Below are 288358 nucleotides of genomic sequence, written 5' to 3' on the forward strand. Positions count from 1 at the left end.
GAAAGTTCTTTTATGACTGTTGAACGCATGTGTTCTTACACTCTTGGTAAGAGGAGATCGCCTGCATTGCTGAAGTCGAATCAGACAGTACAACAGCCCTCCTGAACGAGCTCTCCAACAATTATGATAATTGTTGGAGAGCTACATGAATGGCTTTCAGTTCTCCGCCAAAGTGAGTGGAGTAAGCCCCTAGAAATATGTAGGAACTGAAAAGCTTGCTAAAAACTCCAGCTCCAGCCCCTTGAATCCTATCGGTCAAAGAACCATCCGTATATACATGTATCCATTTCTCAGCCGGAAAACGTTGCTCAGTTGTTTCCAAAGTTACAGTTCTTATTTGCTCTGGACTCATTTCCTTCTTATCAACTTTCATTTCCAGGCCCAACCGCACATCAAGGAAGCTATAATCCAATGGATTTAGCACAAACAGCAGTGCCGGTTTCAGTGTTCTTAAGTGATTGTATTGTTCTAGGCGAGAGACACACTGTAGAAAGCCATTTTGTGGCTTCAGATTTCGTTGTTTATTATAATCATAATTCTTCCAACGAGGCTTACTTGGTAGATGAATAAGTCTTGAAAAGGATGAAAGCATTTTTCTGAATCAGGTTTGTCATTGGTTGGTTTGCCGATACCAATTGCATTGCCAGAATAGGAGTCTTTTTAACAGCCCCGGTTATAATGCGCAGTGCCTGATTTTGGAAGACCTCCAGACATTGTATCGCATCTCGCGTAGCCAAGATCTATATCTCACAGCAATAATGTAGTATTGGTCGAATATACATTTTATACGTCGAGTTGAGAGTCTCTCTACCACAAACCCATTTAACACCAGCTAAGCGTTTAAGGATAGATAATCTACGCTCCGCCTTAGCAACTACATGCTTTCTCCAGGTTAGACGCTTGTCAAAAATACAGCTAAGATAGGTGGCACCATCCATCTGCTGCAAAACCGACTTCTCATACATTAGTCTAGGAGTAAAGTGTTGTCTGTTGAGAGAGAAAAACTAACAAGTTGTCTTCTCCTGATTAGCTCTCATATTATTTGCAGAACACCACCCCTAAATTCTCTGGAGCGCAGAGTTTGAGATTCTTGATCTTTTTTTTTTTTTTTTTTTTATCTCTGGCCCGTACGACAAGATCATCGGGAAAAAGGGCAGTGTTCACGATTCCATCTGATTCTAAGTTGTCTGGTAGGTCGTTAATAAAAATGTTAAAATGTTAAAGAGAATATGGCTAATAACTGTGCCCTGAGGCAAACTCGTTTCAACTTGTTTATATTTTGAAGTGCTGGTGCCATAACGACTAGCACAAAAACGTTGGGTCAACCAAAGGAACATTTTTCCGCCAACACCGAATGTCTGAAGTTTTTGAACAGCTTTAATCTCCAAACGTTATCATAAGCTTCTTGGAAATCTACGTAAACAGCCAGTACCGAATTTCGTTCATCGAGTGCATCTTTAATTGATTGGCTTAAGAATACAACTTGTTGACTTGTAGAATGGTAATTTCTAAATCCCGCTTGTTTGGAAAATATTAAACCATTGGTTTCCAAGTACCACTTAAGATGGGAAACAATCATTCTCTCCATTATCTTTGATAAAACACTAGTTAAAGAAATTGGTCTATATCTGTCCAAATCCTGCTGTGGTTTGTTCTTTCTAGGAATTGGGATCAAGATGGCCTTTTTCCAGGCAGCAGGAACAGTCGAGTTCCAACTCTTAGTATAGAGCTTCAGGAGGACATTCAGGGTGTTTTCGCCAAAATTCTTTAAAAATTCAATATGGATATTGTTTGGGCCTGGACGTTTTTACATTTCATTTGTCCAATAGCTCCCCTCAATTCAGAAATAGTAAAATCTCTATTAAAAACCAAAGGTCCGAAGGAGCTAGAAGAAAATTTCTTGATAATTGTTTTTCTAAGGATCTTTTGGCTCTTCTTTAGATCTTTTTTTAAACGCTGTCTTTTGCAATAAAATGAGTTAAAGCATCCGCAATGACCAGATCATCCGTCAGTATTTTTGAACCTACTTTCATGGATTCTCTTCCCTGAACACTCTCTTCCTTTTTCACTCCATTAACAAAATTATAAACCTTTTTTCCGTCCTTTTTATAATCTATATTAGTAATGAAATCATTAAAGCATTTTTTCTTTGCCGCAATAATTTCTTTTCTAAGGATGGCTGTACTTCTTCTCCATCTTTGGACGTCCTTAGGATTTTTTGTTTGTTCAGCAACATTTCGGGATTCAATGGATATACCCTTTAATTCAGTCAATCTATCATTCCAGAAAGCCTTGAACCTTAGTTGTTTACCTCTTCGTATCCACTTCTTTGCGGTTGTCAAAACTAATTCAGAAAAATAAGAGAATGCCTTGTCGATGCTCGTCTCAGGATTTAAAAACTTAGGTGGCTGGAATAAGACAATCTCAAGTTCCCAGCAAAAATTTTCCCACTTTGCCTTCTTAAAATTCCACCTGCTTCTCACTTTATTTACTAAAGGGTAAGAGGTTTGTAATTCAAAACTGATCGTGATCATACGATGTCCAGAACCAAGATCATAAATGACTTCCCTTCTTGCATCCCCAGCTAAAACAGCAGTAGCTAAAATCAGATCGGGATTTGTACCATTTCCATTATAATGAATATAAGAAAAAATATCCGTGTTCTGGTACATTAGTTCCAGTGTGGTTGAGTTAATTATGTCCTCCATTATCCTCCCGGGAAGGTTAGAATCGTTATAATTCCAGCGGGAGCTATGATACATTAAAATCTCCACAAAGGACAGTTTTATTACGGAAGGAAAGACCCTGGAAACTTAATTTATTATTGTTCGGTGGGCTATAAGAAGCATAAATAGTGAAATGGTTTTTTTGTTTCCAAACGTTGATTTGGACCACCTCAGCACCAATATGAGAGTATAAGTCATTGATAATATTGAATTTGGATGTCAAGTTCTTTTTAATACCAACCAAGATTCCACTAGCGATTCTTCTTGTTCTAGGCAAGAGCTGTAGATAGTAGTTATCAAAAGAATAGTATTTCATATCGTCCCTAGACAAATTTGCCTCAAAAATAAGAAATACATCTATTTGTCGATCCTTTAATTCAGTCATAAGCTGTGATTTCTTTTCTTGGGAAAGACTACCCGCATTCCATTTGACAATCACTAAGCGCTGTTTGCCCTGAAAAGGACAGTTTGGAGGATCTCTAGGAGCCATCAACAAGCGGCAAAGCTGTAGCAGATTTAACGTAACCCAGGGTAACCACGAGGAGGCCTGCCACATTACACCCTAGGAGTAATGGCCTGCCCCATTAACATCAGGAGTTATAGGTAATCGAGGGATGTTATTGAGGGTGTTGCCTATTTAACAAAGTTGACGTTTATCAGTAAATGAAAATGAAAGAATGCGTTACTTCAATCTTACGCTCTGCAGCTTACACTGATGGGAAAAAAGCTATATTTTAGACCAGCGGTCGTCAACCCTTAGAACTTTTACGGACCACGACATATATAATTTTATATTTTGCGGACCACTAATACGAATTTAAAAATAAAATCTTAAATCAGACCTTAAAAACATCATATTAACACGCGAAAACAATATTCAACTTTCCAATACATGTAATTCTAATTTTTGTGTTAATATAATTTTCGAAACATTTGGTTTTCAGCAGCATGTCTTTATGGAAATTCAGGCTACGCACCTGATTATGAGTAACAATTAAAAAACTCTTAACATCTCACTAATACACACATTTCATTCATGTTGAAAAGCTATATGAAAAGTCCAAAAATCTTACCTTCTTGTACAAAAAGCTTCACATTTCCATATCACTGAAAAGGAACTTCACGAAAAGCAAGAACAAACCGGCTAACGCAAAGCAATATCAATAAACTGAAAGTGCTATGCCGCCAATTTTTAATTCATAATAGGTTTTCATCATCATCATCATCATTATCGATATTGCCGGCATATTGCTGCTTTTACGCAATGTTTCCGGCTCATGATACTTAGGCCCGAAGGGCGCATGACGGTAGAAAGCAATGACAATTGAAAGGAGGCGTCAGTGGTGCGAAGAGGGGGTGACAGCATGACATCACAAGTCCATTTAAACACACAGACGAAGCTCAGAACCAGGAGAGGCAAAGACAGGGTGAAAATCAGACTTGTTCTGTTGTTCATGATAGGTACATGTCATAATAAGGTTATACAAATAAGCTGAAACAAATACAATTTATTAGAATAATAAAATACATACAAATAATAAGAAAAGAGTATAAAATAAAATACGGCAAAAGTCTATATACATATATACAGCGACGTTGCACTCGTGATAAAGTTATGTAGGGAAGTTCGAATCTCGAGCGGTGAAGGCCGCAAGCGGTCGAATACGTGCGTCTTCTGCAAAAAACTGGTAATCAAATACTTTGAAGTGTTTCATATGAGGACAATTTTTTGCTTTTTCAAAGAATTTTCTATTCATTTTATGAAGGAACTCTTCAACTCTGTCTATACGTAGGTCTCTATGTAAGGTCTCATTTGAAACATAAAAATGCGCATTAGTAATTATTCTGAGAAGTTTGTTTTGCGTAATTTGGAGTTTTTTCATGTCATTTTGAGTGTAGGTCGCCCAGGCAGGTGATGCGTAACAGAAAATTGGTCTGATAATTGCAGTATAGATGTGTCGTTTCCTTTTAAGATCAAGTCTAGAGTTTTTACCTATTAGAGGGAGGAGATTTTTAATACTGTGAATATGGTCTTTCCAGGTAAATCTGTGATTCAAAACTATACCAAGATAAGTAGCCTTTTTAACAAGTGGCACTTCTTCATTAAAGATATTAATTTTTCTGTCCAAAGGGATTCTGGAATGTTTCTTACCGATGATTATCAATTGGGATTTTTGTCCGTTAATCGCAATTCTCCATTTAGCGCACCATTCTTCTATGGCTGGAATTTTTTCTTGAAGTTTAATCAGTGCATGATCTTGATTATGTGACTTCACGGCAAGGGCGGTGTCATCTGCATAACATCCGAGGTACGTATTGAGATCAGCACTATTGGGTAAATCATAAACATAAAAGAGATACAAAATTGGGCCAAGAATAGATCCTTGAGCTACCCCGGCTTTCAGATATTTGGTCTCAGAGTGTTCATATCCAAAGTTTACAAAGAATTTGCGGTTACGTATGAAAGAGTTGATAAGTAAGATGAGGTCTCTACTGAAATCAAATGTGATGAGCTTGAATATTAGCCCCTCATGCCAGACGCGGTCGAAAGCTTTCGCCACGTCTAGCATGAGTAAGGCGACACTTTGATGTCTAAATAAAGCGGATCCAATGAATTCACACAGACGAACAAGTTGTTTTGTCGTTGAGAGATTTTTACGGAAGCCAAATTGTTCCATTGGGAGCTTATCCATATGCGGTTCAATTCTTTTATAAATGACCCGTTCAAAAATCTTACCAAGTCCTGGGTGTAGACTTATCGGACGGTATCCTTCCGGCTTGGTGGCATCTTTTCCTGGCTTTGGTAGAAGAATGACTTTGGCCTTTTTCCATTTTTCGGGAAAGTAGTTATTTTCCAGGCAGGCATTGAGAATGCTGACATAACGTGTGACAGTATTAAGTGGCATATTTTTAATTGCAACATTCGTAATTTCATCATAGCCAGGTGCTTTCCGGTTTTTCAGGTTTCTGATAATGTTTCTAACCTCTGTCGGAGATGTATATTCAGTGCGATTTTTGGCCCCTTGTCCTTCGAGCCAGTCTTTGATAAATTGTTGAGTGTAAGATGAGAAAAGAGGGTCACAGGGATCTTGATTCGGTACAAATTGTTGTTCTAAGTGCTCTGCCGTAATGGCGGCTTTTCCCTTATAAGTGAGTGCAATTCTGTTATTACAATAAATTGGTTTATTGCAAGGGGGCTTGCGCCTAAGATTTTTTGCAAAAGACCAGAAGTCATTTCCAGATTCATTAGAACTCTCAATTTTATTATTCCAGATCTCATCCCGATGTTTCCGAATCTTGCAACTGATAATATTATTAAGTCTGTTAAGTTCTTTCTTAACCCCTGGATTCCTAGAGATATGCCACCTTTTTCTCAGACGGTTTCTCTGTTTAATCATATCTCTAATTTCTCTGGGTAAACGGAAATTGTCTTTATCAATAGGAATTTTTTTGGTAGCAGTGTTGTATGCACTGAGGATACTATTGTTGAGAATTTCGATCGCATTATCAATATCCTCTTTATTCTTGAGTGAGTTAATAATAGGAGGGTTTTCTAACAGTTGTGCGTAATAATGCTGCCAATCAGTGATGTTTTTAAATTTGTTTTCTTCGCATTTGTTAGTGCCCAAAATAGCGATAACCGGCACGTGATCGGAGGTTAGTTCAACTTTAACATCCAAGTACATTGGAATGTCAGTATTTGTGAGCACAATGTCTAAAATATCTCCTCTTCTAGGGTTTTCTGGAAGGTACGTATAAACTGAAGGTGCATAGAAATAGATAGGATAGTTATTGATAAACTCGATTAGGACTTCGCCATTATTGTTGGTTCTTCGGCAGCCCCATTCAGTATGTTTTGAATTCAGATCTCCAGCCAGGATGATTTGTTTATTATTTGGGAGAAGTTCAGCTAATTTGTCGATATCCAATACATTGTTCGGTGGATTATAAATTGCAATAAAATAGACAACTCCATAAAATGGGAGTAAAACTGAGGCAGTAACTGCTTCATATCCATTATCACGATCTTCGCTGATGAGGCAAGATTGCAGGGTGTTTTTCACAAAAATCGCGGCCCCACCACCTCTATGGCTTAGTCTGTCACATCTATAACATCTATAGTTTGCGATGTTCAAATTGTAGCAGGGAGTCGCAAACGTTTCTGTGATGAGTGCAACGTCAATATCATACACAAGTAAAAAGTTATGAAGCTCCGTAATTTTGTTCTGGACGCTATGTGCGTTCCAGGTCATGAACTGAATAGGGGCCCGACTACTTCTGTATTGACCCATTATTTAAAGTCTGTGTTTTGGCAGTTTCTGGATTGGTTTGAATAGTCTGATTTGTTTGTTGAGTTAATTGTAAAAAGCCAGCGCCTTTAATGATTTTTACTAGCTCAGCTAGATTAGCAAAAACTGTTTTTGCTTCATTGATAGTTTCTGAATACAGTCCTGATGATATGGATAGTGCATAACTTTTTCCTTCTATGATACGGTTTGAGAATGTTTTGTTTTTGACAGTGTTATTTGTGCTATTATTGTTCTTGGGATACTTTTCACAACCCTTAAAACTGGATGTGTGAGGTCCCCCGCAGTTCGCACAGACTAGGAGCTTATCAGGGTTTTTTCTGTCAGGGCATTCTTTATGAATCTTTTTATTGAATGGCCTCCGCCGCATCGGACACATTTCGGTGCATAATTGCATCCGGCTTGGGTATGATTGAAGCCCTGACATCGAAAACACTGTATGGGCCCCTGTCTGCCTCTATACTCCACTACTTTGATTTTCATGTCGCAGAGTTTGTATTCATTATAGATTCGCTTCGAATCGTCAGTTTTTGGTAAGGTAACAAGGAATAATTGGATTGGAATGACTTCCCCCCTCGTCGTCGTGACATTTGTTTAATTTCGATAATTTTGTAGTTCAATTCCTCTAGTTCAGTTTTAATTTCCTCTATATCAGAAGTAGTAGTAAGTCCATTTATGACCACTTTTAAATTTTTATCTTGAGGCAGTATGTAGGAGTGATGCTCAACTTTGAGCTCTTTGAGCACTTTAACCATGCCCCTATAACTTTCAGCATCTCCAGCAATGACCTTTATGCCATCATTCCTCAGATTTTGTCCGATAAATGAGAATTTTTTGGTGTGAAATATTTTCTTGATATTTCCCCAAGTCATGACATTTTCCTTAAGAATAAGTGGTGGGAGTTTTCTTTGCGTATTAGTCTCTGAATTTTGTGTATTACTTTCAGTGCGGTCATTATTTGTTATCGTCTGATTATGTATGTTATCCTGATTTTCTGTTTCGCTGACGTTAGTATCCATCATCATTTTTTAAACTGAATCTTCATAAAAATATACAGTGGTGGCCAAAATTGTGGATACTTTTGGAAATTTTTATGTTTTTGAACTTCACATGCTTGTATAAAATGTTACGTTTCACAAAATGCAAACTTGTATATATCATTTTAAAGAGAATTTATTACTGAATTCAATACAAAACACAAAATTCAATTATTTGCAATACAAAAAAAGTTAAACGATAATAGTTATCGATATACATTAGATAGTGATGATTGCAGTGAGTTATCACTACTTTGTAGGGTACCCTTTATTTTTTATTACAGATTTACATCGAAGTTTTATTGAGCTGACAAGAGTTTTAAGCTCTTCTTTCGTTATTACATGATGCCAGGAAACAATTATAGCCTCAATTAGTTCCCTTTTATTTGATGCGCGCCTCATTCTGACAAGAGTTTTTAAACGGTGCCGCATGCCGCAAATTTTCGATAGGATTGAAGTCAGGACTGCTTCCTGGCCATGAAAAGAATTTAATGCTCTTTGTACGAAACCACGCTTTCGATATTTTGGCAGTGTGGCAAGGAGCAGAATCCTGCTGAAAAATAAACGTAGCATTGTTGGGAAAAAGATCTCTGATGGAAGGTAGAAGTTTTGGTTCTAGAATAGTGTTAATGTATTTTCTGGCATTCAGTGTCCCATCAATGACATGAAGGCGACCAATACCATCTGCTGACATACATGACCAAATCATAACACTAACTGGGTTCTTCACAGTTGCTTGAATGCAGTCAGGATGTAGCTCTTCTCCTATTCTACGTCTTACATATTTTCGCCCATCACTACCGAATAACGATATCTTATTTTCATCACTCCTAATAACTTGCTGATCATCTGTCCAATTAATGTGTTCCTTTGCCCACTGTAGTCTTTTTTTTTTCGTTGCTGAAAATTAAGATAAGGCTTTTTTCGTGGAATTCTACCTCTCAGTCCAACATCTGTTAATCTTCTCCTGATTGTTCTTGAACTGACAGAAACACCAGCATCATTCAGATCACTTCTGATGGCCGCTGATGACAATTTTCTATCTTGGAGACATAGTCTTTTTATTCTTCTGTCATCAATAGATGTGGTGCACTTTTTTCGGCCTTTTCCTTCTTTGTTTTTTATTGAATTTGTCTCCTTATATCGTAAACAAAACTTTCGGACTCCAGATGTAGTCACTGAACCACCCACCTGTCTTGCAATTTCAGAATAGGAAAGACCACATTCTCGTAACACAATAATATTACATCTCTTTCTAGGTGTCCAATCTACTCTTTTATTTGATGTCATTGCTTCTTGACTAAATATTAAAAATTTTTACAAAAATTCCTACTTGTAATTGCAGTGTATAAGAAACAGGTCCTCCTTCTACAGAACAAAGCAAAATAATGAATTGTTTCAAGTGTAAACATGAGATCAGCTTCTAAAATTTCCAAAAGTGTCCACAATTTTGGCCACCACTGTAAACAATGTCCCAATTTTCCTGCGGACCATCAAAAGTGGTCCGTGGACCACCGGTGGTCGACCGCTGTTTTAGACTATCTCCAAAACTGTACGTGGAAGGATGCCAACAAAAAAACACTTCTTTGACTATTAATCCACATTTAAAGAAAAAAAAACATATTATTATTTATATCACAGTTTTCTTTTGAATGCAAAATAAAGTTGTATACTATTGTGAACATTCACGTATATTATTTGGCACGCGTTTATTAAATTCTTTCCCTAAATGAAACTTAGGCATTTCCTATTCTGTAGAAATTAATTTATTAATTGCAACTAGAGGAAAGATACTACTTCGTTAGATGTGGGAATTTAATTAAGTAATCCCAACTCTACAGACTGCAATTGCCTGAATTACCGCACTCGCCACAGTAATTTAACATGCGGAAAATTTACCGCAAACCTAACTAAACACTCGCTAAGCAAACTTACTTTTAATTGGATGTTTTACGAAACAGCAGTACTGGTAACATCATTCTTGCAAATAACTTGTGTTTTCTTGCTTTATTATCTTTTAAGTGAAATTTCAAGCAAAATCTTAAAAAATGTTTATTTATCTTTTAAGAAAGGGAAAAAAAGAAAGCGATGAAGGAAAAAGAGAAAAGAAAAATAAATTAATGAAATTTAAATTTAAAAAATAATAAATATTAATTATAAGAAGAAAAATAGTATAATAAATAATAAAAATAATAAAATAAAATGATAAATAAAAAATAATAAATAATGAAAATGTTAAATAATAAAAATAATAAATAAATACTAATAAAATTTAAATAAATAAAATGTTAATCTTTCCGTCTCCACGTTTAACGCGTAAAAGAGTTCCTTAAATTAATATTTGTTATGTGTAGCAAGTGATCATCTCATCGATTTACTTAGGTGATTTTAATTAAAATAAAGCATACAAAGGTTACAGAATGGACGTCTTTTGTAAAGTCCATTTTAAATCATTATGATTTTAACTACCTAATAATTGGAACCTGTTTTCAGCGATCTTACTCACGCAGCCATTTTCCCACCAGCAGCCAAGCGGTATAGAATCAAAAATATTTGCAACATAGTCGAAAAAAAAAATACTTACAAAAAGACATCACTAACTTAGTCAATATTCTCTTAAAATAAAACCCTTCAATGCAAAATTTCTATATATTTCAAGAAAAATGGTATTAACTACCCTTTTTAAATTTCTCTTCTAAAGTGATATGATAATTTTTACTTAAACCTTAATTTTAGGTAATAGTTGGATGACTACAATAAGAATACAATAAGAATATTAATATAAATATGTACAAAGATCTTGTATTTTTCCCTTTTAATTATTTTTGCTATTTCTATACTCTCTTTCTACTATTTTGTAAATTTAATAACTGGACAATCTGGCTGTTACTAAAAAAAAATGGGGTTTCTAATTTCTAAGGCGTATTGTACCCCGATTACGTGAATACTTTTATCTTTTATAACATATACTTTTGCCCTTTTCGAAACTTTGAGCCAATTCTGTTTTCGCGCTTTAAAATGTTATAGAGAGCAGCTTCCTTTAGAAGTTTCTTACGTCGCAAATTTGGGTAGACGATCACCCCGTCCTCGTCGGTAATAATTTTACAGACCACACCTGATCATTGACACCCCCGCACACAAAATATAACAGGATAAGACATTTTGAACACATATTAAAATACTTTGTTCTACTATTGGATAATTTGAACCTTGTAACACGCTTTTTCCAAGAACTAAAAAATTTCTGCTTCTTCAGAGCAGTTTGAATTTTACTTCCTTTAGCAAGAACACCGTTTGGTCATCTTTAGAATTCAGTTAGCTTAGGCATAGAAGGTCGTGTTAAGATTTCAGTAAGTTTCCGTTCTTCAATTATTGTTTCAAATAGGTTTTCAGTTTCTAGCTGTTTAAAGCTCAGATTTAACTATTTTATTTATAGAAATCTCTAATTACAGTTTTTCATTGTCTTGATATTAGAAGTTTAGTTTAGCATAATAGGGGACTTCCCAGTTTTTTAGTTTGTTTAAATGACTATTAGTTTTGCTCTTTATTTATACTTTATTTTGAATTTCGGATTAGCATTTTTTTAAGTGTACATAATGTAAAGTTCTATGGTTTTTTAATTGTCAGTTTGGCACTATGTAATATTTTTCCCTCCCAAGTATTTAGAAAATGTGAAGGGAAAATTCTAGTACATTTGAGATTCGAGTTTTCGGTTTTATATGAATTTTAAAGTCTTGAATAAAAATTTGATGAAATCTCTTTACAGATTTTGATCTCAAATGAACCAGGAGAACGAAATATATTTTCGAAACATATTAATCGACTTTTATGTAACTTAATTCGTTTTTCTATGATGAGTTCTGAATTGAAGTTTTAAAAAAAGAAAATTACTTTTTATCTGTATAAATTATGTATATTTGCTCTTTCGCAATTTTATTTTTCGAGATTGTTCTACTATGAATTCTCTCTTTAATTGGATTAGTTTTGATACTGTTTTAAACCTCTTATACACGGTTGCAATTATATTATAGAGGAATTGCCTTGAATTTATTCCAATTTACTAATTTATTTAATTGCTTCAAGTTTATTCTACTTCAATTCTGCAGCTACAGCGCAGGACGGGTTTAAAAACATTTTTCGAATTTATTCGAATTTTTAGCCTATATATATATGGATATACACTGAAGTGACAAAAGTCATGGGATACCTCCTAATATTTTGTCGGTCCTCCTTTTGCCCGGCGAAGTGCAGCAACTCGACGTGGCATGGACTCAACAAGTCGTTGGAAGTCCCCTGCAGGAATATTGAGCCATGCTGCTTCCATAGACGTCCATAATTGTGAAAGTGTTGACGGTACAGGGTTTTGGGCACGAACTGACCTCTCGATGATGTCCCATAAATGTTCGATGAGATTCATGTCGGGCGATCTAGGCGGCCAGATCATTCGCTGGAATTGTCCAGAATGTTCTTCTAACCAATCGCGAACAATTGTGGCCCGGTGACATGGTGCATTGTCATCCATAAAAATCCCATCGTTGTTTGAGTACGTGAAGTCCATAAATGGCTGTAAGCGATCTCCAAGTAGCTGAAGGTATCCATTTCCAGTCAATGATCGGTTCAGTTGCACCAGAGGACCTAGTCCATGCCATGTAAAAACAGCCCAGACCATTATACAACCACAACCAGCTTGAACAGTGCCTTGTTGAAAACTTGAGTCCATGGCTTCGTGGGGTCTGCGCCACACTCGAACCCTACCATCAGCTCTTACCAACTGAAATCGTGACTCATTTGACCAAGTCACGGTTTTCCATTCGTTTAGGGACCAACCAATATGCTCGCGAACCCACAAGAGTCGCTGCAGGCGATATCGTGCTGTGAGTAGAGGCACTCGAGTCGGTCTTCTGCTGGCATAGCCCAAAGAAGACAAATTTCGCCGCACTGTCCTATCGGACACGTCCCTCGTACGTCCCACATTGATTTCTGCGGTTATTTGATGCAGTGTTGCTTGTCTGTGAACATTGACAACTCTACGCAGACGTCGCTGTTCTCGGTCGTTAAGTGCAGGTGGTCGGCCACTGCGCTGTTCATGGTGGGATGTTATGCCTGAAATTAGGTACTCTCGGCACACTCTTGACACTGTGTATCTCGGAATGTTGAATTCCCTAACGATATCCGAAATGACATGCGTCTAGCTCAAACTACCATTCCGCGTTCAAAGTCTGTTAATTCTCGTCGTGCCGCCATAATCACGTCAAAGCCTCTTCACATGAATAACTTGAACACAAATGAAAGCCCTGGCAAAGCACTTCGCATTTATACATGTTCTACGCGATACTTCTGCCATCTGTATATTTGCATATTGCTATCCCATGACATCTGTCACTTCAGTGTATGTAATAAAACTGCTCTTTTATGATGATAAGCTGACTTGGTGAAAGAAAGTTGCAACGGATTGACGATGGTCCTGTGCATTACGACGTGAAGAGATTTTTATGTGGTGCTTGAAAACTGCGTAGTTAGAAAGATGACTTGGCCGTAAATTCCACACATAATTTTATTTCTTGTTAATGCACATCATTACTATGGATGCGCTATACACCTCCTCCCAATTTCGTACAACTTACATTTTAAACAATGGACAAATTAGAAAAGTAAAACTAGCGGCAAGGCGATACAACCGTCTAGAAGCAAAAGGAAAAAGAGAAGAGAGAGAGTTGCGTCGCAGTTGACCTTTTTATACCGAATATCATTCTAGATCATATGGCAGTTTCATGTCCAGATTTTGGGTTCAGATTTCATTGGTAAGTGCTCATCAGAAGTGAAGGGAGTTTAATTAGAAAAATTTATTGCTGCTATTTTTAGAATGAAAACGGAAGTTAAAGGGCTATTATTAACTTATTATTTGAAGGATTTTGAAAGATAGATGTTTTATATTTTTATACCTTTAGTTAATCTGCATACAATAGTTGTAGAATTATCAACAATTTAAAAGTTGTTTAAGTGCGAAAAAGCGTAACAGAGCAGCCATATTCGTTTACATTTGAAACTTAGAAGAATAGGGAATTAAGTTAGTATCTGCAACTTCAGTGTCCTTTTGCGGAGTGGGACCAAAGTAAATTTTCAGTTCTGTGCACCGAAAAATCTGTCTTTTTCCTCATTGGCCGAATTGCTTGTTTTTGCGCAGAAACTCGAATTTTAATTGTAAAAAAAATTTAGCCTAAAGAGCGTTAGCCCAGAAGGGCTATTAATTTCGTTTTGGCATTTTGCATTAAAAACTTTAAATAGTCGGTTTCACTTTCCAAATTATTGCTACCAAGTATTATCGTTCTGTGTTATATTTAAAGAAATTAAATAATGAAGAATCTGTATAAATGTATGTATGTTTCTCGCATTGGGATTAAACGACGATACCTAGAGCCATAAAATTTTGAATAATGTTATCTTCCACCGAATACAGTCATCTGAAAGTCCTAATTTGGAATTTGAAATTTGTTTTATTATATATTTCCTATTTTGTAACACTTCAACGAAATTTTGATTAACAAACTCAACGATTTCAAAGCGAGCAATGGCAAAATTGTACAAAAAAAAAAAAAAAAAAAAAAAAAAAAAAGAAAAGAAAAGAAAAGAAAAAAAGAAAAAGAAAACTCCAGAGCACGAGCCTGTGTGTTGGAAATTCCAAAGATATGGCTTATTTTAAAATTATTTTTCGATATTGCTCTTGAATTGAGTTTTATGGTTTAAGTGCATAGAACATTTAATAAAGTAAAGGTAACACACGAAAGGTTAAAAAAAGTCCCTTTGGGCGTAATGTAAAATCTGAAAGCTTTCAAATTTTTTTGTGGGTTTTTTTTAACTGTTTTAATTGTATTTGGTGTTTTGTGTTTTTCTGCATTTTTCATTACATATTATTACATATTCATTTTTAATGAAGATGTTTTGAGATTTTGAGATTTTATGTATTTTTGCCTTCAAGCAAAGTGAGAACTGAACTAATTGAATAAGAAATATGTGTTTAATGAAATTCGAGGATTAAATGAAATGCAGCAATAAATGTGTATAATTTTAATAGGCCATACAAGTAAGTCAAGGGGTTTTCACATCAGATTTTTTATTTATTTTTTTCGTTCTCTTTCATGTTTATGATGATTTTAAAAACAAACGAGCAGTAAAAAGTTAGAAATTCTTTGGAGAAGAATAACATCTTTCATTAGAAATGAATGTAGTATCACCTGTTAGATTAAATTTTAAATAAAATAGTTAGTTAGCAACTAATATTAATCTTGAGCATTTTAAATGCCAGATATAGTTATGCACATTTCCCACTGATGTAAAATTCTTTGTATCACTCCTAGAATTGCACGTCGGATCTAATACTTTTTGAGAGCAATATTTCGTACAGAACTGAAAAGAAATAAAGAATGTTTAAAATGTGATTCTACCTTTTCTGTGCGCCGTAACTGATCAAATAATAATTTAATTTGACGCTTACGTTTGATCTACTCTATATATAACACTATTATGTCTATACGTACGGAGACCTGGAGAGGAAAATGCCATCATAAATAAACATATATCTGATGGCAAGAGTGATGTTTGAAGATAAATGCAATATTCCTAGGGACAACATTACTAACGTATTTTTAAGCCAAAAAATTAAAAAACTTAGTAGTGATAAAATTGGGAAAAGTTTACATTTTAAAAGAGATGTATTAGTAAATTATGTGAATAGTCCTTCTCTCATTTGAAAAAAAATCCCTGATGTGGAAGATTCTGATGTAGAAACATTGTTCACCACATGATTTCCTTGTATGGCATATTAAATTATGTATATTTTTTGCTGTATTTCATTTAAACTTATTTCTCCGAATTTCATTAGAGATATATTTTTCATTCAGTCAATTCAGTTCTCACGTCGGAGCAAAATAAATAAATAAATAAATAAATAAAAACTCAAAATATCTTTCTTAAAAATTGTAAAATTAAAAAAAAAAATTAAAACACCAAATAGAGTTAAAGAAACCGTTTTTACAAATAAAATTAGAATTAAATGAATTAAAATTAGGCAGAAAGACAGAATTTTCGGTGCACAAAGCTTCTCGCCCCACTGAGCAAAACGACACGGAGGGTTTTGCGGAAACTGACTTAATTCACTATGCTACTACGTTTCAAATGTAAACAAATGGCGTCGTCGTTAGGCTTAGTGAAACTTAAACAACTTTTAAATTGTTGATGATTCTACGACTATTGCACGCAGATTAAATGAAGCAATCAACAACAAGAATAAAGTAGACAATTGAACTGAGATGTTTTAATCCGGCTTTTATAAGCTTTTTAATCATGCACAAACATTCTGGTATTTTCTCGATTTTTCTGGATAGCAAAAGAGTACAATTACGAGATACTATCTATTTATTAAAATATAAAATGGACGTGTTCCTGTATTTTAATTTTTCCGGGGTAGCTTTCTCTTTAAGTAAGTCTCGCCCTGCATTTCACGGGAATATAAAACAATTTTAATTGCAAATTCTACTAAAAAATAGCAAACTAAATACAGAATTCTTAACAATATGTAAGCGTAAGCGTACAAGTTCTTAAATCTATAAATATTCATGGATTCCTAAAAAAATTACAGAAAATTCTAAAAAGAAAAACATAAGGACAGTTGAGAAATGCTACTACCTATTAAAACGCTGTAAATAAACATCGCTCGAAAATAAATTTATTAAAGAAAAAATAAATAGTAATTGATACATTTATTATATTTTTGTATACTGAGCGCTTCAGTTACACATTATTATACTGCGTAGGGAAGCTAGGGATTAGTTGTAACAATTTTTGGAAAACTACACATTACGTTTACATTTTTTAAAGCATTTACTATTCCTTGATTATAACTGATGATTTTTATACTAATATATAACTACATATGCACAAAACAAACATTCGGCAATGTTATTTAGAGATTTTTTGTTTAGAGAGACAAGAAGATTTTTTTTATCAAAACTCTTCGTCTCTTAAATTTGCTTCGATCTTTGGGTAAATTGAAATAATCCTCCATATAATATGTTACTACTTGCCCCGAGATTTTTTATAACTTGCCCCATTCTGTATGGCAGAAATGAAAATCCTTCTGCTCTCTGCCTGCAATAAATTAAAAGTTAAACTTTCTTGTAATTAATTTCTAACTGAATACAATAAGAATAGTTAATACAATTAAAGTAAGTACCTTTACATCTTGAATTAACATTACAGGGTGTTTATAAAGATTTGATTTTTTGACCCATTTTGATGTTTAATAACATAAAATAATAAAGATAGATTAAAATTAATAACATAAATGGTTAGATAGACTGAAAAAGTTTCATGACCCTTATCAATGAACTTCCACGTGTGCCCCCTTCGTAGCACGGAGAATATCAAGTAAATATTCAATTTCAGGCCAGGTACCGGCAAGCATGTCGGCATCCACAGAGGCTATTGCGGTTTAATTCTGGCTTTTAATCATCAATGTTCGACACTCTCCTCCTGTAAACGTTGTCCTTTACAAACACATCAAAAGTAAACATAACATTGCATTAGTTGCCAAAAACAAAAGAGAGGAAAATGCAATTAATAAGCAGACGATATTTAGAAAAGTACAGCTATTTAGACTGGAAAATGAAATTATCTGAAATTAAGCACACGCGCAAACGATGTTTACAAAAGTAAAGATATTCAAACCTGAAAAAGAAAATATATAAGTTATTCCATCAATAAATGCCATAAGTTTGTTTATATCTTCGTTATTTTATGAGTTATTAAACATCAAAAGGGGTCCGGGACTTTATAAACACCCTGTATAATTTTACCCTGTATAATTTTACAGATTTGGCCTGGAGATCTAATTCTTGGTTATTTTTCCAGGCGAATAATAATAATAATTTTTCCTTAATACTCTACGAAACTGCGAAAAACTTTCTCTCTGCTGTCATTAAATTAGAAAAAGAAAAAATATTGCTTACATGCTTAGCCTAGGCAGTTTTAATGAAAGGAATATTTAATAAAGTTTCGGTGAGATTGGACTGCTATATTTATTTGACGTTTCGAAGTTTACTTCTTTAGTTAAAAGAGATTTTAAAATAAATTCATTACTGGATGTTTTAATTAGTTTATATTTATGCCAAAATTAAATCACATCTTAAATAAAAATAATAATTTTATGTAATGTAATTTAAATTTAACGAAATTTTCTGTTGCTTATTTTTGTGCGCACTTGTTTATCAGCTTATTCCCGATAATTATAAATTTATGAATTTGCTGAACTTGTACCATCTTACCCATAATTTCCAAACTTTTCTTTTAGTTAACCAACCATTTTCCAAAAAGCCTTTTTAACACTAACATGTTATGCTTGTCAACGTTTCACTAACTAAAATATATAAGGATTTATTTATCATTCTTGCTTTACCCCGAACTTATAATTAAAACTCATCGCGAGTTTGAAAATCAACTAATCATGACTAAAGACCTCTGACAAGACCCCTCGCATTTTATTTATGATAATGAACCAAACATAGCATTACAACTAATTACCTGACACTGTATATGAACTAAATGAACGTAAATTGAAAGAGCACGCTACTGGCTTGCATTAAATAAAACTGCAAATATAATTCTATTGGCTATTGCTAGAATTTCAGACTGATATATTACCATTTGCTTATCTTTCGTTTTCTTGAAAAAAAAAAAAAAAAAAAAAAAAAAAAAGAAAAAAAGAAACGAACTTATACCACTTGTATCGGCATGCACAAAATGCCGATTGACATGCTTGTGCATGATTGTTTTAAGTATGAGTAATTGCATTCATTTAAGCATTAAGCATTCCAAATCGGTATCTGTCGAAAACATCGCGGCAAATGCATCGTGGACGAAAACATCCAGGAGAAAACAACGAAAACGCCATCATACAAAACATCGTAGAAGAAGACAAATCAAGGAGAACACAGTTCTAAAACATCGTGATACAAAATATGGTTATCTCAAAAACTTCGTAGTTAAAAACATTGTTCTAAAAAATATCGAGGTAAAATCTAAGACACCTACAAACGATGATACCGCAAGACGGTATGACATTAACAAGATCACATGACGATAACATCACAGACATGCGTTTTTCAGGATTTAGAAGTTGTAAATGCGTAGTATTCTTATGATGATCTGTGAAATGAAGAGGGAATGAGGAATATTTTTACTTTTATGTTTCATATTTTTGAACTCAAAATTTTTTTAAAAATAAAAGGAAACAATAAGAGGGATAATCAAAAACATAAAATGGGGAAAAATAACGCTAAGTACAGCAGTTAATAGAATTTTAAACTAATTTAGTTAACTAATAAAGGTCATTAATTAATTAATATCTTTCATGAAGTCTTATTGATAATTTTCATTCAAAATATAGTCTAGAAATTATTACAAAAAGGAAATTGATTAACTGTATGTGGTTACCTTTATTAAAATTGTTTAATTAATTATCAAATAATAAAATTCTGTCAAATGCTATAAGTAGCATTAGTTTTCTACTCTTTTTCAGTTTCTGAATGCTTAAATCTCCTTCTTAATTTTTCAGCAATAATTTATTAATTAATTCAAAAATATAAAAGCAAAAACATTTCTCATTCTTTCTTGTGCTCATAAATCATTATGCAAATATGCATTCACATCATTTAAAGCCTGAAATATACACATCTGCGATGTTATAGGCATGCGATGCTTTATTTTTTACCACGATATTTTTGACAACCATGTTTTGTACCACGATGTTTTAGAACTGCGATGTTTTCTCTCACGAAGTTTTGTACGACGACGTTTTCGGCTTGAGTTGTTTTCTCCTCGATGTTTTTACTTCGATGTTTTCTCCTCTAACCTCCAAATCTATATAATGTTTTAGTTGTGTTCTCAGATACAGGATTTAACTGACTGAATGGAAGCTTGAAACAGATTTTGCGTCCCCCTACTGAGATTACACCTGTTAGATAAATTCAGATTTTCTCTTATATTATTAATACTACTTTTTTCATTCTGCTTCACTTTTTTTACACCAAAGGGTCTTTGTCTCTGAAGGACTATAGTTTCCGTTTTGCGATTTTGCGTTGAATCACTAGAAATGCCCGTTTCACTTTTCGAACTGCTGTCATCAAATGTTAGAGTCCTGCATTATATTTGAAGAAATTAAATAATAAAAAATCTGCATATATTTCTCGCATTGTGATAAAACAACGGTACATAGAGGCATCGAATTTGGAATAACGTAATCCTACTGCGAATATGGGTATGTGGAAGCCCGAATTTGAAATCTCTGGAATTGTTTTATTATCGATTTCATATTTTGTAAATCTTTAACGAATTTTTGATTAACAAACTCAAGGATTTCAAACAGAACAATGACAACGTTGAACAGAAAAAAAATTTTTATCTCCAGCGCGTGCGATTGCGTATCGGAAATTCTAAAGATATGCTCAATTTAAAACTATTTTCCGACATTGCTATTGAACTGAAATTTATGGTTTAAGTGCAAAGAACATGATATTTAATAAATAAAGGTAACACACAAAACTTTAAAAAAAAAAACCACTTTTGGACTTAATTTAAAATCCGAAACCTTTCAGATTTTATTTTATTAGTCCAAAGGGATTTGAATCCCGAAGGACTATTAGTTTCGTTTTGGCACTTTGCGTCGGACTCATAAATGTCGGTTCACTTTTCAAACTGTTGCCACAAAATGTTAGAGTCCTGCATTATATTTGAAGAAATTAAATAATGAAAAATCTGCATAAATGTATGTATATTTCTCGTATTGTGATAAAACAACATTACATAGAGTCATCGAATTTTGAATAACGTAATCCTCCAACGAATATGAGCATGTGGAAGACCAAATTTGAAATTTGAAATTTGTTTTATGATCGATTTCCTATTTTTTAAAACTTTGACGAATTTTTGATTAACAAACTCAAGGATTTCAAAGCGAGCAATGGCAACGTTGTGCAGAAAAAACATTTTTATCTCCAGCGCGTGAGTCTCTGTATCGGAAATTCTAAAGATATGCTCGTTTTAAAACTATTTTGCGATATTGCTGTTGCACTGGATCTTATGGTTTAAGTGAGAGGAACATGATATTTAATAAAGAAAGGTAACACACAAAATGTTAAAAAACACCCCTTTAGACGTAATTTAAAATCTGAAACATTTCAGTTTTTTTTTAGTCCAAAGGGGCTTTGTCCCTGAAGGACTATTGTTTTCGTTTTGCGATTTTGCGTCGGACTCATAAACGTCGGTTCACTTTTCAAACTGTTGCCACAAAATGTTAGAGTCCTGCATTATATTTGAAGAAATTAAATAATGAAAAATCTGCATAAATGATTGTCTATTTCTCGCATTGTGATAAAACAATGGTACATAGAGCCATCGAATTTTGAATGACGAAATCCTACTGCGAATATGGGCATCTGAAATCCCAAATTTGAAATTTGGTTTATTATAGATTTTATATTTTGTAAAACTTTAACGAATTTTTGATTTACAAACTCAATGCTTTAAAAGCGAGAAATGGCAACGTTATATAGAAAAAAAATACTTTTATCTCCAGCTCGCGAGACTGTGTATATCGGAAATTCTAAAGATATGCTTAATTTAACATTATTTTGCGATATTGCTCTTGAACTGAATTTTATGGTTTAAGTGCAAAGAACATGATATTTAATAAATAAAGGTAACACTCAAAGCGTTAAAAAAACGCCCCTTTGGACGTAATTTAAAATCTGAAACATTTCAGATTTTTTTTTTATTGATTTTTTTTTTTTTTTTTTTTTTTTTAATTTTTAGAAGTTTTTTACTGCCTTTTCAGAAGTTGCCCTATAGTCAACTGGTATTAACTTTTCATCCAGCAATGTTGTTATATTCGCATATTTCATTCACTTAATTTATTTACTGCGGAATATTATGTCCATCAGCAGCCAAGTGGCGAGATTGTTGAACATTGGTAGTTCATCTTTTATTCAAACTCTGGCAAACGGACTGAATGCATAGTTTTTCTTGTATAATACATGAATACCAGTCAATTTTCCTGAAAGATATTTTCCACGAAAGCATCCATTCAATCATCAGTACAAAAAAGATACGAGTGTCTGAGATGATTTGTTGTGAGATAAAGCAGTAGAATGCCTCATGCAAGTAAGGGACATTTTATATTTTCTTATAAGAATCCCCAATAATTAGCATCCGACTGCAGTCATTATCAAATTCTTAAGCTAGATCTAATTTTGTCATAGCCCATGCTCCGTGTTTTTCCTTCTGAAATCTGAAGCTAGTCATTATGGTGACCTCTTTTGACAGATTCTTAAATTAATGAAATCATTTATAACTAATATATGACCGCCCTTAACATCTGGCATTTCCCTCTCGAGATATTTATCATATCATAAATTCGGTTAACCGAATACGAATTAACGAGCGTTCACTGAATCGCGAATCTCTCTAATTTCGAGTAAAAATAATAATAAAACGAAACAAAATTGTTTAAAAATTTCTAATTCAATGTAAAGTTTCAGATCTGCGGTAAATGAAGAGAAATTTAAGAATAGAACTCCCAAAAGATATCTTATTTATTAATAGGATAAAAATGAACTTTAGTTAATGAAAAACAGAATACAAAAGCTTGAAACATATGGTTCATTTTCTCAAAGTGTAATTTTACAAAAATTTGTTTGAGTAACATTTCAGATAGCTTAATTTTTCCAGAATAATTAAAAATTAAAACAAGTAAAGAGGGAAGGATTGTTTCAAAGCTAATATAGATAAGTGCTAAATATACAAGAAAGTTAAATTCTCTCCAGAAATATAAAATATGCGGCTAATATTCGTCATCATGTATTTGGTAGTTTCTGTCATTGAAGTTACAAACCTCGTGTTCCTTTTATTATTATTAGTAGTAGTACAAAGGAGCTTTGTCCTTGAAGGACTATTGTTTCCGTTTGCGATTTTGCGTTGGTTCATTATAAATCCCGTTTCATTTTTTAAATTGTTGCCACAAATTTTAGAGCTCTGCATTATATTTAAAGAAATTAAATGATGAAGAATATTGATGAATGTCGCACTGTGAAAAACCAATACTTAGAAACATCAAATTTTGAATAACGCAGTCCTCCAGTTGAATAGAGACATTTGAAAGCCCAGATTTGTAATTTGCTTTATTTCATGTTTTGTAGAATTTTAACGAATTTTTTAGTAACAAACTCAAGGATTTTAAAGCAAGCAATGGCAACGTTGTACAGAAAAAACATTTTTTATCTCCAGCTCGTGAGATTGCATATCGAAAATTCTAAAGATGTGCTCAATTTAAAACTATTTTGCGATATTGCTCTTGAACTGAATTTTATAGTTAAAGTTCAAAGAACGTGATATTTAATAAATAAAGGCAACAGATAAAATGGAAAAAAAAGCCCCTTTGGACGTAATTTAAAATCTGAAACCTTTCAGATCTTTTGTTATTATTATTATTAATATTATTTGGATGATCTCTTTTGTTGGACAGCAATAAAATTAATCTTTCTGAAGTGTTGAGTAAAACCTCTGATGAGGTCGCTACATAACTTCCGCATGAGCCTGCTAGATTACACACACATGTTTTGGCGCACTTCATTTAAATTTATTTCCTCGAATTATACTAGCATTTTTAACCGAACCCTCAAGGCAAGTTAAAAATGACTTCCAAAACTGAAATTTTGAAATTAAATATTCCTGCCAATTTTTGTGTTACGGGAGTCAAACTTCTTATAATTTTATTTTTTCATAACGAGTATAAAACTTCCCCAAATATGAGTATAGGAACCACGAGGCCACATTAAAAGTTAAATTTCACTATTTGTCAAAACTCAATTTAAAAAAAAATTGAAATGCCCAAACTTGAATAATTTGGTAATTAAGACATTTTTGTATGTGGAAGTACATGTCTATGACCAATGATTGTGAAAATAAAGGCAGGATAATGGCTGGATATATATATATATATATATTCACAAATAATTGAATGTAAGGAAACTATTAAGAATCCTGCTCCGAAGCTGCAGTGATTTAATTAAACATAATTATAATTAAAGGGGAATACTCCTATTAAACTTCTGGTATTTAAAATTAAATTAAAAGAGTTAGAATTTTAAGTTTAAATTCCAGTTTACAAATTCGTTATTTTTAAATATTATTATTTTTTTTAATCTTACACATTTTCTTCAAGTCATATACAAGTCAGAGAAATTCCTATGGTCTCTAACAGTTAAAAACAAATTTGTACGTAATTTATTTTTGTTTACACGAGAGTATAAATTTCAGCTAAAATCAAAAGCACCAGAATTTAAACTCTTTGCAAATACCTATAGGTATATAGATTATATTATTACTTTCAATAATAATAAAGCAATAGAACGACTCAAAATTTATCCAAACATTCTCAAACTTAATAATAATAATAATAATAATTCAACAAGTAATAGACTATCTGGATTTACAAGTTACTGATCATCGCACCATAAAAAGCTTTTACAAAAGAAGAAATTTTAAATTCACTACTATAAAATTAATCAATTGGAACTCCAATATTTCCAAAAAAGTAATAGAAAATGCCTTTATAAATCAAATTAAAAGAATGAGGAATATTTGTACAGACATTCAAGATATTAAAAATGAAATCTACTTACTAATTAGCACACTAAAAGATAACTAAGTACCTACTCAATTTATTGATCTTTATCTCAGAAAGGAAGGAATTAATTTTAATTTTAATTTTTAATATAAGATATACTATGAAGGCTATATCCGAAACCTTTAATAAGAAGAATAAAGTTGGATGGCATAGATTGGAAGATTTTTATATATGTAAATACTAGTACAAAGTTAAAAAAATTAATAATTTTTTTAATATTCTTTCTCTGGCTTCTAAGCTATTACTAACTCAGAGCCAATTTATTTTCTTAAATCTCAATTACAGCTCGTTTTGCGTGAAGATTTTAACTTTTACTCCATTTTTTTTCTATTTCATGACTTTTAGCTAGAAATTTCAAAAATATTATGCTTACTTACTCGATTTATTAGTTAATCGCACTTTCTAGCCATGCCATAGTTACAAATTTCACCAACCTAATTTATGCTCTTTTAATAAATCTGGCAACAACAAGCAGAACACTTGCTCTTAAGATGAAGAATAATACAGCGTTCTTGATAGATAATAATACGATGTACAAAGTAAGTTTTTGGTTTTTAAAATTATTCTGACCTAATTATTTTAAATTTAACATTTCATTTAATTGAATATTTTTGATATATTACATATACTTTTATTTACATTTACATTATAATGCTTTATTTTCGCATTTTTACATGCTATGCTAATCTCATTATTCGATACTTACGTTTTGTTCTAAAAATATATTTGCATTTAAAAAAGTTTTTCATTCCAAATAATTTAAATTAATTTAATCGTGTAGGGGAATTCTTGATATACATATGAGTATGCTAAATTTGTGGAATTAAATATTTACATTTAATTTCATTTCTACTTTCGATTTGCATATGCATAGCAAAGGACAAAACACGATGTTCGAACGATTGAAGGGAGTATGAAATAAGCTAATTTTCCCTAAAGACTATTATTTCACTATCCCATCGGTTGTTCACTTTTAATTATCATTTACAAATTCTTATCACAATTTTATGCACATCCACTACTAGTGGAAATTGATAGTTAATAATTCCACACCAATTTGACTTTTATTATTTAATACTTTAAAAAAATAGCATTATTTTTAAAATAACGAATTTGTAAATTGGAATTTAAACTTCAAACTGTAATTCTCTTAATTTAATTTTAAGTAAAAGAATGTTAATAAATGTATTCTCCTTTAATTATAATTATACATATATGCACAAATAGCTATTTTAGCAGTCCTATATACAAAATTTCAACGTTATGCAACTAATCATTTTTAAGTTATGCGAAATACATTCATACATATATACGCACGTACCCCTACAAACATCATGAAAGAATTCCTTTTGAATCTATTTAAATCCATTTTACAATTTGTTTTTGAAAAAATCTGATGTGGGTACCACATGACTTCCTTGTATGGCCTATTAAATTATGCACATTTTTTGCTGCATTTCATTTAAACTTATTTTCTCGAATTTCATTGCAGATACATTTCTTGTACAATTAATTCAGTTTTCACTTCGCGACAAAGCAAAAATACATAAAAACTCAAAATATCTATATTAAAAATTGAAAGATATAAAAAAAAATAAAACACCAAATACAGTTAAAGCTTTTTTTTTTCTTTTTTTACAATTAAAATTATAGTTTGCACGCCAAAACAAGCATTTCGGCCAGCGGGCAAGAAGGCAGATTTTTCGGTGCACGAAATTGAAAGTTTACTTTTGATTCCAATCGGCAAAAAGACAGTGATAGTGTCAAAGTTGACTTTGATTCTACTGAGTTTCAAATGTAAACAAATAGCGGTTCGTTAGGCTTACCTCGCCACTTTTAAGTTATTGATAATTCTGCAACTGTTGCATGCAGATTAACTAAAGGCATAAAAACCTTAACCGAAAAATAAAAACCATGTAACTCAATAACTTTTAATTCACAATTTACCAACACAGAAGACTAAAAAACTACGCTCACCGAGCCAGGTAACAGAGTGGGAATATACATATATATATTTATATATGGATTATATATGAATATGTGAATTTTTATATATGAATATTTATATATGAATTGTGCAGCTGATTGCAACGAAAAAGAGAGGTGCACAACTAAATGTTACAGCCGTCCCATATACAATATTTCATTGTTCTACGGTTACTCATTCTTGAGTTATACGAGATACGTTCATACGTAGGTATCTACGTACAGACGTCAATACAAAAATCTCTTCTGAATCCATTTCAAATCCATTTTACAAACCGTTTTGGCAAAAATAGTCCTTTATTCTGTTCGTGCATACAGATGCCAGGCAAAAACGTCGTTCAAATGGTTTTGAGAGCGGTCGAAATGTTTATTTTCGTTGCAATATGGCATCCGGAATTTTTCGCGATTACAATGCTTTCTTTACTTTGTACAAAGAAGTAAAAAGATTCTTTTATTCTGCCCGTACGTACAGTTGACAGTTGAGAGCAGAGTCTGAGCACCCGTGCGGCTTACTTAAACTATTCGGGTCTAGTCCAGGCTCCGCAACTATCTGGGGTAACACCTCATGGACCCCATAAAGGCATACATTGATCCCGTATCATAACACATATTTACATAGTTCATACATACACATGCTTACATAGTTCATACATACACATGCTTACATAGTTCATAATATATGCTTACATAGTTCATGACAGACATATTTCATAGTACATGCTTATATACAAAGCCTGTACATACAGAGGTCACGCAAAAAATCGTTCAAATAGATTTGGGAACTGTCAAAATGGATATTTCCACTGAAATATGACACGCGAAAATTTTCGCGATTACAATACTTCTTTTACTTCTCACAAGGAAGTAAAGATGATTATATATAACGATTTCTTAGGATAGTTTTAAATATAAATGAAAGATTTTATGCATCATCGACTGGCAACAACTTTAATTTAAGATAGGACGAAATGTTTTGGAAATTAAAAATTGTTGTTATTGTGGCTAATCTCAATTATCTAACCTTATCAGAATATGTCCACAAATTTCATTGCGGCAAAGAGAGCCACATTGTGTTTGTCGTTGATAAGAGCCAAAATTTTAGCGCCCTACATAGCAAAGACACTATACACTTACAAATACTCCCTGCTTTCTCCGGGATTCGAACCCGGACTCGCTAATATAGCAGCCAGGAACACTTAAGAGTACACTACGATGATCTGGGCACACTAACAATAGTAACACACAACTGCAAATTTTCGCAAAGAATATCAGTTAGATATATCATTATAAATTAAATGTATGCAGATAGCTATTCTTAGCCAATAAAAAAAATCTGAATTATTAAGAAATGCGTTTACTGCTTTTAAATCATTTAGCTCGTTAATCAATTATAGTTGAAGAAATTTGAAAGACATATTAAAGATCTTATGTTTCGCAGAATGGTAACACTCTGACAATTCGTTATGCGCGACTCTGCATGGAAGATAATTTAAAGGTTTTATGTTTCGTGCAGTGGCAACTCTTGAAAAGGCGCGCAGAAGACAACTTATGGCAGCGTTACGTAACGCATCATAAAAATCCAAATTATTTAGACGTGGTTAACGTCACCAGAAGTAGGGTAGAGGAAAAATATGTCGGCCAGTATAATTTGAAAAGTGAAAAATAAAAACTATAATAAAATATATAAAGAAGTACATTTATAATAGGGTTAGAAAATAACCTTAGATTGATATAGATTTTGATTTATTTTCTATTGGTTTTCGAGCAGATGCGACATTTTTTCCCTCTGCTTCGGGAGCAAACAACCATATTTGTTAAGAAATTAATGGGCGGAGCAAAGGGAAAAAGAATGTAGTGCTATAGTTCCAGGAAACTTCTAATTTCAGAAATTAAGCTGTCTGCTTCCTACTAGCACTGGCATAGCTAGTCGTTGCATACTTAGAAAGTATTTTCTAATGAGGGTCGGTTAAAGAGTTTTCGGAGCCTTATGTCGCCGATGCTTGGAGCCGGGCCCTGTTTCTATCAAAAGTTAACCTTAAAATCAAATAACTTATATTGAAGTTCATTTTTACTTCCTTACAAAGAAGTTTTGTAATCGCGAAGAATTTGGGGGGTCATATTTCACCAAATATCCATTTTGACTGCGGCCATTTAAATATTCTTAGTAGAGACTGGGAAGGAAAGAATTAAACTTGTATGTCTGCATTAAATATTTTCAAACTGAAAAATTATTTGAAACACAACTAGAATAAAAAAATTTCATGCATTTCTTACATCTTAAATCCTGACTTATTATTTTAAATGAAAAGTCTTAAAAATATATGCAAGAAGAATTTGAAGAAAGATTTAAAGATTTTTAACAATTTGGAGTTCAGTTTTACATTATTTTCACTGCTATTAAAATGGCAATGAAATACATCATATTGCCATTTACATTTCGTGCCCATTTTAATGGCCATGAGATTAAGTGCTGTAAATAATTATCTCCGTTTGTAGAAGAAAATCTACAAATGGATATACAAATAGGTATACTATTTGCAGTACAATACAAATTTTATCCAGATTTGATTAACTTTTATTCATACGAGTGAAAAGCTAAATATCCTCAATTAAAAGATTTTACAATAAGAATAATCGCTCTGTTAGGGCCTTTATATGTGCATAGATACTTTTTGCAGTTAAAAATTAATAAGAAAAGAATACAACTGACCAGCGAGCATTTACAGTCCACGATGAAGATAGTTGCTAGTAATTTTTATCCAAGGCTAGAAACTTTATTTTAATCAAAACGCTAACAAATACCAATCTGTATTAAAAAGTAAAGTTTATAATTATTTACATACAAGCATATTTTTACTTTCTTGTTCGAAGTAAAGGTAGTATTGTAATCGCGAAAATTTTCGGATATCATATTTCAACGAATTTTACCCATTTTGACCGTTATCGAATATAATTTAACGATATTTTTGCGTGACATCTGTACGTAAGAACAGAATAAAGGTTTCTTTTTCTCAAAACTTATTGCAAAAAGGATTTAAAATAGATTTAGAAGACATATTTTTCGTGACGTCTGTACGTACGTATGTATGTATGTATCTCGCATAACTTAAAAAAGAGTAGGTTCAGAACATTGAAGTTTTGTATATAGAGCTACTATAACATATAGTTGTGCACCTCCCGTTAGAAAATACTTTCTAAGCATACAACGACGAGCTATGCAAGTGCTATTAGGAAGCAGACAGCTTAATTTCTCAAATTAGAAGTTTCCTGGAACTATAGCACTACTTTCTTTTTCCCTTTGCTCCGCCCATTAATTTCTTAACAAATATGGTTGTTTGCTCCCGAAGCAGAGGGATAAAATGTAGGATCTGCAATAGGCAGCACCAAAAGTGTGTGTGTGTATATGTATACACTGACTACCAATAAGTATTTGAACACTTGTGATAGAAGAGAAAAACTATATTCAAAATCAATATCCTCTACGAGAGGTAATTACAGCGTGGACCCTCCGGGGTATACTTTCCACAAGTCTTTGTATGACAGCTAGTGGTATTTTCTTCTACTCGGCTTGGAGAAGACATAGAAGTTCCTTCACCGATTTTGCACGGGTAGTGCACCCCTGAATTCGGCGATGCAACTCGTCCCAGAGGTTCTCGATAGGGTTCAGGTCTGGACTCTGGGCAGGCCAGTCCATTCGCTGAACTCCATTGGCACCATACCAAGCCTTAATTACGTCGAAACATGACAACTGGCATTGTCGTCCTGAAAGTAACAGGGGTCCAACCCGTAAAACTGCCACAACATAGGAATGCATTAGGTGTCCAAATACTTATTGGTAGTCATTGTATATGTACCCACTCTGTTACTCGGCTCCTTGAACTCAGGGTTTTATTCTTATACGTTGGTAAATTCTGTGTGTGTGTGTTTTTTTTTTAAATGATTGAATTGTGTTGTTCTTATCTTCTGGTTGAGGTGTCCATGCCTTTAGTTAATCTGCATGCAATAGTTTTTAGAATTATCAATAGTTTAAAATTTGTGTAAGTGCAGTTAAGCCTAATTTAGCCATAGCAGCCATATTTGTTTGCATTTGAAACTTAGCCAAACAGTGAATTAGTCAGTTTCTGCACCTTCAATGTCTTTTTTGTCAAGTGGGACCAAAAGTAAACTTTTAGTTTTGTGCACCGAAAAATTTGCCTCCTTTTTCGCTGGTCGTATTGCTTGTTTTTGTGTAGGAACTCTAATTTTAATTGTAAAAATTGATTTTTTTTATTGTTTTAACTGTGTATGGTGTTTTATATTTTTCAATTTTTAATAAAGATATTTTGAGGTTTTATGTATTTGCCTTGTCGCAAAGTGAGAACTGAATTAATGAATGAGAAATATATCTATAATGAAATTCGAGGAAATAAAGTTTAAATTAAATGCAGGAAAAATGCGTATAATTTAATATTCCTTACAAGGAAGTCATATGGTGTAATTTTTTTTTTTTTTTTTTTTTTTCCTGTATGTGTCGAGCAAAAGTTAATAAATAAAAGAAAGAAACCAGGTTGACACTATTCTTCTAAAATTTTAACAGAAAGCTTGGAAAATTTTCATAATTTATTTATTTTATTTGAAATTAAAAATTATTTAATGTCTTTTTCAATATATTACAGTTATATGAAATAAAAGTCAGTCTGAAAATTTAACAATTAGCTATCAGACAGAAAATAAATATATTATGTTTGATTTTTTCCCTTTACGTTATCATTTGTGTTGTTTATATAGGTTTTGGCAAATATTTAATAAATGAAAATCAAAACTGAGTTACAATTTTTTTTCATGTTTTGTGTGTGTGTGTGTGGGGGGGGGGAACCTGAAAGGTTTCAAATTTTAAATTACGTCCAAAGGGACTTTTTTTAACATTTTGTGTGGTTACCTTTATTTATTAAATACCATGTTCTTTGCACTTAAACCATAAAATTCAGTTCAAGAGCAATATCATTTTAAAATGAGCATATCTTTAGAATTTCCGATACACAGTGTCTCGCGCGCTGGAGATAAAAGTGTTTTTTCTGTATGACCTTGCCAATGCTTGCTTTGAAATCCTTGATAAAAATTCGTTAAAGTTTTACAAAATATGAAATCGATAATAAAAAAAAGTTCAAATTTCAAATTTGTGCTTCCAGATGCCCATATTCGCAGGAGGATTACGTTATTCAAAACTGGATGGCTCTAAGTATCGTTGTTTTATCACAATGTGTGAAACATACATACATTTATGGAGATTCTTCATTATTTAATTTCTTTAACTATAATACAGTGCGATAATATTTGTTGGCAACAATTTGAAAAGTGAAACAACGCTTTTTAGTGAATCAAACTGCCCTTTTGGACTAAAAAAAACGTCCTTCCTGTCAGTTATTTTTAGATTGCATTCAGCAGCAATCAGTTTAAGTCTGAGATCACTACTGTATGGCACTCACGCGAGTCCTTTGTTAAATGTGCATTCAATTCGTAAGCTTCTTGCTCTTTTTGTTTGCTTATTTATTTGTTTGTTCCAAGAAAAACGTATCTCGCGTGCCCTAATCTTACTTATGATGATGATCTTTCCTCCTGAGAATCAAAATCTTGTCTGACTTAGGGAGTCTTGCCCTAAGTTTAATTAAACGCGTTGTAGTTAACTTAATTTAAATAGGGGCTGGAAAATAGTCTTGTTTCCAATAAATATTTATTGAATATAAAGATGATGGGATGAAGTCCCGTTATTTAGCTTTCAGATGTGAATAAATAAATTATTACAATATTATTTCAAAATTTGAATTATGGTCATTGAACCCAAATATGGGAAAAGCAATAAGCTCGTAACCAATAAGAGAAAAAAGTATTCAGATATTAAATATCATATTAAAACATGAAACAGAAATAAATGATTTTAGGAATTTTAGTGAGATAATGAAATTTTTAACAATGTAATGGAAGGTAAACGTTGCAGCTGAATGAGCTTCCAGCTGGATGAACAATATTTCCACAGAAAGGTCTTGATTGTACATTCAGGTTTAATAACAATATTCTTAAATGGCAAACCTTTAAGATTATTTAATCCTAAACATTACGCTAAACTTTTTTTTAAATTTATCCTCTTTCCAAAAAACCTTTTAGAAGATCAACTTATATGAATGAAAGAGAAAATAATATGTGGCAAGTTCTGGCATAAACTGTGCTGCATAATTACACTTGTTCCTAATTTTATGTAGTTTATGTATTTCTTTTTTTTTCTTTTTTTTCAAAAATTTCCAAGCACTTATTTTATTTTTCTAAGCTTATTTTTTCATAAATTTCATTTTTTGGCTATTTTTGGAACACAAAACACTTAATTAGAATTTGATATTTTGTTTTTATAAGTTGCGACCCCTTTGTTAAAATTTCGATAGCTCACCAATAACTATTTATAATTATAACTTAATTATTATAAATTATTTAGGATATAAACGTAATTATTTTTTCTTCGCAAAACCAACAAAGTAACATATAAAGCAGTGGTTCTAAACCTTTGACCCATGTAACCCTTTAACCATTGTTAGACAATTATTCCCATCCCCCTCCTTTCTGAAACTCAAAAAATACATATGCATTTAAATAAATTTAGGTTATATTTAAATGCATTTGATAAATTTAACTAGAAAAAGTATACAAACTGTCAAAAAATACGAAAATTTCAATAATAATAGATTTTTTACATTCATAAACTAGAACTAAATACTTAACAGGTAAATAAAAGGCTGGCTGCCCCCCCCCTCTGAATCTATGAAATTCCTCCTAACCCCTGGTTAAGAACCCCTGATTTAAGGTAAGAATGCTTACAATCCAATTTTAGTTACGAAATGACCTTCGTTTAACAACAACCGTTAGCTAACAGCAACCGTTAGCGCGTCAACGAGCTTTTCCACAAACCCTAAATGTCGCCAAACATGGAACCCTTCCTTCGCCAAAATGTTAGAAACTATCGCTCCAAAGCGCCAAGTTATCCAGCCTCTGTGACGTCAGACCGACGCGAAGAACCCGTATATAGGGAGTAGTGACGCCTGACGTCAGTCCCTTCAGTGCGGTACATGTAATCGGAAAATGGCCTCGCAAGATAAGGACGATGAACAGGTCTGTGGAATATTATTATTTTTATTGCCGGCTATTTACGCTTATTTAGAAGTGAATGGATTTTTATATTCACTTATAGAACGTTATTTACCATATATTGTTCCCAAACGCATTGCACGAAATTTGCAACAGTATTTTTTCTTCTATGAGGTCCGATCAGTTGCATTCTGCAACTAGTTTGATGCGAGCAGACTTTTAAATCGCTATGATCTGGGCGGGCCAAACTAGGGGGTAATTACGTTAGTATGTTTGCCTTCATTAATATTAAAAAATCTTCTTCATTTCGAAAATAAATTTTAATTTATTCAAAATGCTGTTTTGTTTCTACACGTATCAGTATCTCTTTTCCTTGCGATTACTCTTCTGCAGCTGCCGCATTTTAAATTTGAATATTAGTTTCATATTTTCTTAATTTTGGCATTTAAGATTTAATTAAAACAATTCTTAATTTATAGAATGAGTTGTTAAAAAAAGTGATCTTAATTGTAGAAATACCGAAACCAAGTCGGGGAATTTGTTCCAAGATGCAGTTTGAAACCGATACAATTTTATCTAGTAAACAAATTTGTTTGCAATCTCTAAAAGGTTATGAAATTCATAGAGGAAAAAAATGTTATCTATTACATTGTGAGTCGTGTGATAAGTTTTTACTCATATCTACCAATTTGTGTTTCTATTATATCTTTTGGATAACTTGTGTAGTCATCCCAACTGGGCGAAAATCATGAATGTAACGCACTCCTTCCTCATCGTATCGATTTTGGAATGCCAGCAAATGGATAAATCTGTGTGAAGTGTAATGGCTTATTGGATACAACTGTTGCAGATAAGCCTCTGGAAATAAATTCGAAATGAAAAGTGATGTGATTCGTATGTAATTTCCCGTCTTGTTCTTTACATTTGTTTTAATTTAATCGCAACAGTCAATGTCTGATTTAGGTGCTTTAAAGTTGTGTTTGCAACCAAATTCTACGAAGTGTTATATTAGTTAAGTGTTCAATAAATTCTACATTGTTTGACATTAATTTTAAGACTATAACTGTACAACAAATTATTCTAGAAAAGAAACTGCCTTTTATTTTTGCAATTCAGTGGTTTATTACCTATCTGTTCAGTTAATAAATGACAAATTTTAGTAAATCTTTAAATATAGATGCTTGATTAAAAAACGTTTAAGGCCTTAGAATATTTTACTTGACTGTGTAAATTACGCATATATTTGTAGAATTTAATGGGATAAATTTTTGTCTTTTCTCCAATCGCATTCTGCTTGCGAAATATAGAAATTATATGAAACTAGTGCAGAAAATTTATTAGATAGTGTAGCACTTTAGATGCGTGTTTCTTAAACCATACTAGTATGTGGAAAATAAATACTTGAGTTCGCCATTGTTAATTCACAGTGGAATAATTAACTTACACTGCTGTTGCGATAACGTTTTGTACTGTAATCATGTAAGTTATGGTTATGAAAAAATATTTTTAATAGTCTCGTTATAAATTAAGGGAAATAAAAAAAAAGTTTTTATTTAATTTTTTAGCTTATTTTTTTTATTTGATAATTATAAACAAATACGTCGCGTTTTTTTAATTGTTATAGAATGACCTCTTTATGCAGTGTTTAAAGCAGACGTAAAAAGGGTTACTGCATTGTAAAGATTAGACCGAAGTCACTGAACCGTGAAAAAAACTTTGACCTTCTTTTACAATTTTGCGTATTTGTATTATTTCATTACAGTGGAGATTCCTATATGCAATACTAAAATGTAGTTAATTTAAATTGGAAGAAAATTCTTATTTGGAATAAAATTTTCATATGGTGAAGAATGTTGGTGTACATAGGCAAACTGTTTGAAAGTTTTCCAAATTTTTTTGGCGCCAAGTTGTGCCATTGAAACTTATTTAGCCATTGCTTCGAATGTGCGTCTGCTTAGCACTGTGACATCTTATTCTCCAATTAATTGCAGTGACATATTTTTCATGCCCTTATTATATTCCTGTTACGAATATTGTTTCACATTATTATTTAATAGACACAGTAATGAAATGAATGGTAGAATTTGTCATTTGGTAAAGGGTGAACTATTCGGAAACATGTTATCGTTATTTGTCAAAGAGAATAATTTAGAAATTTATGATTTTATTTTTTAAAATTTTTATTTATTTAGCATGAAAAATAATGCAAAAGTTTTCATGATGTGTAAAATTTTCTGATAGTTAACTCGCGCATTTTAGCTGCAGGTGGTAGTTACGAAATATAAAACCCGGCTTAACCAAACTTTGCTTGAAGAACAGGGGCACTACAACGAATCCTTACATTATAAAACCTCAATTTTTAATCATCTTTTTTAATTTTATTTATAGATATATGGGTAATTTATTACAAGCGGTTTATATGCAGACTTCTGTTCAGTTAATGACTGTCTATTCTGTGCAGGTGTGGTGTATTTAATTATAACAAAGCACACTAGGGCTATCTGCCTAAGGGGAGGGATGCCTTTCGTGGAGGACTTTCTAAGGAAAACTGGCTCGTATACACGTTACACATGGGGAAAACCACGAAAACGCCCATGCAGCCAGCCCGTTCGCGGGATTCAAACCTCGGACCGAACTACCAGTGTTCAGCGACTTTACCGCTCGGCCGCTGGTGGGCTATTCTGTGCAGGTAATGACTTCATAAGAGTACATATACAGTAGCTTCCAAAAGTGTTCGTACACTTATGATTTTCATTGAAATAGGGTTCTATCCATTAATTAAAAGTAAACTTTCTGAATGAGATTTTAATAATAAGATCTATAATCTATTCATAACAAAATTACATGAAATATGTTTCAAATATAGCGAAACTTTATTTAGTTAGACTTTATTTATTTAGTAGGATATCCTTTAGCATTCACAACAGCTTTTAAACATTCGGAAAATAGATTTTACTAGTTTTTTTTTTTTTTTTTTTAATTTCTGTATCAATATTCATCCATTCTTCCAACATGACTGTTTTGAGTTCGCTTTTCGTTTTCATGTTTTTGATGTTTGGGTTTGTTTTAAAGTTATCAAAGAATGATAAATCTTAGTCGTGAAATCGCTAAAATTATGGGAAGATGTCACGCCTATGTTCAGAAAATAATTTGAGAGTACAAAAGAGAAAGATTAGTCTAAAATAAAAGTGTGAGAAGAAAGTAGATTCTGAAAGAAGTCAAACTAGATCCCACAGTGCCACTTAACTTGACGTAGAAACTGTACAATCTCTGGCATTCATGTTTCTGCCCAAACTATGCGAAATATCATCAGAAGGTGTGATTATAACAGTAGATTAGCTAGAAAGAAACCGTTCATAAATTTTCAAAATTAAAGCAAGTGTGTAGGATTTGCTAAATCACAGCAATTAATGATACAAAAATGTGGAGGAAGATCATTTTCAACGAAGCTAATTTAATGTATTTGATAGTGGTGGTTCTGTTGCTTGGAGAAAGACAAGCACTACACTTAGTCCTAAAATCTTACGTCCAACGATAAAACATAGGGTGGATCTGTTATAGTTTGAGAAGAGTAGAACGATTCGCTCCAGAATTCATTCAAAAGAATCGATTCACTATACTGAGTGAATTCATTCTAGTTCAAGAAAAAGAAGTTGTAGCTCTTGTACAGTTCACGGAGAGGTGTTGTTGGAAGCGTGCCAGGAATATATCTGCAATTCGTATCGCGAAATGATTCACTTTACTAAGCGAAACGAACACCTAAATCGCAGCTCTTTTAGAGTTCGTCCAGAGGTTCTTGTTGGAAGCGTGCTGGAAAAGTTTGGTTCCCAATTTAAAGATAGAAAATAATGTTTATCCTCCTCTCAGCTTTTTGAAAAGACTTTATTCTAGAATTATTGTTATATTTAGAAGTTTGTTATAGTTCACGTAGAAAGGAAATATTAGGGAATCTCAAAACTACAATTTAAAAGAATTACAGCTAACATTAAACAAAATATCATCAGACGCAACTAAAAGCTTCGAGTCTGTACCAGGACGTTTGGAAGCAAAATAAGGGCTAGAGATCGTGCAACAAAATATTGATACTTATTTAGGAAAAACAGCAGAAGCTTTCTGAGTATATTCTGAATTTTTCAAAGCAAAAATCTGTTAACATTTAGTTTAAATTCTACATGCAGTTTTTTCAAGAATTTTTCTTTTTATTCTATATTTTATCAAAATAAATTCATCAACTACTTCTGAAAGTGTATGAAATAAAAATATCTGTGTACTTGTTAGTAATTGCTTTAATTTTCAAAGCAAGTAAATAATTACTAATAAGTATAAAAAAAAGTTGAATGTATTCTCAAGTTTCGGAGTCACTGTATTTAATATTACTGTAAAGAATGTAACAACCTTTAGCTCTCTTTTTTTTTATTAAACGTTTACTGTAAAGTGGGTAAAACAACCTTTCGCTCTTTTTTCCTCCCAGTAATCTGTTAATTGCAGTGTAATTGTATTAATTTAAACTACCTACAATTTAAACTTTGAGTTTAATTTTATTCGTTTTTGTCGCTTACATTAATTTTCTTCGTTACTTTATTTTAGACGTGGATTTGATTAACTTAACTCGAAAGTTCGAACGCAGCTTCTCTTTGCTTGTATTTGCTATTCTCACGCTTCTGTTTGCTAAGTGTTAAAGATCCGATTAACATTGGATAATCATTAAGACTAATCCTATTCGAAGAGATGCTAAGTGTAGTTATGTACTCCACTCAACGTTCTTAAATTTCATTTTTCATTCATTTTTGGCTTGCTTTTATATACTTCCTGTCATGTATATGTTGCCGTGAAACACCGAAATTGAAGAATGTTGACATTCTCCATTGAATGTACCAAACCGTCGTGTACGAAATACGTCGGTGAAAGACCGAATATTTGGTTATGTTCTTATACATTCCGACCATCACTGGTGTATGTCAGCAAGCACAGATGTGCTCTATTTGAGGTCGAAAAGAAACGCCGAGAAGGTAGACAGATAGGCATTGTAAAAGCAAGGAACTCTTGTGCAATTCAGTGTCATAACAGTTTAAGTTGTTGCAGTAAATAAGATTGTATAACGTCAATCACATAATGAGTTTATTATTGGTGTTATTTTCTTTTCTCATTTAAAATGCACTGTTCGTTTTCAGCAGTTTATTTACACGTGCTGTTACTTAAGCTTTCTCCTATTTTGACATATATCATAATATATTTTAATAGTAAAGTATGATTTAAAAAGTAACAAAAATATTTTTATTCAAAATTCATCATCAATGCATGGTGAATGTCGGCATTCGCCACTGTAAGTGAAAAATGAGGATAGCAAATATCTCGAACATACCCCAAGCGACTATGTGAATGTTGATATTCACCGGAGAATCACGACATTCTCCAGATTTCGGCCTTTCACTGTAACATATATATTTAAGTAAGTCACATAGCATTCAAAACGTTCTCATGAGCGTGGGATTTTTAGGTTAAGCCCTGTCAAACAAAAGAGAGAAGCATTAAAAAAAAAAAAAAAAAACACTATATAAATTAATTTTTCAGTAGCAGCGAAAAATTTTATGTTGAAACGAGAAGGGGAATTTTATGTTTTAAATGCTTAGATTACAAATATTTTGAAGCGAATTTCGTCACAAATTTAGTTTTTATCAGTATTATTGAAAAATAAAAATATAGACGTTTATACATCTGTTCCAGTACATCAGTTACTGAGTGTGATGAATTTAAATTCGTTCCGAAGATCATTACGGAGTATGAATTTTTGGCCCCCGTACATTTTTAATTTGTGGCCTCGAAATGATATAAAATATATAATGAAATCTTGGTATGTCTCATACATATACTGCAATCATCAGAGAACGAACTGTGTACCGAATAGTTGTTTTACTATACAGAAAAACACACTCGAATAAAATGTAAAATTATGCCTTCTTTCCCCCGCCCCCCAAAAAGGTAGTCATAAGTTGTATGTATACTTTAAAGTACTTTATGCCTACAGGGCACCTGACAGAGGCTGCACTTTTTAGAAAGGGATACATTTTTTGTATACTATAAAAAGTTCTTGAATGTTATTAACGGGTATTTTCTTTTTCCTTATCTATCGATCATCGTTTTTCCTCCGGAATTACTGATGCACCAATGACACAAAAACCTGTTTACAAGATTTCATCAAGATTTAAATACATTTCAAAGTTCATTAATACGCGAAGTTGCGTGATAGATGGGATCGAAAAGAAGCACATAAGTCGGATCTAATTTTTTGTATGAATGCATATGAATTTTAGTTAAATAAGACCAAGGATTAAAAAAGTTAAGTATTAGCACAACCATCTTGGCAGATTAACATGGCGAATTTTTGCAGAAGAAATGTAATGTTTAAAAAAGAATGCGTTAATGTATTTTGTTATATGCGTATGTTATGTTTGAATTAGATATTTATACTGAAATCAACGAATAAGTCTACTTACAAGCGGGTTTTTATTTTTTTCGTTCTGGTGGAAATTTCATGGCGATCGCTTTACGAATAGTTTAAAATCAGTTGTTCCTTTAAATGTTTTTTGCAAGAGGTTTTATTCCTGCAGAAGTTTTACAGCTGTTTCTTCCATTGCTGATAAATCCCACAAATGTATATTTTAAACCTGAATTCAAGATAAAAAATACGATTTGTCTATAAAATTTTTGAAACTTTGAGTACAACAAATAGAACTGGCATATGAAAATGGCTATATTGCTTGTTGGAATAGTTATACGACTGGTTGCCAGAGGTTGGCACATTCTGAAAATCTGGTGACTTCAATTAAGTTAGTTGTGCTAATACCCAAATACTGCATTTACTGTCCTTTTTTGTGAAATTGTTGATGCAATGAATATCTTAAAAACACGAAGATCTTACTTTCAAAAAATAATTTGAGATAGGACAGAAATGATGTACTGCATCCAAGTATACCCACTCACCTTCTCCTAGTAACTAGTGAATTTATATTTAATGATTTTACCCGAAACCCTATTGTTGCTTTAAATACCAATGTCTAAATCACAGTTGGTTGTGAAACTAAGAAGATATACTGTGCCCTCTTATTGTTTTCTTTGACTTGGAGAAATCTTTCCTGAACTACACTAAAATTTTAAAAATTCTTATCCTATGTCATTTCAGTCGGATAGCAGTATACAAAAGGTATAATATCCTTTGTGAAACCAACAGTCCAGTTGGAAAACTGTTAATAATATGTAATGTGTGTGAATACACATTACATGTTAATTAATTTCTTAAGAGTGTACTTTTCTTAATTTTATCTATATTCTCGCTGTGCTAAATTCGTCTGTCTGCTCGCTGTTGCACATAGCTGTCAAAATTCTAAGATTCTATATTACAAGTTTTTAAAATCCGAAAAGAACCTTCTGTGGCATTGGGCTTCTGAAAATTACTTCTGAGTACTGAAAAACAATCTGATCGTTTCCAGATCACATCAGGATTTACATTCTGAAGCTGTTTAGCAGTAAAAGAATATTAGATTAATTCGGAATATAATTTCCTTACGGTAACTTTAGCCGTGGACGGAATACTTTGCTTTTAGGCATTTCCTACCCAGTACAATTTCTACGAATCTTAAATTCTGCTTCCCAAGTTGCCTAAATTATAAAGATTTTCTTCCCTCTAAAAATTTTGTCGCTCAGTGCATCTCCAAATTCTAAAAATTTTGCCGCTCTGGCCGTATAAGTACAGTGTGTTTTTGTACGCGCTTTGAAGAATAACCCTTTCTAATCGAGTAACTAAAACTCCCACTTATCAAGAGAGCAGAATGCCATCAGCAGAGTAGAATGTCCAAAACTGCTTCAAAAATTAAATCCTAAAATTGAAGAAAGTAAATATATCTATCTGCCTCTGCTTACCATCTAATTTCAGTCAAATATGATAACAAATAGCTAAATGTTAACGATTTCAATTGTTGTTATTTTAGAAACCGAACTCTTGAGTATTTGAGGATTTCCGGTAATGTATCATCAAAATCGATAATTAACTTCATTTTTCTCATTTGTAGCGTAACGTTCCTTTAATGCGGTAGTCGATTACGTTATAGTAATATATTGATCGTAAACGTTGATAATGAATTTTGTTAAAGGATATTCGACTTTTCAGCACTTTTTATTTTTTGTGCGTTTAAGTTCCGTTGTATATTTATTGATTTAAAGAGCATTATTTAAATGTTTCAACTGAACTTTTAACTAAGCTTTCCCACCTCTCGCCTTTCATGCCGAAAATTGAGGAAATATCGTGTATATCTGACTCCTGAATATCAAATGAATTTTTATCGATGTTATGTTTGTTGAAATAATTTCATACTGTTTCTGTTAGTTGAGGCGTGAATAAATTAAACTATGGAAATTTATGTGTAAATTAGCCCATAAGGGATATTAATTTCGTTTTCACATTCTGTGGCGTTTCACTGTAAACGGTATTTCACTTTTCGAATTGTTGCCACCAAATATTATCGCCCTGAATTATGTTTATAGAAATTAAGTAATGAAGAATATGCATAAGGAGGGAAAATATACTGGAATTTTAAAAATATTTATTTCAAACCTTAACTGTCTGGGAAGTAAACAGAATCCTGAAAAAGCGCAAAGAATGAATTTCAGATGAAATAGCCAAACGAGAGAGCGAAAAAGTTGAAAAACATAGCCTCTTTTTTGAATAAGAATATTTTTTAGAAGCGTAATTATGATTAAAAGCGTCACGAATACCTAAAGCATTTTTTGTTAAATGGTCTATCACGCGGTGAAAGTCACGAGTGTTCACGCATTCTAATCATTGAGTCATAGATCAATAATAGAGCATGTCACGTATCGTAATATTCGTCATTTTAACGACTTGAACTGCCAGCTTATTAGGATTATGTGTTAGAATAAAGTTCTGGCAATCAAGCGTTGCTTTTCCTTTGCAATGCATTGTTTCCTTGCCTTTAGTGGTAGAAAACAAACATGATTAACTCTAAAATCTACAGGGAGAAAAGTTTAGATCTAAATATATTAATATACTTAAATTTAAGGCAACTTTATTAGATTAGTGTAGAGAAATACTATGTGACAGTCTGATTCGAAGATACATTTCATGTAATAGTGACAGAAGATGGTTTTTCATGTGTTTCACATGATTTTTTTTAAGAGTTTGTTAAAAGTGTAATTTCTTTTTAATCCTGAATATTGGGAGGAGAAGGAGGTTTTATTTTATGAAAGTTGTAAAAACGTGATTGATTTTCGTTGTGAGTATCACAAAATTAATATTCTACTTTGAATGTTATGTTACAACGGCCATTTGTTGTCAAGCCGAGGAGTTTTTTTTTTTGCCATGTATGTAATCCCCCCCCCCACACACACGGCCATTTTTCTTTGAGGACCAATTCAACTTCTTGTTTTATATCATAGAAAACCAACTGTTAGACAAGTTGTATATAAAGATCTAGGATAGGAGGATTGTTCCTTGTCTGTTTTTTGAACGGATGAGAATTTAGAAGTTTCTTTCAGCTTGTCTGAATAGATCTTAGCTAAATCAGACGATTAGTTCTACGAATTTTCGACGATATGTAGCTAGATTGTTTTATAAGATTTTAAATTCGGCTTATACATGGATTTTTTGTCTCAATTTTTGCTACAATATCTGGCATTTCTCATCAACTCGTACATGGATTGGCTTATGGTATTAAATAGGCGGTATTTGTTCCGTATACGCCAAAAGGTTAAGAAATTATGAGTTAGACTTAGTTAAGAAATATCGTGTATTTGAAATCATCTCTTTCGTCTTACCCCAGCTGAAACACGTTTTTGCAAATTGCAACGTCAGGAATCTGTATTTTTTTTGGTTGTTTTCATTTCAGGGCGTTTTTTAATGTGTTCTTATTCGCACTAAAAGAGAAACGCGTAAAGAAGATAATTCATAACTAGAGAAAGCCCTAACTTCCGAGCGCCTTGTCTTCCGCAAAGACATCTTCCGCATCTCCTACTAGTAAGGAGATGAACTTGTGTTTGGCTGTTATTAGTAAGGAGACAAGCCGCATTCTCCTACCAGTAAGTTGTTACCGCATTTCCTACCACTAAGGAGATGAACTTGTGTTTCGGGTTCAACATAAATTTAGTTAGTTCTGTGTATGGTTTTTCATAATATCCTTTTCCTTTGGTAGATGGCTAGGCTGACTGCCTTTGCAGTGTACATGAATTCGAATCCTTGGCAAAACACTTGTTATTGAGATCATTTACTGTTGCTGTTATTGTGCTATATTTACACAATAACAGCAACAGTAACCTGCTGTAGTGTTTTATACGAGATTAGGGACGTTCAAAATGTCTCCTCGAAAAGGTAAATTAAAAAATATATATGACCTTTGGATTACATCTCCAAAGAATGCTGTCTACCAGGAGCTGGGATACGTTTAGGCAGATAAGGCCTGTCTGCTTTTGTGTTGTGATTTGGCGTGATTGCATAAAAAAGTTTAGTATTTAATTTTCGTTTTAGCACCAGTTAGTCATATCAGAGGAATGTGCATTATTTGTGAGATTTTTAAGTGATTTGTTCATAATAATTTCGTGCTCAGATCATTAAAAATTGTGACGGGCAACTTGAGGCCTAGGGCCTAAAACATTTTTTATATTTGTTTTTATATATAAAGCAAATTATATATAGATATAGATATATGCAGATAAAACTGAAATATTATTAAATCGCTTTTTATTTCTTGTAATAGAATACAGCAAAAAAGGAAAAAGTATCTCGTAAATGCTTGGAAAGATTTGAAAATATCAAAATTAATGTTTCTTAATGTCAACTTCAGTTGTTAATGTGTTCAGCATATCCTGGCATAACTGTCATGCTGAACAAAAGTGTGGGAGAAAAGAAAAAGGGAAAAAAAAAAAAAAAACGACGATATTGAAAAGGAAAAACAAAATCGAAAACTATCTTTAGTTAAAGGTAACGTCACAGAATAAGGACAATAAAAAAATACGAAGGCATTCGTTTATGAATGTGGGAAAGAACAAAACTGAATAAAGGTTTCTTTTTCTATTAAAATGTGCTGTTCCATGATAAATGATTGAGAAATTCTGTCGAAACACCTTAGTTTCAAAATTGCCTTTGGAAATTTTGCAGGCGGAACGAATACTGAAAATTTCAATGTCTCTATTTTTTTTTTTTTTTTTTTTTTTTGAAACATTGTTGTTACCTTGTTTGAGCTTTTCTTTTATTCAGTAATTGTTTTATCACTTGCGCAAAGAAAAGTTGTCTTTCTTATTTTTTGTCTGTTAACAAATGTAAAGAAGTTTGCTTTTGGTTCGTCGTTAGGGGCACCATGATTATGTTAAAAGAATTGAGGTTTTAAGCTTATTCCGTTTATTTAACATTCTTTTCAACAGTTGTGAGGCTAAGTCTTAATGCTGTTGTAAGGATTTCAAGTTTTGTGTCGTATTTTACGTACAGTAGTTATGAATTTATTCGATTTCATTCATATTAAAAGGAATGTAACGTGTTTGGCATTCATTAATGTTCTGTGGCCTTTATGAGTTTATTATAGGTACAGTTATACAGTTCAATTACTAATGCTTCACAAATTATCGTTGATTACAAATTAGGTTAACAATTCATTCTGAAATAATAGTACTGAACTGTACAAAATTTCAAGACAAGCTTACTATGAATGGGAAGCTTCAAGGAAGCTTATTATGTCAGGCAAAGCGAGTTAGCATTTATATTGTTGCTGGGAATTTCTTCTTGATTAACAGTGAAACTTAAAGGAAAACAAATTAAAGGCTACTTATTTAATACTGAAACTTTGGAACGCAATAATTAATGAAAGGGGGGATCTTGAATTCACTTCTGGATGAAGTTTTCTCATTTTATTATGTAGTTGTGTTTAAACAATTGTAAAGCATAACCATAACGAAATTTTGAGTAAGCTTAATATAACTGAGCAGAAAAGTAAGAGACGTGACTAGATTTATCTTCAGTTCTTTCCTATCTGTATTAAAACTGGTGTATGCTGTAGTAGGTTGCAGCTTTGTATTAAGTTCTGTATGTTTTCGTAATACCTCGAAAGTTCTTTTGGTGATGGTGTTTTCATTTAGCTGTGGTCATTTTGGGGACAAAATAGCAAATTACTGCTGATCTCTGACATGAGATTTTCTTCTTCCAAATTACCAAATTACTTCCAAATTATATTATGATTATTATCATAAATGAAGCTATCTAGTTGGCAGCCTCAAAGTGTTTTTCACTGGTATCGTGTCGTATAATCTCAAGAGGTGCGTCGCGAAGTTTTCACATTTTATTAAACATAAGAAAAAAACTCTGTCTGTAATGTCATAAATGCACTTACCGTTAAATGTCAGCTTTAATTTTCTATTCTTAAAATACTGAAATCTGAACAGAGTAAGATGATTTGCATGAATGCATGTTCGTCTGTCATCCGTAAGATTAGATCTTGAGAATCTCTTTGGAATACACCAGGCACAGACTTAAATTAATAGGTGCATGTTAATGGAATGACTATAGTACTATTAGTTGGAGTACTAGTAATGATAATTCAAAGAGCTGTTTTGAGTTAATGAATGCCCATTAAATGAGTCATTAATTTGAAAAGGTTAGAACTCTCTGCATTAACGATTTAGATTATTCATAGTAAGCTTAACATCTAATTACTGGTACTTCACACTCAGAAATAACTCCAAGTGGGAAGACTGGAAGTCTATAGTAGTTAGAGTTAAGTTATCGATGGGCGGATGCTGCTGAATACTGCCTTTTGGAAAAAAATTACACTTTCTAGCATTAAGCAGATTTCTTTCCAGCTTTAAAATTCTTCGGCGGCTGCGAGATTAATCAATCAACCTTTCCGAATATGCGCCATATCTGTCAGCCGTAGAGTCATAATGCGAGTGTGTTCGTTTGTGTCCACTGCGATGCGTAATGGTATGTGAGCTGAGCCCGACACAAGTGTTTAAGAGGATATTGGCTGAGCTCGTTAATGACCATCAAAAGGTTAAATTTTAATATGCGGTTTGGTCCCGATATTGGGTTATTAAAGAATAAATCCGTAAACTATCCAACTGTATTTTTTGGAAGCTAATTACGTATAATCGATCTATGGCCTACAAGCGTACCACTTAAGAGGTCGCTCGAGGGCGGGAGAGACGATGCTAAAGGAAGAGGACCGTAACTTCAGAAATGAAATATACTGTATATAAAAATGGCAATAGTGGCACAATGAATATGCATATAGTACAAATAATGTAGTCTATCTTTATACATAAGTAATACAGTCGGTTGAATCAGATTAGGTGGCGAAGTCACTTTCTCTTCCTGGTTATCGCCCTGCCCTGTTTGTAATACGTGAAAGTGCTTTAGTATATCTTTTTTGTGCAAAAATGAATAAGTCAGAAAGAATGTCAGAAGTAGCCTGTTTAGTGTTAGTCAAGCTAGCGAGCTCTCAAGTTTAGTGAGTTGCGAAATATTATTTTTAACTTGGGAAACTGTGATTTCATCACATAATGTTGATTCTGTGGGATTTTGTATTGTGAAGCGTTTGTGCTCCTGGTTGAGTTAATGTCGCTCTTTACTTCATAAAAACAATTTGATTTATATTCGATAGGTTATTAAACTCTAAAAATCAGAAAAAAAAATCCAAATTTGTATTCATTTAGCAAATCAAAATGGGCCCACAAGATAAAAATATGGAAATCCGTCGTATATGTGCTATTGAGGGTAAGGAGTGTTAAAATGGTTTGTTTACAATGAATCCTTGTACTGTGAATTATAATTATCAGCTAAAAGACTTATTCTCCCAACACATTTCTAAGAGCCAAAATTAATTTACTTTAATGCTATGAAAATTTCCTCTAACTTTCTTTACCTGAATTATTTATATTTTCGGTTCAGCAATTATTCATTAGGCAACTGTTATAGATTTTTAAGATTATCTCATTCTTCTGACACAATTTAATAAAATTTGTTTGCCCTTCTGTTTTTATGTAGTTGTCACTCCTAGTTTTTTGTTACTCAGAATAAAGTATTGCATGATTTTGCATTAAAATTTCACACAGTCATCACGCTTTTGTAACTTCATCTTGATGTTCCTCTTTCTCAGTAGTTCTTGGCTACTACTACTTCTGCTCTTGGTAATCGTTTGGAGTTTTAATTCTTATCTTCTAAGTATGCATCATTGGGAAGATTGTTAAAACTTCGTTTATTAAATTTCTCTTTAAAAGGGCGCGAAGATTATGGATATTTTTCTTCCAAGAGCCTTGGAATTAGAAGAACTTTGGAATTCAAGGTTTAGGGCAAAGCATTCAAGGTCTGGCTACATAGAAATAAGTTTTAATAATGATGACTTTAAAGTATCGAATTTTCATAGGTTTTTGTTTTTAACGTCAGTATTATATTTTTGTTTTCTATAAATATACCACGAGGTACACAAATAAGGTACAGCACTAACAAAATAAATAAAAAATACATTATCACTGCAAAAAGGAGTAAAGTGGGGGAGACTACAAAATAGTTAAATAAAAATAAAATTTGAAAACTCAAAAATTTAAATTCGAAATGAAAGAATTAAATTTGAAATTTCTTTTTAGTCTATAAAATCTAAAAGAAAAAGGTGGTGGCCAAGATGCAGACAAGTCCCTTAAAGTGCCTGAAATATTTTCCTCTGTTGACATTGGTGAGCACAATAAAGTACATGAATAACATCTCCATCGAATCAAGAATATGAATAACTCTCTAAGTTGCGCAAACAACATCGCTTTGAATAAAAATGTTAGCCTCCTGACAAATGAGTTAATTTAAAATCTGTTATAATTGAATCAGCTTGAGCAAATAATGCTAGTTGCTATTGGTGAGATGCTGAATAATTTTTTTTTATTTGCCTTTAAGTGTTTTGCGTTGACAACCGTAGAATGTCCGATTCACTTTTCAAAATAACGCACTTACCCAGATCCACCCTCACCTCCTCCTCGCTCTCTTATCCTTAACCACTCTCTCCTCCTCCTCGCTCCATTCGGATTGATTCCTGTTTACAGTATGATATGCCTTGGTGGATCAGCGTCTGCATTTGTATGTGCCCTGGTTTCTGTTCGTTTTGTGGCCAACCAGCCGGCTGAGCGGTGAAAGTACCTGAACACTGATAGTTCGCTCTGGGTTAGATTCAAGGCAAGGCGAACAGACTGGTTGCTTAGGCGTTTTCGTGTTTTTACCCGTGTGTAACGTGGAAACGAGTCAGGTTTCCGTAGCAAGTCCCCGAGACAAAACATCCCTTCGTTCCCTTAGGCAGATAGATAGCTTTGCCGCAATTAAATAAACCGGGGAGGGAATTAAGCATTTCATATCCAACTAAAATAATGGGCGTTTTAGCAAATTTTAGAATTTGCATTGGGCTTAATATATGAATAGTTTAATCATAATGAAATAACGCCGTAAATAAACAAATCCCATTGTTATTTTTAGCTTCCGTGTTCTTTTAAAAACATACTCAGTTTTAATGAATAATTTTAAGTACTTCAAAATACAAATTTGGATTACGCGAAATAAATTGAATAGCCTTGATCAATGACAAAATTCGTATTCTCATGCTTAATAGAACTAGTTACTACAGCTTTTATTGCAGATGTCTAGCAATACTGAATTTTTGAAGAATGTATGCATGTGGATTGAATTCGGTCCAAACCCAAGTCTTAAAAGCTTATTAAGAAACCCCACATCGCCCTGCATTATTGTAGTCTTCAACGGGAGACGACAGATAATCCCGATACAGGATTTCAACGATCCCGGCAATCGATGGTATTGCTGCATGCAATCGATATCTGCTTGTCGTCTCCCAAAACTGTTCCACCGACTTTTGCAACGTTGCTTGCTGGTCATAGATAACGAAAGAATTTTTGCTGAATTGAGTTAGTTCCAGTGCTTGTGGTACTTAATCTGATAAGTAAAAGCACGTCAGCGAAAATGGTTTTTGTTTTGGGTTTATATAATGATAAGTACCGTATCTTTATTGAATCTGCAAAATGCGTCACTAAGAAGGTTGCTTGACGTTTAAACGATTAAAAATATGGCAGTGTGTGCTGATGTTTAATGCTATATATTTTTAGAAGTAGTAACAAGTTCATAATTTTGTTTTGAATTTTACCGCCTGAGGTAGCAAAACCAGAACATCCTTATCTCAGTTCGACTGTTAAAATAAAAAGTGCCTCTTGCAAGTCTTGGCAAACCGACCAGTGGGCAAATTCTACAAAGCATTGGTAGTTTATTTAAGATTCTGTTTCCTGCAGTTAAGGGCTATCTGCATGGGGTTTTTCGTTTTTTCAGTGTGTGATGTGAATTCAAGCCAGTTTTCCTTGGAAAGGCCTTCAGGAAAAAAATGGACTCACCACTGGTTGAGTAGTTACAAAAGCTGAATATCGTAGTTCAACATGGGTTGAGTTCGAACACAGACGAACGGGTTGGCTGCATGTGTGCTTTTCGTAATTTTCCCCTATGTTTAACGTGAGTGCAAGTTTCATTTACAGAGTCCTCCACGAAGGCATCCCTTCTCTTAGGCAGCCCTACTGTGCTTTGCCATAGCCAAATGACCTAACCTAACCGGGAAGAATGTGCGATAACTCGGTTTTCACTGTTATTACCAAATCCGATCTTTTGCAAGTGGTATGGTTAGTATTCGAATTTAAGATGCGGATTAACTAATACTATAGACCGTGCTTCATTTCTTTTATACGAGTCGCGTAATCAAATCAAAGTATCTTAACGCCTTTCAGTTTCATAAAAAGATTTTCACGAATGTAATTCGTTCCTAAATGCTGTTCATCACCCATAATGTTCATAAATTGAAACCATTTTCCCCATAGAAATTAATAGTCTGATCCTGGAGCTGATGATTGTATATTTAAACCTTTATAACAGTATTTTGAGCACAAGTTAGCACAAAACGAATAAAAATTATTATGGAAAAAGAAAAGGAAGAGATGTTATTCTTTACACGGGCAGTTTCCTTCCTTAAAACATCAGAAATCCGTTCCTTAGATTTTTCTTTTAGACTGACTGTGCGTGAGATTTATTCGCTCCCTGTTTCATTAAAAAATTCTGCAGTGTGATTTTTATTTCCTACGTTTTAAAGTGTTTCTAAAGTGAGGTATGGCGTTATAATTAAAATTCTATATTCTGTGGTTTGTATCTGCTTTAACGGAGTGATATTTTCCATAGAACTTTACATGTTACCTCATTTCCCAGAGTTTCGCAGGGCAAAAGTTCTAGGATAATTTTCTGTTTCTTTCTTATCCCCTACTATGGTTGTTACTATGGTTCTTTCTTATCCCCTACTATGCCTCTGAAGTTGTTTCAGTTTTTCTGCACTGAGCTCATTTTGTGGTCCTTTCTTTCGCAGTGCATTTACATCTTCATTGTAAACTCGAGATTTTGCTTAAACTCACAGTATCATAGGTAACAGCAGCAACAAAAAAATTCTTCAATGTAAAAGTATCTCGATCTTTTCTGAAATACAGTCTGGCCTCGAACTTTCTCAAGTGCGTATTAATGATTCGTCGAGTCATTTGCTGTCAGGGGCCCACCAGCGGCCGAGCGGTAAAGTCGCTGAACACTGGTAGTTCGGTCCGAGGTTCGAATCCCGCGAACGGGCTGGCTGCATGGGCGTTTTCGTGGTTTTCCCCATGTGTAACGTGTATACGAGCCAGTTTCCCTTAGAAAGTCCTCCACGGAAGGCATCCCTCCCTTTAGGCAGATAGCCCTCGAGGCTTTGCCATAATCACACACACACACATTTGCTGTCAGACTTTATCAGTGAGAACTAAGCAGTAGAAATCAGTAAAATTGTTTCTAGAAGTTTCTAAGTGTTAATTTTTTTTTCGTTCGCGTAAAATTTGTCTCTTGGTTGTTTTCCAAGGTATCATAATTCTATTATATTTGGATGTCCACCAATAATGTTGTGGTTGTGACAATTGGTATTATGTGCATTGTTTTGGTTCTCTACGACTTAGCAAGCTACATGGTATCTTCGAGGTGTATGAATAGAAAGTACTCCACGAAAGTATTCCTCCTGAGGAAGAGTATCTCAAAATCCAATGCTTGCTCTTGTGCGTTTTGCCAAGTTCAGTTAACCAACCAATCAAGCACTTTTTAAACTCATTGCACCTTCCTCAAAGAATTTAAAAATTGAAGTAAATAGATAAAAATATCGAAGATATGTTTGGGATTAATGAAAGGGGAGTAGGTGATTTATCTATTCTATTATTTTTGTGTTATTTCCTCCATATATTATTACATAGATTGCATTGCATTATTTGGTTTATCTCAAAGCACACCAAATCCGTCTGTAGGAAGGAGCGTGTTCGTGAATAACTTTCTCCGAGAATCTTCGGGTCTACGTTACAACAGAAAAAATTTTTGAAAATCTCATACACTCTAGTCCGTTCAACCACAGCAAATAAAATGCAGGTCATATTGTATTTATTATTATTTATTACATTTAATTCGAAATCATGTAGGTAATATAACTTAAAATGGGTTGTTTTAATTTATGCATTCTAATGCGTAATAATATTAATCGCAAGTGCATTTAATGTTACAAACCAATATAAAAATCAGCTGTCGATTATATGTTGCATGGGTACATGGTTTATCAGAGATTATAATTTTCGTGAACAACATTAAAAACTGATACTGTTACACTCTTTGATAAACGAAATTATCTCAATTAATAAAGTACTGGGCTCTGAATAAATGACCCTGCACGATATATTTTGCTCTTTCGTGCATACAGTCGACCCAGATAACCAATCTCTGACTCGTACTACTTGTTGATTAGCAGTTGTTAAAGCGCATTATGTCATTTTCGCAAAAGCGATTATCTCGAAGTTTTAATCGTGTTGTGCGTGTCCGCCTTTGAGGCCAACTTAAATGAAGTTTTTCATTTTATATCGCATAGGCTGTTGACAGATGTATTTAGTCTTTCATTTTTGAAATTCTCTTTTTTATCATTTATATTTTGGGTTGTAAAATGATCCCTTATCGGAATCAAAAGCATTTAACGAATGGCTAAAGCAGCATTTTTAAAAAATTCTCTTGACTGAAGTACAGTTAAATTTAATAGAAAATCTGTATTTCTGAGAGTTTTTAGTTGAAACGTAGTAATCAAATAAATGTATATAAACACGGTGATTTTTTTCGTAAAAATTTTTATTTTGGAATTTTTATATTGCATTTATAATTCTTAGACGGCGCTTTTTCCGTAAAAGAGCACAAAACTCGCTCATAACAAATGCTGATTATGCTAGACATCCTTACGTGTACTGCCAAAAGACTAGCTAGAACATATAGACATCAGAAACAGCATTTCGGTAGAAATCATTGATGCCTACCATTGCATCTTTTACATTCCCGCTAACTTTGTATGATCTCTGCAATACTCGTGACTTTAAGCAACCATATTAATCTCATAAGTTACAAGATTTCGTACATGAAGAAGAGTGTGACTATTCTTGTTGAAAGTGGCAACTTATCAATACCTTTGTAGTCAGAAAGTAGTTTGAAAGTAAGAGAAACAATGTAGTAACACTCCATCTTCCACTGGGTGTCCCAAAATCCAGGGCATGCTTTTGTTCTAAGTTAGGAATAAGGCTGATATTTAAAATTAAGCATTAAAGCACCTTTAAATTGCCATAGATTTTGAATGAGCCTGTCGATTTCGAAGGCGATGTGACGTAGGTCCCTGTTCTTCAGAAGCAAAACATTTTCAGCCCTTGATTGTAGAGTTTGTTTCAAAATTTGCGCCATTCTACGATTGCTTTTTATCTTTACTTTAGATGTCCTCCAGACGGGAAAGTGGTTAATGACTCTGCCGTACTGAAGGGCCCGGGCTTGAATCTCTAAGAAGGCATGAATGTAAATTGTCAGTCCCTTCTTAGAGGCACGGGTGGTCGCTTATTACATTCCTCCATAATAAAATGACTGCCGCTTCTGGCCTTAGTAGTTTCAAGCTTAAAATGACTAGTGCCCGACATGAAAGAAAATTTGTATTTTTTAAATTTTATGCTGATGCGTTTCTTTTCTCTTCAATTCATTCTACCTTCATTTGAGCGCCGGAAGCCGTGACAGTAGCATGCGACATCTAAGATATGCCTTTCCCTACAGTATTGCCATATTTATTGCTTCTTGACATCTCCAGCTTATGATTCTACTGACTCTTAAAACTGTATTTACGTAAGGCTCATTCATTGCTTATCACGAGAATTTTTTCTCAGTAATGAACTACACTATGTTATGCCAGGAAAGATATGCTTTTCCACACGACGCTACACACAGGATGTGGCTTTCGAGCCTAGGAGCCTGTAGAAGTGCCTAGCACCTGAGCCTTCCGTTTTTAAATGATAATGCTATTTCGTAACACAGCAGCATGAAATTCCGATTTTATATACATATAGTGATAACTCAAAATATAGCAGTACGTTGAGGTTTCCAATGTACAATTCCGTCTGTTTGCCAATAAAAAAAATTGCTTAGTATTAATAAAATCCACAGTTTTGTGCTTTTCTCTCTTTTAGGGAATCTATACTGGTTAGCCAGTATTTTTTGGGAGGAGGTGACATTTTGGATATGAGCCATCATTGGTTAAAATACTAGTAGTTTGTGAGCCTTCTGTTCTTGGCGGCTGAACGGGCTGGTTGTGTAAGATTTTCGTGGTTTTGTTATGCCCAACATTAATATGGGTTAGTTTCTTTAAAATATTTCTCCAGTATATGCCTATGGAGTTCAAAGTCATCCACCCTGTAGACATGTGCTTTGCTATAAGTCTTGGAATCCTTGTATCTGTTAAATGCGTAACAGGTGCTTAGTAGAGTTGGTGTTATTGATTCTAGTTTATGTAAAATATTAACATAAAAGTTAGGTTTAAATATAATAATTAAAGCCTCTTTGAGAGAAATAAGCACTACTAAGAGATACCAAATAAATTCAAGTGATGAATAAAACAGCTACTAAACACGCTGGATATTGAAATGTATGCGTTAATGCAGCCATCTCGTTGGGGATTTACGCTTTTACAGAAACCCAGTGATTAATAATATACATTTTGCAGTAAATGTGGTCCATTGTATTATATTAATGCGGATGAAAGGACAAGCTTTCGTTCAACTCTTTTAATATTTAGCAGGTTAGGTCGTATTAGTAAAGCTTGAATGGATTAGCCAGTCACAGTTACGCTAAAAAATGCATCAGCTAATTGAATAATAACTGAACTATTAAAAATCCTTCATTTGGTTGACAAGATGAAGCAATATGACAAAATTAATAAATACAGGTATTTGAAAAATGAGTTTCAGTTAAAAATTTTGTTCATTTCTGATTAAGGAAGATTTTGTGAATGTAAAAGTTCTCAATTCTGTGCGTTTTCATTCATTGTTGGATATTCCTAATACTTTTAAATCCGGAAATTTGTCACGGTATTGTAGTTACTTTTTCATTGGATAAAAGCGCAGGCCAGATGAGAGTGAAACCAGTTGTGTTTGCTCTGAAACTGTTAAATTGTAATCTTTTTTTCAGGTGGAAATGGAACCATAACTCGCAAAGTGCTTGCGGTTTTACAACACCTTTCAGGTGGAAAGGTAGTCTGTGAAAAGAAAAATTGCATGTATTTCCCTATAATACTTGCTTTGTGTCTAGTAACTTGGTTAAACGGAGGGTCGCCCTCATCGCAGAATACTGAAATCTTTCCCTGTCTCTCTCTCTTTATATATATATTGTTGTTTTGTTTCTGAAACATGAGTTTTGCCAAAGAAACACAGGCTAGAGTAAAAAATAATATTTATTGACAAATTGCGAAAGATGTCAAATGCAAGAAAGTAGATCTAAATTTAAATACAAATGCTCAGGTGTACTTTGACTTTGTTTGTATCCCAAATTATTCACACAGGCGTGCAGTGCATTAAAAAATTGCTTTCACAAATATAAAATCTTTTTACCATGACATTTGTTCGAACAGTTCATGAATTGTTAAGATAAATAATTGTTGGATATTGTTAGTTCGACTTGGGTATTAATTTCAGTGAATGAATTGGCTGCATGGGCGTTTGAGGTGTTTTCCTCATGTATGATGTAAATATTACCATTTTCCCTTTGAAAGCTTTGTATGACTAGGCGGGCCCACCAGCGGCCGAGCGGTAGAGTCGCTGAACACTGGTATTTCGGACTGAGGTTCGAATGCCGGCGAACGTGTTGGCTGCATGGGCGTTTTCGTGGTTTTCCGCAAATTTGTATTCGACCCATTTCTGTTAGAAATGCGTCCACGAAGTTATCTCTCCCCTTGGGCAGATAGCCCTCATGAGCTTTACCGTAATCAAGGAAACCAAACCAAACGTATGACTAGGCGAATAGCTCTCGCGTGATTTGGCATTATCATTGAACAAGCAAACATCAAGAATTACGCAGTGAGTCAGAAAATTATTGGGACACAACAAACATTCAAGCATTTTTTGGAAAGCCTAATTGAATATATAACTTCAGTGAAATACTTCTTCTTTCATACTATATCATAGAAAATTTTTAACATTAATTTAAAAAATGTTAAAAATTTTTACTATTCTTGTGTACAAGTAATGGTAAAAAAAGTAGTGGAACACACAAACATGTATATATTTTTTAAACTCTATAAAATATGTTAATAATGCATTATGTCTTTTGATTTCACAAAATCTTTTTTCCATACTGCTGGTTCCCCCTCTCTAAATTTATTTCTGTTGGAAATTTTATTAAAGTTATTAATTCAGTCTTGCAAATGCTGCCAGTTATGCTTTATAGAATTGAGGTCTGGACTGTGCAATTATATTACTATTATATCTGGTTGTAACGAAATTTTTTCACCAAAAAACGTTCTTAATTAAAGTTAGAGGAAAAAATTTAAAAAAATAAATAAATAAAGCGGTATACCTTTAGTAAAAGTAAAATTTAAATTAAAAGCTAGGTCGTAAGTACAATGTTAAAGAGACCAGTTTGGTCTAAAACTTTTTGCGCAATATGCTGCAAAATTAAAGAAATAAAAGAAATTGTAGTGAGCTCGTCAAAAAGTTGCCAGGAGCTGTGGCTCCAAGAAAAAGTTCAACACATTTAAAAAAAAAAAATGACATTGAAGGGTGAAAAATTAGGTTACACGCGAAATAAAATATAAAACACAGTAAAATACAAATCGTTGGAAACAAGTTAATGGCCAAAAATACAGTAAAATACCTATCGATGTGACAAGTTAAAACATATAAAAAATCAATCGATGGAATAAGTTAAAACAAAACAAACAAACAAAAAAAAAAAATTATAAAGCGGAAAATGGTAAATTAGCTCAATTCGAGGTCCAACCTGGTTGGTAGTGCATAGAGATTGGCAAACCTGTTATTATATTTCCGGAGATGTATTTTAACTCTTTTATGTAGCGCGTTAAATTTATTGAGAAGAATCTTAGTGCTGGTAGTAATTTTTGGTAAGTGCAGGTGTTATTTTAGTTCATTATGCAGAAGGTTGAAGTAAAACTTTTTTCAAATAACACTAAAATTGTTGCTGGCTTTGTCAATCTTCGTGATGATAAAGTTATCTTGCAGTTTTTGAATAAGATTTTCTAGTTGCTTTTTATTGTGCAAAGAATTGAAATAAGGCGGCTTGAAAATTAAATGTTGAAATGCTTTAATTAGTGCAGCTTTCCATTCAAGAAAAGTAGTAGTAGGTAAATTGGATCTATTATTAGCTAATATGATAAATTTATCAAGATCAGTATTGAATTGTTGAAAGCAAAAATGCTTATTAATATTGAAAGTAGGACGAAATTTGGTGCCAAGTTGCATAAGGGCTCGCATTTCTAAGTCTTCAATGATATTGAGATCTCCACATGTTGGTGGAAAGGATTGACATATTTATTGTAAATAGGTAGTAGGCAATTACATATGCTATTTTCTTGTATAACGTGGTGATTGATAACTAGTTGACCTAAGGTCTTTTCAAATTTAAAACCGGGCTTACCACCGGAATCTATGAATTTCTGCCAAAGTTTTGGTAGTTTTTCAAGATTCGGAAATTTGGTGACTGTGAGTCCGAAAACAGATAAACCTAATTTTGGACGTCCTGTGCAGAATGGAAGATAGCACCAGGTGTGGAAAAAAAGGTAGCCGTCCGAATAAGCGATGTCGGGGCTATATGGTGGGTGTGGCAAAAGATCCCATTCAAGTCTGTACAAAATCCAGCCGGTAAATGCAGACACATGTGGTTTTACATTATCTTGATGAAGCATAACCTTGTTGCCCCGGAACTCAGTTCGACGTTTTTCCTTAATAGCAGCGTCAACATGGACTGGCATTTCGCTGTACACCTTACTGTTGTGGGTTTTTCTCTTTTCCAGGTACTCCTTGTGGATAATGCCACGGCAATCCCACCAGATATAAAGCATGATCTTTTTGTTAGTCAAATTGCGCTTTGCTATGCAGCCAACGCGTTCACCTTGCGCACACAAACCCCCTTTTTAGGCCTGTAATGTTGAGTTAAATCCACTTTTTATCACAAGTGACGATCCGGTCCAGAATATTGTTCTTACGTTGATGTTCGAGCAGATTAGGGCTGGCTCGAACACGTCTGCCCTTATATGATTCAGTTAGCTCATGCAGAACCTAGCGATTGAACTTGCCTTATTTTTCGAATCCTTGATCGTAATCATATCCTTCCAATTACAAAAGTGTTTTAAATGACGAAAATATTCTTATTTTAGTAGCAGTGTCAAATTAAAAAAAAATAATGTATAAATAACAAAATCTAACTTTTAATGCGCTTTCCCGTCTCCTGTACTTGGAGAGTTTTACATTAAAAAAGTAAAATTATAAGATGCTTGAGAGGAGCTTATGCTTCTCGATTAGGACTACTTTTTGCATTTTTTGCATCGGTGCGTCTAATATGTGAAATACTACAAAATATCCAATGTAAAAAGGTTTGCTTTCTAAATTGCGACGTAACGTGGGAATTAAGGGAATGACATCGTAAGAGACAAGGCTGTGAATTATGGTCAACGAGGGGTCAAAATTTACGTTAAATGTTTTGCTGTTCGCACTAGTTATGAATTACGGAACACGTACTTCACTGCCTGTCGTACATAGTGAAGTCATAAATAATTATTAATTCAGTCCATGCATTATGGTAGTTTCGTAATCGAATCTCCTCGTGCATAAAATTCTCACCATTTGATTGAATATTTCAGACCAGAAATGTTACTTGACGTATGGCACTAAATATACGCACTGTGGACCGTATTAAAATTTTGCTTAAATTAAAATTAGCTCGATTTCATATAGTCATGTTATGCAAATACTATTTAGCTCTGTTGTAAGTGTCAGTATAATGGTCGATGTTAAACTTACGCATATCACTGATTTTTATTACAACTTAATCATCGGAGATCACTCTAGTGTTTGATGTATTTGTATTCTCATTTTGTCAGAATTTTGAGCATACCTTTTATTTTGTGTAATTTAATTACTTGATTGGAGGAGTGGGTTAAAATACTTAAGAAGCTGTAGATTTATGCAAAAGTATGGATGGAAAAATGCTTAAGAGTTTGCTGACTTGCGCTAAAATAGAAACCCATATAGGTAAGTTAATGTATGTGCAGTCTTAATACTTCAAATACAAGAGTTTATTACGCGTTTCAGGCGTAATAAATGTGGAAAAATGTATGCAGTTATGGATCATCTAGACAGACACAACGGTAGCAAAATTGCTATAAATATCGGGCAAACATTGACGGAAGCGTTAGTAAGTACTTTAATGTTTTTAAAATAATTTTTTTATTATTCTAACATTTGAAGAAAATGCCAGATCTCTTTCAAAGGTAAAGCAAAAGTCTCCTTTTATTAGTTGAATTCGTTATATAGCGTATAAATGCGAGTAGTTTTTGTGTCATTCAAAACGGTTTTCAATCTTTTGCAAATATACGTATTTCTTAATTATTATATGGTTGTGGTAAATCATAGAAATCTACTACAGACTTTTAGCAAGTTCCTCTTTTTATTGAAATCAATGAAAAAATAGTTTTCTATACCTTTGCACGTAAAAAGGACGAGATTTGGACACCTATTCTGAAATTTCTAAATGTTTTTAATTACAGTCACTAAACAGAGCTTCGATTCCCTGAGATATGTAGTGGCTTTTAAAGTATTTTGAAATCGTGTATGATTGAACTCCCGCCCCGTTCAGTGTAGAACATTGCGGGTAGGTAATTTTAAATTGTGTAATTGATCAGATATCCGGCCCACCAGCGGCCGAGCGGTAAAGACGCTGAACACTGGTAGTTCGGTCTGAGGTTCGAATCCCGCGAACGGGCTGGCTGCATGGGCGTTTTCGTGGTTTTCCCCATGTGTAACGTGTATACGAGCCAGTTTCCCTTAGAAAGTCCTCCACGAAAGGCATCCCTCCCTTTAGGCAGATAGCCCTCGTGTGCTTTGCCATAATTAAATACACCACACCTGATCAGATATCCGCTCAGCATATGCAGCCAGCCAGCCTGCAGGCTGAGAACATTAACATTAATTAACCGCGCTCGACTGGAAATTTCATTACCCTCGTCAACGGGACCCATTGGTTCTTTGTTAAGCACATAAAGTAATAAAATAATAGACTAAGGAAGGAAAAACATATACAGTAGGAAAAGAAGACTTGATATAATTTTCTTTTGTTCTCTTGCTCTTTACAAATGTAGACGGGACATGCTATAATCTTTACTTTCCATTAAATACTTGCTAATTTACTCATGTAATGTGATTAATTATTTATAATCACCGTGCCTTCGTTTTCAGTAATAGTATATTTCATAATTTGTTGAAGTGCAGATACATGTTTTGTATTGTAGAATAAATCTTTCTCTGGAATTTTTGTTGCAAATTTTGGTAAATGCTTTGCTGTAATAATTGAAAACAATGGACATTACCATATATAATGTTTAGCATATACCACATGCGCTGGTGTTCCGCACCCACATCTTAAGAATCGCTGGAAATAAGATGGAAACCCTGGAAATCGTATATGATGCTAAATTATCATTCCTAATTCTGTCTGTTCGCTGTCATTGGATCATAGATTAGTGCTGGACAATTCAGAAACGATTATTCGCTTGTATCGCAAAAAAATACGCATTATGATTGATATCTGGCGAATGAAACCAGTTTGTGCTCTTGAAATGAAGAATGGAATGCTTGCTGTTTTGATATGTATTATGTCCAGGTTTTTGTGAACATTTTCTTGTTCATCCCTGTTACTTGGGTCTTCTGGTGTATACACATTCCATATTTTACATTTTGATTCTATATTTTGTTTGCGCGTCCACTTCTGTGTAGTTGGAATCTTGATTTCCGTAACTTTGATACACATTTTCAGATGGCTACCAAAAAATGGTAGATGTTTTTCAACCAGTATTTGGTAATATATATAGAGGTGATCTTAAACTACTATCCTTATTAGTCGGGGCTTCGGAAAACTAATTAGCGTAAAACAACATTGAGTAACCAGTTACAAACGTTGAATACTCATCTGTGAATTACGAAGCAGACTAAATCTATTGTAACCAACCGTTAAAACACCTTTGGTAGTCAATACATGTGCTTATTCTTTATCATTATATTATAATTTCATGTGCTTTCTTGGTAGAGTAGCAAAGCAAAATCGATACATCATGTGCTACCGATCACCCCAGTATTTCATGTTTATCTGTATCTCTTGCAGACTCAGATCGACGTAGTGCATTGGGTGGTATATAGTAAATCATAACTAAAAGTCATCAGTCAGTGTTTGCACACCTTGCTAATATTTACATCAGATCTTTGCCGCCAAAATTTAAATGTCAACTATTGGATACTTTTTATTACAGCGGTTGGGGTTCTCTTTTAAATGTGGTAATGGGAGGTTCTTCTGGTTAAAATTCGTACAAGAAAATAAAAATAATTTGTAGCAAGATGAATTTTGAAAAATTAAATTTAGTGATACTTTTATGCGGTATGTTGTTGGTAATTTTTATCTTGTAAGAGAGTATAATTTATCGTAGCTGAATATGAATTTATGTAGACTTAAACTGCTTAAGTTCTAGATTTAAAGTTATGAGAAATTTAAACTTTTTTAAATTTCTTTAATTAAATTTCTTTAAAACTTTTTTAAATTTCTTTTTTAAATTTCTTTAATTTTATAAAGCCTTTTTTTATATATTAATGTGTTTCTGAAATGCCAAACGTTGTTTTACGGCAAGTGCAGTTGGGTCTAGTAGCGAAACATTTCCTGATTATTTAAAGTACGAGTAATTGCAATGTTGCGTATATAGACATAAAACAGAAATTATTAGTGGTTTAAAATTGTTAAATTTCTGAGCGTAAGTTTTATCAAATTTAGCTGTCTGCCTTCTTACTTGAGAATGAGGAAGTACATGCTATTTAATTTGACGTACTTAATTGTAGTTTCTTTGCAGATGTAGCAATTGTTGATTTCAAAATTCCTGCTCCTGAATTTAAAATATATACATTTAAAATATATATAAACGCAACAAAACAACAAAAATATATATATATTTTTATATTTTGTTGTGTTTATAGAGATCTCAGTTTCGCGTGTAATCGACGTTATTCTTAGTTTCTCCCTGCTAAAAATCTCGTGAAAATATATTTCTTCATATTTTATTTACTAGTTGAATTTATTCGTCATGTACCAACTGCAGATAGTTTGATTTGTAAACAGTAACTATTTAAGTCTCTTTTATCGACGCATTTTAAATTTCAGAAGTTCGAATCATTAAATTGTTTTCAAATTTCAATATTTATTTTGATGGAATCTCCTGGAAAACTAAAATTAATTAGGAATCATAATGAAGTAAATTAGAAGCTAATTGTGTCGGTGACCTCTGAACAGAAATAGTGATGCAGTAAGTCCTTTTTATGTATATATGCTGTTTTATGAAAATTTCAAACGTTTATGTGAATTAACAATTTCCAGAAATGATGTAATTAAAAATGTTGAGCATTACGTTTAAAGAGCTCTTTTGCAATTCTTGATCAATGTAAGTTTTAAAAGTATCCATGATGAATAAAATTCTAATTAGTTGTTTTTATTACAATCAAAAGTTGCGCTTTTGCAGTTTTCCAGTAAGTCATGAACTGAAAGACTGAAAATAATGTGGATTTTGATGCATTGCTGAATGCACCAATGATCTTCTAGACTAGTTGATTTCAACTACTGCATATTTAGAAATAATGATTTCCCACATAATTGCTGTTTACTTGCTCTCCAGTTTTTGACTCTTAAATTTATTCTACGAACTACATGTATAATTTTATTACATGAATCTGATAAAAGTAGAAAGAAAAATGGGAATAGCACTACTCTCTTGAATATGACCGAAATCTATTATAAGGACATTTCTCATTGTTCAGCGCTTTTCTTCACTTCTAAATGAGCCTTCTAGAGTGAACAATTTCGTATCCATTCATCTTTTGTTCATGGAAAAACGTCGTTATAATTAGAATTCTTGTTTATATAAGATAAACTACTCCTGTTTTGTTCCCTGTGATCCTTACTCAAAGCCATCAATCTTTTTTTTTTTTTTTTTTTTTTAATTCTGCAAACTAGTTTCCTAACCTAAACAAGTTTCAGACGACTGCAGGACGCTTCTGCATCGTTTCAGGGCGCCGTCTGGCAACATCGATTCTCTCATCAGGTGACTATCTTCCTCAGGTAGCATGAAAGAAGCATTGGGATGGCTTCCGATGCGCACGGATCTGGGGAGGAGTACATATCCTATCGGTCGATGCGCCTGCCTGCGACGTTTCCCTGTTAGGTTTTCGGAAGAATTTTTGTAAATCACGTTATGTTCTTATTGAGAATTAAAGATGTGTAGATTTTTTTCAAAATCGTGTTATTGTTGAGGATTTAACATGAATTTATTTGGTTAGTTGCCTACCCGTTTATTTTTACCAGCTTCTGTTTTTATGTCGAAATGTGTCGTATTCGATTTATTGTAATTAGCTGTTGAGGAATGAAGCTGAGCAATTTTTTATAATAAGCATTATAAAGTCTGTGAAATTATATTATTAGTCCATGAAAGAAATCTGTGCTTATAAAGTGCAGAATTTAAGTTCACGATACATATCGTCTGTTCATGATTTCTTGGTATTTGTCCGCTATTTTATCGTTACAACTATTTGTCCAGTGGTATAATTACAGCGAAAGTTTTCTAAAACGATTACCCACTGTTCCAGAGGGTTTTGATCTTTCGGGGAATTAGTCACTTTAGAAAACAGTTGATAAGAACACAGTAACTATTCCACAAAGGAAAATTAGAATCCTATATCCATACATTTAACAATAAAAACATGGATTTTTTTTATTTTAAAATCGTAATTAGGTGTGTAAAAGCTACACAAGCGACGGACTGGGTGCGCTGAAGGTAGAAGTGGATTTATAGGGTCAGCGCAAGTCTCAGTCGATGCCTTCCGAGCTGCCCCAGAATCGTTAAAAAACTGTAAACATAACCTGTGTCTAAGTCGAGGGGGTTCACAAAAGTTCAGGTTAGATCGGCTTCCCACTTCATAAATCCACCTTTGGAGAAGAAATTTGTCATTACACATTTGTCAAATTCCCACGCAAATCAGTTGATTCAAATTTTTTTTTGGGTTTCTTTCGAGGCGACGTCAGAGATCATGTTTGCGATTTCTACCATTGTTTTGCATGAGATTTAGAACAGAAGAATAGAATTTTGGAGGGTTGCTATTGCTACGTCATAAGATATATTGGATTGAATGTTTGACTAGTCATACGTAGGTGCCACATGTTCGTGCTACATAGAGGATATTTTTTAAATCGGCAGTTCTGAGTTCCAGGAACCCTGAGGTTCCGTGGAAATCACTAAAGAGTTCCGTGAAACTTGTATGCTTTTTTTTTTTTTTTTCCCATGACATTCAAGAAAGTAACTTAAAAATAGGCAATAAAAATGAAAGCCTGTATTAAATTAAATATATATATATATAGGGAGAGAGACAGAGAGAATAAAAATCAACCCTCTTTTAATATGGATAGTCGATGCAAATCCGATAGCACGACTTCGTGCGTTCTGACCGCGCTGTCGCGACCATTGTTGGTATTTTACAGGAGTCGCGCTCTGGAATCATCCGGAATCCTGGTATCGGGTATTCCTCGGCTCGTTTCTTCAATGATTGCAGTTTTAAAGATACAGAAAATCCCATACAAAAAGTGCTGCGAGTAGTCGGGGTAACAGTCACCGGTCGATGTGTGTCTTATATAAAATGTTTATTAAGTGAAAATTTTTATTTTTTACTTATTTATAAACTTTATTGGTTATTATAACGTCACATTACACATACTCTTCCATAAGATTAGAAGCAAATAACACAATCTTTCGGGGACCATAATGTAAATTCTAAGGAAATGCAACCACGATAACAGACAAACATATTTTTCGATGATTACATGTACAGATATCGTGCAGCAACTGTATTCATATCTGTACCGATGGAGCAAAGGCCATGAGTGGCGAGGCCCACCAGCGGCCGAGCGGTAAAGTCGCTAAACACTGGTAGTTCGGTCCGATGTTCGAATCCCGCGAACGGGCCGGCTGCATGGTCGTTTTCCGGTTTTCTCCACGTGTAACGTGCATACGAGACAGTTTTCCTTAGAAAGTCCTCCACGAAGGCCTCCCTTAGGCAGATAGCACGCGGGGCTTTGCCATAATCACATACACCAACGACCATGAGTGGCATAATTAATGAGACTGTACAGCTTATAAAAATGCCGCCAAAGCCTAGAACCATTATGCAAACATTATGCATTACGCTTGCTTCAAAAAATTTATCCCTCAGTTATAAGATTGCTTATGATGAGGTGATCAAAGTCTTTATAAAATTTCGGTCACTAAATAACCGTTTATTCAAAATACTGTATGAGACATGGGGAGTGCACATAATATTTCTTTTACGTAACAGATGATAGATGGTTTTTCTCGAGGAAAAATGTTAACTCTTGTTAAGGGACGAAATTCGTATTTTTTTTTTTTAAACAGTTTTGAATTTAAAAGTTGATTGTTCGATAGAAATTGGCTGCTTAAAATTGCCTATATAAATATTACTTAAAACTGCATATATAACAATTTTACAAAGATCAGGGAACATCTCATTAAAATTTCATTCAGGGCAAACAAATGTATTTACTGCTCACGAAAAAATTCTTGCTTTCAGAAAAAAAGATAGAATTTTGGACAATTTATGTGCGCTCCAATGACTGATTGCTCTCCGTCAATAAAAAGGCTTGTCAGGGAAGGAAGGGATTGAATTAGGGGCGAAAATTATTTCTTGAAGAAACTGTTCAGCACGCGAAAGGATTGAACGAAATTTTTAATCAGTATTTTCTAAACGAACAGCAGATTAAATATCGCAATGAAGAGTGGATTAAAAACCCATTTATTGTCAATGCACGACTTTCGACCGTATTAACAGAAGAATGCGAAACTTTTATTTAAATAACAGCAAGAAAATTTTAAATTAATTCCGTTAGTGGAATTCTAGTACAGTTTTAAAAGTTGAAAATTGTAGCTTATCAAAAAGACCATGATGGCACTTTTATCATTTGCAACTATCTCAGCTGTTATGTATTGACAAAAAAAAAAAAAAAAAAAAAAACTACCGCAACAGATTTCATGCGAACTTGACATGAGAATTCAACTGTATGTACAAAGTTCAATTCTCATACCCCTAATATTAAGTATATGTAATATATAAGTGTTCTTCCTAATATTAAGTATACCTGTGATAATAAAAGGCAATACTACTCATCTCATTAAAAATAAAAGCGTTATTTTAAAAACTTGTGGATAAATTTGAAATTACTTTTTGAAGCAAATTATATATTTTACTTAATGTTTGATATCAAGGTAATAACTATATTGATTTTTATTATTTTAATTACATTGTAATCTTAAGTATTTAAATTTCTGCTGTTGTCAATTCCTGGAAAACTAATTTCGTTGGTTATTTAAACGTTGATAATTCATAAATGTATTTCAGATTTTCATTTAGTGGAATATAAATTTCATTCTGCTGAATATATTAAGTTAAATGTGTGTGTTGTTGACATATAAAACCATCATCTGTATCGCGTAGTTGTTCGCTTCTCTCGTCAAGACAGGTTCAGTTCTGGTCCGCTGCATTAGCAGAAGTAGAATGACACTGTGAACAACCTGCAGCATTTGCTTTGAAACATACGATAAGTGAAAAAGTAACTTAATATATTATGTTTTACTTAACGTATTGTACATTTCCTGATGTGTTATTATATCAAAAAAAGCCTCATTTACTACTCAAAAAAATAGCCTCATTTACTATTCCGTGTCATAATAGTGTTTCTCATCAGGGATTCTTCGAATGAATTACTCAACGAACAGTCGAGAAATTAATCAGTATTTCTAAATTTCTTTTTTCTAGAAATAGGCTAATCTATGACTATATAGTTTTGATTTCCTCTTTGTTTAATTTCAATCACATTTTGCTATTTTTATTTAGTTTCACCAAATACCGTTGTTTATTATTTCTAAAATTTTACTACAGCTATTTTATTTAGTTACTCTGTCCTGCAGACTTTTACTACAGTAAATAGTTTTTCTTGGAGAGTGGACTGTATCTGCAGTGGGCTTGCTTTATTTTTCATTTGTATGATTTGGATACGAGTTAGATTCTCTGAAAAGTACTCCATGAAAGCATACATTTACATATTTTTTCATAATCCTTTAAGCAACTTATCTAGAATCGGGCAATGGTGTTGGTTCAAGCAGTCGAATCAAAGACAAACTGCGAGCGTTTTGAGACTCACTGGGCCATCAAGCCCACCAGCGGTCGAGCGTTTAAAAACACTGAACACTGGTAGTTCGATGTGGATTCTATTCCAGGCAAATAGGCTGACTGCATGGGCGTTTCTGAGGTTTTCCCTGTGCGTAAACGTGGATACGAGCCAGTTTCCCTTAAGAAGTCATGCACGAAGGCATTTCTTATCTTAGGCAGATTGCTTTTGCGTATTTTACCGTTATCAAACCAATCATTCACTCGGCCACCAGTGTCCCAAAATCCCTAAGTGCTGTTCAAAATATTTCCTTGATAACAAGCTTTGCCATATTTCAAGAGACTCAGTTTTTAAAACATAATTTTAGATAAAAATTGTGGATGAATTGAGAAATGAAATGTTTTAAGCAGTGATGAACTAGCTGTTTTAAAGAATTTTACGGCATTTAAGCTGCAAGTGCCTGTTGGAAGAGATCGCGATGATAGCTATTCACCTATCTGCTTAACTTATTATATTATTGGCGTAATCTATTGACTTATTAGCGGCGAATAAATCTTTTATTACTGAACCAGCTGAATTCCGACCAGTGTCGTTTTTTTCATCACTAGGTAGCATTTGAAATTTTACATATTTATCAGGAAACTCAAGAAATGATCTGCGCCTTGTGAAACACAAGATCTATAATTTTGTACATCTTCAGGCTGTTAACTCGTTAATAAGAATTTTGACAATCTGAAATTATTAATACTAGATAAGAGTTCATTGATCAAGTACTAATTATTTCTTTCGTTTTTATTTTTACACGAAGTTAAAGGAATCGCAAAAAATTTTGGTTATCATATTTCAACGAAAGTATCCATTTTGACCGTTCCTGGATCCATTTTGGCAATTTTTTTACATGTACGTACGAACAGAATATAAAGAACTCTTTATTCGGATGTCACTTTACAACCTGTTCCGCCATACTAAGTTAATGCCACTACAGGGTTAGGAATTCATCCTAGTCGTTGCTAGCAATCCGACGGTTAGGCCGCCTTTCTACATTTTACATTAATCTTTAGTTTCTGGGATATAATTATTTTCATTCACTTGCTTCATTACCTCTAAGATGCCCTTGTTGCAGTAATAGTCCGTGAGCAGTCTATTTATAGAATATGTGATGTAGTCGAAAGGTAAGAACAGCCGTCAGGAATGGATTCAAAATGGATTTCTTTTTTCCCTGACGTGTGTACATACCTGCATAATATGCCTCATAACTCAAAAATGATTATCCGCAGAACGCTGAAATTTTGTGTATGGAATTGCCATAACAACTAGTTGTTGCACCTCCCATTTTTATTGCAATCTGCAGTGTGTGTGTGTGTGTGTGTGTGTGTGTGTGTGTGTGTGTCCGTCCATTACCCGGCCTTTATTTTCGCAGTCACTGGTCGTAGTCATGCATTTCTTATTACAGAAGTGTTTTAAATGACAAAAATATTCATGTTTTGACAATGTCAAATTAAAAATAAAAATTAAAAGACAGATAGCAAAATTTTACCTTTAATGCAGTCTCCCAGTTTATAATTTAATGGTCCGTACAAGGAAGTGATGTTGTGTTCACATCAGATTTTTTATATGATGTTCGTTTTTTAAAATCATGTCTGAAATTTGATTTCTGTGCTGCCCTTTTTTGTAATACCCTTTATCCTTTTTGGAAGATTTGATGAATAAAAAAAGTCAGACCAATTTTTCCTCCTATCCCTTATTAGCTATTCCTTTAAATCTTGGGTATTTTGATTAAAGACTTATTCGGTACGCATCAGTAACTGAGCCCATGAGACTGCTGAACACAGATAGTTCAAATTCCTGTAAATGGATACATGGGAATTTTCTCTCCATGTGTAACGTAATAGGAGCCAGTTTCTGTTAAAAAGTGCTTCATGATAACATCCCTACTTTCAGGTAGATGGATTTGACATGTCAGAATCAGTTTAGCAGATGGATTTGTTTTTGATGAATCACTGATGCACGTAAAAATGCATTTGGTGATTTAATCAATAAATTCTGGTGAAATTGTAGACATCTACAGTTTGGTATTTTGTGAAGATTTAGAGTACAGAATCAACATTTAAAAAAATTATATAAAGTATATATGTATTTATAAAAATCCCAACATTTAAAATTTTCTGTTAAAGAATACTGTCCTCAATAATCAATCACTCTTGTTTCATTTTGTGCCGTTGGTTGCATTAGCAGATGCTAATAGAACGCAAGCCATCCGCAGTTTGAAATATTTCCACATAATATAACTCATTTTCCATTGTTTTAGCATGTGGAAAGTATTTGAAATACGTATTCCGGAAATTTCTGGGAAGTCTGATAGTGAATATATTTAGCGAGCATTTTTTCCGGTGAATTAAAGCAACCCTTATCATTCAGAAGACGGAATCTTGCGTTTGGATGAAAGCGATAGGAAGTTAAGGGTGGATTTTATTCCATAATTTTCTTACATGCGTCAGTGCACATTTCCGCTTGCGTCATTTCCACATTCGAGTATCGTATCATTCGACACCGATGTATTTCTGTCTTTTTAATTTGAGGTCAGAAGAATTTTTACGTTGTTAACAGCTGAGCTGTGAAGAGGGGAGGAGTGAGGTGTTAAGCATAGCTGCAACGGGCCATCTAAGAATTGGGATTTTCCTACAGCAGCAGAGTACATACGGTGGCCATTTCCAATTTAAGATAACTTATTAGTTGTCTAATATGAAACGATGCTGTTTTAAATTTTAGCTACAGGTACAAGTGGGCTAGACACGGGAAATTCACCATTGGTCGTACAAGTATAGTCCCGCCACACTTATTAAGCAGTTCCGCCTGAATTTTTGAGGTAGAAACACTCTTAATTTCATTCTTTTTCGCCGAATAAACACTTGCTATAGTTGTACGTATGGATCTTGCACATGCCTTTGCGCAGCAACGGCTGGGCAGAACTTCGAAGTAGTTATGCATATGATGGGTACAGTGTAGCAGAAAGATGGGTACAGTGTACTTAATCTTTTTAACTGCATTGTACAGCTAAAAGGCAGTTCAGATAAATAAGAAATGAAAGGACCATGTAAAACAATAAAATCGAACTCAAGATGAAACTAGCAGCTCAACATATTCCTGTGATAAATTTTGTCCTTTTTTCAATGTGGATAAAAATTTTACAGGCAAGTGAATATCATTTCATATTTTTATTTCCTTTAAATAAAAGGCAAAATACATATTTTCTCCTACAAAATGCAATTACTGAATTCTTTATTTGCCTAAGCACGTATGTTTACTGACTTGCAATAAAATAAAGCGAATTTCAAGAAAAGTAAAGTGCTGACATTTATTTAAGTAGACCTTAAAACTAAACGTAAATTCGTTTTCCTGTGGCTGCAGAGAGAATAGATATAATGTCTCTGCGATGTTTGTCTTCCGTTAAAGTTCTTTTCATGGATAAACAATGAGTAAAAACGAACAGGCCTGCGATACCGTGTGCTCTGAAGTAAATTGAGATGAATGTGTATGGCGTGTTTAACAATTTTTATATAAATCAACGGTTTTCAAAGTTTGTCGACGCGGGAAACCCAAGAACTGTGTTTTTCAATGAATCACCTAAAACTGATTTGTTTGCTGGATCTCTTACTATCATTAAAAAAAAAAATAAATGGAAAAATCTATCGATTTTACATATACTTTATGTGGGAAGTTAAAAGAAAATGCTTATAAAGCAGATCTACTTCATATTCTTTAGAACGTTTTGCTATTTAATATTTTTAAGTAAAAAAAAAAAAAAAAAAAATCGTAAATAAATTAACAGCAGACCAAAACTAAGTAGACAAACAGACTAATAAACTGTCTTGTAGAATCTGGATGGTTGGAGTCCAGATAACATTGAACATTTTTTTGCATCATTTTCCCCCCTTTTAAACTCTTGCATTGAATAACGGAACGTTTATGTATCGTGGTCTTTCCGTTTCATGCATCACCCAAATGTTTTTAAAGCTCGAAATATGTTTTAGCAGGGATAGGAATGACAAAATTATTTACCCTCTACTTTTGCGATACCGCTGTGAACCGAATCGCATTTAGCGGTATAATTAGTAATGCAGCCTAAGTTCTCGGAATAATTGGTATAGTTCTCCCTTGCTTTATGGCTTGTGACGACAGACCGACTGATTGCTTTAAAAAGTGAAAGTACTTAAACATACATGCATTTCAGAAGTTTTTTTCTTAACCCTTTCCGCGTGAGTTGTGGCAAGAGCTATTGGGTGTCGTGGTTTCTGAAACCGCAGCGTGGTCATAAAAAAATTCCCTAATATATGAATTCCTCTCAACTAATCGAAATTTCAGATGTTACTGTTTGAAGGTGTGCGCTCCAGATTGTAGTAATTTAAAACAATAGAGCTCTTACGATTGCAATCACAAAGAAAGAAAGTTCGAAATTTTCAGATGACAACATCCACTTCCTCTTCCTTCTTCAACATCCACTTCCTTTTTAAATTCCTATTAGCTCACACTCTCCCTATATCTTTTTCAAATTTTCAATTGTTAATAAAATACTTTTTATTCATCCACTCAAGTTCTACATGTTTTTAAACTTGTAGTGGATGACACTTGATGTTAATGGAGTTTTTTTCACATAGCAAAGTCAATTCCTACTTATTCCTATTTAACGGAACTAAAGATATGCTGCTTTTATTAAATATGTTATAAAACTTACGAATAATGATCTTTTATTAGGAATTTTCGTTTATTACGAACCGAAAATTCTCCCCATATTTCTATGTTAGCGTGATAATAACAAATGTTTAAAATACAACCCTTTAAAATGTCCCTTGCTTCACAAGCCGAGAATGCGAAAAGAAACTACAACACAACGCAAGCGACGATTAGAGAAAGAAAAACAGCAGCAGGTCAAGCATATGCCGCCTTGAGTCGCGTGAAATCTTTAGATGGAATATTAATTGAAGAATTGGACTGCTCGAAACTGACTGGAAAGGTTCCTTGCAATAATGAAGCATTACAAGAAATGGATAGAATGAGAAATTATAGACCACCATCAGCTCCATAAATTAAAAACGAAAAAATGTTAATAATGTTAATGAAAAGTAACTAAAATAAAATATTTTTTTATTTAACTTAAATAGGAAATTGACTTAATTTTTTTGTATTGTTTCCTGCGCAAATTGATCAGTGCATTGATAAAACATAAATGGCGTTGGAACGATACACGTATGACGAAAGAAGACCAAGGACCAATGACAACACAAAAGGAGAGGTAAAAACTTTAATTGGAATTACAAATTTTCAGCGTACACATCTTCACAGATGACAACGTATTATATGCGAGATATTGCTGACAACAATATCGCATGAGGAATCTGTGTAACTTTGTTTTATGGCGTCTTTCAATACTGACAAATCTGGTGAATTATATGTGTTCACCTTAGATTTGAGAACCTCAGAACTAGAAATCTATCGGATTATGGTCGGAGGGTAGCGGTGGCCAGAAAACTGTAAAGTTACGGGAGATGATTCCAAAGTTATGTTGCAGCTCTTGTGGAACACATGTGACGACATGTGGAGGAGCACCATCTTGCATCCATCCAATGCCATTAACGACATTTTGCTCCGGCAAGTTCTGGAACATTGTTGTACACTTGTGATGGAGCACGTTTTCATACCTGTGGATGTAGACCTCTTCGAAGAGGTACAGAACCGAGAATGAATGTGCTTGCGAAATGGTGAAGCTATGGCATTGCTAGAGAAGGACTGTAGAAGGGTTTTGTATCAAAAACATCAAATTCATAATTATCCTTGCTATGCTGTAACTATGCGTTAATGCAATAAAGAGTGGCACCAATTTTTGAAAACAAGAGTTTATTTGGTTCTGCTTAGAATTTTTAAAATGGAGGATACCTAATTTGTATAACTGAAGCCTACTTTCGTGTCTTTTTAAGTTACATGATGTGGCTTCAAAGTAATCTTCTTTGGTCGTTTTTACTTCGCTGGCTGCCAATGCCCTGGCGTTTTCGTTCTCCGAGCTGTAATTTTTTCATTCCTTCTCTACCCTATTCTTTTAATTTGTTAACCCCTTCGCGCCGACTGTCACGTATACGTGCCAGCAACGAACACACTACCTACCGGCCGACACGCAGGCGTGCCAGAGGATTGTTCCGTTCTCTACCGACTGTCACGTATTTGTGCCAGTACTTTGGAACGTTTTTCAAACTATAATTTCTGTCACAAGATGGCACTGTATGTCCATACGGTTTCAGATACATGTAAATTAGACCTTCTACTCGAAATGAGAGAAGCATGACTCACATACACGTGTATTTGATTATATAAACAAACGGGGAAATAAATGTTTCCGAATGGCGTGATTTATGACGTCTCTTTAAATCGCACGTGGTAGTTGTTTACTGTAAGTAGAGAAGTTTTATTTGCTCTAAAACGTTGGGTATTTCGGTTTGCAGTTCAGTTTTTAGAAAATAATTAGATCTTGTTAGACGTGAATTCTTTGTTTTTACCGTTGCAATGTCGAAGCGTCGAAAATGTTTAACAGAGCATGAAATAGCAGAAATGATGCAAAATATTTCAGTTATTGATTCTGAAAGATTAACTGAAAGACATTTTCCAAAACTTTGTTCAGAAGAGACTTAAGAAAATGAGACGACGATGTTTCGTTTGTTCACATTCTCGGAAAAATCCTCCAAAACGGCAAATGAGTTATTACGAGTGCAAGGAATGTAACGTAGGACTGTGTGTAGATCCCTGTTTTCAAACTTTTCATACGAAAAGAGAATTTTAAGTAATATATTTAGTTTTCAGATGTATAATGTTAAAATTCATAAAATGGTGAGTAATTAAAATAAAATGTGTAAAATATGCATTTAAACAAGAAATAAGGTAATTAAAGTATATATATAAAAATATTTATAAAGCATAAGCCGTCTAAATACTCTATAGAGCATTATTAAACAATGCGTTGATACTTCGGAAATTTCATGGATTTAGGCTTAGTAGCAAAAAAGCCCCCGGCCCTGGAGAGACGCTCGCGTAAGACACTCCCGGCCGCATATTTCACAAGTGCACATTAGCGTAGCCACTGAGGGAGGGGCTTCGAAAATGGACCAATGAGCTTCTATTGCTCATGTGACGCTAAATCTTCGTGCATGTGAGCGTATGTTGTTTATGTTTTAATTTGCATTTGTTTCGCAGTCATCAACATATGGCGTAATAGTAGAAAATCTCGTAGTGCTTTCGTTTTATGAGTTTAATTAATTGCTGACATTTCACTTTCGCTATTTTTATCACGCATTAATATTTGGATTGATGTTAACGGCGTATTACTGCTCTTTACATCGAGAAAATGACTCAAGCTACAGTTAGCCTCGAATATCATGCATTTACTAACACCTCCGGATTAAGAGAATTCAAGTGTGTAGTTTTTTTTTTTTTAATTAAGCTGAGAAATACTGGAAGTATTATAATGAATCTAGTGTTTTCTTATTTCAGTGCTTGCATTCTTTTGTTGTTTAAAGTGTAAGATTCAAAATGCATATTGTGCATGATCTGATTATATCCATTGTTAACATTAAAAGTTATATGTGAATAAATTGAATATATTGAATATATTCGTTGTGAATAAGATAAATTTATTCTGTTTGATGAGTATTTATTGTGTAGACAGTATACACTTAAGAGTGGGCAGTTATTAAATGTGAAATTTAACACAATGTATACGAATGCAAATTAGTAAAGCTCACTTTGAATAAAATTCTGCGTCGGCTATTATTATAGGATATCTTTTTCATATAGACTGCAAATAAAGGTTCAGACTTCTATTTACATATATAATTGGTGTAAATATTTTTCTCACATATTTCTTTCTTCATCTTATTTACCACTTAATTGATATTTCACATGGTTATTTTTGCGGAGTATCCAAGATGTGTTTGTATTTATTTCAGATTCTTTCAACCAGGTAGTGAAATCTTCCCAATTGCTTATATTTGATCTAACTTTACACTGCAAATTTTCAGAGGAACTCGATGATGCTTTAATTATTTTGTACAGATGTTTGCGTAGTAGAATATTTTCAACCATTTTGCTTAAATCTTAAAGCACGCGAAAGGTCAGGTGACAGGACAGAAATATTACTAGATGCTCATTGGTCCATCCTAGAAGCCACTCCCTCGGTGGCTACACAGATGTGCACTTGTGAAATATGCCTCCCGGCCTCAGCGATAAGTGCGCGTTTTCGCTACCCGGTTCGAAGGGGTTTTAAATAAATAAATAAATAAATAAATAAAAAAAAAAAAAAAAAAACTTATGTACGTATAACGGGTGCCGTTCTTGAAATATACGAGTATACTAAAATCGGTAGGTTTTTCACATTGTGAGGCGATGCCATTTCAAAAGAACTCCAAACTGATTGAAATTCACTTTATGATGAAAGAAATTTTTTACATGCACTTGTTTAGTTTTGCGCACCGAAAAATCTGCCTGCTGGCCGAATTGCTTGTTTTTGCGCAAAAACTCTTAATTTTAATTTTTTTTAACTGTATTTGGTGTTTTATGTTTTTCTATATCTTTCAATTTTTAATGAAGATATTTTTGAGTTTTTAATATTTCTGCCTTGCCGCGAAATGAGAACTGAATTAATTGAATGAGAAATATATCTCTATCGAAAATTCGATGAAATAAGTGTTTCGTATTAGCATCAAATATTGTCGCCAGTCTGTCTCGGACAGAGAGAATGGTTACGAGTAGCGCATGCGCATATTAGGTAAGCGGCGCTGAATCGTCTGTGAAAAACTGTTTCTTTTTTATTTGTTTAATTTCTTTTATACATCGTTTCAGATTTATTATAGTATTTGAATAGAACATGTGGCAACGACTAGATAATTTTTCAGATAATATATTTTTGTGTATTCTGAGTTATAAAGTGAATGAAATGTGACGCTGTTAACCTAGCGCCAGAGTATTGCTAGGGTAAATAAATACGGTGAATTTTAAAAGCGCATTTATTCTGTTGTGGTTTATGCGCTATCGACGAAGTAGAATTCAATAAGTTTAAATGAAATGCAGGAAAAAATGCGTATAATTTAATATTCCGTACAAGGAAGTCATGTGGTGTACACATCGGATGTTTTTATTTTTGTGCTGGAAAAACAAGAGAATGATTCTTGTTTCTGTAACCCCTTGAAATGGGTTTAAATTTAAACGAAGCTCGGTTCCGCTATTTTTTAGTTTTTGAGTGAAATTGTAATTTCAATTGTAGTCTTAATAAGGTGAAGGCGTAGAATTTTATTTTAACCGGTTATTAATTTAACTTAATTTATGAACATTTTTATTTATATCCTTGCAATTCATTGAATTTAAATTAGCAATTATTATCCCAAAACGGCTATTTACTTTGAAAACACGATTTTGCATTGTTTCTCACTTTAATGCATTGTTTCACTTTTCATCCGAATTCGTTTCCATTCTAAAAAACGCAAGATATTGTTCTTTCACATTTAATCTGTCTGTTATTAATTAACAAAGTAAACCATTTAAAAGCAGTAGACTCAGTTCTTAATGCTATGTTTTTACTTTGTACTGATTGATTTAATTAAAAATGCATTTAATTCGTGATATATCTAATTAAAAACATTAAATATTTTTATAAAATTACATTACGTATTTTTTTCGCTTTTTAAATGTACAGAAGATATATAACGATCCCATGTTAGTCTAAATGCATATTCATGTAATTTCCTATAAAATGTTCCGCTATTCTATTTAAGCCATCTCTGTAGATAATCTTTACAGATAAACCATAAACTTGAGAGCCCTTTCGGGTGATCGTTAAAATCTGAACCCTTTAAGGTTCCCCCCTCTTTTTTTAAAAAAAATTTTATTTGTTTGTTTGTTGGGGGTACCTAAAATAATATGAAGTAAATTTGTTTTCGAAAATAAAATTGTAACAAAAATAATTTTCATTTTATTTTATGTTTTTTAAAGTTATTTTACATGTTTGTAGTCGTCTGTGCTGGAGGCTTTGCGTAGGGCTCCAGCATTTCTAATTCTATTAATTAAACCCTGGTTGATATAAACTGTTTTGCAGTAGATAGATTTATAGAGTTCTAATCGCATAAAATTGATGGCAAAATTTGTCTATAAATTGCGGAAAGTCAATTCGTAGGTATTTTTTCTTTACTTAAAAGTTAAATCCCTATTCCTCTTCATGGTTGAATACTTCGAACATTAAACATCTTCGCAAACACGTAAATCAGGTCCTTGCTGCACGTGATCAGAGTGATCTTACAACTACAGCGCTACGACTCGAGCACGTGCTTTTGAGAAATGACAAGGGTTACTAAGCGTTGGCACTTTATCGCCATGCCTCGACTTCAATCATTTTGTGTCTCCCGGGTGATTGATGTATTAATTGGCGTTTATAGCTGTGGTTTTTGAGGGTTCGTTGAAATACATTCGCCGCATTTTGTGGTGTGAAGTGCCCACTTGACAGCAGTTGACCTGCAAGAACTATATTTATTTGACTTTATCTTAAACCACTTCTCTTTTGATAAACAACTTAATAACCCATTTCAAGTGTTCCTCTCCCCGTTTCATAACTTTTTGTGAGAATTTTTTCATTTGATCCGCGCTTCAAAGAATAAACGTGTGTGAGTGGTGAATTAGGGATTATATTTCTTTTGAGTTAGGATTTCAATCGTTTGATTATTTTTGAAGTAATGTATAGTTTTATAGCATTAAAAGAAATGTAGTAAATAGAAAATTAGTTACTTGAAACATCGTTTTGCAAATAATCATAGATACAAAATGGAACCTGCTATATTTAAATTATATATTTCATGAATTTTTAGCATTTGTTGATAAGCTATCATAAATAGTTTCTGTCATTGGTCAGGTAGCCGATATTTCAAAAATATGATTTGAAATTTTTTGTTGCTTTTCAGAAGCATTTCACACTTATTTCATCAGCAATGTTATTTCAGCACTTTTGCTTTAAAACACTATTTGTATTTGAAGGTTTAAATTGCTGTTGAAAAAATGGCATTTATTGTATCTTTCTTTTTTTTTCGGGGAGGGGGGTGTTAGCTTTTCGTATTCCACGAAGTAAACCACGAGGTATGCGTAAAAAAGTTTATAGCATTAACAAAATAAAGTAAATCAAATCATTGCAAAGGAGGGGAAAAACATACTTAAAAAGAAAAAGGTTAAAAAAAATCCGAAAGGTTTTAGATTTTAACGCTTGCCTAAAAGGATTTGTTCAGGTTTTTTTATACGCATTGGTTGAACTCGCAGTATGCTGTTGCACTCACTCCTACTAACCCCCCCTTTTTTTTGTCTTTTTAGCTTAAGCATCGTTTTCTTCGCACTTAACGTCATTTGTAATTCAAGAGCAAAATTACAAAACTTTTAGATACAGCAAAGCAGCACATCTTTAGAATTCCCGATGCAGTATTAAGTGTCAACATGCATGTTTCTAATTTATTTTTTTAACTTTTATTTATTTATATATTTATTTATTAATTTTTTTTAGTTTTGTCTTATCAGTGTACAGATTTCTTAGTAAGACGGGTTTCAAATATTTTTTTTTTTTTTGTCTTTTTGTTGTTAACGTTTACTTATTAAATATCACGTTTTTCGCACTTAAGCCACATAAAATTCAACTCAAGAGCAAAATTACGAAATATTTAAAAACGGCTTACTTTTAGAATTTCCGTTAGACAGTCTCACTCACTTGAAATAATGTTTTATTCCGTATAGTGCTGCCACTGCTTGCACCAAATTGTTAAGTTTGTTAATCAAAAATTCATTAAAAGTTTTACAAATTGTGAAATAAATAAAAAAAATTCTGAAATATTTTATGAAAATATTTAATATTTTTAATTAGATGGATCACGAAATGCATTTTTTATATTATTTAAATCAATCCGATTCAAAAGTAAAGAAGCGAATATTCTTAAGAACTGCATCTGTTGCTTTCAAAAAGCTTAGTTTGTTAATTCACAATAGACATATTCAGTTTGAAAAATAAATATCTTAACGTTTTGCCGAATGCAACAGACTCTAATGAAAAGTGAAACGACACATTTATAGTGATAGGACGCAAAATCGCTTTTCGAAACTAATAGCCTTTTTGGGCTAAAACTAAATTGATACCTATGGGCTATTGCCAGAGATTTATTTGTTACTGAGCAGTTGTTAAGTCGTGTATTCTACAGCAAAGATAGGTTCTTCAACATTGTAACATTTATGATAGTAACGTCACCTTTAATCACCTTAAAGAAAGGATTAGGGAACTCGACTGTTTGTGAATTAGAGAACTCGACCATATTCCGCAGCAGTCGTTACCGTGGTTACGAGGCAAGACAGAAAGAGAAAAAAATGCCTTAAAATACCTATTTTTAAAATAAACTATATTGTACAGTAGAAGATTGGATAGGATCGAGATCAGATCGCGGCGAATGTTAGGTTTCCTTCATTACAGCAAAGCAGGCGGGCTATTTTCTTACGGGGATTAATGCCTTCTGGGAGGTTTAATAAGGGAAACTGGCTCATACCCACGTTACACTTGGGGAAAATTGGTTGAACTACTAGTGTTCAACGTTCGGCCGCTGGAGGGCACACTCTAAGCGATCGAATTAGCTTTTTGCATGGAGTTTTCATTTTACTTTAAGTGAACAGCACAGCCCTCGTATGCTTTACATTATTCAGTTAAAAGTAAACCTTCCCATGAGTAGCATAAATACTACCTAGTTTCCTTAGAAAGTCTTCCACATAATTATCCCACCTGTGTCAGACAGGGCTCATACTTACGTACTGTATCGATTTGAATTTAAACTTGTGTTTCCCAAGCCCACTAGTGCTCAAGTGGGTGTAACCTCTGAACACCAGTAATTCGACCTGCGTTAGAATCTTGGTATGAGCATTTGCATGCTTATCCTCAGTATTTAAATTTCTTTCCTCGCTAACGGCTAACACTTGCTGGCTTAAGCATTCGTGGTACTTAGGCGTCTTATCGCCAACAACGTTGCCCAGGGTGCTCCAAGTGACGGGTGTGAGGATCTCGCATCTCTTTTAGCTGCTAGTAACCTCTCGAGAAGACTTCCGAAGTACCTCCATACCGCCGAGATACTAGTTTTCAATTACAATCACCCTGGTTTTTTCCGTCACATGTACCTGAGCCCAAAGCTATGGCCGCAGTCTACCCTACCATCTTGCCAAGAGGTCGGCGCCGTACGTAAAGTGAATATAAAGAATTTTCTTTAAAAAAAAAGTGTTATGCGCAAAATCTTCGCATGTTTTGCATAACTGACTAAACAAACAAATGTCCACCAATGATATTCGAAAATAATTACATTTAAAATGACGTGGGAAAATCGTATCCGTCTTCATATTAAGCCAATTTATATGCTACCTTTAAATCTTTATTTACATTAAAACAAATTTTCTTCAAGTTTCATTATATTAGACTTCCTAATTATCTTTTATTTGAAATACACTCAGTATATCAAAATACGTGAAGCTATCTTATATGCAAATTCTTTTCTGTGCTGTAAAGGAAGCATGTTTAATAATGCATGCTATCTTATTTCTGATCCTATTTTCGGGCCTTTATGGTAAATATTTTAAATAATAAATTTAAAAAGGTAGCTTGACTGGCTGTACATTAAGATATCTGCTAAACTAACTGCCTTTAATGCTTTATATTTGTGACAGTTAATTTAAAATGGAAGTTACTTGATTAATTAATAATATATATATGGAAGATAAACACGCCAATGTAAAGTTTCAAATCAGGCTTTGCCCTACTTGCAGGAAACTAAAATAATTATTTACCACATTTTAAGGTTGCATTTGTGTTTTATTATTATTATTTAATTATAATTTAACGAGTAATTCAGGAGTAGCTAAAGTGTGATATGTCAACAAAATATCAATTCCGAAGGTTTATCTGAATACTCACTTCTTACGAAAAAAACACGCATCCAGTTACGTGATACACCACCATGTTTTCATACCTAAAAGATATGATAGTCTACATTTGGGGGGGGGGGTGTTTTCTAGGTATCTGTACTCTAGACTTGGCAATATGTTTAAATAAAACTTCTTTTCATTGCATTCGTATTTAGAAGATATTTGTATTAACATCACAGCTGACAGCCGCACACGCTGACGGCTTTCAAAGACTTATCTGTTATAGTCCGCGACCCGCTTCGTCTAGAGCATAACATGTTTATGACATAAAATACCTAGCGTTGCATTACGTACACGACAGGTGGACATTGCATGGCGACATAACATAGCTCAGCAAAGACATGGCATGGTATAGAATATAGTCATTGCATTTCGACGTGACATAGTGTAGAATATAGTCATTGCATAGCGACATACCATATTTACAACATTAAATACACAACGTAATGTAACTTACACGATAGGTTGACATAGTATAGCGACATAACATAGTTAAGCATAGACAAGACATAGCATAGTATTGCAACATAGCATAGCATGGCATATGGACATAGCAGACCGACATAACATATTGAGGTTACATATTTACAACATACATTTCTCAGTGTGGCATGACCTATACGACAAGTGGACATTGCGTTACATATTACAGGGGATCATTATGTTCTTATATGATCCCCCAGATCATATGTTCTTTACGTCAGTAGAAATGTTTTATGAAATAAAAAATCTGGTGTGGACACCACACTACTTTCTAGTCTACGGCTTATTATAAAGTATACGCATTTTTTGCTGCACTTCATTTAAAGTTATTTCCTCTATTTATTTTAACTTAATTAACCGATCTCGTCAAGGCAAGTTGAAAACTGCATCAAAAATTGCAAATTTCGGAAATATCCTGGTCAATTGTTGTAGTACTAGAGTCATACTTCTTGTAATTTTATATTTTCATAAAGAGTATAAAACTTTCCCAGATATAAGTTTAGTAACCGAGAGACCGCATTAAAAATTAGATTTCGTGATTCCCCCCCTTTTTTTTTTAGTTTGACATTGCCAAAACATGAATATTTTCATCGTTTGAAATGCTTCGGTAATTTGAAATATATGAGTACGACCAACGATTGCGAAGAGCCGGATATACTATACCCGCGACCTTACTTTGTATATGTTCCATGTACAAAATTTCAAAGTTCTGCGGCTAATCGTTTTTGAGTTTTACGGGATGCATACGTGCGTACGTACAGACATCACGAAAAATCCATTTTGGTTCTGTTTTGGCTAAAAGAATCCTTTATTTTGTCCATACATACAGGCGACGCCCCCCCCCGAAAAAAAGTCAAAATGTATAAGGGAACATTCAAATGGATATTTCATTTGAAATATGATATCCGAAATGTTTCGCAATTACAGTATTATTTACTTTAATTCGTGTAAGGAAGTGAAAAAAAACTTTTAAATTAAATGCATTTTCACCAGTTCCATAATATTAGTTATATCTAATGGTTCTTGTTAAAGTTAACCGTGACGACATATATAATTTCATAAGTACATAATCATTAAGCCTATCCCCTCCACTGTCATTGTTTTCTTGAAATATGTCTAATCGTTCTGCAATGTGTTATCTATCCATGTCGAAAAGAAATTACTTGAACAGTTTTATTACTTTATTTAACGATTTTTAATGTTTGAATTATTTTTTTGCCCTGAATAAAACTTGTAAAAGTTGATTTAAATTACGACGTTACATTTCTAAACCGGCTTTTATATTCATTGAAAATCGGGAAAATGTAATTTGAATTACTTCTAAACGATGATTTTCAGTATTTCATGAACGAAAATTCATATTAATTTTTTTAAGTTTTATTTTCGCATTTGATATAGATCTTAGATACAAATCGTGTGCCTATTTTAAGAAGTGTATTTGTTGGGCTATTTTTGTATGGGGGAGGGGGATTAGAGCCATCTGCTTATAATTTTTGCATTTTGCCTTAGGAATCAATCACGTACCGAATTGATAAAACAACACAGGTTGTTTGACGGGCATTCGGATGCCTGCATGTGTGTTGTATGGTTTTGCCCGTGTATCGCATAAGCACATCCCAATTTCCCTTAGTTCTCCACGAAGGCTAGTAATTTCATGGGAGTTTTCATGTTTCTCTTTGTTTCCGTGAATGTGAGCCAGTTTCTCTTAGAAAGTTCTCCACGATCGTGTTACTTTCCTTAGGCAGATAGCCTTAGTGTGCTTGGCTCATCCATTTTTTCAGTCCAATGCTCGATGAAGTTATCTTTTCACTTAAGACAGATAGCCGTCATCTACATCTACTTTGTCATATTCCAGTAAACAAATTCATACAAGGTATTTGTCATGCATTCAGCTTCGCAAGTTGTCAATTCTCAAAGTTATGTTGTTGGAAACAAAGTTAACCGTCATTTGCTCTATGTTCCTAGTTGAGTTTATTTAAATTATATTACGTATTTTTCAGATATCACGCAATAACGTATAGATTTCGATAACAGTTGGTATGGAATGTATTTTTGAATAATTTGTCGTATCAAGAAAACGATAATAATATTTATTTGCCGAAAATATTTTTTAATTAAAAGTATTTATATTAAAAATCTTAAATAATAGCTTGACTATTATTAATTGCTTTTAAAAGGGCAAATTAATGTGCAGTCCAAATGAATTCATTTTTTAAAAGGGTATGGGGCATTTAAGAGGTATTTCCCCAATGGGAACATGCCAGAAAAGTTTATATACTTTCTCTCAAAATAGTTGAAGGTTCCTCCCTACAATTAGATGATATTGATGTAAGGGAATTTAAATACTAACTGCAATCGGATTCGAAGGGTAAGCCATAAAATTTATGATTGTGTGGAAAAGAAAGACATTCAACTCGTAGAATAAAAATAAAATTTCATTGTTAAACGTGGACGTTTTTAATGCTTAAAATTATAAATCTTTAAAGAAGATATTATAAACATCTTCTTTTCCTTTCACAATGAAGACAGCTCGCCTACCATGTCAAGGGATTTATTTTCCACGAAACAAACAGGTATTTGCGATGTCTTGGCAAGCGTTTTAAAAACAATAATTTTCTGCTTAGTGGCTTCGAAGAATCGGGTAAAATTGCGAGTGACGATTCGCTGGCAAATTGATGTCACTGCGATGCTGCTACAAGAGTCTTTTGCGGAAACCGGTTTTAAATCTCTTGCACTGTTTTCAAATCTTTGCATATTTTTTTTTTTTTTTTTTTAACGGCCAGCTTATTATGATGCAGCGAAATACGCCCAAGGCGTAGGATTGCTTTATTTAAAACTTATTGCTTCATTCACCTTAATTCCTCTTCCGATTATCAGAATTTCAATTTTTTTGTAGTATTGCATTTTCTTATGCAATTTGGCTTTCTAATTCTTCCCCCCCATTCTGTCTTTTTTTTAATGTGTTGAATAATATTTTTCATGAGTTAATGGCAAGGAAATTGTTATATTTAATCAACTAGGCGTTCTGTTTACAACTTTTCCTTATTTAACTAGGAAGTAAGAATTTCGACACCAACAAGAAATTTCCTGCGAATTTATTTTCTAATTTTCATTAAAGAAAGAAAGGCAATTAAATTAAGTGTTAAATTCATCTCACGAAGTAGTATAAAGTTAAGTTGGAATCTTATTTTATTTGGTAAATTCCTAAAAATAAAAATATTAATGCTCTTTGGCTGGACTTGCAGGGTACATGCAACATCCCCTCCATAAACTGTTATATAAAGTAGTGATATATTTTCCTATATAGATGTTTACTATGTTTATGTTAAAGAAGTTAAGGGAAAAGTGTTACTAAATTAAATTTAGATCCTATGTTACTTTTAAGACACCCATTTTAGTCAATTAAGTTGCGAACTGAAAATTATTTTTTAGTTCTTTTCTTTTTCTTACCATGTTTTTTGTATTATTGGTTACAGAATCTACGAGTTTTACATTTAAATTTATTTTCAACTTTTTTAGTCGCATCAACAATCAATAAATTTTCACTTGATTGTGGTGTTAATGATGCATGATGTACACTTTCACCTAAATGTACTGTTCCGCTGACTTCATAAATACGTACACTGATTATTGGTTATTTGTGTATATTCGACCAACCGTCTAATTAACTATAAATTACTGTCTTTGTTCTTCATAATTTTATGTTTTGTTTATGGGCGTTTATTACACTACGAAATGATACATTTCTAACTTAAAAATATTACTCATTTGATGCTCTGTTTCAGATTCTTGAGAGGATGATACATTTGTAATACTCTTACTTTAATCGTGCACCATATGTTTCGAATCGGGGTACTCATTGTCACATTTACTGAGACTGAATGTATATTGGAGTGTCTATTCAGTCTTTAAAAACTTCTGTTTTTTATTTCCTTGTATGAAGTATTGTAATCGCAAAACATTTCAGGTATCATATTTGAACGAAAATATCCATTTCAACCGCTCCCGAAACCATCTGAACGATCTTTTTGCATGACATCTCTATGTACGGACAGAATAAAAGCCTGTTTTTGCCAAAAAGGATTGTAAATTGGATTTAAAATGGATTCAGTGGACATTTTTTTCTTGACATCTGTACGTACATATGTATGTATTTCTCATAACTCAAGAACTAGTAACCGTAACGTTGAAGTTTTGTTTATAGGATTGCTGTAACATGTAGTTGTGCACCTCTCGTTTTCGTTGCAATCAGCTGCCCTAGTCTTATCTATATCTCGCACTGTTATTTGGCTCGGTGAGCTTCGATTTTTTATTCTTATATGTTGATGTGCAGCTTTTGCTTTAAAATTGATTGCATTATGTGGTTTTTAATGCCTTTAGTTAATTTGCATGCAATAGTTGCAGATTTATCAACTATTTAAAAGTTTAAATGGCGAGTTAAGCCTAACGAACGGCCATTTGTTTATATTTGAAACTCGGTAAAATATTAAGTCAGTTCCTGCACTTTCAGTGTCTTTTTGCTGAGTGGTACCAAAAGTAAACTTTCAGTTGTGTGTACTGAAAAATCTTTCTCGTTTGCCCGCTGGCCGAATTGCTTGGTTTTGCTTAGAAAGTCAAATTTTAAATGTAAAAAATTTTTTTAACTGTATTTGATATTTTATTTTCTGTATTTTACAATTTTTAATTGAAGATGTTGTTATTTATTTATTTATTATATTATATTTTATTTTTTTGCTTTTCCTCGAAGTGAGAAATGAATTAATTGAAATTAATTGAATGAGAAATATATCTCTAATGAAATTCGAGGAAATAAGTTTAAATTAATTGCAGCAAAAAGTGTTTATAGTTTAATAGGCCATGTAAGGAAGTTGTGTGGTGTCAAGTCAGATTTTTTGTTCGAGTAATTAAAAATATCTTTAAAAACATTACAGACTATTATATTTCCCGATTTTTAACACATTCCCCATTATTTAAAAGAAATGGGTGAATATGTGATCTTAATCGGTGATTGTGCATTTTTATGTAATCATTCGTGTTTAGTCGTATTTAGATGAGCTATATAATGTGATTGAAATTCAAATCATTTGCGTTGACATTTGTGTAATCATAATTCGCGTATGAACTGAAATGCAATTATGTTATTTAACGCCTTGGATTATTTAATTTATTCAAAATTCACGAGGTATGCCCGACTAAACTCCTCTCGATTTTTGTATTCCTTGGAAAATATGTGAAATCTAGGATGTTGAGATGTATATTTTTTCTCTGAACACAAAATAAATCTTATGTTGTCAATGGGTGTGAGAGATCAGCTCCTAAATTTACATCTCAAACACAGATTTTTAAAATATCGAATAAATATCAAGCAAATCTTAATTCATTGCCCGTAGTTCCTGTGTGAGCAAATACTGCTCTGTTGTTGCGACTTATCTCACTTGTCTGACAGTAATATCAGAACAAGCCCACGAAATTATCGTGGAGCGCTCCTGCCGTTGGCAAGAACGAGCCTGTCGTTAGCAAGAGCCTTGTGCATCATACAGGTGACAGACGACTTCGCTCAGTTCCGCCCCTAATTTTGATGGATGGCACGGCACACCGCGGAGGGGACGGCTCCGAGAGTCTCTCATTCCTCTTCCATTACGATCAACCTCTAAAGTGAACTTTCGACTCTCCATATATTTAGAGTGCCCCCATATCGTAAAGACACTATACATTTACGAACACCCATGCTTCGAGATTCGAACCCGGGCCCTTCGGTACCGCAGTAAGCTCCTCTAACTCGTCTGGGCGGCTGATCAAATACTAGAAGCATCTATTGTTTTTTTATTATGTAAGCACTTTCTTCCTTTTTAATGGAATAAAGTAATTTTCCATTTATTTAACAGATTTTACAGCTCAGTGGCCGAATGGACAAAGATAGCTGAGCTCTGGTAGTTATACCCGGATTCAGTTCCTTACCAATGAGCATTTTCTTGTTTTTCCCCATGTGAAACTTGAGAGAAATAGGCTGGATTTTATTTCTAGCGTGTTCGACAAAGGCAACTATACATTAGGCCAGAAGGAATTTCATAGTTTCAATGGGGCACGCGTTCATCCTTTTATTTAGCTATTAAGTATTTAATTTTAGTTTATCAGTATATATAAAAAAAAAAAATATTCAGGCTTGGTTTTTATCAACATTTTCTGTATTTTTACCCCAAAGGGCTATTAACTTCGTTTTGGCATTTTGCGTTGAAAACTTTAAATGTCGGTTCACTTTTCAAATTGTTGCCCTCAGATATTAGAGCCATGTATTATGTTTAACGAAATTAAATAATGAAGAATCTGCATAAATGTATGTATGGTTCTCGCATTGTGATAAAATAACAGCAACTAGAGCCATCGAATTTGGAATAACGTACGTTTCCACCCGAATATGGGCATCTGGAAGCTCAAATTTGGAATTTGTTTTATTATCTGTTTCATATTTTGTAAAACTTTAACGAATTTTTGATTAACAAACTCAACGAGTTCAAAGCGAGCAATGGCAACACTGTACGAATTTTTTTTTTTATCTACATCACGCGAGTCTGTGTATCGGAAATTCTAAAGATATGCTCATTTAAAAATTATTTTGCTATATTGCTATTAAACTGAATTTTATGGTTTAAGTCTGAAGAACATGATTATTTAATAAATAAAAGTAACTCACAAAACGTTAAAAAACGACCCTTTGACGACGAAATTTTATATTTTTTTAATCTGTTTTACCCTTTTCAAAACTTGAAAATAAACATATACATTAACTCAAATCTAAGTTAATGTATATGGTTATTTTCAAGTGTTGAAAACGGGGGGTGATTTTCTAGCAATCATGGAAGGGGTGTATAGGGCAAAATAGGTTGAGAACCACGGCTTCTGGTTGATAACCCTTATCGAACTCTGCCATAACCCAATAATTCCTTTAATAATAGCCCACCAGCGGCCGAGCGGTAAAGTCGCTGAACACTGGTAGTTCGGTCCGAGGTTCGAATCCCGCGAACGGGCTGGCTGCATGGGTGTTTTCGTGGTTTTCCCCATGTGTAACGTATATACGAGCCAGTTTCCCTTAGAAAGTCCTCCACGAAGGCATCCCATCCCTTAGGCAGATAGCCCTAGTGTGCTTTGCCATAATTAAATACACACCTTTAATAATAATTCTTTAATATTTTTAATGTTAGGACTAATCCGTTAATGCTAAGGTTTATGCCTTTCCTGAAAGCGCCTTTTGTAGTGGTATAAATAATGCTAAAATTGGAGAGAAAAGAAATTTTACGTCTGACATACATAATGAAAAACTTTATTACGGACGAGACTCTTACTTCCTTGGTATTTTAAACGCTCAGAAATACCATATGTGATTCACATTCATTACCATAATTATTATCCGGGAATTTTGAAAACGACTTGCATAGGAAGCCAGTTTTTAAAGAACGAGTTCATTTTGCGTTTAGAGAATTTCCAGTTAATTGCAAATTGTCAGGCGTTTTGTGGAAATTCAAATTCAGTAACAGCTCGCAAGCGCTTGGCTAGGGATAAAATAAATACTAAATTGTTCCTTTTTTTTCTGTTGTAGTTTTATTATTTCTTTATATTATGTTCTTATGTAGCCCAAATTAATGAAAATATGTGATGTTGATGTGATTCATCCGGTTTTTGTCTGCGTGGGCATAATGCCCTTTTTTATGTATAAATACAGTCTTGAACGCCATATTTAAGTCACCATTATCTTGTCGAACATTCATTATTCACAGTGTCCTCGATTTTTGACGAAGGGATGTCCCGATGATTTCCTTTCTGCGATTGGCTCGAGAGGAAGCCTAATCGTTATAGACGTGTTAATAGAACACTCTAAACTGGTTCTAGCCAGCTTCGGAAGGAAACAGATGCAAGACTTCGTTTTCATTAACTGAAGTCTGTACTGTAGCTTTCTTCCTTTTTATGCAGACAGTTTTAGTTAAGCCTTAGATGAGATGTGTAGAACTCAGTTTTATTTTGTTTTTATCAGTACGAATGCATGAAATATGCATAGTGTAAAAGGTTTAAATGCTGATTTCTTAATTATGGCATTTATGTGAACAGAATTAAATTTCAGAAATTCAGTTTACAGTCATTCACCGAGTTAGAAAAAATCTGATGTGGACACCACGTCACTTCTTTGTACGGCCTACTAAATTATGCACATTTTTGGTGCCCTTATACGTTCTACAGCGAATAGTTTTTGACTACCCACCAGCGGCCAAGTGGTAAAAGACGTTGAACACTGGTAGCTCGGTTGGTGGTTCCAGTTTCGACAAATGTCCTGGCTACATAAGCTTTATCTTTTTTTTTCAACATGTGTAAAGTGGGTACGTGCCAGTTTCCCTTAAAAAGACCTCCACAGTTCATCCCTGCCTTTCCGTCCATAGAGGTTTAGCATATAATAAATAATTTTTTTAAAAAGTCGTCTTTTATTTTATACGAAATACATACGTAGAGACATAATGAAAAAATACCTTTTAAATCCATTTTACAATCAGTTTTGAAAAATATCTTTTTTTTTTTCCCCCTGCCCGTAAGTGCATCCGTCACGGGGGGGGGGGGGAATCATATTTCGGTTAAAATGTGATACCCAAAATTTTCGTGATTAACGTACTTCCTTTACTTTGTACAAGGAAGTAAAAAACAAGGCTTTAATTGTTAAGTTTCAGCTGCATGCAGAGATCAAACCCGCAACCTAGATTTTTCAGCGCTGTCAAGTTTTCTACCAATAGAGATATTCAAACCGTCATCCTTAACTTGTCGTACTTCTAATTCATGATTCCGTGTTTGTTTTAAATTGAAAATAAGCTTTGAGTGATGATTTGGTATTGTCTTTTTCGACCTTCAGTAATGGCAAAATATATCACCAAATGTTGGTCTTTAACCTTCATTTTATAGAAATATAGGTAAATTTTGTCAGTTATAAAATTAATCTTTGTGTAGATTACTTTTTTAACTGGCATGTTTTGTTTCATGTAAGTAAAGTGATTCTCTAATTATTTATTTACATTAACTGGTATATTTTGATTTTTGTAAATAAAGCGATTCTCGAATTACACACTTTCACGAAAAAAATTGAAGCACCATGAAGGAAGTGGTTGATTTTGATGAAATTGAATATGTGTATAGCTCATACACAGATAATAAAATAGTTAAAAAATCAAGGTCATAGTACCTGTTCACGGCTCACAATCACCCATCGAGTGTTCAAATTAGTAGTTGGTCGATTCGCCCCTGGTGGCAAATGCAGGCTTGAACTCGTCGAGGCAAGGAATGGTAGAGGTTCCTAATGTCATCCTGCGACACATTCTGCCAGGCACCCATAAGTTATCCCTCCAGATCTGCGATATTTTGTGGTGCCCGAATCTTGCCGGCCTAGCATGCCCCAGACATGCTCGATTGGTGAAAGGTCTGGTGACCTTGCTGGTTAAGGAAGAATATCAGCCGCACGGAGACAGTCCAGAGATATGCGAGCGGTATGTGCCCTGGCATTATCTTGTTGGAAAATGGACCCAGAATGACGTGTCATAAAGGGAAATGCAACCGGCCATAGGATGGTATCAACATGTCGTTGAACTGTTAAAGATGTACGGAGGATGACTAAAAATGACCTGCTGTCATAAGAAATAGCACCCTACACCATCACACCAGGGGTTATGGCTGTATGCCATTGCAAAACAAAGGTTGATTGAGACCGCTGGCCCCGTCCTCTCCAGACGCAAAACTGTGTTATGTGCTTCAAGAGTGAAGCGGGATTCATCGCTGAACACTATACGATATCAGTCTGATGGCAGCCATGATGATCGGCTGCGACACTACTCCAGACGACTCCGCCAATGTTATAGGGTCTAAGGCAAACGTCTTAAAAACCCCTATGAGCGTAACTCCGCCTCAGAAAAGCGCCGTGAGATGGTGGACGGTACCACGGGAGGTATAGAAGTGGCTGTAGTGTGTTGAATAGTCGACAATGAAACCGTTGGGGCGGTTCGAGCCTGGCGAACAATCATCCTATCTTGCCTTGCATTTCTGCTCCTTTGCCTTCCAAAGCCTTTATTTCGTTGGCAATTTTCTTGTAGCAACCATTGCTGCCAACATCTTTGACCAGCAGTGTCTGTCAAAGATGGTGGCCTATTGCCGTGGCCTTCGAGAACAAGGCCTTACAGCTCAGTGACGTAGAGCGCGTGACGTCAGTAAAGAGAGTGCACCCCTCTTTGGGTTTGAGGGCAGCGTTGGGTCAAAGGTTATTGTTAGTCGCCATTGCTACGAGAGAAGTGGCTGAACTGCAATTATTGACTTAAAATCTTGGTATATACCGTGCTTTTTTCGTAGTCGGACATTTTAAATTTGAGGTTTTTTGCAATTTGTGTGTTGTTCCAGAAACAATATAATGTCTTACATGTGTTCAGTGCCGCGATGAAACAAATTACAATACATATTTTCGCTTTTCCTGTTGATGCAGATGTGCAAATGGATACGTGCAATAAAACAGGACTTCATTCGGACTAAAAACAGCAGGGTGAGGTTTCATTACAATGATTTTATTGATATTTAAAGAAAACTAGATTAAATATTCGATACGTTTAATACGTCTGGCTTTAAAGCTAAAGTGATTTCTACTGAAAAACTAGTGTAAAATAATAAAAAAGTAAAAATAACTAGTGTAATATATAAAGGTAAACAATAAATTAATTAAATCCATAGTACTACAGGATTATTTAATGTATAGTAAATTTTGTTTCATGTATTGCTGAAACGCTGTGCATTATGATTATATATTAATCATATAGCATTAAATGATTTGTAATACCTAATTTATTTCAGTTTTATTTTTAATACTTGTCATTACAGATTTAAAGATTTAAAAGTAATGATGTTTTTCATTTAAAAATTCAAATTTGTGTTTTTCACATTACCCTTTTTTTAAACTTTTTGTCACATTTTCAAAATTATTGTGAAAATTGTAATTAATATTATATTTTTAAAAATATATAAACAAAACTTGAAAACAATATTGTTACACCAGTTGCTTATAAAGCTTAGAATTCCCCCCCCCCAAAATTTTGCTATTACGTTTTTTAAATTAAACTTCATATGTTAGCAAAATTCTACATTTTTGAAAAACTATAGAGTACATGATGTTTTAAATGTATACAATAGAATAAACAATTAAAAAAGATTAAATATACCGGGAGAATGAAGTGCTTTTGCAAGGGACGTCCGGTATCCTATATTATCATTTCCTTTCCTGATCTGATATAGGCTCTACCACGTGCACTTCGGTAACGAGATGTGAGAAACTCGGCTAACTGCCTTGCATATTTTAAAATTTAAAACATAATTCTGCAGTGTGTTCCTTTCAAAATGTTGTGTATTAAATTTTCAGAGAATTATTATTTTTCCCCCTTTACAATTCCTTAAGGATACACATAAGTGATGCAAAAAATCAGAACTCACACATAGTTGCAGGTACAACTTTCGATCTAGAGAGCTACGAAATTAACTATTATGATCAAAAACTCTAACGTGGACATATCAAGATTTCGCTAAAGAGTAATAGTAAGAATTCATATCTCAATTTCTCGAAGGTCACGCTATTGCTCGGTATGACCGTCTAGCTTCACGCAACCCTACAATGCAACCACATTCGAAGTCGTTTAGTTGTCTGTAAGGTCTTCGATATCGTCCTAATAGCATCTTTAGTTGCTTCTTTACGGAATTATAATGGCAGCAATAAAAAAAGATAATTTTCCGCCTCTTACTGGTTTTTTACTTTGCGAATTGCGCCCTAGAAATGTGGACTACGATCGCAATTCCTGTTTATTTGCCTTGAAACTTTGATCATTTATTTGCATGTTCGATCAAGATGTTTTTGCATACCAAATTTCGTCACGATCGCAAAAGTCCTTCTTGGTGCTTCGATTTTTTTTTTTTTTTTTTTTTTTTTTTTTTTTTTTTTTTGTGCAAAAGAGTGTATTTATTTACTTTTGTAGCCTAGTGTGACTTTTCAGTTAAGCTGAGAACGAAAGTTAGTTCGTAATATTGTGTCTCTGAACCCTTAAGAAATTTAATTTCCGGAGAAGAAGCAGAATCCTCAGTACTCTCAATACAGTTTTCTAGGCGGAAGTCAGCCAAAATTTTCTAAAGCGGTTTGCTTTATATATGTTGTTTCCTAGTTAAAGAATTCAGTGAGTAGTTGATGTCGGCGGTACTTAAAACATATTTTAGAATTTTATACTCAAAACCGTGACCTTAAACTATATTTATTGAGATTTAAATGCTGAATTTACCAATAAGCAAAAGTACGTCTTTTCTGCATTTATCTAATATGCAATATATATATATATATATATATATATAATAAAAATCTGAAGGTTTTCAGATTTTATATTACACCAAAGAGGCGTTTTTAACGTTTTGTGTGTTACCTTTATTTATTATATATCATGTTCTTCGCACTTAAATCATAAAGTTCAGTTCAACAGCGATATCACAAAATAATTAAGAGCATATCTTTAGAATTTCCGATACACACAGTCTCGCGCGCTGGAGATAAAAAGTCCCCCCCCCCTCCTGTACAGTGTTGCCGTTGCTCGCTTTGAAATCGTTATGTTTCTTAATAAAAAAACTCGTAAATGCTTTACAAAATATGAAATAGATAATAAAAACCAATTCCAAATTTGGGCTTCCAGATGCTCATATTCATGTGGAAACGTACGTTATTCAAAATTTGGTGGCACCGTTGTTTTATCACAGTCCGAAAAACATACATCCATTTATGCAGAGTCATTATTTCATTTTTTTAAATATAATACTGGGCGATAGTATGGTGGCAGCAATTTAAAAAATGATTCGCCGTTTAATAGTGAATCAACGCAAAATGCCAAAACGAAATTTATTGCCCTTCTGTGTAAATTGTCCCTTTGCGCTAAAAACTTCATAAACAACAGCATCATAGAAAAAGTAGTAATCTAAAATTTTGATTTAATTAATTCGCAGTTTAAACCATGCGGATATCACATTTCAGATTGAATGAAGCGATTAAGAAAATTAGGATTATTCAAGCATTTCTCCTCAGATCGTTTTATTATCTACCTAGCGGGGAACATGGATATTAATGTCACTCTAGTGTAATGGTTTAGAAACGTGTTATTAACAGAACATAACTTATAATAAAGAATTTAAGTACCTGGAATAACTGTTTACTCGAGTTTCAAGGAGAAGCTTTATTCAGCATAATCGTTTTCTCTCTCTCTCTCTTTTTACTTCCTTGAATGAAGTAATCATATTTTAACGGAAATATCCATTTTGTCTTTATTTATTTCTTAACGTCTGTATGTAAATGACTCTTTTTTGTTATTTTTTTATTTCAAAAACAGACAGTAAAATGTCTTAAGCTGTAGAACGTTGATATTTTATATATGGGACTAGTATAACATCAACTTGTGCAGCTCTCTTTTTTATTGCTATCAGCTGTACCAGAAGTATAATACATGTGTATATGTAATGAAAAAGACGTAGCAGTATCGATCGCGTAGAATGTTGATCTGTATTGAAAATCAAAACTTGGCAGCTAAGGTGGATTGAATATTCTTCATTATTTTAACTGACATTTGCAGCCAGAAGTCATTTGGCAAATCGTGCCTATTCAAGAACATTTATATTTCTGATACTGTTGCAATAGGAAGAGAGCAGAGAAGCAGCATGTTAGCGCCACAACAGGAGTAAACACAGAAGTGCCCAGTTATCCAATATGGCAGCTCACCAAGAAAAAGTTTTCAGTTCTCGAAGCTTTGAATTCAAGTTCGGAATTAGTTACGTTAAATTTTCTATTTACGTTCCGAATTAGTTACGCCAAAATTTCGATTTAAGTTACGAGTTAGTTACGTCATCAACATTATTAAGTCATATGTATGATTGATCTAGAAATGACGCAGGCGAGAAAATTTTTAATACATTGCAGATGCTAGGAGGGGGACATATAAAAATCTAAAGAAGAAATTTAAAGAGCTATTACTAATTAAGTTAGTAATTTATTAGAGATTTATTTTCTACATTTTACATATTCTAAATCCATGCCATTTTTCTCCCTTTACGTCATCCACTGTCTCTAGAATATCCATTACTTCTATGACTGCTTTTATTACCACCGCGCTTGCCAAGCTTAAAATCCTTAGCCGACCTTTATTTTCGCAATAATTAGTCGTATACTTCCAATTACAGAAGTACCTCGTTTAAAAAGTGTTCTAAGGGACGAAAATATTCATATTTTTGCAATGTTAAATTATTTGTTAATACAAATAACAGTGCTTAAATTGCGCCGGAGCCCGGCTCCGGTGCTTCTCAATTTTTAAGATAAATTACAATTTTACCCGGAGCGCACCGAAGCCCTAAATAAGATGAGCTCTGGTACTTCTTTTTATAAAACTGAACCACAATTTAAAGAGAAAAAAATTAGAATTCCTAACGTTTTAGTTTAACAATAAGCAGACTTTGCAAAACTCTTATTTCCCTAGAAATGTGAACTCAGAACATGATACGTTCAAGTAAAGTTCCCTCACTCGCATGCGGAAACCTTTCCCTTTAAGAAAAGCAATAAATTTGGGGGAGTTTATTTAGGAACGCCTAAATTTCTCGCCATGCCATTGCATCTAGTGTACTGTTATCGATGCTTACAATTAGTTATCCTCGCAGGAAGGAAAATTTGTGTTCTTAAATGTGCGTTAAGTGACAGCGAGTACAATAAGAGTGATATACTGAGATAAACTGCTCATGCACGTCTTATACATCGTCTTACCATAGTATCCACTAATGGGGGGGAAGCGTAACCAGCAACTTTACATTTAGGAGTCCGAGTCAGGACTCCTGACACCCATCTGCTTTTACCCCTGACACCCATCTGCCTGATGGCTATAATTATATCAACAGAGAGCCGCGGTCAAAGAGAACGTTCTCTCTCTCACCAAGATTCCCCTCATTTTTTTGTTTCCATCCACTCATACCCTCTCGCCCTGGAATTTTCATCAGCGATTCTTTAAGTATATTTAATTTTTGCGATGATAAAAGAACTCCCCCCCGCCTACGATCAGAACTTAAATTGGGCCGGACACCGGAGCCCTGAATAAGAAGGCTGCGGCACTTCTTTTATGTAATTGAAAAACAATTTCAGTAGAAATTTTATCTCGAAAACTTTATTTTAGCAATAAAATTATATTAAAATCTCGTATTAAATTTCAATTTATCTCTTTACATTTTATTTAATTTTAATTAGTTAATTACTTCAATCTTTAATTATTTCAATAAATAATTAATTATCAATTAAATTATATAATTAATTATATGGTAATTATTGATTAAATAATAATTTATAAACATTAATTAAATACCTATTATTTAATTTTAAAATTATTAATGAGTTTAATAGTCATTTTATTTATTTATTTACTCTTGTTCCTCTCTGCTGACGGTCCTCCATAGGGCTGCGGCACTTCTAATCTTAGAAATTAAGCCCTGACAAATAAGGAAGTCTAACTTTAATGCAGTCTTGCACTTCCAATGCTTATTTTTTGTTTACACCACGGAGTATAATGAAGGAGGTGAAACTGCCTAGTAGAAAAACGGGTCCTAAAATGTCGCGTTCACTAGATGGCGCTGCTGTTCCATCTTAGCCAAGCCTTGATCTTGGCAGTTCCAAATGTAAACATTTATTGAGTAGTCAGGCCAAAGAATATGTATACATAGACTTTCTTTGGTCAGCGGATGAAAAAATGTTTGTTTTTAATGTGATGGATCGCTTTATTATCAACGTTATAATATTCTGCTGACTAAAGATTGTATTTTATTCCTCAGCTTATAAAATTAATTTACAGCTTTTATGCTGTAAGGCTTGTAGTACTTTTTATGAATGATTAATTTAAAGATATTTTTACACTCGTTATGAAAAAATAAATTTGAAAGAAGTTTGACTTGCGTACGATAAAAATTCGCCGTGATATTTAATTCCAAATTTTGCAATTTTTGTGTCAGCTTCAACTTGCTTGGAAGTATTGGTTAACTGAGTTAGAATAATTCGAGGGAAAACGTTTAAATAAAGTGCAGCAAAAAATGCGTGTAATTTAATAGGCCGGTACAAGGAAGTTCCGTGGTTGTTTACATTAGACTTCTTTTATTATTATTATGTAATTGCGTAGATACGTGTTGATTGCGAGAACGAATTGAAATTAGTCTAATTTCTACAAATCTTTTAATCACGTTGAATCACTCCTTCATCAAAGAGAGGTGGGTGTTAGCCAACGGCTAAAGGTTGTTTTCTAGTAAATTTGTGAAACTTTTATGGATCATTGGAAAAAATAAAAGGAATAATGTAATACGAACAGTGCGAATCTGTAAATTTTCTGTATTTGCCGTTTTTCTTTATTGAAATTATGAAGTTGATTGTCCTTAACGCAATAAAACTGCATTGCTCTCATTCTAATAGATTTTATGCATCTGTTATAAATAAATTACTACGAATGTGGGAGTCATTACAACTTTAAATTGCAGTTTCGTTTTGATTATTGTTGGTCCCCAAAAAGTTTTTGGTGGGATTTTGTTTCTGCACCGTTTGGTGGATAGAAAATGTGAGTTAGAACGAAACTTCAAGTTTCAGTATTGAATAAATTTTTGTGAATGTGAAAGAGGAAATTATTAATATTGAAAACTATTTTGATGAAGCACTCTTTCATACGCTGCAAAAAAAAAAGACAGTTCTATATCTCCCGTTCTACTGGGCCGATTGACAAAATTAAAATTGCGTTTTTCATGTCTCGAAAGCGCTACGTAGGATATATATTAGATTTATATATAACATTGTTCTAACATAGGTATGTGCCCACCAGCGGCCGAGCGGTAAAGTCGCTGAACACTGGTAGTTCGGTCCGAGGTTCGAATCCCGCGAACGGGCTGGCTGCATGGGCGTTTTCGTGGTTTTCCCCGTCTGTAACGTGTATACGAGCCAGTTTCCCTTAGAAAGTCCTCCACGAAAGGCATCCCTCCCCTTAGGCAGATAGCCCTCGTGTGCTTTGCCATAATTAAATACACCAACACCATCTAACGTAGGTATTTTGACACAAAATCGGACTTTTCTGAATTCCAATTTCTACATACCAATTTTTTATCTATATTTCAATTCCATGACTCAAATTATGCCTAGATATTAAATTTTGTAAAATTTGGTGTGAAATTTATGGAGAAATTCAAAAATTTATCTTGGCGAATTTTTTTCAATTGTGCCAAGAATAATTTATTTGGTGAACTTCTTAATATGTGGTTACCAATTTTCCTTTCCCTTCCATTATTATGCCGGAGCTGAAAAAAAGCACCTCGTTCCTACCTTTTTTTACATTGTGCATGAGTGGGAAAAAAGTATTATCGTTTCTACTTCCAAATAATTTTAGCAAAGTGTCTAAGCTACATTTGATGTTTTAACGCTTTCAACAAGTATGCCGAATTTCAAAATGGGCCAATATATAAATTCACATATATCTTTGGAAATTTTGAATAAAAAAACTAATTTTTTTCAGGTATGCTTAGAAATACGTCTACTTTAAGATGATGGTAAAATTATTATAATTATTTTAAAATACAAATTAAAAAAATAAATAATAAAAATGGGTGGATTTTATTTGGAATGAACCTAAATTTCAAAATGTGAAAGGAAAAATCAAATGAGTTTAAGAAAAAAAAGATTAATAATTATATACCAAACTTAATTAACATTGAGGAGCTAAAATTTTAAGAGCTAATTTTTAAAAACTACTCGTGCGATTTTTAGTTTAGTGTAATTTGAGTTGTAGAATCAAAATATGGAAAAAAATTGGTATGTTATTTCAAATAAAGTCCGATTTTGTGTCAAAATACGTATATTAGAACAATACTATATATAAATCTAATACATATCTTAAATTGCGCGCTTTCCAGACATGAAAAACACAAGTTGAGTTTCATCGTTCTACCCAATAGAACGGGAGATATAGAACTGTCTTTTTTTTCGCAGTGTACCTTTCTGCAGTGACGTTAATCACTAAGTTGATATAAATGCATTTCAATTCGGTAATTAATGATATCCTTGATTTAACGGTTATTTAAAATCGACGAGACTGAATCTAAAACCACTAATAAGCCATAGTGTATTTAAAAGTAAATTAAATTAAAAAAAGTAGAATCAAAGCTAATAAAATCAGAAAGCTTTCAGATTTTACATCATGCCCAAAAGAGCATTTTTTTTTAACGTTTTGTGTGTTACCTTTCTTTATTAAATATCATGTTCTTCACACTTAAACCATAAAATTCGGTTCATCAGAAATATCGCAAAATAATTTTAAAATGCACATATCTTTAGAATTTCCAATACACAGTCTCGCGGATGGAAGATTCTGAGCGCTGGTCTGCTGTGGGGTGCATTGAAGCAGGACAGTCGATCACAGATGTTGCTCTTTTCTTCGGCATTCATCATTCTGTAATTTTACAGACAGTTGTCCAAAGGCCTGTAGCCTGTCGCCCAAGGGTTACAAATCCTGCGAAAGATCAATATATTGCTATTGTAACCAAGCGGAATCGCAGAGCGACCTCCACACGTGTGACATCTATGGTTACAGCATCCACTGGTAAGGCGATATCTGCAGCTACTGTACGCCGAAGATTACATATGAGTGGACTATATGCCCAATTACCTAGAGTTTGTGTTCCTCTATCCGTCCAATAAAGAGGGGCACAATTACAGTGGTACCGGGAACATGTGAATTTGAACGTGTCTGACTGTGTCAATGTCATGTTTACTGATGAGTCAAGATTTGCTATTGATCCCTATGACAAGTGTATAAGGATGTGGCGTGAACAACAAACTCGCAATCAGTCCCAAAACATCACCGAACATCATGCATTCAGAGGCGGAAGCAATTTGGTGTGGGCAGGGTTTTCATTAAGATACCGCACCGACCTGCACATCTTTAAACAGGGTTCTTAGACGGCTGTCCGGTATCGAGATGAAGTCCTAAAACCCATTGTGAGATTGTACGCTGCAGCAGTTGGTCCTGCTTTTGTTTTCATGGACAACTACGCACGTCCCCATAGAGCTGACATCGTCGATGACTACCTGGAGAGTGAAGGGATTGTGTGTATGGTGTGGCCAGCATATTCACCCGACCTTAATCCCATTGGAAATCTTTGGGATGCTCTTGGCCGTGCACATCTTTAAACGTGGTTCTTAGATGGCTGTCCGGTATCAAGATGAAGTCCTTGAACGCATTGTGAGATTGTACGCTGCAGCAGTTGGCCCTACTTTTGTTTTAATGGACAACAATGTGCACCACCATAGAGCTGACACCGTCGATGACTACATGGAGAGTGAAGGGATTGCGTGTATGGCGTGGCCAGCATATTCACCCGACCGTGATCCCATTGAAAATCTTTGGGATGCTCTCGGCCGTACTGTATCTTCATGTTTCCCACCTCCAGCCACTCTTATTGAGCTGGAAATTGCTCTACAAGCAGAATGGCAATTGCTTAATTCTGCAGTGGTTGACCACCTAATTGAAAGCACGGTCACAAGGTGTAAACTTTGAATAAGATGAGGGAGATCACATACCCTATTAATGTCCTTTTTTTTTTTTTTTCGTTTTATGCTTTTTATTTTCACTTTATATATAATTCTCTTTAAGTCTCTAGTATGTCATTATCTGATAACTTACAAAAATTTAATATTGTTTTCATTTCTGTATATAATTATTGATTTTGTTTTATGCATAAATATATATGCTACTTTCCTGCCGAATTTTGTGTCAATCAAAGTAGTATTTGTTGATTTTTTTTTTTTTTGCATTTTACATCTTCGTGCTTAACTTTTGGAAGGGAGTGTATAAATGGTATTAATGAATAATACTCGAATGAGGACTTGCAGAAAATGATTGACTTCAAAACTCTAGTAAAACGGTCTGTTAAAACATTTTGATTATCGTACCGGGCTTAATTACTTCAAATCCCGTACAATTAAATAATGTACTTTTTTTATCCGGGGATATATATAGTAATCTTTGCCAGTGCAGTTTAATATGCCTTTGTCAAACTAAAAGAGCCTTAAAATTTCTCTAAGGAGCATGAGACATGTGTCAGGAAAAAGAAACCTGTTAATCTACCATTACCCAACATTGCTGGTGAAACAAATCCTAATTTCTATTTCTGTGCTTTCAAAAAACAATTTCTGAATTAGATTTTCTAGAGACGTTCATAAAGTTTTTCGTTTCTAGTTAGTGCCCTAATTCTAATCCCTCTTTCACTCCATTTTTAGCCTAAAGGGGCTATTTGCCCAGAAGGGCTATTAATTTCGTTTTGGCATTTTGCGTTCTCGCACTTTTCAAATCGTTGCCACCAAATGTTAGAGCTGCGCATTATATTTAAAGAAATTAAATAATGAAGAATCTGCATGAATGTATGTATGTTTCTTGCATTGTGATAAAATAACGGTACCTAGAGAAGCAACCTACCATCCAATTTTGAATAACGTATGTCTCAACCGAATGTATGTTTCTTGCACTGTGAAAAAACAACGATACCTAAAGACGTCAAATTTTGTATAATGTAGGCTCAAACTTGGAATTTCTTTTATTATCTATTTCATATTTTGTGAAACTTTGAAGAATTTTTGATTAACAAACTCAATGATTTCAAAACGACCGATGAGAACACTGTACGTAGAAGAAGAGAAAAAAAAACTTTTTTTTATCTCCGGCACGCGAGACTGTCTATCAGAAATTCTAAAGATATGCTCTTTTAAATATTTTGTGATATCTGCTAAATTTAATTTTATGGTTTAAATGTGAAGAACATGATATTATAAGTAAAGGTAACACACAAAACTTTAAATAATTTAATAAGTAAAGGTGACAACAAAAAAGGAAGTCATGTGGTGTGCATATCAGAATTTTTTTTTAACTATAGCAGTCATATTTGTTTACCCTTGAAACTTAGCAGAATAGTGAATTCAGTTTCTGCATTTTCAGTGTCTTTTTGCTGAGTGGGGCGAAAAAGAAACTTTTATGCACCGAAAAATCTGCTAACTTGCCTGCTGAATTGCTTGTTTTTGCATAGGAAATCTAATTTTGTTTATCTAATTGTTTTTGAATTGTTTTATATGTTTGTAAAGACTGTTTTTTGAATTGCTTTAACTGTATTTGGTGTTTTATGTTTTCCTACATCTTTCAATTTTTAACGTAGATATTTTGAGTTTTTGTGTATTTTTGCCCTGCTGTGCAGTGAGAATTGAATTAATTGAATGAGAAATATAGCTCTAATAAAATTCTAGGAAATAAGTTTAAATGAAATGCAGGAAAAAATGTGTGTAATTTGATATTCTGTGCAAGGAAGTCATGTGATTTACATGCCAGATTTTTTGTTTAAAAATGATTGAATTATGTTGTTCTTATCTTCCAGTTAACGTTTTTATGCTTTTAGTTAATCTGCATGCAATAGTTGTAGAATTATCAACAATTTGAAAGTTGTTTAGTGCAGCTAAGCATATTTTTATACTGCAGCAAGTGATATTTATTTGTTTACATTTGAAGCTTAGCAGAATAGTGAATCAAGTCAGCTTCTGCGCCTTCAGTGTCTTTTTGCTGAGTGGAACCAAAAGGAAACTTTTAGTTTTATGCATTGAAAAATTTGCCTTCTTGCCTGCTGGCCGAATTGCTTTGAAACTAATTTTAATTGTAAAAATTGTTTTTAATAGTATTTTTTATTTTGTTTTTCTATTTCTTTCAATTTTTAGTGAAGATATTTTGATGTTTTATTTATGAGAACTGCATTAATTGAATGAGAAGTCTATCTGTAAGGAAATTTGAGAAAATGAGTTTAAATTAATTGAAGCTAAAATTGCATATAATTTAATATTCCATACAGGGAAGTCGTGATGTCCGTATCAGATTTTTATTTATGCTTTAAGATAAAACTTAATAACTAACAGCTAGATTGTCAACATTTGTGCCCATCGCTTGGGAAGTTTTCAAAATTTGTTTATTTTTAGTTTAAATTAAGGTAATTTATTTAATGATTAATTAAGATTTAATTGAAAAAAAATCAGTCTGAAAATATAATGTTTAGCTGTCAATATGTTTGAATTACAAGTGTAAAGACAAAAATAAAAAATCACTTGAAGGTACAAAATTTAGATTTCAAACAGAAAATAAATATATTAATTTGGTTTTTTTCTTTGGATATTTGTGTTGTGTATTATTTCTTTTAAATATTGTATTCTTAAGCATTTAATTCTTATGCATTTTTAGATAAGTATTTAGTTAGAGAAATTTAAAATTTATTAAAAATATTACGTTTTTTCGTTTTCTTCTGACACCAGTTGTTACGTTATTTTCTTCCTTCACGCTCGTACGGGGTTCATAGATTTGGAGTGAATAAGGACGACACTTGATGAAGTATCGAAACACACTTTATTTAGCCAATATTAATCAGGACAGCTCCAAAGTCACTTTTTACAATCGTCGAAGATCTACTATAAACACGCTGGAACAAACAGCGACACAGCCTTCACACTGTCAGGCAATAACGGTGGAGACAGCTTCCTGCAAAGCACCCAACTCTGCTTTCCGGAGAACAGCTCCCGACTCTGCTTGGTCGTTCTCGGAACTCCACGGTACTCTCGAGACTCTCCACGCTACAACTCGCGATGCACTCGACGACACACGAGCACAGCTCCCGACTCTTCGGTTCAGTCGTTCCCGGAGCTCAACATGCTCTCTCGATGATGCATTAACCGCGATATACTAACAGACTCCTTCGATGCACTCGACGACCCACTCGGCACACTGCCCGGCTGTCAACTCGATCGACTTCGCAGGGATTGAGTCTCTAGACAAGACACCAGCTCGATACTAACACGCACTCTAGACAAGGCACACACACACTCTGACTCAGGACCAGCAGGCTCTAAATAGCTTCCGGCTTGTGTTCGGGAACATTCTGGGCTAGACTGGTAAGAATTCATTCCAGAAGGTTCTCCAACCGTCCATGGTATAGTGCCAATTATGTCGCCAAATGTAGCAACCTTGCTTCCTTTGCAATTTTATGGCAACCCTAAAACTGCTTTGCAGGGAAGCTATCTTACCGCGCTTGTACATTTGTAACAATATTCTTTATTGTGGTAAAAATCTTCATTTTGTTTAATAAGAAAAGATAGAGGGGGGGGGGAAATTCTGGAAAAAAGAATCTGTCTAATTTTGTAATAGTGATTGAACTAAATTTAAGAAAGTAGATGTTTTATGAAGTTATTGAAAAACTTTTATTCCTTACCACAAAATTTTTAATCATCAGACATGGTCCCAAGCAAAAAATATCAGCTATTTAAAGAAATATTTGTATCATTTTCCTACATGTTAAGCAGTAATAGAAATCCTTTCAATTAAAATTTCTTTAATTTTTTTCCCTTTTAATTACAAAAATATTTAGGTTTGCATAAATTATACATAGTTTCTTAATCTGAGCTATACCCGACCTATTTTAACGTAGCATACATAGCATATTTACATACTAAACTTAACATAGTGTAACACCATTTTGCTGTACTTACAGTATGTTAGTGATGTAACCCCCAAGTTCAGCAAGAGTTTGTTTCAAATTTACAAGCTTGATTTTCTTTGTAATAGAATTGATGAGTGTCCATTTCAGTTAGTAATTCATTTAAAATGGATGTGTCCATCCCTGTTAGGTATCAGCACTAAGTCAAATTATTAGGTGAAATAACATCGCTGACCCATGATAGAACTGATACATTGCTGAAAGCATGAATTGTGGAATTCTCTATCTTGGTACACAAGCATCTTACTACTCATAGGATGAGCTATGTGAAATAATAACTTCACCTATCAAAGCTGAAGGCAAAAACTCGTATTCGGCATCCTAAAGAAGAGCGCTAATAAGAGTTATCTTGTGTTGGGCAGTCGACATGTTAAGCAGTCTTACCAGAATTATACTATTGGTTTCATGCTAAAGAGGAAAATTAGTAACTTGAAAAAGCTTCTTTTTTTTCTCCCTTTTTTAGTTATTTATTGGTATATATTTTCATTTCAGTCATTGGTCAGTCATCTTTTCTATTTTTAATCCATTTAACAAGTGAAATCTTTATTTTATTTTGTTGTGAAAGTAATTCAGTTGTTATAATCATTTAACTCTCTACTCCCCCCCCCCAATTTTATATCAATGTTGCAACTTCTTGAAAAATGATCTATCAGTGTTCTATCCAGGATGAGGCATTCAAGCCTGGTGCCTGTATCAGTGTAACTTAATACATCAACAAAGGAAAAGTTATTTAATGATTCTTTAAGCTGTTAAATATTTCATGCTAATATTTTTATTTATTTATTTTTTAAAAATTTTCAGTTGGCCAGGTCAGACAGTTTTCGTCTGGCTGTTACTCCAAGTATACCAGATGATGGAAAGACACCCGATGGTAAGCCCAAAATATTGAAAAAAGCAATGGGGGCAAAGGCGGGTAAGAAGGGCAAGCCTGACCTTGATGAACTCAAGCGGGAAGTTGACATGGTAATGATCTTAATATTTTAAATTTTTTATACTATTATTTTTAATCTATATTTTGAGAAAGGGTAAAGATTATATAATGATTTAAGTAATTAAAAATTTAACATTTAAAGGCAAAAAAGCAGTTAATTATATCTGGAAAGTTCCTTAGTAATTTAAACATAGTTGCAGCAAGCAGTATCTTAATTTATCTTCGTTAGTTCTTTTCAGGTGAACATTCCTCATTTGCTCCGATTTTAGGTATTGAAAGAACACTAACTTTTGAGATTAATACATTCAATTATATCTGCCCCTTTTTTAGTTACTGTCAATTTAATTTTTACCTAATTGCTTCATTAATTCTTTTTATTTTTTGTTAAAATTTTTCTCAGCTATTTATGCTTTTTATTAAGAGTAGAAAAAATAACTTCAGTGCTGTTGCTTGAATATTAAAAACTGGTGTCCAAATAGCATTTTTGTTCAGAATTTATGATTAGCAACCTTCCCCTTTGGATTTCAGACTGATTCTGTGCCACTCAAGGCTGCGTGTTACAAAAATCGTGTACACTTAAATAAGTTAACTTTAAATAAAATTATAATGAGATTTTACAAAAGGTAAAAGTAAGTATTAGGCTAAAAATGCTCTTTTCTAAAATTAATTTGTGCTAAGTTATTGTCACTGTCAATCCACACCTAAAATAAGTAGATGTACATTTAATCATCAATATATCTACTGTTAATTAAATCAGATTATTCTACAGAATATAATGTATAAGTTAATAATTTTGTGTTAATATAAAGTTCTTGTAAAATAAAAATTTTAAAAAAATTAACATTTTCCTTGTATAATTTTCTAAATTGTTATGAATGGAATTAGTTTACTATTTGAAATATAGAACATTAAAAAATTTGTTTGTACAATAAATTGTTTCAAAATATTTAGTGATCAGTAATACTAATAAAATTATTTTATAGAATATAGCTCTGAATTAAACCCAAACAGCCATAGCTCCTTGTCTGAGGTTCCTTTAAAACAACCTTTCAATGGACCTCGGCATCACCTGCGTATAAAAATGATTACTGTGTTATAGTTTTATATAGTTTATTTTATGTAGCTGAAAATTTTACAGTTCATTTCATAATTTTCTGTGTATTTTGAATATTGAACATTTTAATATACTGCATTTTGTGTTTATGAAAATATCTCATTGCTAGGATGAGCACAAGATTAGTGTGGAAGAATTATATGCTAGGCTGGGAACAAATCCAGAAACTGTAAGTTTGAGTTTTTATCCTGTAAACATTTTAAGCATTTTAAAACTTTCCCAAGCTTTTCTGCTTTTTTAATTAGTTTTAGAAGTTCGATGAACTTTTATATTACCTATTACTTGCCAGATTTGGAAAGCATAGTGTTTCAATTGATACAAGAGTCCCCCCCCCAGTATATTAACATTTCGTAAAGATTATGTTTATTATGTTATTTTGTTCATAGTTCTATAATGCAGATATTTTGCAAAATAAAGCAATGGCTGCATCAATCTCATTATTAAACTTTATATTAAGAAAGTAATGAAATAAGAATTATTGTTCATTTCCATATTACAGCAGTAAGAGTACTCTCATATTATTATTATGAGGTATCATCCGCACAGAGTTCAGCTAATTGAGATTATCTCATAAGTGAGGGTATTCGCCACATGGATTGACCAGCTTTATCTCCTAACCTTAAATCTATAGTGCTTGTCTGGGAAGCTCTTGGAAGGGCAATTTTGTCTTCTCATCCCCCTCTGAAAACCATTCCAGAGTTCAAAACTGCCTTGCTACAGGAATGGGATTAACTCGACTGCTTCCTGTCCAGTAAGCCATCAGGCTGAGCACAACCTATCTGGTTGTAATAGGGAACCATACCTCATATTAGACTCATTTTTTTACTTTTGATATCACAGTGTGGATTGTGGAGATCCTTACACTATGTGCTTTATTGGATAATCTGCATGTATAAAATGATTTTTGAATGGTCCATCTCTCTCTGTATTTTAAATCTATATTCATACTAAATTTCATTAAAATATGACTTTTTCAGAAATTTGAACTTAATATGCAAATTTTCTTAATTTTTGCACACAAGTATATTTACATATTCATGAGGTCAGTAGTGGGATGATGGACAAAATCTTGTAAACATTTTTTCACAAGCATTAAATCAGAAGCAGTCTGCTATAAGCCAATAATAATCTTTCTGTAACATATACATCAGCTATTTTTTGCTGCTGTTCTAAAGTGCTAAAAATTTTTTTTTTATTAAAATGTGTTCTGCAAGTTATGTATAAAAGACAATAAATAAATAAATAAAATAAAACAACACTATGTAATTCCTGATTATACAGAGCTGCGCTGTTAAGTCGGGAATATTTTTCAACTTTGAAGAGTATTCATGAACTCGAAGATTTTTTTTTTTTTTTTTTTTTTTTTTTTAAATTTCAGCTGAGTTAGAAATGTAGTAATGAAAATTTAGGCCTAGAAATGCTGTTAAATAGATTTAAAAAAGTTTAAGATTGCCCATTTTTCTCCCTGTTAAAAATGCATTGGAAAATTATTTAATTTATGGATTACTAAAGTCATGTTTTGAGTGATGATAATTGATAACATTCATTATAAAGCTAGTAACAAATCATATGCTTTATTCAATTTCTATTATAATGAATATATATATATATATATGAAATGTAATTTCTCATACATTATTTGTTTTGTGCAGCCGGGGCAACAGGAATGAGACAAATTTTGGAATATAAATTGGTAGGTTTATTTTAGCATCCATCTCGTAAGCGTTCTCCTCGTACCTTGAGCAGAAGCCCTACTTATACATATGTGTACACGTGGCTCCTCCAATCAGCGATATTAATTGAAATCACGAGGTGACCCTATCTTCTCATCAGGAGTGTTCTTTCTCATCAGGAGTGTTCTTAAGTACTTTATGTAATATGACAGATTTATGAGTTTGGCGATTTGGCGGGCGCCAACAGGTTAATATATTTTATACTAAAGAAAGGATTTCGCCAAAATTTAGGAACAGGGATGCAATTTAGGTAGAGAATCGCCAACACATTATTAAGCAATATTAATAGAATTTAATTTAATCAATTGCTTTTAAAAATATCCTTACATATATATATATATATATATATATATAATTTAATTAAAGTTTTACACTAAATAATATTATTTATTCTCATTTTTGTTTTACAAGAGTTAGATTTTACTTAAATTTCATTCAATTAATATACAACTTTTTCTTTGACTAAAAATTAAAATAAATTTTGCTTGAAATATTAAAAAGTATTTCTTTTGTTTTCAAAATTACATTTTGTGTACAAGATTTTAGCCTTTTGAGCGATTACGTTCTAGCCAAGGTTTTTTAAGTTTCGCGAATAAGGCCAAGATGACAAACCTGTACGTACCATTCTGTTTCAACTCTCATATATTTAGAATGGAGTTTAATGAGAGTGTTGGAAGTTCTTAATTACTTTATGTGTGTTCTTAATGGGTTTTTTTCCAACTACATCTTAATTCATTGGATTATCTGTTTAAAGGTAAACATTTTAATTTAAAATTTTTCACTGAAGTATATTGTTTTTTCACTTTCGTTTTCAATTCTTTTAAAAAGAAAAATAATTCTCTCTTTTTTAAGATTATTCTAATTTTTCTAATTAGAATTTACATTGTTTTCCCCTTGCTTTGGGGAAGGGCCAGAATTATAATTAAAATACATGGAAATAGTTCATTGGCTAATTCTGGATACAGAAAAGCAAGGATTTTTGTAAAAGAGAGATTTCAATTAATTTCAAAGTTCCTGCCCCCTGATGAAGTGACATTAAGATTGATTGAATTCCTCTTCTGTTTTTGTTCATTTTTCATTAAATTTCAAAAACTTTTTGAAGTGGGATTTTGCTTGTTTAAAATCTTCTGGTTTTAACATTTTAAAATTCTTTGTTGCATTTATATGATTATCTGAAATTTATTAATTTTTAATTTCAATTTATGGTCTTTGTGAAATATTAGTTCTGAATTTCTTAGTTTGTCTTTAATGATAATTTATCTGAAGCTCAAGTTTGTTTTGTTTTCAAAAGAATTGTTTTGTAATTATATATATATCGAAATATAAATCGAATCGAAATATATATCGAAATATAAAGTCGTATCTCTAAGCTTATGCTGTTATTAAAATATCTTCAGTTACTGTCATTACAAAATTAAAAATAAAATTTTTGCTTCCAAATATAACAGAATTTTACACATCTGAAGTGAAAGATACCTTTATAAGATCTATGGGACCAATTTCTGTGCTTTAAGTAATATTTTTATTTCAGGGACTTACAACCATGCAAGCCCGGGAAATCTTTGAGAGGGACGGTCCAAATGCATTAACACCTCCTAAAAAAGTTCCGGAATGGGTTAAATTTTGCAAGCAGCTATTTGGCGGGTTTGCTCTTCTACTCTGGATAGGTGCAGTCCTTTGTTTTATTGCATATTCTATTCAAGTAGGAACCTCAGAAGGAAGTGTTGATGATAATGTAAGTTAAAAAATAAAACTGTTAATACAAAAGTATATAATGAGTAAATATTTTGCCTTTGTGCCAAAAAGAGTATACATGTTTGTTTCTTGATTTGCTTGTTTGACAATTTCATTGAACCTATTAATAAATAAACCATATAAGTATACCATAATTTCCATTTGAACTCTTTTTGTCTTTCACATTCTTGAACTCTTTTTTGAGTTTTGAACATTTTCTCTTTTTTGAACATTTGAACTCTTTTTGTTGCCATATAAGTATACCATAATTTCCATTTGAACTCTTTTTGTCTTTCACATTTTTGACACAGTCATACTACTTTTTATGAAAACTGTCGCTGATGCAAAGCTTCCGATGCAAGAGATCATAATGCTGTCGAAATAGAGCCTTTTGAGTGACTGAATTTACAAAGAATTTGGGCATGATGTGGAGACAGATTCAGTCGTCTTGTGACTATATAACACCATACTGCTCAACAATGTGGCTACATGGTTTGAGACACCATTGATGGCTAATCACCACTGGTTCATATCTGAGGCACAGTGAGAGTGTAACATTATTGTGTTGAGAAATGTGTTTCTATACAGAAACATTCGATTGCACATCTGTACTTCAAAATGGTTGCTGTAGTTGTTCCTTGCATCACCACAAGGAATAGTTATTATTCATAATTTTTTATCACCCTGTATGTTATATTTGCTATATTGCATTATATTTTTTCATTTAAAAATATTTATTTGTTAATGTATTATTTGGCCATCACTTTTCACCACATTCTACTCATTACTTTATGGTGTTCTCCTTTTTTTTTTTTTTTGTCAATATTTCGACAGTTAGCTGACTACATATATTCTTTAAGTTTAAAAAACTGAAATTCTTAGAACAGCCATTTTTTATATTGCATAATTATAAGTGTATTTTCTGGGAGAAACTTAAAACTTAAGTATGGAAAATGTATGTCAAGTTGGGCTCTTTCTTTTCAGAATAAAACTCATTTCACATCATTGCCTCATTTGGAAACTAATTTGTTAGAGCAGCTCTAATTTTTTTTTAAATTTTTATTTTATATTAACCCTCCAACCAGCCAAATGTTTTGCTGTAAAACCCCAAATTTGCCAAAACTGCTATGAGAAGGAGACATTGTATTGATTTTAATGCCAAAATGCTGCTGGTACTTTTATGCTTGAATTTGCAGCGAACTACACAGAGATGAGAAAATTGTATTTGCGGTCCCCACATGTCACTGCTTCCAAGAGTCCTGACATGAATCGTAACACCAAAAATGCTCTTGAACTCTCAACTAGAGAGACCTACGTTATCAGGATCCTCACATCAGAAGGAATATAATTCACTTCAATAACTGTTCTGTGCTATCCATGAATTATATATATTTGTAAAGAACTTCTCGTAATTGTAATAAATATGTTTTGAGTTCAAAATTGCAATAAATATTACACAACCTCGCCAAATGCACCAACCATTATATGGAGTCAGATGCAGTACCCGCCGCCAGTCACCCACAATGGTGACCCGGATGTGATTTGAATACGCAACCTTCTGATCTGAAGTCAGAAGTGCTACCTGCCGCCAGTCACACACACTGGGGAGCATTCTGACGTGTGGTTCCAATGGAGAAAATATTCAGACTGAATTAGCCACACCTCCTTCATTTTTAATTGTATCTGATTTGTTATATTTGGAAAGATATCGGAGGGAAAACAAAATCATTGCTTCATCAACCCACCTGAAATCAAGAGGCCTTGATGACATAGTGCAGAATGCTAAAATCTCATGACACTGGTCGTGAAGTTATGTCTCTTGTACTGTGAACTGGAACGAATTATTGCATTTGCAATGTCAGAACAATGTTGTTTGACACGTCATAAAAGCTTGGAAACAGTGACTTGCGGGGACCGCACACACAATTTTCTCATCTCTGTGTGGTCTGCCTCAAATTTATATTCTTGTAATATATTTTCTTAATTTCTTGGACATATTTCATGATGCATATGTATATACTTTCTTGTTATAAAAAGTATTCTAGGCTGTGTATTTATGGTCTGGCCTGTCAAAGGGTCATACATTTTATAGCTATCTTTTGTTTGAAATACTCATCAGCAAGAAGACATGAATTTTATCTATATAGTAAATTAATACATGAACTGCATTAAAGCAAAAATGTAAGATACTCTAATTGCTGATTTTTAATTTTGTATAGCTTTTAAAACAAGAAATAAGTCTATCTAATCTCTTTTGATGTATTTTTCACACCTTTAAAATTCTCTTAATTTCCTGATAATTCTGATATTTTAAGGTTATGCTTAACCACTTAACGGTTTATTTTTCCTGTCATACTATGACAAAAAATTAGCATATTTTTTATACACATTTTTATGAAGAAATTCATTATATAAACCCAAATCAACATTCAGAACTATAACAAGTGTTCAATTTATTGATTTATGCTAATTTTTATTTTCATCGTAAAAAGCACATTTTCCCTTAAAGTTGGCTTTTTTCGAACAAGTAAGCAAACGGGAAAGAACACTTTACAAAAATAGATCTCGGAATTAAAAATATTTTATTGTTATTACATTATTTTCCTTTTAAAATTCAGTTTTTGTATGATAAATTTTAAAACAGGAAGACAATCATAGTCCAACATCGCAATCAGGAAAAAAATATCGTGTTTCTTTTCTCACCCATTTTCCAAAATCATTTCTTTTCGAGCAACACACGACACATTGCCTTGTTGGTCTCAATTTTTTATCAGTGGGAGTATCTCATTATCATTCATTTCTACTTTTATTTTAGCTCCAAATTTAAAAGAACTAGTATTCGCAGTAGCTGGAACACCGAGCTAGTGAAATGAAATTTCGAGCCTTTACTTGCGTAAAAGAATTCAGCAAATCCTAGCCTTGAAACCAGTTGTTTTGCAATTCTAACTTTACTGGATTACTAGCTCCATCTATTAGAAACATTACACACTAAACAAGCAAAAAATTTGCGCAAATTAGCCGTTTGCCTGAGCGCCGTATGGGCAAAACTGGGAAGTGGTTAAGTATTTACTGCTATTTCATTTAAGTGCTACTCATTTTAAGGAAATATAAATTAACAAATTATGCTTGATAAATCTTAAAACATATAAGATATACATTTTAGTTTACATGTTCATATTTAAAAAAAATACACATTATTAAAAATTACTTTTTAAAATCATTTGCAGTTTTATTCCCTTCCACCCTTTTCTAAGTGACAACTTTTTTTAAACTTTTAAAGTTTTGCTTATGTTATTTTTGTAATTGTATGTTGATTTTTTTTTAAAGTTATATTTAGGTATTGTGTTAGCTACTGTTGTAATAGTTACTGGATGTTTCTCATATTACCAAGAAGCCAGAAGTTCAAAAATTATGGAGTCTTTCAAAAATATGGTGCCTCAGGTAAGATATCCTTAGTATGGAACTTTATAGTATGTAATATTTGAGCTACTGCAAATTCAAATCATTTTAAAGATTAGTTGTAAATATTGATATGAGAAACAGATGTTTATGAGTTTTGCTTTATTGTTATGTTTGCAAACTCTGAGTAAAATATTGTCTTTTTCGGTCATATATTTAAAACAAGGCTATGGAGTCTCAGAGTTAGGCAGATTTGTCGGTAAAAAGAGTCAGACTTGGAGTCGCTAAAAACACATTGACTCCCGACTCCAGTTTATGTTGGACAGTTTGAATTTGAAATTAAATTAAAGTGAATCGAAAAACTATTTAATGACAAACTGAGTTATTATTTTTATTTTTGGACTATGTATATTAATAAATAGTTATTTTCTATTTTATTGATTTGTTAATAAATAAATATAAGGGAGGTGAATGGATGTGATATTTGCCATTATTGATTAAACTGCTTCATTTAATTACAATATAGGAAAGCAACAATAGCAGTAAGAGGTCCCAAAATTGATGCCATTCTTAGAAAGCAAGCAGGAAAAGGAGCAATTATTAATCAAGCAACGTGATAGGGAAATACATATTTGGTGATGTAGAGGTTGTTAGAATTAAGAAGTTTTTTAGAAGATGTAGATAACCATAATGTGTTTCAGCAACAGGAAAGACTGGAATGATCTTGCAGAATTGGAAACTCTTCTTCCTGCACTACATGTAGCCTTAAAAAAGCTACAATCTGAAGAATTAACAGGAGGTGAGAAAGGAAGAATGTGACATTTGTTCTTTCTGAAGTGGAGGGTTTATTGCAGAAGGAATTATTTCTTCAATGAAAAAAGGAGAAACTAGTTTGCTAGACGATGAGATATTCCTAGGGTCAATATATCTAGATCCAAAACACCGAATTTTGTTAGATGACGAACAAATTAAAAAAGCAAAGAAAGCCATCTATGAACTTTCATTAAGAATGAAATTATTCACAACAGAATAACATGCTTTCTCTTCATCAAGGTATTCAAATCAGGATAATCAAACTGCAGATTGAATCTCTATCATCCTCTTCGAGTGATGAATTAGATTTTGAGAAATATTTGGATAATATTGAAAAGGCTTAGATCTTGGGCAAAGCAAATGAAAATAAAGAACCAAAAGCCTTTAGATATAAAAATGGAAAATATACAAACACAATTTCTATACAGCATTTGAAGAAATAGAGAAATATGTTTGCTCTTGCAAGACACCTCTTTTAATCCTTTCGCGCCGACTGTCACGTATACGTGCCAGCAACGAACACACTTATCTACCGGCCGACATGCGGGCGTGCCAGAGCAATGTTGCGTTTTCTACCGAATGTCACGTATTTGTGCCAGTACCTTGGAACGTTTTTCAAACTATAATTTCTGCCACAAGATGGCACTGTATGCCCATATGGTTTCAGATACATGTACATTAGACATTCTACTCAAAATGAGAGAAGCATGACTCACATACACGTGTTTTTGATTATATAAACAAACGGGGAAATAAATGTTTCCGAATGGCGTGATTTATGACGTCTCTTTAAATCGCACGTGGTAGTTGTTTACTGTAAGTAGAGAAGTTTTATTTGCTCTAAAGCTTTGGGTATTTCGGTTTGCAGTTCAGTTTTTAGAAAATAATTAGATCTTGTTAGACGTGAATTCTTTGTTTTTACCGTTGCAATGTCGAAGCGTCGAAAATGTTTAACAGAGCATGAAATAGCAGAAATGATGCAAAATATTTCAGATATTGATTCTGAAATTCTGATATTGATTCTGAAAGATTAACTGAAAGACATTTTCCAAAACTTTGTTCAGAAGAGACTGATAAGAAAATGAGACGACGGTGCTTCGTTCGTTCACATTCCCGGAAAAATCCTCCAAAACGGCAAATGAGTTATTACGACTTCAAGGAATGTAACATAGGACTGTATGTAGATCCTTGTTTTCAAATTTTTCATACGAAAAGAGAATTTTAAGTAATATATTTAGTTTTCAGATGTATAATGTTAAAAGTCATAAAATGGTGAGTAATTAAAATAAAATGTGTAAAATATGCATTTAAACAAGAAATAAGGTAATTAAAGTATATATATATAAATATCTATAAAGCATAAGCCGTTTAAATACTCTATAGAGCATTATTAAACAGTGCGTTGATACTTCGGAAATTTCATGGATTTAGGCTTAGTAGCAAAAAAGCCCCCGGCCCTGGAGAGACGCTCGCGGAAGACACTGCCGGCCTCCGCGATAAGCGCTCATTTTCGCTACCCGGCTCAAAGGGGTTAAAACTTATAAAAATCTAGCATGAAAAGTTAAAAGAAGTAGCCATAACAGTAACAGCTCTTTCTCCTACTCAAGTCAACGTGGAAAGACTTTTCTGAGCTCTGAAGTTCATCAAATTGGATGCCGAAGATCTTGCCAAAGCTATACTATTTCTTAGAAATTACTAATGCCAGTTTTTCCATTTCATAATAAATGCTAATTAATATAAATAATTTGCTGTGCCATGAATTGTTTTCTGTAGCATCTGTTACTTCTTTTATATTAAAAAAATAAGCTGCAACCCATGTGTATATGTTTACTTATATATGAAGGAGTCAGAGTCTTTAAGATTCCAGGAGTCGGAGTCTGTCATTTTCCCTACCGACTCCACAGCCCTGATTTAAAAGCAGCATTTTTTAAATGCCAGCAGAAAAACTTAACAAAATTGCATCCCTTACGTATTACAGTAACATGAAACTGTAATATAGTTTGTCAATAGATAGCATTGAGATTTAATAAATTTAATAGATGAAATTCTGAATCTTATTGCTTATTAATTTATTTCTTAATTTAGTTCCTATTTTAATGTTATCTGTTACCACCAAAATTTAATTAGGCTTTACTAGAGTATGGCAGCAGACGCAACCAATCTTTTTTTGTAAGAGTGGCAAAACGTAGTCTAGAGGAGAGCAGGAAAGCATTGCTTGAATCTAATGCCATATTCCAGTCAATTTTAATGGTGACATAGATTTAATTAAATTCTTGGTGATTATTTGTTAATTATCCATTCAGATACTGCATACACTTTTTGTACTTATTTACCATTAATTATTATATCATATCATTTCTATTTATTAATGGATAACTGATTAATAAAATACCCCCAAAAAATGTGCCAATTATAACTGACAGACGATGAAATGATGTACAGACAGAAGCAATTTTTGTTGATAACACAACAATAAACAGTTAAGTGACGTGTGTTTATTTGTTATGTGGCCTTATCAAATGAGTCCATGAGACCTTCAGAGTTGAATTAAAACATCGGAACTACAGCAACAAACTGATAGATTTCTGTATAAATAACTAGAAAGAGTTAATGCTTTGCAAACAAACTATGTCTTCATATTTTTCTTGAGGGGTTTTGTCTGAAAATCTTGTATTGGCTTATATGCTCTCTCTCTCTCTTCAGTAGCAAATTATAATATATCCAATAGGAAAAAATTCTAAATCCAAATCCAATTATACAGAGTGCCGCCTGAGATAACCACTGACCTGTCTTTGTTGTAAAAGTCTTACAGTGTTAATAGTCATCCTGACAGAAGGGAATATTTCCTCCATGTAAAAATATAAATATTACATGGGCATACAAGGCCAGTGTATAAGCATAGATATTTTGATTACAAACATTGTCTTGTACAAGTTACATATGATAATTACATAAAATCATGACATCTGTGTTTATATTTAAACAATATCTGAATTCATATTTACAGTACTTTTACTGAGATAATCAAAGTAAACTCGTAATTTATTTAAACATTGACTGGATCTTCAATATCATTTACAATATTTTTATCAAGTACATTCAAACTGGATAGTAATATGCCCAATTATACACTGCAAGCTGTAATAACCAGTGACAGCATTTATAAAATAGAATGCAAAATTAAATTTAAAACATACTCAGCTTGCTTTTATGTAGTGTTAATTTTTTTTTCCAAAATAAATAATCTATTTAATTTTCACAGCCCTTTATTCCAAGTTGAATATGTTTGAATTTAATTTTTTGTTTTATTATATTTATTCACACACACACACACACATGTGGAGAAGTATTGGAATTTGCAAACTATGTCTATTTTTATGAAAAGTATTGAAACAAAGGTGCTGATTATGCTGCTGAAGAATGATGCAAATGATCAGAGTCGAATACATAATTGTACATGTGCGTGTCTGTAGACCTTGGTGATGTAAAAGGGATACAAGTGCACAAGGGTTTTCGCCAATTCTTGTACTCAAACTGCTTCATGACATTCATCATGTTTCTCACAAGTATTAGGTAAATTTGATAAGATATCTGGTTAATTGTGTAGGTACAAATGTATGGATAATGGAATAAGTTGGAGAACTGTCAATAAATTGGAAGCACGTAAATCACAAGTTACAGGTGCCAGAAGAGCTTTATGTTATGCCCAGTGTCATCTGATATTTGTGGAAACACTTTCAAGACCATATTCAGAAAGATCCACAATTAAGAATGAGGCTTGTTATTTGACACTTCTGATGCAATGATGCAAGATTGCTACTGTACGCAGTCTGGCTAAAACGTTTTAGGATTGAGGTCATAAAAAAACTGACTGCAGTAAAAACATTTTTTAAACTAATTATTGTACATATAACCCTTGTAAAGTTATACATTGGTTGGCACAGTCTGCAAACCATTACATACCATGGTGGAAATCATGTGCTCTTAGCTCCCTTGTACCATTTTGTTGTATCGTCTTGATATTGTCGAATCAATGCTCTTTCAGTTTTAAGTTCAGGTTTGGAAATAAATTGTAATCTGGTAGGCAAATGGGGTGGGGGTTTCAGAGTTTTTTGGGGGGAGGGGAGGGCAAAAATATACAGATAACAATTGCATTATGAGATGGCGTGTTATATTGCAGCAAGAACCAGTTTTTGTTTCTATCAAAGTCCAGACACACACGTGCAGTGCTTTTCAATAGCTATTCCATTGCACCCATGTAAAATACTATAATCACTGTTTTTCCTTCAGGAACAAATTCCTGCTGACCTGGATTCTTGGAAATGCATTTCCTTTGGCTTATGGGCAAGTTTCGGCTAATCCACTGTGCACTTTGTCTCTTCATTTCTAGGTTGTAGGCGAAGCACCAAATCACCTGTTATGATTTTTTCTTAAAACATCTGGATTGCAGTTTTGCATATTAAGAATATCCTGACAAGCTGCCATACTATCATGCCTTTGTTCTGTTTTTAGTGAATGCAGAACAAAATGTGCACAGAATTTCTTTTTTCTCAAATCCTCACCAGTTATTGTATGGACAGTTTCTTGATCAATGTTTAAATGTTCTACAAGCATTCTAATAGTTAATCTATAATCCTGATGTAGCACAGCATGGATAGCTTCAATGTTCGGGTCAATTCGGCTTGTGTGAGAACATCTCATTCTTTCATCATCGCTATTATCTTGAAATCTGCTAATCCACAAAAACATGTTAGAATGTGGCAAACATTCTTCACCATAAGCGTTCTGTATTATTTGATAAGTTTCATTAGCAGTTTTGCCACTTTTAAAACAAAACTTTATTTTACATCTCTGTTCCAAATATGATTCCGTTACAAACATAAATAACATTCAAACACCAGACACTATAGTACTATTCAGATAGTAACTATTCAATCAGTCTTGAAGCTTTTTAGCCAAATATTCTGTGGTGCCACTGGAACCTGAGTTAAATGTCAAAAGACCAGCTGTTTGCTGGTTACGATTTTACTTCTCTTTTAAACTTATGCCATTTGACCAAAAATGTACTTTGCTATTTACTAAACCTCTAGACCAAGAAAATATGTGACAAAATGAAACTTAAAATAAAGAAAAACTGACTGTTGGTAAAACGTAAATAAAATGTCATTAATTTTCTTTCAGTCGTTCAGTTATGTTCAGCTGTTATAAGTGTCAAATGTTTAATGCTACTTGATAAATTTCATAGAGTTGATTTTATTCTCAAGTTTATTTTATAATTATGTTTAATAATAAGGCATTCTACTTACGGATCTATTTTATTCTTAGGATGGTATTACAAATGTGAAGTTCAGCATAGATAATATCTTTAATAGAATTTATTCAATTCCCATTTGCTAATAGGTTCTTAATTCCTTTCATTAATGGTCCTTTAAAGTACTTATGAACTCTGATCAGAAATCTTCTTCTTTTTAAAATTTTATCTTTACAGCAGAAAACCATTTTGTTAAAAATGCATACTCAATTTGTATTTGTTTTTGTAAGATTCTGCTATATATACGACTCTTTTGACACATATATTTTTCAGTTATTGTAAATATTTTCCCCTCCTTTATAAAATTTTAAAAATATGCACCTTTGTTAGAATTTTGTATATTATGCATGAAATTTACAAAAACGTTAATGAAATATGTTTGTTGTAATAGTATGCAACTCTCATAAGAGAAGGTCAGAAACTTACACTGCCTGCAGAAGATGTTGTGGTAGGTGACTTAGTAGAAGTTAAAGGAGGTGACAGAGTACCAGCAGATATTAGAGTCATCTCTGCTCAAGGTTTTAAAGTTGACAATTCTTCATTAACTGGGGAATCAGAACCACAAACTCGTTCTCCAGAAATGACCAATGAAAATCCTTTGGAAACGAGGAACATTGCCTTTTTCTCTACCAACTGTGTTGAAGGTATGCCTGAATTATTTTCTCATTTCTTTTTAAATATCTTTAATAAACTAAACAGCTCATTTTCAATGACATATTCCTAGGTATTAACATGCATGTGTATTTTTTTATTTGATGTCATGCACTTAAAGCTTTCCCATATGTACTAGTTGGGCTTTCCTCGTGCTCACCTATATAATGTTTCATCTGAACTCTGATTTTATTTCCTTTATTTGATTGAAGGCATTTGGTGAACTATAATATTTATAAATAAGAATGAAACCACAGCTGTGGTTCCCGAGCATCTTTTTCTATAATTAACAATAAAAATTCAAACTGTTTCTTGATAAGATAGTGGTAATAATAATAGCCTACAAAAAATAATGAGCTAAATCTAAGTAGAAAATTAAGGAAAGGTGTGCAATTTGCTATGTTAACTGAGCTTAAGTTCCTTGGAATCTTCCTACGTCAGACAGAAGAATGCTAACTGATCGAACAGCTACTCAGCCACCAAGAGTGTGATCATGACAAATGTTAATACTGTACAGGGGCAGGTGGAGACTCCTGGCAATAACATTTTTGGAGCTCCTAAAGAAAATATTTGTGTATCTGTATGCTTGAAATGCAATTAATGCTGAAGTGTAATAAATAATTAAATATACATAATTATTTAATATGGTTAATATTTTAATAAAATTGTGATTTAATATTTTTATTTTTAAATATTCTTATATTATCTCTTCATATCAATACTATAATACATAAAAATTAAAATTGTATCAAGAAATTAAATATTATATGGGAAAGAAAAGCAAAACTTCAAACTGTTAAAACATATTATAGAATATTTTAAAATAATTGATCATTAAATTAGATGTTTATCAAGAAGCAGGTTAAATTAACATTTTCCTTGACTTTCTAGCAAATTTATAAATTGTTTTTCTTCTTTAACTCTTCTTGTTAAGTCATATATTACAGTCATACGGTTTATTATTCTTCTGACATCATATTTCTTAAGCATATTTTTACCTTTTTTAAGACAGAGAAAAATCTCTGTACGATGCATTAAAAACCGGAATAGTCGCAAAAATATTTGAATAACTTCTACATTAGAAGAAAACTGGTGACATTTCTCTTGAGGCATGATATACTTGCATGTCAGAAGTAAATTTGTTTTCAGTTTCTTTTGAAAACAATAAAACTAATCTACTTCATCATCAAAATTCATAACATAAACATAATTTTTACAAATCTATTTTAACTCTTTTAAATGCACTTCAGTGGAATAAACACAGTTTAACTAATCCAATGGAATTCAACTAATTTAAATAAAAGAACATTTTAAAATTATCTCTATTATATTTATATAATTTGTTTCTGTGAGCAAGTTGTGATATTATGTTGCAAATAATATTAAAATAATTAAAGATGATTTTTCATGCTTTGAAGTAGATAAGAGAATGGGGCGAAATTTAAAATGTCACTCAAATTATATATATATCAAATGAATTGATGAATATATGATTTTATTGTGTTACTTGTGATGAACAATTTTTTTATTTTATCATCATTATATATTTAATTAGGAAAAGCTTCCAGACCACCATGGTTCACTGAGCCCATTGTGGCCACCTGTTCCACCAACTTCTTAATTTACCTGTGATACTGCATCAGTCAGTCTATTGTAATAGATAATGGTGTGATTCTGCAGAAGTTTGAAAGTGGCATTCAAGAAACTCAGTTAGTCAGGAAAAAAATTGCTCCTGTTTTTCTTTACTATTATATTCTTTGTTTCTGACTTTGTGAGGGAAAATTTCATAAGGTGTGGTTTATGAAATTAAGTATAGTTTGAACTGCAATAGTTTGAAGGTCTGGATATTAGATAATTCCAGATATTAGAAGTCCAAATTTCGGAGTTTACATAGTATATGCTGTTAGTTTTACTATGAAATAATAGACTTAATGTGAATATTTAACAAACAGTTTGTAAATGCATTTGATTGCTATTTAATGTGGCATTGAACTAGATATCATGCATGCATTTTGAACTGAAGATCTGCTTTAGAAATACAAAACTGTTATCGTAAAAGCTTAATACACTGTTCTATAACATAAGTGAATATCGCAAACATTCTTTAAATAAATACCAAACTCACTCAAAAAAACTCCGATTGAAAGAGCTAACTTCTCTTGAAAGCATATATAAATCTGTAAATATGCTCTACTGAAATAGTGTTGAGTTTTGGATTTATCTAAAATGGTAAATTATTTCAATTTTTAAAATTTATTAGTGATTTCAATATTTTCAATAGATGGCACAAGTAACTACTTCTTGCAAACTAGCCAAATTTTCTGGTCTGTTATCAGAGTGCAGGTTTTTCCTTGATTATTTTCAGTTCTGTATTTGAAGAAGAAAGTTATATTCAAATCTTTTCAAAACTAGCCCTAGTATGCACCTTACACTGATTCTTGTTGTTTTCATATCTCCAAACATAATAGAGAGATATTCCTAACCCTAAATCATTTTTGTACTTTCAATGTTTTATTACTTGTGTAATATGAATACAAGCCAGTTTTCCTTAGGAAAGTCCTTCCTTAAAATATCCCTTCGCTTAGACCTTTGCATTCATAGCCATAATCATATAAATGAAATCAAACCAAACCTAAATCCTTTAATTATTACATGCAAAATCTCAATTATCAGATGCATTTTGCTGTTTCTATTGTAAGCTATAATTATACATATATGTAATGTCACTCAATAAGATACAAGTCTTTGTTAGAAGGTGTTCTCAAAGTCTTTTATGCTGTTTCCATAGCCAATATCTATTTAAAAATAATTTCTATGAAATAGTTAAGTCCAGAAATGGGATTTTCTATCTTTCTTTTATTACAGCAATAATTTAATCCACTCTGCACATTTTGAAATTATTATATGTATAATGTAATTTTAAAAAATTCTTAGTGATTCATATATTTTTGAAATTTTAGTTATTTTTTATAAAATAAAATAATTGCTTGTTAAAGTGAGCAACATTTAAGGAGGCAGATTCACATGCATCTCCGAAGCCACAGTTTATATGGCTATGCCTGGTACAGATTATCATTTTATTTTCCAGGGACTGGGCGAGGTATTGTAATCAACACGGGTGACCGAACGGTAATGGGACGTATTGCAAACCTTGCATCTGGCTTGGAAATGGGTGATACACCAATTGCAAGGGAAATTGCCCACTTTATCCATATCATCACTAGCGTGGCTGTTTTCTTAGGTGTTACATTCTTCTTCATTGCTTTCATTTTGGGTTATTATTGGTTGGATGCTGTTATCTTTTTAATTGGAATAATTGTTGCCAATGTACCTGAAGGTCTCTTGGCTACTGTCACGGTAGGATTTATTTACATTTGTGTATTTAAAAATCTGTTATTAGTGCCATGATACATAATGTCTTCATAATCTTATTATTCAATTATTTTAAATTTAGATTATTTATAACACTAAAAAAATTCAGTAAATAAAGTAGTTTAATTAAGAAATAAGCATGTATGTTTGATTTCTTTTTCAAAGTGACTCTTCTGAAGTGAAGTACCTAAAAAGCACTTTTTTTTCCTTAACTCTTAAATTAAGTTAACCTGAATTTTAGACTTTATGCCTGGGAAAATTACATCTTTATTTTTAAAATTCTAAACTTCGGAAGTGCGCTTTTTTTTTTATGTGAAGTGATAAATTTTCAATTATCTCATCATTTTATCCCTTGTCTTGCATATAATATTAACAGAAATATTAGTGAATTGTTAATGTAGTATAGATTGCAGCTTCATTAGTAATTTTTATTGGTATTTATTGTTGTTATATATGTGTTGTATTTTTTATTGTGCATTGAATCTTTTTTTAATTTTATGTTGGAACTCTTTTGCTGTAGTTTTTTAAAGACTAATTATTTTTATTGTTCAGTTGAAGCATCTAAAAATTATTTATCTGCATAAACATCATGTTTATTCTAATTGGAGGGTGTTTTTTTTTTATATTTAAAATAATGTTTCCTGCATTAAGTTATTACTTTTTGTTCTAGGTATGCTTGACCTTAACTGCCAAAAGAATGGCTTCCAAAAATTGCCTTGTGAAAAATTTGGAAGCAGTAGAAACATTAGGTTCTACATCTACAATATGCTCTGATAAAACAGGTACTCTAACACAGAATAGAATGACTGTAGCACATATGTGGTTTGATAATCAAATCATTGAAGCAGACACGACAGAAGATCAATCGGGTAAGAATTTAATTTGTATGAGTATTATCATTTCATTGATAATATTGTAATAAAATACTGTGCCTATTATAAATAAATCTGTCTTAAATTTTCAAATTGCTGTAGAATTAAAAGATGTATCTATTTGTAGATGTCTAAAGTATATCTGGTATTTCTGTTTACAGAAGGCATATATGAGAAATTTTTTTAATTTTGCTTTGTTCATGTGTACCAAATGAAGTTAATACCACTTATAAGAGATTTATGATTGGAAAAGGATAGAGGTTGGAAAACACATTTTTATAAACATAATGCTTAGGGCAGACTAATAATTTGAATACTGTCTTACATATCCTTCAAGTTTCTCTTTTTCTGTCACTCTTTTTATTGATGTGCTGTAGATGCACTTTATATCTGAAATAATCTTTTTTTTTTTTAATTTAAAAATTTAAAATTAAAAAAAAAAAAAAAATTATTGTTATGTGCATGTTTTTTTAATAGTAAATATAAAATATTCTGTGATTGCAGTTTATAGTAATGAATCTATGTTTTATTTCATTTAATAAGGAAGTTTTTTACAGACGTTATTGATATTTGTAATAGTTATTAAATATTTTGCATGCATTTTTGTTTTTTAGTATGTATCTAACAAATTTTATTAGCTTTCCTTGCAGTTTTATCTCCCAAATTTTCATATATTTCTGGTGTATAAGTATTACTCATAAACTATTTTCTTCCTTCTCTTTCTTTTGTGTTAAATGTTTTTGCTGCTTAATTCTTATTTAAAATATTTCTAGACCTTATCATGAAACATCTTTACTATGTCATGAAGGATTCTTATCCAGCCCTGGTCCAATCACACAGTTGGTATATCACATATATAAGTTATTGACTTCGTCCATCATCTTAGAGGTATTAACACTAGGGAGTTCTGGATGTATTTTTCATCCTATTATACTATATAACGTTATCCTGTCAATAATAGCCTTGGAGTTTCATAGATTTGGACTTAGATGCCACTGAGAAAAATGCACTTTGAACTGAGTTCTGGTTGATCTAACACAATTATATTAACATTCACACCTTCCTTGCATACTTTCTAAATTGACATGATTTTTTTATTTGCATGTTTTGCCTTTTGTGCTACTGAAATGAAAAGGTGAAAGTATATTTTCTTAATTTTGAAGTGTTCAGATGATGGCTGAAGTATATCTTTTCAGAATGTATTAATTTTGAGTTGATTTTGGTAGCCTGCCATTTGTTAAGGAACACTGTAATTTAAATAATTCATTTCAGTTTGGCATGAATAATCTTTGATTTTGCATTTTTTGCCTTGTGCATTATTTAGCCACTATTACTTAACTAGCATTTGTCTGTAGTACATATCTAAAGATGAAGTAAGTATAATCACAGTAGAACAACAAAGTGCATGCAAGTAATTATTAAGAAGAGCACTTAGTTTTTAGTAAAAAAGGAATCAGCTATTAGTGAAAAGTATCAGATATATGCTATGTAATATATGTGCCTTATATTTGTTAAACATTAAATCTTTTTAGGCATATTTTCCCATTTTTATCTTTTTAAAATGTTATATTCAGTGCTGCCAAATTGTGACCTTTGTAAGTGATATTAATAATGGTAGGAGACTAATCTTTAAACTGAAACAGTTCATTATGAATATTTTTATGATAAACAATTAAATTTACTTATTATTATTAATCAAAAAATATTAATTTTATTATGTGCTTCACGTTTCATATAATGTATTATTTCTACACATTTAAGTAAATTTTTTTTGTCTTTAGTTTTGAAGTTTTGTGTGTCCAATAGATTCAGTGTAAAAATTGTGGTGTAAATTCCTGATATTATTATATGATATTTATTGCGTACAGCTTTTTTTACTGTCTTTGTACAGCTTTGCCTGCAAATAAAAGTCCTGCTTACTAATTTTTTATTTAATCCATAATTAATAACATTCAGTTTCAACTTGAAAATTTAGTTAGCCAAAACAAATAAATTTAAATCCCTTAAAGTTGTGAATTCTTTCCTTTTAACAAAATCTATAATTAATATTTCTTTTAAAATTAATTAAGTATAAAATTTCTGTTTTTATGGCCCAAGCTATTCTTGTGGCAAATATATGTATAGATAAATAATGAGGGAAAAAAATTATTGGCAGCTGTGCATGTCCACAGAAGTATAGTTCCCTCCCCCCCAGGGGCTCACTTTTGTGAGTACAATGTACTTTGGAACTAAGGTACTTTGGTACTTTGGAGCTAAGGTACTTTGGAATTGCCAAGTACCTTAGCTCTTCAGGGGATCAACTTCTTGGTGAGAAAGGTCTCACGATCCTGGAGCCCCAGTGATCTATCCTCTCTTTTGAGCTAATATTTTTTTTCTTCCCTTCTCCTTTTGTAGTTTTCCTCTGAGGAGGTTGGGGCTTGTCACGAGAAACTGAAACAGCCTTTATCCCTAGTTTTTGAGTGACGAGAAAACTGCCCACGTGTTTGCCGTGTATGGAGACCCATGTCGCTGAAAAGGAGGGTCCTGGTAGTTGAGGGGTGAGGTACTGTCCCCAACACACCTCTGCTTCAGCTAAATGGGAGGCACCTCAGTCGTCCTCACGGGTGTCAATCAGCTGGTCACTAGTCCTTGTGTCAGTGGCTTGGGAATAAGCTCTTGGGAGTACCTGCTTTCAGGAAAGCCGACTGTGGGGTTTCAGTTTGTGTATGGACCTGGTTAGCCCTGGCGCAGGAATTTGCATCATCTTGTTGGATTCCATGGTGGGTGGGGCTGCCAGGTATGAATCCTTTCTCTTTCAATTATGGCTTCTACGTTTCTTATTAAAACAAATGAAAACGACCAAAGTATTGAGGTAATTGATAAATCTCTTAGTAAGAAAATATGCACCGATGCAAATGCCAAAGTAACTAGTGATAGTCCACGCTTCCTTGTTGTCTCGTGTCCCTCTGGCAAACTGCAAAAGATGTCCCCTTTCATAGTAAGTAAATCTATCCATTCTTGCATTAGTGAACCAAGGAACATAAAGCATCTCTGTTCCAGAAACCTGCTTATAGATACTGTTTCGGCCACTCGGTCCGCTTCCCTTTTGTCACAAACCAAACTTGGACATGTAGCTATAAGTGTGTCAATGCATAAAACTCTGAATTTCTGTAGAGGTGTGATCTCGGAAATCGACCTTCTGTGTGTTTCAGAAAAAGAGTTCGTTTCCGAGTTAACTGACCAAAAAGTCTGTGGTGCTAGGCGGATCAAGATGTGTGAAAAAAAAGTCAGTTGATTGACATGAAACACACGAACCTGATCTGCCAAAGAATATTAAGGTGGGATACCTAAGCTGCCCTGTAAAATCGTGTATTCCTAATCCCATGCGATGTTTCCAATGCCAGTGTTTTGGTCACTCTAAGACATCCTGTCGTGGCAACCTTACGTTCGCTTGGTCACAATAGTGATAATTGCACCACTGTGCCATTGTGTATAAACTGCAAGGGTAAGCACCCAGCTTTTTCTTGTTCATGTCCAAAATGGAAACTGGAAAATGAAGTTCAAACAACTAAAGTGAATAAAAACATTTCATATGCTGAAGCTAGGAAAATAGTGGTAAGTTCGCAACTGCGCCCAAATACAACTTTTGCCAGTGCAGTAAAATCGACAAGATCTATTGGAACCCAGACATCTATCAGTGCACCTAACATTCCATCATTCAAAACCCAAAGCAGTGCAAGTAGAAATAACAAAGAACCAACTCATTCGATACAGAGGAAGGAAACTGTAGTTCAAACCGAACAGAAAATTATCCCTCAAAAAAGTGTTAATAAGATTAATAATCAGAATAGTAGTTCTGTATAAGATATGATGTCAAAAGCTTTTGACTCAGATAATATGGAAACTGAAGAGGATTTAAAAATTCCAAAAAATCTCCTCCCACGAAAAACTAAAAAACAGCACTGCAAAAACAAAAATCAGACTTAATGGCTACTTTCATATCTTGAAACTGTCACGAATTCCACTAAAATCTTAGTAACAGTAAGGAGATGATCGATGTTCATCAGCCAGTGTGCTTTGCACTACAAGAAACGATGCTAAAACAAGAACAACACGCAGAGCTTCGGAGATACGTTCTGGCGAGGAAAGCTAATCCGAATGGTGAACATGCCAGTGGAGGTGTTGGTGTTTTCACCTCATTTGACTGCCCATCAAGTGCTATTCATTTAATCACATGCCTCCAAGCTGTTGTTATACAAATTAATTTTAGTATTTTCAGTCTGTTCCATTCACTTGCCTCTGAATATCAATCAACAAGATTTGGATGATCCCATAGAGCAGCTACCTGAATCTTTTGTCCTTCTAGGAGACTTCAATGCTCATAACTCTTATTGGGAAAGTAAAGGTCTTAATGCACGAGGTAGGTAAATTGAAAAGCTAATTGTAGATCATTCACTATGTTTGCTTAATAATGGTCAATCCACTTACTTCCATCAGCCAACTAGGACTTCAGCCAACACGCCCATCAATCTTGCCATCTGTTCACCTTCATTCCTGCCACTGTGTTCTTTTAGTGTTGGAAATAACCCCTTTGATAGCAACCACTTATCCAGTCTGATACCTGCCTGCTTCATTTTAGATAGAGCCGACTGTGAACTTTTCTCATCACTTTCCGAAATCAGTGAACAATGTGCTCATCGGTGAAGCAGTCAAGAAAATTACACTTACAATCATTCAAGCAGCTATGAATTCTGTACCTCTCACATCTACAAGTCTCCGGAAATACTCAAAGCCATGGTGGAACCATGATTGCTAGGAATCACCGAGACAACAGAGAAAAGCTTGGGGAGTCTTTCGTTGATACCCCTCTTTGTTAAATCTTATTGCCTTCAGAAAAGCCAAAGCAAACATAAGACGGCAGAGCCAGAGGGATTCTTGGATCACCTATGTATCATCAATAACATCGTGTACAGCAAGCAAAAAAGTTTGGGAAAGAGTTAGAAATGGATGTGGAATATATAAAGACCATTCATTCTCCTTTATGGAAAAGATGGCCAGATGATTAGCAACATTGCTAAAATAGCAAATGCTATTGGTGAGACCTTTGCTGCCATTTGCCAGTAGTAGTAATTACCCACCAGCATTTTTTTCTTTTAAGTGTCAGTCTGAGAAGTTACCCATTCGTTTCAATTATTCAAACTTGAAATCCTATAATGGTGATGTCGGCATGTTTGACCTAAAGATAACTTTCTCCCATAATCATAAATCTAGCTCGGGTCCAGATGGTATAAGCTATGAAATGCTGAAGCATCTTTCCTTTATGTCACTGACTGTGCTTCTTACTCTTTATAATTGAGTGTGGAAGGAGTATACATTTCCTAGTGCCTGAAAAAAAGCTGTAGTCATCTCCAGGAAAAGATCCACCAGGAAAAGATCCGAAAAAGGCTTTCCAACTACCGGCCGATAGCCCTTACTAGTTGTGTGTACAAACTGTTTGAAAAAATGGTTAACCGCCATCTTGTATATTACCTTGAAAAAATATTGTCTCGCCATATCAGAGTGGTTTCTGTAGAGGCTACCATCGACATTATGCTCCTTCTGGAAACCTCTATTCGTAAAGCTTTTGTCAGAAGATGCCACATGTCTTCTGTCTTCTTCCACGTAGAAAAAGCTTACGATAAGACGTGGAGATACAGTATTTTGCGTGACATACACACTTATGGCTGGTGAGGTAACCTGCCTATCTTTATCTAAAATTTCTTGAAGGCCTAGGACCTTTTTAAATAAAAATTGGCTCGGTACTATCAGATGTCTTTATACTAGAAGAGGGTGTGCTTCAAGGCTGTGTTCTGAGCTTGACACTTTTCAGTTTAAAAATAAACTCTAAAGGAACTTCTTGCAAGGGTCTCAGGCTCTTTATATGTTGACGATCTCCAGATAAGTTGCTAAGGGGCAGATATGAGGTATGTTGATCAGGCAATTACAGATCGCTCTTAACGGGATCCAGGCATGGTCCTTCAAATAATGGATTTGTATTTTCAGAACAGAAGACTGCTTGTGTACATTTCTGTAGAAAATGAGGTGTCCATCCAGAGCCGGAGCTTTATGTCAAAAGCTCACAAATTCCAGTTGTACATGAAATAAAATTTTTAGGGTTGGTATTCGACCAAAGGCTGACTTTCCTTCCACACATTCAATATTTGAGGAAGAAGTATTTTAAGATACTAAATATATTAAAGGTGTCGACGAATACCACCTGGGGTGCAGAACATGGCTCAATGGACCGCATTTACAGAGCCCTTGTACGCTCTAGATTGGACTATGGATCAGCACGGCCTTCTGATCTATTAAGACTAGATCCAATTTACCATCAGACATTCCGGAATTGTTCTGGTGCTTTCAGAACTTCTACAGTTCAAAGCCTATATGTAGACCTTCACTGAATTTAAGGCATGAGCAGTTGTCTCTGTGCTATTATTTTAAGATATTTTCACTACCTGGCCATCCTTGTAAGGTAGATCTGTTGGATGATATGTTTGAGCGTCTGCTTAATGTTTGACCTTCTTGTGTACCTTATTTTCTGCTGAGGGTTCGCTCACTACTTGAAGAATATCAAATAACACATTTGACCATCCAGGCAGTAAAATATTTTGAAATACCACTTTGGGAAAATGTTCAGTTTCAGGTCCTTGGTATTTTTCAACATCTTGGCAAAAGAGAAATTAACGAGTTGGTGTACAGGCAGCTTTTTCTTCAGCACAGCAAAACTACAGTATTTATGTTCTAGGATTTACTGATGGATAAAACACAGCTGGACATGTTGGCATATCTTTTATTATTGGAGACCACATTGTAGGCAGACAATTGCCTGACGCTTGCTCAGTTCTTACATTGGAATTGACTGCTGTTTTTGTGCGCTCTTATTCATATCCACTTTAAGTGAGAAATCATTTGTAATATACACCGACTCGCTTAGTGTCTTAAAAGCATTAGAAGCATTTAGAGATGCCCAGAACCCTGATACTATAGTAGATGTCATCATTCTTGATCTAAATTTAAGGCACTGAGGGTATGAGATCTTGTACTGCTGGATACCCAGGCATGTAGACATAAGAAGTAATGTGTTAGCAGATGCAAGAGCAAAGTCTGCTATCAATATGTACAGTTGGGATGCCCCTTCTGACGATATCAGCAAATTTATCAAGAAGGAGGTATTAGATAAATGGCAGAAATATTGGGATGGGCAGGTAGATAATAAGTTAAGAAATGTGAAAACTAGAATTGAATACTGGAATTACTACTAGGAACCAGAAGGAGAAGGTTCTACTTACTCGACTTAGAATTGATCACTCACGGATTACTCACAACTATTTACTAAGAGCAGAGTGTGAACCAGTTTGCTTCTACTGTAATGCTGCTATCTCAGTTAATCATCTTTTAATTACGTGTCCATATTTTAAAAGACTTCGGTTGAAACATTTCAACCAATACGATTTGCATCTTGACCATTTAATCGGAAAAAAGGTGAATAGTAATTTATTCCAATACCTCAATATACGAGTCAGGTTTTTATTATTTAATTTGATTTTGTTTTGATGTTGTATCTTAAGAATATCTATTTTAGCATACTTCATGTTTTAGGATTTTACACCTCTGTACAAATCGCCTGCATTATAAGAAAGTTCATCTCAGCATCTGTCATTTTTTAGTTTCTTTGTATTTTATGCATTTCCATTGTTTTAACCTTGTCTGTTCGTCTCTTTTGTCTAAGCCTCGTTTGTATGGGTAAACAATTGACATGTACTCGGCACAGGTAACCTTTACAGTTTTGCGCCAGTAAAACTTACTATTACCACAACCCTCCCCCCATAAGGGCTATCAGAGAAAAGTCTTAAAAGTGCCATAAAGCTGATTATAAATAATATCTTCTTATACTACTTTTGTATGTTTATACTACTGTTGTATGTATTTTTAGCTTCTCTTACTGTTTGATGGAATTCAAATTTATATGAATTAAATTAGTCCAAGTAATAAATGAAGCTACTGCTCTTTTGTGTATGTTATGTTTATAAATTCAACATGAATATGTGTAAGCTTTAGAAATGCATTTAAACTTGATATTTTGAACTTTGTAAAGTCTTAAATATTTTGACACAGAGTTGTTTTAAAGAATATAAAATCGTTAATGTGTCTGGCATTATGTTACTTATTTATAGAGTATCATAGATTTTCAATCAGCTGATTAAAGTCACTGAGTTAAATTATTTTAAACAAATTATTTTTTTAAGTTGCTTCTAATCAAAATTCTAAAATTCAGAAACATTGTACTTGAAGGAAATCTTACATTAAAAACTCAGATTTTTTTAATCTGAGTTGTTTTTGGGGTATCTTGTTTAAAAATACATGGTTTTTAAATATATGCTGAAATACATTTGTTTATGGTCCACTGAATTTAGCTATATTGCAGAGTTTAGTAGGTATTAGAATTATTTTTAATTGAGCAGTGTTAACAATAAGCTGAATATTAGACCTGTTTTTATTCACAGAACGAAACAAAGCCTACTTACTAGAAATTCATAGTGAATTGTTAGTAATTCATAGTAATTTTTTAACACCACAAGAAATATTTCAGTTATAAATCACTTTGAAGATTCAAGAGTTGTAAAAAAATTTTAATTCGGTTGAAAACTGGTAATGATGAAATTTAATACTAAAACAGTAACAGTAATGTTCTGTTGCAGATAATCTACATATTGAACAGTAAGGTTACTATTAAATTTCATTGGGAAGATTAAGAAATAATAAAAGAAAGTGATTATGATTGAAGAATTAGCAGATTTAGACTTTTATTTTTTGTTAAATGTATACTCTTATTGTGTAACTGTATAAACAGGCATAAACTCTGATACATGTGAGTACAGCAATGAGCAGATGTTCTTCATCAAAGCAAGTGCAAAAAATAGCTCAGTGTTGCAATGTTAACTTCATTTACTGAACTGTGTTTATTTGTATTTGTTATAAATTTTTGTAATAAGAAAGCTAGGTGTTTTTAAGGCTGAATTTTTACTTTTAGTCTCTTCTTAAAGAATCTGCTGTAAAAAAATAAGATTTTAATATTTTATGTGAAATGTATCTCTTGAACTCTTCGCTTTCAGTATATATATATATATATATATATATATATATATATATATTTAAAAAAAAAGAAGTTTTCACGTGGGGTTGTGACCTTGGAGCACTGAATGTCACTCTGTGCAGGAAGGTGTTTTATAATTAAGCCTACCATGCAAAAATAACTCCTACAAAATCTTTTTATCAAAATATTGGATTCTTATGCATTTTATTTAAGTGTTGTTTCTTATAATATTAATGAAAACTCCTAGTACTTAAAGATTCAAAATAAGTTAATGTGCAATAATGATTATATTTACATTTTAAAATTATTTCTGTACAACCACGAATTAAAGAACTTGAAAATTTAAATATCAGTGTCTATTATATCCTATTGCCATATTTACAAACAAAATTTTAAGCTGCTTGCACTATGTGAAATATTTCTAAATTCAGAATGTGCACTGTGAGCATTGCACATTTTACAACTGTAAAATAACAAGGCTATTTAAGAGATTCCTTTCAATAAAGTTTTGAAGCAGTCTGACATAATTTATTTATGCACATTTAAAATTTGAAGTAAAACATTCCAATTCAGAATTTCAAATATGTTGTGGTGGGCCAACAGTTACACTTCATTCTTGTATCACATTTGATATGATGGGCCCACAGAGGGAAACTGAAGCTTATCGTGCATGATACGCCGGGAGTGAAGAGATTAATAATGTACTTTTTAATGTAAAGTTTATAGCAGATTGGTTCTTCTCAGTTTTTTATCCTCTTAATTTATTTAATTTACTTCTAGTGCTTTTTCTTTACTTGTGGGAGGATAAGATTAACATTCTGTATTTGAACCTTTTGAAAATTATGAGGATTGCTGCAATTTTCTATGTCAAAATAATATGATGGACTTCAAGCATATGTTTATTAAGAACTATACTTTAGCCATCATATACTTACTTTATATCCCAATAATATTTAATAGTGTATAATATTTGGAATAAAATTGATGCATTAATGTATTGTTAATAACACATTGATATTCAAACTAGGGTTGAATTTTTCATGTAAAATATTTTGTATGAAATGTAAAAGAAAAACTGTTTCCTAAATTTTAATTTATAGCTCCTGTCATTGAACTCTTATGTAAGCTTACTGTGATTTTTCAAGCTCTTAAAATATATGTAATATCGTATTAAGATTATTATGTGATATAGTGCTTGCTTTAAAAGTAATTGCTTTATCGTTTTAAGGATTACAGTATGATAAAACATCATCTGGTTGGAAAGCTCTTTCTCGTGTTGCTCGCCTTTGTAGTAGAGCAGAATTCAAATCTGGTCAAGAAAATGTTCCTATTCTTAAAAGGTAACTATTCCTTGAATTTGTTAAGCATTTCACTAAAACACACTTCCTTCTTATTTACAAATTTTTATTATGGAACTATTCTTTTAAAGGGAGTGTATTGGGGATGCATCAGAGTCTGCTATTTTGAAATGTATGGAATTGGCGACCTCAAATGTAGCTGCCTATCGAGAAAACAATTCTAAAGTTTGTGAAATACCTTTTAACTCTACAAATAAATATCATGTAAGTATTAATCTTTGTATAAATTTTAAAATATTTTTAATAACTGATGGAATACATAACATATGTCAGGAGAATATTTACAATGTTTACAAATAAATATTGTTTTCGTGAACATGTGCAGTCCATAAAACACTACTGTAAAATATCATTTATCAAATTTTCTTTGTTTTTTTTAAATGAATGAGATAATATTTAATATGTTTGCATAAACATGAATGTTACATTGTTGGTAAAGAATATTTTAAATGCGGTACTTTCCAGTCGGTTAATTATAAAAATTCATCATCAATAAGGTTTATGAATTATTTTATTTTTTACTTTTACAGGAGGGATTAAGCTATTTCTTTTAAATGATGAACTCTAAGAATTTAATTGTTTATTTTCATTGTTCCAGCTTAAAATATATATGAAAAATTGTCCTATATAAAAAATATGCCATCAATTGGTACAGTGATTAGTGGTGCTGGAAACCACATTCTTGGGGCTAGGTTCAAATCTTGAAGAAAGCTTGAATGTTTAATGTCTGTGCAGCATGGGGGAATTTAACATATTGGCAATCCAGAAGAAAAGAGGGATGGCCTCATCGCAACAAATCCAGAAATTATCGTATCAGCAACTATACAGACAGGATCTCAGTATCACCCGTGCAACAGATCAAAGTTCCTAGAATATACATAATAGGAAGCACTAACTCATGCAGTCCAGTAAGCAAAAAGAAATTTGTTACTATCACTCCTGATTTCATGATAAAGCATGTAAGTGTAAGCCTCCATGCTCGTTCCAACAGACTTCTTTAAACTGAGTGGGCCGTCATTAGTCGATTATTTGTAACTGATAAATTGTCAGGCTGGTGCTTTCTTGTTGATACAGGTGCGGACATTTCAGCATTACTTCTTGTTGATACAGGTGCAGATATTTCAGTATTACTTCTCTCTTTCTTACCGAATCAAAATGTTCATCAGGAAAATTAAACTGATTTGCAGCTAATGGATCGAAAATTGCATCATTTGGAGAAATATTAATGTCTTTAGACTTAGTTTGCATCATAAATTTCAGTGGCCATTTGTCATAGCTGCAGTTTCAAACCCAATAATTGGTGCACTTAGTGCAAAAATTTTCTCTTTTAGTCGACATTAAAAATCAATGCTTAATTAACTCAATCACACAATTGTCTGCTGTAGGTGGTATCGGAAATGCCACTAATTTCGGATTTAAATTAATTTCCGGTAATTCTCCTTTCACAAACTACTTGAGCAGTATCCTAACCTCATTTGCTCAGTAACCGGCAAACCAAGTGCTGACCTCAGTATTGTACATCACGCAGAGACCACTGGACCACCAATCTGCCAAAGCAAGGCGATTGCCTTCTAAGAAATTAAAGGTTGGAAAAGATTTTAAATGTATGCTTGAACAGGGAATTTGTCTTCCCTCAAAAAAGTTCATGGGCCAGTTACTGCACATGGTCCTTAAGAAAGACAGCGACTGGCCTCTTTGGGGAGACTGCTGGCATCTTAACACAGTTACTTTGCCTAACAGATATCCAATTCCTCATATTCAGGACTGCATGCAAGTCTTGGAAGACAAAAATGTTTTTTCTACTTTAGATTTAATTTATCAGATCCTAGTCCATACACCTGATATACCAAAAACTGCGGTCATAACTCTTTTTGGATTATTTGAATTTCCTGTTATGATTTTTGAGTTGTGTAATGCTACATATGTTTCATTGTTTCATAAATTAATTCCTTCATGACTTAGATTTTTGTGTGCCATATTTCGATGATATTCTTGTAGCTTCAACAAACGAAAATGAGCACTTTGAACACCTTCATTTCGTCCTTGACCGATTTCAGTCCTATGATGTAGTTATAAATCCATCAAAATGTGTTTTAAGGAAATTTAAAGTGTCATTCCTTTGTCATGAGGTTTCCTTGGAGGATGTTTGTTCGCTTAGTGATAGTTCCTGCAATTCAGAATTTCCCAGAGCCCAAAACTCTCCAAGAGTTTTGCCGTTTTCTGGCCATGTTAAACTTTTATCGTCGCTTTCTTCCTCATACCAATACAAAGCAGACGCCTTTGCAAACGTATTTAATTAGCAGCAAAAAGAAAGATACATGACCAATCATTTAGTCAGCTGAATCTCATACAGCCTTTGTACCCTTTGTAATGAGTACCTAGCATTGGCAACAGCTCTTAGCTACCCTTCTAAGCATCTGTTAACATTAACAGTTGACACGTCTAATTTGGCCATGGGTGCGGTTTTACAGCAACATATAGATTAAGCATGGAAGCTACCAGCATTCTTCTCAAAAAAACATTTCTTCAGCATAATCAAAATATAGCATGCATGATCACAAACATCTTAGTTCATACGAGGCAGTTAAGCATTTTTGTCTCAAGTGTTTTTTTCTATTTATACCAACCATAAGCCTCCAATTTTCACCTTCCAACCAAAGTATTACAGGGCGTCCATCAGACAAATGTGTCACCTTGATTATATAGTGCAGTTTACAACTGATATTAGGCATGTTGAAGGCTCTCAAACTATGGTTGCTGATGCTCTGTCCAGAATTGAAGAGGTTTATTGCCTTCAACAGATTTCTTCACAATTGCAGAGTGTCGGAAAATGATTCAGAATTACAAAATCTGCTGTCTGACAAAGCTTCACATGAATTTAATTTATTACCTATGCAGCTGGAACCAAATCTTTCACTGTACTGCGATGTGCTGGACAACGTGGAGCAGTCATGCATTCCACTGAAATTTCGACATGGTATTTTTAGCAGCCTTCACAATTTATCCCATCCTGGCATCTAAACTTCCCGCATGTTAATTCAACAAAGTATTGTATGACCTGGCATGCTGAAGGACATCTCTGTATGGGCTAGAGCATGTGCAGATTGTCAAAGATAAAAAATCAGACATACTCGAACTCCATTGCAGTGCTTTGAATTACTATCTCTTTGCTTTAGCCATGTCCATATCAATTTGGTTGGACCCTTGCCCCCATCACAAAGTTATACATATCTCCTTATGTGTATTGCTGGTATCTCCTTATATGTATTGTACACACATGCTGGCCAGAGGCTATCTGTATTGTGAATATGTCAGCTGACACAGTGTCCAAATTTTTTTTTTTTTTTAGTGGACATGATTTGGAGCACCAAAAGTGCATTACCACAAACCAGAGATGACAGTTTGAGTCTCAATTATTTACTACATTAAAGAAATTCTTGGGAGCTAAAAAGATCCACTCATCACTGTACCATCCGAATTCCAATGGACTTATTGAAAGATTCCATCGCTGTCTTAAACAGGCCATTAGATGCCATACTTCTGTTCACTGGGTTGATGTTCTGCCCACAGTGTTGTTAGTATTAAGAATGGTTTTTAAAGAGGACATGAGTTCTTCTAATGCTGAAATGGTGTACCGTATTAATTTACATTTACCTGGAAATTTTATAAACTGTACAAAAAACTCAATGTTGAGTCTCAGACAATTGCAAAAAACCATGGCTGCATTATCTCTTACACCCACGAGTGTATATTCTTAAACATCTGTGTTTATTCCCAAAGAACTTGTTAAATCATTGCATGTGTTTAAAGTGTGATGCATCAAAAATGTTTTTGCAGCCTACTTATACAGAGCCACATCTGGTTCTAGGTCGCACATCCAAGAACTATCGGACACTTATTGGAAACAAACAGTAGTGAGCTCTGATAGTCTTAAACTGGCCTTTGTTTTTGTACCAAAAACTGTCAAGACTAATACTTCAATTGCACCTTCTTTAAAGGCACCTACACCCTCATCCCATGTGTCTACACCTCCAGTTGTCACAATATCATCGCCTATGTCTGGATGCCAGAAGCAAAGTGCTCCTCAGCATACACATTATGGACGTAGGGTCTGATTTAACCTTCGATACCTTTACTTTAATTGACATTGGAGGGGGAGTACTGCGTTGATACTAAAAGAACCTGTTTTTGCTACTTGTCAACCGTGTGCCCGAATCTCTAGCTGTAACTGTAATGGAAATTTTAGAGATACACAACAAACAACACTCTGTTCTCTGTTGCCGCCGTGCTTAGACGGATTTTTTCTCCGGTGGAAATATGATCAGTGTTAGTTTAACGAGTAGTTACTATGTTGTAATTAAAGTTTTTTGTTATTTAAAATCAAACATCTTCATGTGTGTAATTCATCATACACAAAAACTTAGCAAAGCCTCTACGTATATTTATTTTTGCACTCAGCATGCTGTGACACTCTGATAAAGTCAGTTTCAAAAAGGCTCAACTTCTTATCACATGTGACAAGGAAGTAACAATACTTTTGGGATGACATCTGCTAATAATTCAACTAAAAATCAAAGGCACCATGGCAAGAGTTTCTGTTAATTTTGACAGGCTGCTCAGAATTTACGACATTTCAATAGAAATCTGCCTCAAGTAAAGCTAGGATAGATATATAGGTATGTTCTGTGACATGTCAGGGGAATCGGCAAGCTTCAGTTTCTGTTTACAGGCAAGACATGCAGCATCTAATGATGCAGTTGGATGATATGCATAAGTGTTACTGCTTTCAAATTCCTTATAGTTTAAACTGCAATTTGATGTCTAACTTCTATCTAAACTAATAACTTGTAATTTTAATATGTTTACTAGATATGAATGGACAAAGCTGGACTGGCTTCTATCATTTAAATGCATCGAGTTAATTTAGTAATGCTTGTTGGGCATGTAATGAAGTGATACAGTTTCAAGTAGTTCGTGAATGAGTAAAGTAGGGGCAAATATATTTATTTTGGTTAGTAGAAGTAGAGGGAGGAAATGGAATGGTATTTGAATTTTTACATATTGAAAACGTGGTGCTTCTTTTTGCATTTATCCCTTTGACGCGTGCAATATTATTTTTATAATTTTTTAACTAAAAATTCTAGAAATTGAATATTATGATCCTAGAGACAAATAATATATAAATTTAAAAAAATCTACTCTTGCCCATTGTTTTGTGGGTGGTGGTCGCACTGTGAAACCACCGCGCGTCTAGGACTTTGAAACTTACCTAGGTAGTAGGAAAAAAAAAACTTACCTTTTTCCGTGCGCATTTCCAATAAATGACGAAATTTACGAATTTTAAAAAAATGCATGTAAGAATTGCATAATATATATATTTTTTACATTATTTTACAAACTAAATCATCAGAAAAAATTTAAAAATAAACATTTATGTAATTTTTCTATAGCAGTGAAAGTATAAGTACCTACATAATAAGGACGTTTGGCTACATGGATTAGAAAACTCAGTAAAATAAGGATAAAAAAGACTTAGTGTTTTTTTTTAATTTTATTTCAATGAACAAATATTTTTGTGACACTGTTTAAAGTATGTTTTGTCTTTTTGGTACATGCATTGACCCACATTGCACGTTTTGCACATGTATCTTCTTCTATGATGTTTCTTCCTTGTGCTACAAAATGTACACTGATTGAATCTAAATCTCACTGGTATTATGTCCAGCGTTATTTAGTTTCTTTTTATCTGGCACATGAAATTTGTGGGTTTTTTATGTTAATGGGGGGGGGACTTAGTCTTTTTGGCTTTGGTATGGATCATTCGTTTCCCATTCATACTTATTTTATTCGTATTCCATCTCAAAATATTCAGAAAATATTTTTAATTTAAATAAAACTTTACGCGATTTATATTTTTAATTACAGCAAAGTATATTTACATTAAATTTAAACCACAGGAAATAATTTATAAAATCACAAGACTAGCTTGGGGAGCAAGTGTGTTGAGGTCAGAGAAAAGTCTCTGGAAAAGAAAGACCTTTTTACTGGGCAGGTGCATGTATTGTTTAGTAATAAAATAACTCCGTGATTTCAAAAACCTTTATCAATATCCGGGTCAAAATAAACATTCCTATTTGAGAAGCAAGCAAACGCCATTGTGAAGAGCAGTGGTTTCAAGACGCGACCACCGAGCCTCTAGAGCATTGTGGCACGATGCTCTAGTGGGGCAGTGGTTGCGCCCTGAAACCACAAAGCAAATGCCATACATATAGAGGTTTTGTTTATACATATGCAGTTTAATTATTGCTATTTTTTAATGTTTATGATAGAAATCATGATGTGCGATGAATAACTTTTGAAATTTAAAGTTGTTTATATTAATAAAAGGAAGTTATTTTGTCTCATTGAAAACGAATTTGAAAAGGCATCCGATTTCAAGTACTAAGACCTAAAACATGTATGATTCTGTAGTCATTTTGTGTTACTTAGAGGTAAAAGATCAGTAATCAATTGATTTTCACTCAAAAATTTCGGAAGGAAGAGGAGAAAAAAATTCGAAAATTTGTGGTTTCAGGGCACGACCACTGCGCGTCAAAGGGTTAATACAGAAACCCTTTTCTTTGCATGTGGGATTTTTAAATTATGCCCTCGATTCATGTAAAGAAACACCTAACAGCACTCTTTAGAATATGATCTTTTAAATATTACTCTTTTGAATAATCTTTTAAATATTACTCTTTTGAATATGTGTCTCAATATCAGTTATAGTTTTGAGGCCAATGTTCATTAGTACAGTATAAAGTCTTTAATCTGGACTCATAGGGACTTCGGCGATTCCAGATTAGGGGTTTTTCTGGATTATAGATCATCAATTTAAATCTGGTAGGATAGCATGCAGCAATTATAAAATTTAAAATATGAAACCGTAATTTATGAAATAAAGAGCAATTATGATCTAAAGGGTATCAAAATTTAAAAAAAAAGCTTAATATTTATTTGTTTACTTTATTAAACATTTCTTTCAATGTAAGTTTAAGTTGCTTCGTTTTATGTTCTAATACGTTCTCTTTAAGTCTGTAAACAGCCATAATTTCTTGTTCAGTTGCAAAGTTCCACTGTTCAAGTCCTGTAATTGCTGTGCTGAGAATACCGACTAACTTGTCAATCGAAATTTTTTCATTTTCACTAACCTCTCTGTCACTTTCTTCATGCCCTTATCCATTTTTTTGCAGCAATTCCACTTTTTGTTTGATGGACATCGAAACATGCTTTCGCTTTGTAAGTTTCCTTGCCAGCTCCAGAATCGGAAACTCTTTTTGACATAATCGAAAGTTCAAGCTTACTTTTTATGAAATTGCTCTAACAGTCTGCAAAAAAATAATAATCCGGATCCAATTAGAAGATTAAGGAACAACGCAATCTGCAACATTAACTGAAATAGATAATTAGATAATTTTAGCCTAGCTTATACTGTCCATTATACATTAAACACACATGAGTAAACGTATTGTGCGCATGCGTAAACGTATTAGCTTTGAGGTCTGGATTATAGATCATTCCAAATTATGGACGTCCGGATTAAAGACTTTGTACTGTATTATAGAATGGGAGAAATAGTGAAGGTTTCTTTGACCAAATTTGAGTTTTACAGTTATCATTTAGATGACCTTATGTCTCAATATTTTCTCCTAAAGTTTGCAGCCTTTTGGTTATACTCAATGGAAACTTCACTCAAATCTGTAGGTGATAGTTGTTGTATGTGCACAATATTTTACAAAAAATTGAGATGATCTTGAATTATTCTATTTTTATCACCATGTTTGTTTACAAGATTTTAACATTTTTAAAAATTTGTTAATAAGGTTTTTATTAGCAGGCTGTTTTTCCTGTAAGGTATTCAAATGTTTCATGGCCACATCTTAATTGCCAGAAGATAGGGTGACATTTTGTTTCCATGGCAGCTTCACAACTTGACATACCTGTGTTATTTTGTAACACTTTTATTCCGTCAACTAATCTCTTTGGTTCATCTTCTAAATAACTCCAAAAATTAATGTTTATCATTGGCTGAAAAATGTGGGTTTATATTGAAAGAAGATTCAAATTATTCCCAAAACTATTATTCTATGTTTCCATGAATGGTTCAGGTTTAACTCTTGATAACTTCATAGGATAGGAATGAAAAATGGGTGCAAGAGTACTTAGGAGCAAATTAGAAACTAGAATGTTATGACAGGTATGACATTCTGAAATAGCTTTTCATGCTTTAAAAATAATGAGTTTGACACTGTCTGTATACATTTCACATTGTAACATCAGTGCACACATGCATAAAAGATTAAAAATTACAACTAAAATAAAATTTCATGACAAACAAGGAAAACTTTGTAGGACACATCATCTAAAACACAGTACAGAAAATAAAGGTTAGGAGTTAACCTCCTCATCACTACATAGGTATATTAATATTATTTGCCTTAGTAATGAGCTTTCTTTGTATAACAAAACTTCTGATCATTTTCTTTGAAGAGGAGGGAGTAATAATAATAATATCATTTAAGAATTCCAGATTTTGCAAATAAATCGAGTAATTCATTGCCATGTAGCCTAATCCACAGTTATATAATAAAAATTTGAATTGCATAATCATAATAATAAGTAAACAATTAAAGCTTGCACAGATATGCAGCAATCAAATAATATTTTGGAAAAATTTCAGAAGCCAGTTAAAAAAATTAAAGTTACTTTATTTCATGTATCCCACTAAAATTTTATATTAATATTCTTTTAATGAGGCATCATCAGTAATTCTATTAATTTTTTGTGAAGTGTCTATTTGTAGTAAGGTTATTTATTTAATGTGTTTAATAGTCTGAGTACATCTTTAGTATTTACAATTTCTAAAAAATGCAATAAGGAAAATTGGTGGAAATGAAATTAGCTTAATAATTAATATTTCAGGTGACAATCCATGAAACAGATGATGCAACTAATCCCTGTTACTTATTATGTATGAAAGGAGCCCCAGAACGAGTTCTAGATCGTTGTTCAACAATCTACATTAATGGCAAAGAGAAAGTTCTAGATGATGAAATGAAAGAAGCTTTTAATAATGCATATTTAGAATTAGGTGGCCTGGGAGAACGTGTGATAGGCAAGTAATTTTTTGCGTGTGTGCTTTAATCAATAATTTTTATTTCATTATTTTGTTTTTGCTTAGTGATTAAATCTCATTTACTTTTATATACAAGTTTAATGGTGTAGATTTACAAGTACACATGTCATAATGCATGAATATTGTACTGAGATGACTTTACCTTAATTCTTTAGTGGTGGTGTTTTTTTTTTTTTTTTTTTTTTTTTTCAATCTCCCTAAATTTTTCCTATGTCAAATTTCACTATAGTTATCATTTGATGATAGACCTAGTTGAGTCTTCTAAATTTTAATTATTTATTGAAGTTTTTTGAAACTGGTCAAACATAATATAAATTATGGAATTGTTAAATTTTTGCTTAATATTTTGTGGGGCAAAAGGAAATCACTCTTAAAATAATTTTAAAATATTTGCTCCCTCTGACTGATAAAAATAGTTAGCTTTTAATTTCTGAAGTTGCTGCTTCTCTCATTAAGTATTTCTGAACAAACATGAATATTTAACAATAAATTATTTAAAGGAAAAAAAAAATGACTTACAAATGTTTAAGGTTAAGCAAAGGTAGTGCAAGTATTTTTCATATAATAAGTTATGAAGAGTGTATTTAAATAAATTTTAGGACTGTTATACACATAGTTGATTAACCCTTTGGCAGTTGAGAGATTAAGCAATTTTTATTTTTATTTATTTATTTTTTTTTTTGCAATTACACAGTTGGCCATTAAAATTGCAACACCGGGAGGAATGCATGGTATTGCAATTTTAATGGCCAGCAGTGTATATGTGATATCTGTCAGCTGCAGTGAGAGCAGATGGTACTTGTTTTATCCCTAGATGCTTTGCTAAACATTCGAGTGGAAAAATCGAAACCTTTTTTGAAAGGGTTATGCATGTATCTTTATAGAAGGTTTCATTTTATGTTGAATTATGAAGCTAATAAAATAATACTTTGTATTTGCCATTATATTTCACATGTAATCTGTGATTATAATAATGCTTTAGTACCGAATCTTACAAACTTAACAAGTCATATAAGGTAATTAATTTACAAATCAATAAGGTATTATAGTATTATAATAATCTAAAACTTAAGGAATATATATATTTCTAAGCCAGTAATTTATAATTAGAAATCTTTTATATACCATCATCAAGGAACGGAAATCCAATTAAACCATGAATTAAAACAACATAGATATATGTACACCTAAAAATACTTTTGCATTGGGTAGAATTTGAAGCATGGAACGGTACGTGGGGCAACATTTTGCATTGCTAAATTCTCCACTTGATGATCTTCCAAACTTTCTAAACAAATATCTGCATCTGATGTTTATCTGATCTGTATCTCATGTCGATCAAAAATTTCAATTTAGATGGAAATGTCGGCCAAAAGAATGTAGTTTATATAGCAGTTAATGATTATGACTTAAGTCTGATCAGCAAATTAGTTTTTCTGGTGCTAGAAAGATTATGGAGGAATATATTTTTTAGCATGTTAAAAATTTGTTTTTAAAAAATTTGTTATCTCTTTATGACTCTGTAAGCCTTTTTTTTTTCTCATGCATTCTTATGATGAATGATGCATGCTCGAATTTTCACTCAGGAGTCTCCACTATAGGGAACTAGGTAATGAGCCTGTAAACATAGTCGTTATACTGGACGAGAACTAATTGATTACAGAAGCTAATGAAATCAAATTACTAGTCATCTTCACAACATTAACAGATTTTATAGTCAATCAAAAACAAGGTACAAGAAGCGTGTATCTGCACACGACTGCAAACATAATTGTACTACTTAATAGGATAGTTACATTCTTACAGTTTCTTAACAGTCCAGTCTTCTTATATGCATCAAGTAATGCAGTTAAACAAACAGCAAGAAAGTAAAGAATAATTCAGATGTCCAGTTAGGATTAAATCATCACACCACTTAGTTATGCCAACAAAAAAAAAAAAAAAAAAAAAAAAAAAAAATATATATATATATATATATATATATATATATATATAAATAAATAATAAAAATAAAAATAAAAAATAAAAATTAAAATTAAAAAAAAATAAATAAATAAATAAAATATTAGCAGCATTACACTCCAAACAATATGTTTTGTGGATTCATTTATTGTTTAGTTTGATACCACTTCCAAATCACTGAAGGAGGTTCCGGCTAATATCAGTTGGTATATTTTTGTGAATCATGGTGAGATTCACTAGCCAGCAGGCATTTGAGAGACACAACACAGGTGTCTTTTCTTAAGCATGTTCTCCATCCTAAATTTTGCAAAATTCTTTTTAAAAAAAGTATATATTTGTTGGTGGTTCTGATATTAGATCATTCTAATGTCTGATTTTGGACTTTGTTCTGTGTTTAAGATAAAATATGTAGAGTAACAGCACATTGTGCTCATTTTCAGTATTTTTGTATTAATAAAAATATATTTTTTTATACTATTGATTAAAAAATTTTTAATAAAGAAGGAAATTTTTTCTATTAGGCTTCTGTGATTATATATTGCCTTCAGATCAATACCCATCTGGTTATCCATTTGATGCTGATGAACAGAATTTTCCCCTGGATAGTTTAAGGTTCTTAGGATTAATATCCATGATTGATCCTCCTCGTGCTGCTGTTCCAGATGCTGTTGCCAAATGCCGTAGTGCTGGAATTAAAGTGAGTAGAAATGATTTATATACTTCAAAATCTGGCTCAGCATCTGTTGAGTAAAATTCCAGAACTCACTTTTTAATATCTTAGAGGCTGAAAATATGTTTAAACTTTTAAATTGAAAAATGCACCCAATGTAAACGTTTGAATTATTTTATAATAAAATAACTGCTAAATTAAAGAATGTGTTTAATGTGTGCATCCATCTGACACAATTGAATATCATTTTGCCGTAAAATTTTTTTCTTTATTTGTATTCATAGTGTTAATAAGATAATGTTCTCTAGTTACACCTAAGGTTAATACATCATCTTGGCTATTTATGTATTTCCCCAATCCGGCCCAATTCTTTATATTCAAACAATATGTTGTGTTCCTTTAGACAATTTTATTGTTCAAGAATCCGTAATGTTTAACATAGTTCTGTTTAACATAATAATGAAAGATTTCATTTTCTTATTGTGATTTAAAAAAAGTTTTTATTTTGAATTGAGTCTGGAAAATGCTTTTTCTGCATTTAAAAACTTTTGGAACAGATTACAAATCCTCGCCTTCCTTTGTACCTCCTGTAGCACAGCTGCTAATTCTAGTATACCATGGCATAGCATTTAAAATTTCTGCTATAAAAGATTTATGTTGTGTGTATGTATATATGTGTGGGGGGGGGGCGGGGTTCTTTAGTTTTGAAATTGCAATTCATGTTCAAACAAAACACATTTAATAAAACATTAATACATCTATAATATAGTTCATCTATTAATACAACATCTATAACATCATATATCTATTACCCCGACATCTATAACATCTTACATCTATATCATCTTACATCTATATCATCTTACATCTATATCATCTTACATCTCCTCTCATAAAACAAAATGGAGTTCTATCAGTTTCACTCGTGCAGTCAACAACTAAAAATTAAACAGCGCGCTAGGAAAAATATTAAGCTGTAGATTTAAAATGCCACATTCGGCCTTTCTGCTATGCGTCGACCTCGACGACATTATTCTACTGTTGACATCATAAATCATTGGTCATCTCACAACATCAGTGTCTTCGGTAAAAGAACTACCATAAAAAATAAGTTGAAACCTGAAAAGAAATACAAAGTGAGAGCGGAAGATTGTGTGCTAAGGACAAAATTGAAAGGAAACATCTTAATTGTCCTTTATCTTTGCAACAATAACATCGTCAATAGTCCTTTCTATTTTTCAGAAAACTTCATCTGAAATGAAAAATATCTTCAATCTTTAACATTTTCGAAAGCTTCATTTCATCTTAAAAATAGATTAACTGAAATAAAAGTCATTATCCTAATTCGGTGAACAGCTGTATCACTCCAGGTTAAAACATCATAGTCAGTATTATTCTATACATCTTCTGCTTGGGTCCATTGTTTTATGTACTCAGCACATGTAGTTGGTTTTGTGGGTCTTTCATGATCTCCTTCTTTTACAACATCATAAGTGTCATTGTCTTTTATTTTTACAATTTTATATGGGCCTAAATACTTTGATATTAACTTAATGTTTGATCCAAATTGCATTCTTTTGATTGCTACTAAATCATTAATTTCATAATATTTTGGAGAACATTTTCGAAGGTTATATGTTTTATGTGTTTTCTTATTTTATTCCTCTACCTTAAATATTTGTTTCTTTCTATCTTTTCGAAGTTCTTCTTGGTAAGTTTCAAAATTATTTTGAATTTCTGCGTCAATTATTTCTTTAATGCTTTCTTTTCCAGAAGTATAATCAGTATCTGCTTGAAAATTAGAAGCATTCTGTTTGCTTACTCCAGAAATAAAATTAACAGCTGATATTGCTATAGAAAATCTTGTTTGGGGGACAGAAGATTCTTCAAGGAAATATCTACGCCTCTTATATGACGTTGTCTTATGTTTAGTTGATTTGTAAGTTGATTTCGTGCAAGATGGTGTTGTAACAGCATCAGCACCACATAGGTCTCCATAATGTTCCCAATCATCAGCATTAAGAATTTCTTGCAACTGACGAAATTCTTCATGAGTGATCCCCTTTTTCCTTTCCAATTCTGCTTGTTTAGCAAATAATCTCTTCTACATAATCTTTCTCATGCTTTTCAAAAGGTAGCTTTTCTTGCATTTTCAGTTTAACATATTGAACTTCTTTTTCTTGCTCAGAGAGGATTTTATCTTTGATGCTCATCTGAAATTTTGTAGTTTCTGCTTCATTCTTTGCTTCTGTAACATTTCTACTCTCTGTTCTGATACAGAAAGTTTTCTTTCCAAAGATCTAACTTGTTGTTCAGGAGCATCCAAACCCATTTGTAAAATAGATTTTTCTTGTTTTAATTGTTCTTTATGTATAATTGGTAAACGCCTGGACTTGCATGCATCATTAATATCCAAACAATGATCTAACTCATCTTCTTGGTCTACGTTTGCATTCATTACATTCGATTCAGTTTCATCTTCTGCTACTTTCATAGATATCTCGCTCTTGTTTATAATAATTTCCATATGCGAAAGCAATTCCAATAACGATATTTTCTTTCATTGTTCTGAGGCACAACATAAATATTTGATTTAATTTCACAATCGTCGATTCGTATGGAACCTTTAAAATAACCAATATGTTTTACTCCATTATTACCAAAGCCTACTAGAATCAAACTGGAAGAATTAACATTAGGTGAACCAGTTATTTTATAAATATTTTCCGATACTATATTTATATCACTTCCTGTATCGATCTTCTTTTACTTCCAAATTATCTATCAATATAATTTTATGTGTATCATTTAACTGCTTGTTTACAAATATATGATTCACTCTGGCAAGATCTTTTGTGTTTGTCTTAATTTTTATACATTCTGCAGCTATGTGTCCAAATAAATTATAACAAAGCATTTTCCCCCTTGCTCTTATTTTTGAAAAAGTTCTCCATGTGGCCAAGATTCCTGCAGTTATAGCAATGGATATTTGTTGTTATTTTACTATCAAAATGGTCACGTCTGGTTTTAGAATTAGGTTTAACGGATTTGTTTTTATCATTATCTAATTTAATTTTTTCATATATCTTAAGTTTTTCCTGAAATTCTGCCAAAATTTTACAACCATAAAGAATAGCTTTATTTAATGTAGAATCGTTTATACCATTAATAACATATTCAAATAAAGTGGCAATTTCAATATTACCTTTAGAACACATAGTTTTAATTACCAAAAAATATTCATACAGCAATTCTTTTTCCTGCATTTTACATTTTGATAATAATTCATGTAGCTGAGCAGAGTTATACTGAACACCATATTCATTTACTAATAAAGCCTTAACTGCATTCCACGAATTAATTTTCATTTCACTTTCAATAAATAATTTTGCTTTGCCAGTTAAAGATCTTTTGGCGAATATCAGTTTGTGTAATTCATTTAGTTTTAACAAATTAGATATATCCTCAAAGTTTTCAATAAATTTCTCAACCGAATTATACGGATTATCATCAAATTTAGAAATCAAGCTTTCAATGTCATTAAAATTTATATACGCATTTGAAAACTGTGAAAATGGAAATTTAACTGATGACTTACTAATATTTCGTTTGAGCTCATGATCTTCATCAATAGCAGCAAAAGAAGAGTCGTTGAAAATTCGAGCAGTTGATGCAGCAGTTTCGCTGTTGACAGCAGTATTTCTTCTTTCATTCAATATTGCTTCATATTCCTCTATTTGTTGTTTGTAATTTGATCCCGATTCTGAGACCAATTTTGTGGGTTCTTTAGTTTTGAAATCACAATTCATGTTCAATAAAACATTAATACATCTATGATATAGTTCATCTATTAATACAACATCTATAATATCGTATATCTATTACCACGACATCTATAACATCTTGTATCTATTAACATAACATCTTACATCTATTAATACAACATCTATATCATCTTACATTTCCTCTCATAAAACAAAATTTTGAGAGTTCTATCAATTTCACTTGTGCAGTCAACAGCTAAAAATCAAGCGGCGCACGAGGAAAAATATTAAGCTATAGATTTAAAATCTCACACATATATATATATCAGTTGGTTGCATAGATGCAGAAATACAGCATTTTGTAGAAGCTGATTCGTAATGAAGAACAGCTTGGCAGTTGAAGCAGATTAAGTATTAATCTTTATTTCAGTAGACAAGTTTGTGGCCACAAACAACTTGTTACTGTAATTTGTACCTATTTCAAAATGTTTACGTTTTGGATATATTGTGGTAAAAAGAGGAGCTGCAAGCAACAGTCTATCTAGGCTGAAGTCTAGAAAGCAAGTGACTTGTGTTCAGGATGAAATCTTAATTCAGAACGAGTTAGTTTCGGTTTTCAATGCATTTTATAGGCTAATTTAATAAAGCTGCAAAATTATTAATGGCTGTTTTAGTTCCACTTATAACATCATCATATGACATAGGTTAGGCTCAAAATGACACAATACAGAGAGTTATTACTATTTTCAGAATAGAGAGAGGGGAAATATCCAAACTTAGCATTAAAGGGCTAATGCTAATTTAAATTAAAATTTATACTAACATGTTTTATCTTTCTTAGGTCTAAATATTTAGTAAGGGAGAAAATACAAAGTTGCCAACACATCTAACTAATTTTCCTAGAGTAAAACTAGAAAGCTATAGGTATCAAATAACTTATTTCCTTAACAGATCAGCTTAAGAAATGTTACAATATGGCTTTGTGTTTTACAGGATAAATATAGCTGAAAGGATTATAGCCTTATATTTTTGCTTTAAAAGTGTTACTTTATGCATTTAATAGGTTATTATGGTTACTGGAGATCATCCCATCACTGCCAAAGCCATTGCAAAAGCTGTTGGTATAATATCTGAAGGAAATGAAACTGTTGAAGACATTGCACAGAGGTTAAATATTCCAATTGAAGAAGTTAATCCTCGGTAAGGAGTGAAATAATATGTACATATGATATTAACTCAGTCATGAGTTGCCTTTTTTAATTAGCTTATAATTTTATTGATCAAAACAAAGAAAGCAAAGAAAATTGAGTCGTTTGCTTTGTTAATATGCATTTATATATATATATATATATATATATATATATATATGTTTGTTTGTTTGTTAATATGCAATCTGTCAATGCATATATAAAATATTACTGAAATAAAATTATGTATGGAATGAGCTTTTTTAGCAAATTATATCCAGTTGCTTTGTTTGCATTTGGCATAGTCTCACATTTATATATGTAATACAACTAACTATTAATTCCCAAAAAAACTGAGGCTACTAAGTAGTGTGTGTGTTCTCCCCTCCCAATTTTTAATAAGATTTTTATTAAATTTGTGTCCAATAAGTAACCATTTTAAAACATTGTTAAAAATGTACTGTATTAACTGTTTATTGGATTACCTGTATACAAAGTCTGCAGCCTGTGAAACTGAACTTCACCAGCTCTGTGATTTGGTTTAAGAGCATATTTATATTAAAACACAAATAAGGATAATTTAAAACTTTTCCTGTTAACCTGTGGGGAGGGGGCAAGATTTTTGGAGGTCATGATTTGATTGTCATTTTGTGTTCAGTACCATAAATAGTGATGAAGGTTCAGTAAAGTTGAAATCAAATCTCTTACTTTTAGTAATAGGTTAATTTTACTACTAGGTGCGATTAAATATTTGTTAAGAAATTTTATGTGGAAATATATTTTAATCGCCAAAGAGGGCATAAATCTTTCGTGATGTTATAATTCTTGTTCTTGGATCTGGCAGAGCCAGTTGAATGTGTGTTAGACTTGAATAAACTTGGCAGTTTAGAAATCTGATTCGTAGTGTTCATTTACCTTGATATTATGTGTGATTGAATAAGTGTTTTTTTTTTTTTTGAGCCAGGATAACTTGAAAATCTTGACGGTTATATAATATCTTATATTTATGGCGCTCAACAGTTGCGCATGAACAATTTTTTTGATTTAGAATGCGTTGTTTTTTGTGTTAGTGAAAAATTATTCCTTTGCACTGAACGTGGCAGGATAAACATTCAGAATACTTGTGAATGTGCTTCACCAGGAGAGTGAGTTCCTAAATTAGGATTATACCATTTGAAGCCTGCACCAGGTAAGAGAATGAAATTACTTTTGTTGTTATTATGGCAGACGATATTATTAAATTGAAAGCTACTAGAAAAATTGTGAGACAAGCTATTTCTAAAATAATAAATGTTCTAGAACCTGAAATTAAAAAAGACATTTGGGATAAGAATATGGTAGAAAAAAATGTGTTTTTACTTACTTCTAAACAGCCTGCGTTGAAAGAAATTAATGAAAAAATATTGGATTGTTTTAAAGGGGATGAGTTTGAAATTGAGAAAGAATGTAATACTGTATTAGAGTATGATGAAAAAATGAGTTTATGTATGTATTTTTAGGGCTAAAAAGAAACTTAATTTAAATTCTCAGATAGTGAGCATTGAAAGTGAATCGCCTGGTAACCATACTGCTGCTGTAAAGGTCGAAAACAAAACTAACATTCGGTTACCTAAAATTTCATTTCCTAAATATTATAGTGATCCTAGTTTATTTTTGGAATTTTATAATTCTTTTGAAAATGCTATTGGTAATAATAATGAGTTAACAAAAGTCGAGAAGTTTACCTATCTTAAATCTGTCCTCGCAGGACCTGCTTTAAGTGCAGTATCTGGGTTTGCACTATCTAATGAAAATTCTATAAGTTTAATTAAAGAAAGATTTGGACGAACAGATTTGGTAATATCTTCGCACATGAATAAACTCTTAAATCTTGAACCGGTTAGAAGTTGTCCAATGTGAAAGCACTAAGAACACTATACGATTCTTGTGAAATCAATATAAGTTTAAATTCATTAGGTATTGTGTCGGAAGCTTACAGAACCCTTTTAGGACCTGTTATTTTAAAGCTTTTGCCAGACTTTATGAATCTGGAGTTTAATAGAAAAAGAAACTCTAAACTGCAATATAGCCTAACAGAATTTCTCGAATTCATTAGATTGGATGTTGAGAGTCAGGAAGCTTCTAATTTAATAATAAACTCAAAGAAACGGGTCACAAATTATGGTGTTTAAGCAGAATAAAAATAATTACTTAAAAGGAGCAAGTGTTTCTACTGCTTCGGCATTAGACTTCAGCCTTGTGAGTTGTGTAATGGTTTAAATCATAATAAGCTATTTTGTAAAAATATTGTTCCTGAAGTGGAAGCAGTTCCAAATGTTAAACAGAAAGTAGTAATAACAGTATCAGATTCTAAGCAGATTGTAGTTGCATCTCTGTCATTTAACTCTAGGACTGTTTCTGAAACTGCTGATAAGGGTATATATTTAAAAATTTGCACTGTTTACGCTTCAGATACAGATAATACTAGTAAAAATTTTAATTGATGGTGGATCACAGAGGTCATTTATTAGATCTGATTTAGCTAAAGAACTAAAATTAAGGACTTAAGGAAAGATAAGTTATATATTTATTCATTTGGATACATCCAGGCTAGATTAATGGAATATGATATTGTTCAAATTACCCTGAAAAGTATATATTGCCCTAATGACTCGATCACTGTTGAAGCTCTTGTTACAGATACAATTTCCGAGGTGATCATAAAAATTTCCTCCAAAAACATTTTAGAAATATTAAAATCAGAAAATTTAAAATTAACCGATAATGGTGAAGCAGCTGAAATAAAAATATTTTTAGGATTTGATTCATGTTGGGAAGTGCAAACAGACGAAAAGAAAACAGTAAGTAATAAATTATTTGCGGTGTCTTCTATATTTGGCTGGTCCTTGGTTGGATCTTTGGAAGGTGATCAGTCTAGTGCCTGTATTTTTACAACTAGTACTTCTCATTGCTTGAAGGAAGATAATGATTCAGTTAATGACTGTTTGGACCGCTTGGGTTTAGAGGAAAAGGAGAATCCTAATGATAGATCAATCATTGAGAAATTTGAAAAGGAATTGCATTTTACTAACGATAATGGAAATCACATCATGCAAACTTGGGTAATAATTTGGAAAATGCCAAGCAACGTGTATTATCTTTGGTTAATAAACTAAAAAATGATGAATGGCTTAGGGCGAATTATGATAGCATAATAAACGAACAGTTAAAAAATGAAATAATTGAAAAGTGTGAAATTGAAAGTTATGACAGTAGTAAAATGTATTATATGCCACATTCTCCAGTGGTAAGAAAAAATGAATCAATAACTAAAGTCCGTATCGTGTTTGACGCATCTTCGAAGTGTAATGGAGTATCTCTGAACAATTGTTTGATGCCTGGCCCAAATTTGAATCCTTCTGTTTTGGACTTAATATTGCGGTTCAGACAATAAAAACATGCGTTCTCAGCAGACATTGAAAAGGCCTTTCTCCAGATTGGAATCTCTGAAACTGATAAAGATGTATTACAGTTTTAATACTTTGATAATAATTACAATTTGAAACATTATAGAATGACTCGTGTTTCTTTCGGTGTGTCATATAGCCCTTTCATTCTGGTGTGCCCTATAAAAAAGCATATAAAGAAAATAGAGTTAGAAAATCCAGATATTTTTGAGATGTTGAACTGTTCGATCTACGTAGATGATGTTTTCTATGGTGCAAATTCTGTGGAACAGGCTTTTAAGTTAAGTACTGGAGCCTATTGTGTGCTTAAAGATGCCGGAATGAATTTGAGTCAGTTTAATACAAATTCAGAGAAACTCAAAAAACTTTGGGATGATTGTGGAATAATTAAATCAGAAAATGAACTAAATAGTTCTTTAAAAGTATTAGGGCTTGACTGGTGTACGAGTAAAGATGTAATTTTGTTGAACATGGACAACTTGTGCGAAACATTAAATAGTTGTAGAAAAACCACAAAAAGAAATATATTAAAGGTGACTGCTACTATTTTTGATCCAGTAGGTTTCTTGGTGAAATTTGTATTACGTGCAAAATTGATAATGCAAAACCTTTAGCAGTTGGGTTTAGAATTTGACGACGAAGTTCCAACTGAATATAAGCAGTTGTGGTCCGAGTGGAGCAGTGAAATTGAAAAGTTAAAGAAATTTGAAATTTCTCGAGAATATTTCCCCGGCAAATTGAATCAAAATAAAGATATCGAACTTCATTTATTTTGTGATGCATCTATTAAAGCGTATGGTTCAGTTGCATATTTTAGGTCAGTTGAAGAAGGACAAGTAGCATTCATTATGGCGAAATCTAGAATTGCACCTATAAAACAAAAACTCACACTTCCAAAGTTAGAATTGCTAGGAACATTAACATCGGCAAGACTTACTAAAAACTTAAAAGAGCTGTTTTCAGTTCATGAAGAAAATGCCTATCTGTGGACTGATAGTATGATAGTGGTTCACTGGATTCATAGTGTTCCTGAACGATGGAAAATGTTTGTAAAAAATCGAGTATCTGAAATACAATCATTAACTTGCCCAAATAACTGGAGACATTGCAATGGGAAGTCCAATTCAGCGGACATTTTATCTCGAGGATGTTCAGCCGAATATTTGTTGTCTTCAAGATTATGTCAGTTTGGGCCAGACTGGTTAGTTGAATCAGTGAGTGCTTGGCCTAGTAAATTTATTGCGACGACATAGTTTTCTGATGCTGAATTAGAGCGGAAAAGGTGTACAAATAATACAATACTGCCGTCTATTGCAGAAAAATCTAATTCTCTGTTGAATCTTGAAAATTATAGTAAATTAATTAGAGCTATTAGAGTGACTGCATGGATATTTAGATTTATTCACAATCTGAAAAATAAAACTGGCAAGAAAACAGGACCGTGGATAGCAGAAGAACTTTTTGCCGCAGAATTATAATTGATCAAAAAAGTTCAATCTGAACATTTTTCTGATGAAATTACTAATTTAAAGTCTGGACAGTTTATTTAAAAAAAACCCAAACATTGATGAACTAAATCCTTTTCTAAGAGAGGAAAGAATTTTAGTAGAATTTTATTGTTGCAAAAATCAACTTTTAAGTTTTCATGTAAAGCATCCCATAATTATTCTTTCAAAAACTCATTTTACAGATCTTCTGGTATGTTATGCACATGAACGAGTTCTTCATACAGGTGTAGTTAGTACTCTCATGTTCCTCCGTGAAAAATACTGGATAATTAGATCCAGACAAAATGTGAAACGTGTAATAAGAAACTGTCAGCGTTATAACTCCCGACCGATGCAACGAGTCATAGCACTATTACCTCCATCTAGAGAGCTAAGAATATTAATATTGTGTGATTGTATATTTCTTACTGAAAATGTAATCTTAATGGTATTTAAAATATTGTCTATTTGCTCTTTAAAGAAATGTATATATTAGAAAATTTTAAGGTTGTAGAAATGTATAAGTGTATTTAAAATTTTAATTTAATTCTGAAAAAAAAGACAGGTTTTTGTAACATTTCTAGTATTTTAGTTGAATTATGATAATCTTGATTTTTAAATGTTATTTGTTTAATATTATCATGACTCATATAAATTCTTGATTTAAATCCTGATTCACGAACAGGAATATTATAACAATAATCCTTGATGAATGAAAATTTACTTGATATTCTTAAAACATATGGTAAGTTTACATGTTCTTGATGTTTATGTGACTTTCTTGATTACAAAAACTTGAATTTATATTGAAATGCATAATGATTCTAAAAAATAATTCTTGAAAATGTTCATATCACTGTTAATCTTGATTATTCTGAACTACTGTTCAGCCAGGCCCAGTGTGTAAAGAAATTTTATGTGGAAATATATTTTAACTCTTGCGCATCGAAGTCACCCCAAACATTCAGACATCGGCTGGACGCCTGAATAATTTCCTACCCAGTGCTTTCCCCCATCACGTTACTGCATTACTCGTTGCTTTCAGGTGTTGTTAAATCACCTGTCAATCATTCTTTTCAAGCTACTAAAAGTAGCTTCCTTGTTTCCTTTGTTTACTGTCAGTGTTTAGCTTTTGATGCCCGAAGTTGCAATCCCGTCCCAAGGGGGAACTTCACACAGTGTCAAAGCGTCGAAGAAAGAAGTTCTCGCTTTACTTAAGTAAGGCTATTGTTAGCACTGTAGTATTCAACTTGTCATGGGGGAAGGAAAAGCATTCCAGGAGAAATTCTTAGATACGGGCGTTTTCGCTGTTTGGGGAATTGAGATTTTGCCCTCTCTCGATAGTTAATCGCCAAAGAGGGTGTAAATCTTTCATGAAGTTATACTTCTAGTTCTTGGATCTGGCAGTGCCAGTTGAATGTGTCTTGGATGTGAATAAACTTTTTCAGAACAGTTTGAAACCTGATTCGTAATGTTCTTTTACCTTAGTGATTTGTGTGATTTGAATTAATCTTCTTAACCAGGGTAACTTGAAATCTTGATGGTATATTATATCCATCAGGGTAACTTATAATCTTGACGGTATATATATATATAAATATTATATTTAATATTTAATATTTTATATTTTCTTTATAGAGAGGCAAAAGCTGCTGTCATTCATGGCTCGGAACTGAGAGATATGACAGCCGATCAGATTGATGACATTCTACGAAATCATACAGAAATTGTATTTGCCAGAACGTCTCCACAACAAAAGTTAATCATCGTAGAAGGTTGCCAGAGGCAAGGAGCTATTGTTGCTGTTACAGGAGATGGTGTAAATGATTCTCCTGCTCTAAAGAAAGCTGATATTGGTAATTATAGAATTTTTTAATTTAAAAATGGTTGATATGAACATAGAGCACATTATATATCAGTTAAGTTTAATGAAAATGTTTCTCTTTATTAAGATTTTTTATATATTATTTACATAATATTCATTGGTTGGTATTTTAGATGTACTTGTAAATGTAAATTATCATAATTCAGATTTATTTGGGTTTAACAAATCTGTTATTTTGACATCGTTTCTTTATTAATTTAAGCAGTTTGTGTTTTGAAATATATAAATTTAAGCTGTTCCTTGTTTCGAAATATATTTTGCAAAGCAAGTATAATTTAACTTTGTTTAAAAGGTAAGTATTGCAATTGTTTTCTCTTTATCAAAAACTAAAAAAGTCCTTTAAATCACAGGAAAGCATTAACCTTTTTTAATTGCATGTAATTAAAAATTTTTGAAATCAATCTTTATCGAAAAGTATTCTAACAATGGATCCAAAGCCACTGTTAGATATATTAATAATGTTAGCCGCCAAGCGAATTAAAATCTTGTCTAGAAATTTTATCAGTGTTATGTCCAAAATTAAAATAATGATTAATAATTAAAATAATGATAAAATAATAATATGAAAGAGTACAAACTAGAATATTAGAATTTTTTCTGCTTGAAACTAGGCTTCTTGCAGTAATCTTTTACCCCATCATGAGAGGCTTTTTAAGATCTGAAGAGAGACCAGGTTATTTTTTGTTCGAAGAATCAAAACTCAATTGCAGTCAAAATTAACTTAAGCTTACTTGCACCATTTAAACATTACTAGGATGAAGCTTTTTGCATGTGGCCTGTCCAATTCATCAGGTGGATTCTGAAATGATGGTTCTTTCAAGTTTACATCCTTTAATATCTTTTTCACGTAGTTCTAAAACAATACAGCAACTTCATTCTAATCAACATCGTATGAAACACCAATAAAAGGGTATGAACTTGATCGAGTTGTCTATCTAGGCTTCTAGCTGACAAAGCAAATGAGCTATCTGTAGATGTTCTGGTTTTAGTAATATTTAATAACCCATAAATCTAAATTTTGTTTTAACCAGGTTATTTGTATTTATTCAGCTAATAAGATCCCTTTGGTTGTTTTTCGAGTCAGTGGCTGGCTTCTGCCTGACTAGAAAAGAGGCAAGGTCCTTCAAATTCAATGGCGAATATTTACATTAGCACGCAGCAATTTAAAGAGCCCACCTCTGTTTACAATACCCTCCCCCCCCCCTACGCTCGCAACAGTTGATGAGTAAAATACCAAAGTCAGACAGAATATATCAAACTCAAGGTCAGGAACCTAAAACTGTGTTCATTTCAAAAGTAATGGACATAGAATGCCATCTAGTGGCCTTCAGAAAAATGTTCCAGCTTAAAATGCGTATATGCATCACCCGTCCTCTGAATGCAGTCTCTAGCAATGCGTGGATGGGACGCCTGGCTGTAAGAAACGTTCTTAGGGAATTGTCAATGCATAATAATGATAAAAATTTTCCAAACAACTAGTGAATTGAGAAATTAGATCTCATTACTTTTTATAATTTCACTAAATGTGCTGTAAATATGGATGAAATGGTGACTGCATACAATACTGCATGTATATCCAAAGTGCTGGCGTATGGCCATTTTCATCTCATTACTCAAAACCCATCCTTTAAGTTCAAAACAGAGTAAATTGATTTATTACATAGCTTTGGTAAAATCTCCTCAATTGTTGGAATCAGATCTTGAGGATCAAGGCATATTCTTAAGGATCCATTAGCTTTTTCAGTTATTACTAGATTGCTAACCCAGTTCAAAGGTTGATCAACTTTTGCAATAATGCCCTGTCTCTCTAATTCGCTTAATTTTAATTCAAGTTTAGGTTTTAAACTAAGTGGTGGTCTCGCTACAGGAGCTATCTGATCATCAACCATGATTTTACACAATCCATTAAATTTTCCCACTCCTTCAAACACTTTTGAATTATTAATAATAAATTGATCTTTAGGGGGAGGTAAAACAATTGTATACTGATCCAACTTACCTTTAATTGATATTCCAACCTTATTTATAAACTGAATTAAATTAAGTTTAGCACATGCATCAATTCCTAATAATGGCCGTATATGCTTGCTAGAAACAATTAAAAACTCTAGAGCTAGGATGTCAAACCTGCGGGCCGCATGCGGCCCACAACAAATATTTTTGCAGCCCGGCCAATATATCGGCAAATAATAATATATAATAATAAAATAACATATCGACAAAGAAAAAAATGAAATGTTTACTGCTAAGTAATTAACGATAATTTATTCAGTGTTGTTAGATTACTCACAGCGAGCTGACACACACACACTACTTAAATTACAAATGCGTGTGAATAGCTTGCGTTCAGCTACCTTCGGCTTTTGGGGGACACGTGCACTCAGAACTTGTACGCATTCCCCGATAGCCGAATGTTACCGAACTCATGGTCTCAGTTTTCCAATCATAGTTTTGTACGATATATTGGTGCATGCATGTGAATGCATTTTGATTTATTATTACTTAATTCATATTGTTACGGATTTCATAGTTATTTATTTATTTAGTTTTTTTTATATAGAATTGTAATTAGATTTGCTTCATGTTGCCTTAGCAACGCAGACGATTTTTGAAAAGACAGCTGCGTTGGAAGGTTAAAAATCCACAAAAATCCAGATATTTATAGATTTTCCAGTATATTCGAGAAATTAATTATAAAGCTTATAAAAGCCGAGAACAAACAACTCATCTCAGTAGTAGCTGTAGTTCTAGTGAACTGTTTGTTTACTTAATGCTGTGATTGATTTGTAGTGATTTCGCTGTGAGATAGAATTAGTTTCTCTGTTTTGAATTGATTTTTGCTAAACGTTTGACATTTTGTGATATTGTTAGTTTGAATATTTTTGAAGAAATATTTCAGCATTTTGATTTATCTCTTGTGGAAAGAATAAATTTTTTTTAACTTTTTAACGCTAACCGTGTTTATTCCAGCCCTTTGTATTCAGTACGTCTATATCAAAACCAAGTGGTAGTAAAATTAAACGAAAAATCGCTGACGAACATAGTGTTGCATGTGTACGGGTTCGTTATGAAATGAATGCACAAGTCCGATGAAAAATGAACAAAAATTTATTATTATCACAACAAAAATGCTTAAATTTTCTCAAATTATCATGCAGTATTACAATATATCACAGTAGTTATCTTTTAACTACTCAAATATCCAATAGAACGTAATTCAAAACAGCTAAAGAAGGCTAATCTGCGAATTCGCTACAATCAACAAGAGCAGTTTTCTAAACAACAACAAACTAAGCAAGCAACTAACTACAAACTGAGATGTTTTCCTCCTTTTATAAGATTTTAAAATCACGCGCTAGAATTTTCCAGTACTTTCTCGAAATCAAAAAGAGATATTTATTTATTTAATGCACGCGCTCTTGTATTTTCAATTTTCCGGCTTTGCTTTCTTTTAATATTCGTCACGCGCTGCACTGCACGAGAAAGAAAACCATTTAATTTATAATTGAACTAACATTAGCTTTTTAAATACCAAATTCGTAACATTGCCCCCTTTCCAAGGACTGCACGTCCCGGGCAGTACAATCCCTGGACAGGAAGCCAAACTTAAAACTAAAGGTATAAATGCAATAATAAGCATTGCATTACAATAATAAACAACATGAACAATAAATAAATAAAACAAATCAAATGCTATTAAATACAAATCAAATACCAAATGCAAATCAAATACTAAATACAAATCAAATCAAATACACATTTAAAAACAAAATGGACCATGGTCTTATACTATTTACAATCATTTACATTATGTACTATGGCCATAGTAATGAGCTAACCTGTCGTAATGAACGACTTTAGGTTTAGAGTTCGAAGACTTACGAATCCGAACCACGACGTCATTCAGCCTGTTTAGGACTGTGCATGTACCATCCGAAGGTGACTGTAGTTTAGGACTGAGTCCTTTTCCTTGAATCGGGTTCCACAACCTCACCTTGTCTCCTTTGTTGGATCTATGTCCAGTAGCTCTCGTGTTGTATCTGGTCTTCACTTTCTCAGTCGCCAAGTTCACTCGCTTTCGTGCGAAACGGGACATCACTTCAAAACAGGCCTGGACATCTTGGATGTGTTCCTCAGGCGATGAAGGCGCATCCGTACCGCGATCAAACAGGCGATCACAAGGCAGACGAAGGTCTCGACCGAAGAGCATCTGGGCTGGAGAAGAGCTGGTAGTCTTGTGTTTCTTTTCGACCCTAGTATGATTTCGGCAGCTTCCCGAGCTGGATCTTTCGGACAAGGCGTCGGCATTTCCAGGCGAGGATCCTTTTTGAGGATGGATAGTCATACCACCAGATGCTGAAAGCAGTTTGTTGTTTTTCAATTCTAAGGAAAAATTGTATTTCCTTAAAAAGTCCAATCCGAGTATGCATGGATCTGTGATATCCGCCACATATGCCGTGTGATGGTAGGCGGCACTTCCAAACGTGATGCTTACGCTTAACTTCCCAGTTATGTAGATCTTATCACCAAACGCAGTCTGAAGGGTAACACAGGATGGCGTCCAAATAAGTTTATCTTTAAACTGTTCAGCTAAATCTTTCCTAATGATGGTAACATTAGCTCCTGTGTCAATGATCATATTGCAAGGAACTCCATCGATATTCCCATTAATGGACAGTCCGTTACTGTTGCCACTCACTGTATAAATTTTAAGCGCTTTAAAACAAGGTTTTTCATTATCTGGCAACCTCCGTTCCTCGATATGGTCACTAATTTGTTTACTGCGTCGTTGCTGGGAAATGGTCTTATTTTCCGTACCTCGTGGTGTTTTGCAGTTTCTTCGTATGTGGCCTTCAACTCCGCAGTTCCAGCACTTTAGAACTACTTTCTTTTCACTTCTGTTCCGTCTCAAGCCACTGACTTGTCTGGTAAAATCATCTGCTTTATATTCCGTACCCTGGGGTGTTCTGCAATTCCGTCTTAGGTGACCTTCACTACCACATCTCCGACACCTTAGAGCCACTTTCTTCTCGCTCCTACTCCATATCAAAGTGTCGACTTGTCTGGCTAAATCATCTAAACGAGCCATCAGTTCATCCACTGGCTCATGGACTCGCACAGCTCTAACTGGGTAGCGATCTCTATTAGTTGCTTCCTGGGCTGCCTCGAACTTCATGGCGTACACTAGAGCGCTTTTTAAATCTTTTACATCCGCCATTCGCAGTGCTTTCTGTATTTCAGGGTCCCGGATGCCATCGATGAAATATTGCAGCGACAGGATTTCCCTCGTTTCTCTCGGGCACTCCGTAAAGGCAAGGTGGGACAGCCTTTCAACATCCGTGGCGAGCTCCTGAAGTGTTTCGGTTCGCTTCTGCTGACGGGATTTTAGTTGAAGCCTGCTGTAGTCTTTTAAACACTTCTCTCCAAAGCACAGCTCCAATGCGCCGGATAGAGCTTCAAAGTCTAGTCTCTGGTTTTCGGGAAGAGTCTGCAGGATATCCGCTGCTTCTGCTCTCAAAGAAGCGGCAAGATGACAGGCCTTAGCTTGAGAATCCCATCCATTCGCATCCGCAACTATAGAAAATTGGGTTTTATACACTTTCCAGGATGTCTTCCCATCATATGTGGATAGCTTTAGAGATGGACGAGCAGGCATTGGTAAGAATTTAAAATCATCACTCCTGCTCCCTGCCGTCGCTACGAATTTCTTTAAAGTATCGATTTCTTTGGCAACTGCAGAAACTTTCTCATCAATCTGTTGTTCGATTTGCTCTTGGACAGTAGAAACTCTTTCTTCAATTTGCTGCTCCACTGCAGAAACTCTTTCCTGAATTTTTCCAACTTTGCCTTCAACTGTGTCTATTCTGCCTTCCATAGCCTCGAATTTAGTTTCTATTATGCAATCAATTTCTCTTTTCATTTCGTCTTGACCTGCTTCAATCTTTTCTTGTACAGCTTTTATGTCTTCTTTAAAAGTTACTTGACCAGCTTCCAACTTTTCGTGAACGGATTCCTGTCCCGATTTCATTTCTGCTTTAACGGATCTAATCTCTGCATTAACAGAGTCTTTCATCTCTTCTTTAAATGATGCTTGGCCAGCTTCCATCTTTTCTTGGAATGCAGCAAAAGCACTGAGCTGTCTCAATTGTTCTTCCATCGCTCTTGTTATTGGCATTCAAACCCCACTCCTGACACCAAAAATTGTTGCATGCGTACGGGTTCGTTATGAAATGAATGCACAAGTCCGATGAAAAATGAACAAAAATTTATTATTATCACAACAAAAATGCTTAAATTTTCTCAAATTATCATGCAGTATTACAATATATCACAGTAGTTATCTTTTAACTACTCAAATATCCAATAGAACGTAATTCAAAACAGCTAAAGAACGCTAATCTGCGAATTCGCTACAATCAACAAGAGCAGTTTTCTAAACAACAACAAACTAAGCAAGCAACTAACTACAAACTGAGATGTTTTCCTCCTTTTATAAGATTTTAAAATCGCGCTAGAATTTTCCAGTACTTTCTCGAAATTAAAAAAAAAAGAGATATTTATTTATTTAATGCACGCACTCTTGTATTTTCAATTTTCCGGCTTTGCTTTCTTTTAATATTCGTCACGTGCTGCACTGCACGAGAAATAAAACCATTTCATTTATAATTGAACTAACATTAGCTTTTTAAATACCAAATTCGTAACAATAGAATATTCCAAGTAAAATGGAAATTAGAATATTTTTGCTGTGAAATAAAAGATAAAATAATCTGCTTGATATGTAATAATGCAATTTATGTACCAAAGTTATATAATATTAAACGTCATTACGAACAACACAAATCAAAATATAACAATTACGAAGGATTAATGAGAGAAGAAAAGTTGAAAGAGTCAAGTTAGAAGTGAAAAAGCAACAGTCCATGTTTAGTAAAGTATTGCAAGAAAGTGAAGTGGTGGTACGTGTAAGCTACGTCTTGTCAGAGTTGATAGCTAAACATTCGAAGCCTTTTACTGACGGTGATTTCATCAAGGAATGCCTAATGAAAGCTGGAGAAATTGTTTGTCCTGGAAATGTGAAGGCTTTTCAATCAATTTCATTGTCTCGAAATACAGTTGCGGAAAGAGTTACTGATTTAGCCGCGAATTTAAGTGATCAGATCAAAGCAAAATCATCTAGTTTCGCCATTGCCTGTGACGAGAGCACGGACATTAGTGGCAAAGCTCAATTAGCAGTGTTTCTTCGTTCTTGTGACAAGAATTTTAACATTTTTGAGGAATTACTGGAACCAATACCATGCCTGGTACTACCACAGGAGAAGATATATTTACTTGTGTTTTTGGACTTCTGCAGAAATACAATCTACCTTTGGCAAAATTAAATTCTGTAGCTACAGATGGCGCTCCATCAATGACCGGGAAAAACAAGGGCTTCGTAGCATTACTAAGAAAAAAACTTAGTGAAATTCACCCTTCGAACATTCATCATATGCATTGTATTATACATCAAGAAGTTCTATGCACAAAAGTAATAAATATGGAGAATTGTCGTATATAAAAAAATTGTAAATTTTATAAGATCTCAAGGTTTAAATCAGCGTCAATTCACTGCTTTCTTAAGTGAGTTAGATAGTGAATATTCCGGTTAGTCCTACTATACCGAGGTACGTTGGTTATCTTGCTCCAAGATTCTCAAACAATTCTGGGATTTGAAAGAAGAAATATGTCAGATTTTAAAAACGAAAAATCAAGACGTAAGTTTGTTTTACGATCCAATATGGATACAAGATTTATCTTTCTTGGTTGATATAACCAAACACTTAACCGATTTAAATTTATCCTTACAAGGAAAAGATCATGTCATTACGAACATGTTTGACATAATTAAAGCATTTAAATGTCAACTAGTTCTTTGGGAAAAACAACTTAAAAATAAAGATTTGACGCATTTCCCGACGTGCAGCATGAACAGATCAAGTATCAAAAATACGCAGAAAAAATTGCAAATTTAACAACTGAATTTGAAACGAGGTGTTATGATTTTAGTTCCCTCGAAGACAATTTTTTTTTGTTTTCTTCGATTTTCTCAATAAGTATTGACTCAGTACCTAGCCATATGCAAATGGAGGTGATCGAAATTCAATGCAACTCAAATTTGAAAGCAAAATTCATTGAAGTGGGCGTGCCTGAATTTTACAAAAATTTACCAGCCAGGTTTGAAAATACTCGAAAATTCACATATGAAATTATTTCCATGTTTGGTAGCACTTATCGGTGCAAGCAGTTATTTTCGGTCATGAAAGGTAATAAGTCTCCTATTAGAAACCATATTAATGATGCTCACCTTGGGGCAGCGTTGAAAGTTATCACTGCAAACAAAATTTCTCCCGAAATAGGAAAGATAATAGCAGAGAAGAGATGTCAAGTATCAGGACGTAAACATTAAAATTTTCTTGTTCTTTTCTATATAAATATATATATATATGTTTATTATTGTATTATTTGAAATAAATCTACGTTTCTATGAATATTTTTTTTTTTTTTTTTTTTTTTTTTTGCGACCCGCCTAAAGTTAAACCTTGTTTGTTTGGCCCAAGTGTACCTATGAGTTTGACATCCCTGCTCTAGAGTATGATCCACACCGCCTGAGGAACATTGTAACATTAATGACCCATCAGGTTTAACCTTGGCCACCCCCAAATGCTTCTAATACAACATTACACTTGTTTAAAGTAAGATTAGAGTTCTTAGCACTCAGTGTTTCGTAAGTTTTCACAGGCAAAACATTCACTTCAGACCCTGTGTCCTACTTAAAAGTCACAGCTGTTCCTTCAACAATTATAGTTTTAGTCCACTCTTTTGTAGATGATGTTGAGCACACACTTTTAGTTCTTTGAACATTTATGGAATTCATGAAGAATTCATCATCAGATTCCCTATATATATCTGCGTTATCATGCTGAGAAACATTTTGGATGTGCTTCAGTCTGCACATAGTCGAAAAGTGATTTAGTTTGCCACAATTAAAGCATTTTTTTCCATATGCCGGACACTGTCCATTAACGTGATGTCTGTTGCATTTTTTACATAAAGATGTCTCAGTATTTGAAGGGTCATCACGCCATCCTCTGTGTTTCCTCACTGCTAAGGCTGCATTGGCTCCTCCTGTCAGATGTTGCTTCACTTTCCCTCTAGTTACGCTTTCAACATTGTGTTCTCTTAACGTTTGAGCACGAGCTTTGCTCAATTCAGCTGCTTTCCCTAATTCAATTGCTTTTCTCAAATTCAGATTATTTTCTCGCAGCATCCTCTCCTGTAAACTGGCATCTGATACTCCAAGGACAATGCGATCACGTATGACAGAGTCACTTTGCTCACCAAATTCACAAGATTTTACAAGTTTTTTCAGGTCAGTCACGGAACACTCATAAAGTTCCCCTTCTTCTTGTTTTCTCTTATTGAATAAAAATCTCTGCACCACAACATTTGTTCTAGGCATCGTGAAAGCTTCAAACCTCTCAAGCACTTTTTCATAGTTACCTGATCTCCTGTTGAAAGATTGAGCGTGTTGAACACTTCAACTGCTTCCTCACCAGCGCCATTTAAAAATAAAGCAACGTTCACATCTGAATTTTTTCAAGCATTTCCTGAAGCTTTCATATAAATCTGAAACAGCTGCTTGAATCTGCACCAGTTTTCAACCACATTGCCGTTGAAACTTAGGCCTTACAGTGGGCGACAAAATTCAATCTTGTGTCTGCTGAGAGGAAAAACAACCAAAGGCATTGCCTGGCAATTAGTTGTAATACTATTCCACATGACTACGCCATGTTTTAATCATATTAATATTTATTGATCTATAATTAAGTTCATTACAACACTCTCACATAGCACATTGTTTATTCTAGACCAACATCAACTGAAAATTACTTCACTTCAGTTTGACCAGCAACTAGTGTGTTGCCACATATATGTAACAATGCCCTCGTGGGGACTCGAACATGGACCTCTTGAATATGTGACAAGTATGCTAACCATTAGACCAAGAACACATGCAAAATAGAGGAAGAAATTATCTTTGTTTCTGAAAATGCTCAGATTGAACCTTTTAGAAGAACACAGTAAAAGGTGAAACCAAACAAGGTATTTAAGAAGTGGAAACAAATTTAATATCAAAATAAGTGAAGCACTTAGCAAAAGATGTGCACTGTGTTCTAAAAGACAGAAAGATGTGATTTATTTATTTGCGTAAAATATAAAAAGAAGAAACATTTGTATGGAACATCAATACACCATCTGTGAAAATTTTATAAACTAAAGTAATATTTATAAATATAAAAAAGGTTATTTCTTTGTTTTCTATTTTATTTATAATAAAACTTTTTTAAAATTTATGATGCTTAAATTAATGGAAATGGTCTCGGGTATGAAGTACCCAGCAGGTTGTTACACCGGGTCAAGCTTCTGTTAATTGAATAGAATAAATATTGCTATTTTAATTATCTATTTTTATCAAGAAAATAATATATTAATTATCTAATTCATAAGTTTCTGTTTACAGCAAATTATTAAAATGCAAATGTTACTGAATATTTTAGAAATTGTTTCAAATGATAATGTGTGCCCACCAGCGGCCGAGCGGTAAAGTCGCTGAACACTGGTAGTTCGGTCCGAGGTTCGAATCCCGCGAACGGGCTGGCTGCATGGGCGTTTTCGTGGTTTTCCCCATGTGTAACGTGTATACGAGCCAGCTTCCCTTAGAAAGTCCTCCACGAAGGCATCCCTCCCCTTAGGCAGATAGCCCTCGAGGCTTTGCCATAATCACACACACACACACACACATTCAAATGATAATGTGTCCTTTATCGAAGAAAATGAAGTTGTCCTTAGTTTGCTTTTGATGAGATTTCTTTTTTTGTAAAACTGAAAATGAGAATGCTGTGTAGTTATTCTTATTCATTCAGTACTCAGCTATCCTATGTATGTAATATGTAACTGTATAATTATTTCAGAAATATTTAGCATTTGGAAGTTTGAAAACTTTCTTATATAATTTACTTCAAAAAAAGTAATGGGGGAATGTGTAAATTAAAATGCCATGTTCATGTGGTAAATTTTGCTTTTTACTGTTGTGGAAGAAATTATAAATTTCCTTATTTTACAAATAATCAAAGGAGAGTGTCTTTTCAGATGCATTTTGAACTTGCGAAGTTTAGAATTTCTTTTAAAAGCAGTGGTTCTCAACTTTTTTCCTATGCACTTCTTTACATTGCTAGAACATTTATCTCCCTCCCATCTTTCAAAAAATACATACGCATTAATTTAAATGATTTATTAATTAAGCAACAAAAAGAATAGAAAATGTTAATAAATATTAAAAATGTGAATAAAAGTAGTTTTTTACATTCATAAACTAAAAATAACCCTTTCACGGCGGCGCACCTTTGTTTAAGACACTCGTGCAGGACGGAAGGGAATCGAAGGCAATCACCATACAGGATAGAGGTCAGTGGCGTAGCTAGGGTGAGGCAAGGGGGGGACATCTGTCCCCGGGCGCAGAATTCAGGGGGCGCCAAATTGATGTTACGAACTTTTAGAATGAAATTTTTCTGTTCTTGGCACAGAGAAAGGGGCGCAAAATCTTCAGTTGTCCCCGGGCACTGAAAACCCTAGCTACACTTTTGATAGAGGTTTTGCATTGCTAAGCCTAATTTTATAAAAAAAAGGGGGGGGAAGTTTCACTTCTAGCATCGTAATTTTTGGTAGCATTTTAGATTATTACTTCAGCTCTTATATATGTTAAAATTAGCACTTAATAACTTTTTTCTTTATTTTACATGAAAATATACTTAAAAAATTCCTAATCTTGTAAAATAATTTTGGAAAGCGCCATTCAAATTATTCCAAAGTTTTAGTTGATAAAATCCATCAATAAAGTTTAAAATTAATAAAACAATACAATAAAGACTATTTACAGTAAGAAGTAACAAAATTTAAAATGAAGACTGAGTGTGGTAAATCTTGAAGCACAGAGAAGTATCACTTTCTAACTCTTTAGAAAATGAATCATCACTCTCATCTGTGTTAGTAAATGGTTTATTAACCATATGAGAATATTCTTCCTCCGATAAATAAGCGCCTTCCCATCATAATAGACTGAATGTGGAGGTGAGAATTTCCGAAATAAGAGAAGAAACAGAAATATGTCTGAACGCAATGCAAAACGTAACAGAACTCCACATAGTAACCCTAAAATACTGTGCATGGAAGAGAAAAAAATAGAATAAAAAAAGGAATTGGATATAAATCAGACACGCGAATGTTTATACTAGCATGTGGGATTTAAAGAGCCCACCTCTGTTTACGCTTTCCCTCCCCTTCCCCCACCCTCACAACAGTTGAGTAAAATACCAAAGTCGGGCAGAATATATAAAATTCAAGGTCAGGAACCTAAAACTGTGTTCATTTCAAAAGTAATGGACATAGGATGCCATCTAGTGGTCTTCAGAAAAACGTTTCAGCTTAAAATGCGTATATACATCACCCATCCTCTGAATGCAATCTCGAGTGATGCACGGAGGGGACGCCCGGCTGTAAGAGACCTTCTTAGGGAATACGTATATGGGATGCCTGTCCTGAAAGGGTTAAATTCTCAGCGAAATAAGACTGGTCACATTCCTCCCTGAAACTGCAAATTTCCCTTCTGGTTAAGAACCCATGTTTATAGAATGCCAGGTATTTTTCTGCTGTTTTGACACATTTTTTTTCACAAAAATTTTATCACTAATTTATTATTATTTAATAATGCATATGTATGAATTTTATATTAGGTGTTGCTATGGGTATTGCTGGTAGTGATGTGAGCAAACAAGCTGCCGATATGATTCTGCTAGATGACAATTTTGCATCCATTGTAACTGGTGTTGAAGAAGGTTAGTTAAATAACGTTTATAAAGTGTCAGTTCATTTTTTATGCCAAAAGTTTCGAAATAAGTGTTAAATAAATTATAATCAGCCCCTTAATTCTTGCTTTATTTTTTAGGACGACTGATATTTGATAACTTAAAGAAATCTATTGCCTATACTTTAACAAGTAATATTCCTGAAATATCTCCATTTCTGTTGTTTATTCTGGCTGATATACCTCTACCCCTCGGTACAGTTACTATTCTTTGCATTGATTTGGGAACAGACATGGTAGGTTAAAATTAATCTCTGCATATTCTACCATTATGTGTTATGTGTGTGTACATATACATAAGAGAATGTGTGTGTAATGTACATCATTCTGAAGTAGAAAAACAAAAACTGGAAGTGCAAAAACTGGATTGTTCTTTTTATACTTCAAGCTGTTAAGGAAATTTTGCGCTTTATATACTTCCCTTTCCAAAAATTGCAATACCATTTCTGTGTATGATATATATTTTTTTATTTTTGGTTTAATATCTCACTACTTTTAACTAATTTGATATTTATTCTTGAGAGCGAAAACTTTTGTTTCTGTATGCTTGATGAAATGTTATGTTTTTGATGACCTGCTTTGAGGGTTTGATTTATTCTATTTCTGTGCATATAATTTTGGGTTAATTAAATATTTTCCTGCATTTAAGTAACTGCTCTTTATATCTAAATCCTTTATGAAAAAATAAGCATATAAATTTTAGATTATTAACTTGTTAAAATGAAAAAAAAGTTGGATATCAGTGAGTTGATCATCCTCATTTTTCTTTCTTAGAAGCATGAAAATTTTACCATATTATGTTTAAGAAAGCGGTTGTTAGAGAGAACTTCTGTTTGTGGGTTTATTCTCTCTAGCATTATTAACAGTCTTTCTTACTGTTTCCAGGTTTATAAATGTTAATTGTTTTCCTTTTCAAGAGTATTAAAAGTTACTTACTGGAAGTTTAATTTCTTTCCAAAGTATAAACAATAAAGAATGGAACGTGATTATTGTTAGTATTTAAAATTGTTAAATATTTATACATAAGTGTGAATTGTGTTATAAATACTCAATATTGTTTAAAATCCCTTTTCTGAATGGCTTCTAAATAAAAATGTTGGTTTTATTCTGTGCTCTTAATACTGTGTTTAATGCATGCAGTCAGTCGATCATGCTGTGCTGTGTAAAACTTTTCTTATTCTTTGAATTTTCATTTTCTTACTTTCTATGCATGACTGTTTCTGTTATTCTGTTCTCTGTGCTCCTAACTGTGTCATTCTTCCTTCTTACTTGTCACAGGTACCGGCCATATCTCTCGCATATGAGCATGCAGAGTCCGATATCATGAAAAGAAGACCCCGTGATCCAAAACATGATAAATTAGTTAATGAGAGGTAATTCTGCAAAGTTTTTGCATTGCGGATGAAGTGCTTCTTTACTTAGCACTTATTCTCTCACGGAATGCACAATCTTGAATTTTTCATATTGCATGGTTAGGATTAAATGCTAAGGAGAAAGAAATAACCCTTCATTGCTGCGTTTCCTTTCCTAGCTTGCAGCTGTGTTTGTAATTTTGTGTGTTTGCTTTTCTATTATTGTCTGCATGCTTTTATCATTCTGCTTTATACCTTATCTTGGAAAGGATATTCAAGCATTTCTTTGCCAGTGATTGCTTCTCTATACATGTAATTAAATGATGTTTTTGCCAAAAACATAAAATTGGCTTCTGTTATATTTTGCGAAATTTTATTGAAAAATTCGCAAATATGCTCAGTTTGCTCTAAAATACTATATGTATGCGAAAAAGGAGGTAGTAATTTTTTAAAATACTGGAAATGGTAAAAAGATTATCAAAGCATAAAAAGTATTATTCTGGCTTATAAAAAGGATCTGCATCATTGTGTGTATTACTTATAAATATAGCTTTTGTTGAGTGTTTTATTATTGTACCTTTATTTTCAATATTTTAAGTTTTGTTTTAAGCATAAAGTAGTAAAATATAAATGAAAATCAGCAACAAATATTTAATTTCCATAAATTTGAGAAATTTCTAGCATTAGTTACCAACTTGCTGAACAGAAATGTTTTCATTGCAAGGTTTAAACTTCATATAGTTGTATAGTTTATCTATACAGTGCTAGGGAAGAACAGTGACTCAATAATTATTATACAGTCATAGTTTTGGCATTAAAAATTTTCTCAGGTGTCATTTGTTTGATAATTTTTTTCTCCTGCTTTGTGTAAATATTAAGAAATCCCCTATGAAAAGCATTTGAATGAAAGCAAATGAATCGACTGTAAAAAGACCCATCGCTGTTCAGACTGCTTCTAATTCACCATAACAAAGTTTTCGAAGTTCACAATTAGAATCTAGAGTTTATTTCAGTAAATCAAATGCAGAAATTTCTGTTAGATAGACTTCAATCAATTAAGCAGGGATACCTAAAAATGAAATTTACAGTATTAGTATCTTGCTTCATTTTCTGTATGTTTGCCATGCTGCTTCTCTTGTTATCAGGTTTATTAACGAATGAGAAGCCTAATGCAAGTTTTTTTTTCCCTGCTCTGTTTAAATTTAATTGCTCTCAAAACTGTGCAGTTCTTTCAATTTATGATTATTCTTTAACTAAGTATGTTTTTAAACTGTGTTTGGTGCAGTTGATTTCAATAATAATTTCTGAATTTTCTTCCTCTTACTGTTGTATGTATAATGATGTAAAGTATTTTTTAAGAAAAAGGCTTCATATTTACGCATTGAAACTGTTATTTTGATTATTAAACAATTTGCATATATCTGTTAATTCTTTCATTTAAAATAAAAACTTAGAGCCTAATTCTTATACAGGGTGCTTCTAAATTGTTTTTACAAATTAAGAGGGGTGATAGTACTCATCCAGATGAGTAATAATTACCATAGAACATAGGGTTACATTCCACTCTGAGAGGCAGAAAAGAGGAACATTAGATTTCCAACTTGAACTTAAACATGTGGGGAGAGTGAATGAATGAGATTAAATGTTACACAATCACTTTAGGAACAAACTCAGAGAGTGCACAAATAGGATAACACTGAAAACTACACTGAGTGTTAATTAGAGCTCAGACTTTGATGGCAAGCACTCAAATGCACATCTGTGGTTGGCAAGGTCTCAACCTTGCAAATGATTACAGCAAGTTAATTATCTAAATTATTAGGGGGAGAAACTACCTTGCTATCAAGGTAGCAGTTTTGTCCTTCTTAGCTATCTTCTATCCTGTCCTCCTGGACTTACTGTGCTTCGCTCATTCTACTGGAATCGCTCTTCTATGGGACACAAAATTCTGACAGCCGGAACGCAGCATGAACTTTTCATGCTAATCTGGGCATGCAGCTGAAGTTGGAGTTAGTTGATAATATTCATCCCTTGATTAGATAATTAACTTGTTGCAATTGTTTGCGAGGTTCAGACCTTGCAAACCAAAGATGGGCATTTTACTGTTTGCCATCAAAGTCTGAGCTCGAATTAACACTTGAATGGCAAGTTTTTGGTTTTATCCATCTTGTGCACTCTCTGAGTTTGTCACTAAGTTGATTGTGCAGCATTTGGTCTTGTTCATTTGCTATCCCTACACTGTTGTAAGTTCAGATTGGAATTCTAATACAGTCAAAAGTCTTTAATCCGGACTCCTCGGGACTTCGGTGATTCTGGATTATAGATCATCAGTTTAAATCTGGTAAGATGGCATGCAGAAATTATAAAATTAAAAATATGAAGCCATAATTTATGAAATAAAGAGCAATTATAACCGAAAGGGTATCAAAATTTAAAAAAAAAAAAAAACTTCATATTTATTTGTTTATTTTATTAAACATTTCTTTCAACGCGTGCATGTGTAAAGCATACATTACGTATAGTCGAAATTAGAAAATTGCAACCAGAAAACTATTTGACGTGTATTCGTGATATTTATAATGACGAGGAAATTGACTTAAATTATATCAGAGTACATCGAGATGAAACACTACATTTAGTGAGGAATTATAAGTCGAATAAAATAAAACATCTGCCTTGAAGATGAGGATAGTGCTGACAGATCAACTTCCAGTTCATTGCGCGTCGCGACTTCCCTTCCCGTCCATAGTGCAGCGTGAAAATGATAAACAGATTTCAGAATGGTTAGAGAAACAAATCACCTCTCTGTCACTTTATTCATGCCTTTATCCATTTTTTGCAGAAATCCCTTTTTTTGTTCAATGGACATCGAAACATGCTTTCGCTTTGTAGATCCTTTGGCAGCTCCAGAATTGGAAACTCTTTTTGACATAATCTTACTTTTTATAAAATTGCTCTAACAGTCTGCAAAAAATAATAAGCCGGATCCAATTCGAAGATTAAGGAACAACGCAATCTGCAACATTAACTGCAATAGATAATTAGATAATTTTAGCTTAACTTATACCTTCCGTTATACATTAAATGCGCATGCGTAAATATATTATGCGCATGCGTAAAGGTATTATGCGTTTATGCATGTGCAGAAAGTTTGTAGCTTTGCAGTCCGGATTATAGATCATTCCGGATTAAAGATTTTTGACTGTATTCTTCATTTCTGCCTCTCAGGGTGGAATGTGACCCTATGTTCTATGGTAATTATTGCTCACCTAGAAGAGTACTATCACCACTCTTAATTTGTAAAAATAATTTAGAATTACCCTGTATATAAGTTTTGTACTTTCTTAGAACAACTATTTGCAATTAAAAATGGCATATTATTAAGACATTTATTTTAATAATAATAATAATAATAACGTATGTGTTGTAAGATTTTATTTTTCATAGCCTTTCAGAGACTTTTTTTAATGTGTAGAAATTCAAAAATGCAGTTTTACTCTAATATAGAAATTGTGCAATAAGACTTTATTAGAAGTTTAAATTGATGTTTGTGTCCTGAATCCCAAGAGGCTAACATTTTAGAAATTGCTGTGATAAGAAGTATGTATCGCTATATGATTTACAATGTACCTAAATGAGCACTAAGTTTTGAACCAAACTGTGTTCATTAGATTTATCACTTGGCTGAAAGTCTTGAACGTAGAAATATAACAATTCTTCTCTTGTGGATTTTTTGTTGAAATTAACATGATCATGCACTGGCCAAGAGACTTAATGGCATCATTACAAAGAAAGGCAACAGACTTTACCCTCCCCCCCCTAAAAGGAAAGAAACTATCTCTTAAAAATGTATGTAAGAAATTAGTCAAAATTTCAAAGTTTGTGTAAATTTTGGGGAAGTCTGCTTGTTCCAGTTCCTTTGATATTTTTTCCCTTATGAAATAAGTTCTTGTATGGATGATTTTGTTAATTGAGAGAAGTAAATTTTATATGGTAATAAAAGAGTTTGTTAAAATGTTAATAATAGTACTTGTGTATTTGTTTTTAGAATATTGAAGAAATATTTCAGGAAATTTTTATGAAAGAAAAAGTAGTAAGATTTAAAATAATAGCTTTTTAACCAGGTTTTTGATTATCTGAGGCAGTCGCATTTCCAGTTATCTGAGATAATAGAGGTTCTACTATTTTCAAAATATCATCTAGGTATTTTGTCAATGTATTTATTTGTTCCTGCTGTATCAGTATAATTAAAAACAAGAAATCATGAATGACCTTACTCAAAAGTTAGTTTCTTGTTTGATAGATATATACAGTGGTGGCCAAAATTGTGGACACTTTTGGAAATTTTTATGTTTTGAAGTTTGTATGCATATAGAAAACGTTACGTTTCACAAAATGCAAACTTGTATATATCATTTTAAAGAGAATTTATTACTGAATTCAATACAAAACACAAAATTCAATTATTTGCAATACAAAAAATGTTAAACGATAATAGTTATCGATATACATTAGATAGTGATGATTGCAGTGAGTTATCAGTACTTAGTAGGGTACCCTTTATTTTTTATTACAGCTTCACATCGACGTTTCATTGAGCTGACAAGAGTTTTAAGCTCTTCTTTCATTATTACATGATGCCAGGAAACAATTATAGCCTCAATTAGTTCCTTTTTATTTGATGGGCGCCTCATTCAGACAAGAGTTTTCAAACGGTGCCACAAATTTTCGATAGGATTGAGGTCAGGACTGTTTTCTGGCCATGACAACAATTTAATGCTCTTTGTACGAAACCACTCTTTCAATATTTTGGCCGTGTGGCAAGGAGCAGAATCCTGCTGGAAAATAAACAAAGCATTGTTGGGAAAGCGATCTCTGATGGAAGGTAGAAGTTTTGGTTCTACTATAGTGTCAATGTATTTTCTGGCATTCAGTGTCCCATCGATGACATGAAGGCGACCAATACCATCTGCTGATATGCATGACCAAATCATAACACTAACTGTGTTCTTCAAAGTTGCTTGAATGCAGTCAGGCTTCTCCTATTCTACATCTTACATATTTTCGCCCATCACTACCGAATAACGATATCTTAGTTTCATCACTCCATATGACTTGTGACCACTGATCATCTGTCCAATTAATGTGTTCCTTTGCCCACTGTAGTCTTTTTTTTTTTTTTTTTCATTGCTGAAAATTAAGATAAGGCTTTTTTCGTGGAATTCTACCTCTCAGTCCAACATCTGTTAATCTTCTCCTGATTGTTCTTGAACTGACAGAAACACCAGCATCATTCAGATCACTTCTGATGGCCGCTGACGACATTTTTCTATCTTGGAGACATAGTCTTTTTACTCTTCTGCCATCAATAGATGTGGTGCACCTTTTCCAGCCTTTTCCTTCTTTGTTTTTTATTGAATTTGTCTCCTGATATCGTAAACAAAACTTTCGGCTCCAGATGTAGTCGCTGAACCACCCACCTGTCTTGCAATTTCAGCATAGGAAAGACTACTCTCTCATAACACAATAATATTACATCTCTTTCTAGGTGTCCAATCTACTCTTTTATTTGATGTCTTTGCTTCTGACTAAATATTAAAAATTTTTACAAAAATTCCTACTTGTAATTGCAATGTGTAAGAAACAGGTCCTCCTTCTACAGAACAAAGCAAAATAATGAATTGTTTCAAGTGTAAATATGATCTCAGCTTCTACTGGCAGTTACTAACATTTGATTGGTTCTCAGAACAAGAAGAGTGATTGGCCAGGAAAGCTAGACATTACAAACCACTTCATAACTGTGTTTTTTATTTATATTAAAGTACATATAACTTTATTTTGTATTGCAAATAATTGAATTTTGGGTTTTGTATTGAATTCAGTAATAAATTCTCTTTAAAATGATATATACAAGTTTGCATTTTGCGAAACGTAACAATTTCTATAAGCATAAAAACATAAATATTTCCAAAAGTGTCCACAATTTTGGCCACCACTGTGTATATATATATATATCAATTGAGTTTCATGTGGTAAGTAATCTGTTATACTTTACATCAGTTTTTGTTAAGCTATGTTTTGCATTGCATTCCTTAAGTAGTTGCTGTGTGCATTAAATTTTATGTGTGTTTTCTTACACCATTGTAAATCCTGGACATTATATATATTTATGTATGTGGTAGAAACCAAAATGCCTTTTCAAAATGAGCTTTCATGATTTGCATGCATATTATGTGCATTTATTAAGCATGTAAAGTTAGATAAATTCCTCTTTCTTCTGTGATCATGCTTTAACCCATATTTAACAACAAACGCAGCAGTGAAGATACGCTAGTTTTTCTTTATTTACTTTTTTGCTAGCAAATTACAATGCTTTCTGTTAAATGTGTGTTGTGTATTATAGTGCATAAACGTTGTACAAGTGGCATTTTTTAGATACATTATGAAGCAGATGTATTTCCTTGAATTCCTGTTTTTTAATTTTCTTTTAGAAATTGTGATTATTGCTACTTTTCTAATGTTTCCTAAAATTTAATTATTTAAGTTATAAAAAGCCATTTAAGCTTTTGTGCAGAGAGGTATACTAGAAAAGAAAATAAATAAATAAATAAATAAATAATATGTAACAACTAAAGTCCCAAATTGGCTATTTCTAGCATTATCCAGTTAATGTGGCCATAGTGTAAAATATGCAACAATTTACCATTTCTTTGGAGACTGGCTGGACAGTTTATGCATAGCTAAAGTTGGCAAATTTTCAAAAGTTGGAAATTAGTTTACTTTCAATAATTTTTCATGAAATTGTTGTTATTAGTGGATGGAAGGTATACATGCAGTTAAGGTACATTTGATCATTAATGCATATTGGGAATGAGGCCTTCCATGTGCTACAAAATAAATAAATAAAGCGTGAAGTTTCTCAAAGGTGTAGAAATCAGATTGAAACATATAAACAAATAATGATCTTAGTATCATTATCAGTTTTTTATTATTATTATTTATTTTTGTTTGTTATGAAGAAAGATAAGTAAATTATTTTATGATGCAACTGTTAAAAGGTACCTTTTATCATTAAAACCTTCATTTGTTAACACTGCTAGTTCAAAATTTCTATGAAAGTATCTGTATAAAGCACAAAAAATAAATAAAATGTAATTATAAAAATTTTCTCAAAGATATAAAAATCATGCAAAACAGGTAATCAGATGATAATCTTAAGATTAAAATCATTTTCCTTTGATTTGTTTGCACTTTTAAAAGTATAATGTTATGTATTTTGTGAAGTAGAATAATAATTAGCAAACACCTTAAATTTTTACACATTATTAAAGTAATGGTGACATGTATATTTCAGGCTTGGTCACATTAGCTGGTCAAAGCTAAAAGTGGCCTTCTTCGAGCTTTGGCCATAATATGTATATCTTATCTAATATATGTATTATTTAATTTCTGTGTAGCATTATAAAATTATTTAGAAATAAACATATAATTTTGCAATAATTAAGGTACTTTTTATATGCAATAAATAGCATGTTTGTATGAGATGCAAGCCAAAAGTTACAGGAATTTAGTTATTAAAATTTATACATTTGTATAAGTCTGTTGATTTAATCAGCCCCAAAATGTTCTTACTCAATTGATGCACCAGTTCCAGTATGATTTTAATGCTTGAAAGTGCCCACAGAACTCATCTCTGTCATTTCCTTCAATATATTCCATTGTTGTTGTTGTGACTTATCTCACTTGTATAACAGTCACATCAGAACAGGCCCGTGAAATTCATCGTGGCAAGGAGTGCAAGATTGCGCCTGTTTTTGGCTGAGCACCATGTAGACGACAGTGCAACATTGCTCAGTTGCACCGCCAATTTTGATGAAGAGTATACTGGGGTGACAGGTCCAATGGTCTCCCATCCCTCCTTCCCTAACATCAACCTCTCGAGAGGACTTTTCAGCTCGCCACCTATTTAGAATGCCCCCATGCTGCACAGACATTATACATTTACAAACATCCATGCCTTCTCTGGGATTTAACCCAGGCCCTTTCGGTATGGCTCTCAGTGTCACTAACCAGTATTCCAGTTGGGCGGCTTCAGCATATTCTGCATTAGTTTTTTTAAATACCGTCTTTTATCTCAAAACTTTTTCAATTTAAGCTGCATTTATAATTTCAGAAACAAAAAAAAAAAAAAAAATTTAATGGGCTAATTTGGATAAATAAGTGATTAGAAGTAGCATTATTGTTCAAATATATCAAGAAGTGATGTGCAAGGAGAGAAGAATGCGTTGGTAGTTTGCTTGCTGCAATATATATAAGGTTTTTTTTCACAGCTCAGCAATGTTTTTGTCAAATGTGTTTTTAAGAGCATCATCTCAAAATATTACAGGAAAGTAGCATGTTGACCATCTTCCCTTATACATATTGTATTCTTTGAACTTTTTTAGTCTTGGTGGATTTGGTGATTTTCACTGAGACAGTTGCTGTTTTGCTTCAGTGTCACAATCACATACCTATATTTTGCATCCAGTAAAGATCTAAGAAGTGAAGTTTTGATTATCTTCTCAGGTTTATTTGGGCTCTATGAACAGCTGAATCTCATGTGTCTTTTTTGTTCTTTCATCAGGAGAGGTGGTAAGGCATATAGGCATGAATTTTACCACAGTACAGTCCATTTCTGTGATTCCCCTGTTAAGATTCACAAGCAAGTCAACAGTGACAAGTCACTGGCATCACAGAGGTAGTTAGCTATAAAACGGCAAATTTCATGAACTTTTTGCTTCAGTGCTTAAATTTTTCACATATTTGTTTTTGTAATTTTAGTTTAAGAGCATCATTATCAGTGAACATTCTCCCATTTTTAAACTGCATGAATCACTTTTGGGTTTCATTGCCACACTTTTTTTTCATTGAGTCATAATGCTAATCATAAAAATAGCATGCGCTCAAATTCACTAAAGCAAGCAACATGAAAAAATATCTCTCTCTGGCAACTAATTTGTAGACTACTTCACAGTGATATTGGAGGTGACATTTAGTAGTATAGAAACCTACTATATTCTGTTGACATGGGAATATATCTTTGCAGAGATTTTCATTTCTTACATTATATATCAAAAGAGAACTTTACAGGTAAAGGGGGGAAAGGAATAGTTTTTAAGGATTTAGCTACATGAAAGATAACTGCACTTGGTTGTACTTACTCCTTACTGTCAAGTATGACATTTTGCAGGGCACTAGATATCAGTATTTTCTCTGAAATAGCACTTTAAATTTAACGTGGGCTTTTATACTATTTGTGACCTATTGAAGTAAAAGTAACTGTACATTGTGCCATCTTTAGCATAAAATGTTAAAACTCTTAAACATCTTACATTGGCATACATATACAGCACAAAGTCCGAAATCCGGTGTCCAGAATGATCAGCAACCCCCTTTTTTTTTTGGTAAGGCATATATTGCATGTGCATTTAATACTTTTCCATCATAAAACATGAATAGTCCAATTCTTAAATTCACTTTGGCACTAAATAAAATATCTCCATACTGAAGAACAAGCATTTATTTGCATAAATCTGTATGTTCAATAATTTGGCTCCATAAGCTAATTTTTTTGCTTGCATACATCTCAAACTGAAACATTCTATGCTGAAACATCATTGATATTATGCCTACTGAATAATTTATATCTTGGATGTAAAGCTGACAAACCATTATTATTATTTTGCTTTTGTCATCACATCCCTATCAACACACGGCAGCGTGAGAAATGATTTACACACAACCCTGGATTACAAAATCTAAATTGTCAGTATGCAACTAAGGATCCATGTTCCGATAAGGTCACTAAATCATCTTTTTGAAGTCCTTTTCATTCTTATGGGCTGCACTGCCATAAAGTTTGAATATCACTTGTTTAAACAGCTTTAGTAATTCAATGCCAAAGAGCATGGTAAACTTTTATGTTGTCATTATGCTTGTCAGTGACCACAGACTTCAGCTAACAGTGTTGACAAGGAGAAATTAGCAGAAATTTCTTTCCATGTGCAAAAAAGAAATCTTGTAAATGAGGCCAAAATATTACATTTAGTGCCGTTTGAATTAAGAATAAATTATTTCTTGTTCATATAAGCCTATAAGGTATTTCTCCTGCCTTCCTAGCATGCTTTTATGGTTCGGTTCTGCACACTGGGCCGGTATTCCAGAGGTCCGTGCTTCAATTCCCGGCAAAGGCGATTGCTCATTTTTCATCTCTGTGGCTTTTTCAATTAATCTAATGTCTCTACAAGCTTAAGACTAGCACCAGAGCTGGTGCAGCCATACTAAGCAGCTAAATTATAAGAATTGAGAGAAGCACTGAGTATCAAAATCTTTGGGGTGTAGGGAAAGCACTGGGATGAAAAATTTTTAGAATAATGAAGCAGTAGAATTTATCATATTCAGAAACTGCACTTGACTATGTAGTGCTGGCCCTGAATAAGCCTTAAGTATATATGGGAATTTATTTATTTAGAATTGTGCAATAGAAGCAAGACAAAATTAACAGAACAGCATGTCTTTAGTTGCCAGTCGTTTGGTACATTGTCAATAGTGTATAGTAGATCCTAGCTAAGCTTTTATGATGATAGCTGCAAATTTGAAAGTTTTCAGATATCTCAAACAAAAAGTGAAATTTCCCAGTCAGTGGGATTTGTGAAGAAATGTTGATAAGTAGTAATGAATGAAGATAATATAATAGTTTTTATTGCAATGACATTGCTGTAATCATCAGTCAACTAACAGGTGTTGAAATCTGTCATAGTTCTAAATCCTGAAAATATTGCTGCCTATAATGAAAAAAGTGACAGAAAGTTGTTGAAAATGGAAAATTTTTGATTGAGAATATGGTGAAATTCTCAACGCAGTTGTATTACTTAAAGAATGGAACTTTGTAACTGATCAAGAAGTTATGTCTGTTTATAGAATTACACTGGTTATCATAAATTAAGGAAAAATCACGATTACTGAAAAAATTACATGTAGAATTTTATGAAACTTGCCCACAATATACAACACATAGTAAGTTATCAAATAACATAAAAAGAAATTACCAGACAATTATGGTAGTATAGAAATTACCACATGTATAAAATGAACAAATCGAAGATGTCAGTTTGCTATAGTAAAAGTACCTTCAATATGGAATATAATCGCCTCTAGAAGCAATATAGCACATTCAGTGATGTGTGATGCTTTCAATTATGCAGTCTATGAGTTCCATAGGAAGCAAGAGCCATTGCTCTTGCAAAGCAGTTGCAAGTGCGGCAAGGGTCTAAGGGGGCGGATTGAGAGCTGCTAGACGTCTCCCTAAAGCATCCCAAACGTGCTCGATAGGGTTCAAGTCTGCGAATCGAGCTGGCCACTCCATGCGCATAATTGCTTCCTGTTGAAGATAATCATATACGATGCGAGCCCTGTGTGGTCTTGCATTGTCGTCCTGTAACAGGAAAGCATCACCTATTGCCCCGGCATATGGGTGCACATAAGCATCAAGGATGTCATCTCTATCAACATGAGCATTCACGGTTCCCCTTGGAAAAACATGTAGGTCTGTGCGTCCACCCAAACAGATGCCACCCCAAACACAGACACTGCCTCTTCCGTATGCATCTTTTTCATGGATGTTTGACGGATGATAACAGGTTCCAGGTTCTCTCCATATCAAAAAATGTCTACTATCGCATTCTATGGCATGACTTGAGCAGCACACAAATGGTTGTTCACCTCGCATACAGACCACCTTCGGGAAGCCTTTTACGCACAGTTGACGTTCACACCAACCTTCCAGTAGCTGCAGCAAGGGAGGATCTAAGAAGAGTCAGAGTAGTGGTTCTATTCCTGAGTGCAAATAATGTCAAATATCGGTCATCGGCGCTCGTCGTAGCGCCGTCCTTCACTGAATCTCCTAGGTGCCGAATCTGTGTTCTCCAGTCTATGAACCGCATTTCTTATGTATCTATCACAGTAAAATATGTGGGCTTGTTCTCAAACATGAACTTTTATCCTCCTTGCAGATGACGTATTCCGAGTGCAGCGCCACTAATTTGCATATTGGAGTTTTACTCGTCTACTCTTACTTGGCAACATATTCAGCTTTTACACGATTTAGCGTATTTTTGAGGGAGTTATCACTATTTTTGTGATTTTTCCTTAATTTATGATAACCAGTGTAAAAAGAAAATAGTAACATAAAACAAAAATCAGCTTAAACAACTTGTATCAAAAGAAATGTTTAATAAAGCAAACAAATAAATATTGGGCTTTTTTGGGGTAAATTTTGATTTCCTTGAGATCATAAATGTTTCCTTATTTCATAAACCTCTACTTCATATTTTAAATTTTATAAATATTACTAGATTTATATTGATGATTTGACATCTGAAAAAAATCCCAAATCCAGAATCGTTGAAGTTCCAATGAGTCCGTATCTCGGACTTTGTACTGTATAATCATTTTATGTGTGAAGAGTTGTTTAGAATTTCTGAATGTATTTGTTAAAGTTATGCATTAAAAATTTACACTATTCATTATTTTTTTATACCAAATGTATTAAAAGCAAAGGCATTTGAAATAAATATTCTATGACACACATAAATAAGATTTAAACATTTAAACAAAAGTGTAGAATAAAATTTTAATTTTCATGTCAGAGACTTTGTATAAATTGACAATGCTTAGTATAATTTTTAAAGTTGCCAGTGATGATGATGTCACAGTCTTGATTGACAGACTCTTTATGATAGGGAAAAGTGCCTTTCACAATGTTGTCTTTGTTTATTCTTGAACTTTTTTATGAGTTCTATTTCCGTTTTGTAAACCTCAATTTTTTTTAATTCATGCAGCATTAGAATAACTGAATTAAAATATTTGTAGCCTAAATTCGGGCCTGAAACCCTTAGCATGTGCTATCGAAAAGATTTTAACAAAACCGATCTAAAAAAAAAGTTATTTAGAACACCTAAAAATTATACTTCAGTATTATTTTCGATTTCAAATGAATTTTATCTAGCCATTGCGAAAATAACTGGTTGTAAATCCACTTTTCATTACAAGTGACGATCTGGTCTAGAATTTTGTCCTTGTGTTGATATTTGAGCAGATTAGTGTAAGCTCAAACACGTCTATCTTTATCTGAGCGAGTCAGCTTATGTGGTACCCAACGACTGAACTTGTACATCAAGTTTATGTGATGCATGACGTGATTTATGGACATGGCACTAATGTGTAACTCTTTAGGAAGCTCTTGAGTGTTGTATATTGATCTTTTCCACAAGTTCTCGCAGGCAGGCCTTATCAACATAAGTTGCCGGACAGAGCTCTCTGCTTCTTGAATAGACCTTGTTTTTGAACTTTTGGTACCAAACCTTCACAGTGTCATATGATACAACATTAGTAAAGCAGTACACATGAGCTGATGACATTCTGTAACTGACGTTTTCAACAGAACTGGAAGTAAATGATGGTGCTAATCTGGTAGCGCGATAGTTCCATTTCAGGCACCTTGCACTTAATGATATTTTTTTTTAAATTTCACAACACATTGTTCTCTTTCTTTCAAATGCCAAACAATCATTTGACAAAATATGATTAAACACAGCAGTGCAAACAATATTTGTGGTAGTAGAAAACTTTCGTTAAAACCTGATACCTTAGCCATTTCAGTATTAGATATTTAAATGATAAGAGAGACGGGAATACCATCTTACTATAAGAAGGAGAATCTTGAATAAGCATAATACATTGTATATAAAAAGACTCATAAAATATGTCAGAAATTCATTTGCAATTATGTTTGCAATAAAGCAATACAATCTTGTGATAAATTCATTTTCATTAACATTATTAGTGATTATTGCCTGTTAGTTGTTTCTTGATGTAGATTCACCTTGCTGTGGAATTATAGTTATTTTCTTTTGTATTGTTTGGATTTCAAGATAACCTCCTAAGTTTTCAGCAAGAGAGCTCTACAGTCATATGTTTGATCAAGCATGCCTACTTTTCCTGAGGCATTTGAACTTGCTTTGCAACACTGATGCAACTCTACTTTTTATGAGGGTTTCAATTTGCCAGTTAGTCACCACTTATGTATAGCAATCGGTAGTGGCTTAAAAAAAATCCCACAATTTTAAAGAACACTCAGACTGTGTACTCTATAAAATTCGGAGTATCACTTTTTGAACCAAACTCAAAATCACTTTATTGTTAAAAGTTTTTATGCTTATTTTTTCAGACTGCTAGTCCAAATAAAATGGTTAGGGTAACTGCTGTTGCAGGGTATTGCACCATGCTATATGATCATAATTTCAGTTATTTGTCTTAGTCTGAAACTTTAAGTTAACATTAAGGTTAAGTTTTACCCAAAAGGGCTTTAGTCTCAAAACATGATTTTGCATTCATTCACTTTAAATGTCAATTACTGTAAATGTGTTGTTTCATTTGAGTGTGTTGCCATTCGGTAAAATGTTAGACATTTATCTTTCAAATTTAATCAGTTATATTAAAAAACTTAAGCTATTTAAAAGCAACAGATACAGTTCATAAGAATATTATTTTTTTTTACATTCTAATCTGATTTATTTAAATAAAAATGCATTTAATTGATGGTTTCGCTGATTAAAAACATTAAATATTTTTATAGAATTAGTTATACATTTGTTTCACTTTTCAAATATTCAAGAGGTAAATAATATTCCCATTTTAGCTTAAATTTTATTCATCTGATGCCCTATAAAATGTTTTGATGTTCCATCTGGACCATCTGTAGGATCAGTATTTAAAGAAATAAAGCCATCTCTTAACTCACGAAACACTTTATTATGTACAAATATTTTAATCATATAGTTCAGGTTTGCAGGTAGGACAAGATAAGGATTAACCTTATTGGTATGAGAAAAGGAAGTACAGTATTATTACTGGGTTGCTGCTTGGATTCTGGTAGTTTCTTTATAATAATTATTAATTTATAATTCTGGTGATAGTAAATAAGGAACTGGAGAGTGATATTAGTGTTTTTTTTTTATTTTTTTTTATTTTAAAGTTATGAATTAAGAAATATATCATAAATGTATATCATTGTCATGTGTGATTTAAACTGTCTCCAACCTAAATAGCACCTTAAGCATAGCTGTGGTGGCACACTTTGATTGACTATATGGATTTTGCTTGATATTATTTAATTCATCTGCATCTTAGCTCTGAAGTTGCCACTAACATTTTTTGGTAGAAATGTCCAACTGACAGTAGCCCCCTGTACAATAATAAATCTTTCTCTCTTTTAATTTTTGATTTTATTTAGAAATTACATAATAATTAAAACTTGCGAAGTTTAATGCTGATAGTTAAGGTTTGAATGAAAATGAAAAAATAAAACGTGCTAGTACTGGTAATTCTTTCCCAAAGTGTTTCACATTTAAAAAAGGGAACATCACCACAACCACATTATTCCATGGTTGGTATTAAATGAGCATTATAGATTGTTATTATGTACTTAATGATAATTTAAAGATTTAAAGCATCATTGTGCAGATTATTCTGCTTGCAAATAGTGTAGACATGAGCAAGGAACTATTTATCTGATTGGATAGCATTTTTCAAACATTATTAATGTTTTTATAGTTTTTGAAGTTATAATCATTGTAACTAAAACTTTGTGACAGCTATCTGCAGGCTTCCAAAGTGCTGTGCTTCAAATATCTATGAAATAGAGTTGCCTTCTGTGTGCTTATTTAGAAATAGCCTTTTGTGTGCTTATTCAGAAATAGCCTTTTGTGGCAATGATTGTTTGATAGTACTTGTGTGTTATTGCAAAATAGTTTGTTACCGTAACAGCATATGTTTGTTATATATTGAATCTGTGTCTTAGCATACCATTTTTTAATATGGTTCAGGTGATGAATACAGCTTGATTATGGTGCATATTTCGCATACTAGTGCTTGAACGTTCATTACAAGAGTGAACTTCTATATGAAGATTCAGCTTGCTATGTCCTTGAGTGTTGTTAAATGTAATAAACAATCATTTTTTCATATCCATTAATATCTGCTGGGCAACCAGCTGAAGAAATAAAACACACATAGCATATAACAGTTTTATTTGAACCTAGCAAGCATTTTAATTAGCTAATTGTAGGATGGCATTAATGTTTTGTTATCTTCTATTGGTATTTTAATTATCACATATTATGGTCGTTTGTGGTTAATTTTCTGTCCAGTAGTATTGCAGAATAGATGCATAGAGAGATGAATATTTTGTAGGAAGATAATCTTATTTAACAAAAAGCAGTTGGTGAAACAAAACAACATATTCTATAAAAACTAATATTAGTGTAATTAGTAATATAGATTTGATACAATAGCCAATATTTTTTTTGCAATGCTCAGTTGTAGCAATTTAAATGTACTGTGTGGTAAGCTGCAATAAATAATTATTATATACTCTATTTTTGTATCAGTTTTCTTTGGAAATTAAATATTATACATTTTTTTTTCCTTTTTAATGAATTCTTTTATATAGTATATGGTTGTGGAACACTTAATTTCCAATGATGAGTATAATTTTCTTCCTTGGAAGCTCCCTGAAAACATTTTTTATGTAACTTGATGCTATTGTAGTATGAAATAATTTTCCTTAATATTTGTTGTCTTAGTTCTGGTATAGCCATTTCAATAAAAGTACCCATGTATATTTTTTCTTTGTGTTATTTTTTATTACAAAACACAAAAAAATAAATATTCATTATTTTTTCTAATTTTTACGGATGCTAAATTAAGCTATTCTCATCTGAAGAATATTCAGGTGTAACAAACAGATCATTGGAAAATTCTGCTTCATCTGTATTCATTCTCTACTTTCATAATATGAAAAATAAGCATTCCTTACAATGAGTTGGTGTTAAATACTGGGTTAAGCCATGTGTCCCAAACCATATGTAGATACTTGGTGTAGCTTAAGCACTTCAATAGCACATTGCTTCACCATTCCAACAGGTTCCTGCTATCTCACTCGCATATGAAACTGCTGAAAGTGACATCATGAAGCGCCAGCCAAGAGATCCGAAAAAGGACAAATTAGTAAATGAACGGTAAGTTCAATTCTGAAAATGTCCAAGAAGGATGTTCCTTAAACCAGTCTTTTCATTCTGGGCCTGATTATAATGGTTTCTTCTGGTGATAGTATTTTTCTTCTCTGTCTTTGGGGAGTTATTTCTTAGTGCATGAAACCTCACCTAGGTAAAAGATTAGGGAAGGGGGATTTATCTTGATTGCATGTATTAAACTAATATAGTTTAGGAAGGATTCATTCCACTTGCTGTATTTTGTATTACATTGTAATTAAATAAATTTGATTATGATTTCAATATTAGATTACTTTTAGCATTATGATAAATTATGTGTGAAGCCTATCTAAAATGTTATCTGTGTAGCAAGAGCTAAAAAAAACTAATTTATTTTTCCTGCCTAACATGGCATCTCATCTAAATGCATTCTTCAGGAAGACTATTGTGACTTTTTGGATTTTGCTGTAATTGTATAAAATCTGTTAAAATAAAATTAAAAAATTATGTAGAAGTACATAAAAAAATCTTCATCATTTGCTAAAAATGGTAACTTTATTTGCTACTTTATCGGAAGATAAAAAGTACTTTGTGTATTGTATGTTTAAAATGTCTTGAAAATTTTTATTTGTTCATTCTATATGTATGTCAATGAATTATTATTTTTTTTAAAGGTTGATATCGATGTCATATGGCCAGATAGGAATGATGCAAGCAGCAGCAGGCTTTTTTACTTATTTTGTGATTATGAGTGAAAATGGGTTTTGGCCTAGTCGTCTATTAGGTCTTCGCAGGGAATGGGACTCAGCAGCTATAAATGATTTAACAGATTCTTACAATCAGGAATGGGTAATTAATTTCATGTTCTAACTAATTTTAATGAAAATATAATCTTTCTTTTAGATCTAAGATAGCACCTACTAACCATTGATAAAATTCAGTCTGTTTCAGTTGAAATTTTATGTTATCATAAATGGTGCCAAAAAAAAAAAAAAAAAAAAAAAATTTTTTTTTAAGGAGAAGTGATATTATTTTCTATGTATATCATTATTAGAAATCTGTATACATGCATTCTTCCAACTGCTTTCAATAAGTAATGCGATGAATAATTTTCCAGAAAAGAAATGTGTGATATCTTTATTAATGAGAACTGGAATTGAAATGATTTCCCAGACAAGTTTTACATACCTTACTTCATATTAATTTAGAAGTCAAACAACAAAAATCAGCTTTATATTTTCGAAGGACTAGTTTCGATGGTTTCACCGAACCGTTCAGCTGAGGATTATGGTTTGGTAAAACCATCGAAACTAGTCCTTCGCAAATTTGAAAATATAAAGCTGATTTTGTTGTTTGACTTCTAAATTAATATTTGTTCGGTGTGTTATTGTATCTTAATTAATACCTTACTTGAATTTGTTTTTTCTTCCTTTCTTATTATTTTGGTCAGTATGAAGCTAAATGTCCATTGTCATATACATTTAAGGCAACTTGTGCATATGTGTAAAATAACTTGCTATTATATGTTTCTGATGTAATTTTTATTATATTTATCAAATTTTTATCAGTTTGGTTTTTTGTGTACAATAATCGAAATATTTGTAATCAAATCAAATTCTAGTAACTGTACGTTTGCATAAGTTACCTTGTAAGTGTTTAACAATGGAAATGTTTTTGTAAACTTTATTCCGTTTTCAAACTTATCATTGAGAAAAATTTAGAAAAGATAAAAGTCAAGGACATTCAAAAATAGTTCCTGAAAATTAAATTATAATGTTCGGCTTATCATGCAACCCAACTTTAACTTACTTAATTACCACTATTACAATCTATCTGATGTCTGTTTTGGAACTTCAAGTACCAGACATAAATAAAATTCAATAAAATGATCCTCTACTACTTGGTGGGTCAGAACCAAATCAAGATACAGCAGATTTCCAGAAATCCGCAAAGCTTGGGACCAGAGGTTGTGCGGATTTTAGGACACTAAAGATAAAGCATAATATTCGGACTAAAAGTGTAAAATAAGGCATATTAGATACATTTAATTAAATTATTATATACATTATTGCAATAATTTATTATATGCATTAAATTAGTACAGTCAAAAGTCGTTAATCCGGACTCGTTGGGACTTTGGCGTTTCCGGATTATCGATTTTTCCGGATCATAGATCATCAGTTTAAATCTGGTAAGATGGCATGCAGAAATTATAAAATTAAAAATATGAAACTGTAATTTATGAAATAAAGAACAATTATGATCTAAAGGGTATCAAAATTTACAAAAAAAAGACTTAATATTTATTTGTTTACTTTATTAAACATTTCTTTCAATGTAAGTTGTTTAAGTTGCTTCGTTTTTTATGTGATAATACATTCTCTTTAATTCTATAAACAGACATAATTTCTTGTTCAGTTACGAAGTTCCACTGTTCAAGTCCTATAATTGCTGTGTCTACCGACTAATTTGTCAATCGAAATTTTTTCGTTTTCAATAACCTCTGTTACTTTCTTCGCTATCGGAAGCGAATTATAATGACGAGGAATTTGATTTAAATCATATCAAAGACGGAGTACATTGAGATGAAATACTACATTTAGTAAGGAATTATAAGCCACATAAAATGAAAACATCTGCCCTGAAGATAAGGATAGGGCTGGGCTGACAGATCAACTTCCAATTCATTGCGCCCCGCAGCGTTAAAGATAAACAAAGTTTAGATAAACAAAGGATATGCCTTTATCCATTTTTTGCAGCAATTCCACTTTTTGTTTAATGAACTTCGAAATATACTTTCGCTTTGTAGATCCTTTACATATTAATAAATATATATCAGAAATTCTATTTGACATAATCGAAAGTTCAAGCTTACTTTTATAAAATTGCTCTAACAGTCTGCAAAAAAATAAGCCGGATCAATTCGAAGATTAAGGAACAACGCAATCTGCAACATTAACTGAAATAGATAATTTTAGCTTAGCTTATACCGTCCGTTATACATTAAACGCGCACTCGTAAACATATTTTGTGCACGCGCACAAGCATATTCGCAGCCGTAAAGGTCTTACGTGCATGCATCGCAGTTTGTAGCTTTGAGGTCCGGATTATAGATCATTCCGGATTATGGGTGTCTGAATTAACGACTTTTGACTGTATTACATATATAAATTGATTATATTATTCATTGTATTATATGTACACAGCATTAAGGTTTGCCGATTTTGGCTCATGCAAAGATTTCTGGTTTCGGATTCCGGTGTTAGAATCACTATTGCTGTAAAATTTCAACAGCTTTTCTTTATTTTTCCGTATATTATACACAATTGTGTCGCAATTCCATACCATTCTGTTATAAATCGAGGAGTAGCACCTGCTTGCATCTTTTGTAGATATTTGCACTTTTTGCGTTACCGTCAATGCAACATGTTTACGTTTTGCAATGTTATAAGCAGTAAAATCACGAGTGCGTTTTGTATCTGTCATTGTATTAAAAAGGGCTGATCCGGATAAAAAAGGCAGCACTAAGCGATCTCGTGAAATGAAATAATATGGAGATTTCCGGTTATGTTTTACCACCAATCCTCGAGTTCCAAACGTCTATGATACCAGCAAACAGAATAATCTCTCCTTTTGGAATTGCTTCTTTCCTTATTGCGATCTCCGCGATTTGGCGAGCGACCACGAGAAAGAGAAATGCGATCAATACGTTTGTTTAATTTTTCTATTTGTTTAAATAATTCATCCTCAAGAGACTGATCGACTGTGCGAGAAACGGCACAAGTCCCTGGGGTTGGATTTACTTCTAAAATTCTGTCGGCAATTTCTGCAGCTTTATCTACAGTTAAAGTGGACACCGCTGCCAAAATAGACTGAACAGTCGAAGGCAAACGTTGAAGGAATAATTCTAACATTAAGTTATCAGGAACATTTAAAGATTCTGCTCGATGTTTCATATTTCTAAGCAAATCGGAAGGTTTTCGAGAACCTAATTCTTCTCCAGATAATAATTGGTGAATTTCTTGCTGAGAAGATTCTCCTGAACGATTTATTAACTCAGTTTTAAGCTTTGCATATGGATCAATAGGGTCTGGTTTCATAAGTAAATCCCGTACTAGTGATGCGATATCTGGAGGAAGATGAGAAACTACATAATTATATTTAGTAATGGATTCTGTGATAGGTTTGGGGGTGGCAAGAGCAAAAGTACTTTCACACATAATAAACCATAAAGATGGGTCTGATCGGTTATAAACCGGAATTTGGACGGCATAAACATCAGACATTGTGCAAGGTTTTTAAGCCAAAATAAAAGCAAAAATTTAACTAAAGAAAATTAAATTAAATGATAAGTAGAAAACAGAATTATAAAATGATCTATAATTACTACTCATCTGTGATTCGGAGGATGAAAACCGATGTAATCCATTACTTCTGGTTTGGAGATCTTGAGTGATGGCTTGTAGTCAAAACCGAAAGTGCTTGAGAACTGTTCATACGATTTAACACAGTCCAGGTTACCATTATGATGTTTTCCTGTTATGTTTTACCACCAATCCTCGAGTTCCACATCACAGATTATGTTCTTACTGCATTAATATAAATATTAACGAGACATAGTGCACAATAAAAATTAAGCTTTATTTCGGAACTTCGCGCACACTCCCCGACAGCCTGCCTGTTTCGCTCTGCTCGCTACTCGTAAGAAATTTCTCCTCTAGGGTTGCCACACTTATCGGAGGGCGCAAGGCACGCTCCTTATCGCCATCACCACAATAACAAAGCTCAGAAAATACAACAACGTGAATCATGAACTTGAACAAAGAGTAGTGTGAATCATCTGCTTTTTTACCTCGATGGCAGATTAGAGGGAAAAAAAACTTATTTTTTTAACTTTTTTATATTAATAATTTGGCATTTTCGTTTTGACTGATTATTATTCGGTAAGTATTTTTTTCTTCGATATATCCAGGGTTCGTACGGTCCTTAAGAGTCCTTAAAAGTCCTTAAGATTTTCGAAATTGATTTTTGGTCCTTAAAAGTCCTTAATTTTGGCCAAAATTGACGGAAGGTCCTTAATTTTAATCATGTGAAATTTCTGTCTGTTTTTACGACTGCCATTTTGGGTGTGAATTAGCATTTTGCAGGAATATTTTTGGCCATTCACTGACAAATATGGCTAATTTTTGAATGGGTTCATGAGTTATAATTTGTTCCTATTTGTAATATAAACAATGGTGGGATACTCGAGTTTCTGAGCAAGAAGTGAAACATAAGCATTTCAAAATTATTTCATTTTTTGTAATGAAGAGCTCTCAAACAACTTGCCGCTTTTGGGGATGTGAATTATTTTATTAAACGGTTCTTAATTTTGCGTTTATCAACATTTGGGCGATTTTAAAATTCGTTTCTATAGAAAATTTTTAATTCCGAAATCTGAGAATTTTTCAACGATTTTTTAGAACATTCTAACATTGATAAATTTCATTAAAATAATGGTAAATATTGGAATTATATTTAAGAAATAACATTAAAATAAAGCATTTTTATTTTTCACTGTCATAGTATAAAGTTTCATTTTGGCCACATATTATACAATTTTTTGAATATGAAAAATAAGCAAGGAATAATGCTATTCAGCACAGTTTACAAAACATTTTTAGCAAAAGCAAAATAGCTATGTAATTAATTAAAAATGTCTTTTTAATTTTTTTCATGTTAAGAATTTTTCCCATTTCTCAGAGTGATCAGAATTCTCAGAAAATGCATCAGTTTTCTCTATAAAATTAATTTCACACTTTTTTCCTCCAATTTTTTTAAAAAACATTTCTGGCTTTTTGCTGTTACAGAATTGGCAGGGGTAATTTTTCTGTAGGATTTTAGACATTGAAGCTTGGAAAGTTTAAAAAGATTTTAAAGCAAATTTATAGACCAACGATTCTAAAAGATTCCAGAAAATGTGATAAAATGAAAAATGTCTCCATGGTAGTAACACGCAGTTTCTTACATTTTGAAGAACATCTGGAAGAACAACGAAAACATAATAAATAGTTGAATGTTTTACTTCTGATTCTAGTATCGCTTTAACATTTTTATCTTCCCTTTATTTTCTCTACTTTTCACTAGATACAAGCATTGAAAATATCAAAAGTACTTCTAATCTTATCATATGGGCAGGCATTATAAAAATAATTTTTTTATTAATAAAGAAATTGAAAGCTGACAATTCAAAAGATTCATCTAATATGTCTTAATGCATCATATGCAGAGCTGGCGCTAGGCATTTTGTCACCTGACGCAATCTCTGTGGATCCTAAATTCTGCTGCCTTTCTAAATTCTGCTTCCAATGCCTGCTCTAAATTCTAAAAGTTTTGCCATTTCTAGATTTTGTTGCTCAGTGTGTCCCTAAATTCTAAAAATTATGCCACACCAGCTCTTGTGACCAGACTTTACCATATGTATTTCATATTTCTTCTGAATGTTCGTATTACTAAAAGTTATAGGAAAGGGAAAAGTGTTGAAAAAAGAAACTCAATATGTAAAGAGAAAGAAAATTATTCTTCAAAGATATGTATAGTTATTATTATGTAAATTATGTGTTAAACCTTTACCATGGTCACAAGGTAAAACACAAAAATATAAAAAATCATGTGAAACTTATTCTTTGCATCTAGTGAGACTTAATGCAAAACAACTTATCACCACTAATGCTTTAGTGGCTTAATAGAACCTTAAAGTATATTAACTGAGTTACAACCTCTGGAACTGTACACAAAGCTACAACACTAACAGCGTCAGACAGAGGTCAGCTAACTTTCAAAACTTGCTAACTGTGCCTACATCAGGCCTTTCAGGTTTGTTCTGATCAGCAGGTCTCTCTATAGGCGAGCAGGAGCGGTGACAACAGCCAGTCTTTTGTTATGAATCATGCCGATTCTGATTTTAATATGACAAAATGAGACATTACGTAAATAAAATGTCACTTATCTTCTTTCAGGTATGTCCAGTTATTATGAGTGTAAAATATTTAATGCTACTTGATAAATTTCATAAAAATAATTTTATTCTCAAAATATTAATGATTACGTTAATTAAGTTATGTTTAATAATAATGCATCCTACTCACGTTTAGGCATAGATATAATATTTTTAATTGAATTTATTCAGTTCTCATTTCCTCATAGGTCCTTAATTTTTTTTCATTAATGGTCCTTAAAAGTACTTAATTTCCTTGTGCAGAAATGTGTACGAACCCTGATATCGTACTCAGTGTTGCGGTTTCTGGAACCTATAAACTGAATGTTTATATTCTGAGAGGCAACGCGGATTTCAGGTTGGCGGATTTTGAGTATTTGACTGTTTGTATAATTCACAAATCGAACTATTAAGAAATTATTAGCTTCTAAAAACAGCTAAATCACTCTTGCACCTGCTCTTAATGGATTAATAAATAAATCATTTATCAGATATCATCAGCGTGTCAGAACAGCTAACCATCTCTTTAACAACAGAATTAGTTACTAATTCAGAAGTCAAACAACGAAAATCAGCATTATATTTTCAATTTGCGGTTTTGCAGCTGAGGATGGTGGTTCCGTAAAACCATCGAAACTAGTCCTGTGAAAAGTTTGAAAATATAACGCTGATTTTTGTTGTTTGACTTCTGAATTAGTATTTATTCGGCGTGTTATTGTGTCTTAATAACAGAATTAGTTACTTAAATAAAATCTTATAGAGTAATGCTGAACAGTAAATTTACAACTCTGAAGTTCAGTATTAAACTTGCATTCAAATCACCATTAAAATGTAGTGGCAATATCCTAGAATTTTATGATTGTGTTTATGCACTATACCTTCAACAAAACACTGTTATCTGTACTGATTAACTGAGTTTCTAGATTTAAATTAGCTTGAGAGGGTGTGGTCCATTGTAGGAAGACACATTACAGTACTAAAACTGGGAGCCAATACCAGCAGAGAGGTCTTATAAATGCTTTAAAAGACTGGTTCTACCTACTATACAAGACAACTTTATATTGAAGTACTTTTTTTTTTTTTTTTTTTTTTTTTTTTTTTTTTGCCACTGAATTTTGGCACTTCAGTTTTAGGCAAATTCTTCTTAGCACTTTTAGGCCAATTCTCGTTAGAGCTAATTTTTAATGTTTTTTGTATGATATATTTTTAGACCATTTCAAAGCTCTTATTGTCATTCTTGTGTGCTTCAAACTTCGTCGAAATCTTTTGTTTTTCAACCAATCTGTTGTTTTCTAATTTTTCTTTAATTTATGAAAACCACTTTACATACAATTCTTTCTCTACTAAACTGTAAAATATATTTTTTAGAGGGAGGACAAAATTTATAAATATTTTGCTTTGTATTCTTAGACATTCAAAGATAGGAAGACTTTGGAGTATACATGTCACACAGCATTTTTTGTTTCTATCGTGATAGTACAGTGGGCTGACTTAATCATCTGTAAAACAAGGCGGAATTCAATTCTCCATCAAGGAATGAGGTAAGTTATATCATAAAATTGATAATATTTTTAGTTTTGCTTTTTGCGAGAGAAAATTTAATGAATTTTTGATTTCAGGAACCATGTATTAAATTTTGGATTAGTTTTTGAAACTGCATTAGCTGCAGTGCTGTGTTATACACCTGGAATGGATAAAGGTCTTAGAATGTATCCTTTAAAGTAAGTTCGCAAGAATTTCACATAAGGTTTTATACATAAAGTTTATATACAACAATAATTGTTTTAAGCTGTTATATATAATGTATATATGTATTTTTTTTAAAAACACTTAATTTTGTGATGCATGTATAAAGTTTTAACAATTTTTTTAATTCAAAATACTTTATGAATAAATTTAAAGGAAATGCTGTCAAAGTCAGATAGAAATTAAGCTTACAAAAACAAAAAATGTATCTGTACTTATTGCAATTTGCTTCCAAAAGCTGACATTTTGCAGACAGCCAGTAGTTGGGGGGAGGGTATTTCAGTTTCTGTAGTTTCATTTGATCCATACTTGCTGGAATAAAGGCCTAGCAAATAATTTTTTAAGGAAAAAGAAACCACCTATCATATGTATTTTTGTTTAAAAATTTCTTTTTATTAGGATTTGGTTTGTTCCACTAACCATATACGTTTTCAGGCTAATTGAATGTATATATTAATTTCTTCAAAATCCACGTTAATGTAACTCTTATTGTATGAAAAAAAATTTCTAGTAATATGCATTACTTTTGGTCAGCAGATGCCAATAGCCCAACTGGTATCTATCTATGCATAATTCAGCTATTGGTAATTTCAAAATGATAAATCATTCTTTTCATGAATGCTATAAAAATGTATCTTTGCTGACTTCTGGCCTTGTGCTTTACTTGAAAAATGCTTCAAATCCTGTTTGAATATTTCAGCTTATATTTTTTAAATTAGTTTTTCAGAGCTTTATGGGTTTTCTTAAAATATCTTGAATATTGCCATGAATGAAGAAGTTATATCCTTTCACTAGGGTAATATTGAGCAATTAAAAGCTATCGAAAAACTGGCCTTTATAACAAGAATAAAGATTTTGAAACAGAGTTAGGGCATCTAAAATTGCTCAAAATTACTGCTTGGTCCTACGCTCTATGTATTTATTTAACAAATAGAATGAGAAAAGAACTTGCAGTATTCCAACAAGAAAAAGATTTACTTCTGAAGCTAAGTTTCCCTTCCTCCCAGTCTGTCCACATGATTACAAAAACAGTTATATGACTATGTAAATTTATATATATTTTTAGTAACTGAATGTGCATGTACTAAGTTTAAGGTCTCCAAATGTCATAAAAAGATAGTTTTATGAAAATACTTTTGGCTGATTTTTTAAAACAAAATTAAAAAATTTAACATTTATGATTTAAAAATTTTTTTCAAAATATTTTCAGATTTCTTTTGGGGGGAGTAGGGATTAGTACATAGAAGCATTCAATAATAATAACATTGGTTTGGTGGGGAGAAAAATTGTTTCTTGTGACATTATTTTTAATTTATGCGGAGAGTGTTTAATGCAACAGACGTTAAAAAGTTTTTTCTTTTTTCGTGTGCGTGTGTGTGTGCTTTGATTTTGATATGAACTTTTGCGGTTTGCGTACAAAGTGGAATTTTTGGATCAAAAATATATTCAAGGTATACTCGCTAAGTGCTCCATTTGATACCTATATCTTCAATCTACAGTGAAAATATAGAGATGTAAAATTTTAAATTTTGAAAATATTCAGATTTTATAACATTTGCAATGTAAAACAAGGGAAGGTCTCTTTCACCGAGACACAAGCATCGAAATTGAAGAAAACAAAGAAATTGAAAACTGACAATTATTAAAAGATTCATCTTAAATGTGTCAGTGCGCCATACATACCTCAGTGCCTGCCATAAATTCTAAACATTATGGCATAAATATTGTTGTTTGGTGCTTTAGTAAATTCTAAAATTCTGTCACATTCACTCTGGCCCCAGCACTGAGCTTTATCGTTTCATATTTATTCTCAATACTCATATTATTAAAAAAAATTAATTAACAGTTTCTTCTCTTCATCCTAAGAGCAAGCCATTCTTTAGAATAACAGAAACTTTAGTTAAATCTTGCCAACATTGTTTTACTGGCTAGCAAAAAATTGTAAGTAACTGACAAAATTTAGCTTTGAAAATTTTGTACATTTAATAAAATAAATTTAGTTAAAACAGAAACACCACATTAAAGAATTACATGACAAAATTAATAAAAGTAACATAAAGAAATTTACTTGGGGACAAGGGAAAAAGTTATGTCCATGTAAAAATCCACCGAAACTTGAGTTGCACTGCAGAAAAGGGAGGCTTTTTTTTCTAGCGCATGGTTATACGGTGGCTTTACTGTTAAGTTTTCATGAGCTGCAAGTAACTATATACCCGTTCATTTAGTTTACAATAGTTTGTTTTTTACTTTATATAGTATAAATATAAATTGTATATAAGAAAAATCTTGTTTACAATCTGAAAATTCTAAAATGAACAGGAAACTCATTAAAAAAGAAATTGACTTTATAAAGAGAGAGAAAATTGTTCTTCAAATGTACATTCTCGAAACAGTAACAAATCAGGAGAGAAACCAGAGATTATTGTGAACATTGATTTATTTATTTATTGGAACAAATAAATTTAGTTGCTGAGGAAAATTAAACTGATGTAAATTAGCAGAATTTTCAAACGTTTTTGTTGTTTGTTGCTACAAAACATAAATGTTGTGTAGCTTTTAATTTTAATTATACTAATACCATTTTAGAGTCAGTACCATAAATTATAACTGCTGTAAAATGTTCTTAGATGCTGTGAAATGTTCTTATCTTTTTTAATGAGTATTTTTTAGAAATTTAAAACAGAATTTTTTTTTGTCTGTAAGTATGTAAATCAGTTATGACTATGGGTATCTAACTACGTTATTTAATTATTTGTAAGTAACTGCTTAGAAGTTATCTCTACATGTTAATATGAGTCATCATCTTCTGTTAATCCTCACTATACACAAAATTACACAAGATGTGTGTAGTCAGGATACAACACAAAAATTTAAAAATTAACATTCATTATTCTTTACAGCTGAGACTTAAAATAATACAAAAGAACCTATCATCTCTGGTAGTTAAGTGCCTTGCTGGAACTTTATATTAAAAACTGGATTACAAATCCGCCAAATCTACATGAAGCTACACTAACTGTGTCAGACAATGTGCAGCTAACTTTAAACATTTACCACCCATACCAACGTTGGGAGCTCACGCCTTTTCTGATCAGTGGCTGTTTGCCTCTAAGTAAGCAGCTGTGTTGGCAATAGTATAGGTTTCTGTTGAATCACCCTTGATTATTACTTTGTTTCACAATTTAACTTATGCCACTTGACATAAACTTCTGGACTGAGAGAGTAAATGAAGAAATTATGCATAAAAAAATCAATATAAAGAAAACTGTTAGTAAAATTTAAAGAAAAAGCCACTGATCTTTAAAATATGTGGGATTATGTAAGTATAAAATAAAATGTTTAAAGAAATTTTATAAATTAGTGCTAATTGCTTGAAAAAATTATAAAATTAATTTTGTTGTTGAATTTGTTTTATAATTAAATTAAACATTAGATTACATTTAGTATTAATGCATCTACTTCGAGATTTTATACATACAATTTACATAAATTTTAAGTGAAGTTGCAAAAGTGAAATTTAGGTGCAGATAATTGGTTTAGTTTATTCAGTTCTTATTTGCTTTGCAGGTTCTTAATTTTTTTCATTGATGGCACTTTAAAGTCCTTCAAAGTACTTTATTTCTATGTGCAGAAATGTTTATGAATCCTGTAAAACACCAAAAAGCCCTTCAACCAGTGGAAAACTGGTGCTGAGAATATAAACTCCAGCCACAGACAGATAAGTCAGCTGCTAGAGTTAAACTACGAAACCATGTTGCTTCTCACAACACTTTAATTTCTGAATTCAGAATTATCATATAAAAATCTACAACAGTTTAAAATATTTTTTAGTATCCGCATATTGAATAGAATACCCAAGTAATAAAATCCTGATAATCAATAGTGATCTAATGCACACCACCTCAGTGTCTTGGGGATTCAACCCAGTCTCCTAAAGATATTGTATGAAACAATAACTGAACCTATAATTTGTCAGGCAGCATTGGCCTGGAGCCTTATATCAATAACACCATGGAAAAAAAAAAAAAAAAAAAAAAAAAAAAGCTTCTGAAAATCGAAAGAAATTCGGCATTGCTGCTAACTAAAGGTTGTAATACCTCCCCAACATTGGCATTGCTCAACATGGCTGTAATTTTGCCAATCTACATAAAACTCAAAGAAAAGGCAATCAGTACTTGAATGCTAATCCACAGTAAGATATAATTCTATCACAGAATCACTTTGTCAGCTCAGACTGCAGGACTAAAATCAATATCCATAGCATCCATCCAGCTGTATACGATTTGCAGAGATTTACACCATAAATGCAGGAGAATCATATCTAATTAGATATCTACACAGATGGTGTCAAAATGGACACAGGATGGCCCAAAAGTCACAACCTGTGCATTCTGTGTTATTCAGAATAAATAGGCAGTATACAGTTGGAAAGCTAAATTACAGTCTGTTAATTCTGTATTTCAGTCAGAGTTAATGGCTATTCGCCGAGCAGCTAAATGGACACTAGTACGTTGAACATATACCTTAATTAACTTAGTTTCTCTAATATTTTGGCATCAATGACAAAAACAAAACAACAAAAAAATTGTACATGACATCTGCCATCTCACTGCATGCAGCAGAATAAAGATTAAACTGTAATGGATCAAAGTGCCACATCAAATAGAAGGAAATGAGCTCATGGATGATGAAATGAGCAAAAGCAGCAATAGCAGATCCTAGTGTGCATCACATCCACATTCCAAATCCAGTCTCTCACCTCAAGACCCCATATTCTGTATTAAATCAGAATTATACATTAAGAAAGCAATTGTCTGATAAATTTTAATTCTGATAGGAAAAGTGAATTAAATAAAGAATGAGTGACTAAGCTTGAACAGCATTTTAAGATATATTTCATGTTCATACATTGGGAATAAATTGACAGCAATTGCTGTTAAAAAGCAAGAGTTGGAAATATAGTCTACCTGATGCAAGGTCACACAAAAATGAACTTAATACGACAAAATACAGTAAAAAAATTATTCTTTAAATACTTAAATTAATGCTTACCTTCTTCAAAATGAATATAAATAACATATATTTATGTTACTTTAAAGGAAACATTATACAGTCAAAAGTCTTTAATCCGGACTCGTCGGGACTTTGGTGATTCCGGATTATCGATTTTTCCGGATTATAGATCATCAGTTTAAATCTGGTAAGATGGCATGCAGAAATTATAAAATTAAAAATATGAAACCGTAATTTATAAAATAATGAGCAATTATGATCTAAAGGGTATCAAAATTTACAAAAAAAAAAAAAGCTTAATATTTATTTGTTTACTTTATTAAACATTTCTTTAAACACGCACATGTGTAAACCACACATTATGCATAGCCGAAATTAGAAAATTGCAACCAGAAAACTATTTGATTTGTATTCGTGATATTTATAATGACGAGGAATTTGATTTAAATCATATCAAAGACGGAGTACATCGAGATGAAATACTACATTTAATAAGAAATTATAAGCCGAATAAAATAAAAACATCTGCTCTGAAGATAACGATAGTGCTGACAGATCAACTTCCAGTTCATTGCGCACCGCGACGTCCCCCCCCCACGCAGTTGGAGCAATTCCACTTTTTGTTTGATGGACATCGAAACATACTTTCGTTTTGTAGATCCTTTGGGAGCTCCAGCGTTCTATTTGACATAATCGAAAGTTCAAGCTTACTTTTTATAAAATTGCTCTAACAGCCTGCAAAAAATAATAAGCCGGATCCAATTCAAAGATTAAGGAACAACGCAATCATCAACGTTAACTGAAATAGATAATTAGATAATTTTAGCTTGTACCGTCCGTTATACATTAAACGCGCACGCGAAAACGTATTCTGCGCTTGTGCACACGCATATTCGCAGTCGTAAAGGTCTTACGTGCATGCGTAAACGCCTATGCGCATGTTCAGAAAGTTTGAGGTCCGGATTATAGATCATTCCGGATTATGGGTGTCCGAATTAACGACTTTTGACTGTATAATGCTTAATTTTAGTCATATTATACGATGTTTACTTTTTTTTTACATTGGGGCCAACAGACAGATTTGGTGATAAATATACCAGGGTAAAAATATAACATATGGCTTAAACCATGAATCACGCATTAAAATTTAAATAAAAGGTCATTTCATAGTTATAATCACAAACAAAATTGAAATCATATGTAAAATATAATTCTTTAAACTTTATTAGTTTGAGATAATAACAATAATAATAATAATAATAAAAATTCACATCAGCATCCACTCGACTCGATAAGTTGGTATCTGTGTATTGACTATACAAGCACATTCTGCTATTCATTTTGTACATATTCATACAATATTCATTCAATTTGTCATTAATTAGCAAAACTTAAATGAAAATACACATTTTGCTGAAGCACGAACACTTATTTTTTTAGCAGTTATGAAAACATACGAAGCTGAACTTACTTCAAAAGTGCATGCTCCTGTGCTCGGAATACATTCCAATGGATAAGAATCAATTACCCATTTTCTTCATATTTCTTCATTTCTCGAGAAATAGAACATACTACAGTTATTTCTGGAATGATATGAATAATTTGATGTGGTGCATCCACCCATATTTCTCAGAATTAAGTCACAATCTATCAATACTAATGTAAACAACACAACATTAAATCATGAGCAACAAGTGTGCTTCATTTGGATACAAACAGATGATGAATCAGCTCCCAAAGTTGCCAACTCTCTCGATTTTCGACTGCTTTCCCGCCAACCCAATTTACAATATATTTCTCCTGACTGTTTCTTATTCTTAAAATTTTTCACGCTTTTATGGAGCTTGGCTTAATGCTTTGTTATATGAAAAAAAAAAAAGTGATTTTGAACGTCTGAAAGCATTTGAATTTTCTCTAGATTATACCTAAAACAAAACCTTGCGAATCAGATGAGAATTTCTGCTTTGTGAGTGAGAGCATACGTATCCGGAAATGTCGTTCTCCAGTTCTCCAATGGGCATCCAGCTCCAATTAGCCAATGAGCACAAAGCAAGCTCAAGGCTGTTATTTGGATGTTCTTTAGTTATTTCGTTCATCTTGTCCTTAGTTGTGTGAGTATACATGCCTTCGGGAAAAATAGTTTTAGAAATTATCTTTTGTTATGTCTGCAAGAAAGGTGAAATACTCGAGTACGTTTCAAAAATCGTACACAGTTGACTTTCCTTCCATTATTTCCTCAAGGAAATGTAATAAATTTACAATGTGTACTGTCTGTCGCTGCGATTTTTCAATTTCGCATGGTGGAAGGGCGAGTGTTCTCAAACGTGCGTACACAAGAATAACATGAGTTGTTTTGAAAAAAAACAAAAAGACCGAAAATTTAAATTTTTCTTTGGAAACAAAGGACTAAAAAGTTATTAATGCAGAATGTCTGTTTTCTGCCTTTTTACTGGAGCACAATCTGTCACTGAATGCATCAGATCACCCTGCAGCTTTATTTAGAAAAATGTTTCACAATAGTGAAATCACTAAGAAATACTCAAGTGCAAGGACCAAAAAAAGTGCAATTGTTAAAGAAATGGGTTTGAAAAATAAATCTTCAGTTATTGATTGCATTAAAACAGCTTCGTTTTGCCTCTCTACCGATGGAAGCAATAATACCGATTCAAAACTGTATCCACCCACCAGCGGTAAAGTCGCTGAACACTGGTAGTTCGGCCTGAGGCTCGAATCCTGCGAATGGGCTGGCTGCATGGGCGTTTTCGTGGTTTTCCCCACGTGTAACGTGTATACGAGCCATACAACGTGTCCCTTAGAAAGTCCTCCATGAAGGCATCCTTCCCCTTAGGCAGATAGCCCTCATGACTTTGCCATAATCACACACACAAAAAACTGTATCCAATTATTTCTTTTTTTAACCCAGAGTGTGAAGTATGCTCCTTCAAAATTGCTCCACATTTTAAATAAATGCATTTAATTAAATTATATTACATAGTACAGTTACATAGCAAATACGCATTGCACAGCTCTTCACACTACATTCTCAAAACCCACGCCAACTCTCGCTCAAATCAAAACTTTTCTCACACAGTTGAGGGGTGCTACAACGCCCTCTATGAGAGATCTCAACATGCTCCCTACGGATGACCGTTCAGGACATCCAACTACCTCTTATATGAAATTATTACTTAACATTATTCTTGGTAAGTGTATAATTTCTAGATTAAATAGTTCTTTCTTATAAATGACTAACTAAGCCTAAACAACATATAAATGTAAACAATCAATTGCACAAAATTAATAACATGAATATGTACAATAACATTAAAACTTAGAGAATTTAAATGAATATTGATGAGTATCAAGTTAAAGTTCAAAATTATTCACGATACTTAACTGTCTATTGGTAATACACACAGTTTGTGAATGGGTCTCTTGAATTCACCATCAGCAGTTTTTACTTTTACAACACGAACTCTGTAATCATTACTGGGGTAAATTTCGGTGATACATCCCAGTTTCCATTTTAAGGAAGGTGTGTTATCTTCCTTAATGATTACTAAGTCATTTACTTTTAATATTTGCTGAAGCACGATGCCATTTTGTGCGAACTTGCAGTTGAGTCAAATAGTCCTTAGATCATTTCCTCCAGAAGGACTGCGACACTTGCTGAAGTAGTTTCCAACGATTGTGAAGTGTTAGTCTTGTCGCACACATTTAGTTCCGGAATAGCCTTTAATGATGTTCCTATTAAAAAATGGAACATCATTAAACCAGCGTAATCGCAGAAAAATCATCGGGATCACTTGAAATCGCTACTAATGGTCTTGAGTTCAGACGTGCCTTGACTTCTGCTAGATAAGTAGCAAATTCTTCAAAAGTTAGAACTTGAGAACCAATTTTCTCATATGATATTTCATAGCCTTTACTGTGGCTTCCCACAGTCCACCAAAGTGCGGCGCAGAAGGCGGATTGAAATTCCACTTAATTTCTTCCTCTATTAAGTATCTAGCTACCTTTTGGTCAGAAAGATATAATTTCAGTTGTCTGTTGGCACCTATAAAATTAGTGCTGCAATCACTATACATTTCGTCCGGTCTTCCACGTCTAGCAGTGAATCGTTTTAGAGCTGCTATGAAGGAATCTGTCGGCATGTCTCCAACTTGTTCTAAATGCACTGCCTTAGTACTAAAATATACGAAAACACAAACGTAGATCTTCACGATCCAAACACCGCGCCTTTCCTCGGTTTAACTCCGAAAAATCCACACCACATTTCGAAAAACTCTTGCGAGATTCACTCTGGATGCTGGAAGATCGCCCATTGCTTGATATGACAGCTCACTTCTGTGTCTACAGCATGTTGCACATTTACGAATGATCTTGCGAATGGCTGCTCATGCATTAATAATCCAGTATCTCTGCATGATTTCTGAATGGAGCATTTGTGCTCCTCCGTGAAGATATTTATAGTGATAATATCGTATTATCAGTTCTGTAATATAGTGTGATTTAGGCAGAATGACTGGATATTTTACATTCTGTGTGATGCTAGCATTTCTCTTAGCTTAGTCGTCCTCCCACTCTTAGAATACCCTTGTCGTCTAAGAATGGATTCAACATATTGAGTTTACTGCGAGGACTCGCCAATTTTCTCTTTTTCAAATGATCGACTTCTTCACTAAATTCTTGCATTTGCACAGACTTGATTACCCAAGAATGTGCTACGACTAGCTTTCCAGTCTGGGGAAAATTTGATTTTGTCCTTGTTATTGATGATCATTTCACATTGGCAATAAATCTGAGACACCAAGCTATAACTCGTAAAAGTTTTGTCCAAGAAGAATATTTATGAAGCAAATCATCAATCACAAAATTCTTAATCGCAGTAGTATGCACAACGCATCCCTTTCTCTCACTTTCTACTGCTTCCAGTGGGATATTCTTCAGTGGAAGCTTAGGGAAAAAATTATCTTTTCCTTTCAGCCAATATGGACCACACCACCAACGATCACCTTTCAACAAACATTGAACTGGCACACCCTTACTAACTAAATCAGCAGGATTTTCCCTTCCACTGCAATGATTCCAAGACCTGGGATCCGATTTTTCCTTCATTTCAACCACTCTATTACTGACAAACTGTTTCCATTGTTTCGCAGAACCCTTTATCCAAAACAATTAAGGAATCAGTCCAATACACAAATTTATCAATAAGATCCTTAAAAACCTCTCCCAGATACTTTCCTATTCTAGCTCCTATGACTGCTGCCATTAGTTTCAATCGTGGCAACGTCAATTTCTTCAAAGGAGCTACTCTGCTTTTCGACATGACAAATGACATGGAAATGTCACCCTTATCATTTAAGTAACGACAATACGCTACAGCACGATAAGCTATAGGAGACGCATCGCAAAATACGTGTATTTCCATTTTTGAATTTAAGTTATCACAACACAAATAAATTTCTCGGAACTGAAATATCCTTCCAATATTTAGCCTCAGAACACCAGCTAGTCCACTTAATTTTAAGGTCATCTGGCAATTTCTCATCCCAACCAATACAACATTCCCAAATTTCCTTTAGCAAACACTTAACTACAAATGGAGCTACAAAACCAATTGGATCAAAAATCTTTGCTGCAACATGCAGGACATAATGCTTTGTGCTCTTTAAACTATGCATTAATCTTGTTATATCTAAAGAAAATTTATCATTTACTGGCTTACACTTCAAGCCTAAAACCTTCAACTGACAATCAGAAGTATCATCGCTAAGTCCATTCTGCATCCACAATAACCTCAGTTTCTCAGAATTAGGTTTTAATTTTGGCAAAATCATACTTGCATCCTTTAAAATCGACACAGCTTCAGAAGACAGCTTAAATTCCTCTTCAACACTATTTCTCCCAAAATATAAATCATCTACATACAGTCAAGAGTTCAACATTTCAACACATTCGGGTTTATTATCCCTGTACTGCTTTAAGTGCTTTTTTATATTGTTGCACTTAAAATAAATGGCGATGACTTACAACCAAATGGCAAACGTGTCATACGCATTATTTTGTAGTCTTCATTTGTATTTTCTGATAACCACAAGAATTAAAAAAAATTTTCCTATCCTCTTCTGAAATTCCAATCATCAAAAATGCTTTCTCTATATCAGCACAAAATGCAACTTTGAATTTCTTAAAATTTAAAATAACATCCAGTACACTGGGATTCAAATTCGGCCCAGTCTCTAAATAATCATTCAAAGAGAGATTTAGTTTTGCTTTCGAATTGCAATTGAAAACCACACGAACTGTAGTAGTATCCTTATCGGTTCTCACAACTGCTCTATGTGGCGTGAAATATTCCTTTGCATCTCTAGAACATTTTTCAATCATTCCTTTACTCTGTTGATCTTTAATTATGTCCTTGTATTCATTCACCAACCACTCATTATTTTCGAAATTGTTTTTTAAGTCCTCAAGTCTTTTTTTTAGCAAGACAAAAGTTATTTTTTAAATCCATTGGCTTTATTCCCCATAACAAACAAGTTTTGTATCTTCCATCTACAAACCTCAAATTATCTTCAAATTGTTTTATCAAATTCTCATCTGCAATTGATAACTTATAAAAATCTGTAATTCGTAATGATTCTAAATTCCATAGCATCTGCATATCGGTGCCAACGCAAAAATTTGTTGATACTATGTTTCCCCAAATTTTATCCTCAGAATTGTTTTGCATGCCCTGGAGTGTAAGGCCAAAAATAGTTTGTATGCAGTTTAGCGTTTTGGTTATTTTTTCTACTTTTGACTCTTTAATGACGTCCCAAAAATTATCTGCTCCTATTAAAATGTGAATATCTTCATCTGAATCCATGCATGCCTCAGCTTAATTTAAATCCTTTTGCTCAAAAATATTTTGAATATTTATATTGGGGAATGCAATGTGAGTAATCATTTCAGTAACTAATGCTTCTATCTCAATATATTTCTTAGGATCGTTCCTATTCCTCAGTGTTAACTTTACTACACTGCAAGTTTTATTTATGGCTTTCGTTGACACAAAAGCATAAACTGACAATATTTCCTTTCGAATGGTTTTAAGGCTAAGGGCATCTGCCGAAGATTTTGTTATCCAAGGATGCTCCTGTTATCCATTAACACCCGACATAGTTTAAAGTTTCCTTTCGAACAAACCAAGACAGTACAAGTTTGCAGTAAAGCCACTGCCATTTGATCCCCGCTGAGAGGAGCTGCACTGAGTCAAGGCATTTGAATTGTCTTTCCCCCCTTCGACTTCAGCTGATTTATTACTTTTTTCACATAGCAAGGAGTGGTGAGCTAAGCTGTTGCAGTTCTTGCATGGATTGAGTTTAGTTTCACAGAATCGTGCTAAATGGAATTTTGAGAAACAGTAAAAACATCGATTATCTCTTTGTAATCTATTTTTCCTTTCCGCGACACTTTTAAATTCGCAAAATTCATGTTCTTGGCTATTACAAAATATGCACTTTCTTTTAACATTTGTAGTATAACTAGCAATTGATATATTCCTATTAGTATTAAGCTTTTTATTTTCAAATTTTCTAGAATTACTTTTATATTCATTACCCAAATTATAATAATTTTCAGTTTTGCTACTAAATAAATATGTCATTTCCCTAGACTGTATCTCTTTGTCTAGAAAGGTAAATAAATCCTTAAAACTCCAATCACTATCTGGATATGTTCTATTGAATTCTAAAAGAAGTTCCTTTGGAATTCTTTCTAACAAAATGGGAATCGGTAAAGTGCTGAAAGATTTTGTTTTAACTCTTAATGACTCTAAACGTCTAATTTGAGTATCAACTTTGTCAAACAACCTTCTCAATCCAGCTAAATCATTTATACTTCTAATACCGTAAATTCCGAAAGAAACGCTGCGTTGTTTACGTGTTTAAAACTTAAATTTTCAGCGGGTGCGGCGTTTAGGTGCACTGAAAATAAAATATTTCCTATGATGGGCATTGTACATAGTTTGGATGGCCTTGTCATTGTGCATAGACTGGTGCTGTTCCCACACAAAAGACCACTCAGTTGCTTTTTGCGAACGTTATTTTGTTTCATTCTTTCCCTTGAACGGACCTACATGCCTTATTCACCCTAAATGAGATCTCGGAACAATAACATTCTTCCCCCTTTCAAATCAACATTCTCATCAGTTTGAATAGTCTCTCTCCTCTGTGTTTTGATGAATCTTCCAGGACCCATCCTCTCCCCACCCCTGCCTTTTCTGCAATTTTTTTCAAAGGCGGACACGACTCCACCTGCCTCGCAATAACGAACTCTGACGTATTTTCCCTTCAGCATGAATGAATTTTTTTTGGCATTCTGCCAAATACAGATCCCATCAGTTTGGGTACAAGTACTTGTTGAATAGTTTTTAAGTAAGAAGGGAGCGGAAAATTTTTGAAAATGTCTCTAAACGGCACAGAAGCTATACATTTCTTACCTTTAATTTATTTTTGAGTTATGGTTTCATTTCATGCATTTTTCTTAACTGGTATGTCATATATCAGGACTTAGGTTGAGTTTTTGCATCTATACAGCCCACGACGATGTCACGCGCAATTTAATCTATTGCGGCGTTTCTGTGTAATTTTAATTTTTTTCCCGCCATTTTTTTCGAGTGCGGCATTTACGCTGATGTGGCCTTTATTCCAGAAATTACGGTAATAGGAATTTTAAGTAACTCATTCAAATGTGTCTGTATAAGGGTATTCTTATTACCAAATCTACCTTTTAATATATCCAAAGCAGCATCATAATTTTCTTCTGTTAACACGAAACACTTATACAATTAGATGCCGTAGCCCCTAAATATGACCTTAAATAATTAAATTTATCTATCTTGGTAAGATTACTGTTATTATGAATAGTGCTTTCAAACTGGTTGTAAAATTCTAACCAAGAAGCAGGATCACCATAATATTTACTGATTATCAATTTAGGAAGTTTAACAGTTTTGGTTTCTCTAAAGGTTTGGTTTTCTAGTGTACCTTGAGCAGTTGCGGGAATAGAAAAGGATACGTTACTAATATTCGTTTTCATTAATCTATCAATTACATTAGTTATCTTTTGTTTGCAGAGGATAATTTTTTCTGAATATTCCTCTGACACAGTAATTTCCTCTTCTAATATCATCACAATTACAAAAATTTTTCACTTCAGCGTTTAATCGTTTTAAATTAGTTTCCTTATCTGTTATTTGGGCTTGAAATTCCTTTAAAGTATCTACCTTATTCATAACATCTATCTCGAGAGAATCTTCCTTAATAAAAGCTTCAACTTTGTTAATTAGTTAACGTAGACCTAACTGCGCTATGCTACTTTCTTTACTTAGGTAATTCCAACATTTTACAACAATTCAAATTTCAAACAAAACATCAAAACAAATCCTACCTTCACTTCCTGCAAAACTCCACAAATTCCCAAACAAAGCATGCGACTAAACCACTAGAATCCACAGCTTCCAAGACCGACTCTGTCCTCACTGGTCGCTTCAAAAAAATATGAAGTATGCTCCTTAAAAATTGCTCCACATTTTAAATACATACATTTATTTACATTATATTACATATTACAGTTACATAGCAAATACACGTTACACAGCTCTTCACACTACATTCTCAAAACCCACGCCAACTCTCGCTCAAATCAAAACTTTTCTCACACAGTTGAAGGGTGCTATAACGCCCTCTATGGGAGATCTCAACAGTCTTCAGAAATTGAGTGCAGTTTACTTTCTGTCTCCACTTTAGAAGGACATTCGACAGGTTTTAATATAGCACAGCTAATTATTAAAACTTTAAAAGAAAATGCAGTCCCTCTGGATAATTGCTTAGCACTTGGTGCCGATAATGCACCAGTAATGTTAGGCTTGAAGACTGGTGTTGCAGGCATCTTAAGAAAGGAAAATTCAGATTTGCAGATTATGAGGTGCACCTGTCACCTCTTAAATTTAGCTGCTGAAAAAGGGGCAGCTTCTTTACCAATAAATGTGGATGAATACATTGTTGATATTTATTATTATCTTGAAAGGAGTTCTAAAATGAAGGAAAAATTGAAACAGTTTCAACAGCTGTATAATACTAAAATGAGAAAAATTTTGAAACTTGTGTGTACACGCTGGCTGTCTTTAAAGAAATGCTTATCTAGAATCCTTGATCAATGGAACCCACTTCTTGCATTTTTTAAAGAAGAGGTAAATGCTTTGAGAGTTAAGATAAAAGGCTCTATTGAAAGTTCTAAAATACCTAAAGTAAATGGAGATGTAGTTACTATTTCTATTGTTAAAAATAGGTTTGAAAAAAATAAAGTAATTTTTTCACCATTCAGCAATTCAACTGGCAGTTCTCAAAATAATACTAAAAATATAAGTGTAAAGCTGATATGAAATTCTCTCAAAATAAAAAAATTGCTCAACACACGAAACATTTTCCGATTACTCTCAAGTTTATCTTGTGACGAACGAATATTTGTTTTTTTCTTGGAACCTTAACAAAGCATTTTGCATTTTTTTTTTTTTTTTTTTTTTTTTACAATTCATTTTTCCATCATTCCATGTTCTTAACACAGTTCTACAAAGCAGAATTCCATTAATTCATGTTTTGCAATCAATGATTTATCATCTGTTTAAAGACATTTTATCAAACTTTGTAAAACCAGTCTGTGTTTTGTCTTGTAATTCTATATATGATGTGATTTATGGTGAAATAGAAAATCAGAAGGAAGATGAAGATTTGGTAATAGGAGCTGCAACTACAAAAGTAGTGGAAGAACTTTCAGAAGAAGACAAAAATAAGTTTTATCTACTTCTGTCGAGTATGTGATTACATAACTACATAAATTTCCAGTCAACGAGGAAGTGATTTTGCATGTTAAAGTTGCTGATGTTTCTGCTCTGGCAAATGCATCTTTTTCTGATATAAGGTACTTTTTGAACAGATTTCCTGTGTTACTTCATTTAATCATGAAACATGATGATATTGATGCTGCCACTGATATATTGCAGTCACAATTTTGCAGTTTATAATTAGAAAACTTTGATGGAGTTCAAGCTCAGCTAGGAAAGGAAGGCTCAGGAGGAAAATCAGCTAGGATTGACACCTATTGGAGTTTGATTGGAAAACTGAAAGGTGCTGATGGAATTTTAAAGTATAATGAACTGGCTAGAACTATGTTGGCCATCTTCACAGTTCCCCATAGTAATGCAGAGAGGATTTTCAGTGTTGTTGTGAAAATGAGGACTAAATTTAGATCTAATATTAGTGATGACACATTAGAAAAGCTTTCATTAGCGAAAGCAGGCCTATGTGGCAATTGCTGTGAACAAAATTATGAAGTTTCTTTCTTAGTGAAAGCAAAATCTGCCACTATTCATAACATTTGTACGAAAACTGATTAAAGTGTCTTTTTTTTTTAGTCCAAAGGGATTTGAATCCCGAAGGACTATTAGTTTCGTTTTGGCATTTTGCGTCGGATGGATAAACGTCGGTTCACTTTTCAAACTGTTGCCATAAAATGTTAGAGTCCTGCATTATATTTGAAGAAATTAAATAATGAAAATCTGCGTAAATGTATGTATATTTCTCACATTGTCATAAAATAACGGTACATAGAGTCATCGAATTTTGAATAACGTAATCGTTCAACGAATATGAGCATGTGGAAGACCAAATTTGAAATTTGTTTTATGATCGATTTCCTATTTTTTAAAACTTTGACGAATTTTTGATTAACAAACTCAAGGATTTCAAAGCAAGCAATGGCAGCGTTGTGCAAAAAAACATTTTTATCTCCAGCGCGTGAGTCTCTGTATCGGAAATTCTAAAGATATTTAAAACTATTTTGCATTATTGCTGTTGCACTGGATCTTATGGTTTAAGTGCGAGGAACAAGGAAATAAAATAAAGAAAGGTAACACACAAAATGTTAAAAAAGGCCCCTTTGGACGTAATTTAAAATCTGAAACATTTCAGTTTTTTTTTTTTTTTTTTTTAATGATGCAAGTAATAAAAAATTTTTTATGTGTAAGGTATTTTTGTGTTGCTTACACTTAAGAATTAGTAACTATTTAAAGTTAATTCATTATTAAAAACTATATTTTTATCATTTAAAAAGTCTTTTTAACATTGTGAAAAATCTCCTGATTTCTTAAAAAAACTCCTGATTTTTGAGTGTCATAGTTGTCAAGTATGGGCTCCCCTTGCTAGGATCCTTATACACCATATACTTTGATATAAATTTCTGCCCATTCAGTAGATCTAAAGGATTGCCCTTAAATTCTAAGTACCTTAGAACACTTGAATTCTGTCTTCGTAAAAGCACTAACAACACAGACTAAATATTTATTCAATCTTTTTTTGACATGCGGAATGATGGGTTCGGAGTGATTGCTACAAGAACGATCGATTGCGAGCTCAGAGTGATCTTTGTGTTTCAATTGAATATCAAAACAGCAAAACCAGTTGCAACTGATGACGTATCACGACTAACGATCACTAAATGTTTCATTTGAAAGAGGCCTTAAGTTATCTTTCCTGCATTTAATAGTCCATGTTTTTAAATTATTTTTATGTCACCTATAGTTTATATATTATCCTGTAGTATGAACTAGCAAATAACCTTCCTTTATTTCTTGACTTATTATTATTTTGTAGAGATTGTTTTGAGAAAGAAAACCAAGCTCAATTTAAAAGAAGATCATCATTAAGTCATTCCTCTAATTTCATGTTTCTGTTTATGGGTTTCATGTTTCTCTTATGTTTTAAATGTAATATCTTTCTTACTTTGCCCACTTTAATAATGCACTGTTAAATTTTTCAGATTCAATTGGTGGTTACCCGCTTTGCCATTTTCACTTTTAATATTTGTTTATGATGAAGTGCGGCGGTTCATTTTACGTCGAAATCCAGGTGGATGGGTTGAAAGAGAAACTTATTATTGACCTGCTTTTACTGTGTTAAGGACATTTTCACAGGTTTCTCGTTCAATTTTCATGTTATTGGGGTATGGGGGCAGCAAGATCCAGCCAAGATGTGGATACCAAGCTCCCAGAAACCTGTGCATTTACGAGAAAATATGTGCAGGAAAGGTCAGAGAACTTTTGTGATGCATCATGCTTTGAACAGTCTTGAGAAAATTGTAAATGTACCTTAACTATTTTGAATAGTAGAAAAGAACATATTATAGGAAAATTATTCAATCATATGAAATTAATATTTGTGAACACTTTACTACTTGTAATGTTTTATCTGCATTATATCAATTATATCTAAGTTAAAAATCAGCTTTCAGATCTATTGGTGACGCTGCCAAATTATACTGTAGATCCCGAGTGCATTTTGTAATGTTTCTTTTGTAGTATTTTTTTTCCTTTAATATATTATATAGATTTAAAATTTAAAAATTTTATTATTTGAGGTGGATTAGTATTTGTAAAGTTCTGTTCTGTTATTTTAGATTAATAGGCACTTAATAAAAAAACAAGTGCAGCTTATATTGCCAATTATTAAATCTGGCTTTACAATTATATACACATTTTCAAATTTACTATTCAGGTTATCTTAGGTCTTTTTTTATCTTTTTTACATCTATTATCTATATATATATATACATATATACACACACATACATGCATATACTCTACTGGCTCAAAGAAATGAACACATGCTTTTTTGCTTGCTTTAAAACTAAAAGCAAGCATAAAATTTGATCAAAATTAAAAGCAAAATGTGCACAAATGCTTATTTGGAAACACAATTTATAAAGATTTCTGAATCTTATACACTTAAGTAGTAAAAATGAATTCAGAATTTTATGTGCTTTATCTTGTACTTCAATTTACTCAATAACCATTCTCTTTATTAAAAAACGTGATTTGTGCATTAGAAATCCATTTATCACTACATCAGGTGGATAATTGAAATTGTTACCCGAGCTAAAAGTGTGGGAACCAAATTTTATTCTGTGTAATATACATACCATATATATATTATTGCCTTTCAAGATGTAAAATTGCATTTATTTATAGTAGCAATTCATCTTTGCTTCAATAGAATATTGGGTGGTATTTGTCTTGAAAATATTGGATTGTCTTCTATATTTTTTTTAATTAAATTTATTTTCGTATGTGTTACTGTTGCAACTAAAGAAAAATGGAGTCTTAAATTATGTGTACTAATTTATAGCTCTTCTGCCTTTAAATTACTCTCAATAACATTTCATACAAGACTATTGAATAATGAAGGAAATACCACCTGATTAGGTAATTCATGTAAATCTAGTTAAAAAAATGTTTGCATTCAGATTAGCTTCATTAACATATTCATGTTATCATTGATGTGGTTATGCGTATATGTATAAATTTTATAATCATTTTATGAATCTGGGTAAAGATGCAATAAAGCTTATGTTTAATTCAGAAATGTTAACAGTTAAATAATATTTTGTTAATTTTTTTCTTAGTTTAAGTATTTGTGCATTTTTATAATCTAAAAAGGAAAAAGGCTAAAATTTAGTACTCAATGCCATAGGTCAGGAGTTTTGACCAACCTCATGAACATCTAATAATAATAAATTCATTATTAATCATTCTGTGAATGATACTATGCAATACCATAGGCTGTTAGCCTGTTGTAGAAAAATCTTTAAAAATACAGAAAGCATTAGGTAACTAAGTTTTTAAAAAACTTACATGCTTCTTTCAGATAAACTGCATATTACTTTTCATTTCATTCTGATGTATTTCAGAATGAGATTTGTTTACCTGTGGCATTGAGTTCTTCTTATTAGTTAGTTCATTCTACTGATAGCATTTTTGCACTAGGATAGGCAGCCATGTTGGTTTCCCTGGTCACTCATCATAAATATTACGGGCTCTGCAGTTGTGGTCTTTTCATGTCCATATGTAGGTCCATCGATAAAAATGTGGTAGGTAGATCAGTGATACAAAATTTACATTTGACATTCTTACTGAGAATGAGGCTATAAATTGGTGATACAAATTTTATTTTCTGTTATTGTTTGGTATGTTTTCAGAAAAATAATTCTGAATATGTATAGTTAAGATTCACTATTTGATTTCTAGTAATTCATTATTATTATTATTATTATTATTGGCAAATTGTTTTCTTTATGTAACCTCATATGTTTTGTTTTATCATTAAATCTTCAAACATCATTGTATTTTGTTGAAGATTTTCATATATTTTTTTATTATTTTGCTATGTGTTTTCAAATTTCAACTATATAAATGAAAAATAAATAAAAAGTATTTTTTAAAACTATCATCCCTTTTTGTCCAAAAGTTACAAAATGTATTCTTTGCTCACGGATACAGAGGTTGAGAGCCTTGTATTGTTTTTCTTTGTTAATACTTTTACAACAAGTTGCATTTCTGATGAATTTTAATAAAGTGTGTGCACTGAACAGTTACTAGTCTGTTATTAGTATTTTTTTCACATTAAATGGTATTTTTATTACTCATGGAAATTTTTATTTAATTGGCTCAAAAATACTGAACAAAAACAAATGTGTACTCTAAATTTAAAGAAAATCAATTTCAGTATGAATCCTGGCAGTTTTCAGCTTATTTTAAACTTAATTTAAAACCCATATATGTTTTAATGTATTGGCGAAATAATTTTAGAGCTCAGCATAGAAAAAGACCTGAAAATAGTCAGCAGATGGAATAAAAGCTAAACAGGTGCTGGTACATCTGTTATGAAAATGGGTTGTAGTGTCAAGTTACTGTTGCTTCAGAATGGTAAATTTATTTAAAAGCGATTTATTTATATGTATATGCAAATAAACATTTTAGTAAAAATGCTTTATACTTAACCCACTTTGATCAAAGAAGGAAAGTTATTGAAAAAATATTTAGCATTTTTAGCTTCTGCATAAGCTGTCTATTTTTACAGAAAGCACAGATTTTAAATTACAGCAAATGTTTTGCATTTGTAAATCTAAACTTTTGGGTGCATCTTCCTATTGTTTTTAATATTAAAGTATTTATGAGGTTAATTAATTAAGAAAATGTAGCATATATAAAAAATTTTTGTCCCCAGTTTTTCAGACATTGCATAAAATAACTTAATATGTGCAACTGCAGGTGGTTTATTTGCATTCCATGCAATGGGCAACATCAACACTGAATACGTATTCTTAAAATTAACACTTGGAAGGATTTATTTAGAGTTAAAAATGGAAAACATGGCTAAAAAACAAGACTGAAGAACAGAATTTTTTTTTAAAAATTAGTCTAAAGTTTCAATTCCAGCACTAAGATTTAATCTTGTTGCATATATGTAAAAGTAATGTCAGAATTTTTAATTAGATCGTAAGAATTCAGTTTAGGAAAGTCCTCTTTACTACTGGAGATTTTTAATTTATTTTATACTTTTTCCCCCTAAGAGCACACATAACTTCTGTTGTACGAATGACTTCATTTCTAGATAAGTGAACATTCTGGACAGCTGACATAACTTCATTCTTATTTTTAGCTTCTTGAAATAAATTTTCCAATGCATCAAGCACTGCTTCTTTATTTTTTATTTGTTTGTTTGTATGTGTGTGTGAACTGCAAATATATGTTGCTCAATAACATGCCCAGTAAGCACATTATTGGGCATGGGATGTACTCAGTTATTTCACTTGACATTTTCTTGATTACTGTTAGCATCATGTTTTTATGATCTGTTGTAAAATGTTGATATGTGTTCCTTTTTCTTACCCCAACAGAAACTGTTGAATCATAAATCAAGCAAATACATTTGTTCTTAAAAGTAATAAAAAAATATTTTTCATGTTCAAATGACGACATGATGAGGGTAATTACAAAATCATTAAAACTAATGAATTTTTATTCCTGTATGAAACCACCAAATCAGCTATTTCATCCACAACTTCAAAATTCGTTCTGTGTTCGCTATCATGTATGTCATGGAGGCTACAGTATGAAGATGATGTTATAAAATAACTGCATATTATGCAGTAAAAGTACCCATAAGTATGACAGAATGAAAACTCGGCATTGAGTTAAATCTGAAGCAACTCACCGTGAAGTCAATAATGACGCTCGAAACACAGAAAGCAATGCCGTCGCTCAATGTCTGCTGTAAATTAACACATCAGCTCTTGGATCATATCTTTACTGCTGGCTTTAGCTACTAGGAGCTCTTACCAGTATATTATCATCTTACCATAGGCCATAAAGTTAAAAATTTAAGAGGTGTATTTAAAATACACCGCGCCTGAAGGCGAAATCAATAAATGAGAGAACTCATAAAATAAGTTTTGCTAAATTGCATGGCATAGCATGGGTGATTATATACGTAAATGGTGGCGAGAAGCAAAATGAAAGTCTAAGCTTCTGCGTGAGTCAAGAAGTGCAGAAACACGTGATCAGCGTCCGGCATTTAGATTGGTCGAGGAGTCAGAGTTCGAAAAATGAAGTTTTTGTAGTTTTTGGCAATAAATAAAGTTCGAACATAGTAAAAGCAACATCTATTTGTGAATTTAAGAGTCCTATGTCTTTGAAACACTTGAAAATCTTCTAATCTTGCGATATAATCATTAAATGAATAGGAAACTGTAAAAGGCGAAAATGAGGTCATGTAGCTCACTAGGGCTAATGAGAGAGTAAGCACTTGGTGTTACCGAACTTTGATTTTAAAACACATGATACGAAATAGTAAAAATAAAAAGTAAAAGTAAAAATCTTGGTTAAATAAGTAGTAAAACGAAGAATTCATCGATGAAAAATAAATTCCTGATTTTGCAAAGTTCATCTTTCTTGAAGAGTAACTGCAAAGGAATAGTATTTTTTTTTTTCCATATTATATACACTACCACCACTTAGAATTGTGGTGGATCGTTCGAGGTCTTTTCACTACGTTCTCAATAGTAGGGTCATAGTCTGTAAGCGATTTAATAGCTTCATAAGGAGAATTTCTCATATCTTCAAAGAAGTTGTGTGCAGAAATTAGGATTTGGTCGTGAATTGGATTGATATCCAGGTCTTTGTGAATTTGAGAATTTCGCACGAACCAGGGTGCGTTCACTATGCTACGTAAGATTTTGTTTTGAAGTACATTTAGTTTTTGTCTGACTATTTTTCGGGCAGTAGCCCAGGCTGGAACTGCATAGAGGATTATTGGTCGAATAAGTGAGATGTAGATTTTTCTTGGTACGGAGGTTTAACTTAGAGTTTCTTCCAATTAATGAGTAGAGAGCAATGAAAGCAGCGTTAGCCTTATTTGTAACATATTGAATATGATCTTTGAAATTTAGGGTTTTGTCAATATAGACACCTAAGTATTTATAGGAGTTGGCAACAGGAATATCTTGGTTATTGAGTCGGATATTTATATTCACTGGGATATTTTTTCTGTATCTGCGAAAGAGAACTACGCAGCATTTATCAGTATTTAGTTTGATTTTCCAGTCTTGACAAAATTTGTTAATAATGTTGACTTGGAGCTGAAGTTTCTCTAAAGCATTATTTGGACTTCGTGAACTGGTGAGGATGACTGTGTCGTCGGCATATTTAAGTATATTAGAATGAAAAGGTAGATGCATATCATTTATGAATATTGTAAAAAGCTTCGGTCCTAAAACACTGCCTTGAGCTACTCCACTGTAAATCACTTTTTTTGAAGAGATTGCTTCACCACAGCGCACTTGAAAAGTGCGATGTTTAAAATAAGAATGCATAAGCTTAATAAAGCTGTTTGGTAAAAGGAAGTTAGATAGCTTATGAAGTAAGCCAGCATGCCACACTCGATCGAAAGCTTTTTCGAAATCGAGGAAGCATGCCGCTACTCAGTTCTTTTTTGTAAATTCTTGGGCAATAAATTCAACTAAATTTAATATTTGATGTGTGGTGTTGTGGCCTTTGCGGAATCCAAATTGATGCTTGTCTATTAGATTAAGGCGTTCTAGATGATTGGTGAGCCGAGCACAAAGTACTCGTTCGAAAACTTTTCCAAGCGCTGGCAGAAGACTGATGGGTCTGTAATTTTTTGCTAGCTTTGGATCTTTTCCTGGTTTCGGGATCGTAACAATGATCGAATGTTTCCACTGCGATGGAAAGTAGCTGAGTCTAATACAAGCATTAAAAATATTTGTAATTAAGACTATGCATCTTCTAGGTAAAGCTTGCAACGCTTCATTAGAAATCATGTCATATCCTTTAGCTTTGCGCTTCTTTAATTTTTTAATAATTTGCTGAACTTCGTTTGGAGATGCAGGCGTAAAAAAATTAATGCTGGGACTGTTGAGGATGCTATTGACAGAGTAATTAATATCTTTTTCGTGATCAGAATTTTTATTTTCATGTTGTTTAAAAATGTTTTCTAATTCTTTTGCATGAATTTCAGCAATGGAGTCTTCGGAGTGGTGAATTTTGCCCATGTGATACAGGGGGTGAATTTGATTGGGTGAAAGATTTCTGAGTGATTTAGTTACTTTCCAAACAGAGTTTGGGTAAAGATCCATGTTTTCTAGGAAATTATCCCACGAATTTGATCGATGGGTGGCGATGTCTTCTTTTATTTTTCTGTTTAAATAATTAATATGACGTTTTTCAGTAGGATTGCGAGTAATATGCCATCTTTTTCTAAGTCTATTTCTTTCTTGTATAAGGGATTTAATTTCTTCTGGGATGCCATAGGGATTTTTATTCTTGACTGTATAGGTAGAATTATTGATAGCGTTTTGAATTTTGGAGTTTACTCTGGCGATTTCCAGCTCAATATCACAGTCATAACGAAGTGTGGCTCTGCAGTTTACAGAATTTAGCTGTTCGGTAACCATATACCAATTTACTTTTGTATGAGCTTTAGGGAGAGGGGGATAAAATCCATAGAAGTTGAAGACTATAGGGAGATGGTCAGATGAAAGTTCTGGGAGAACATCAAGATTAGGAATATTAGGAAGGTTTTTCATCAAAACTATATCTAAAATATCCCCTAGTCCGTTGTGCGTATAATGCGTTGGGTGATTGGGAGCAATGAGATTGATGTTACTATTGTGGATGAAGTTGCTTAAATTTTCTCCATTTCTATTTGTGACTCTACAGTTCCAAGAGGAATGTTTAGCATTTAAATCACCTGCTATTAAGGTGGGGTAGTTATTTTCAGTAAGTAGTTTCAGATTATTGAGATCAAGAGTGCTGGTGGGGGGATTGTAGACGGAGATAAAAAGAAAAGGTTCTCTAAAACCACTATAGATAAGTACTGCAGCATTTTCTATAGTACAAGCAGGATTTAAATCATATTTGGCCGTTTTGATATGGTTTTTAATGAGAATTGCGTTTCCTCCCCCTCTATTATGTCTTCTGTCTTTTCTGTAGATGCGGTAGCCTTGTATTTTAAATTTGTCGCAAGAGCGGAGATGGGTTTCATTTACTAGCATAACATCAATGTTATGTCTAGTAAGAAAATTTGAAATTTCCACTTGTTGGTATCTGATGCCGTTTGCATTATAGTAACAAATCTTTAAGAAGCTATTTGTAGCTGAGATAAAATTTATTTGACTATGAGTTTGATTAAAATTCATAGTTTAGATTTGAGAAATATTCGAAGGCCGCCATACCGACCTCTAGTTTTTCTAATATTGTTTTTGCTGTTTTAAATTTCTGGAAGAATTCTTTAACTTGAGTGAATTGGATTTTTATCCAGTCAAAAAAGCCAAGTGGGTTTGAGTTTGTGTCTTCTGTTTTACTAGTGTTTTCATTTTCCTTGGAAATATTCCATGCATTTTTTGGTTTGTTCTCAGGGAGTGAAGGAAAATCCTTTTTGTTAAATTTAAATTGTTCTTTTTTCTTTTCTTCTTTGAAAGCTTTAGATTCTTCGATTTGCTTCTGAACATTATAAGGATGTTTACTGCAACCTTTGAAGGAAGAAACGTGATTGTGCCCGCAGAGGGCACAGACAGGGAGTTTGTTGTCATTTTTTGTTTGTTTACAAGTGAATGTTTCATGAGGCTCTGCACATTTTAAACAGCGAGGTTTATAGTGACATATGTCCCGTGTGTGCCCGTACCTTTGGCACTTATGGCACTGCACGGGTCCAGGGCGAGCTTTAAAAGGCTCGATGAAGACATCCAGACCTCTAAGTTTCTTTAGATCATATATTCTTTTACCTTCTTTATTTCTAGTACATTCTGCTATAAAAACAGGAAGATGAACTTTCTTTCCTTCAATAGTGTGAATTACTTGTCGAATTTTTTGAATTGGGATACCTTCTTGGGTAATTTCGTTTTTGATTAGTTCCATATTAGCTGTTTTTGGAAGTTTTTTAATTATTGCCTTGATAGGCTTTTCACTGTTGAGTTTAAAAGTATGAAAAGGAATAAGTAGTTTAGTTAGGTATTCAGTAACTGTGCGGTAATGGTCTGAGTCATAAACTCTGATGGTCAGTGTACCTCCACTTAGGTTTCCACGATATTTTTTGATATTTAATTGCTCTTCAAAATCTTCTTTCATCTTATCCCAATCCCCCGTGAAGTCTGCTAAGACTATAAAGGGAATGTGTCCTGCTTTTTTGTTGGGTGTAATAAATTCACCTTCCTCTGCTTCCATATTGTCTTCAGGGTTTAGTTCCTCGAATTTATTTTTTTGAGCTGGTTCTTCAATTTCGGAATTTGATAGAGTTCTTTTATGAGTTTTTCTAGGGGTTATGTATCCTTCTTTATCTATTGTGGTTTTCTTTTTGATTCTAGATTTTTGACTAGCAGTAATATCAGATTGATTTGTTTCCTCTGTTGGATTATTTAGGGTTTCTTTTTGTTTCATTTCATTAATGTATAATTCTAAGATTTGTATATCCTTTTCCATAGCATTGACATGGGCTAAGTGAACTTCAGTCGCATTATTTGGATTAAATGAATTTTGATAAGCATGAAACTCAGAAAGCATAAGTTGCTTAAGTTTTTCTAAGTTATCGCAGGTAACTTCCAGATTTCTGTGATTACACACAGATTTGATACGGTTTTCGATCGCCTCCTTGTCCATGATATGCATGAATCCTAACTTTTAACCTAATGGCGAAAAGAATAAAGAAAACATACTTATCGTGAACATCAAGAAGAGACGACAGCAACTCAGGATCAGCTTCAGTAGTGAGAGCAATGTCGTTTTTCGTTACTTCACAAAAACGCAGGAATAAAGCAACGCCGTAAACAGAAAGGAACAAATGACGCTGAAAGCTCTATGTTGACATCAGCTCAATGCCCCCATGTACCTTATAAGAGGTAGGCCAACCCAAATGGGTTTTCTCCCTCATCTGAGGCGTTCCCAGCTGTCACCTTGATCACATCCGGATGAGTAGGGACGACTTGCAGAACTTTAACAGTGGTTGCCTATTGCAGCATGTATAATTGTCAAGAAAAAGCTGGTTGTAGCGCCTCATTTCACAAATTTGAATTTCTCCATATTTTTAGTTTTGAAACAGAGATTGATTTTTAAAAATTTAGCATCTTTATCAAGCATAATTAGCGTTCCAAATAATTATAAAGCTATTGCTTGCTTTCAGGGCTGGATATTTTTTTAGCTTTCCCTATGCTGTAAGGAAATTTGTAACTACTTCTTTTAGAAAATAATATTTTAAATCTGAACTAATAGAAAATTTCAAACAAGCAATTTTCTCTTGCAATTTTTATGCATTTATTTTATTGGTGTAAATAAGTAAAAAATACTAAAACAGGGTTCGTACGGTCCTTAAGAGTCCTTAAAAGTCCTTAAGTTTTTTGGAATCGATTTTTGGTCCTTAAAAGTCCTTAATTTCCGCCAAAATCGGCAGAAGGTCCTTAATTTTAATCATCGGAAATAGCTGTCTGTTTTTTACGACTGCCATTTTGAGTGTGAATTAGCATTTTGGAGGAATATTTTTGGTGATTCAACTGACAGATATAGTTATCTTTTGAATGGGTGAAGGGGTTATAATTCGTTCCTATTTCTAATATAAATCGTGGTATTTTCGAGTTTTATAGTAAAAGATGTGCAGCATAAGTATTTTGAAATGATTTCATTTTTTCTAATGAAGAGCTCTTAAACAACTTTTGGCTTTTCGGGATGTGAATTCTTTTATTAAACGGCTCTGCTGGTAGTTCGGTCCGAGGTTCGAATCCCGCGAACGGGCTGGCTGCATGGGCGTTTTCGTGGTTTTCCCCATGTGTAACGTGTATACGAGCCAGTTTCCCTTAGAAAGTCCTCCACGAAAGGCATCCCTCCCTTTAGGCAGATAGCCCTCGAGGCTTTGCCATAATCACACACACATTAAACGGCTCTGAATTTGGCTACTTATCAGCATTTTGGCGATTTTAAGGTCAGTTTCTGTAGAAAATTTTTAATTTCGAGATCTGGGAATTTTTCAACATTTTTTAAAACATTGTAACATGGATAATTTTCATTAAAATAGTGGTAAAATATTTAAATTATGTTTAAAAAATAACATTAAAATAAACGTTTTTAATTTTCGCTGTCATATTATAAAGTTCCATTTTGGCCGCTTATTATACAATATTTTGAATATGCAAAGAAGGCAAGGTATACGAAACAATTAACGAAACAGTTTTAGCAAAAGCAAAATAGCTATGTAAATAATTGAAAATGTCTTTTTAAATTTTTTCATGGTAAGAGGTTTTCCAATGTAATTGTCTCAGAGTATTCAGTATTATCAGAATATTCAGTTTTCTCTATAAAATTAATTTTACGCCTTTTCCCTCTGATATTTTTTCTCAAAATATTTCTGGCTTTTTACTGTTACAGAATTTTTCTTTAGGATTTTAGACATTGCAGCTTAGAAAGTTTAGAAGGATTTGAAGGCAAAATTTATAGACCCAAGATTCTAGAAAATTACATAAAAATGTCTCCATGCTATTAACATGTAACGAATGTATTTTGCAGAAAGTTTACGATGTATTTCTTACTTTTTGGAGAAGGTCTGGAAGAACAAAGAAAACATAATATTTGAATGTTTTACTTCTGATACTAGAATCTTTTTCTTAACACGTTTATCTTCCCTTTATTTTCTCTAATTTTCACTAGACACAAACATGGAAAATATCAAAAATGCTTTTATTCTTATCAGAAGGACAGGCATTATAGAAAGAAATTTTTTTCTTAGTAAAGAAATTCAAAACTGACAATTTAAATGATTCCTATTATATGTCTGAATGCATCATACACAGGGCTGGCGCTAGGCATTTTCCCACCTGATGCAATCTCTGCGGGTCCTAAATTCTGCTTCCAATGCCTGATCTAAATTCTAAATGTTTTGTCATTTCTAGATTTTGTTGCTTGGTGTGTCACTAAATTCTAAAAATTCTGCCACACCGTCTCTGTAACCAGCCCTTACCATATATATTTCATATTGCTTCTGAATGTTCATATTACTAAAGATATAAAATTAGCAGCTTTTTATATGCTTTCTAAATTTAGTGTTTTTAGAATAACAGAAATCTTTAATTTAAATTTTAAAATGAAAAGGAAACGTGCTGAAGAAAAATTCTTCAAAGATATGTACTGCTATTAGTATGTACAGTTATTATTATGTAAATTACCCAGTTGTTTATAATTTCAGCCTTTGCTATAATTTCCCATTTCTGTTTTCTCACCAGAATGCAGTTCGCTTAGATAGTTTTTAAACTGAGGTGTATGGAGTCTAAGACAGAGTGCGTTTCTGTTCTCCACGTACTTGCTGCATTAGTTCCTGTCCAAAATGAGACGTAAAAAAATCAACATAAAGCTAACTATTAATTTAGAAGTAAAACAACAATCTTAATAAGTCTAACTGTTAATAAAACGTAAATAAAATGTCGCTTATCTTCTTTCTAATATGTCCAACTATTATAAGTGTAAAATATTTAATGCTACTTAATAAATTTCATAAAGTTTTATTCTATAACTTATTAATAATTATGTTAATTAAGTTATGTTTAATAGTAATGCATCCTACTTTTATGTTTAGGACGGTATTACAAAAATGAAGTTCAAGCACGGATAGTATTTTTAATTGAATTTGTTCAGTTCTCATTTGCTCATAGGTCCTTAATTTTTTCATTAATGGTCCTTAAAAGTCCTTAATTTCCGTGTGCAGAAAAGCTTACGAAACCTGTAAAATATTTAAAAACGAATTTTTGAAAGTTTTGTTTAAAATTCTAAATTGTGCTGCTTTTTTAAAATTATAGATGAGTATTATAGCACAATTTCTATAAAGGAATTTTATTTCAATTGTATTTCATAATGCATCATAGTGATAAACACTTTTGACTCCTTAATTTTTATACGTTTAATTCTAATATTAAAATTGTATTTAACCATAATAATTACTTTTGCTTGTATTTTATAGTGATTATTTTTAAAACTTATTTTTAGTTCTACATAAGATTTTTTTTATTTACTGTTAATTTAATTTATTAGCTCGAAGGGGCATTTTGCGCTGTTTCACTATAAATGTGCGTGTCTCCTTGCAAATTGTTACCAAATATTATCGCCCTGTATTATATTTAAAATTTGAGAGTTGGAATTCTTGATTCTAGAATATGGCAGCTATTTTGCGCTAGTGGTAGAAAACTTGATTCTCATTCAACAGACCCAGGATCGAATTCTGAGGTTTACTTTTTCACACGACTCATGCGCTGCCGCACTCCTCATTCCTGCTAATAGATGGCGACACGAGCAAGCGACTAATCACTCGAAGCCACCCAGGTCTTTACCGTCACGCGATCGGTACTGTCTGTCTACGGTAAGAACAGTTCCCGCCACGGTGTCTGGCGAGTGGCGGTCGCTATAGCAACAGGACTAGTATATTTCAAATAGGGACGAACCAAGGGTTGCTTTATTGTTATTTTGTTTTTGGCGACTGTTGGCTTAAGGGAAGTTTATCATTCGTCTTCTCGGCTTCATTCCAGCTGCACGCATCTTTTCTTATGCCTTATATTATTACTATTAGCTCTTTTTATTCTCGTTGTTATATCTTTTGTGCTAGCATTTGCTCAAATTCGCTTCTATTTAGCTTCATTTTCGTAGTGCTTTGTTAATCGCCAATTTTTTAAAATGCCCTTCCAGTTTAAGAAAGGTCAACCTTTAAAGTCTCAGTCACGTCAAATCGTGTATAGTGTCGCAGAATTTTGCGCTTCTGAAGCTTCGGCGAACTCTTTGGTAGTTCCTCTTCCTTAAGTTTCGAAGAGCAAAGTATCAACAATGGGTGAAAATAAACTTCTGAATACACTTGGAAAGAAATGTAAAAGCCCTGCTAATCATAAGTGTGAAATTGACGATTTTGACAAATGCGTTCTACGGCAGACAATACAAGACTTTTACATCAAAGAAAGTGCCATCTGTGCGGAAATTACTGCCTGCCTTGAGGCAAAAAATAGACTTCCCGTGGCAAAAAGACTCTTTGTGCAAAGTTTTGTGTTCAATGAATTTTCGTTGGAATGCGTAGAAAAAAAAAATTCTTATCGAAAGACCTCACATTGTATTTTGGAGGAACAATTATTTACGCGAAATGAGAAAACTCAGAGCAAGTGAACGCCACATCGTTTACATAGATGAAACATGGATTGACAGCAATTTAACTTTTAAGAAATGTTGGCAACATGATACGGTTTTGGGCGCACAGCCAGTTTCCCTTAGCAAGCCCTCCATGAAGGCATCCCTCCTCTTAAGCATTTAACCTTGGAGGCTTTCCGTAATCATATAAACCAACCCAAACCACTGATAATTAAGGAAAAAGCAGTTTTGATTTTAATTCACCTTCGCTTCCTTCCGCCATTAAATTAACCAGCTTTTGGTTTAGTTTAAAGGTATGAGAAAAGAAGAAATGTTCGCAAAAAGTATTTTTTGAGAGCATGGGTATGTAAAAAAACGCTTTTACTTTCAAGATGATTCTATATACATTTAATGATGAAATTTTTAGTCATTATTAAAGCACAAGCAATAAATTATCAGAAAATTTTGAAATAAAATCATAGCAGAACGTCATTTAAAGACTGAAGAAATTGCTTTGAATGTTCACGGTAGATCAGCTAGAGGGGAAAACTATAAAAATTAAATTTATTTTATATTTATGAAGTGCGTCTATACTATATAAAGAGAATGGGGCAATCAAGTAGATTTCTAAGATGTCATCTATGATTTTGCAAGCAAACAAATAAACAAAAAAGAAGCAAAATAATAGCATGATTATTTTAAATGTCGAAATTAAAATTTTTCTTCAAAAATAAACACGGATTTTTAAATTTATTTCCCTACAAGTTTATTTTTACTCATTGTACATCTAGAGGGATGGCAAATTCAGCGACTTGTACCTCACACGGCAAAATCAAAGACCGTTTCTTGACTGCAAAAGCTTTATCTACGCCATCGAATTTCATTTTCGGAAATTGGATGTCGGGGTCGACGCAAAAGGTCAACAAGCATTTTACTTGAAACTAAAACAAAATGTGAATATCGCCAAATCATCTTTAAATGCGCCAAGGTGGCAAACTCAGAAGTAAGTCTTCAAGGCACCCCTACGAAAAATGGGTTAGGGCTCGTTTCTACGGCAACAGACAGCTGCAGACAAACTGGCGAGAGCTGTTCTTACCATAGACAGACAGTACAAGAGTAAACATTTCATAGTGTTTCCTTTAAAATATCATCTTGTTATTTTTAATTGGTTACCGCCATGATGCAATGACTATCTGCTTATGTGAGGAGGCCTGCATGAAGAATGTTCTGAAAGCAGTTGCGTAGCTAGGATTCCAGCACCCGGGGACAACTGAAGAATTTGCGCCCCTTTCTGTGTGCCGTGAATGGAAAACATTTCATTAAAAAATTTCGTAGCATCAATTTGGCCCGGGGAGGGTATTTTTACTTCCTCCCTAGGAAACCCTAGGAAACGCAACCCGCGACTAACAGGGTTCGCAGCAGTCCTTATAAGTGCTTATAAGTCCTTGTATTTGAAAATAAAATATAAAGGCCCTTATAGGTGCTTACTTTTTCTTTAAAGCCCTTATTTTTTTATTTTTAGTGCTTATTTTTTGCTTTTAGTGCTTTCTTTTTTTTAATGAATGTGCTATTTTTCTCCGTACCAAAGCCAAAACTAAATAAACAACTTTTCTTCCTAATATGGAATATCAGATAGTGAATCATACTCCCGGAAATAGCTTTTCTCCCTTTCTCTGCATTAACATAAGCTTTGGTGTGTACGAAGAGTACAGACAGGTGCCCGTCGTTCTATTGGTCAAAGAATTTTGAAAGCAGTAGAAAATTCCGGCACATTCGGCATTCTTTTCCTCTCACCCAAATACTACACACGTTTGAATTTCTATCAAGATCTTAATAATTTGCATTCTCGTTCCGCTTGGTAAGTTCATATTCGTGTTTATTATGATCGTTATGCTTATATTATGAGCATATGTATGAATGTTTATAAAAACATAGTTGCAGTAACTGCTGAAGTATAGTAAACTTCCAAAAATGGTTGTTTGTTAACACAGATTAGCTTTCTAAGGAATAATTCGGAATGGCTTAAATAAAGGGAAAGTAATCGAATAGTCAAATAATTTCATTTTTTTGGCCAGTACATTAAATAGTACGAAGATTGGGCGGTTCTCCCCTTTCTCCGCAAAATCTCGAATATTGAAACTGTTACAGTTCGCTGCAAAACAAGCAACGGACTTTTTTGTCACTTTCCAATCTGGATTGAATAGGACTAAAAGTTCTGCGGTCTACCAACTCAAGCGAAGAATGATTCTGTTCCTGAAATTTAACGCCGTCTGTTGAAAATTAGACTGAAAAACACCCCAGTTATTTATTTTCTCAATACCGGCAGCTGCTTATTCCGATTTCGTAATATCACGTAGGGAAGAATTACGGCGCACGTATTGCGCAATAACGTTTGAGATATTTTGCAGAGATAATTAATTTTGATGTTCTGTCCGAGATTTGTTTATGAACACTTAAAAGAGTTTTACTGTGCTTGCTAAAGGTCAGTTTACACCTGTAAGAGCGACTCGCTAGCGAGTCGCTCCTTACGATTACTTTGACAAAGTAAACGCTCACTTCGACGGTGTAGAAACGTAGGGGAGATGAGTCAGCGCTTCCGTTTCTACTTTGAACCTGTTGAAAAATCTCTCCGGGCAGTTACTCCGAGCAGCGTTCGCAGGGACGTCGTTAACAGTGAGTTCTATAATGCCGAGATTAAGCGATAGCCAAACCATGGCATTTTTTTAATGCATACGCATCTTATGAAGTGTTTTACTTCTATAATTATGTGAGCTTATATTCATTTTTCTACAAGCATCCTTACATGAGGATGCAATAAATATATGATATTATAAACTATAAAAATAAAAAAACAAAAATGTGAAAAAGATATGTAGATCTGTTTTATTGGGGATACTTAAATTTCTTGCTTTGTATAAAAACATTCTGGGCTATAATCCGTTACAATTCAGCTTGGATGTGAAACATGTTCAGCTTGGATATGTGAGTGCAAGTACTGAAGGTGTATTAAGGTTTATACAAATTATGCTAGATGAATTCTAATCTTCTTAAACTATCCGTTTTAGCATTTTAAAAGTAAAGTATAATCACTATATTTAACTATTATTAATTTTGTTGATATCACTTTGTGTGTTGTCCAGAAACACAATTTCAGTAGGATCCAAAAGTAACAATTTGCGATAAATATCTTCCTGTTGGAACTATGTCATAATATATATATTCTTTTACCTGTGGTAATATATGTAATGCTCCCAAGGTTTTTGCTACTTATCTATTTAAGATTTTCTGAATAATTAGGTAGACATTATACAGTTTACTTCTGTCGTGTTAATGGTAGCTTTTAATAAATATTCCATGTGTTGATTTTGCATTCTTCTCTAGAAATAACACAGTTCCAGTCAGAACTCTGCAGAATTAATTCATGCACATAGAGCTACTGATTCTGTGGATTCTGGATGAATAAATATATTCTTTCTATTAATAAATAATAAAACACATTATTACTTTTACATTATTTTGTAAATGATTAATTAGGTGTAAATAAACAGTTGTATATAGTAGAAAAACTTTGTTAATTTGAATTTCAGTAACCACAGTTGACTAAATAACTTCTCTCAAACTGAGTTTCTTTTGAATTCTTGTATCTGATATGCAATAACGTTTTTGTAACTTTGGACATTCTCCTTCGAAATTAATTTAATAGTTCATTTGATACTTCTAATTCATCGCGGCAAGCTACCCAATCACGTACCCATTTTTTTTTCTTTTTTTCTTCTCAAGAGCAGAAATTAATTCGTTTGAAACTGCTTCGCAGACTTCAAGCACTGCAGCCTAAGAACATCTATGTATGTTCAATGCATATTCTTTCCTGCAGCTGCGACGTCGGTATCCATTTCGTAAACAAACGGAGGCGAGTTGTCAGTCCACTGTGATTGGTGTAAACAATCTATCAGAGTACAGGTCCGTTCACTCGGTTCGAAACGCCCGGAAGAGCGGCTCGCTACGAGCTGCTTTGACAGAAAACTGGCCTTAAGCAGAATACTTTTCAGTTTCATTGGCTTATTTTTATACGATGCACATATCGAAATGTCAAAAGCATTTATTTAGCGGGAAAATCTAAAGAGCGGCTACAGTCTACCCTCCGCTCCTCTTTTTCAAGTTACGCTCGACTGTCCGAATATTCGCCAATTTCCAAGTATACGGGTTAGTTAAGCTTTTACTGTTAAAGGATGACTGCATGAAGCAAATTTCTGTCTTCCGATTTGAGAAATGTTCCTCTTTTTTACTTAAATTACTTTGCTTGCAATATCTGTTAAGAAAAAACTTATATACCATGAAAATTTAGAAAATGTTCAGAATTTAGATTTAAATTATTTAAATATCAATATGAGTGGGAAAATGAATTGTATTTATTTATTAGGTTCCAAGCGAATACAATAAATATGCCATATTATTATTTATTTTCTCTATTTTGAACTGAAATTTCATCATTAAATCTTGTAATATAGTTTAGTTCTGCATAGGTTTGTTTTCTCTCGTTGTAAACTAGTTCTGTAAATTGAACTGTTATTTAAAATTAAAAAAAAAAGTACTTATTTTCCATGGTTGAGGTAATGCTTATTCTCTCTTAATAAATACTGCATTTCTCATATTTTAAATTACAAGTCTAATTTTTAAGGTTATGCAGTTGTCATTAGACATGGCATTAGTATGGCATTAGACATATTAGTTGTATGGCATTAGACAGGTGCTTATTTTTTTTTCTTAAAATGTGCTTGAAAAGTGCTTATAGGTGCTTATTTTTTTAACTAAAATATGGCTATGAACCCTGGACGAAATTTGGCGATTTATCAGGTCTTGGCGAAATTATGACACCATGCGCATGCGCAAAAGAAAATAACGCTGTCTATGTTTCAAATTTGTGATGGCCGAGAGTATCTCAAACGAAGTGGGAAATGAATTTTATAAAATTTTATTTGATGAATATTCCTACGAAGTAGTGTCTTCATGTGTGTCAACATGCAAGACTAAATAAGAAAGAGACTAGTTCCAGAAATAAAGAATGTTTAGCTGCTTTGCATGTCAGAATTAAAAAAAATAATAAGTATATAAGATGTCGTGATGAGTATGTAAAAAAGAATCCGTGCACTTTGATTAAAGTTCTATTTCGGCATACATCGATGTAATGTTGCTGAAGCGTGGAATTGCTTGCGCCCAAATGATTCGGTGAAAGAAGTGTTCATCAACTACTTTCGTGCCGGTAAAATAACAATTAATAATATAATATTTTTATTCTGCTATACATCCAGAGAATTCACTGTTACTAAATACCGTCTGTGGCGACTCTGTAAACTTGTGTTGTACTCGCCAACCGCGCGCCGTTATCACTTACTGTAACCGAAGGAGATTTCGGCGACACACAGTCACGTCGTCGGTGCGGTTGGTCACTCGCTTTCCTTCAACGTGATTGTCTGTCAACTGTATTAATTAAGTTTTACTATTGTGACGTGATTAAATGTTTTTGTTATCTAAAAATCGGCTCTTATGTCATGTTATGAATTCATCCTTAAAAGTACTGCCAAATTCCAATACTCAGAGTTTGTTGTTGCACACAGCCGCAACCACGTGCAACAAATGGTGACTTCAGGGAGGTGAGGCTTAAGCCAAATGAATCGTCGAAATTTATAGTACAGCAGAAATTTTGTGCTTAAACAAGACCTTGTAGTAATGTGCGAAATGCAGCTGAACCAATATTTTTTACTTGTGTGTATTGGATTACTTATGTGTATTGGATTACTTATCGTGTCTATTGGATCTTGCATCAGTTTCATCATATTACAGCCACGTGGATTACCTTCATGTTTCCATTTGTGATCATCTTTCAGACATGTGGATTACCTTCATCTTCTATTAGTGATAGTGTTCCAACATCAAGCGAGTGGATAATTTCTGTACATCAAGGTGATATTTTCTACCTTTTATTCCGCACATGGATTCGTATGTATTCGTCAAGCGTGTGAGTTTTTTCCTATATTTCTCATGTTCTAGATCATTTGAACCAGGTCCTAACATTAATTATTTTGTGTTTCTTCACGGGTACTGCAACAGTATTCTTGTTCTTTTCTTTTTTTTTTTTTTGTTATCTGTATTTATTCATATTTATTATGGCTACTAGCCATCCTCTAGATCTTATCTAGAGGTCTAGATGTCTTATCATGACAAATAAATCGCTCGCGTTGTTGTGAAACCTGCCCCATTTTGCCGTAGTGACTCCAACATTTGGTTTTTTCAATTAGATGCACAATTCAAGCTCGGGGGTATAACACGCGACGACACGAAATTTTATACTGCGATTTCCGCCCTCGACACTGAGGTTCTTCAGTCAGTATGCGAGATTGTTCTGAAAACCCCCTCGGATAATATATACGAGGAATTGAAAAATAAATTAATTTCAGTTTATGAGGAGTCTGAAAACACCAAACTAAAGCAGTTATTACAAGATTTGCAACTTGGTGATATGCGCCCATCCAGTTATTGTCAAAAATGCAGGAGCTTGCAGGTGACAATTTTAAGTCCAATGTTTTACAATCATTGTTGCTCAATCGTCTTCCGAAAAATATCCAAGCTGTTCTTGCCTCCAGTAACGAGAACCTACACCAACTGGCCCAAATGACAGAAAAAATTCATGATGTTCTCCAACCACAAACAATCAGTTAAGTTCAGCATCCCAGTGTTGATATTTCATCTCTTCAACAACAAATCCAGGAATTATCATTGCAGGTCGCAGGCTTACAGACACGATCTCAGTATCGTCCGCGCGGTAGATCAAAGTCCTGGAACCGAAATAATAGAAAGTACCAACGCGCTCATTCTGGTACTCAATCAGACATTTGTTTCTATCACAGCCGATTCGGTGATAAAGCGCGCAAGTGTACACCTCCATGCAAATTTCAGAAGACCTCTTTAAACTGAAGGGGCTGTCACTCGAAGCCATGAGTTACAACGGCCCATGCATTAGTCGATTGTTCGTAACAGATAAACCATCAGGCAGACGTTTTCTTGTTGATACAGGTGCTGACATTTCGGTTGTACCTCACTCTCTTGCCGAACCCAAACGGCCGCCTGGAAAATTTAACTTATTTGCAGCTAACGGATAAAAAATTGCAACATATGGAGAAATATTAATGTCTTTGGATCTAGGATTGCGTCGCAAATTTCAATGTCCATTTGTCATCGCTGCGGTTTCGCACCCAATAATTGGTGCAGACTTTCTGCAAAAATTTTTTCTTTTGGTCGACATTAAAAATCGACGCTTACTCGACTCCATCACAATTGTCTGCGGTAGGTAGTATTGGAAATGCCGCTAATTTTGGAGTTAAATTAATTTCCGGTAATTCTCCTTTCCACAAACTACTTGATCAATACCCTATAACGTCATCCGCTCAGTAACTGGGAAACCAACTGCTGACCACGGTATTGTACACGTCATAGAGACTACTGGACCACCAATCTTTGCCAAAGCACGGCGGTTGCCTCCATAGAAATTAAAGGCTGCAAAAGAAGAATTTAAATACATGCTTGAGCAAGGAATCTGTCGGCCATCTAAAATGTTCATGGGCCAGTCCACTCCACATGGTCCCTAAGAAAAACGGCGACTGGCGTCCTTGTGGGGATTATCGACGTCTTAATTCAGTTACTTTGCCTGATAGATATCCGGTTCCTCATATTCAGGACTGCATGCAAGCCTTGGAAGGCAAAATTATTTTTTCTACGTTAGATTTGACTCGTGCTTACCATCATCAATCCACCTGATACACCAAAAACTGCTGTCATAACACCTTTTGGATTATTCGAATTTCCTGTCATGACTTTCGGGTTATGTAACACTGCGCAAACGTTTCAGCGCTTCATTAATGAAGTCCTTCGAGATTTAGATTTTTGTGTCCCATATTTCGATGACATTCTGGTAGCCTCGACAACTGAAAACCAGCACCTTGAACACCTTTGCATAGTCCTTGGCCGATTTCAGTCTTATGGTGTAGTCATTAATCCATCAAAATGTGTTTTCGGGAAATCTAAAGTGTCATTTCTTGGTCACGAAGTTTCTTCGGAGGGCGTTCGCCCACTTACTGAAAGAGTCACTGCAATTCAAAATTTCCCAGATCCAAAAACTGTTCAGGAGCTGCGTCGTTTTCTAGCCCATGTTAAATGTTTATCGTCGCTTTCTTCCTCATGCCGCTGAACAGCAGGCACCTTTGCACACATATTTGGTTGTGAGTAAAAAGAAAGATACGCGGCCAATCATTTGGTCTGATGATGCCCGTACAGCCTTTATACAATGTAAGAATGACTTAGCGTCGGCAACAGCTCTTAGCTATCCTCTATGCACCCTTTAGCATTAATGGTTGACGCGTCTAATACGGCAATGGGTGCGGTTTTGCAGCAACTGGTAGACGGAGCATGGAAGCCTCTGGCTTTCTTCTTGAAAAAATTTTCTACAGCGCAATCAAAATACAGCACGTACGACCGCGAACTTCTTAGTGCATACGCACTAAGAAGTTAAGGCTGTTAAACATTTTCGTCATATGGTAGAAGGTCGTGTGTTTTCTATCTATACCGACCACAAGCCGCTAATTTTCGCTTTCCGACAAAAGCCTGACAAGGCTTCTCCCAGGCAAATGCGTCATCTTGATTACATAGCGCAGTTTACAACCGATTTTAGGCATGTAGAAGGCTCTCAAAATACAGTTGCTGATGCTCTGTCCAGAATTGAAGAGGTTCAGTTGCCATCAACAACAGATTTCTCCGCCGTTGCTGAATGTCAGAAACAGGACCCAGAATTGCAACATCTTTTGTCTGACAAGTCTTCTCATGAACTTGATTTAGTACCTATGCAGTTAGAACCAGATCTTTCACTGTACTGCAATGTGCAAGGTAATGTGGTGCGGCCAAACATTCCACTGAAATTCCGGCATGGTATTTTTAGCGGTTTCCATAAATTTATCCCATCCTGGCATCCGTGCTTCTCGCACGTTAATTCAACAGCGTTTTGTATGGCCTGGTATGCAGAAGGACATCGCTGCATGGGCAAGGGCATGTGCAGACTGTCAAAAATCAAAAATTCACAGGCACACTCGAACTCCTTGTCAACGCTTTGAGTTACCATCTGCTCGCTTTAGCCACGTACATATCGATTTGGTTGAACCCTTACCCTCATCACTAGGTTATACATACCTTACGTGTGTCGACAGATACACACGTTGGCCAGAGGCTATCCCTATTGTAGATATGTCAGCCGACACTGTGGAAAAAACTTTTTTTCTGTATGGATTTCACGGTTTGGGGTACCGAATACGTTACCACGGACCAAGGACGGCAGTTCGAATCTCAATTATTTACTGCATTAACAAAATTCTTGGGAACTAAAAAGATCCGTACATCACCGTACCACCCGAATTCCAATGGACTTGTCGAGAGGTTCCATCGCTCTCTTAAACAGGCCATTAGATGCCATACTGCTATTCACTGGGTTGATGTCCTTCCTACTGTGTTGTTAGGACTCAGAACGGCTATCAAAGAGGACCTGGGTTCTTCAAATGCGGAAATGGTTTATGGTACTAATTTACGTTTACCGGGAGATTTTATAAATCCCCCAAAAATCTCCCCCAATGTCCAGCCCCATGCATTCCTTAAACAATTGCGTGAAACCATGGCTGCATTATACCCCAAGCCCACAAGCATACATTCTTCAAGACCTGTGTTTGTTCCTAAAGAACTCACAACATCCTCACATGTGTTCTTACGATGTGATGCGTCAAAAAAGTCCTTGGAGCCTACCTATACAGGCCCACACCTAGTTCTAAGTATTTATTACATCATTTTATATTTTAATTTGTTTAAATATAATTTGAAAGGTTCCCCCCCTAATCCGAGAACCTTTTTCCACTTAAATTAATGGTAAATAGTCCTTTGACATATACCATTTTGTTTATAAAAATGTTCAATGAAAGATTGCTTTCATTATGTATTAAAAAAATCTGATTTTAATTAAAATTTGAAAATTGTTCTGTAATTATATCAGATTGACACTATTAATTAAAATAATTGCCATAATTTTTTTAATTTAAATTTCAAGATAGTTATTTCTTGTAAGTGCGTAGTGCATATTAATAGCACATAACCTAAAATAGTAACAATATGCCAAACTTATGGCGTATATAATCCTTGCTGTATAATAAGAGGGGGGAAAATATCAAAAACAAGTCTTAAAATATTTTCATGCTTTTAAAATGAGATATCTTTCTTGCAAGAGAGGTAGCACATAAAATTGTCATTTTGCCAATGTAATTAATATTTAAACGCTACAATTGTCAAATTACTTAGCTGGCACATTAAAAATAATTTTTCTCTTGCAGTAAATGCTTCTATATTGTAAATCTTAAGTCGATTAAGAATTCTCTTAACCTGTTCAATGTCCATACGATTGCCATTAACACCAATTTGCTGGCATGATAAATGCTTCTATATATTTTTTAACAATTTTCATAAAAATTAAAATTTGTAAGAAATAATTTCAAACATGTAGGAGTGTGCACTGTTGTAGTTTAAATCAGAAATCAACTAGGATTTGATAAAATAACATTTATTAACAGACTTCAGAAACAAGCATGAGACATACCTAGATATAAAATGGTTAAAAAAATTTCTGCATATAATTGTTCCAATCAACAACTGTATTGCATATTACAAAACTCAACTGAGGTCAGTCCATGGTACCAATGGTACATAAATTTTACAGCTCCAAAGAAATTTATTAGATGCGATCCTTCAAACCAAGTGCGAGATCTGAGACTATTTTCTGGGCAAGATCTAATATTGAAACGTTATTTTGGTGTATCGTAACTGGTAAAACACATCATTTCAGGATTATTTTTATAAAATTTTCAGCTATGAGGAATCCCTTTTTTCTGTAGTAATTTCACTGCTTCCTACTCATTTTTTTTAAAATTTATTTATTTATTTATTTATTTATTTTGTAAATCCCAGGCAACTTTGCTATTGGCTATTGAATAAGAATTTCTATCTATAGAATTAAAGAGAAAGTGTTTTCACAAAAAAATTAAACAAGTAACATTAAAATAAATGCTTAATAAAGCAAACAAATAAATAATGAGCTTTTTTTTTTTTTTGCACATTTTGATTCCCTTTAGGTCATACATACTTTGTTATTTCATAAATCACCATTTCATATTTTTAATTTTATAATTAACATCTTACTGGATTTAAACTTAAGATCTAATATGCAGCAAAATCCCAAATCTGAAATTGCCAATGTCATGAATATTCTAGATCTTTGTACTATATCTCTAAAAGCAGCCAGTATAAAGCCATGCTATACAGGATATAAAAAATTGCAGTGACAGTTTCTTTTTCAAGGATGTTTATGGTCTGAACAACATTTTGTTGTTTTGGAAATGCTGCTTAGCACACCAAAAACAAGTCCAGCAGACATTAAATTAAATCGATGGAACATCGTGCATAATATTTTTAATTTTTGTGGCATATGCTCAGAATGAGAAAGTCAAACAGGGCCCGATAAATAGGTCCTGCATGCTTTCATAGAGGACTGGGAAATAAAATACATCTTCTATTTTGAAATGACATCAAAAGGAACATTTTCTAGATTTCATTACAAAAGCTTTATATATTGCAGTCCAATGCACAAAGACTACAATTAGTATTGGAAAAACGCACAACCCAAGCTTTACGGCTTGTAAATTATATTTATTTAATGAGAATAAGAAAGTGTAATAAATAAATGATAACACATGAATATTGCTTTAGTTCACTCATAAAACCAAGAAGACTTTGCTATCTTCAACAAGTTATCACATATTTTAACATCTGTTTTTTGAAGTGCCCATATAACAGAAAAGCACCTACATTTCTAATAACAGTTTTTAAATGGAACACTATCATTATGAGCTATAAAATATGCTTTTTATGTATTATTAGGGCAAGTTATTAAATTATAGAATTTTTTAAAGCGTGAAAACTAACAGTCTCTTAATGAAGAAAAAGTTACAGAAATGATAATTACTTGTGTTTAAGTAAGAAAAGATATATTTTTAATTTATTTAAATCTCTTATTAAAGGGATAGTAATAATCAATTACTCAAGTATATGTTAAAATTTAAAATAAACCTAACACTTATAAATGTAATAATTACTTAAAATGATCTTTCAAAATATATTAACCTAACTATGTTACTTCTGATTAACATTTCTTACATGATAAAATATTTCTCAGATTCAATTTTCCTTTAAAACTTAAATACATATTTTGAATATAATGCCACTCGTGATATGTCCCCATATATATAAACTTTATGAATGAGATTTTAATAATTAGATCTATAATCTATTTGTAACACAATTACATGAAATATTTTTAAAATATAGCGAAACTTTATTTTTAAGAAATTAATAATAAAAAAATGATGAACATTTTATCTCACAAAAGTCTTCATATACTGAAATATTTTTGGATAAAATCAAAATTAAAGTTTGCCACATTTTTTAATTTTTGCATTGTGGTGGCATTTAAATATATTTGCTTTAATTTTTTATTGTTTACTTCATAATATTCTATTTATTATTGAAATATGGGTCGCAGTCGTAAAGAAATTACAAACAGCATTGGAAAATTGATAATTTTTCACCTAGTAGTGGTAAATCAATTGGAAATATAGCTAAATTAGTTAATTTATCCCATTCTACAGTGAAGTATGTGATAAAACGCTTTAAAGAAGAAAATCGAATTGGAAAGAAGTTAAGAAAAAGTCGACCGAGAAAGTTAACTAAACGTGATGAGAGATTTATTATAAGAAAATCTGTGAAAATCCCACATTCGAGTGCTGTAAAAGTTTGTGCATAATTCAATGCAAAGTTTACTACTTCAATTTCACTTTAAACTGTTCGATGAGTTCTCAGAGAAGCTGGGTTACATGGGCGTTCTGCCCTTAAAAAAATTTTTTTTGTTAGTGAGAAAAACAGAAAGCTTAGGCTTTCGTTCGCAAAATCAATGATAAATACACCCGAAACGTACTGGAATAATGTCCTATTTGCTGACGAAAGCAAATTTAACATTTTTGGTTCCGATGGTCGAATAACTGTATGGAGAAGAAAAAATGAGGAACTTCATTCTAAGAACTTAGTTGGAACAGTTAAGCATGGCGGTGGTGGTGTTCTTGCGTAGAGGGGCATGACAGCATCAGGACTAGGTAATTTGATACTTATTGATGGCATAATTAATCATTCTCTTTATTTAAATGTTTTAAGAGACAATTTAAAATTATCAGCCCAAAACTTGGGTATTCATCATGATAACGATCCTAAGTATACGGCTCTCAACGTTCGCCTGTAGTGTCTCTATAATTGTCCACAGGTTTTGAAAACACCACCTCAGTCGCCAGATTTAAACCCCATAGAACACATTTGGAAAGAGCTGGAGGTTAAAGTACAAAAACACAACATCAAAACGAACTCAAAGCAGCCATGATGGAAGCCACGATGGATGAACATTGCTATAGAAATAAAAAAAAAAAAAAAAAAAAAAAAAACTAGTAAAATCTATTCCCAGACGTTTAAAAGCTGTTGTAGATGCTAAAAGATATTCTACTAATATTAATTTAACGAAAAATGAAAGTATTTACTAATATGTCAAGATTTTTTTGAAGTGTACGAAGACTTTTGTGAGATAAAATGTTTGTCATTTTTTTATTATTAATTTCTTAAAAATAAAGTTTTGCTATATTTAAAAATATTTCATGTAATTTTGTTATGAATAGATTATAGATCTTATTATTAAAATCTCGTTCAGAAAGTTTACTTTTAATTAATGGATAGAGCCCTATTTCAATGAAAATTATAAGTGTATGAACAGTTTTGGGAGTCTATATATGAAGGAAAATATATCATACTTGGTAAGTGTTTGTATATGTTACAAACTAGACAACGGAAGCAAAGGAAGATGAATTGAGTTAAATAAAAACTGTTAAAATGAATAAATTATTAACTTTTATACATCCACTTAATTTTTATAAGAAAAAATACATATCTTAACAGAATTATTTAACAGGTAAATATATACAATACATGTTATAGTTACAGTTATTAATACTGAACTATGTAGGCTAAACTAAGAATAGTCATTATTAAATTAGAAAGAATTATTATTATTTTATTGTTCACTTGAGCTCATGCTCAGCTAAAGGCTCCCCCCCCCGTGTATACCTAATATTTATCTTTACTGTAATGCGGCCACGCTAACATATGCAGTGCTAGTATCTGCCAGTAGCTCGGCACGTAGTCAAGCCATAAAAAAAGCACCATAAGTGTTGAAAAATGAATCGCCATTTTTCTTTATTTAATTCCAATCACTAATCACAGATGAAGTTTGCTGCTTCAGTAATTATGTTTGGCACATGCACAATTACATTCAACGCGTCATCACGAAATACCGGCGATCAAGTATCACGGTACAAAATACGACATATCATCACGATAGTTCGTCCATCTCTGCGCATGCGCTAGCCACACAATTTCGCCAATACCTCGTAAATCCGGCGAATAAATCGAACCGGCGAATAAATCGTCAAATTTATTCGCCGGTTGCGTTTCCTAGGGAGGAAGTAAAAATACGAGCTCGGGGACAGATGTTCCCCCTTGCCCCACCCTAGCTACGCCACTGTCTGAAAGAAACTCCTTTCTGTTCAATAATCTTAGCCGGAGCCGTACTAACATACAAGGGTATTCACACATTTTTTAGAACGATTTTGATAATGAATTCTTTAAGGAAACAAATGCTTTGTAATAAAAATTTCTGGCAACAGCTTTTTGTGTTGAAATGAGAAATAGCTTCTGCTGCATTTAAATTTATTCATCTTTTAAAATGTTGCATGTAAACAAGCTGTGGATTGAAGGATATGTTTTTGCTCTTTCCAAAGAGAAATATTTCTATTCAGTAATTCAAAAACTCTGTGAAATGTGCACTATTAAATTTTCGAAGTGCAGAATAAGCAACATTAATAATCGGAAACAGAAATATCGTCAATTGTTACTTTTACGTGGAAAAAAACATCTCAAACACATCCTCGAAAATGGTACGTAGTGGTTTAATGTTTCTGAAGGTGAATCGTTGAAAGAAAATTCGCCGAGCAGAAGTGAATCTTCAAGTCTTGAAGTTCATCTATAGCAACAATAAACCAAGATTTACAACTTGAAAAAGCTTAAAAATGTAATGTTTGTTCACCAGCTTTTCCATGGTATGTGGCTCAACGCAGAAGAATTTGTAGGACCCTGTATGAAAACTATTTAGCAGGAGATAAAGGGAAATACGTTGAGACCCTTGATGAAGCATAGGTGACTGCAACAGGAAAGTGTCTATTTATTATCAAAAGGGAAGAGAAGAAATATGCAAACCTGGTTTCCTTAAAGAATATTTTAGTAAAGGACTTGTGAATGTTGCAAAGTTTTCTTACAACGGGAAATTAAAAATAAGAACACTGGAAAAAAATGTTAAAATTGTTGGATTTCAAAACAATGTAGTTTGTATTTTGTATTTACTTTCCTTTAAATTATACTTATAGTTTTACAATACTTATTACTTTTACTTTTTGGCCACTAATAATTGTTGTTAGTTTGGTTTCATGAAAGTGGCAGCAGGGCAATTCATAGAATTAAGAAAATATGTTTCTGTAGTTAGTTAGGCTTATTGAAGATTAATTGTATGTTGTATACCTGAGTGATGTTTTATTAAATAAATGAATACTTTAGAATATAGTAGTCTCTTTAGAGTCCTTGATACGCTGGTAGCGTAATAGTTTGACTCGTAAGCGAACATTTTAATGGTACCCTCGGCGGAACGTAAGAGACGTTAGTTTGGAATTCTTAAGTATAAAAATGGAAGCTAAAGAAGCTATTAAACTTGAAAAGAAGATTCACAGTGCTGCTTTTACAAAATCCTTCAATGTTTCAGAAGAAATTTTAAAGAAAAGTGACATAAATTCTTCTGAATTACAGTTTTTGTTTCGGAAGCTCAATGTTTGGAAGATACGCACGTACGTTATCTTAGCGCACTGTCCGAAAACGAAATTGAAGCAGAATTCGATGTTATTGAGGATTATCGTGACAAGGCCGTTAGAATCGAAACCAAAGTGAAAGATATTCTTCAGAATCTACAAAATGTAAGTACTTCAAATTTAATTTTGAATGAATCTGTTAATGAGAATGTAAATGTACATTTAAACTTCCAAAGCTTGAATTACGAAAATTCGATGGTGAAATTAAGAAATGGTTATTTTTTTGGAGTCAGTTTGAAAAAATTGACAAAGATACTACGATTTCTGATAGTGATAAATTTCAATATTTATTACAAGCGACTGTTGAGGGTTCGCGTGCAAGGGAGGTTATAGAAAGTTTTCCCCCTACATCTGCTAATTATCCCAAGGCCATATAATGTTTGAAGTCTCGTTTTGGTCGAAATGACTTGCAAGTAGAAGTGTATGTGAGAGCATTATTGAAATTGATCCTGAGAAATGCAAATTCTAGTACATACACACACAGAGATCGTATTGTATTATCGAGTGTGAAGATTGTAAAGAACGCTCCTGAACTCTCTACTAGAAAGACCTATGATGCTCTTGACTAGAGAGAACGTCGTTAGCAAACTCCTCACGTGACCGAGGAAAACGTTCTCCAGCAGAGCTAAAAATCGAAGCGGTTCAAAATTTTCCTGTTCCCACAACTAAAACTGAGATTAGAGCTTTCTTAGGGTTAGCTGGATACTACAGACAATATATACCTATGTTTTCTGCTATAGCCGCACCTTTGACAGATTTGTTAAAAGGGAATAACAAAAAGGGTAAAATTGTTTGGAATGATGAATGTAATGAATCATTCAAATCGTTAAAAGAAAAGCTATCTAGTAGGCCTGTTCTACATGCACCCGATTTTTCTAAACCATTTATAATACAGACGACAAAAGAAAATAAAAAAAAATTTGTTTGTTTGTAGCGAACGCCTGCCTGAACTTCTATTTTATCCTGCAAAGTTTTGTTTCCTCTGTGTCCGAGGAAAACAAAATCTGGAGGCGGAAGGATTTAGTCAAAAGGAAAATACCTTGTTAGATATACTATAAACCAAACACATTGAGTGTTTAAAACTCTTATGCACTGATGTGCTACTTCTGCTTTGGGAATTGATTTCCCGAATAAGTAATAAATAACTACATTATACACTTCAGGCCTGGAAATGAATATTGTGGAGAACACATACCTGGTCTCTTGTCACACAAATCTCGGTGGAACCTCCAAATTTTTTTTTTAAATTTTTTTTTTTTTTTTTTTTTTTTTTTTTTTTGTGGTATATTCGGGAAAACATTTTCCCATTAACACGTAGCACATCAGTGCATTTTATAGCACGTCAGTGCATAAGAGTTTTTAAAACAATCAAAGTGTTGCATTTATATATCTAACGAGATATTTTTCTTTTGTATGATAATGGGAAAAATCCATTCCCGTAAATAAACAGCACATCAGTGTATTTATGTTTAACATTTCGTTATAAATTGGTGTGATAGAATCTGAACTATTTATTTTGTGTATATGTGAAAGCACATCAGTGCAATATTGAAATTTTCATTTCTAAGTGATTAGAAGAAAATTTATGTTAAATTCTTGTGAAAGAAATAAGTTGTTGAAGATATTAAAAACTTGTTACTTTGGTTTTCTCATGAAAGCACACCAGTGCTGTAGTTTCATATGATATGTTTTTTCTGATAAGTAGAATGTTAAATTTTATCATTTCATTGTATAAAAATTTAAGCTTTAAGAAATGTTCTAATAATGTTCTGATTTAAACCTGCGCCTATCGAATTTACGTAGTAATTGCGTTGGCCATGTGGATTGCCAACGGAAGTAGCTGTCATGAAAACGAGAGTTAATTAAAGGTGTTTATATATAGGTTTTTTTTTCTGTCTGGCTGTACTAAATGAAAAGAATTTGTTATTATTTTTTATACGATTTTATTTATATTTTTTTATTCAGTAAGGTTGTTTATTCGTTTTATGTTTGAATGGAAATAAATCCACAGTGATTAATGCTTTTATTAACCTTTTATTTTTATTTGCCTAATTTTGTAAGTAAGAAGAAAGTGTTTTTTTTATATCTCTGATATATTTTTATGTGTATTATTTGTGAATAACTATTTAAGTTCTTATTTGTTTTGAGCAATTACTTTTGTGAAAATGGCATTTCTGGGGAAAGCTAAGAAAAGGGATCTATTCCTTGTCGCTTCAGAACTTGGGGAAATAGCTTTAGAAGATATGAAAGTAATAGATTTAAAACATTTAATAACGAATAGTAAAAATTATGAGGAAGAATTTGTTAAAAATTTGTTAGAAAGTATTATGACTGATAGAATAGAAAAGGAAAACTTAGAGAAGCAAACAAGAGCGAAAGAACTACAGTTAGAACAGGAAGCTAGGGAGAGGGAATTTCAGATACTACAACAAAATAAAGAAATTGAAAAGCAACAGTTAGAACTAGAATGCCTTAAAGCAAAGCAGAACACTCAATTTGCTAAACCTGGAGGTGAAACCGTATTTAATCAGAGTTTTCAGAAACTTATGCCCAAGTTTAATTTAAAAACTGATGATATCAGTTTATTCTTAGAATTCTTTGAGAGGCAAGCTAAAGTTCTAAAATTGCCCACGGATCAATGGGTGTCATATCTCATTGGTGTCCTTCCGGTTGAGGTAAATAATATAATTGCTAGGGATCCTGAAGAACAGGCTAGAGATTACAAACATATTAAAGAATTACTACTTAAAAGATTTAAATTAAGTGCGGAGAAGTTTCGGCAACTTCTTGTGAAGACTCAGAAAAATCCGGATTCTACGTGGTACGATTTTTATCACGAAATTAAGACATTTTTAGATGGGTGGCTTAAGGGATTAAAAATCGAAACATTTGAGCAACTCAAGGATTTAATGTTGGTAGATCAGATTAAAAGGCGCACGCCTAATGAGTTTAAGGAACATGTTATAGATGAATGGGCTACGATCACTTCACCAAAACTGTTGGTGGGTAAAATAGAGGAATTTGAAGATGCGAAAAAGACGATGGTTGGGAAAACGAAATTGGGTGAAATGAAAACGAAAATATCTGGTAGACAAATGGGTGTTTTTAAGTCCACTGGTAACGTTTTCAAAAATAGAAAAAACCCTCAAGGTACACAATTTAAAAAAGATGATGATGCACGCAATGTTGGGAAAAAGTCAGACTCGAATTTTGATAGGAGAAAAAGACTCCAGTGCTATGAATGTGGATCTTTTGACCATTTACGTCCTCAGTGCCCTAATTTTAAAACCCGAAAGGCAGATTTGTATCGGATAAGCGGGAGATCAGAAAAGAATCTGTTAGATCCCTATACGTTAAATGGAAGAGTAAATGGTTTTGAAGTACCTATTCTAAGAGATACAGGAGCAACGGTAGATATTATTTGTCAGAAATATGTAGACATAGATCGAATGAAGGGAGAACACGTGTGGGTTCGACATTTGTTGGATGATCATATGACTTGTTTACCTGTTGCTGAAGTAGATATTGAATGCGATTTGGGTACAGTAACCACTAAAGCAGCTGTTATAGGAGACCACTTAGACCAAGGACGATATATATTAGGCAACCAGACAGCGGCTCTTCTCAGAGGAATTGAGAAAAATTATTCGTCGTATGTCGGTAATGTTAATGCGGTCGTTACTCGATCTCAAGCACGACAATTTAAGGAAGCAGAAAATTTATGTGAGACGAATCAAAATTCTGAGCAGAAGGAGTTAGAATTGGAAGAGGAGGACGATGCTCATGAGAGGTCAGAAAACGGAGAGATATTGCCTCCTGTCGACCTTTGTGTCCCCACAAGTCCTGCAATTCAAATTGACTCAAGTACTTTTATTGATGAACAACAAAAAAGTAAAGAACTTGCCCCTTTATTAGAACTAGTAAAAAGCGGAAGTAAAACAAGTTATAGGATTAAAAATGGGGTTTTAGTAAGAAAGAAGGTAAATAAGTTAGGAGGAGAAGAACATTTAATTGTTGTTCCAGAAAACCTCAGAGAGCAAATTAAAGCAATTTGTCATGAAGGAACTTCAGGTCACTTAGGAGTTCTGAAAACAAAAGACCGGTTACTAAGACATTTTTTCTGGCCAAATTGTTATAAAGACATTGAGGAATTCGTTAAAACATGCGACTCCTGTCAACGTGTAGGAAAAGCAAGTGACAAAAAGAAAGCACCGTTGGTAATGGTACCTGTGATATCTGAAGTCTTTAGTAAGGTTAATGTAGATGCTTGCGGGCCTTTGCTTATATCTACAGAAGGTAATAAATATCTTATTACAGTTATGTGCTTAGCATCTAAATATCCTGACGCAGTCCCGGTACCGGATATAACGTCGAAATCTGTTGTAAGTGCACTCTTGCAGGTATTTCGTCGGATGGGTTTTCCAAGGGAGGTTCAAACTGATCAAGGAAAATCTTTCATGAGTCGCTTAACCGTTGAATTTTTGAAAAGGTTTGGTATAAAAATTTCCAGAAGTTCGGTTTACCACCCCCAGAGCAATCCTGTAGAACGGTTCCATAGGTCAATAAAAAGGGTTTTAAAGGTATTATGTATTGAAGCTGCGCCAAATTGGGAAGTACAATTACCTGCCGCTCTCTTTGCCCTGCGAACAGTAACGCATGATAGTACAGGATTTAGTCCAGCTGAATTAGTGTACGGGACCAACCTCAGAACACCTGTCGCATTATTGTATGAGAAATGGTTAGATCCTCAGGAAAAAGAAGATACCGTAATAGAATATGTTTTCGAATTAATCAATAGGTTAAAGAAAAGTAGAGAATTAGCTACAGAGAAAATGGAAGAGGTGAGAGACAAAAGGAAGAAATGGTATGACAAAAATGCCGTGAAAAGGGAATTCCAGCAAGGAGATTCTGTATTAGTATTAGCAGTGAACCAACCCCATAAACTCGCTCCTCAGTGGAAAGGGCCGGGGAAAATAGAGAAAAGATTATCAGAAACAAACTATGTGGTTAGTTTTGAAGGGAATCAGGAAGGGAATAAAGTGTATCACATCAAGAGGTTAAAACCTTATCATAAGAGACCTGAATTTTTTAATATGGTGCTCCTTGACAACGAGGAGATAGTTGAACCCTCGGAATTAGAGGAGGATTTTCTTTATATGTTAACCGACCCCAATGTGTTTGATTTTAATGAAATAATAGCAAAAGATAATCTTAAAGAAAGACTTAGTGATGAACAAATCCTGCAGTTGGGAAAGTTGTTGGTAAAGTTTTCTGCTATATTTTCGAATATTCCAGGGAAAACAAATTTAGTCGAACATGATATCGAACTAATCAGTGACAAACGCGTACAGCATAAGCCTTATAGAATGACAAATCGACAGAACGAAATTCTTAAAGTCGAGATTGAAAAAATGTTAAAATACAAGATGAAAAAATGTTAAAATACAAGATTATTGAACCAGGACCCTCTGAGTATACTTCACCCATGATCCTTGTTGAAGCACCAGGTAGGGATCCTAGGCCGTGTATGGATTACAGAAAGTTAAACGAAATAACGCGTACTGAGTTCTACCCAATCCCCAATATAGAGCAACGTGTTGAAACTGTTGCAGTAGCCAAATTTATCACCTTGATAGACTTAACTAAAGGTTATTGGCAAATTCCGCTGACCCCTAGGGCTCAGAAAATTGCTGCATTTGCTACAAATTTTGGCGTATATAGGCCTTTGCGCATGCCATTTGGGCTTAAAAATGCTCCTTATTATTTTAGTAAAATGATGAGCGAAATATTGTGCGGATGTGAGAAATATGCTACCCCTTATTTAGATGATATTGCTATTTTTTCTGAAACGTGGGAGGAACATTTACAACATTTACATGAAATTTTAGAAAGAATAAGAAAAGCCAATTTAACTATTAAACCCTCTAAGTGCAAGTTTGCACAAGAAGAAGTGCAATATCTCGGTGGAACCTCCAAATGTTTTTATTTCTTTTGTCTGTGACGTCGTGGATGCTTCAGTATCAACACTGGTAGTGGTGATCCATCACTTTTATTTACACAACGTAACACAGATACAACATTTAATTAATACATTTAGAAAAACTTGAGTACATATCCGAGTTGGTGACACGATCAGAGACGTTAACGAAGATAGCACTCGTCATCACTGGACAAATCTAGTCTCCACACCTCAGCTCGCTGGCGGAGCTTCCCAAACTCTCTCTGACAGGCGTCTCAGCAGAAGTCTCATCTCTTTACGCATGCGTATTCCTCAGTTAAGTCGTTGTCATTCACAGTTCTTTAAAATAGGCGTTAAAATGAATTACAGTACTCGTAATGTGAGGAGTTTGCTAACGACGTTCTCTCTAGTCAAGAGCATCATAGGTCTTTCTAGTAGAGAGTTCAGGAGCGTTCTTTACAAGATGTAGAAACATCTTTTTACTCGACTTCTGATAAGCAATTTCTGTAATAACTTATGTGCATTATATGATAATTTGGAACAGCAAATTCGGGCTCTGGAAACCCTTGGCGTCACTACAGATAAATGTGCTGCATTACTTTATCCTTTAGTTGAATCTTGCTCGCCTGAGGATTTTTTAAGAGCCTATGAAAGAAGTGCAAATGTTGACTATAGTACAGACCCAAAATGTAGACTGGACAGTTTATTAAAATTTTTGAAATCAGAAGTAGAATCAGAAGAACGCATAAGTCTAGCTATGGCTGGTTTTGGTTTGAAGAACGAAGTGACCTGGGGGATTAAGTCTATTAAAACTGTTCACAATCGATCATCAACGGCAGCAAGTTTGTTGAGTGCTGATTCTCCCGCTAAGAAGTGCGTGTTTTGCTGCGGAAAACATGATTCATTTAATTGTTTTAAGGCTAAAAAAATGCTATTTTCAGAGAAAAAAAAAACTTTTAAAAGATAAAGGCTGGTCATTGCGCAAATAAATGCAGGAGTTCTGTTAAATGTGCAATTTGCCATAAAAATCACAGCGTAATTATGTGTTTAGAATTGTTTAAAAATAAAACAAATGTTAAGAAGCCTATGTTAAAATGCAATTAAAAAGAAACTAGTAAGGAAGAAAGTTCTGTAAATTTTTCTAGTATTGGCAACACACCACAAGTACTTTTGCAAACCCTGAAAGTAAAAATAATATAAAATAATTGTACACTTTGTGTTCGAGCTTTATATGACACAGGATCTCAAAAATCGTATTTAAGGAAGGATTTAATTTCTATACTAGGCTTGATACCTTCTAGACAACAGATTTTAAGCCACGCTTTTTTTGAAGGAAAACGAACACCTGAAAATGTGCATAATGTCTACAAAATTAAGCTAAAGAGTTTAGACGATAATTTTACTTGTACTTTTGATATTTATGAGCAAGATACAATTTGTGATGCTGTAGCTTCTGCCTTAAATGGGCCATAGATTAAAGAACTCCCATGAATATACCATTTTATGACACTGAATATACCATTTTATGACACTGAATGATTTTATGACCTACTTGGTTATTAGAACCTTCTTCTAACTGGCCCATCACAGATCAAAATTTCGATGAACATTCTATAGCTAAGGAAAAGAGAAAAACAAAATCTGATGGGCATTCTTCTATCTGTTCTCTAAGTTACTCAAATACTTGTAGCTGCAAAACTTATGAAAAGAAAAATGGATGCAGACATTATGGATCAAGTTGGTACTATTATTATTTTTCAAGCTATGACAAAGTGATACGGTTGATTGCTTGGATAAAAAGATTTATCTTTAATTGTCTAAATGCAAAGTCTTCGCGAATTATTGGAGAATTATCCTACGAAGAAGTCAAAAATGCAGAAAAGAAAGTCATATTATTAATACAAAACGAATACTTTTCTAATCATTTAAACAAAAGAAAATTAGAATCTTTGGCAACATATAAGGACGAAGAAGGAATTATTAGACTGCGAACAAAAATTACATTTCGGAAGGATACAGAAAACTTTAAACATCCTTTTGTTTTACCGGGAGAACATCAGGCTATCAAAAGGTTAATTTTAACAGAACACCAGAAGAACTCTCATGCTGGTTCTCAAATATTGTTGAGTATTCTAAAAGAACATTATTTGATTTTAAACGCGAAAAAAGTCATTAGATCTCTTTTATCCAAATTTGTTACTTGTCTAAGGTACGCAAAGAGAAATTTAACAGCACCGATATCTGCATTACCAGAAAATCGCGTAAGAGCTGCATCTATTTTTGAAATCATTGGAATTTATATGGCTGGTACTGTGTATTTAAAAGGAGAAGGAAAGGCTTGGATTTGCCTATATACGTGTGCTATGTATAGAGCTTGCATTTTGAACTTAGTTCCTCACTGTCTACAAAGGCTTTTCTCCAGAGTTTCCGTCGGTTTATAGCCCGCAGAGGTCGTCCTTCTGTAGTTTATTGTGACAACGGAAGCAACTTCGTTGGAGCATCAAAATTGTTTGAAACTCGTTGATTGGAATGTCGTTGCTCAATACACCACCACTAAGAAAATTCAATGGTTCAAAATTCTTAGAAGAATTGTGGAAATCTCTGCTGTCTTTTGAAGAAATGACAACGGTATTGTGTGATGCTGAATTTGTTATTAACTCTTGTCCACTTAACTATGTTTCAGAAAAGGAGTCTGAACTTGTTCCTTTATCTCCTAACTCATTTTTGCAAGATTTCCGAAAGTCAGGCGTTCCTGGTTTGGATGAGATTGATCAGCATCCCCTCAAAAATAGATTAAAATATCGTCAACAACTAATCACAGATATACGAAAAAGATTCAGATCTGAATACCTAGGACTTTTGATTCAAAGACATGATCCGAAGAAAATATCAAACTTGGAGACGTAGTTCTTGTTGGAAGTGATAATGTTAAATGTACTGAGTGGCCATTAGCCGTTGTTACAGAACTGTTACCTGGAAGATACAATGTCATTAGATTTTGGTACGATTGAAAACCATAAATGGGCAATTTTTACGTTCCGTACAAAGAATTTTTCCTTTAGAACTTTCATGTAATTGGTTCGAAGATCTAAAAAATGAAAGATTTGAACAAGCTAGGGTTGAAGAGTATTCAGTGGAAAACAGCCAAAAAGATATTAAATCTATAAAAACCAGGAGTGGAAGACAAGTGAAGCCTATCCAAAGACTAGACTTATAGACTTTATAAATGTTTGGACTTTAATTCAGTTCTTTTATGTTTTTCCATTTAAGTTTTTCTTTAATATTTCTAATAGGTTAAGTTGTTTCCCAACAACTTAAGGTGGGAGGATGTTGGATTTCAAAACAATGTAGTTTGTATTTTGTATTTTCTTTCCTTTAAATTATACTTATAATTTTACAATACTTATTACTTTTACTTTTTGGCCATTAATAATTGTTGTTAGTTTGGTTTCATGAGAGTGGCAGCAAGGCAATTAATAGAATTAGGAAAATATGTTTCTATAGTTAGTTAGGCTTATTGAAGATTAATTGCATGTTATATACCTGAGTGATGTTTTATTAAATAAATGAATACTTTAGAATATAGTAGTCTCTTTAGAGTCCTTGATACGCTGGTAGCGTAATAGTTTGACGCGTAAGCGAACAAAAGTCAACTCATCGTACTATCAAGAGAAAGTTTTACCTCTGAAACTTGCAGAAGAAATTAATTTTTTTTTTTTTTATTCTAGTGACTTTCAAAAAGTGAAACTTCATAAGACAAAGCAACAAGTCATACTTCGGTAAGTACCACTGCTTTTCGTGGAAAAATGGAGACTGATACAGATATTGCATTTATACCTTTGCAACGTACTGCTACGAGCTGTTAAGTGCGTAGCAGTTCTAACGTGTTGTTAAGTACTCAGATGCTTAACCTATGGACTATTGTGCCTTTGGTTTCTTGAAAAGAGATCTTTCGGTGGACTTTCGGCTACTTTGGTAGACGGCTACACGGAGTTTTGGCGATTTACGTTGGCGCAATTGTTGGCGCGATTTTTACAATCGTCAGCCATCTTTAAAAACGCTGTTTTTACGCATAGTAAAGTATTCGAAACTTAAAAAAAAAATAAATATCGTTAAAAGTAATGGATTAATTTTTTGTTGAAAATGTCCTTTTTTAAGATGGCAGGCAAGTGTAAATAAATGCATTTATTATGAGTATAAAGTACTAAAGTAAGGCTATTATTACTTTCATATAGCAAAAAGGAGAATAAAAACACCGCTATAAAAACATTGTGCCAACGTTTAATTAGATTAAAATATTACTGAAATTGAATATCGAATTAAAAACCATCCTACCAACATTTAAAAGAATTAGAATATTATTAAATGCACATACTTTAAAATACGTTATATAAAATATAATTAACATTAAAACATATGTGACAATAATTATCTCAGCAATTTTTGAAAATAGTGTATTAATTTTTTTAACAAAAATTGAAGTATACAATTATAGAATAAAAGAAAAATATGTACTTACTTTTTTTGAGTAATTTTATCAGGTTCAATGTTCCGCCTTACTTTCTTTGGGAACATTCAAAGACATGACTCGGAACAGGGAGCTTACTAAAGCTATGTTTAATAAATGTGGGAAGTAGACAAGATACACAGGAAGAGTATACGAAACCCTTTATTTTTCACTCTTTACAATGATTTCCGGACTTCGGAATATAGAGACCAACCACTTGTGGTCTGAACGTAAGAATATAAAAATATTAACTAAACTCTAACTTAACTTTGGAATAACAAACAAGGGCCTCCGAGAAGATTGGCCGTATATTAACAGGAAGCCGTATGTAGTACAGAGAACTGTTAACACTACAATACGTTTAAAATTATCAAGAGGATTAAATCTCTGGCCTGGAAGGCAACCAGCAACCGAGTAAAACTACTAAGGCAAGCGGCCTGCTTCTACTAACTCCTTCCTCTCTCTTGCTTGGCAAAAAGCCACAACTTAAGTACTTGGCGTTCGCAAGACAAATTTGCATAAATAATTTTAAGCTTTTAATTCTGGCCGGAAGTAGAAAATAAGAAGTGATAGTAAAGATTTAAAATAAAATAAACGTTAGTAAAACTTAAGTTCCTTACATACTTCCCGCCAGAGTTAATTAGTTTGAAACTGAGGTCTAAAACGACCTTGTTGAAAACTTTTAGCTCTAGAATCTAACGCGAGGCCAATCTTTTACAAACATTTTTCACTAGAAACTAGAAATTTAAAAAAAAAAAATTGTTTTTACATTATCAGCTCCATGGACAATTACTTTTCATCTGTACTGCATCTAAACAGGAGCTTTTAGTTGAAATCTGGTTCCTTCCAGAGATCTGGAAGGAAAACTAGTTTAATGAAATGTAACACAATTAAATGGCAAGTAATCATGAATATTTATATTTCTCCTAACATTCTTATTTCATTCATGACTTTATTTAATTATCTCTCCCCGTGCTCTCTGACATGTGTTGTAAAAGAAAACACCGAACACGAATATGTTTATGTACAAGTGTTCACACTATTGCCTGCCATCAAAACACTAACGTGTTAAAATTCAACATAACAAGACCTCATAACACACCTTATCTTCATCTCTAAACCCTGAGGTACTATTCTGAAAGTGGCTAACTCTGAAGTGTAGCGTCAGAGAGCCTAACTACATTCATTCAACCTTTAACACATAGTCACAATAATTTGGTCTTTTTACAGTCACACGAATAAGTTTCAAATTTTTGGCATTACTTTCACTTTTACCATATCACAGTATTTCTTAACATTTAAAATAACAGTTCACATTGTATATAAGAACATACTAACATGCCGTTAATTTTACGCAATTTAAAACATACATTAGTAGTACATTGTTAACTTCTATTCTTTTCCAAGCAAGTGCCAATTCTTCTACATTGAAATACTACATTTCAAAAGTCTTTCAGACAAAAACTTCTTTCTTGCCAAAATCTTTTAAATAAAATTTTATACAATAACTTTTACAATATTCAAGTATTTACACATTCCTATTATACATCAACTTTAGTTTTACGCGCGAGTAATTGAAAAACATAATACCAAAATAGGTAACAACCCATTTCTCGCCTTTTTGGCGATAAGGGTAGACCTCACATGAGGTGAAACGTCTTGAAATCTGCCACTTGCAGTAAGACTGAAAGATTAACTTAAGTTTGCAAAGTAACATAAAGTTTTACTTATCTTTGTGATATTCGGACATTCTTTTCTCTGCCCAGTCCTGGAAGGTAGCGAAGATTCGTGTTTGATTTATCTTCCTTCTTGTGCGGGCTCGCCCTTCAGTTCCTTCCTCTAGGAGCTTTCTTTTCCCTCCAGTTCGGTCACCCTTGAATACCTTCTTTTTCGCCTCTGCCTGTGGTCTTGGCCGTTTGATGGGCGCTGGTCTTGGCGGAACCGGGACACTTCTCTCTCGTTCCTGCTTGGATCTCGTTGCTGGCCGTTCAAATTTTCCTTGTATCTTTTCCTCCGCCGCTGGTGTTCCTTCCGCAATTCGGCGACATTTTCTGCGTAGAGTCCTGTCCGATGAGTAGATCTTCCGCTTGGGAGCCGGGTTATAGTTGCCGTTATTTCTCCTGGCTCTCTTTGCATTCGTCGTACTTCTCCTTTCTTCATTCTGGGGGTGGTCGTGCGCTCTCTTTTCTGGTCGGTGGAACGGCTTCTTTTTCTTGTTACCTTCAATTTTCCAACGGGGAAACTTTCTTTTCAATTGCTCCTGCCTCCTAATGGCTTGCTCTTGTGCTTGTCGTTGTTCCACCTCTGGAGCTTGTGCCTGCTGTGCCTGACGTGCCGGATCCTGCAAAAGATCTTTAAATATTTGCATTTTATTACATTCATAGTAAGGTTTTATCTGGTCAATGTTTGCGGAGCATGTTTCACCATTCCTGGCTTTTAACACCACTACAGCCTGAGTTATTTTTTCTATGACATATGGTTCTTCAAATTGTGGAAAAAATTTGGCGTTTTTATCTTCTGGTGCTGAAGAAAGTGAATGCTTAATTTTTAATACTTCATCTCCTACTTTATAAGTTACTCCCCGTCGTTTCATAATAGAGCTTTTGTTTCTTTGTGCTACTTCAGTGTTCTTTTTTGCTTCTTTAATTAATTTTTCTATATCACCCATTTTAAATTCTGGGGTTCTTTGTTGAACATAAAATAATTTATCTAACGGCGTTATAATCTTTCTGCCTAAAAGTAACTCAGCAGGAGTTTTGCCCGTTGTATCATGTTTTGCGGTCCTAAGGGCGAAAGCAAATTCATTGACATAGTTATCCCAGCTTTTATGAAAATTTTTAACATAACTACGGATAATTTTCACTATATTTCTATTGACCCGTTCCGCTATATTTGATTACGGCCGATACGGGACCATTTTTAAATGACGTATGCCCAGTTTTTTGCACATGTCTTCAAATATATTACTTACAAATTGAGGACCATTATCCGATATAACTTTTAGGGGCGCCCCGTATTTTAAAATATATTTATTTAAAATAGAATCAGTAACTAATTTCGTGGAGGCTCGTTTTAAGGGAACAATTTCGGTCCACTTACTAAAATGATCAACCATAACAAGGAGATAGCGACTTTTATTTAACGGACTTTTTGGGAAGGGGCCCAATAAATCGATGCCAATTATTTCATTTGGAAAATCGGATTTAATACTATTTAGAAACCCGGCCGGGCGGAAATTAATATAATTAACTGCTTGACATGTTGGGCAGGACTGGACATACGCTCTTGTTAACTTTTGCAGTTCAGGAAAATAGACTGCCTCGCGTACGCGTTGGATAGTTTTTCGAATACCAGCATGAGAAGCTAAAGGGCTGTCATGTAACTCCTGCAGGATATTTAATCTAAGACTAGCTGGGATAACAGGTCGAAATTCATTGTTGGAATTTGTAGTTTTTGTATAAAATAATAGACCATCTATTAGTTCGTAATGGGCCGCCCTATTTCTTATCGCCACAATATCTTGGTGGCTAAAATTTTCAGGATCCTTTAAATACTCATAAATGTTTCCAAACTCAGGATCCTTACCCAGTTCGGTTATTACAGTTTCTCGGGAATTTATTGTACATACTGTGAGCATTGCCACCTTTACAGTATTACCTTCTTCATCTATTTTTATTCTGGATAGGGCATCTGCTACGATATTTTCCTTTCCGGGGGTATGCTTGATTACCAGATTATATTCTTGTAGCTTGAGTGCCCATCTTATTAACCTTGGGGATAAGTTTTTCCCTGAGTACAATCTAGTTACCGCCGCATGATCAGAATACACTGTTATTGGCGCCCTTCCAAAATAGACTCGGAACTTTTGCACTGCTAACAGAACTGCATATGCCTCTCTCTCGGTCGCGGAATAATTTCTTTGTGTTTGATTTAAAGTTCGACTAAAAAATGCCACGGGCTGCTGATTTTTCGAAAGTACCGCTCCTACCGCATAATACGAAGCATCCGCTGAAATTTCTAAATTCTCATCCTTTTCAGGAAATTTCAACACAGGGGCTTGCGTTAATGCTTGCTTTAAATTTCGAAAGCACTATTGGCTTCGGCCGTCCACGAGAATCTTGCCTTTTTCCTTTTTAATTTTAACAATGGTTCAGCAATAGCTGCAAAATCTTTTATAAAGGACCTATAATATGAACAAAGTCCTAGAAAAGAAGAGAGCTTCTTCGCCATATTTGGCGGCGGATACTTTTGCACAGCGATTATTTTTGATTCGTCTGTCTCGATTCCTTTCTGAGATATTTTCTAACCTAAATATTTTAATTCAGGGGCTGCAAATTTGCACTTTTCGACATTAACTTTTAGACCGGCCTCATTTAATAATGAAAACACCTGTCTTAAATCCTGTACATGTTGGTCGAGATTATCACTAGTAATAATGATATCGTCTAAATAGATAAATGTGGACTTTCCAAGAACAGGCCTTAGCACAATGTCCATACATCGCTGAAATGTTGCCGGTGCCCCTGAAAGGCCAAACGGCATACGCAGGAATGCATAAGTGCCAGACTTGGTTATAAAAGCAGTCTTAGGCACGTCCTCTGGTCTAACCCCTATTTGAAAATAACCAGTCGTTAAGTCTAAAGTCGTCATGTATTTGGTATACGTTATGTTCCTTAGAATTTCTTCAATAATAGGTAACGGATATACCGGATATTTAGTCATGGAGTTTAATTTACGATAGTCAATCGCGAAACGCCACCTTTTTGGATGTGTTAATGGATAGTCATTGTTTTTCTTACATAAAACCACCGGGCTAGCATAACTACTTGAGATGGGCGTTATGATCTTTTTACATAACATATCGCTAATGTGCCATTCTATAATTTTTTCGTTATTCTTATCATACCGGTATGCTTTGTGGCGAACTGGCAGTGAATCTCCGGTGTCGATACTATAGTTAGTAACTTGAGTAAATCCTGGAATATCACTCAATAACGAAGCAAATTCACTTACCACTTGTCGGATTCTTTGTTGCTCTTCCTTAGGCAGGTGGTCAAGGTTTAACGTTGGCGGTTCCGTTTTTTCTTCTCGAACTGGTTTCATCGGCAGCTTAAGGGACGCTTCATTAAAATCCAGCGTTGCTTCTGCCTCTGAAAGAAAATCTATCCCTAAGATAATATGTGCTTGCAGATTCTTTACTATAAAAAACATCACCTTTACTTGTTCGTCCTTGATACGGACGTATAGCGGTAATTTACCTATGCACTTGCATCTTTCTCCTTGCGCAGCTAACACTGTCGTATTATCCGAATTATATATGCGATATTTCCGAAAATACTTCCTAAAAAAATCTTCTGCCACACAGGAACACTGCGCGCCTGTATCCAAGAGTGCGGTGGCTGGGATGTTATTCACCAACAATCTTCGGAAGAGTCAAATTTTTCACCATTACTGTATTTAACTTGAAGGAAGAAGGGTTTTCTTGGCCTTCGGATTTCCGCATCCTCCCGTCAGCAGAAATCCGTTTTAGTTTAAATCGTTTTTCCTTTCCATGCTTTCCTTCTTTTTCCACTGGCCTTGAAACTTTTTTCCTGGATTGCTATTGAACTGTCGACGTTCGCCGGCTGTTTTTGGATGCTCGGGTTTCCTTGCCCACTGATTCGCTTTGCTTCCGTAGCCGTGTGCTTGACTTTGCTGTGGTCTTGGCTCACCAAATTGGTTTCGTTGTTCATACTGGCGTCTTCTTTCAATGTCCGCCGTTCTTCTACTTTCAAACTGGATTGCTAGCTCAAATAACTTTTCCAGTGTAGTCGGATTCCTTAATTCAATAAAGTCTTGTACTTGGGGAAGTAACCTCGGCAAAATCACTTGAATTATCTCAGGATCTGGACGGTTTCCATACAAGAGTTTGAAGACGTGAATTTTTCTTAAAATAAAGCTTGTGAGATTTTCAATTGGTTTCTGGTATATGCTGAAAAGTTCCGCTTCTAATTTCGCACGATCCCTTACGACAGGGAAGGCTTTTTCTAAGGCAGTCTTGAAATTTTCGTAAGTATAGGTGGGACTTCCCGCTTGACCCAAATGACTTCTGCCTATGCATTTGGAACAATTAAGCGCTTGGCCCCTCAAAGCGCTGGTAGCTAAGGTGACTTTTTGGAACTCATGCACGGGATACATCATGAAGTGGTCATCTAGTTTTTCCAAAAAAACTGGTTACCGGTGAGTTTCCATTAAATGTTGCTTCTGGTTTCATCGCTGCGCGCATGGTATGGACGATGTAACCAAATCCTTCCAGGGCGGCAGCTGGCATTTCTGGATTCTGAGCCGCTTCTGCAGGCAGCACAGGTTCTTCTTGAAACTCGGCCATGGTTATTCTTCTTCGTTGGGCGCCACTATCCGGTTCAATGTTCCGCCGTACTTTCTTTGGGAACATTCAAAGACCTGACTCGGAACAGGGAGCTTACTAAAGCTATGTTCAATAAATGTGGGAAGTAGGCAAGATACACAGGAAGGGTATACGAAACCCTTTATTTTTCACTCTTTGCAATGATTTCCGGACTTCGGAATACAGAGACCAACCACTTGTGGTCTGAACGTAAGAATATAAAAATATTAACTAAACTTAACTTTGGAATAACAAACAAGGGCCTACGCGGAAGAATGGCCGTATATTAACAGGAAGCCGTATGTAGTACAGAGAACTGTTAACACTACAATACGTTTAAAATTATTAAGAGGATTAAACCTCTGGCCTGGAAGGCAACCAGCAACCGAGTAAAACTGCTAAGGCAAGCGGCCTACTTCTATTAACTCCTTCCTCTCTCTTGCTTGGCAAAAAGCCACAACTTAAGTACTTGGCGTTCGCCAGACAAATTTGCATAAATAAGTTAAAGCTTTTAATTCTGGCCGGAAGTAGAAAATAAGAAGTGATAGTAAAGATTTAAAATAAAATAAACGTTAGTAAAACTTAAGATCCTTACAATTTAACCTCTTGTTTATTGATAAATACCACAAAAAAAATCGAAATCATAATTGAATCGGATCTTTTAACCATCTTCATCTGTTATCCAAATATCTCGCACTTCATTAAAGAAGCAATTAGCGAGGTTTCCTCCAAAATTTCCTCTGACGCTATTAACAATTTATAAACACATCTTTGATTAGGAAAGACAGGTTGGCCAAAATAAAGTCTCAAAGGGCAATTTTTTTATTCCAATACCAATAATTCTTGGTAATTACCAATAACAACATTCGTCTTCGAAACGGAGATATCCATTCCATTTGAAATCCAAGGAATTCGAAGAGATGAATAATAAAATTTTAAAATGGCGCGGTTATGCACAAATATTCAGTAACCAATCAGGGAGCTGATTACATCACGCATAGAATTAAAATTATTTAAATAATCATTCACGATAAAATCATTTTTAAAACAAATGCAAAATTAAATTTTATTTTAGTATTTAACAGCCATAAATAATGTTTAAAACATTTGATTAAATTTATAGATATTAATAAAACCAATTACTTTTTAAGTAAGGTGACGTCATTGATTACATCATCCACAACATAAAATTATATAAAATATTATAAACAAAAAAATTTTTATTTCAAATAAAAATGTAAAATTAAATTGATTTTTAATATTTAGAAGCCATAAATAATATTTAAAACACGGAAGTTATGCATAATAAAACGCATTATTTTTTTAATAAAATGACAACAAAGTATCGGTTAACATAAATAACTTATCCAGCAATGGGTTTACCATAAGTTGTATTACTCGCCAAAAAGTCGCCAAAATCCGTACAACCGTCTACCAAAGTAGCACCGATCTTTCTAAGCTCAAACACAGCACGACTGATGTATTGTGGAAGAGGAATGGAAATTAATACCCCTAGAAAATTTCCGAAAGGCCCTTCTATCATAGAAATCTCGATCTGGACTTATGACTTTCCTGGAGTGTATAATCTGTGGGCATTTTCGGTGATGCTCCAACAATAGTCAGCCTTCATATAAATACTGTGCGCGCAAAAAAAAAGGGGGGGGGCAATTCTATATCTCTCGTTCTAGTGGACCGATTGACGAAATTCAACTTTCGTTTTTCATGTCTCGAAAGCGCGACTTAGGATATGTATTAGATTTATATATATATCATTGTCCTAATACAGGTATTTTGACACAAAATCAGACTTTTTTCTAAAATGGCATGCCAAGTTTTTTCCATATCTCGATTCTACCACTCAAATTCTGCCAAACTGCCAAGTTTTGTAAAAATCGCACGAAGGAGAAGGAAAGGAAAATAGGCTGGTATAAATTAAGAAGTTCGCCAAGTGGCGCAAACTGAAAAAAATTCGCCAAGATAAATTTTTAAATTTCTCACCAAAAATTACAAAATTTAATACTTAGGAATAGCCTTAGAATCGAAATATGGAAAAAAAAAAAAAAAACTGGTATATTATTTCAAAAAAAGTCCTATTTTGTGTCCAAATACCTATGTTAGAACAAAGCTGTATATAAATGTAATATATATCCTATCCTGTTACGCTTTCGAGACATGGCAAACGTGTCGAATGGACACAATTTGAATGAAACAAAACGCAGACATGGAAACGCAATTTGAATTTTGTCAGTTGGCCCAGGAGAACGGAGGGTATAGCAATGTCCCATTTTTTAAATTTTTTTCGCAGGATACAAACTGAAAATCGGAAGCTATCTCGTTAAATTTTATATATCTCCTTTTTAGTTACGAAATTAAAATATCTCCTTTTCTTTCACTTCTACTATGAGAAAATAGTTTCCTGGCAAAATTCCTTTATCAATTGATTCTTTAGTAACCTATATTTTTTGTTTTTCTTTATATTTTGTTGATATGGTCATCTATAAAGCTAAATTATAACGTTGATACAACGTAATATCATTTCCTTTCATTTTCCGAAAAGAAAAAGATATTCCTTCTATTACGTTTGTTTAGTTCGATACGATACAAGGGCTAGTTTTGTAAATTTATAAATTTTTGTTAGAATGCATTATTTACCTTCCCTTCTTCTTGCAGTATTAAATTCCTCGAGAACATATGTAAAATTTGAAGTTTATTTACGTAACGAAATTATTAGTTTCAATCCATTACGATGACTTATAATTCAGTATCTTTATTAGCCCAAAGGGAAAATTTGCCCAGAAGGGCTATTAATTTCGTTTTGGTATTTTGCGTTAGTTCATTATAAACGGCGCTTCACTTTTCAAATTGTTGCCACCAAATATTAGAGCCTTGCGTTAAAGAAATTAAATAATGAGGAATGTGTGTGAATGTATGTGTGTTTCTCGCATTGTGAAAAGCAACGATACCTAGAAACATCAAATTTTGAATAATGTAAATCATCCACTCGAATTTGGGCACCTAGAAGAACAGATCTGGAATTTAGAATTTGTTTTATTGTCTATTTCATATTTTGTAAAGCTTTAAAATTGGAGATTTTATTTCAAGAAGCCAAAAATAAGGATGGAGTTTTGTCAGTTATCCAAGATGTCCAATTTTCCAAATATTCTATCTTTCGTGTAATACAAGCTATGTCTGAAAATGTCAGAGGACAGTTAAAACATGATTTATAATTTTTATTTATTTATTTTATGTTTACAGTGAGATGAATCGACGAATGCGCAATGTAACTCAAGTAAATATTTTTATAGGAGTTGTCTTTAACAAATGCTCAGTGAAAAAAGGTATACAGTCAGTTTTGCTATTGAAAGGCAATACACGCGGAGTGGACGTACCAAGCTGTTAAGAACCATATAAAAGAAATTAAGCTTCCTCTTAACTTGTATCTATAACAACAAGCGGCGCATCTGCCATAATTGGTTCTGCTATTGGTTTCATCAGATTACGTAAGAATGATACTGACTTACTAAGCTTAACTATCACTGAGGGCCTGCGCTAAGCTTAAATTGCGCTTGAGCCCACCGGAGCTTGGTTCCGGTACTTCTCAGTTTCTGAAGTAAATCGTGATTCAAGCCGGAGCGCACCGAAACCATAAATAAAAGGCAGTGGCGTAGCTAGAGTGGGGCAAGGGGGGACATCTGTTCCCGGGCACAGAATCCAGGGGGCGCAAAATTGATGTAAGAAATTTTAAAATGAAATGTTTTCCATTCTTGGCACACAGAAAGGGGTGGAAATTCTTCAGTTGTCCCTGGGCGCTGAAAACCCTAGCTACGCCTCTGATAAAAGGGCTCCAGTACTTCTTTTATGTAAATGAAACACAATTTCAGCAGATAAATTTTATTTAAAAAAATATATAACTCTAAAATCAATTATAACTTCAGAATTCATGACTGTCTTTGTTTGGGAAACAAACACTTTGGCAGAGGATAGAGCTTTTAAAGAAAGAAAAGCTCTTACCCACATGTCAAAGGCTCATTCTCTAGTTGATGCAAAAAATTTATGAAAGCCGATAAAGAGTTTTGTTCCCGAAAGTATTAATAATAATTACTTTGGTCTTCCCAGTGCTAGTGATCTCTCAATGCATCCTGCAGACATGAACTGTGAAACCAAGTAATGGAGACAGAAATTGTCACTTATGCAGACCTTACCTTTGTTCGTATGGTGTCATCGGATCAGATTCCTGCGAAATTTTTTTGCCCAGTCGCATTTTTGCTTGATAGTGAGAATTATAATTGCAGGACATCGCGGTCAGAAAGTACTGGATTCTTCTCTCTTTATTTTCGAAGCTACAATTCTCCATTATTTTTTCCCATATTCACATATTGCTTCTATCATTCTCTCTATTTTTATTAGTGACGCTTTAAACATTTTACGTTTTTCCACTAGCATGCTGGATAAAGAAGTCCCCTCCACTGAAATCGTACTTTGTACTGCATATTTAAAGTCTAAATTCAGTAGGGGGGCCGGTTGAGCTATTTCTTAGTTTTTTGTTTGAAATTGTAACTGCAGTCGGAGCTTCAAGTAAGACGAGGTCCGATATTTTATTTTTTTTTACTTAGCTATTTATAATTAATTTAATAATTTATTAATTTTTTTATTTTTATATCTTTATATTTATTGAATTTTAATTTGTATTTAATTATCTTAAATAATTACTTATTTTATATAGTTACTTTTTACTTTTAGTTACTTTATTAGTTACTTTTAGTTACGGAGCCCTCTAGAGGTCTCCGTTTCTCCTGATTTTAGAAATTAAGCCTTGGGCCGACGACATAGCCAGTCCAGCCGCATAGGGTAGCAGAAGATTGCGCAGGGTGACACGTAGCTCCGATTCTGCTACCAAAGCATCACCATCAGCAGGCCTTATGTATAATGGTCTTACATTATGAACACGCGACGAAGTTAGTTCGCTCGAGAAATTATAAATTTCATTTGTGCCAGACCACTTTCGAATAAATTCTTCAAAATACTGACATGAATTCGATGAATATCGAACTTGAATATTATGCTCTTGAGTTACATGACTTAGGAATAAGTCCGGCAACGAATTTTACTGCAACGTTCTCCCAGAGATAAGATAATTTTTAAAATCCAGAAAACTAATGAAGAACTTAGTGATCATGGCTGGGTATCTGATTTAGCCTTTCTTATAGACATAACAAACAAAAGGAATACTAAACATTTCTTATAAACATAACAAACAAAAGGAATAGACTAACTTTCAACCTTCAGTGCAACGAAAAGACTATTGAATTAAGTGGAAGTACTGCAGTAAAATATTAATATTTTCCACAAATAGAAGAACGTAACTTCTGAATAGTAATGATTAACTTATGTAACCTTTATAGCTTTAGAATGCAATTTTATAATTAAAAGAAATGTAACTTTTGTTACTTTACAAATTTGGTGAACTACATCAAGAAATACAGAAAATTCAAACGATTAAATTTTCTGAAAATCTAATGGAGCTTAAAAATAATTTGGGATTTAGATTTTCTAATTTTCTTCAAATTCAGGCCATTGTTTCGTTCATTTCAAATACAGTGGTTGATAATAATATTTCCGAAACATCGCAACACATTGCAAATATGTTAAATAAAAATTATACTGATCCAGAAATGGAAATAATTGATTATAAGTCTGATCTACAGTTAGAAACAAGAATATCACAAATAGATTTTTGGATATTCGTAGATGAGCAGAAAACTATCCACTCTTGAAAGAAACTGTTCAAATGTTTTCAACAATGAACTTGTTAAAATTAAAGTTCAGATCTAGGATAACAAGCAAACATCTGAATGACTAGATGAATTAAATAAACTAACACATGATATGCAGTGCCAAGTTTCACATTTAAGTATGCTTTTCTTATATTTAATTTGCATTTTATTGAAATTTACTAAATTGAATTTTTCATAAATAGTAATATACAGAACATATAATTACACTTTTTCTTCAATATCCAACATATTTTTATAGTTTGTAGCATGATATACTTTTATAATTGAAATATCAAAGGTGTGATATGTAAATGTGACTCAAAATTTTTAATTTCTAAATTGGCTCATGTTAAATTAAAGGTTGAGCACGGCTTTGTTTAGAGCAATACTGAAAACTAATGCAAATTTTTATAGAGTTTTACTAACCAAAAAGACTTCTAACTGGAGCTCCCATTCTGAGTTCTTCGGTTTTTTCGATCTGAGTCTGATAGTCTGAGACGCAGTTATTTTCTGATAGTCTGAGACGCAGTATAGTTCTTCATGTTATCAATAGATGACGCCACTAGCGCACCATCCTGAGTGTCGTCTGCGTAGAAAATCGGCAAAAATCTTATTTGAATTTATCAGGAACTACAATTTTATTCCATAAATAAGTTTTGGAAAAATAAAATTTTCAAATTTTTCTTTTTTTATTTCCAAAAAGAATTTTAAGCTAAACTCAGATTTTTTTTTTTTGTGCGAGTTAACGTTTTCGGACAAAATTCATGGACCTTGTAAGAGATCTTATAAGGTCCATGACAAAAATACGATAGTGTGGTTTTCAGTGAATAAGCACGAATCAGGAACATGAAAACAAATTTTTACTGTGTTTCGAATGATGTCTGTCTGTGTGTATGTGTGTGACAATTGTTTCGTCCCCGATAATTGTTACATCAAATTCCTATTTTCCGTACTTAAACTTTTTACGATTATATGAAGAATTGGTTAGATTTTGGGTAAAATTAAGTAACCAGAAGTAGTGCTTTACTTCAAGCCCATAACAGATTTTAATGAAAAACTGTATTAAAATGTAATCTAAAACTTTTCAATTTTAACATTTAAAACTTTTATATCAATGGGAAGAACATATTACATTTTGGCTCGAACTGATATAACGGAAGTGATACTTTACTTGAAGCTCTAAATAGAGTTTGGTAAAAAAATATATATATATGTTATGAGATAACCAAAACTTCTTAAATTTGGTATCTAAAGCATGTGTGTGATTCAAAATCTATATTATATTTATAAGAATGAAATGTATTTTTGGAATTAGGACAAATGCAACAGGAATAAGCTTATTATGAAGACGAGCTCTCATTACGAAGCAATTAAGTATATTAACCTCAATTCTGAATGTTGTGTCCGTTTCACTCTTGTATCGAATCACGTTTACAATCAAAAGGATGCTGACATTAAATATTACCGCTATGCTTTATTAAAAAAAATATATATTGCAAATATAAATTTGTAAAGTAAAAATAAAACTTTTAAATGCCTCCCATATTCAACTTGGAAAAACCATTCAAAATAAAATCGAGAAGCACAGTGACTAAATCTCTTGAAAAGGTGAAAAAAAAAAGTGTAAACCGAAACAGAAAATAGTAAAAGGAAGATGGTTATTTACATCTTTTTCCGCGTCGTCGTCAGGGGGTTGGTGCAACGAAATAAATAAATAATCCAGTCTGTTTCTGAATTGATGATGACACAAATTCTAAATTAGAATTTAATACTTCAATAAAGCACAGAAAGTTTTGTCTTTATATCAGTCCAGTTTCTACAAGTGATAAAATGGCTAAAGCAAAAATACAAAACGAACTAAAAAGTGTAATGAAACAGCTTTTCCCTTTGCTCTGCTGTTAGTTTCCAGAAATAGCGTGTCATTTTTTTCCCCTGTGTTTATTGAATCTTATATTTATGGTGTCATGTACTTCACATGTTGTTATTCAGACTCGTATGTCGTTTAGACTTATTCTGCTCTACAAAATGAATTTCTTTAGTTAATTTTTAAGCGAAATTATGGTTTTGATGCTGTTTTTTTAGAATTTTTTTTTCTTTCCATTTTTGCTTTATTTACACCAGCCTGTAGAGGTTGGACTGATGAAAACACATATTTCTATAATTAATTTTCTTTGGTTTACTAAGACATTATATTCTAATTTATCATGTGTGTCATTTTCAGTTCAGAAACAGACTGATTCATTTGCTTCTTTCGTTTCACCAACCCCCTGATGACGATGGGGCAAAGAATGTAAATGACCTTTTTTATTTTACGATTTTTCTTTTTTGGTTTATGCTCTTTTTTGGCTCCTTTTCATGTAATTTAACCATTGCGCTTTTCGATTTTATTTTAAGTGGTTTGTTCTGAGTTGAATGTGGAAGGAATTTAAATGTTTTATTTCTATTTTACAATATTTCCCCAGTTGTTACAGATATGAGAGCATAACTGGGTAAGATTTTCAACTGCTTTTTCTTTGCATTTACTCATTAGCAAATATAAGCAGTGTAGAGAATATTGAAAGAATATTTAAAAAGTATAACACTTAACGCTGCATTGGGAATTCTAAAGATATGCTGCTTAAGATTTTGGGATTTCTTTATTAAATTTTATGTTAAATTTATATTGTTATTGTTATTAACTAAATTTTATGTTTATTTTATATTTTACTTTGTTTAAAAATGTTTATTTTTTCGTTTTTACTTATTAAATTTTATGCTTAAAATTTTGTAATTTTGTTATTAAATGTTAATTTTTTGTGATTTATTTATTAAATTTTATTTTTAGCCAAAAGGGCGTTAGTTAGCCCAAAAGGGCTATTAATTTCGTTTTGGCATTTTGCGTCGAAAACTTTTAATGTTTCAATCACTTTTCAAATTGTTGTCACCAAATATTGTCGCCCTGTATTATAGTTAAAAGAAAGTAAACAATAAAGAATCTGTATAAATGTATGTATCTTTCTTGCATTGGGATAAAACAATGGTACATAGAGCCATCAAATTTTGAATAACGTAATCCTCCATCGAATATGGGCGTCTGAAAGACTTATTTGGAATTTGTTTTATTATCGATATCATATTTTGTAACACTTTAACGAATTTCTGATTAACAAACTCAACGATTTCAAAGCGAGCAATGGTAACACTGTACGGAAAAAAAAAAAAAAAAAAAAAAAAAAAAAAAAATATTATCTCCAGCGTGCGGGTTTGTGTATCGGAAATTGTAAAGATATGCTCATTTTAAAATTATTTTGCAGTATTGCTTTTGAACTGAGTTTTATGATTTAAGTGCGAAGAACATGCTATTTAATAGATAAAGGTAATACACAAAACCTTAAAAAAACGCCCTTTGGGGCGTAATGTAAAATCTGAAAGCTTTCAGATTTTATTTATTGCACTTTTTAATTCTTTAAAAAATTTTTTAAAATTTTTATTTTACGAAAGTGATATTCAATAAATAAAGCTAAACATATAAAAAGGTTGCCATCTTATTAAAAAAATTGAATATTCATAAGGGAAAAAAGACTGGAAAAAAAAAAAAAAGACGTATGACAACACGAACACTCTATCGGGTATTTCCTAGGTATGGTGCTTTTGAAATTTTGTGATTGTTAAGTCACTGATTTTGAGAATCCAAAACATTATATGACAAAAGGCTATATTAGGATCTATGCAATATTTTCAAATGAAAATATGAGAACCGATGTGCACGAGCGCGTACAGTTATCATCTTCCACTAAATGGGAGAGAATAATAATAAAAAGCTATAGTACTGATTATAAGAAACATTGAGTCTTAAATTTTGTAAGCATACTAGGTTTTATTTACCGGCGATCACCCAATTCCATGTTTTAAATAGCAATGAACTTTAAATAAAAAATATCACTTAATACTTTACTTAAAGCTCATTGTTATTTAAAACATTTGATTGACGAGTGCTCATGTACTGACCACATCAGATTTTTTAATGAATGAAAAGAAGAAAATTTGAGATATATTTAAATTGATAATTCTGTTGAAAGAAAACCTAGCATCATTGCTTTGTATAAATTAAAATGGCTGTGCTACAAATGACAGTCGTATTTCTGCTTGTATAAATGTAATTTTTGACCATTCAGTAGTTTCATATGCCTGCTGGCGCATCAGTGCCCAGTATTTAAAGCCACCTAAACACTGGTAGTTCGATCTGGGCATTCCTTCCCTTAAACAGATAGCCCTTGAGTGCTCTGCCGTATTTTATAAATACAAATTGCAAGTCTCATTGTTTCCCCTATCAGTCTGAAAGTTTGACTTTTCAGTCTGAAAGACTGAATCATTAAAATGTAATCTGCGCAGTAATTTTGCTGAATAAGCTGAACAATATGTATACCTGTTTAAATATTTTATGACCAGTCTGCTTTGATGTGAAGCAATTCCGTGTTTGGATATCTTAGTTTAACATAAACATGGTCTATGTTGGAATTGGTGTTAGATAACATGTAGTAAAATGCTGAAGTGAAGATAATTTAAAGTTTATTACCAGTTAGGGAAGCAAAAGCATATCAGATGTCAGATAAATATTTCCCCGTTTATAAATAACTAGAAAGCACGGCGGTAATACGAAATGACCGCTGTTCTAGATATTATAAATTGTAATTAAAGTGATTTGTGCAAAGGTGTTTGCTAATTCAAACTGAATTAATTTGAATTACTTTATTTACTGCACAAAATGAATTTTTGTTTCAAATGCAAAGTGTAAATACTTGGTCCCAATCTGGCAAGAATACTAAATAACAAATATCCTCGTGAACAGATTCCGTGGAATAAAGATATAATTACAGTCGTAAACCATTTCAAAAACAGATGATTACCAATGCGAACAAATGCTCACGTTCCCCCTGACACGCTCAATTTGCGTTCAGCTGAAAATTCAGTTCAAAATACAAAAACAGATTTAATAATTTTAAAGGAAAATGCATTTATTGGCAACATTGTATTTCATATCTAGTTTTGGGAACAATAAAAGAAAATTCTGAACTTGGATTTGAAAACCAAATGTATGAGAAACCATTGGCTAGTACAGTTACGCAAGCAACCAATAAAATATCGGCGACAAACACTTAAGCCGCATATATATAAGACTAGAAAGCCCGGCGGTCATACGAAATGACTGCGTTCTAGATATTATAAATTGTAATTTAAATGATTTGTGCAAAGGTGTCTGCTAATTCAAACTGAATTATCCAGGAAAGGCGGCGAGGACGTTCCTTTGCTTACTGCCCTACAGGATTTCCCCTTCTACTTGCTGAATTGCTTAAATTAGAGTGCAATGAAGGAAACCACTGTCGGTACATTTCTTAAGAGCCACCGCTAGCTCAATCAGTAAAGGTGATTTAAATAATAAAATGTTAATACACGTGTCAAAGATCTCTTTGTGTATAACATTTCTTGTGTAGATCTTTCCATCATTTTTAAGCTCGCCTTGCAGAGGACCATCCATTATTTTTAATTTTACGTCCGTTCTTTCACGAACTCTTGAACAGGCAACATAAAGTTGACCGTGTCCAAATGCAGGCTCAGATAAAAAAATGCCAACACGCTTTAGCGTTCCGCCCTGAGACTTATTGATGGTCATAGCAAAGGCAAGTTTTACAGGAAATTGTCTACGTCTCAATTGAAACGGCAACCCTGTGCTTCATCAACCCTGTGCTTGTGGCAACTTCACCCCATTGGCTAGTACAGTTACGCAAGCAACCAATAAACTATCGGCGAAAAACAGACACTTAAGCTACATATAATAAATATATCTATTTATTTCATTTTACTTATTTTTTCATGGTTGCCGGTTTTTGCCGATTGCATATTTCCGAATTCACATGTTTGAATTTTGTCTCACTTTTATCAAGCACGCATGCGAAATAAATGGCAAATGATGATACCAGCTAATTTTCCCTATTCAGCATTTCTTGCAAACACAAATTATTGACTGTTACATTAAAGCTTTTTAAACATTTTGAAGATTCTTCGAAAGAATCCAAGTAAGTTTGCAACCAGTGCTGGTTAACCACATCTTTGAAGCGCATTTCCCTCCCCCCCAAAAAAATCTGAAAATTTTCAGATTTTATATTACGCCCGAATGGGCATTTCTTTTAACGTTTCGTGTGTTACCTTTATTTATTAAATATCATGTTTTTCGCACTTTTATCATTAATTTCAATTTAACAGTAATATCCCAAAATATTTAAAAGAGCATATATTTAGAATTTCCGATACACAGTCTCACGTGCTGGAGATGATTTTTTTTTCCCTCCCGTACAGTGTGGCCATTGCTCGCTTTGAAATCGTTGATTTTTTTTTTTTTTTTTTTTTTACCGAACCACCATCCTCAGCTGCAAAACCGCAAATGAACAAGATAGGAAATAATGATTAGATAAGATAAGAAAGCCTGGACAAGAATAAGCAAGTGGCTCCAACTCTTGGTGAAACCAGAACTAAAACATACTTTCTTTAAAGGCTGAAGGCAAATTTGGATTGGAATTAGGATCGTTAACTAGAACAGAAAGATTTTTATGAATGTGAAATGCCTCTAGAAAATCCAGTTCTCCAATGGAAGATGTTTTTTGAATAATTTTGGCAGCAGAAAAATTGAAAGTGTGATTTTTGAACCAACAATGTTGAGCAACAGAAGACTTCTGTGTTTCCTTTTTTCTAACATATGCCTCATGTTCCTTGACTCGAAATTTTAAGGCTTAGTTTGGCCAATGTAAATTAAACCGCACTGGCAAGGAATCCTATAAATACCCCAGCAATTCATATCCGGAATGGGGTCCTTGAGTATGGAACTCGGAATTTTATTGATGGGAGAATAAACAACCCGAAAGTTAAATTTCTGCAAAATATGTGCAACTTTATAGCTAATTGATGGAAAGAAGGGAAAGACAACAGAATTTTTATAATCTTCTAAAACAAGAGTGTGACTTTTAGTGTGTTGAGATGAGAATTTTTTAACTGCTTGATTAATAATGTTGGGTGAAAAGCCCCTGTCAATAGCTATTGCTTTTAAATAATTTAGTTCTTCATCAAGAGCTAGTTTGACGGAGCAAACTTGAAGAGCACAGAAAACATAGGAATAAAATGAAGCTAACTTTTGTTTAGTCGGATGACATGATTTAAAGTGTGGTGGAAGGCAAACCGATGAAGGTTTATGGTAAACCGTAGTACTGAAGTTGGATGTGTTACGTGTGACCAGAATGTCGAGAAACGGAAGAGAATTGCAGGTCTCAAGTTCAAAAGTGAACTGAATAGCAGGAACAATAGAATTCATTGTTGAAAGTCTTTAAATCATCTTTATTACTTTCAAGCAGGGTAAAAGTATCGTCTACGTAGCGGAACCATGCCGGGAAGTTTCAAACAATTTTGATTCATAATAATGCATGTAGATATCAGCCAGGATGGGACTGAGGGAGCTTCCCATGGCTATTCCCTCAGTTTGCTTGTAATATTTATTTTGGAAAACAAAATGGGTTTGTTTCAAACAGAGTGATAGAAATTAGCTCATCAATTTCGATGCAAGAGAAATGAAATTTGCGAAGTCTGGTTTCTAGACATCTTAATGCACCCTCCACTGGGACATTGGTGAATAATGATTTTACATCAAAAGAAACCATGAGTAAATTACTAGGAGAAATATTTTTAACCTTTTTTACAAACTCTATTGAATTTTTTATGGTGTAAATGTTATTGTCTAATAGAGTTGAAAATTTAGAAACTAAATATTTAGCTAATGGATACGAGGCAGTACCTAAATTTGATACAATAGGGCGGAAAGGAATACCACTTTTATGAATTTTGGGAAGAGCATATAATCTGGCACAATTCGCAACAGATGGGATAAGCGAATGTTTTAAAGTTGCTTGAAATGATTTGCGAAGATTTGATCACATTTTTTATTTTTGACTAGTCCGAAGGTGAAGGATCTTTAGGGATCGGATTATATGGTCCTTCGTTTATGAGTTTCGTTTATGAGTGATGTAAGTGTTCTTATCCATGACGACTATCTGGCCACCTTTGTCGGAATTTGAAATGATAATATCCGGATTAGAATGAATTTCGCGCATTGTAGCTCTTTCTCTCGCAGTTAGATTTGGTTTCAAAGGTTTATGATTGAATTTCACATTATGAGCGATAAGATGCCTAATCATTTCTTTCTGTGAATCTCTTGTTTTAGGAGATTATAAAAATTATGTTGTCATTCCCTTCTTTCCATCAATTAGCTATAAAGTTGCACATATTTTGCAGAAATTTAACTTTCGGGTTGTTTATTCTCCCATCAATAAAATTCCGAGTTCCATACTCAAGGACCTCATTCCGGATATGAATTCCTGGGGTATTTATAGGATTCCTTGCCAGTGTGGTTTAATTTACATTGGCCAAACTAAGACAGCCTTAAAATTTCACGTCAAGGAACATGAGGTATATGTTAGAAAAAAGGAAACACAGAAGTCTTCTGTTGCTCAACATTGTTGGTCCGAAAATCACACTTTCAATTTTTCTGCTGCCAAAATTATTCAAAAAACATCTTCCATTGGAGAACTGGATTTTCTAGAGGCATTTCACATTCATAAAAATCTTTCTGTTCTAGTTAACGATCCTAATTCCAATCCAAATTTGTCTTCAGCCTTTAAAAAAATTATGTTTTAGTTCTGGTTTCACCAAGAGATGGCGCCACTTGCTTATTCTTGTCCAGGCTTTCTTATCTTATCTAATTAATATTTCCTATCTTGTTCATTTGCGGTTTTGCAGCTGAGGATGGTGGTTCGGTAAAATCATCGAAACTAGTCCTGTGAAAATTTTGTAAATATATCGTTGATTTTCTTAATTAAAAACTCATAAATGCTTTACAAAATATAAAATAGATAATAAAACAAATTTCAAATTTGGGCTTCCAGATGCCCGTATTCTGGTGGAGACATACGTTAATTTGATGTTAAAATTTGATGCTCTAGGTACCGTTGTTTAACACAGCGTGAGAAACATGTATACATTCATGCAGATTCTTCTTTATTTAATTTCTTTAAATATAATGCAGGGCTCTAATATTTGGCCGCAACAATTTAAAAAGTGATTCTTCCTTTATAGTGAGTCAACGTAAAATGCCAAAACGAAATTAACAGCCCTGCTGGGCGAATTGCCCTTTTGGGCTAAGAATTTTTAAAAAACGTCTCTACTATTCAATATAATTTTTTTTTCCTTCTTCTAGGATCTGACCTGTATAGACCTCAGAATTCCAAATTCAAATTCTTTTTTTCACACCAAAGTTGCAAGATTTTCTTTAACATACTTGCTGCTTGTCCCATGTTGAAAGGGAAATATCGCAGACAATAATTTAAGGTGCCTGTGATTCATTAAATCCATTTCATTCTTTCTAATCAATCAATCCATTGAGCATTGAAACTCCCAATGCGGGCAATAGCGGATATCATTTTCAAAATGTAGGGAAGCATAACTCTGCGTAAATCGAAATTGCACAGTGTTGTTCTGCTGGAAATATGCTAATCTTTCACAGCCTTGCAACGTAGAGAAAGAACCAATAATTTTGGATAATTTTATACCTTGCGGTTGTACGTACGCTGTTATACGTACGTGCTCCTGCATGATCACTCAGTTGCGCCGATTTTTATCTTTCCAATAATATCAATTATTAACAAAACATCATTGCATGAAACATTGTTTCCCCAGATATAAAATACTTTTTCTGCGCAGCCGATATAGTGGTTAGTGACGCTGATTACCGGATTACTACGGATTACTACAGATGGGCCCAGGTTCGAATCCCGGAGATGGCATGAAAATTTGTAAGCGTATAGTGTCTGTACGGCAAAGGAGCATTCAAAATACATGGCGAGCTGAATGTTTTGTCTAGAAACTGGTGAAGGGAAAAAAAGGGTGAAAGACTCTCAGACGACTTCTATCTGGGTGTTCTCCACCAAAATTGAGGAGGAACTTAACAGATAGCAATTCCGAACGATGCCTAATACAGTAAACGGAAATATATACGTTAGGCTTTGCTTCAACCTATACCTATCAAATGCCTTATTTTATACTATTATATTATTTAGTATTTTAGCATTATTCAGTTTAGTGTTGCTATTTTATGAAATCGCAATGTTTAGTGTTTTTAAGTGTAGGCGTCATACTTTTGACATGTTCAATCTTTACGATTGCGTACCATGAATTTGGCATGTTCACGAGCTATTTAAAATATTCACCGTGTTTTTGAAATGCTCACCATGCACTTTAAACCATCGTATATACCTTATTTTGTGCACAATGTATTTGATATGTTTCACCGTATACACCAGCACCAGATATTATAAAAAATCACCTCGTACTTGACATCTTTATCACGTAATCAAAGTCAGCTTTCATCAAGGAGGGTGTAGTTTGGTCTGCGCGCCTGAGCGTGCTCTGGTGTATCGGAAGATTTGCCGAGGCGGCATACCGGCCACGACCAGAAGTCGGACTGCGGTGGTCGATAAAGGCTTTTCTAGCATTATTCGGGGTGTTCCAAGAGTGGTAAAATGAAGGGGCTGTACCTGCTTACTTAACAGTAAATACCTGAATAAAAATTGGCAAATTTCTAAAATTCATGATTTTATTTAATGTTACTGAAATGAATAAAAACGCTCTTAAAATTCACAAAAATATTTTGAGAAGTTTGCATCGCCGCAAAATTTACTACAACTCACCTAATATCGCACACTTTAGCGCAAGTATGAAAAATCATTTGATGATAAAAATCATCAAAGATTAATAAGGCGTAATTGATTATATTTTTGTATAATATCAAAACAATAGAATAAATTGCATTAGACGAGCAAAAAGCCATTTGAATAATGTTCTACTTTTCCGTCTCGCTATGCTGTTTGAGACATACAGGTAGAAGCTAGGTCAGCACCTCCGTAGTACCACAGGTAATTGAGATATTGCTGAACCTAACTAACTGTTAATCTTTTCACCCCAATTTTGAGGAAGAACACCCCAGGGGTTGGTCCAAGGATCTCCTGCCCCTCTTTTTTACCATCAACCCCTTGAGATAACTGATTTCTGGTATTAATAATGTACACATATCATACTGAGAGAAAAGACTATCCTTGAAAAGTTCAACAACTGATGCTTCCAAAAGTCTAAATGTATCAACAAAGGTCCTTTCTAAGGTGGAAGATGTAATAAGCAAGTCTTTGGAGATCCCGTCCATCAGCATTGCATAGAAAAATGAAATTATTGGAACAATAAATTAAAAAAAATTAAAGATATTATTACGAAATGTACAGACGCGCTGAGATAGCTTCCCCGTCCGTTTAACCAGTTTTAGGGTTGCCATAAAATAGTTTGGGTATTAATAGGGTTGCCACATTTAGAGAGAAATCGTCCATTTGGCGACAAAATTGGCGATATGCCATGGACGGATGGAGAACCTTCTGGAACGAATTCTTACCGGTTTGGCCCAGAACGTTCTCGAACACAAGTCAAAAGCTATATAAACCCTGCTGGTATGCGGAGAGTTAGTGAGTGCCTCGAAAGTGCGAGATAGTGTCTGGAGTCAGTCAGTCCGTGCGGAGTCGATCGAGTTGACAGCCGGGCAGCGAGTGCCGAGTGGGTCGTTGAGTGCATCGAAGTGTCTCTTAGTGTATCGCGTTTAGTGCATCGTCGAGAGAGCGTGTTGAGCTCCGGTAACGTCTAACCGAAGAGCCGGGAGTCATGCTCTGTGTGACATCGAGTGCATCGCGAGTTGTATCGTGGAGATTCTCGAGAGCAAGTGGAGTTCCGAGTCGAGAGCTGTATCCGGTGCTTTGCAGTGAAGCTGTCTCCACCGTTATAGCCTGATTAACTGAAGGCTGTGTCACTGATTGTGTCAGCGTTATAGTAAATCTTCGATAATTGTAAAACGTGACTTTGGAGCTGTCCTGATCAGTATTGGCTAAATAAAGTGTGTTTCGATACTTCATCAAGTGTCATCGTTATTCACTCCAAATCTACGAACCCCATACGATCGTGAAGGGAGAAAATAACGTAACAATATTTTAGTAATATATGGAGATGAATAAGCATTATATATGACATATATCCAGTCCGAGTACTTGGATATGTATAAGAAGGTCTCTGATTTTGACCCTAAGGTGTCTGTTCTTTATAGCGTATTTCTTAAATGGTATTAGATTGTTGTTAAGCTGATGTTTACCATTTGTTAGATTACAGTAAAAAATGTAATGATCAGCGTCACCCCTTTCGCCGCATTCAGTGTAAATTTTATATGGGACTTGGGCCACGGGACATGAATCACCTCACTTTTGATGTTAGTCAATGCACACTTTGCAAGGCCTCGTGGCTGTCGTTCCCGTTGTGAGCTTTCACCCTATTGAGCAAAAATTGGATTTCTGGGAACTTTGTTTGAGACAGCGGGTGATCATTTTATCAGCATTTTAGCATGTTCTGAAGTTTCTGCTGTATAAAGATCGACGTTATGTAAAATTCTTTGTCATGCTCTGTGTTACTGAAAATTAGCTCAAGTATTTCTTTCAATTAGCTTCTGGTATACACGTTTGAAATTAAATCAGGAAATTTAAATGAGAAAACATTTTTTCTCTAAGGACAAGAAAGGGACCTTGAGTTTTCTCTTAAACACGTCGACTCTCCTTTCTGTATAACAGGTTGTAGGGTTTCTCTTATTTTACATAACAAATTATTTTAAGTTTGGTACATTTCCTGAACCTCTCATTGTTTATTCGAATTTCTTCGCCAGGACGCAAATTTAAAGTGAAAAGAGTATAAATACAGACGAATCTAGAAGTTCACTCAGAGCGTGATTTTGCTAGTCAGCGCACGAGTTGCTGATACGCCTTTTTGGCCATTTAATAAGTCTATCGCCGGGTACCTTGTTGAGTCAGCTTAGTTGACCTTAAATTAAACTGTTAGTCCAGCACTACATCTTTATCTTTGAACTTATTGCGAAATTATTTTTAAGTTCCATCGCAAGTCGTCGGTGTTATCATAAGCACGAAGTGCGGGCATTTGTGTTAACAGTCTGATGAATAATAAAGCGTTATTTTACCCTTTTTCTGTGCTCCTATTCGTTAAGCCTGTGCGAGGAATCGCAAGGTTTCTTAGTTTCTTTCTTCTTCTATTCAACCTTGTGATAGCAAAGAGACTTAGATTCCACAAGGTCTTCAAAAAAATTGACGGAAAAATGTTTGTAGGGCAATTCTACCTAAATATTAAGGGAAAATAAATAAAAAAAAAAAAAAAAAAAAAAAAAAAAAACTGAGAGGTTTCAGATTTTAAATTACGTCTAAAGGGGCGTTTTTTTTAACGTTTTATGTGCTATCTTTATTTATTAAATATCATGTTCTTTGCACTTAAACCGTGAAATTCAGTTCAATAGCAATGTCGGAAAATAATTTTAAAATGATCTTTAGAATTTCCGATACACCGTTCCGAGCTCAGGAGATTAAAAAGGTATTTTTCCCTCCGTAGAGTGTTGCCATTGCTCGCTTTTAAATCGTTGAGTTTGTTACTCAAAATTCGTTAAAGTTTTACAAATATGAAATCGATCATAAAACAAATTCCAAATTTCAAATTTGGTCTTCCACATGCCCATATTCGTAGAAGGATTATGTGATTCAAAATTCGATGGCTCTAGGTACCGTTATTTTATTACAATGCGAGAAATATACCTACATTTACGCAGATTTTTCATTATTTAATTTCTTCAAATATAACGCAGGACTGTAACAATTAGTGGCAACAGTTTGAAAGTGAAATGGACATTTATAGTGATTCAACGCAAAATCACAAAACGAAAATAATAGTCCTTCAGGGACAAAGCCCCTAAGCCCCTTTAGACTAACAAATTCCAAATTTCAAATTTGGTCTTTGAAGATGCCCATATTCGCAGTAGGATTACGCCATTCAAAATTGGATGGCTCTAGGTACCGTCGTTTTATCACAATGCGAGAAGCATATATACATTTATGCAGAATCTTCATCATTTAGTTTCTTCAAATATAATACAGGGCGATAGTATTTGGTGGCGACGATTTGAAAAGTGATACAGCCTTTCAAAGTTTTAAACGCAAAATCGCAAATCGAAAACAATAGACCTTCAGGGAAAGCCCTTTTGAACTAAAAACAAAATCATTGCCTAATTTTCTGCGATCTAGCATCCATCGGAATACACACTTACTCCAACGCTCCTGACATCCCCGAAAGCCGCTTTTGGTATCTCCTAAAGATTTGGCTGGTCGTGTCGTTCAGGAAAGCTTTAATTGTCTAAACACATGTACCCTGAGTAACCCTCTTTATAAAAAAGAACAATACAATTAGAGAGAGGGAGATCGATCAAATAAAGTGGTGTGACATGATTGAAATTTGTTCCTGACCAAGAGAAACAAAACTTGCTCAAAATGGGACATGGACAGAATACTTGAAAATTTTTTTAACCCTTTCGCCGTCCTCTCCTGTTCGCGAAAATTTCCCCCCAGTGGCCGTCTGTTTTTCGCAGCGTGTATGTTTCTTTCTCTGTACATCAGAACTTTCCATGCACGACTTTCGTAGTGGATGAATGTCAATGAATATTAAGTAAAATTATAAGGAAATAAAGCATAATGGAAAAATAATAATATCTCTGCTTATTTCTAATAGCAGGATAATTTGATAACATCTGATCCAGGCGGTTCACTCCTCCCATTTTGTACAATTATTAGATTTTACAGTTCTTTTCCATTATTACAGTTACCACGAACCTTGTGGTGAATATTCAGGACGTTTCCATGTTACAACATCAATCATAGAGTTATTATGGACTGTACTCATCAATTGATATCCTTCTTGTCTTTCCAATTCACAATCTCATTTTTTCTCTTTTTCTGCTGAGTAGACGTTGAAGCCATCTCTCACTGTAACGCTTGAGGCGCGTTACGGTCGCCCAGTGGAAGTTTCATTTTAACGCGCTAGACGCGTTACTGACGACGAAGAGGTTAACAGCTTTTGTAACTATGCTACTTTGAGTGATATCACTCCATAGATTAACTCTGTGGAGAGATATAAATTCAAATATTGTAAGCTTCATGCACATGTTGTGATTTTACCACGAACTCTTTGAGCAAAAGAGTAATTTATCATTTATGAAAAGTATAATGAGAGATTTAATACATCCTACTGATTCTCTATAATGAACGTTTATATTTGTGCAAAGTTTTTAATACAATAATTAACAATTACCTTACTTTATAAATTGCAGAATTTAAAACGCATTATCCCACTCCCGATTAATGAGGAAAAAGTTACCGTAAGGTAAAACAAATCGTGTTAACTAATTAATGATTTACAAAAAAACGAGAAATAATATCATTTCTCTGAGTCTAACAAACGGATTACTATCATATCGTTTTCCTGTACACGATCGTGTACGCGGCCCATGATGCTAACAAATTTGGAAATTCTTGCTCTAACAATCTGTTTCACACAATGTTCATTCTTCGGATTTAAAGCTAAGCACAAAATGAATGTTTAATCTATCAGCTGTAAGAGACAGCGTTTCTCATGTTCTACATTCATGGACAGTCAAGCTTAGAACTTCCACGTGGTTTCAGACGAACCTTGTGGTGAATATTCATGAATGTTCCTTCCAGACCAGCCTTAATGTCACAAAATCAGATATTCCATTACGGACTTTTCATTTTAAGTGAATATAAAAGGGCGTGCGATTCTCCTAAAAGAGAGACTTTTAGCTTCTGGAGGTAATTGTTCGCATCACGGAAACTAGTTCCTGACAAACTGAATGAGACGAAAACATGTTAAGCTGTTTCTTTGATGATGTCTTTTGTAAATAGTTTTCGTTAGGTCTCGTTTTCATAGGTGTAAACGCCTTCAACTTCGCAGTCCTGATTTTGGCGATAGTCTGTGATACTACAGAGTTATAAGTGGTGGCAGAGATAAGAATTGTGTGTCTCGCTAACCACTCGAAGATTGTGTAAAAACTTTTATGTACTACAGTGCCATTTGACAGAACCGCTTGATGCAAATTCTGCAGTTAAAGACAGTACCGTGCTTCGAGATAGCAGCTAGAAGTTCGCCGGAGAGGTAATCCGACTACGGAAGAAGGAATTCCACGAAGCTACACCAGTGCCGGATGGATTGCCAGATTATCAGGAGCTGAATTCCAAGCTTAAGTGTCTGATGGAGTGACGGTGAGTATCCCGTAGTTTAGTGTGATGCTCGTGTTATAGAAGGTGTTTCATGCGAGTAGCTTTTGTTCATCTTAATAATCTTATAAGACTTATTTAAAAGGAAGTAAAGTTCTTTTAAAAGTATCGAATTTAAAATTAGGATTGAAATTTTATATGAATCAAGTTGTAAAATTTACTCAGTTATTATCTTTGATTTAAGTTGATTGTTGATTAACAAGATCAGATTAAATTAGTATAAATACCTGTATTACGAAACTTATTGTATGTGTAAAAACAGCGGGATTAGCTTTCACTGGATATGAACGGTGATAATCATGGTAATAAGTGTGTTAAATAAGCAATTAGCAAGTATTTTAGCCTGCCATTTGGCACTGCAGTTTCGAACATCTCCCTTTAAATATACGACTTTATGTTCTGTGCCTTGAATTTCTCAGAATTAATTTTTAAATTATTAACCTTAACGTAAATGTTTAGATTAAAACTGTTGACATTTTTATTGTACGAAGATTAAATAAACCAATTTTAATTTATGTAAAATGAAAAAAACCTAGCCAATTCGGGTAAAATTAAATAGAGGCTTACCGTATATATATACCCGCGTATAAGTCGAAGTATTTTGGACAAAAAAAAGACTTCAAAGTGGGGGGTCGACTTATAAGCGGGGCTATAAAAAATTAAAAGAATCGGAAGTTAAAAAATTTCTTTATATAATGCAGTTGTTTTCTTCCCGCACTCAAATTGGACGACTTATCAAATAAGTCACTTACTTGAAGTAATTTCATGACTTAAATTATGTGACGAACTAATCACAGAGTTTCATACTTTAACTAGAGTAAGTTTCAATTAAACCAAAGAATTTTCGGCCCCCGAACAACCGATCAATATCGAGCAATAAAAAAGTTTCGCCAACACGCCAAGAAAAGAGAAATGCAAATAGTTTATACGTACGTATAAGTCTTTATAATAGTTATTGTTCATTCATGAAATACTTAACAGGCGTACATGTCAAAATTTAAAAATGCTTGGAAAGTTAAAGATGCTTGGAACGAAATACCCTCTGAAATGATTATAAAATCATTTAAAAAATGTTGTATTAGCAACGAACTAGACGGCACAGAAGATGCTGCTGTTTCTGAAAGTGAAAATGACGACGAAGGCTCTAGTAGTGATTGTAGCAATACAGAGTTCGAGACTGAAAATGTGTTTGATGACGAGCCAATGACGACAGAAGAGTTCTATGAAATGTTTGGCGAATCTGACCATGAATCGGACGTTGAAGGATTTTGATTTTGTTTACCAAGGTATATTTTATCGTATATTTACTTTTTTTCTCAGATGATATGTAGTACTTAAAAATTTTTTTTCGAAGTTTCTCGATCGATTTCGGAAGTGGGGGGTCGACTTATACGCGGGTTTCTTATTTTCTACGAATTTTTTATGTCGAAGGGGGGGGGGTTGACTTATACGCGGTATCGACTTATACGCGGGTATATACGGTAATTGTTATTTACGTAAAATAATAAAGTACTAAAATAAGAAAATATCACATAGATACATAAAATATGTATTGAAGCACGTTTTGAAATGCTTAAGAAAAAAATGGAAACTGTTCCGTAAATCAACAGTAAATTAAATTTTACCTGGCTAGTAATAAGAAATATGATCTGGTTTATTGGGGTTTCCCATATCTGACATTTTTATTATTAAAAACTTTCTTTAC

The 288358-nt window shown here is 33.2% G+C and overlaps 1 protein-coding gene and 1 long non-coding RNA gene across 5 annotated transcripts; one reads left to right on the forward strand and one right to left on the reverse strand.

Moving 5' to 3' along the window:
• The first annotated feature begins 33807 nt into the window (after positions 1-33807).
• LOC118203405 (sodium/potassium-transporting ATPase subunit alpha-like) lies at positions 33808-220547 on the forward strand. Of its 3 annotated transcripts, none has more exons than XM_085817579.1 (21): positions 33808-33925; positions 106758-106919; positions 108111-108170; positions 111266-111469; positions 114796-114909; positions 121383-121635; positions 124731-124999; positions 125685-125883; positions 136230-136341; positions 136431-136563; positions 145321-145513; positions 148018-148193; positions 152994-153130; positions 159689-159906; positions 172766-172867; positions 172978-173132; positions 174175-174269; positions 192013-192187; positions 199725-199855; positions 199934-200035; positions 217938-220547. In XM_085817579.1, the coding sequence occupies exons 1-21, from the start codon at positions 33896-33898 to the stop codon at positions 218056-218058; spliced, it is 3141 nt and encodes a 1046-aa protein (XP_085673705.1). In that variant the 5' UTR covers positions 33808-33895; the 3' UTR covers positions 218059-220547. The 3 variants fall into 3 exon arrangements, 2 of the variants coding, with proteins under 2 accessions (XP_085673705.1, XP_085673704.1); XM_085817578.1 differs by lacking the exon at positions 174175-174269 and adding an exon at positions 191271-191365; XR_015041392.1 differs by lacking the exons at positions 174175-174269; positions 199934-200035; positions 217938-220547.
• On the reverse strand, positions 202019-222747 carry LOC118199957 (uncharacterized). Of its 2 annotated transcripts, none has more exons than XR_015041393.1 (4): positions 222170-222747; positions 214512-214602; positions 206545-206656; positions 202019-202265 (listed from the first exon to the last, which is right to left on the reverse strand). It is a non-coding gene; the product is annotated as an uncharacterized LOC118199957 (long non-coding RNA). The 2 variants fall into 2 exon arrangements; XR_004760012.2 differs by having other exon boundaries at positions 214512-214609.
• Between the last annotated feature and the right edge of the window lie 65611 nt (positions 222748-288358).

This window comes from Stegodyphus dumicola, chromosome 5 (genome assembly GCF_044657685.1).
Source record: "Stegodyphus dumicola isolate Sdum_Otavi_A_Nest chromosome 5, ASM4465768v1".
Classification (NCBI taxonomy): domain Eukaryota; kingdom Metazoa; phylum Arthropoda; class Arachnida; order Araneae; family Eresidae; genus Stegodyphus; species Stegodyphus dumicola.

What these genes read in the sequence shown, in the direction of transcription:
- LOC118203405 (XM_085817579.1), top strand. Translation starts at nt 33,896, where the DNA reads ATGGCCTCGCAAGATAAGGACGATGAACAG. An exon ending in AATGTTCCTATTCTTAAAAG is followed by an intron (nt 136,342 to 136,430) that starts GTAACTATTCCT and finishes ATTCTTTTAAAG; the next exon opens with GGAGTGTATTGGGGATGCAT. An exon ending in ATTCTTACAATCAGGAATGG is followed by an intron (nt 192,188 to 199,724) that starts GTAATTAATTTC and finishes TTGTATTCTTAG; the next exon opens with ACATTCAAAGATAGGAAGAC.